This window comes from Pipistrellus hanaki (genome assembly GCF_964339955.1).
Source record: "Pipistrellus hanaki genome assembly, chromosome: 14".
In the NCBI taxonomy this organism is placed as follows: domain Eukaryota; kingdom Metazoa; phylum Chordata; class Mammalia; order Chiroptera; family Vespertilionidae; genus Pipistrellus; species Pipistrellus hanaki.
Window position 1 is genome coordinate 34,554,878 of NC_140516.1, and position 244,781 is coordinate 34,799,658.

The window sequence follows — 244,781 nt, forward strand, 5'->3', positions numbered from 1 at the left end:
AGTTTTCGTTTGGTGTTCGTTGAAAAATGAAAAATCAAAAGGAACATTTTCGTCATATTTTGCTTTTTTATTTCCGCAAAGGGAAAAACGCATCGCAAGCTCATAAAAAGTTATGTGCTGTTTATGGTGACGAAGCCTTAAAAGAACGGCAGTGTCAAAATTGGTTTGCCAAATTTCGTTCTGGTGATTTTTCACTCAAAGATGAAAAACGCTCTGGTCGTCCAGTTGAAGTTGATGACGCCCTAATCAAAGCAATAATCAATTCGGACTGTCACAGTACAACACGTGAGATTGCAGAGAAGCTTCATGTATCACATACATGCATTGAAAATCACTTAAAACAACTTGGCTATTTTCAAAAACTTGATACATGGGTTCCTCACGAACTGAAAGAATCACAGTTAACGCAACGCATTATTAGCAGCTGCGATTTGCTAAAGAAACGTAATGAAAATGATCCATTTTTAAAACGACTGATAACTGGCGATGAAAAATGGGTTGTTTACAACAATATCAAGCAGAAAAGATCGTGGAACAGGCCAGGTGAACCAACTCAAACAACATCAAAAGCTGATATTCATCAAAAGAAGGTTTTGTTATCAGTTTGGTGGGATTACAAAGGAATTGTCTACTTTGAACTCTTACCACCCAACCGAACGATCAATTCTGATGTCTACATTGAACAACTAACGAAATTAAACAATGCAGTTGAAGAAAAGCGGCCCGAATTGACAAATCGAAAAGGTGTTGTATTACATCATGACAATGCAAGGCCACACACATCTTTGGTCACTCAGCAAAAATTAATGGAGCTTAGTTGGGATGTTTTGCCACATCCACCATATAGTCCTCACCTTGCACCATCTGATTACTTTTTGTTTCGATCTTTACAAAACTCCTTGAATGGTAAAAATTTCAATAATGATGATGATGTCAAATTGTACCTGATTCAGTTTTTTGCTAATAAAAACCAGAAGTTTTTTGAACGTGGGATTATGATGCTGCCTGAAAGATGGCAAAAGGTCATTGATCAAAATGGGCAATACATTACAGAATAAAGTTATTTAGTTCCATGAAAAAATTGTCTTTGATTTTCTTTAAAAAATCCGCAATTACTTAGCTGCCGACCCAATAAATGGGATGTTAACAACAGGTGAATGTGCTAAAGGATAGCAGCCCTGCTAAAGTTCTTTGTAGCGTCCTTATTCTTAGAACTTCTCTGTGATCTTGAACTTACGTTTTTTAAAAGGGGATAACATATGGCACAATGTTTTGTATGTTCCATGGAGAAAAACGAAGCAGGGTTGCAAGCGTGGGAAATAAAAGTGGTGAAGGCAGGGTCTGAATGGAGGCTGAGCATTCCAGGCGGAGGAATAGCAAGTTCAAAGATGGGGACTCCCGGCATGTCCACTGGCAAGGCGGCCGGGGGGCTGGGGACAGCGGGGCGGGAGGAGTAGGCAGTGAGGTAAGAGATAGACAGAGCCTGACCCGGCAGTGCCTGGAGGGGCATCGGAGAACCACTGGGAGCCAGAGGGAAGGTCCCAGGGCCCCAGGCAGAGGGTGAACATGATCTGCCTTGTGTTTCCAACACTCTGCTCCCTGTGTTGAAACAGATGGAGGAGGAGGCAAGAACAGGGCAGGGAGCCGTGAGGGGGCTGTTGTCACAAGCCAGGCGAGAGAGGATGACTGGCGGGGACCCAGGGTGGAGAGCGGGGGAGCTGGGGCGGTGCTGGGATTCCGCTGTGCTGTGGGCTTTTGCTGACGGACAGGAAGGGAGGGGAGGTGCTAGGGGGTGTCCAGGATGACTCACGTGTTCTGGCCGGAACTGCAGATGTAAGGATGGACCTGCCTTAATGAAGACGGGGCGGCCTGTGGGAGAAGCAGCTTTGGGGGTGCGCTGAGGAATTTGGCTCGGGACATATTTAGGCTTCAGCGGGGATGTGGCACAGCACTGGCATCTCGGAGTCTGGAGCTCACAGGAGAGGCGGGGGGGGGGGGGTGGGGTGGGGGGAGGTCGGACGGATGTGTGAGAGTGGGTGGTGGCCCCGGGACCAGGAAAACAGGGGAGGGCCAAGGATGGGCCTTGGGTCACCAACACTAAGATGCTGGCCTGGGAGGAAAGCGATTCTCGGAGGGAGGGGGGGAGGGGGAGCTGGTGTGTCAAATGCTGCTGCCATCCAGGGAGCTGAGCATTGAGACCCAGCACAAGATTTAGAGGCGGGAAGGGGCCTGAAGAGACAGGTTTTTTGTGTTTTTAAAAAAATATATTTTATTGATTTTTTTTTACAGAAAGGAAAGGAGAGGGATAGAGAGTTAGAAACATCAATGAGAGAGAAACAGCTGCCTCTTGCATGCCCCCCACTGGGGATGTGCCCGCAACCAAGGTACATGCCCTTGACCGGAATCGAACCAGGGACCCCTCAGTCTGCAGGCCGACACACTATCCACTGAGCCAAACCAGTTTTGGCTGAAGAGACGGGTTTTGTTGGGGTGTGGGAGAAAATCCTGACAGGAATGGGCTCAAGAGGGAATCAGAGGAGAGGAACTTGGAGGCCATAAGTACAGATAGGCCATAAGTACTTTTTTCCCCCTTTTCTTTCAAAAAACTTACCGTTGACACTGTTACAGATGTTCCTATTCCCACCCCACCCCGGCCGCCTCCACCCAGCCCCCAGACAGCCCTTTTGGGGCCTTTCGCTGCAAGGGAAGGAGAGAAAGGGAGGGAAGGAGAGAAAGGAGGCGGTAGCTAGAGGAGGAACAGGACTGAGAGGTTTCCTCTTAACTGAAAAGCAGGACCAGGCCTTCTTTGCAGGGTCATGGAAAGGTTGCTGTGCATAAGGGACTTCATTGTTTCTAGGTAAATGGGACACAGTTGTTACTGATTCCCTTTCAGGCCTGACCCCGCCTGCTCTGGGTGAACTCTCTAAGCCCCGGGATTGAAGCTGAGCGCCCTCTCTGCGTGTTTCTGCACACAGCTCCTCCCAAAGCTCTCTTCTCCCCCCCGAGTGCCGCTGCCCCCATGTCCTCCCACCGTTCTCTAGAAGAGCCTCTGATTCCACCCCGACTGCTCGGCACACCCCTCCGCAGGCTGCCTCCCCCAAACTCCTAGGTGAAGGAGCCACACTGCATTCTTTGGAAACTTATTAAAAAACACTTTAAAAAATGTTTTTGCCAAAACCGGTTTGGCTCAGTGGACAGAGCATCGGCCTGCAGACTGAGAGGTCCCGGGTTCGATTCTGGTCAAGGGCATGTACCTTGGTTTCGGGCACATCCCCAATAGGCGGTGTGCAGGAGGCAGCTGATCAATGTTCCTCTCTCATCGATGTTTCTAGCTCTCTGTCCCTCTCTCTTTCTTTCTGTAAAAAAAATCAATAAAATATATATTTAAAAAATGTTCTTATTGATTTTTAGATAGAAAGGGAGACAGATAGGATAGAAACATTGATGAGAGAGGAGCATCATCCATCGGCTGCCTCCTGCACGCCCCCTACTGGGGATCGAGCCCACAACCTGGCCATCTGCCCTGACCAGGATCGATGCTCAATCAATGAGTCACACTGGTCAGGCTAAAAAAAAAAAAAACACCCAAAAAACTAAAGCCTGTTCATCTACAACTGGACTCCCAAGCGGAAGATGGCGAGGGCACTCTAACTCCACACTCAGTTGGTGAGTGGGAAGCGTTTTGCCACAGAGGAAGGAATTTCAGGAAGAGGGGGCAGCTGCGGAAGAGCCTAAGACCATGAAGTCTTAGCCACAGACAGGAAGGCACACATCCAACGTGACCTCCAAGAAAGACCTGACTGGTCTTGTCCACAGCTGTGTGACACTATGCAGCTGTCAAACGTGTACATCATGCCCGGCTGGGGCTGCTCAGTGGTTTAGCGTCAACCTAGGAACCAGGAGATCACGGTTCGATTCTCAGGGCATGCAGGAGTCAGCTGATCAATGACTCTCTCTCATCATTGATATTTCTCTCTCTTTGTCCCTCTCCCTTCCTCTCTGGAATCAATAAACATATATATTTTTAAAAAGTATATATCATAACCTTTGATCTACATAATTATTCCACTTTTAGGATTTTTTTTTTTTTTTTTTTTTTTTTAGAAACATAACATTTTAATAGATGAAATAAACACTCCAGTACCCACAGGGTAAAAACTTGTCGGGGGGGGGGGGGTGGGGGGATCACTCCATAGTATAAATTAGAAAATGAAACACTCACAGTGGCCTCTCCCCTCATTTGCAAGTCACGTGGCAAGGTCAGACTCTCCACACCAATACTTCTAGGGATTTATTCTAGAAAAAAAGCAGGCACTTCAATGTACTCAGAGTATGCCAAAGGTTGTCCGTCAGAGAATTGCGCATAATTGCACAATATTGAAAACACCCTAACTGCCAACAAGAGGGAGCTGCTGGGTGTACCGCGGCATCGATGTAGAGATGAGCATGCATTGCCACGTCCTGGGCTGCTCCCCGCTTCCTGCCTTCAGGAGCACTTGTATGAGGGCGTATGCTTGGAGTTGCCATGGTAGTAGTCAGCTCATAATTGGGAAAGGCCAGGGGAATCAGAAATGCTAACCCAGACGCCTGCCTTCTTTTCTGTGAAACGAGACATCTGTGTCACATAAGCTGTCACTTGTTGGGCCACGTGCTCTTGCTGTTGAAGTTATGTTTAACTGACAGAAAATATGGAGCACAAGGTTCTTGGTGGCCTAGGAGCTCTGCGGATCTAGACACCACATGTGGGAGCCACAGTGCAGGCATTGAAGGGCTAGCGTGGGGGGAGGAAGGACAGGCAGGGCGCTGGGCCAGAGAGGCTTGTGAGGGGTAAAGAATAGGATGACATGGAATCGGCAGGGCACATGAAGATTTCTTCTGTGCCACGGCTGCTGTCTTGGCTCTGACATTAGACTGAGGAAGGACATAAATCTTTTATTGAACTTTCGATATTTAAGCACACAGTAGGTGTTTATCAGACGGTTATCACTCTTCGTATCCCAGGAAGTCACTCTTGCAGACTTGTCCCCTGGAGGCAGCAGAGTCTGATGAATGGAAAGAACTGGCCTTGGAGTCAGACTGAAGCCACTTCCTGGCTGTACACCTCAGGCCGAATTCCTGAGTCTCAGGTTCCTACCTGTAAACAGAGACAAGAATACCTGCCTCACAGGATTGGCAAGAGCCACGAGAAGGTGTGTGGAAGGTGCTGGTGTACAGGAGGCACTGGAATAGCTGGAGAGCTCTGTGGTGGGCCTTGCAGGTTGCCTTTCAAACATCGCTTCTTCCTCCTTCTGACAGAACTCCACTGTGGTCTGGGCACCTCCTCCTCCCAGACGAGGAAACACAGGCTCAGAGAGCTCAGCTGGCACTTCTGAGGTCTCACGACCTAACAAGTGTCCGAGGCAGCGGGTCTTTCGAACCAGATCTTCAGACTCCCAGCCCACTGGCTCCCGAATATCTCTTGTTTTCGGAGGCAGTAGCACATTTCTCTGACACAACAAGGTACCTGGCACCAGAAGTTCTAAATTAGAGCCTGTTTCTCCCCAAGAGCAAGAGACTGAAGTCACATGGCTTCTATGACCCAGACTCAGAAGCGACACACCCTCTCTTCGGTCACAATCTGTTCGCCCTGCAGGCCGACCCTGACAGAATGCAGAAGGGGCCACTCCGGGCTGTGAGTCCTGGGAGGTGAGGAGCGCTGAAGACTTTCTTGGAAGCTGGTACCACACGTATCTTAACATTTTTGTGAAAATAGTTTTGACTTTACAAGTCTCCTGAAAGGGTCCGAGGGCTGCAAGGGGTCCACAGACTGTCCTTTGAGATCCATGGACCTCGATACGTTGAGCTCTCTCTAAAATTGTTGCCACATGACTTATGCTACTGCTCTGAAGAGGAGTCTCAGGTCCACCTCTCTTTTGCAGAAGCATATCAGTTTGTCAGATCTCACTTGAAAACAAGTTTTCCGGAGAGATTCCATCTAGGCAGCATTTTGCTTCTGCTGATGGCTGAGTGAAGGGAAGAGTAGTTATCTTCCAGGACAGACATCATAAACTAACGGTGTCACATGGTCATTCATAATCTCATCAAGGCCTTTTGCATCTAGGGTTCATCTTAAACGTTTTTGGATATTCTCAATCTGAACCACCTTCTTGGCTAATCCATGCAATAAACTACCTGCACCAAGTAGGAACTTAACAGGAGGGCCTTTGGCCCTGTCTGCAGTCAGAGAAATGGGGGTGCTGCTGCTGCATTCAGCAGGGGAACGTGCAGCCAAACAAGATCAGCAACCCCCAGGATAAGACAAATACCAACAGAAACTTTAAAAAAAATATATATTTTATTTATTTATTTATTTATTTATTTATTTACAGAGAGGAAGGGAGAAAGTTAGAAACATTGATGGAAGAGAAACATTGATCAGCTGCCTCCTGCACACCCCCTACTGGAGCTGTACATGCCCACAACAAAAGTACATGCCCTTGACTGGAATTGAACCTGGGACCATCCAGTCCTAAGCCAACACTCTATCCACTGGGCCAAACCAGTCAGGCACCAACAGAAACTTTGTCTCTAGATTCCTTCCTGCCTAAGGCTAGCTCCAACTCCCCTCTTCCCGGTGACGTCATTCAAGAATGGTCCGTGGTGTGTGGTGTTAGGTTTCTACCACTCTTCATTGAAAAGAGCCCACATACAATGGATTCTTGGCCTCATATTACATTGTGAGAGATCTGAGACCTGAAGGAGCGCCGTGTAGAAAGAAAACAACAGAGGGCTGAGAACCCAGCGAAGATAGAAAGAGGACTGAGAAGGGGCCCATCAGAGAAAAGGCAGGCGAACCAAGGGACATTTCGTAGAAGTGGATAACGAGCTAATTTTAATTGGATGGTGCGGAGATAGACACTCCCGTGGACTTGGCCTAGAATAAAATCGGCATTTTTTGAGGAAGGCAATTTGGCAGAATCTCAAGATTTGAAATGTTCCTGCTCTTTGAGCCAATAATTGTACTCAATGCACCATTGTTTGTTGTGGTAGAAAGCTGGTGAGACTTTCAAACATTTGCATCATCAATAGGGGGTTGGTGAAATATGGAAACCTGTCCCAGTTCCACTGGTAAGGGGATAAAGACCAGGCAAAGCGTTTGTTTACAGACTTAGGTATGTCCCGTGTGCAGAGGAGAGAGCTTGGAGGACCACACATCGGTAGTTGGCACTGGTGACCTCTGTGGGGGCAGCTGTAATTATGGAGAACTTTCACTTTCTAGGTTTAATTTGATTTAGAAAAACCAAGTGTGTGTCATTTATTGTGCCTCTGGTGGACCAAATCAAGACCCATTTAACATACTTCATAATGTTTTCCTTTTCCTTTTAAAGACATATGCATTATTTCTGTAATCAGAACAAATAAAAACACACGGAAAGAATGGAGAAATGGTCAATGATAACTCAAAGAAGGTCATGAAGTTAGCTTACTGAGAAGAGAATAAGGGAAGAAGAGGTGTCTTCACGGAGTGGGGTGGGAGCCAGATGGCAAGTGAGTAAGAATGAAAAAGGAGCCCCATCTGATGTGCCCCCTGGCACCAAAGGTCATCAGTTCGATTCCCAGTCAGGGCACATGTCTGGGTTATGGATTCAACCCCTAGGTAGGGAATGTGTAGGAAGCAGCCAATTGATGTTTGGTTCTCATCTCAATGTTTCTCTCTCTCTCTCTCTCTCTCTCTCTCTCTCTCTCTCTCTCTCCCCCCTCCCTCCTTCCCCGCTCTCTATAAATAAAAAAATAAAAAGAATGAAAAAGAAGAATAAGAAAAATCGAAGCAGTGAATGTAAGTCTCCTTTGGGAAGGTTGGCAAAAGGAGGAAGCAATAAAAGGTAAGAACAACTGGATACCGCGTGGTTCTGAATACAGTTTATTAAATAATATGTACAGCAAATGTGGTAATTCAACATCTTTATCAAATCAACCCACTGCAATAAGGAAAAATAAACGACAGGAGAACTGTGGCTGCACAGCTCGTGCTCTCGGTGTGTAATGTAAATGGCAGCACTTTAACTGCGTACGTATAATGGCAGTTACTCTTCTTCTTTCAGAATATAACCTTTTGCTCTTTTTTATAGTAACCTGTTCCAGCAATAGGACTTAATGCTACTTCAGATAGCTAGAACTGCCAAAAAAGAAAAAAAAGAAAAAAGAAAGAAACCAAACAAAAAACCCCAACAAACTCAAAACCAAAAAACTGAGTTATAACTGAGATTATAGTTACTACCTTCTCTCCCAGAAATAATGATTATTTATTAAAATTTTTAACTTTACAATGGCTATATTTGGGCTAAAAATCTGCCGGTGCGTTATGTAGAATTCCTTCACTTAAATAAAAATGCAAAAAACTTCATGACTTCCTCATTTTACTTCCCTTCAGTTGCAATTTTTAAAATTATTTTTCTATACAAAGTAGGTACATGGGCTATACAAAGTTAAATGTACATATTTACAGTCCCATGTAAGCATATGGCTCTCTCCTCTGGCTTTTCCCAGGGAGGCTGCACAGGAGAGGTGGTTCGGGGCTTGCCTGTCCCCAGAAGTGTGGCTAATATATCAAAACTGTCTGCGAGGCATGCCGCCTGCTCGCTGAACTTGCTATTAATAAACCTGTATAAACATCTCAGCATAAAAATAGGCATTTTATCATACTAAATGTCTGACGACAAGAGAGCATTGGAAACCTTTGTTCCTTGTCTGGTGACACATAGGAAGCTGAAGTTTGATGCAAATTTGAACACATGATTTTATTAAAGACGGGCAAACCGGTGAGGCATATCTGGGTTTCTGTTGATACACAAAGGCGGGAGGCTGGCGTCATATGCAAATGTGGCTTTACAAATTGGTTTTATTTTCTAGCTGTATTTAAAGAGGTGTTCACAATTACCTACGGAATCAAGAAGCACCCCTCAGAAAACTATTAGATAAGATCATGATATTAATGGTTTGCATCTAAGAAAGTCTGGGAAACACATTAGCCAATACAAGAATGACATTTTCAAACGGGTGAGAGGCTGCTGGCCGATGCATGTGCTCTATTCCCTCAGAGTCAAGTCACAGTGCCCTGGGCGGAGAGGTGGGCCTCCCAAAGCAACAAGTCTTATTTAAGGAATTTCTACCCAGGAGGCTCCTCCATCTTCCTGCGTCCCCACCCCACCCCACCCCACTCCACCCCACCCCCACCATTAGTTCTATAGTCTTTTCCCTGGGGATTAAGGCTCTGCTCTAGTTAAAAACAAACGTCTCTGGGAAGAGGTAACACATTCCTGTATCAGTCATTTGCACTTTAGTGTGAAGAAGTCAGCCAGCAAGATTTGAAAAGAGGACGGGGGAGAAGTGAGGGCACTGTAGCTGTCTGATGGGGGGTGGGCAGCCGGTGGGATCCTAAGATGAGTCGTGGAGACAGAAGTGGAGGCAGAGACACTGAAGACAAACTTTGCTTACTTCTAAAGGCTCAGATGTTGGGACAAGGGCGCTGGGCACGTCTGAGCTACAGGCAGAGAGCCGGGGCTCCTGCACACACTCTGGCACTCGGAATTGCTATTCCTACTTGTGGCCGGATGTGGATTTGTGGAGAGGGTGAGAGTTTGAAGACTTGGAAACAGCTCCAAGTATGTTCAGTCATAAAGTGCCCTCAGGCAAAGGTTTGTCCAGCATCCTAGTTGTTTGTTCAACAGTGAGCTCATGGGGACAGAAATACAGTACTTTCTAGGATCCCTCCAGGGAAATTCATCTCTTCCTCTCTCACACCCTTCTTAGCACATTTCACAGTCTCTCTTGAGTGAGTCTTTGTGTGTGTGTGTCTGTCTGTCTCCAATCACCTGAGTCCCTGGCAGGCAGGGAATGGGCTATTTTTGTCTTTCATTCTCCAAGGGGTCCAACAGAGAGGCTGCCTGGACAGAGCTGTGACCCAGGTGTCTCAGGGGCTTCGCCCCTTAGCTCCGGCCCCCTGGGAGCAGCAGAATCACTCCCTCCCACCTCGGGCCCTGCATCCGCACCTCTGCTCTGAAACGGAGCCTGGCCCGGGGGCACCAGGACTCAGCCTGGGGGGCTCCCTTCTGAGGGGCCCTTGAACTCCTGTCGGGATGCGGTACGTCTCTGCTCGCTGCTGCCCGGCATCCAGTGTCTATCCGGGTGTGCTAACTGAATCACTGAACATCTCCATCCGAGTTCTCCCTGAGAACAGGCCTATCAACCCCACACTGTCCTGGCCAAGAGCAATCCAGAAGAGAAAGATCAGCAACGGCGTCTGATCAGTGACACTGCCCTGAAAGGGAACACCTGTGGAAGCCAGTGATCCGGGAAGGGGCACAGGGATGTGACCTCAGGAGCCACAGCGCTTCCTGACCTAAGTCACTCGGACACACACATGTAACTGTCTGCCTGGCCACCTGCTCCCACGGGCAAACCTCCCGTGCCCTTCTGTCTGACACGGGGGTCAGTGGCAATGCCGCAGGCTGGGTGCGCATGCTGGGGACGCCCAAGGGTCACCTCCATTTCCCCACTAACCTCAGCGGGTCCAGGGTGGGGCCTCCACCACCGTCCGGGGAGGACCTCGCAGCCCAGACTGACCTCCAGCGGCGCCGATGGTTCTGGGGGGCCAGCGGGCGCGGGCGGTGGGCTGGGGCGGGGGTCTGTGCGGAGCCTTTGGAGAATGGCTGGGGGTCTGCCAGGGGTTTCGGGCAGCTTCGGGCAGGTGAGGGAGGCGGCAGCAGGAGGCATTTCTGCGGCCACAGGTCAGGTTACCTCAGACGGGAGCGGAGGGGAGGGCTGGAGAGGCTCCCGGAAGCAGCTAAATAAATACAGATTTGCCTCATTCCTTTCTGCTCAGCGCATGGTTCGGGCCTGTCTGATACGCGGTAAGCTGAGACAAGCCCGGGTTTTAAACACAACACACTTCTCTGTCCCGCTCTTTTGCTTCGTTCTTTATCCACTGTATTACTTTTCCTACTGACGCAACTTTTAAATCAAGAGACCAGTTCATGGGTGATGCTTCATCCTCCAATAAAAATCACCTCTGCGGGTTTCAGTCTTCTTACAGATACAAAGGCTTTACATAGTTGCCTGGAAAAGTACCAAACTGCCTTGTCCTTCTCGAAGTTCCTATAAAAAAAAACACACGGACAATGAGAAGACGCCTGTGTGGGTGCAGAGGCTGGAGAGCGCCCCCTGCAGCCGGCAGTGCAGCATGCGCTTCTGCAGCACTTCCCCTATCCATCCCACTCGGGCTCAGCGTCAGGCTGGGTGGGCGTGCTAACACTCCTCTTTCTAGTCAAATGAGCTTCTTTTCAGAGAGCTTAGGTGACATTGCCGAGGCCCCACAGCTTAGCAAGCACCAGGGCAGACTTGAACCCAGGCCTCTGACCTCCAGCCACTGCTCTTCCCAATGTTTCTCTGTTTTGGAAGAATGGACACATCTCTCCAACACAACTCACTGGGGGATTTACAATTTCTCAAGTGCAGGGTTTTGGAAAGCCCAATGGATAGGACCCCCATTCCTCTCCTAAGCCTGCCGAAGCCCCACGCTGACTCCCAGCCTTTGGGACCAACCTTAGGAGGGTTCCCGTTGAGCCAGGAGCAGCACACGGTGTGGGAACAAAGCCCTGCCTGGGCTGCTCCAGACCCCTATCCAGTTCCTGCCCTTGGGATTCTCTCTGGAGCGGCGCTGTGCATGCGTGTGTGTATGTGTGTGTGCATGCGTGTGTGTGTGTGTGTGATGCTGTGCCACATTACCCTCTCATTAGCAGACAACACAATCTGAGCACTGCTTCCTTCTCCCTGTTGGCCTGGATAAGGCTCAGAATCCTGCCGAATACCACCTTTCAAGCAGCCAGTACCAGTGGGTTGGAGCTGTCGCCCGAAGAGAAACTTCTCAGATAAAAGTGTGTCACAGCGACTACCTGACCCCCTGGGGGGAGGGGGCGTCAAGAAGGCGGGAAGGCCCAGAGCTGGTGAGTGCCTTGCCTTATGGACAAGGAGAAGGAGCTTGGCTGGGTTACTTTGTTCGAAGTCTGAATATTGGGTTACTTTTGGAAGTGTTTGAGGAATTGAGGAATCTGAAATATTTCCTTTTCCAAGCTGCCGGGATGCCCCGTTAGAGAACTGGTGCCCCTCACCCCACCCCAGGCTCTGGTGAGAACCGTAACTGCTTCTGGGAGAGCAGAGGTTAGCAGCGCAAATACCTGGGAGCTGGGCTCCAGCGCGGCAGCCACGGACATCTGCCGAGCTCCGAGCTGAGCCGGCCGCCCCGGGACACGTCACCCGACTTCCAAGGCTCAGCACAGAATGAAGAATGTAAAGTAGCTCACAGTGTTTTATACCGATTACATGTTCCAATGATAACATTTTTAATGCACTGGGTTTAATAAAATATATTAAAATCCACTTCACTGGTTTCTGTTTGTATTTCGTACATGGCTTGTATTATGTTTCTACTGAACTTTGCATTAGAAGAGCCATTTTCAACTTTTTTCATCTCATGGCACACATAAACTAATTACGAAAATTCTGTGGCACACCTAAAATATATATTTTTTGCTAATTTGCCAAAAAAAAAAAAAAAAAAAAGGTATAATTTTGAATCATTCACACCAGGCGGCTATTGTTGTGTTGCTGGTATCATTTTAAAAATTTGACAATCTAAGGGAAAAGAGGTCAGTGCCCCTGACTAAGTAGTCAGGAACTGCATGGTTTAGACATTCCTGTGGCACACGGGCTGAGAATCGCGGCACTGTGTACTGCTGACTGCTCAGCTCTGGTTTCCCTCTGAACACGGCACTCGAGGTAGCGCGCCCGCAGGCTTCGGGGGGCCTGGGAGGATGGGCGGCTTCTAAGAGGCTGGTGAGGCCACGGCCAGTCTTCCTGGCTTCCTGTGTACTAGTCTGCTGAGACCTTGCTGTTCTTACTGCCCCAGCCCTGGCATCACTTTGCTTTGGTAAGCGTGTGCAGAGATGAGGAAAGAGTCTTTGGAAAGAAGATAAAGGCAAAGCCATTGTACAAGAGGAAAACGGAGGGAAAGTGAGCCGGTGACTCCCAACTCATACTCACACCTCACAAGAAGCACAGAGGCTTGGGGACAGGTGGGCCGGGGTTCAAACCGGGGCCCGACTATTCGCTGCCTGGGTGGCCCTGGGCTATGGACTTAATCTCTTTGGGCCTCAGTTTCTGAATCTGTGAAATGAGGATTAGACTTGGCTTTTGGACAGTTTGTTGAAAGACTATCAATAAGAAAGTATATCAAGCAAGTATCTGCTTTGTAACAGAATTTCACTTATTCCCCTATTTTATAAAGGTGGATCCTTTGTTTTAATTAAGCAGATTGCTTTGATTAAAATTATTAGAAGGCTGGAGTAGATAAGATCTTAAAATGTTTACACATACGTGTGTGTTTCATGGTAGAGACCTAGACTTGGCCAGATTTTCTTGTGTTGTTTCATTAGAGTTCAAAAAATAAAATTTCCAACAGTTACAGGCACAATAGAAATACAAACAGAACTTAATGAATTTGACAAGTGCCCTCCCATGCATTTGATGCTGGCATGTTTGAGCTTTAGATACAACACTAATTACTGCCAGCCACACAGTCTCGAGAGCAAACATGAACTGTGCCCAGCACTCACAGTGGTCCAGGGACCGAGAAGGCTTTCTTCCCTGCGGGGAATCTGGCTTTTGCACGGTTTATTACACCTAGTTGTTCCCTCAGAACATGGCTAGTAAGAGAAGCGGGACCAGATCACTTACCAACAAACCATCCATCGTCACACTTTTCCATGACATCAACAATATCTCCATCTCGGAGTTCCAACTCATCATCGTTCTGTGGTATATAGCTATATAATGCTTGGTAGCTAAATCTATCAATGAGGAAAAGGAATATTAAGTGACTGATAGGATTAAATAAGGACCTTTTTAAAGCCATTTCAATTAAATCAACATTTAGGTAGTGTTTCCAGCTCATAAATGGAGAGAAAAATAAGGGAAGGGCTGGAGAGGCATTTATTGACAATTTCTCTAATGACTTAGCATTGGGGGAGATCCATTCGACATCTATCTATCTATCTATATAAAAGCCTAAGGTACTGTCTGACTCTTTGACCGGTAGCTATGACATGCACTGACCACCAGGGGGCAGATCCTCAACGAACAGGCATGGAAACATGGAACAGACTGATGAATTTCAGAGGGAAGGGGGAGGGAGGAGCAGGGGAAGAGATTAACCAAAGATCTTATATGCATACTAGAAGTCTGGTGCATGGATTTGTGTACCGGTGGGGTCCCTTGACCTGGCCTGCAGGGATTGGGCAGAAACTGGCAGTCTGATATCCCCCAAGGGGTCCCGGATTGTGAGAGGGCACAGGTCAGGCCAAGGGATCCCACCAGTGCATGAATCTGAGAATTGGGCCTCTAGTCAGATAATAGGCAGGGATGGAGAACTTCTGAGCAAGTCATGACCAATCCTTTTCCTTAGTTTCATTTGGTTACCATAACGGAGGATTTTGTCTAGATGTCCTCCTCTCCTTTTAAATTTAACCAAGGCTTTTTCTTAACATGGGATAATTTATATAGGTTATTGAGAATAGTCAGAGGTTACTGAAGTCCAGAGATAGACATTATATTCTGGTAATTTACATTGGCCCAAGGCAATTGTCATGTTATAAAATTGTCATATTTATATGAAATATATTCCAGTTGCCTCACCGTTTAGCATCCACCAACAGACATTTCATTCATTGTTTTAAAATACGCATGTCACTTTTCTGAAACTATTGAAAGCCTTTTTTCCTACCCCAGTGATCTGGGGGTTAAGATTTTTATTTAGGTGGCAGTTGGCTTAAGGCGATTTGGGGTGTGCTGCTCTGCTTGTTCTAACAGCAACCTCGGAGAAAGCTGGCATGAAGCCTGGCATCTGCTTTGGCAACAAGGAAAAGCTCCGTTTTCACTGAGTCCTTTGACAAATAATTAAGACGCATCCACTGCACACCAGTTCACAGTTCTGCTCGCTTACTATTTTGAAACACAACAGTAGCAGGAAGAACTCTGCCCTGAGCCAAACATCTACCATTTCCAGCAGATGCTGTGATCTCCAGTGTGTGAGCAAGACAGACTAGACCCAGGGAAGCGAAGCCAGAGCCCAGAACAAGAGGCTCCTTCTCCTCTGCCGGGGCCCAAGGGGCAGCTTCACTGTGTGTATTTATCTGAATGGGCCCGACTTGTGGTAGGTGGATCTGCCTGCCGGAGGGTCTCTAACGAGGACTCAAGAGAGGCCACAGATTTCAGTTGGCAAAGGAACACGCTTCGCTGTTTCTGTTTGTGCCTGCTGTCTCCCACCCAACCTGGCCTCCTTGGAACGCCTGCTCCCCTTCACCTCCTGGCTCAGCTCTGGGAAGTAACTTCTGATGCTGCTTCCTGCTCCATTGCCAGACTACGGAGCGCGGCTGGGAGTCCCCCACCGCCTCTGCCTCTGTGCACAGGGCTCGTCACACTGCCTCGTTCAGGTTTAAGTCTCTGGACCCCCTCCCTCCTGCTCTGTTCCCACCTGGGGGGAAGGGTCCTTCTGGTCATGCTGAACTCCCTTCCCTGGGCTGGTTCCTTAGCTTCTGTGCTCTCTCTTACATCTTTTGACTTTGTCAACCCCATCTGGTCTGGTACAAATGTACTTACGTTTCTGCACCCTAAAAATACCCCCTCTCTGTCTACTATTCCTCCATCTAGAGCCCTTTCACCCACCATGGCCCTGACTACCAACCCTTTCTGAGGAGGAGTGTGCTTCCTCCTCTCTAACTGCTGTCTCCGCCGTCACCCATGATCGTCTCCAGTTGCTGAACAGAACACCTGGAGGTCACGTCTCATTTCCTCCCACCTTGGCCGCTCTGCAGCAGGAGGCACTGCTGACCCAACACCATGCTCCAGTCTGCACAAGGGATCGCTCCTAGAGTCTCCTCTCTAAAAGACTCTCCCGAGTCTCCTGTGGCTCCTCTGTGGCCTTAAAAAGTTGTTCTCTAAGGACCTACCCTCATTTCCCTTCTCGCTCTGCCCAGAATCTCCTTGGGTCACCTTGCATGTGCCCCTGGTCACAACACACCCACTCAGGCCTTGGCTCAGGCCCCCGTCACTTCTTGCCTGGATTAACATCTCCTGACCAGCATCTTTGTTCCTCGCCTCTGAAATCCACCTTCCACTCCGCTACCAGAGTTATCTCCCAAAACAAAACAGAATCAATATCCTCCTCATTTCCAACCCTCAGCTGACAGCCTGCAGAACAAAATCCACACATTTCAGTCACATCATGGATTCTACAACCTGGGCCCAACCTACTTCTTGAGCTTTGTTTCCTCCGTGGACTGTGCCCTGCCGCCACATGGGCACCTCTGAGGTTGTCCAAGTCCTCCCTGGCCCGTGAGGTTTCCTTAGCCGGGAAGACCTTGCTCTAGTTTGTCTTTCAGTGCTTATTCCAAATCCCCTCCCTCTGGGAAGGGAGTTACTCCTCTGTGCTTAAAAGCGGAGACAGAGCCAACATATTGTTTTTAATGAATGGATCAACTCTTCACTCAGTTCCAGTCAGAATTAATTTCCTTCCTCTATTCCCACAACACTAGGAGGGAAGCCCGTCAGCATAGCCCTCATTTGTTCTTGGAGAGCAATTCATTCTTTACCTGTCTTTCTCCCAGTAGGTCATGACCTTTATTTACCTGCCACCTGTTCTCACACTGGCTGATGGGAAACACAAAATTCTCAGAGAAGCTAGGAGTGAGTCACTCATACCCCCACCTGGCTGCCCCACAGCCAGTCAATGACCCACTTTCTCAGCCCAACAGAATTGCAGTTTGCCACATGTACTTACAAATCTTGTGAGGCTTGACTCCTGTCTGGGGTGACTCTTCGCTGCTGGGCTTGAGGTTGCTGAGAAATGATTAAAGATGATTTATTGTCAGAAGGGGGTACCTTGTGATGGAAGTCAAAGGGATGAGAGACAGTGCTGCAGTAATGAACAGACTTTTCGGCAATGTTTATGATCTCATTGCACACTGCTTCCTGCGAGGTGGCCCCGAGATATCCAGAAACCCCCATAAAACAGTCAACATGGGGACAAAAAAAAAAAAAAAAAAAAAAAAAGAAAGAGAGGAAGAGATGGAACATTCCAGACGAAGCACATAAGTCCAGGGAAACAACAGAGTTGAAGATCCAGGTTAAAAAAAATAGATATTCCAGTAGTGGAGTGCAGGAGGGATCCAGGCGTAAGCATGGAAAACAGGTAAGATACAGAATTCAGAATTTAGTATGAATATTAAAAAAAAAGGTAGCAGCACAAAAGCCTGCAATTAGTGAGTAACTGTTACAAACAGAATAACTTCAGGATAGAAATGCAAGGATGTATCCCCGATCATGCACTAAGACATTGATTTAATCCCGTATGGAGGCAGAGGGGACATGGCATCTGTAAATTCCTCTGCTTCGGTGAGAGGGAAGGGGCGGCCTCACACCTCTCTATGGCAGTAGCCACTTATAATCCTGTAACTAGTGGCTGAGCGTTAACCAGGCAATACTTCCGGCTGTACTCTGGAAGCCAGTAAGGACTCTCTTTACAAAAGCTAGTCTTAGTCAACAGGCGTCTTACCACATAGCTCTTTTCAGATTCTGTGAGATCAGGTCCTGCGCTCAATGAATGATGAGAAGGCTGTGATCATCAAGCAAATTATAAGGGAGACATTTTAGCAGATGTCACATAGGAAAGAATTCAAAATAAAAGCATGAGCAAATACACGTACCACACCATCACACTCGATGACACCGGACACTCGTAGCCTAGGGCCACTGAGTCTCCATGACAACACGGTGGGTGCACAGGAGAAAATGCAATGTACAGAGTTAGAAGCAAGCATCCAGGCGATGAGATGGGAGGCTGAGACATGGCTGCAGGGAGGTGAGAAGGACAACACAGGGCCCCCAGAGTGGAGGACGGACACGGAAGGGCTGCCTGAAGAACAGCTGCGTCCCTCCGCTACCACGCTTGGTCCCCTTGCTCTCCGCTGCCCAGCATCTATGGACGGGCTGCTGGACCGAAGCCAGTTTCAGTTACCTCGTCAATTGCTGGCAAAGCAGGCTCACAAAACTACTAGGCACCCCACATTTCAGTGCTCACACACCTGAGTAACACAACTGTTCTGGAAAGAGCTGCACACGACTCACTCCAGCTAGTGTGAGAGGAGTTCAGAGGTCTCACAGAGCGGGCGATCATGGTTCTTTAAAGTGGGTCTCCCACAGCAGAGGCCAGGCTGCACCGGAAGGGTATCTGAAATCATTTCCTTCCCAAAGGACTCAATCTCAAGCTCCAGGGAGTCTCCCCAAATAAATATTTGAAGAGTCATCCTTGGAGACATCCCCCAGGCGACTCACCACCATAGCACTGAGCCTCCGCATCTCCAGGGAGACCTATGCTCAGCTCACTCATTTCAGAGAGGCCCAGAGAGGGTGAGGGCTCCTCGGGGGTCACACAGTGAGCTAGTGGGACACTTGGTTCCTGGGGTCATTGACTCTCCCAGTGTACCTTCCCTTTCATCCCTGGACCATGTCCCGCTTTCCCAACTGTGCTCACTGACCTTATCTTCACGGAGTCCAGCAGAAACCCTGGAGACAGGCAGGGCAGGGGTTATCAATCCCGTTTTCTTTTAGGACCCAGAGAGCTATGGTCAGCGAGAGGCAGGGAAAACTGCTGGGTTGCTCTTCCCAGCCACCCCTGCCCCCTCCTGCTTGGTGCCACTGACATGACCTTGCCCTTATAGGCACGCCCTGCAGGACCCACATCCATTCCAGGCACCAGTCTACCTTCCTGTCCCACCAGCCTAGGGGCCCAGGCTTCACTGCAACAAAGGTCACCAGTAGTCTACTCGGTGGGCTTTCACACAGCAGCAGAATGAAACTCACTCTGGGCACCCGGAGTGGGGCATACCTGCAGGCAAGGGGAGCGAAGGGGACACTTTCTAAGAGTAAGAGCTGTCTGTCCAGCAACAGCAGGGGCTGCCTCATGAGTATGCTCGGCCTGTCCCAGCAGCTGTCCGAGCTGAGGCTGCGCTGACATCACTAGCTGGGATACTGCTTCTCAGACTTTCACATTCATGGTCTATCCTGGGATCCTGTTGAAAGGCAGGCTCCCGAGGGGCACATGGTGTGTGTGTGTGTGTGTGTGTGTGTGTGTGTGTGTGTGTGTGCGCGCGCCCGTGCGCTGCTCCACAGGCTGCAGAGGCGCTCAACTATCTGACACTGATTCTCGGTGCCAGACTGACATGGGTCGCACCTCATAAAAGGAAAGTTCTCATACAAATAAAAATATTTCCCAACTCCAGCTGGGGGCCTGATAACCTCAGGTCACATGCAGACCAGAGAGAATGTGGACAATCTTTCAGAGTAGTCTGCACAGTTTAAGGAAGTCCCTAGCATCTTTCAATAGACTTAATCCCAAAGTGGTGACTGGAATCGATCATCCACAAATAGTTGGTGAGTCAGAAAAAAGGACTGATATTCTGCTAAACCCTTTCTTTAATAAAGCATTTTTATAAAGCAGCTTTCAAAGCACATAAAAGTCCGAGCCCTCATCTGACTCATGCACTAACCTAGTGACATGGGGAGGGCAGAAAATGAAATGTTAAGGTTCAGGGAAGCCTGAGAGCTTGACAAGGTGGCAAAGCCCCTGAGACTGAGCCTCTGTGTCTGATCGCCAACGACAGCCCCTCGAGTCAGGAAGGGAGCTGGTACCACTGGCGCACACCCAGCTCAGCCTCTTCAGAGACCAGTGTGGACCTTCTCTTCATTACCTTTTCAGCATGTGAAAGGTGCGATGAGCACTAACGGCACCATCCTATCCCCAGGCCTGAAAGGGATACGGATGCCCCACCTTCCTTGGTCTCAGTCCTATCCAAACCAGAAGGCAATCCTCATCATAACCTTCACATCCAAACACACTTAACATCTGGACACACTTAACGCATCTCCCAGAGGTAGGGACGATCTGGTTCCTTATTTATCGTGTGTGGAAAAATACAGGAAGAAGGCAAGATAAACATTTATCTTACTAGTGAGGGAGAAGGCAAGATAAATACTTACCCTATTAACTAAGATTCAATTTCTTTCCCTTTTATAAAAATATATATTTCTACTGTTTTTTTTTGAGAGAGAGAAACATCAATGAGAGAGAATCATCGCCTGCCTCCTGTGTGTGCCATTCTGGGGATCAAGCCCGCAACCCAGGCATGTGCCCTGACCGGGAATTGAACAAGTGGCCGCCTGGTGCCTGGGTCGACACTGAACCACAGAGCCCACCAGCCAGGCTCAATTTCTCCCTCTTGGAAATGCTTTCCTTATACTCTTTCTCCAAACCTATGCCATCCAATATGGTCACCAGTAGGCACATGTGACTTGGCCAGGATAAAACAGACAATGGATTTAAAAAATAAAGTACAAAGTAAAGAATGTAAAACATCTCAGTAATCCTTGTATTGTTTATATGTTAAAATTAATCTATTTTGATATATTGGGTTAAATAAAATGTTAAAATTAATATCACCTGCTTCATTTTATTACCAGAAAACTTAAGATTAACATTATGTTCCCACTGGACAGTGCCACCCTGATCCCTGGTCCTCATTGTCTGCCTTATTCAGGCCTAAAAGTAGATACACATTCTCACAAGGACCTCATCCAGGGTTAAGAATAAAGAGAGTATTATCTCATGCTAAGTGCGTGTTGAACTCTTGGAGATGCAGTGAAGTTTTTCACATGTTTAGAAAACAGCAATTGGCCCAACACATGTGCGCGCACACATGTACACACACACACACACACACACACACACACACACACTGCATTCCCCTCCCTCCCCCATCAATAATAGACAGGCAGTAGAATCAGATTCAGAAACAGCTTTGCTTTCCGATTCGCACACATACACGCCAAGCACCTCTCTTGGCGGGAGGGCTGGCTTCATTCTTCCCGGGTGAGCAATCCTGCGGCATCCTTGCCCCGTGTCCCTGCTGCCCTTCTCGCTCCCGTTCACGCAAGTCCCTCAGAAATCTGACCCTAGCTCCCTGGGACTGTTAATCCCTCCGGATCCACAAAACACCTGGTGCTACTGTGGAGCCACCAAGCACCTTCTTCCAGTGTTCGGTGTGTGCCAAAGCCCGAGGCCCAAAATAACGGTCCGCAGGCTAAAGGACGGAGGAACTCAACCTCAAAGTGCAGGGCCCTCCCAGCAATACCTGCTCTCCTAACCGCCTGGGCCCTCGGAGACGGTATTCTTCTCCTCATCTCAGGCCCCATGCCTTCCCATCCCTTCATTTTGGTGACCTACCCTGGCCTCCCGGGGGGGGGGGGGGGACGACACTGGATTATGGATGAGAAATCTGGCTTCCAGGTCAGGCTCTGATACCAATTTGTCATTTGAACAAAATGCTTAATTTCTTTGGAGTTCCAGTTCTTAGTGAAATCAGAGGGCTGGACAAGATTTACATCCATGTCCTGTGGCTGTAATGTTCCATGACTGGGGTGTAAGCACCCTACGGTTGAGAACTGGCTGAAGGGGACAGCACCCCACTCATCGCCCACTGAAGACGACAGTAGCCCCCGATGTAGAGGGGGATCTGGCCATGTGGGAAGTGAGGGGACAGAAGGTTTGTAGCTCCTGGCACACCCTGGGCAAACTCTGCCAGAGGAGTAGGAAGCCACGAGTTCTCGGGCTCCTGGGTTTTGGCTCTAGGACACCTAGAGCCATCCTGCAGTCCCCCTGCTCTGTGGCCCTCCCGTCTCTGATTCCACAGATTCTCCTGAGCAAATGATCCCAGCTTAAATATAAAACCAGTGACAACCAATTAGTTCCACTGCTTGCCACCTGGACTTCATCTCCATCAGATTCCCCCACAGATTACACATTAGCTCTGTTGTAGGGTAAACCTGATGACAACACTCCCATGCTCAGCCACCTCTCCGAGTCGGGAATGTGGACTTCTGTTTCCTTCCCAAACAAGTTGAGGAGTAATGGTAAATGGCACTCAGCCATGAGGAAACCAAACGCATGACGCTTCCCAAGATGAAGGCTTTGTACTCCGGGCGGGAGAGAATAAGGAGAAGCAGGGATTGGCAGAGTCAATAAATTTCTAACTTCTGGATCCACGCAACACAAAGTAAGGGCTTCTCTCATCACCTACGTTCTTCTCTTCCTTCTTCCACCTTCCTCTCTCTGGTCGAACGGGGTAAGGAGGACAAAGTACATTACCCGGACCAGCTATTTTCCCTGTTACATCAGTATCACACAACGGGTACTTATTGGGTTTAATTACGTGCTCGGGGCTAGGTGCTTTAGTCTCATGGCCTCTCATTTAATCGTCATAATAATTCAACAGAGTGATCGCCATGGACCCCATATTACAAAACTAAGACCCAATATGTCAGAGCTGGGAATTTGAAGAGCCAGGATTTGAAGCCCGGTCTCTGGCACTCCGAGTCTTGCACATTCCACTACACCCTGATCTCTGGAGTTAGAGGGTCTGCTGTCTACCACTTCTCCTAACACTTTTCAGGGGAGACACTTCAACGCTGGGCCTTAGTTCCCTGTCTTAGATGCTGAGATGTTGGTTGTTTGTGTAAGAACTTGGCCAATGTCTCTCCGCATCCTGTAAATTGTTAAATGCCCTCGGCACTGAGAGCTCTCCCTCCTGAGGGAGCCGAAGGGAAATGATTCCCATTCTTAGTTGGCTATCTTAACATTTTAAATTTCCTTTTGGTCCTCACAAGGTGCAGCACAAGCTTTTCCTTCTGGTTCTGATGTCTGTGCCCAAAGCAGGCCTGTGTCTTTGTTCTTATCTCTCTGGGACTAACCTAGTTCCCACGTGATAAGGGATGTTCCAAGCCACCAAAGCACATCATTCTGTCGTCAGCCGAGCAGCTTTCCTTCCTCTAGGCCGCAGTTCTTGCATTTCTCAGACAGATGCTTTGAGGACACGCAGCTTTCCTGAATATTTTTATTTTTAAATGTCACGCCTTCAGATTTTATTGTTTGACTGGCTTCCTTCCCTTTAGGAACCAAACTGACATCACAAAAGTGTGTCACTTTCCTCAGACCTCGGCTCTCTCATCTCCTCATGGAAGTCAAATCGATTGGGGCTCTTAACCTGGGGCCCATGAGCTCCCAGGTGGCCTCAAGTGAGGCTCTCTGGAAACTTCACGCGGACTTTGGATGTTGCCTGGATCCCTGGCTGACCTCAGATTCCCACAGGTTCCAGACCCAGAGGAAGTTAGGAGTCACTGAAATAGGCGATCTTTAAAGATGCTTTTAAAATCAGAAATTCCACGAGGCTCTCACAGGTTATAGGAGCTCAGAAACCAAGGCTAACGTCAGTCAGCAGACAGGGCCCTGGGTTGGGGACGCTCAGTGAATGTCTGCTGATGCTCATGAAGGTTTCCGAGAGGCCCTTCCCCTGTACCCTCTGGCCTAGTTGTTCTAAACCTGCTTGGCCAAAATCATGCCCCTCAAATCCAAGAACCTGGTTGATATTCTTAACTCTTGGGCCTTTTGTGTGTATGTTTTTGTCCAATTAAGCTGTCCCTCAAATAATAAAAGGGAAAACTTTCACTTTTCAACTGAGAAGGTCTGAATGTCCATAATAAATGCCATACTTTACATTTGTCTTGCTTTTCCTTTCAACTGAAATTCACCTAGGACTTTTAGCTAATCAAGACCAGCAAAGACAGAAAGAACCCTAGTTCTCATCTGAATGTTTTGTTAACATTCAAACTGGACTGGACTGGAAAGCCAGAAGCGGGAAGTGACTCATCCAAAGACACACAGGCTGATGGGAGCTGGAGCTGGAGCCCAGCATCCTGTCTGCACAGCGCGACTCCCCTAGGACTCTGATCTCCCCAGGCCCCTCCCCAACTTGGCCCACCTCCTTCTGCTGTTCAGAGAATACACACCTACACACACGAGGGACGGACCTGTGTGACATCAGTTTGGGAGGCTACAAAGGGGGGGGGGGAAGTCACAGGGAAGTGTTCGCACATCTGCAGAGCTGGGGTGGCAGGAAGGAGTGGACAGGTGACTAAGGGGAAGGAAAGCAGTAAAGCAGGGACTTAGCACCAAAAATGGAAGTTTGACGACCCAGTTGTAAGGGTCACATGACCGTGAGGAAGCTGACTAGCCACATTGTGCTGACGAATGCCGGCCGAATGCCCACCGTGGCACCAAGGAGCCCCTCCACGCTCTGCTCCAGCCTCCTCTCCACACCACCCCCTCTCCCTGCCTGCAGACGTCCTACGGGAGCCCCAACCAGGAGCTCGCCACTCCCTGTACCCCCTTCACATCCCCACCCCTGGGCTGTGGCAGGCCCATGTGCTTGCCGTGAATGCCACCCTCCTGCTGTCTGCCTCCCACAGAGCTCCCAGGTCAGACCCCACCTCTTACGCAGCCTTTCCAGATGGCCCTCCCCCTCCTGGTGCTCGTCATCTCTCCGCACCCTGAACCTTCCGAGGGAGCTGCTGTGTGAGTCCTCCTCTCTGCATTATAATTACTGTGGACATGCCATTTCCCCCGTGGAGAGCACACACCCCTTTAGTTGGGGGTCAGTCATCTTTTATCTTTTCTTTCATCCAACAAGTATCCATGGGGCGCCTTCCATTTATCACGCGTCCCGGACTCCCACCGGAGGTCTCTCACTCTCCCTGTGACCCAGACGGGCGAAGGGGCAGATGCCGGAGAGCTGAAGACGTGCCCCGCAGGGAGGTGCCGGGCTGTGGAAGCACAAGGCCAGAACCTTTACTCCGCCTGCAGGGAGGGAGAATGTCAGGAAAGCTTCTGGAAGGACTTCCGAGTGGAGAAGTGCAGGCAGGTGGCTGCGCCCAGGCACACAGCAGGGATGCTGGCTGCTGTGCACACAGCCCCGCACAGGGCCGCGGAGCCTAAGGGACGCTTTCCCCGGAGCCACAGGAAGCGCCCTGGTGATCTCCCCTCTGTCTCTCTCAGACTCAGCATGGGGCCTGGCCATCCCTGATGCTTGGATGGAAGAGAAATGATCACAGCGTTTCAGAACATCGCAGTTTTAATGCTCTCGGGCAAAATTCCCTCTACTCACTGGTCAGATACACTTGAACTTTTGGTTCAGCTCCCACAGCAGAAGAGTGGCCGGCAGTGCTCCTGGTGACACAGGCTGGTCTGGAGCACATTTATCTCAAGTGACTCAGCCTGGGCTCGCACCACCCGGACGGGCCACCAAAGAACAGTGTCACTTAGTCCTTTCCATCTTGAGCTGTCACCCAGAGGGCCCCGCGAGGCAGGGAGCTGCTTTTGAAGGACCCCGTTTCCCCAGTGGAAGGGGCTGGGAGGGCGGTGTGTGGGCAGGAGCCCCTTCCCCACAGCCCTCCCGCTCTCATGGGGAGAAGGCCCACAGCCTGGGCGCCACATGGGAGAGAGGAGAGAGGGAGGGACAGGAAGTGGTCCACTGGAGGCCTGGAGGCCACCAAGAACAGAACATCAATTTTATCAAGCCTGGCCTCCGCATGGCCAGCTCCTCCTCTCGTCTTCTCCGTCAGGAAGGGAGAGGGCACACCCCCAGCCCGGCCCAGGGCTTGGCACCACGCATTTCCTGTGGTGCTGGGCCCAGAGGCAGGTCGCCGTGACTCGCTGCTGACAATGACGAGTTCTCCGGGCACCACGACTGACCGGAACGTTTACAGAACTGTTCCTGTGTCAGACATTCAATTCTGTCCCACCAGCCGCTTCAGCACGTCTCCCCAATGAGCTATTCTTTCCTCCCCGGCCGCACCCTTTTCTTCCCCAGTGAACACACGCTCCAGGAGCGCCTGCAGGCTCAGCCTCCCCAGGTGCTGCTGTTCCCCTCAGGGCCACATCCACCCGGTGGAGCCCTCCCTGGGCCAGCCACCACACCTCCTGGTTTAGCCTCACAGCCACCCCAGTGGGGAGGGACCGCCTTGCACAGGAGAAGCCTGCGCTGGGAGGTTCAGTGGCTGCCAGTGTGAGGCTGGCCTGGTGGTTACACTGCCTACACTGCTCTCCCACAGCACACGGCCCCTCCCCCTGCCGGCTGGAGCTGGAGGTCTGGCTTCTCTTGCACTTGGGTCTCTGTGGGCTCCAAGGGCCCCTCCATTACTGCAGTCCTGGAGCTGCGACCCAGGATCTTGAGGACAGGGATGGAATGACTTCTGCCCCCTGCCCCAAGGCAGTGTCTACAGGTCTTGAGCAAATATTTGTTGAGTGAAAACTGAAACTTCAAAGGGAAATGGGGACACCAGGTCTGAGATCAAGCATCATACACAGCAGACAACAAACTGTTTGGAGCAACATCGTCAAGAATTCCATTGGGTGCTAAAGACGTTCTAGAATGTTCTCAGTTCCAGAAGCAGCTCTAGGTCACCCGGGATGGGTGGCTTCCATTTACAGAATGCTGACCATGCTCTGCCCCAGCCCCTGTGCTAGCACTTCTCACACGTGACTTCCTGGAACCCTCCCGACCACTCTCTGAGGTAGGTGTCATCAGGTCCACATTAAAAATGGGGAAACTGAGGCTCTGAAAGGGAAGTAAGTCCCAAGTCACTAGACGTTAGGAGGTAAGCAGGCATCCACACCTGATTCTTGGACAGCTGGGGTACTGAACAGCAGGGCGATGAGAATCCTGATCGAACTGCCACGCTCACCTCCCCCCCAACACCAAATTCTCAGCGTGCAAACACCCTGCAGCCGCCTTGGTCCACACTCGGAGATCTTTGCAGCTGACACGGACAGAGGAGAGGACAGGCACGTGAGGAGCTGGCATGCCCATCCAGGGACCCAAATCTGGACGCTCCTCGCGAAGCAAAGCGCCCTTGTTCGCGGTGAACAAAGGCCTGTGCACCCAGACAGACAGGACGCGGACCACGGAGGGCACGGCAGTGCCACGGAGCAGTTCTCGCACAGAAGCAAACCACACTGAGCACACCGAAGCCGGGTTCGAGCTGTTAGTCCGAGCAAACCGAGCTGATCTCCGCAGCAGGGCTGGGCGGGGGAGGCTTCCTTCCTTCCCAGGGGCTGGTGCGGCAGACGGGGGGGCTGACTTTGGAATCCCCTCCAATGGCCAGAATGGAGTCTGTCTTCTGCCCCTGACTTCCCAGCCCTGACCCTTCCTCAAGGCCCCCTGTTCCCTCCTGGGTATTTCTGCTCCCGAGACAAGCAAGTGGGTCTCCCCGGCATCACGCGGCCTCGGCAGGCGGCCGTGGGTGAGAGGTCTGGCCCGCCTGCCGATGGAGACGCAGGGCACACACGCCATGCTGCAGCCTACCTGGCGCACACCGCGCGGAGCAGCCTTCGGCCCGGCCTGCTCGCCACCTGTACGCGGCGCCGTGTGCTCAGCCTCCCTTCCCGGGAAAGTGCTGCCCAGGGCCTGGCCGGGCTGGCTCTCCGCGGGGGCGCAGAGGTCTGAGGGTCTCTGTTCGGTGCTCAGGCACCTGACCACGTCTGAAGGTTTCAAGCAGCTCTTCTTAGAGATCGTGGGTCCGCCTGGGCGCCTCTCACCTGCCTCCCTCTCTGCTTTCCTGCCGTACTGTCTGCTTTCCTCTCGCCATGGGTCCTGGCTGCTAAAGGCATTGCTAAGCTCCGAGATGACGCTATCGGGGCTCCCGAGCAGAGGCTGGGAGAGGCTGCCCTGCGGGAAGCCTGGAGGGGGCCTGTGGCTGACACTGTCTCCGTTGACGTGAAGGGAGGCCTGGGCACCGGGCACCGGGGAGTAGGCTCGGTGGGGGGCAGGGAGGGCCAGTGGGGAGACGATGGAGTGGGGGGTGGAACGACCCGACCAACTCGAATGGGGGAGGCTGAGGGACAGGGAGGGACTAGGCCTTGTCAAAAAGGCAAGGTGGTCAGAGTAATAGACAGATGCCTCCGGCAGAGGAGGCAGAGGGGGGGTCAGGGCCAGGGGACGCCGGCCTGGGACCCCCACGGTCAGCGAGATCCACTCCGAGGTGACAGCCTGCATCTCAGGGGACAGGGCTCGGCGGGGGTGAGGCAGAGATGAGGAGGCTGGCAGGATGAGCTTGCTATGACTGGGAAACTTAAAAAGAAAAGAAGAGAGAGGAAAACAAAAGGAAGAAGCACAAGGTAGAGTCAGCTTAAGGAAGAAAGGAGGGAATAACCACAGGGACACGCGGAGAGGCTGAGATGGAGAGAGCGGGACATGGTGTCCAGAGGAAGCTGTCTGCTTAGGTTCGGAGAGAAGCTGGGATGTGCGTGTGCGTGTGTGTGCACATGTGTGCATGTGTGTATGCGTGATCATGTGCAGGTGGGGAGGGTGAAGAAGTGAGTGGAGTGGGGGAAGAGATAAAGGAAAGGGGTCCCATTGGACACTTACATGCATGCCACCTGGTCTGCAGAGTCACTTCCAAAGGGACACACTGGAAGCTGCCTGTCTGCCCCACCAACCACCTGGGCAATTGAGGCCCTGACCCAGAACCAGGGCCCTGACCCAGAACCGAGGCCCTGACCCAGAACCAGGGCCCTGACCCAGAACCGAGGCCCTGACTCAGAACCGAGGCCCTGACCCAGAACCAGGGCCCTGACCCAGAACCAGGGCCCTGACCCAGAACCGAGGCCCTGACCCAGAACCAGGGCCCTGACCCAGAACCGAGGCCCTGACCCAGAACCAGGGCCCTGACCCAGAACCAGGGCCCTGACCCAGAACCGGGGCCCTGACCCAGAACCGGGGCCCTGACCCAGAACCAGGGCTCTGACCCAGAACCAGGGCCCTGACCCAGAACTGAGGAAAAACGATGACTTTCCACTGCCCCGGCCTTGCCTGGGTTTTATTCTCTCCAGAGGGCTCAGCAAAGAGCCTTCCAGAGAGGAGAATGAGCGGGTGGTCAGTTTATAGTCTCACTTGGCTATTGTCAGGCAAAACATCGAGTTGAAGTCCCTGTCATATAAAGTAGAATGTGCTGCATGATCTCGCACCCTATGCCAGCACCCATCTCCTGGGTCAGTCCTGAGGATCAGAGAGGAGAAAGTGACAGGGAGGAGAGGAGAGAAGACCATCCACTGTCCCCCGGCCCGGGCCTGCGCTCCTTCTCCTGTCAGCCCAGTGGCTGCAGGCGGGGCTCTGGCAGGAAGTGGCCCACATGCCTCCCCCGAGCCCCAGGTTCTCATTCTTCGTGGCTTTGGGGAAGTGGGGATTTGAAATAATTCATGTTTTAAAACCAGTTTGCTCATAATGAATGTTCAGGAAAGCGAACATTTTTTGATATAACACAGACATGTTCTCCGTTACTTTTTAACCTGGTCTCCGCTTGCAAAGGGTACTCTGGGTCTATATCTCCTGCAGCCAACCTTGACCAATGTGGTGACCGAGGACGACTGCTCACGTAAGAACAGTGGAGGCACCCCGCCCGCTTCACTGGGTATGCCCGGCACAGAGTCCTGGACCAGCTGCCAAAGGCTCCCATTTCTCTCCCTCTGTCACCTTATCCCAGAGCAATCTCCTGAAGCTCTCCCTTTCCCCAACCAGGTGTGTGATAATATTTCTCCAACCAAGTGTGTGACAAGTGCCGTTTGTATGCATGAAGACAGGCCCCGGTCTGTATATGCCCCCTGCTGAGCACGGTTCTCGGGGGGGCTGTGCCCTCAGCACCGAGGGGCTGTCACGCCGATTGTGAAAACCAGTGACGAGACGCGTAGGTACCTGTGGGCTCACGGTGGCACTACGACTTGGGGAGGAGTAAGGCAGGTCGATGTAATCCACCGGGTGTTTCACCAGTGGCCTTTTGAGCACGTCCACGTAGGTGATGGGGAAGATGCCTTGCCGGGTGGTCCCCGGGATCCGCCCTTCGTACCAGTTCTCATCCACCTGTCGGAGCAGCGTGATCCTCTCGCCCTGGAAGACACAGCAAGGCACGGTCCGTGTCCCTCCCTGCCCCAGCACCCTGAGGCCCTGCCTGCACCCCTCGCTGTGCTGCTGATTTAGCACACTCTTTGCTCACATGAACCTTCCTTGCTAGACCTGGAGAGAATGACTATCCCTGGGATGGAAATGTTCCCAGCTGTGGAGCTACCTGGGTGCTGGATGTTGAGCTTGGCCTGTAGATATTTCCATGAAGAAGGTCAGACTCATTTCTCCAAGCTAGCAGGCAAATGGAGTGTTTTCACTCACTGATTGCAAAATGGACAGATTTGCAAACTTCTTCTCTAAGGCAAAGGTTTTTTGGGAGGGGTTCTCTTTTTTCTTCCTTTTTCTAACTTTATTTTTTCTTGTATCATTATAGAAAAATTAAAACACAAGCAAATAAAAAGCCGAAGTAATTGCTACCTATAATATTATCACTTGGGGTAACTACTGTTAATAATTTGATATATGTACTTCCCAGGTTGAATTCTGTATTTGTGAATTGGACTTGCACATATATATTTTTTTTACATAAAAGCTGAATATGCACTGTATTTCCCTTTTCCAATTCATTTTTTTTTTATACTTAACAACATGTAGTGAGCCTCGTTCTTCCTCAAGAAAAAGAACACTACGTTTCTAAGTGTTGGCAGCGTGCTGGGCCGCTGTGGGACATCCCACTGCACACACACGCACCGAATCAGCTGCCAATCAACTGACACTCGTTGCTTCCAGCATTTCTACTTGTCTGTGAGGGGCTCATCTTTAGCTAAGGCATGTATTCACTTTCCTCAGTCCTCAATGAAATGAATAACTTTGGAAAGCCAGAGAACTTTGACAGGCAAAGTGTTGGAATTCCTGGGAAGAACATGTCTCTGCCAGCTTAATTATGTTCAAAATACGCAAGCCAAACTAAACCCGAACGCTAGCCTAAGGTTTATTTTTAAAAGTATCTCAAAATCATCCAGTTGCGCCCTTCATGCCCCCTTGACTGGTGCATCTTTAAGGGGTTGCTGCCATGAGAACAGGGCCGCCCGCAGAGCCCGAGGCACGGGGGAGAGGGCTTACCTTCCGGAAGGACATTTCTACTTGCGTATCCCCATTGAAGTTGAACTTTGCAATAGCTTCTCCGTATTCCAAAATCTGCACCGGTGCCAACTTTTTGGGCTGAGCCTTCTCCGCAGGAGGAAGAAGCTGAGAAAGGCAAAGAGGTAAAAGGGAAGAAAGGGGGAACACGAGAGGAAACAAAACCCAAGTTCTCGGTAAACAAACGGCCCTTTGGGCACGGCCGGCCTTTCCCTCGCGGAAGGAAGGGGCTGCGGTACCTCGATGTAGGTGCGCGGGAAGATGCCCACGCGGCCGTGGTGCTCGCCTTCGTACCAGTTCTGGTCGATCTGCTTGTAAATGTAAACAATGTCTCCCTTCTGCAGAGGAAGCTCCCTGTCAACAGAGGGTACGCATTTTAGCAGAGGTTTCAATGCCTGTGAGGCTCAGACATGTCGTTTTTTTTTTTTTTTTAGCAAAAGACGTGAAGTGAGGCCAAAAGGAACACCTGACACAAGTGGGGCTCCCTACTGGGAAGTGAGTCCCCTTCGAGGTGGGAAATTACATCATCTCTGGCACTTTTCTGGGCTTTTGGAGGCTGGATGCTAACTTTCAAACTGACCAGTTCTGGAAAGTGCTCAGGAGCCTATTCGCTTGTTGTGGTTTCTCTAAGTAGTTCTTGAGAATGCTGTGCTGTGCTCACGGTTTACATAACACCTAGCAACGCACTCACTAGTCGTAACTGATGTTCATTCAATGATGACAAGCGTTTCCTTCTCAACACTTTTACTGCCTTCCCTACCCTCTTCTCTGCCCTGCCGAGGCATGCCTTCAATGCTTTAAATTATCATCAAATTATTTCTCCGATATCAATATTCCATCCATCTCACCATCCATCCATCATCATGCAGTAGAGAGGCTAAAATTGGGCAGATCTGGGTTCAAAATCCAGTTATACCATCTACTAGCTCTGGAACCTTGGGCCAAATGCTATCTCTCAGATACTTTATCAAAATAGGAGCTAACTCAGAGTTGTTGGAGAATTCAGCAACAAACTACAAATAAAACACCCAGCCCAGTGCCTGGCATGTAGTTAGCACTCAGTAAATGTTAATCCACTTCCTGTCAGCATAAAGGGATCGTGGAAAGAAAAGCAGATTTTCAAATGTTCTTCATGCCCCCTTTCCAATATCCATCCCTTTGTTTGCCTCAATAATGACGATGTTAACCTCTAATCAGGACTCCCTTTAAAAAAAATAGAGACAATACAATGACATAAAATGAGAACAACAATTGTAACTTGAAATTTTCTTGAATTGAAAACACACACGCGTAGATCTTTTCCATTTGTGCCACACCAACCGCCGGGAGAGCAAAGTCTCTGCCTGCGGTCTGGAGGGGTGTGGCTGCTTTGCCCCTGTGCCAGGAAGTCCCATGGACATGAGAGATGCTGGCTGAACAATGGGGCCACATCTGGAAAACCTTACACAAAGCCAGCGCTGTGCCGAACGAAGGAACAAGGCCGCTTTTGTGGTCTCTCATTGGTAGACGGGACTCTGATCCGAAAGAGGCCCGTGAAGGGATCGGGCATCTGTCTCTGGGAGAAGGAATGTGTTTGGCCAGATTTTGGCCATCGTCCTCCTTGGGGTGCTCTGAAATCACCCTCCCTTACACCCAACCATGGTCACCCGGGGAGCAGGACCCTCGGCATAGCCACAGGTGCGGTCTGCAGGCCCAACGCGGCCACCTACGTGACTTGCAGCGGCTCAGGCAGGTGGGAGCCGCAAGGGCCCCGCTGTTAAGAACTCAGAGTAACAGACTATGGGGGAAAGAGAACCCAGTGACCGCAGACGCTTAAGACACGAGCCTACGGGTCTGGTGCTGCCTCCTGCAGGGACGCTGCTCTAACTGTTTGGCGGCAGCGGGGCAGGACGAAAGCCCAGTCCAGAGGGAGGCGCCCTCTCCAGCACCCGCATTGTGGGAAGTGGTGACCGTCCTGTCTACCTCAGATTTCTCATCTCTTCTACTTGACAGGGTTGCTCTAAAAAAATAAAATTGTTTTAAGACTTTAAAAAAAATGAAATGTAGGTAAATGTAATATCGTCAATACGATACCATTCAATGAATACTACATGGACCTTTCTTAACTAAAAAGAAAGGGGATGAAGGTGTCTACTTGATTAAACTAAAGTCTATTTTATAAATCTTTGTTACCCTCTCTGGTTACATCATGCATAACGTTTTGTAAGTATACCTTGGCTGCCCTTCAAGAGAGGCATCTTTATGCCCATTTTACAGATGAGAAAATTTGAGGCAGGAACGGCCATGGACACAGAGACAAGAGTGGCAGTTAGGACTCCAAAGCCCATGTTCTTTCTGGGACATAATGCCACCGCCTCTTGTTAGCTGCTGAGCCAAAGGGCTGGAGGCGTCATGACAAACATACTCCGGCACCAGACTGGGGCCCAGGTCCTGGAAGTTGTGGCCTGGTTTGTGGTGGAGATCGCGGCCCAGCAGCCTCCACACAGCAGTTCCCATGTCTGAGGATGAGAAGTCTCCCTCATCGTCAGACGTGGGGCCTCCCACCAGCAGGACGGCGGGATGGCTGCTGGCTACTGCGGCCCACGGGAGCTCTGTGCCCCAGCAGAATATAGAATATAGCGCACAGCACTCAGAACAGTGCTCGGCACACGGAGAACGCCATGAACGACTGGTTTTCATCACTGCTGCTTCCCCTGCTCTTCTCTCGAAGTGGACGCCTGCGTATAGAGAGGCAGTTAAAATGGCAGACAAATAGGACCGGTGGCACTTACTTCAGTGTCTGAGCTTTAAAGTCAAATTTGGCTCTGGCAGGTCTCATCTAAACACAAGAAACAAAGTCAAGTTAAAAATCACAATTCACGAACTGATGGACAGGACACATTTTCACGCGTTTCCGGAAAGCAAAGCAGAAAGACGCAATCTAACCAGTTCATTCTGGGGTACACATCTGGGCAGGATTCCTCGCGTGTGACCTCAGCAGAACACTAGGTGGATGCTTGGTCAGCTACGTCATGCGTGAGACTCTCCCCAAGGAGGGCCAGATTTGGGGAGGAGGTGGTGACAAAAGTCCCAAAGCTGACGTTCTAGTTCCCCGCAGCTGACCATCGCTATGAAGACAAAAACAAACTAATAAAAAAGGAAAAGGGAGCTAGCCAGAAAGCCTGACTGTGTGGGCTGTGACTGTCCTACTCTTATATCCTGTTTGTCTGACTTAAATTATGACCTGCAAGTAGATGAAACACCAATTCCCCTCTCACGTCATCTTCAACTCCGTCCATTTCTCGTGGCCCGTGAGACCGCCCACAGCCAGATGCAGGGGGCTCTACGCTCATCCTTTCTCCAAGGCTCCCCTGCCTGTCAGGTGACCCTCTCCTTCCAGACGCCAGGCCTGGGCGCATCCTTAGCCCGTCTCCCCGCCTTCCTCAGTCTGCCATGAAGTCAGCCAGCTTCCCTCTCCCTCCACAGCCCCGCTCAGGTCTGACTGGTTCACAGGCACAAAGCTTCCTTTGACTTCACTTCTCTTCGCTCTAATCTGCTGTCACTCAGGAGCACAAAGAACATTCCTCAAATGCTTCCATCACATCACTTCCTGGCTTTGAGGTTGGCTGAGGCTCTCAACTGCCCTCAGATCAAATCTCAGTTCCTAAGTGTTGTTAAGGCCGGTGGGTAATGTCTCCCCTCTCACACCTAATGGCCTTTATCTCTTATTACACTCTTCCCGTCAGGCAAGTCTGTTTGCTACACCTTGGCTGAACCGCCTTCTCCTCAGGAATGTTTTCATTTCCAATTCCGGCAAAAAGAGCAAGAAGTTCACCTTTTCTTACCCCCATATGTATTTGCGCATCTGTATTCCCCACCATTAAAAGTAGTTATTTTAGCCCTGACCAGTTTGGCTCAGTGGATAGAGCGTCGGCCTGCAGACTCAAGGATCCCAGGTTCGATTCCGGTCAAGGGCAGGTACCTTGGTTGCAGGCATATCTCCAGTGGGGGGTGTGCAGGAAGCAGCTGATCGATGTTTCTCTCTCATTGATGTTTCTAACTCTCTATCTCTCTCCCTTCCTCTCTGTAAAGAATCAATAAAATATACACATATATAAAAAAGCAGTTAATTAAAAAAAAAAAGTAGGGGAGAGAAATCATGTGAGCAATATAGCTGCCAATATAATTCTGACCCCATGACCACCTGGCCTAGGGGAACAATGTGACGGAAATTAAATCACACACTTCCTCTTTCAATATTAGAGGCCATGGCCAAAGTACAGCGGAAATGGGCGACTCTAGGTGAGAAAGGTGGAACTGAGAAACCTCACCAAGCTTTAGCTCCTGACCCCTCAGTGAGACGCCCATGTGTCCAGGCTCCTCAAGCTGGGGTCTTGGAGGGACCTTCTTAAGGACATGAACTCTCCACAGGAATTTTTTATTTTTCATCTTCATGCTGATGCTTCCATCCTTCTATCTATATGCATATTAGAGGTCAATTGAAGGATGACCTTACAACCAATGCTACACAGTCTCAATGCCTGCACTGTGTCTGTGACCAAGGGACACAACTGAACAGCTGTGGGCAAATAAGAAAAGAACGGATGTGGGTGGATGATAAATGACAAGAGAAAATGACCGAAACTGCAAGGACAAACATTGCAGAGTGACTGCAATGAAAGTGGTAGCCAACCCTGACAGCTAGCGCCAGAACTGTGTGAGGTAAATATTTGCACCAAACAGCGCCATCTGCACACTTGGGGTGGCAACTGGGTTCAGGCAAAGTGATATGACCTATCGGTGAAATGAATAAAGTTGTACAGGAGTGTAGTTTATTGTTTAATTTGTGAACTGGCTTAGGTCAAAACTGGGGGTTGGTGAAATTTCTTTTTTCATTAAAGGAAACCCATCTAATACTCAACGCTGAGCAACACTGATTTCACTGACCTGCTGGACGTATTACCTGAGCCACCATTGCTTGTACAGCATCTCCCTCTGTCTTCCTAATCTCCCTGGGGCTGGATGCTCTGGCTCCCACAGCGCTGTGCTCCCTACCACAGCAGAGACACCCCTTCCTTCTTCCTACCACAGACACCTGTTTGGAGGGGCCTCTCCTGTTTGGAGGGGCCTCTCCTGCTGGACTGCCCGCTTCCCAAGGGCACAACCTGAGTCTCGGTCCCGCCTCCCCACAGGGTCTTGCGCAGAACCAGTGGTCACCCAAAGTCTATGTGACGGGTCTGAAGTGTGTCTACACGGCCTGGTGCCCTGGGACTTGTTGGTGTCCGTTTTCTCATGTCTGTCGGCCAACATCGAGGGCAGTGATTTTCAAAGTGTGGTCCCTAAACCGGTATCACCAACGTCACTTGGGAACTGGTTAGAAATGCACACTCTCAGGCCAGAATCAGACGCTTTGTGGACGGAGCCCAGCCTCCTGTATGTGAACAAGCCCCTAGGGGATTCGAGAACTGAGGGTGAGAGAACCACTGCTGTGGAGGGAGACAGGCGGGCTGGGCAGTGTGCCTGCCTCTGTCATGGTTATTCTACCCCAGCTGCATTCTCACGCCCGTGTGCTGTCTATCCGTGTGAGTGTGCAGGCCTCGGTGCCTTGGCGTGTTCCCATCTTCCTCACCACTCTCGAGAGAGCCCACTCAGAGAGGACCAGCCACCACTGTAGCCTCAGAACCGGTGGCTTCGAGAAGCTGGCACAAGAGGCCGAAAGGCGTCCCTCTCTCAAAACTAACCAACCTTGCGAACTCCTGCCTCTTCCTATGACCTTTTCCCCGTCATGTTAGAGTCTCCGTCCCCTCTCTAGCTTCCCGTCTTCTAATCTGGCTCCTCCTTTTCTCTACCTCTTCTTCCCAGACAATCTGACCACTAGCTAGTTCCGCCTCGGTCTGTCACTCAAAAGATAGAAAAATGAGTATTCATCTACTATTAAATTGAAAGATGATAAAACTGTCTATACTTTGGGTGGAACTCATTTCTACAGCCCAAGCCGCAGACACGCAGGCCCCCAAAAGGAGCCGACCTCAGCAGGGCCCCTGGAGGGTCACGTGGCAAAACGAACTCTGGCGCAAGAGGCAGCCTTGGCAGCACGAGGATTTCAACATGCCGACCTCAGGGGAGGAGGCCGGGCCTGAACAACGTCACTTCAAAGGTTTCTGCTTCTTTGTTTGTTTTATGATATTAAGTTTCATAACCTCAGCTGAGAAACGTCAAAATTAAGGGAACAAATGGAATGCCTCTCACCCTCCACGAGCTCGTCCAGCTGCAAAAAGCCTCAGTTTTAAAATGCGCCAGTGAGGCTGCTGGGCACTTAACCCAGTGCCTCACTGAACCACCGAGGCAGCATGGCTCTGCCAGTTCAATGTTAAGGGACTGCATTTCGAGGTCGGTGTAAAAGATGCAATGCTAGCTAACTTCAGTAACCTACGTTTCACTCCCCCATCTCTTAGAAGAACCTTTTCCTTGGCCACACCGAAGCTAACGCCCAGGGACCAAGGTCGAAGGTTTCTAAGCAGAATGCACAGGCAACACGTTATCACGATGAAAGGCAGGATGTGGACGAGTGGACGCATGGAGGCAGCCGATGCTCTAGGCATGCAGAGGGCGTGTGCCAGCAGACCCCGGTCCCGCAGCCAGGCATGCTTGAACATACAGAGCATAGGACATGATGCGACTCATGTCCACGGACCAGGCAGAGCGAGCCGAAGCGAGCCTAGGGGAAGCCAGGATGACAGAACTAATTCGGCCTACAGCGGGCGATGCTGAGGGGAGGCAAATATGGCGTTGGGTCAAGCAGCAGATCTGAGGCGACCAAAACAGACCTCTGACCCAGATTTCCTTTTTGCCGTATCGTCTATATTGAGGAGGTCCCCAAAGCGCTCATTAGTGATAAACTGATGGTGCGTCGGAATGACGCCCGTGTGGCGTCGAGCTGCGATATCGGCCTCTTCTTGCTCGCGCTTAAGTCGTCGCTGGTCCGCTAAAAGTTTCTGCCATGAAATTGCATAAAATGGGCAGTGAATCATCTGGTCCAGGGCATTGGAAAACTGCCAACAGAAACAACTGAGGAGAAGGTGCTGGGTCAACAGGAGGGAAGTTCAAGGGTTAGACGCTGGAAGGGCTTAATGGTCATGTTCCACTATGACCACCCCCCGGCGCCACTCCGCGTAGGAAGGAGACAACCCCGCACAGGAGAAACCGGGGGACAGTGGGACACGGCGAAGGAAAAGTCCACCCAGTTACACGGTCTGCAACCTGCCCCTGGCACAGCCCAAAGCCTCTGACCTCCTCACACGGGCAGCAAGGCCAGGTGGCCCAGGTCCATCCATGCATCCAGACGCATGCTGGGCCGGTGGCAGGAGGCTGGCAGTGCTGCCCTTACCTCGTGGGGCAGCGATGAGTTCCCACAGCTGTTCCCACAGTGGGACTGGGGCTGGCTGACTCCTCTACCCACATCTGACCTACTACACCTGCTATGGGTGTTTACTCTGTGGGGTCAAGGCCAACGAGGTCATTGCTGTGCTGCCTATGCCTGTTACTCTAAGATGCTGGACAGAGTGGAGCTGCCCGCTTCAGCAAACAGCTCCTCTTCGAGGCCAGCGATCTTCTCTGGGCACAGCTTTTAGGAGGCCTCAGCCAAGGCCATGTTTGACTGGCAGAGCATCTGTTACTTTCTTGCTATACTTTTAAACATTACTATTTCTTCATTAGGTGAAATGAAACTGAGTTTAATTTGTGGATTTCCAGTGCTCGGTAAGTTGTTGTGGAGATTAAATAAGACAAGACCAGGAGGTGCTCTGCAAGCACATGGAACCCTGGTCTCCAGCTCTGCCTGGCAACCACCACCTCTCACATCCCTTCCTGGCTGAACAAGGGGGTGACTAGGTGACCACGGATGCCTCTGCCAGGGCTGACATGACCTTTTCCTGGAATGCCACCATCATCAATGTCAATGTGAATAAGAAAGCGTTTGCTAGAAACACGCCAGCACCGGCGCTCCTTGAGCTGGGAAGGGGGAATGGATTGATGCTGAGGACAGACCTCTGGTGCTCTGGCCAAGGTCACGTGAAGCCAGAGAAGGTGGACAGGGAATGGAGCACTTGAATGTGACCTCGATAAATCCACTTTCCTCCTAGTTTAACCACATAAGCCAATGCCCCGGGAAAGACGTAGTTTTTAAGGGCCTGTGAGCAGTGTGATTCAGGAACCGAGCTGCGCACCTTCTGAGTGTACCTCTCAACATACCAAATGGTTAAACCAACTGCGTAAAACATGCTGGGCACTCAGTCTACACAGCGCGTGGGAATGCCTCCTCCGGCCTGGCTTCCGGCTGCAGGCGGCTCTTGTGGCTCAGATGGTGACGAGAACCGAATCTGCTCTGTGGCCTCATGAACACTCACGGTGTCCGAGCTTTTCACCTTGTTATTACCAACTACTCTATTCATAGATCCTTCCTCTTCTTTCTCCCATGGACGCAGGCCAGAGTCTTACTGAATACTGCCTGCGTTATGCCGGAGAGGGGAGACCATGTCTTTTCTGTCTTTTGATGCACCATCCAGCTCACCCCAACGTTGGTCTCACTCCCAATCCTTAAGGAAAACCCACCCAAACCCTGAAACCACTATGAAACAGAACCACCAGGGACTTCAGACTCTGCAGAGAGAGGAAGAGCTGTGTAGACATGAACACCCTCCACCTCCTGCTGCCGCCGGGCTCCAGCCTTCCTCCACCTCTTCACTCAGGACAGCAACAGGCACTGCAGCCCGTTTCCGCTACAGGACACGACGCAAAGCCTAGAAAGCTCGCCTCGGACCAGCACTGTGTACAGCAGACGCTGCGATGCGGCCCAGTCCACGAGGGCCAGCGCGGCCGCCTCCTGAATCCCAAGGGCACGCACTGCTTTCCCTGCCCTGTCAGCCATGCCTCCACCGCTGCAAGGAAAGGGCTCAGCCTGGAGCTCTTGGTGGGGGTTTACCAACATTTACTGGGGCATCTCTTCTTCTGAGTTCAAAGGCAACTTCAAATGGCTGCCTTTTAGTGACCACAGTATGTACATGGTCATTATTCCTCTCCAGTTTCCGCTTTCGCCTACTGCGCCCTTCCCATCGTGCACCGTGCCTGGTGCCAAGAGAGGGATGGCAGTACTGGAGGAACATGTGAGAGGATTTCCCTGGAGAATAATAAGGCCGGGGTATGGAGGAGGGATCAAAGAGCAAAGAGCAATACAGGGTGGGCAAGGTAGCACTCAGAACCCAGTGCCTTGGGAAAATCTACTTTAAGGGAAAGAGGACTAAAAGAGGCCTGACTGAGCCAATGTCACATAAAAAGCCACTTCTGACAAAGCGAATCTTTGCTTCCAACTGCTAGGCCATGTCCTCCCTCTGGCAGATATCTGGGATGTTCACTTCCTTCATGTTTTTATCTGCCCCAGAGCCAAGAGGTTTTAGAGATGGCACTTACTTCTTTATCGTCATGACGCCTCCGGATGAATTCTTCCGTGGATTCCAAGTAGTCAGCTGGTATAAAATGTCTCGGTGATTCTGAATCTTCAAAAGAACAAAGTGGAATTAAAACAGGCAAAGATTCAGTGGGAAACCAAACTGGGAAAAGATTTCACCTTTCATCCATTCTAAATAGCAAGATTTTTTTTTTTTTTTTACAGCTGTAGAGACCAGTGATCAATAACCAAATTCCAAAGGAAAGAACCCTCGAATTCCCCCCACGTTTTGGATTCACTCGTGAACTAGTGTAATACAAAACTCCTTAGAAGGCAAAAGGTGAGCAAAAAGAGAGGACCTTCTCGGACAAGTGTCCCTGCCAAGAGGCGTGCAGGATCTCACAGGGACACTGTACACACACACACACACACACACACACACACACAGGGCCACCGGGAGAGGCTGCCTCTCAAAAAACCACGGGGAGTCGGGGTTGGCGCAAACGGCAAGGGGCGCAAGGGTTCCAACGAACCAATTTCTCAGGGGAGCTAAGCGGCCAATTTTTCTTTCGAAACAGTTTGGAGGTTAGTCTAGATGACATGGGGGCTTTGTTTTTGAAGAAGTGCAGCCACTACGAGCCATGATTCATTGCCAAGCAAAACAAACAGAAAACAAAGGACGGACCAGAAGATGAGCACCAAGGGCACACAGGAGGAGGGGACAGAGCAAGCAGAGCGGAGACGGGAGCGGAGACTGGGCAAAGACACAAAAGGCCACCTCCGCAGGACGGTCCCGGCTCCCCGGGGGGGTTGTTGTTTCTGTCCAGGCCGTGGTCTGAGTACGGCAGGGGGTTCCCATTATCAAAGGCCCCCGGGCAGTCCTCGGGGGCCGCGGGTCTCTCCTGAGGGGGCTCTGCGGTCCGGCCCAGCCTGGCCATGGCGTGTCGGGAAGACAGGCGCCTGGGCACCAGCGGCTTCCCCCCGGCGTGGGGCTCGTCCTGCTGGGACTGCCCGGGGAGGTCCGGCTTCCTGCCCACGAAGTCCCCGGGGGCAGGCTGCCTGGGGTGCTGCTGGGGGGGCCTTTTCAGCCGGAAGGGGAGGGGGCTCATCAGGTAGATGTTCCTGAGCAGCGCGCTGCGGTCCCCTCTGCAGTCCGGGTGCCAGTCGGGCTGCCGGGAGGCCTGCTGCTCGTGCTTGCGGATGGTGGTGAAGCGGGTGTAGGAGGCGGGGCAGGTGCCCTTGCACTTGTTGAGGCGGTGTTTGGGGAAGTCCCCGTGAACGCTGCCGCCGCTGCCCTCCCTGCTGTCGCTGGAGACGTTGGAGCAGTGGTCGAGCTCGTCGGAGCAGGTGGAGAGGGGCTCCGAGGGCGCCAGGCCCCTGAGCCCCAAGGGGGAGTCCGCCACGCCGCCGCACGTCGGGGAGGCGAAGGCCGCCCCGGGGCTCAGGCCGTCCACCTCCCGGGGCCGGAGCTTGGTGGACTCCAGCAGCGACTCGGCGGAGCGGGCTGCGGTCAGGCCGCTCCGGGACAGCACGGGCGTGGGGGACTTGCTCAGCCTGCCCGACAGGTCCAGGGACGGCATGGACCGTGACCGCTGGATCAGCTGCTCGAAGGCCGTGATGCGGGAGGAGACGGTGTGCTTGGGGATGTGTTCCGAGCCCTCCTGGCTGGGGCCCAGCTCGCCCCTGCCCAGGCCCAGGCTGCTCCGTTCGAAGTGGGAGGCCAGGTCCCGCACGCTGGCGGAGGAGGCAGAGCCCAGGAAGAGGCCGGCTCGGTTGATCTGGTGCATGTCCCGGTAGAGAATGGTGAACTGCATCCCCGCCTTCCTGGAGAGCGGGCAGGGCCTCCTGGCGCTGGAGCCGAACTCCTGCAAGCTCAGGGTGCTGCTGGACTTGCTGTCGTAATCCCGCCGGGAGCGCATGAGCAGGTTCTCGATGCTTCCCCCCACCTGCAGGGGGAGCCCTCTCTTGGAGCCGTTCAAAGACACGGAGACACAGAGGTTCTCACAGCTCTGAGCCTTTTCCGACGGCAGCAGGACACTCTTCTGTTCCTGCAAGAGAGCGCTGGGAGCGGAGAGCCTGGGCTTGAACTTGGAGGGGAGGATTTCGGAAATGCAGGCTTTTGCAGCAGACAGGGGTTTCTTGTGCTTACACACGGGGCCTAAGGCATTGCTAGTGCTAACCGTGCGGCTATGAACTGAAGATGAAGAAATCATGTGAGCATTCCCACCTTTACGATCCACTGGAAAGCATGCAGAATAAAATAAACAGACCCATTAGGTTAAAGCTGAAAGCTGCTAAAAAAATAAAAAATAAAAAAAAGGGAGAGGTAACATGCTCATTTGTCATAAGATGTTTTTATTTTAAATTTCCAGTCGATGTCCAGAAGCAAAATAATCTGTGCTGCAAAGCAGGTGCAAAATGCAACGAAAAAATGGCCACCTTGCTAGAGTCAGGAAAGGCTAAAGCTCAGCTAATTTCTAAGGAAAGGGAATCAGAACAAAAAAAAAAAAAAAAAAAAAAAAAAGAGAGAGAGATGCTTCAGGGAGAGCAAGGCTGGGATTAGAGGCGGAGAACTATTAATACCAGAAAGAAAAATGGCCGGTGAGAGAGGGGAGGGACCAGGAAGGCTCAGAGCCTGGAAGTGGACCTGCACGAGACCAAAGTGGTTCCGGTGGCGGGAGCTTCCCCCTGCCAACACCCGGTAACTGCGGACGGGAGAGTCACCCATGGCGGCGGACAGGCGAGGGGCCTGCAGGCTTCGCGGGGTTACCTTTCGTGGAGGCCGAGCTGGACGGGCGCTTGAGCCCACTGAGGCCCTGGAGAGGGATGTCTCCACCTTCCAGGACGCTTTTATAAATCTGCCTCTCGTTCTCCAGGCTCCCGAGGTCGCCGGGAGCCCCATCTGATTCCCTCTTCACTGCGTGGAAGTTGGAAGAATATATACTAAGAACAATGTAGTTTTAAAAGGAAGAGAGAAGAGGGAGGAAAAAAAGAATAGGAGTTAGTATTTTCTAACATTTTTCTATAAAGTACATTTCCAGCTGAGGAAAAGAAACACACTTTCCGGCTTCCTAACCAAGCACCACCCTTTCTAAGGAGTGTTCCTACATAGAGGTCAAGTTCGACAGGCAAGGCAGGCCCACGGGTGCCCCTGACTGAATGACTGCATTTGTGCTTTCACAGACAGAATAACTGAGGAACACTGCTGGGGCCCAGGTGCTGCACACAGGATGGGGCAGTCAAGAATATAGGTGGGGGCTGGCTGGTGTGGCTCAGTGGTTGACTGTCGATGCCCAGTCCGGGCACATACCTGGGTTGTGGGCTTGAACCTCAGTGCAGGGCATATAGGAGGCAGCAGATCAATGATTCTCATCATTGATGATTCTCTCTCTCCCTCTCTCTGTCTCTTCCTCTCTGAAATCAATAAAATATACATATGTATAAAAATAATTAAGTGGAGCCTCTGACCAGTGTTGGTAACTTTAAGTCCACCACTTGGATTGGTTTTCTGGGTTATTTCTCTTTGGCTGATGAAGCATTAAAATCAACCATGAAAAGAGGAGGCCCAGCTGGGGCTCCAGGAAAGCCAGCCACCAAGCGAAAGGGAACGTGGGCTTTCTCTGCTCTCATGGTGCCAGCCACCTCTGCACCCACTGCTTTCAGATTCACAGGCAGCCGAGACTGGTTTGGCTCAATGGATAGAGAGTCGGCCTGCGGACTAGGGGATCCTGGGTTCGATTCCGGTCAAGGGCATGTGCCTTGGTTGCGGGCACATCCCCAGTGGGGAGTGTGCAGGAGGCAGCTGGTCGATGATTCTCTCTCATCGATGTTTCTAACTCTCTATCCCTCTCTCTTCCTCTCTGTAAAAAATCAATAAAATATATTAAAAAAAAAAAAGATTCACAGGCAGAACATGATGACATGAGACACACCTATCGCACCCTTCACTCACTGACACAGCCTTCACTTACTTTATCCTGTTGAAGTCCTGGGTATTTTGCAAGTCACCACAAATCCCCTTTGGAATGAGGTGGGGCCCAGGAAGAGTGAAGAACACTGGCACACTGAACCGCCCCTTCCCCGAGTCCCAGTGTCCTGTGCCCTCGGCCTCGGACACACTGACAGGTGGATGCCACTCACATGAGGAAGGACCCCCTCCCCGCACACATGCCCAGGCCTCGGGCAGGCTGCTGCTCGGTCCTACTAAGCTCCATTTGCTGGAATTCTCAGCTCCAAAGATGCCAGCAGCTTGGTGGGTTCTTCCTCCCAATATTTATCATGAATATTACCACGTGCATAGAAATGCTTAAGGAGTTGTAATAGTGAACACCCATGAGCCCTGCCCGCCCACCCCCAAGGTCCACTGGGCTGCATCTGCCTTATCCACATCTGTCCCTGCCTCCCCTTTCCCCAGCGATCACGGCAGATTCCTCTGATCCTCACCAACAACCCGGTCCCCCCTTTTCCAGAGGGGGAGCCCCACTCGGGGCGGAGCGACTGGGGCTGTGGCGGGAGCGGGTGAGGTTTGGTGGAATGAGAGGTCTGGACCCTGACAGGACGTGCAGCACCACACGGAGCTCTCAGCTGCCGTTCTAGAACATCTCTCCGTGACTATGGAGGAATCCCGCTCCCCCCCCCCCTTCCCCCCGCAAATCCGTCCCGAACCCAGGCTCATACACCACGGAAACGGAATCGAAGGGAAAAGAGAATCAGCTCTCACAGCTGAGAACATACAAGCAGGCGGGTGGAGTGAGTCCACAGAGCAGCCGGGGCGGTCTCTCCCCAGGCCGTGCCCTGGTCTCTTAGGGTCCACTGGACTCTCTAAAAATCAATGGAAAAATACCCTTGGGTGCGGATTAACAATAACAACAAAGAACATGGTTTGATCTGTGAAATGCCGTACTCAGGAATTCTTCCTCAAGTGCAAGAACTATGTGCATTTACTTGGGGCTCTGAGCTCCCAGCGTCCATGACCTCAGGCCATCGGCGCAGTGGAGAGAGCAGGGCTGCAGGACGAGGTGGCCAGTGGCCTGGGCTCAGGAGGGCTGTCCTTCCTGGTGCAGGGCTCTGCCTGGAGGCCCACTCCGCCTGGAGACAAACAGGCTTGGCTTTCCCAGGTGACGGGGCCAGGCAGGGGCCAGGGCTGCCGCCCACGCAGCTCTGGGCTCTGCGGCTTCTGCCTGAGGGGCATTCACAGATGTCCCCGTTCTGACTGACCAAAGCCACCCACTCTAGTTAGCGAGGGGAGGACCTTCAGGAGACTGGCAAGCTGGCCATGCCGATTTAGACCAGTTCGAGTCATCTAACCTGGAGTTCCCTTTGAACTTTTTAATTGAAAAGAAATCTGCCTCTTTTTGAAACTTCCCTTTCACCATCCACCCTCTAGTTTTGGCTGCAGTTCCTGATTTTGTCCTTCATCTTCAGCCCATGTCTCCTCTGTCCGTTCCATCCGCAGAAAGACCCACGGACAGGCGTCCTTCAGGCTTGCCAACCATCAGCTGAGGACCGAGGTCGCTTTTGTGAGAGGAGCACCTCGAAAGCTCTGGTTTGGGGCGACCAGACCTCAGCACAGCGACCCCCCAAAGTGGCTTCTACCCTCAGCCAGAACATCTGACCCATCTCCCTTCGCTCCTCCTAACTTCTCGGCCATGACACCGACTGCTCACCTCACACCTCCCCTACCTCACCCACTGTCAGAACTCACCCCCCTTAACCCCTCCCTGTCAACGCCACCCCATTTTCTGGCTTTAGTCCACCATTATCACCATTTTTTCCTGCTTCCCACCAGAACGACAAGCCTGAAGCCCTCAGGAAACCTCTCAGGATGGACTTGCTATGGCCAATTGTTTTCTTTCTGATACCGAAGCCGACTTACTTTTTCCAGATGTGTGACACTTCTGCAACTTGTCTAAAAACAACGTCTAAAAGCTCTGGTACAGTGTTTCCAAATGCATTACCTTCCCCAGACCTCCTCATTGGAAAGACAGACACCGTTTGTCCATTTACTGAAGGGGAAACTGAGGACCGGAGTGGGGAAGGCATTTGTCACAGGTCACAGAGTTGTGTCCGAACAGGTCAGAGCGGTGAGAAAAGTACCTCAGTCTGCCCGAGAAAGACCGAGTCACCAAAAGGAGCCAGGCCCAGGAGCTCGGCTCTGCAGCCGGGCGGGGCTGTTTGGGCTGAGGAAGAGCAGGCCAGCAGGAGGCAGTGACGAGAATGGACCCCCTGGCTAAGAGGCAGTGCTGGCTGCTGAGTTTTAAGGGGATTCAACAGAAACTCACTCGAAGAATAAAGGGAGAGAACAGAGTAATCATGTTAGGGCCAAATGTTTCCTAGGTGCTAACTGGCCGGGTAGGGATTCCAGCCTGACTCCAGCAGGGAATGTGAGCAGTGGAGGCAAACCGCTCACTTTACAAACCTGAAGAGACAATCTGTTTCTCTCTGCCTCCATTTCATTCCACTACCAAACTATCAGGTGCGGTGAGACTGTCCAAAAAGTCCACCTTCCAATCCCTTTTGACCTCTAGGTACACACAGACATTCCTTTTGACCTCCAGATACATACACTCAACTGCCTCCTAGACAGCTCCACTTAGATGTTCCTCAGGCATCTTAAACCCAATACCTTCCAAACCAAACCCAGCTCCGTCCCTCTACCCCCCATCACCCAGGCCAGAGAGCCCTGAAAATCACCCCCTCATCTCCCTCCTTCCCCTGCAAACTTCAGCACGTTTTGCTTACTCCATCCTGACACAACTCACATTAATCCCTTCCGTCTCTGCCTCCCTGGTCCCCACCTCACGCCACTCCCCGACACCTGTGCAATCCGCACACCACCCCTCCCCCAGGCCCACCCCATTTCCCTCCAATCATCTCTACAAACTGCTGCCAGTGATATTTCCAGAGAAGATCTCACCATGCCATTCCATGGCTCATTTTTTAATTCACTCAACAAGTATTTATTAGGCACCTACTACATATCCATCATTCTCTTAGGTGGTGACCCAATAAGGAGCAAAACAGACAAAAAAAATTCCAGCCTCATGGAATCCACTGTTCAAAACCATCTTGTGTTTTCAGGAAGAAACAAAAAATAACAGTTTTTAACTGGATATGGGAGATGGCATCTAGATAATTCGGGGAGGGCAGTTCATCGTCTAGCCTTTCATAGCATGAAAAAAAATTACCTTTTCTATTTGTTATGATGTCATTATTAATCACTTTTTATTGGCTGCTCCTCTGTAAAGTGATCCTTTCTTCCTCCACGAAACAGGCGTTCCCTCCCTCCTGGCTCCATCACTGCCTGCCCCGCAATAGGTCTGACGGCTCTTTACAAGCCTGCCTCCCATTACATGGGTTCTTCCCTTGAGGGAGGCAGTTTAACTGACTAGCCTTTGCACGGCTGGTGTCTAGCACCTTTGTTCAATAAATATTATTGGAATAAATGTTTCCATAAAATTAAATGCCTACACACACACACACACACACACACACACACACACAGATTTATGAGACATTTTTAAGCCTTGGGAAGTTTCTAATATTTCATCAAGTTCTCCAGGCAATGATTTGTGTTTTGATCTTAAGTTAGATTAAGGAGAAAGGGTGTTTTTTTCTAGTGCACCATCACCACTTAGGAAAGCTGCAGCTTGAGTGCCACCTGCTGGCCATCTAAAGTAAAGCTCTTTGGTTAGGCAAAGACTGTATTCGAGCCTACCAATGCTGAAATGCTAAGCAATGAGGAAGAAGAACAGGCTACACTGTTGATTAATAGATCTGGCAATTCCACAGAAATAAAATACAAATACATTGTGATCACAACTATAAAAAATATATTTTTTTGAGAGGAAGGACTGGTAGATTGTATTAGGATATTGGAACAAGGGGTGAATTTCCTTCCTCTCTGTTTCCAGGTTCTTTTAATATTGTGATACGTAATCAACTTAATAATAAATTTCTAGACTAAAGTCTCTCCAAGATATTAAAGTGGACTCAGAGCAGCACCACCACTTCTTCACTGACCACAGCTTTGCACCTGGGCCATAGGATTCCTCTTTCTTCAGCCCCTGGGTTAAGTCAAGCCTTTGCCAATGTTTCTTTCAGCAGGTCATCCTGTCCCTCGGGTGAAGGGAACCAGATTCAGTCCACAAGTTGCCGGCCTTGGTGCTGAGTTGGATTCTAGTTAATTAAGTCTTCCAGATGCTTCATTACTCAGCAAACACTTAGTGTGCACTTTGCTATGCCTCAGGCACTGCACTTAGGCTGGCTCCTCACCAATTCCAAATACAGGAAAACCTGGTTCATTTGAGCAAACCGGGAGAAAACCAAGCCCAAATTTCTAGTAAATTCCCAAATGGTCGAATAGCAGGAGGAAAAAAACCCTCATCTATCCCTGCCACATATTTCAAGTGAGCTAGAGGAAGACTGAAAAAATGAGGTTTTTGGAGACCTGTTCCAATGATAGAAATAAGAGTGCTGGGAAGATTAACACATCAGATAGCTTTATGCACACGAATCCTCAGAGTCTGACAGCCATTTGCTCTTTTCGGCATTAGGCCCCTCAATCCTGCTAATACAGTATTACAAATAGTTGCATAATGGTTTTCTCACTCATGTGAAAGACAGTAAATTATGGGATGCTACTAGTTTATTGTCAGTATGGTGCAGTGAGAGCGCCTTGGCCTAGAACGTGGAGGAACAACTCAGTCCCACACCAGCTGCAGGCCATGGGTGTCACACTGCCTGCTTCCTCACCTGCAAACTGCGGGTTAAAAAGATGCGTGGTCCTGGAATGTTGAGAGGTGAATTCGGAAGCTAAGCATAGTGCCTGGAGCACAGCATATGCTGAATAAGTTGTTCATTTCACCACTTCTTTTAAGACCTGTGTGCCTAACTGACAGACTGGGCACTGCTTTCTTTTTCTGAATACTCTTAATCTTTAATCCCTTCCTTCCTCCCTTCCTCCCTCCCTCCCTTATATACTTTTATTGATTTCAGAGAGGAAGGGAGACAGAAACACCAATAATGAGAATCATCGATTGGCTGCCTCCTTCATGCCCCCTACTGGGGATTAAGTCTGCAACACGGCATGTACCCTTGACCGGAATTGAACCAGGGGCCCTTCAGTCCGCAGGCTGACACTCTATCCACTGAGCCAAAGTAGCTAGGGCCCACTTTACATTCTTATTTACTAACATTCCTTTTTTTGTTTTTACCCCCCAAACTACTAAGGGACAATTATGCTCCTATTTATTACCTAGCATAGTGCCTTGGTCCAGGGAAGCTAAGGCCACCTGAAACAGCCTTTTTGTCTGTGCATTTCCGGGAGAGGAATGGGGCGAGGAGGTAGAGGGGAGAGCGGGCAGCAGGCTTACATTATGCAGTCCTGGGACCAGCAGGGCAGGGAGAGATCTGGTCCAACCAGGCTTTGGGCAGTCAGGGTCACCAAAGTGACAAGCTTTGTTGCTGACCAACAGGTGACCTGAGGGACCAGGAGAGTTTGCTGGGAGCTGTGGCCTGAAGAAGCCCTTCACCTGCAGAGAGCCTGAGGTCATCTGTGGGTTCATGTCTGGGGTCTGGAGGACCTGGGACTGGTCATCCTTGGAGCTGAAGGCATAGTTCAGCTATCTCCTTAAAACAGAGTGAGCCTCAGAGCCCAAGGTGAAGGGGGAGGGTGGGGAGGGAGGGGCAGGCAGACTGAGGATATAGCTGAACTCTGATTCTTCTCTGTCACACTGGTGGCCAGATGACCAACCCAACAGTGAGCCCAAGAGACGATACCGACCTTCTCAAAGATGGAACTGTCCTTTAAGATAGGAAACTTTCCCCTAACTGCTGTCCTAATATACCGTCCCAATTTCTTCTCAGACTCTGGGGTCTGTTAATCATAACCATTAACATACACATTTATAGAAGAAATATTAATAGATCTGGCTAGAGAATTGGTCACTTCCCTGAGAGGAGGAAGGGTATTTTCCAATTTTCCAGTGAAATACTTCAAACACAGTTAATCGACTTTCAAATGAAACTACTCTTGCAAAATGCCCAAGTGACCGTACGGTTTGTCACACATACCCATACACTCAGCATCCAGAGCAAGCCAGGCTTCGGTCTGCACAGGTGAGCTTGGCTACTGTGGATCTGCCCAACCCAAATGGACCAAGCAAAGCGCTGCCTCCCCTTCTGGTCACATTTTGAAGCATAAGATACAGACACCGCGGTGATGAGATGAGGAGCTGCTCCCACCAGAACAAACACCCTGACCTACGGGTGCACCCGGTTCTCGAGGAGTGTATGATTTATTGTTATACAAACATATTAACACAATTCGGGCACAGCAGCGGAAGTCAGGGTCCTAACAGCTCCTACCTGAGACTGGGTACAGAGAGGCTCAGCTAGGGCTTCTCAGACAGGCTTCAATGCTGGCACCTTACCGTGTGTGCAGGGGTGGGCAGCACTGACCCACTGGCAGCTGGGAAAACAGCTGCATGGCCAAGTTCTGAGACACAGGTTGGGAGATGGGCTGGCTGATTTGGAAGAGAGGAGGCAGGAGGTTTGGGAAAGGCTGCCATTACCCAGGGAGAACCCTAATGAAGCCACACCTCTGAGAAACAGACCAGTGAGCCCCCTTTCGGCCCCATCTTTGCCTGTGACCGGTCCAGGCCAAGGACCCGAACCCCACCCTCAGCTCCCAAAGTCACGCCTCCCCCTACAAGATCAGCAAATGAGGTGAACTTTGATCCTGAACGCACGCCAATCCGCTCACGATCTAAAGGTAAAGCTTATCAAGGTTAATATGAATCGTCACAAAATTCACTTGGAAGAGGAGGAGAAAACGGAAGAAAAAAATTGAAGGCCAGAACTGAATTGCTATTTATCACGAAACTGTACATCACTCAAATCCACTACACTGCTGCCTACACACACACACACACACACACACACACACACACACACACACAGGTCCGAATCACCAGCTTCTCCCGTTTGGACAGTCCATACAGGGAGCCGTAGAAACAAAGGGGCAACTTACTATCCAGGAGGCTCTGAAGACATGTCCGGAGTGGGGCTGACCGCTGAGCTCTGTAAACGTATAAAAGAGAAAGAAAAGTGTATGTGATTTATTTGGACTCAGATGTCCTAAGCCAAGGGCGGCCCTTTCGCTTCCTAATTTAGCCAGGGCCTCTGGGTGGAGGGGGCCTGGCTGGAGAGGTCGCCGGGCCCGGAGGGAGGGGCCTCTTTGTCTCTGGCCTTGACCTCCCAGTGGCTGCCTCGCGGCTCCCCGGGTGGGTCAGGAGGTGGCCTCCTGGGCCCACTGGGGGTCAGGCCCACCATGTGGCCAACATGCATTAATGACATGGCACACCCTCCCCCAGCGTACCCCAACCCTCAGACCCCTGCCAACTCCTTCATGCGCCCCAGATGCCACATCCAGAGAGAGGGTCACCCAAAGCATTAGGTACAGAATGCACAAAAACGTATTTTGAAAGACCACACTGGGTTTAGATGTTTGTCTGCCCCCAGAGACTTCAAAGTGCAAAAAGGGGGAGAAATGCAGATTTACAAATGCTAACGACCACCTCAGCCTCAGTGGGGAATGCTTTACAAGGTTACACACCCCTGTGCAAAAGGAGGACAATCGAGAGCTACATGCAGAGAAAAAGAACACACTGTGTAGTTTATTTAGGGTTTCTGTTATCTTGGAGGGAAACAGGCAAAGGGTTCAATATATTGGCACTTAAAAATAAAGTGGTGGTTGAATAAATCAATGAAAAAGTTAACTTTTAAAGATGTTCCTATCTCTAATGCTGACCGTCACAAGGGAAATAAAGTACCTGGAGGGGAGATGTTGGAGGAAAGGAACACCAGGAAAAAAGGAAGAGACTGCGAAGGAAGGAGCTGACCTTCCTCAGGGGCTCAGCCACCTGCCCTTGCCTGCTGGGCTGTCATTTCTGAGGGCACCTCCACCACAGGAGGTCCCCACCCTCTCCCCCGCATGCTCCTCAGAGAAGGCACCCCTCTTACCTGCACATTCATCCGCCCAGCCCTTTGCCTGCCCTGCTCTCTCCCCTGCTCCCCTTCCTCCGTGAACCTGACCTTTGGCCTCTGCCCCGTTCTGGGTCTCCTCACCTCTGGACGATGCCCTGGTTTCCCGCGGGGAAGAGGTTTGCGCGACCCGCTGAGCCCTCTGGGGACACCCCATCGCCTTCCTCCAGGATCACATTTTAATCGGTGTGCACCCCTGGGGATTCCAGACCCTCTCCACACACTCCTCTCCCCCCCACCACTCAGCAGCCCCAAAAGCTTTTAGAAACCTCTGGATTATCGACCCCATTGACCTCTCCTCAGAGTCCAGTGTGGGGGCCTCTCTGGAGCACCTGGTCATGCTCAGGCCGCTCCTCTCGCTCCACCCCTCCTCTCTCCTCCACCATCTTGGGGAATGCTCTCTCTGACCCTCCCCTGCTCTCCCGCTGCCACCAACAGCCCAACAGGTACTAATGGATCTTTCATCCTTCCCACAGGACTCTCCCTACAGGCTTCCATCTGTCCCGGGGGGGGGGGGGGGTGTCTTCGTCTGCCCCAGGATGTCCTCCACCACCTCTCCTCAGGGACTGCAACTGCCTTGGGAAGCCTCTGCCCGTCTCCCAGAACCTGCCTCAGGTTTCAAACCGTCACCTGCATATTCCCTATGTGATACCCAACCAACATTCAAAACAAATGCCCTGATACCAAGTCCTTCCCCTACCCTCTGCATGAAGTTCTCCCATCGTTCTCCCATGTCATACTGATGTCCCCAAGGCTCCCTGTCTGGACAAAGCTCGTGTTGTCTATCCCCATCCTGTTCCCCACGGTAACCCCTGCTTCCTCCCCTCCCCTCCCCTGGGCTACGCCCCTGTACTCACATGGCTTTTGGTGCCCTCGTCACTCATGCCAGTGGTCTGACCCTCCTGCTCTCCAGCTCTGCTGAAGGTGAACACGATCCATTCACACCCCTTGTTCCCTGCCCTGGTCTGCGGCCTCCCCGCCTCCAGCAGGGCCCACATTCCTTTCCTGTTTCCTGTAAGGATCCGCTTTCCTCTAAGGCCCCTCTTGTTCCCACACGGAGTGTTTTCCTTCCGCGGGGAGCCCGCGTCTCTGGGCCCCTCTCTCTGACCCGCCTTTCTAAGCCAGCTTGGCCCAGCTCCGCTCAGAAATGCCAGCACAGGTGGGGCTTCCGGTGCCTGCCCATGGCTGTGGCCTGGCCCCTGGAGCGCATTTTTCACTGAGAACTTTCTGACCTCTCAGACCACAAGCTCTGACAGTGCCTGCGCGTAAGCAGCGCAGAGTCACTGCCACGCCTCCCAAGGCTGCAAGAATGACAGCTGCCCAAACACGGCTCCCTGAAACCCCGAGAAGGCACCCCAAGGCGAAGGCAGGAAAGGAAGAGGGCCCCCCTGACAGCAATCACCAGCCACCCCACGGATATCTGGAAAGCCCCCCTTTAAGGAAGATGCCAAGCTCCAAAGAAACCAAAGAAAAACCAAGTTGGGGGAAGGGACAGGAAAACAGCAGCCAGAAAGCCATGCAGCTCCACAGTCATCGGCAAGACACTCCCCTCCTCAGCGCCAGCCCGCCCTCCTCAGCGCCAGCCCGCCCTCCTCAGCGCCAGCCCGCCCTCCTCAAGGGCCCGGGACAGCAGGGCGGCAGGAGGGAGACAGAAGTACCTGCGCCAGGTCTGCACGGGGTGCTTTGCTAAGCGTCTCCGTCTCCCCTACGTCTGCCTCTAACTCTGTCTGGCAGAGGTTGAGCTCTGTGTCTAGGTTAGTCTGGCACAAGAAAGGAAAGATGGGAAAGAGGGTTTTAGTTCCGAGGACAGGCAGAGAGAATGGAGGGTTATGTTTGAGAAATGAACCTGTTTAGGGGGATAGTTTAACAAAGCAGAGATGGCATGATTAAACCAAGAGCTAGCTCCCTGGAAATGACTAAAAGCCACGAGGACAGGGAATGCAGCGTTAGGCCTGGAAAACAGAAGCCCCGCCGTAACCAGAGCTCCAGAACTCTATTCTCCTGGCTGCCGAGAACTACGGATACCTCAGCACCTGCCGGGAGGAAATACCTAGCTTCTGTCTTTTCAGGGTCTGGTGACTGTGACAAACACTACATGTCAGGAGAGTAAGTCATTGCTTAAAACACACACACATTCACCTCTACACATCGGTATATATCTTAGAGACTTTGTTAAATAGATTTATCACCAAGCCAAAAAAATAAAAATAAAAAGTTATCAAGTTAAAAAAAAAAAACTGATTGAAGAAAATAAGAGCCAAACCCCACAGCACACTCACACTAACCAGCTAGGAGCACACACACCGCCCCCGGAGAGGCACGCATTACCTTTCTATCCTCTCTAGGAAGGATAGAGCAGTCTCCAGGAGTATAATCCCATATCTTTTTGGGAGGCTGATGGGAAGCAGAGGAGGAAATGGAGAAATGAGCATAAAGACAGACACGGAGACCGGCTCACACACAGGGGGGCACACCGGGGCTCGGCAACGGGGAGCTAGCACGGGCGTGGGCGCTAACGGGGAGCTTCCTTGCTACGTTTCTGTCTCAAGAGCAGATCACTGTTGGAGTCCAAACATTGCAAACTTAAAAGACACAAAGAAAAAAAAAAAAGCATTAACACCAATTTGAACAAAAATCGAAACTTTAAAATCCCCCATTGTTCTTTTCAGACTAAGATGGACACTGAGCCCACATCTCTGAGGCAGGCTTCATCCATGTAGCAATGTGGTGATCTGGCCAGTGGAGGGCAAACTGCACTAAGTGTGTTTTTTTGTGGTTTGTGGCAACTGTACCCAATGGGTGATTAGGTAATTTTAAAAATCGTTCCCTGCTTGCTTAGATGTTAACACAGGTGGCGGTAGAGCCAGACCTTCCATCTCCCTTACAGAACAGAGTTTCTACTTTGCATTTAAACAGCGGACTAGAAGGCTAATTTTGTGGGTTTTTTTTTTTTTTTTCTTTTCCCTTTAACTTTTCAAGAGAGAATTAGGGTACATGCCTAAAACAGAAATCTGCCCGGAGAACGGTTGTACGTTTAGTGAGGGAGGGGTTCGAACGTAGGACACCTGGAAGCTACAAGCTGCTCTGACTGCGCCAGGGGAACCCTCTGTTCTGCCCACGTAGGCTTGAAATCTCTTACACAGCTCCCCCTTCCTTCTGCTGTCACTTCACAGCTCCTGGAATATTGTAATTATATTCATTATAACCAATTAGGGAAGCTTTTTCTAATTGGTTTACATTGTGACATTTTGCCTTGAGCTTACTTATAGAAATCACATTAATTTCTGAGGGGGGAAGGAGAGAGAAAAAAGCTAACACCTAGGCTCTTAGTAATAAATTTGCAAATGAAAAGTAATCTGATTTCAAGATGCATTCACCACCCACAGCAACAGGACAGCAATGCGATCCCTGTAGACATGTATTCTGCACTTTATAAAGCAGGTGCTATTAACAGTCATTTTTCTTTAAGCACTTTACACACTGCATAGATGGTTCGGATGGGAAGCAGACCTTTCAAAGTCACCCAGTCTCCCTACGTGCACTGACTGCAAGAAGATAAGACAGTGCTTACAAGTTAAATTAGCTGTAAATAACCTTCCCAAATGGCCCCTGGAATCTGGGTTGACTTGATATGATTCCTCAGCACCTGTGCGAGCTGAACGGTGTTCAGGTCAGTGTCTTGCTGAAGTGTCAGTGTGTTTGGGTGGACTTCAGGGAAGGGCTGAAGGAGAAAGGGTCCAGGGTAAGTGAAGGTCTAGCATCCAAGTCCTGGCAGGCCTTCCTCACTCGGGGGTGGGGTTGGGATCGAGTGGGTGTGGGATAAAAAGCAGAAAGAATGACCCACACGCTTTGGTAGGAGTTTTAATGTCATTCTGCTTCGAAAACAACTTCTCTGGTTTATGCCACTTTCATTTATGTCTCTTACGCTTGTATGGCCCAGAGCGACTGGGGTAGGAGAGACGTGAAAAGAAGGAAAAAATTTCTCCCACCCCCCATTCTTCCAAAACGCTGAGCGTGCCACCCAGTCATTCAACTAGACAGGAGCCCACCCTTCGAATGCCTCAGACCATGGGAACTGTGGTCTCAACACTGCTCCCTCAGGATAGACAGCGATTACGTTGTTTTGGTAAGTCTTTAGAAGTTTTACCTTTCACTACTTTAAAAGACCCACACAAAAAGGAGAGTCCCCTTCAAGGACTCTAAGTCTATGTAAGGAACACTCGTGGCTTGAGAGAGATGACATTTGGAAAAGCATCTCTTTAAATAAGTAAGAGGCAGTTAGAACAACAGGGGACGGGTACCAGTGGCGGGAGGTCTCAGCGTACGAATGGGATGGAGGCACGCAGACCAGCTTCCCGTAGAAGCAGGGCCGATCCCCTGAGCTCCTCAGATTCCCCCCGCTTAGTGTGTGCTGGGGCTGAAAAACTGTCTCTTGCTGACAAAACCAGAATGATTTTCAGTGACAGATTTGGTGAAACAAATGATTAATTAGAGACATTTCAAAAACGTTTCCTAAAAGCTAACATTAAAGGGAAATCTAATTTATTTATTTGGCCAATGAGGAGACGGCTAGAAATTTGTGGACATCAAAAGTCAATGGCATGGACTTTTGCTTATGCATAATTTAAAGCAAATAGCTTTGGTTTTCCCAGATGGAAATATGGTATAATTATATATATCAATCATTGGGGAGAGGGGAGGAACTACATATATCAATAGGTTTTTCTGTGAGATAACTGAGCAGGTTGTAAGAAAAGGAAAAAGGTTAAAATACCGTTAAATATTTGAATATGGAAGAGACTGCCTGGGTAGAACCCATTGATGTCTGTATGGTGGACAGCAGAGGAAAAAGGGAGAGAAAGGAGAAGTGATGGGCACACTTTGTTAGACGCTGCCCTCTCAACTGGTCACTAGGTGGCGCTGTTCACCCAGGACAGCTTAGCTGCTATTGGGAACCAGTGTCCAAGGAGGGACCTGGGGGGGGGGGGGGGGGGGAATGAACGTCTGTCTGTTCTACAAGAAGCATGTTTGCAAGTCAGTGCTCCTCTCAGAAGATGCAGGAACTTTGAAACAAAGCTCAGCATCACTAAATCAACAGAGAAATCCCAGAGCACTAGCTTACTTTGTCTTCATCTTAATATGGAATTTAACATTTGACTGAACTGTAAAGTTAATTCCTGTCTGCAGATAAAACCACGGTAATTCAAATACTGGAGGCAATACTTAAAGTCTCACACAAACATCTAATGGAATGTTTTACATTTATACACTTAACCTTCCACTTGCAAATTCTTTTTGCAGTTGGCAGTGGTGAACATTTAAAGTAACTGGAGTTTCAAAGTCAGCTTCCAGTCATCTCCAGCGGGAAAATGAGCTCCCTTCTCCCTTCTGGTGGATACTCCTCGGAGTACTGGGCTAAGAAACCTTCCTTTAAGTGCCCAAAAAGCCTCTGGTACCAAAGCCAACTCAGACACACCAGGGGGAAGCTGCAGAATGTTATTAGGCTCAATGCTGAACTTGCTGAAATTCCTAGCTCTCATTTCAAATTTTGGGAAATGTTATTCTAACTCATAGAGATCATTCCCTGAAAGTCACAGGACACAGGGCTGTCATCGTAGGTCACACCTGCATTGAGACCTTTTGGGGCCGGCTTTGGCACTTCCCTGCACAGGTGCTTTTCAAAACTCTATGGCTGTGTGGTGCCCTTTCCCACTTATCTTCAGTATGCCATGAGGACTCTGGCCAAGGAACTGAACGGATGACCAACTGCCATCCTCAGACACGTGGTATTCGTTGCTACTGGTGGGAGGGACTAAGACCAGCAAGGATCTCGGAGTGTCTCTCATGATTTTCTGGCAATAAATCCAGAGCTCACTGACCTTTCTTGGTGAAAGCAACGGAAAGCTTACAGGTGGGAGTGAGACTAGCAATCCCATCCGGACAACCAGACAACCGACACGGGGCACCCCACTCCCTGAAGTCCTTACAAATAGATCTGATTCCTTAGCAGCGACAATGCAGCAACAGCATGATTTTTAAAAATGTCTATAACCACCGAGGCTATTAAACTTACCGGTTTCCCAAACTCCAATTCCGAAAAGAATTTATACCAAGGTTCATTCTTTAAATCTATCTCTTCTGGGCTTATATCCCGACTCTATAAGGGTTGGTGACAGGGAAATGGAAGAGAGAGAAGGATAACATTATGCAAAGATTACATAGGAACAGGCCAGTAGAGATGCAGTGGTTTCCAGAGATATATATATACAGAACTGCATTCAATAGCAGCAATCCCCCGTTTCCATGGACACGGGCAACATAAGGAAGCTAAAACAGGTGGGGAAGGATGTGTTTATAAAACAGGGCCCCTGAGCGAGGGAGCAGTGGGTGCATCACGCTCAGCCCCAAGGCAGGAGGACAGAGCGTGGATGGGGAACTCTGCATCACACTGCTGTCCCCACCACGGATATGAATGCGGGGACAGCAGTATCTCCATATTGTGGGAGAAAAGGAGGACCTCATTGCCTCTTCACAAACAACTATTAGTTATGAGCAAATATCCTGGTGAGCACACCAAACATTGAGCCATTTACGCCAGGTGAGTAGAGCAAACAATTTTTACGGGCTAGTACAGTTTTAGTACTTATTTGCAAGGCTGCCTTAAGGTTTTCAAAATAAACGCAAATTTCAACACTTTTATACAAGCCAATTTGTTAATACTGCATCTTTAATGGCACATGAGTAGGTGAGAAACCATGTCCCTTACACAGTCAAGAGAAAGATGATATAAGTAACAACAGAGGACACGAGTGAAGAAACATCTTAAACAAGCCCCCGAGGGGATGGATACAGATAGAATATACTTTATGTTCTAACAAGTAAATGTTAAAGAGCCGGGAAAATTAAAGCGAGGGAAAAGCTGAACAAGACAGATAGCAGAACAGGGGAGGGAAAACCTTCTGGCTTACGTTACAAAAATAAGTTAGATTTCCCACTTTTCAGGATTCTAAGAGGTAGTTCACATAGAGTGCTAATGGACCGATGGGATTCCACATTTAATCAAGTATTCATGAAGTCCTGGTACCTTGCTGTGGAATAACGTGTGCTTCTGGAAATAATTAGTTAAAAACGAATGCCTGGAAAGCAAATCATGTTTCCCCTTAATAAACTGGAGATAGGCTCACAGCAGACAAAGTGTTAGAGGCTCATGGCTTAATTAAATTCATACACTTCTATGTTTCAAAAAACCTTGGTAGTCTTAAGGGGAGGGGGAGATTTCCCGGCAATGATATGAAATAGGAAGTGCACATTTCTCAGAGGTGGAAAGTGGTAAGTGAGCAATGATACTCTCTGGGGCCCCCCGCACAGGAGGAGAGGGCTGCGGCCGCGGCCTCCTCAGGGCGCCTGCTCCCAAGCAGCTCCTCCGGATCCTTCTCGTAACATCCAGGCCTTTGCAGCTTGCAGGGATGCTGCAAACGTCTTCACCACTCCCCTCTTCTCAGATCCTTAGAAGAACCTTTACTATTATTTCTACGTTTTATTTTATTTCTTGCAAGTATAATAAAAATATTTATTTCTACCAGAAGTGTCACTGGAACTTTTCCCTACGTTTGTTTTAAGTGGAGGAAGATGACAGAGAACGCTCCTCTGACTGAGGTTCACTGACTATGCGTTGGTTGAAACCAGAGGGAAGTGTCCAGCTTAAAACTCCCCCCCACCGCCTGAGGGACTTCGGCTTAGGTCTTGAAGGTCACGGCGCTCCTCCTCGGTGGGCTCTGTAGCATGTACAGTGATGGGTTCTGTGTTTATTCAGGGAGAGGAGGCCCAGGACCCATACTATTCAGGAAAAACAGTTAAGGCATTGGGGCATCCTGGGTCCTTATACGATGGCGTTTCATGAAACCTGTTTTGTGTTTATTATTATTAGAGATTATTTATAAGCTGCTCTCTGGGAATAGGTTAGGTTTTTTTTTTAAATTTTATTTTTTTAAATAAAATGTACCAATTCTTCCAGGAAACAGCCTGAATGCTTTGGTACTTGGTCCTGAAAGAATTAACCCATTTTATGGCTGAAGGTTGTTTGCAAAGTGTCTCACGGCTGAGGGTCACACTGTGCCAGGTCTGAGGCAGGAGGTATGTCGAGCAGTTTGGCCCAGGAAGTGATGGGAACACCACACAGTGGTGCTGTCTGTATTTGACCGGGCCACGTCTAACTCCGCTGTGGATCGGTGGTGGGACGGACAAACAGCACGGGGCCTTCCGGATGCACAGCAGGATCTCGGGTCAGTAGACAGGGCAGGCTCCACAATGCCAGGCTCCGTGCTCTGCCGCCGGCCGGGGCTCCTCTCTTCCCAGCTGGCAAAACCCTTGGAAAGGGCCGGTGCCTTGCCAGGAAAATGCTTGATTCTCCTCAAGGACAGTTTTGTTGCTTGAACAGGAGCCAGAGACCAGCTTCAAGTTTTAACTAAATGGTAATCTGAATGCGGTACGTTGACTGGCACAGCACTTCATAATGTTCGGGGCTCTTCTGCCCACATTCTTGCCACATTCTTGCCCTCGATCCTCTCACTCATGACCTCGGTTCAGGCCAGGTAATACTTCTGCTTGCAGATGAGAACACGGAGGTTCAGAAAGGTTAAAGGACCTGCTCCGAAACTTGAACTTGGAACTCGGTTCTTCTAAGTCCTGGTGCTCTTTAGCCACACTGTGCTCCACACATTCCCCGAGAGAAGGGGCAGGCCTGCTCAGTTTGCAAATGATACGAAGCTAAAACAGGGCTAAGTGACAGACCTGAAAAGCCAGGGAGGAACTCAAACTGGCAAGAAACCAAGTCGGGAAAATCCCCTCATTTTACACTTGCAAACGTAAGTTGTGTAATTCGTACGCTAGGCCTCTCCTTCCCACTGTTCCCCAACATCTAACCCAGGGCGTGGCATGTGAAAGCCACTCTCCTTGCACTTGTTGGATTGAGACCAAGTCCTGTAAGGGGCTTGGGAGGAAAGTAAAAGGACAAAGCCTGAAAAGGCTACTCCTGACCAAGCACGACCTGACCGATAATCTCCAATTCCACAGCCAGAAGAGAAGTACGTGGATTCACACCATGGTAAGAGCAGCAATGAAGAACTTCATATGATTTTGCCAAGTAGTGGGGTTTCTGAAGGTGGTATAGTGTTTTATTTCTCTGGGTGGTTGGCATTCGCTGCAGGGACAAAGATGAGCTCTCTGGCAGCCTTTACAGTCTGCCATTCAACCTTCCTGCAAACTGCAGAGAGGTGTGCCAATGAGGTCACAACTTAAATGGCCAGGCTTCAGCAGACATGAGTACCTCAAATTGGAAGCAAAAGCATAGTTCCCCTCCCCGCGCCCCCTCCCCCCCAAAAAAAGGAATTGTGTATTCCCGAAAGCAAATTTAGGTTCCACACTTGTCGCTAGCTAGTGCACTCATCCACAGTTTGTGTGTGTGTGTGTGTGTGTGTGTGTGTGTGTGTGTGGTAGCTAGGGGTGGGAGGTTTGTCCTCAAATTCTGGCAAACCTGATACAGGATGTCAAAAGGCAAGACTCACTCACTGAAACCAATGTTCCAACTTCTCTGTTCAAAGATAGCTGAGAAAGAAATCAAACAGAAAGGACTGACTTGACTGCCGTGAAGAGTGGCTCAGAGATGAGGTTTAACTGAAATTTCTCTCTGAAAGGGAGTCTCTGGAGGAAGTTTAACAGAGTGGAAGCTCACGGATGCAATGTGATGGGCCCTCTGGCGCTTACGTCCCACGACAGGATGGGCCTAGCTCTTGGCACAGCACAGGGGCTTCTGGGCAGGAACACAGATGGTGCTCGGAGATCCACGCGTGTGATCAGGGAGGCCCCAAAGACAGCTCCTATGGGCTACTACGCGTTACTTCCCCGGGTTTGTAAACACATGGAAGATAATCTGTAACCATTGTGGTATCAAGGAACGAAACAAAACTGTTTTTTTTTTTCCCCTAGTTCTGAGTTAGTGGTCAAATTATTAGAAACTAAGGAGAGGAGGGGAAAACAAAGAAGGAATTTTAGGGGCAAGGCTTCGAGAGAAGTGACCATCTGTAAATAATAATTCTGCCAAACAAAGCACCCACAGGTCTACACAGTCTCTGAGGTCGTTCACATGCGTTGATATGTGACGGCGTGTCCTGACTTGTTATTCCAGGGTCAGGAATATGCCCAGAGCACGGCTTTCTCTCCTGGAACACCTGTGCGGAAGGCCATCTTCTGAGGTTACCATCTTTTAACGCGGAGAGAGCCTCCAACGAAGGGTGGAGCCAGAGACATCATTCTCGGCTCCTCTCTGAACTCTTTGCTTAAAATAACTGCAGTGCACAGAAAATGCTGAGGAGCGGCAATCTGGAGCATTTCTGCAGGCTGCTTTACCCTAATTAAAATTACCGATCCCTTTGTGCTTTCAAAGATGTCAAACTTTCATCTTAGTCAAAGCGAAGCCAATCGCTCCTGAAACGCACGTGGCGCGGGAGAGGCGGAGGGAGAGGAGCGCGCCCCCGCACCTCCGGGGTGACTCGCTGTGTGCGCAGTGTGGTAACGGCATTTTAAGAGGATCCGGTTCCCAGCATGACAGCTCCATCCTGCGGGCCCGGCGGAGGCTGCGGGGTCACGGAGCTTTGGAGATTCCCTTTAACCATGATCAGAATTCTGAACCAGCTTTTTCAAAGGAAGGATGGACAAAAGGAAGTGTGATTGGCAGATAGGAAACTAACGGGTTTGCACAAATCCTTCCCTGTTCTGGGGTGGTCTGCTCTGCCCCACAGGCCACTTCCCCACTTAGAAGAGATGTGAACTGTAAATCAGACTGACCGTGACATTCGTCCTCGATACTGCACGTGTCAGAAGAGGAAGGCCTGAAACGCCTGTTTAAACAGCCTGGGGCTTTCCCCCCTCAAATCATAACATCATATTAATTATTTAGCTTTTAGTGATGTACTAGTAGTACCTTCTACAAAATTTATATGTGTTCAAATAAGAGGCATGTTTAAAAAAAAAAAAAAAAAAAACAACCACCATGAATTTAGTCCAGTTAGTAATAAGCCTGCCAAATTAATGGTTAGATGTTTAAGAAAAGACAGCAGCAAAATCAATCTTTAAGTTAGTAGAAAATTCTAAATTCGTTAAAACCATGCAGAAAAGCGCCAGAAAGCCACAAGATGAGCTTCTCTCAGAGCAGACTCGGGACTCATTCTATGAACACCTGCAAAAATGAAAAGGGTAAAAATACTTCGTTTTTTCATTGTCTCCTACACAAAGCACATCTATCTCCGGGAAAAAGAACGTGATGCAAGCGCACCATGCCTCCGGATTAAAGAACACGCGGGGAGAGACAAAGGGACCTGAATATTCACGTTACCATCTTTTCGTTGTTCAGAACGGAGGACTTGCCCGGCTGATACTCGTATATGCTTTTGGGCTCGGCACGGTATTTCCTTGTGTCCACTTTCTTATCTGGGGGCTCCCAGTCGTTTCTGTAGAAAAAAGAATCCTATGAGAGCTGTTTTCATGAAAATTGGCATCCAACACGTTCTGACTTTGGCTGACTGTAGTCTAATCAAGGAATTTTCAAATCCAAAGCATAAAATCGGACTCGGTGCAAAGCGTTTAAGTTGTGCTGGTCCCCTTCTCAAAACAACCAGCTAAAGCTCTGGGTTTGCTCCCCAAAAGGCCTGAGGTACCAGAAACCAGGTACCAGGAAGCAGAGGAGAGAGGGAGGCAGGCAGGGAAGCAGCAGCAGCAAAGCTCTGCTCTCCTGAGCTAATCATCCAAACATGCCTGCACTTCCCACTCATGCTCCTGCAGGAGGGAGAACACAGGTCCTGGAGCCAGTCAGCTGTGGTTCCAATCTCTGCGCTAGTACTTGCTAGCTGGTGATCCAGGCTACACACCTTACCTATTGCTACCTTAGTTTCCCCATCTGAAAAATGGGGTTGTTGCAAAGGACTAAGTGCATGCAAATCACCAAGTCCACAGTAACCACTCAGGTAATGTTATTTGCTTTTGTTCCCTCTTCCACACTTCACCCCAGTAATCACCCAAATTGCACCATTTGGCACACAAATTCAATCGGATCCAGTGGTGGGTTTCAGAGGAGATAGGAATCCCTGAAAATAGTTTGCAGAGTTCTTATGCGTGCACATGGCTGCCTTTGCACTGTGATTATATTTAGCTTTTGCTGCCAGGCAGGGATGGTGATTTATATATGCTGAGATTCCCTCACAGCATGTGGTCCCATCTGCACACAGAATGCACCCGGTTTGATGAATGCAGTTGCAAAGAATTTATAGGCAGACTCAACCTTCCTTTCAAATTCATTATCGAACTCCTGAGGCAGATGCCACTTACGCATGTGTGGGACTTTCAGAACAGCTATTCATTTGTCTACGAAGATGGAAAAGGTAGGGAGGTGCGAAACTAAGTGTCTCTTTCAGGAGAAGTAATTCATTTTGGCAAGCGCCCCTTTTGTGTTGAGAAGCAGTGGGAGATGCGAGGGACACCAGTCCAGATGGCTTGAGAGGGCTGCTCCACGGGCATCGGGACCCAATGAAAGAATACTGGGTCATTCTGTGTGGGTGTCAAGATGTGACTAACAGCATCATTACAGCCAATCCACGCCTATGTCTCAATAATACATGCTGTGCAAATAAACTGATATTTAAAAAGTGTAACTTGTGCTAAAATTATATTCTCTGCTACAGGCTCCGTCAGTAAACATAGAGAGTACCGGTATAAAAACACATGACAAAGCTTACAACCAAGGCTTCTCCGGGGAGAAGGTACAAAGTGATGAGTTATAGCCAACGTGAAGTAAGCCCATGCTTGGCCAGGCACTGAGAAATGTTATTCGCACTATCTTGTCTTGTCCTTGCGACACCCCTAACAAATGAAAAACGTGCCCCCATTCTATAGATAAGAACACGGGAACTCCGAAAGCAAACGTGGCTGCTAACACAGGACAGAGCAGGGACTCCAGGTCAGGGCTGCCCAACTCCTGACCCCATGGGTGCTGCCCAGCAGCGGGAGGCGGGACCCGGCTGCCACACACAGGGTGGCAGCCGGAAGTCACAGCGGATCGGGGAGAAGGAGCACTTACCTCTCTGGGCTTGATTTCAGGGAGGAAGAGCGGGCCGGGAGGGGAAGTGTGGCTGACCGCTTCACTACCTTCTCACCGTCAATGTAGCTCATCTCACTTTTTGAGCGAGGCACGGAAAGGGGAGATTTTGCTGGAGAAGAGAAGTGGGTACAAAAGACTTAAAACTGGTGAGAGCAGGAAACAGGAAGATGTTTCCCCTTATCCAGTGCTCCCTCCTCCTCCTCCCCATGATCAGGGAATTTTAAGTTACTTACTGTCTTCAGAGTAGGAGTATCGAGGAGAGTACAGATCTGAATCATCATCTAGTGAACAAAACAAAATGCAATCAGGAGGAATCCGGCTGAGGCAGGAGAATGAGCGACCTGTGCCCACTCCCGCCGCCCTGCACCGCCATCCAGTCACACCAGGGGTCCCTGGGAGGGGAAGGAGTGGAGCGAGAGGAGCCAGGTTTGCAGAGCCCACCCCCTCCAAACAGAACCTGCAGGCCGGAAGGTACAGTCACGTGGCCTGGGAGAAGACCACTGCCTGATACCAAGAAAAGCGTGGGGACAAGCAGCCGGAGGGCCTCAGGGAGTGTCTCCACAAGCAGAGCTGGACCAGGGGGCCCGGCCTGGCTGAGATACCTCCCTAGCTGCTCACCCCAAGGCTCTGGTCTAGCCTGCAAGGTCCTCGGAGTCCCCCAGGCCTGCCACTGGGTGGCGTTGTCGGGGAAGAGGCGTGTTTTCTAGCTCCCCACCTCAGCTGTGACCTGTTTTACATGCTAAGGTTCCCTATACAACATCATTTAACACACAGGCTCTGCAGCTAAAAGAACAGTTGGGGAAAACCCTCATAATCCTGTTTTGATTCCACCCCGACCTGGTTTCTCAAGGCACTTTCTTGCCTTGGGATGTAACACGCCCACGGCAGGTGCACTTGTGCGATTTGCTCCGAAAAGGCGCTGCTGGGGGAGTGTCTATGCTGTGGCCGTGGAATAAGTCAGATTCCCGGGGGTTTCTGTAGTGCAAATGCCCTCCGAGGGTTCAGATCTTATCACACACCCCTAAAGAAGCTGGGCACTGGGCTCTCAGACCCGGGAACAAGATAAGATCTGAACCCTCGTGCCAGTGGCTGCACTGAACGAACCCCGAGGCTCCGAAAAGGCGCTGCTGGGGGAGTGTCTATGCTGTGGCCGTGGAATAAGTCAGATTCCCGGGGGTTTCTGTAGTGCAAATGCCCTCCGAGGGTTCAGATCTTATCACACACCCCTAAAGAAGCTGGGCACTGGGCTCTCAGACCCAGGAACAAGATAAGATCTGAACCCTCGTGCCAGTGGCTGCACTGAACGAACCCCGAGGCTACAGGTGCACTTACAGGGACAGATTTCACAACAGGGAGTGTCCTGAGGACGCCGGGCATTTGGTCGCTATCCCCACGATGACCCCTCCAAAGTGCTGGAACAGTGGGCCTTTCCCACTTTCTAAGATCTCGCTAACCCAAACTCAGGATTCATGAATGTGGACTGAAGCCCCAGTACCTTCCCTTCAAATCTGAAGCAAGTTTAACAAAAACACATGAACTAACCTGAAAAGACACGTCAAAGAATCCAGGACATGTTAATGACTATGTGTTAATCAAGTCTTTGTTGCTATAAAAATCATTTTTAGTCTCCGAGTAGTACAGGTCATAATATTTTGTGCTATGTAAATAAAGCCAACACAGCGGTTATGGTGAGTCAAGTATTCTGCAAAGGCAGCCTCTCTTCCCCTCCTTCTACCTTTCTTCCCCTCTCTCCATTTTTATCTGTCCCAGGTCTCGTCGCAGCCTCCCCTCACCCCCAACCCCACAAATACAGAAAAGTCATCAGGTACCAAATTATTTCCCCCACCTCCTCCCTATCCCTCTCTCTGTGTTAAGGCTAGGATTAGTCAACATCAAAGTTGAGCAGGGCTTAAGGTTCTTCTATCAACACAGCCAAGCCTTTCCCTGCTATATCCTGAGCGGTGAGTGTCTTTAACTTTTGAGAACAGGCCAGAGAGATAAAATGGCATCCGAAAATATATTTTCTGAAGTACTGCTCTGAAGAATTTTGTTTTAAATAGAACTTCTGATTACTGTACTGATAAAATAGCTGTGATGTCAAAGAAAACTAAAAATCTACGTTGATTGCAGGCATTTGACGGGAATAATCATGCCTGTCAAATGAAAAATTAGCTCAGCTGGGAACCAATGCACATGGCGCTTAACATCCAGCTTAGCATTTTGGCTCAGAACTCTGCACCTCTCTGAACCGTGGAGAATCACAGCCTTTTTATAAATGGTAACATGAGGGTTATTTTCTGTTACCTGTGCTTGAGGTAATAGAAAACGGGGAAGGAAAAGGCACTTAAAGATTCAAAGAAAAAAATTCAAAAACCCTGAGATCTTTAAAAATATTTTCTCTCTAGAGCTTCCTAATGTGGATTTCTAGAAGATTCTTTTTCTAATTTTAGTCCTCACCTGAGGATATGTTTAGAGGAAGGGAGAGAGGAAGGAAGGAAAAGGAAAAGAGAGGGGGAAGAGAGGAAGAGAGAGAGAGAGAGATCCTCCCATATGCACCTTGACCGGGGATTGAACCCACAATCTAGGTATGTGTCCTGACCGGGACCAACCCTGCAACCTTTTAGTGTATAGGACAATGCAATAGAGCTATCCGGCTAGGCAGGTTAGAAGATTTGTTAACAGAAAAGGAGAAACAGTTCTTATAAGATGAAAGGAATAGCTTGGAGAATTAAACAATTTATGTATTTTGAAACGCAGAAGTAGGAAAGATGGGGGTGAAGGCCACAGAGAAGATGAATGAATGATGTTCTTGGCGCTATTTCCTATTCGGTGCAGATGGAAAAGAAACCTCACCCATCCGAGGCTGACCCAGGGCAGGGGCTGTGCAGAGCGAAGCAGCTTTGCATTCCCTTCCCGGTGGCCGTGGGATCTGAGTCTGGCATGTGGATTTCAGTTCATCAAACCTTTAAGAGGGCAAACTGAAGTTGTACTGATTCCTCTGAATATCCAGGGTACATATAATTTATTCTTTTTAAAAAATATATTTTATTGATTTTTTACAGAGAGGAAGAGAGAGGGCTAGAGAGTTAGAAACACCAATGAGAGAGATTCATCGATCAGCTGCCTCTTGCACAGCCCCCACTGGGGATGTGCCCGCAACTAAGGTACATGCCCTTGACTGGAATCGAACCCGGGACCTTTCAGTCAGCAGGCTGATGCTCTATCCACTGAGCCAAACTGGTTTCAGCGATATATATAATTTATGCTTGAGTTTTTATGCTTGTCTTGCAAAACTAATGGAAGAAAATTTTGCCTGTACTTATGAGTAAAAATAATAGCAGCTCCCATTATTATTATTGGCCTAATAATAGCCAATAATTTACCAATATCATCTCACTTAATCTCTGCAATAGGAAATACATAAATATCTCATTACAGACAAGGACATGAAGGTCCAAGGAGGTCAGGAAATGTGCCCGTAGCCGCGCAGTAAGAGACAGAGCACGTCTTCCTGACTCCACTTCCTTGGGCCGCCTCTAGCTCTGAGATGGGGTGGTGCCTTGTCCTAGGTTCACCCATGCTGGCTGCCCAGGCCGGGGAAATGTGGCTATCCCTTTATAAGTTGTAGCATGCTAAGGAGACAAGGGAGAGTGTTGTTCTGCAGCTCAAGTCCTGCCTGCAGCGCTGGCCTGCCTCCCAGGCCTGAGGCCTTTGCTCTGTTTTTCTGCATCGTCCCCTCCCTGGTGACACTTGGGCAAGCTTGCTGCTACCCCTCCACCCTGCAGTCCTCCTCCTGCTGGTCTCCAGGGACACGGGTAAAACCGAGTCACTGTTGCTACATCTCCCGGTTGCCGCTTCTTGCCCTCCACTCCTGGCAAGCTAAGTCCACACTGGGGTAGAGGGGTGTGAAGTTCAGAATGGCAGTGAATGGGAAAACTGGGTGCAAGGTTACCTGTCTATATGTTAACCAGGGAGAGACAAAGAGGTAGGAAGAGAGAGAGGCAGACAGAGAGAGGCAGAGAGAAACAGAGAGAGATGGAAAGACAGAGTTAAACCACAGTCCAGATACATTAAATAAAACATTTCTCAAATTGTCCAAGAACATGGACATTGTCAGTGTCTGAAATCCTGCCTTTACTCTTTCTTTAGGGTCTTTTTTCTTGTGTGTATGTGTGTGTGTGTGTTTGTGTGTGTGTGAGTATGTGTTAACCCTCACCTGAGGCTATTTTTCCCATTGCTTTTCAGAGAGTAGAAGGAGGGGAGGCGGGGAGAGAAAGAGAGAGAGAGAGAGAGAGAGAGAGAGAGAGAGAGAGAGAGAGAGAGAGAGAGAGAGAGAGAGAGAGAGAGAGATCAATGTGAGAGAAACACATCAACTGGTTATCTCAGTACGTGCCCTTGACTGGGGAATTGAACCCAGGACCCTTGGATGTACAAGCCGACACTCGAACCACTGAGCAACACCGGTTTGGGCTCTCCAGGGTTTTTAAAACGATGCCACAGTGGGCTGAGCTGAGCTGAGCTTGGATCTGTGATTCTTGCTCGTGGTGGAGCCCCATGCTGACTGTGCCCCTCAAAGCTGCAAACATCAAACCTTGGCAGCAACACTCAGAACTTCCTGTGCCAGCCACTTCCAGGAAGCTTAACACTGCGGGGATTCACTGAGTGAACAGCTCACTCCAGGGACCCAGGGCCCTGCTGGGCTCTGCTGTTCGAACACCAGCGACTCCGCTCCGGGCTTTGGCAGTCTGTCCTGGCGGCGCATCTGGGAACAGCTACTCCCTCAAAACTGCCAGGAGGCACATAATTGCCTTTTCAACCACAGTGACTCTAAAAAGGAACCTCTAAAAAAAGACTTTCTTGGAGAATTAATGACAATCTTACACACTGGAAAAAGTGCTGGTTGGGAATAATTGTTCTATAAAAACTAGTATGTAATTGACCCAAAGGGGATGGGCAAAAAGCAGTATTTGCATAATCACTTGCCCATATCAATGAAGTTTCAATTTTATGCATTTCTTAGACCTTGAAAGTTCAAATTATTTCTCAGGATCAACAGCTTGTTTTAACACAGTCTTTTCCCACTGCTCAAATTAATTCTCTCTCCTACTTTAACCCACACACTTAGGAAGAAAAAAGGACACACACCACCAACAAAAAGATTCAAAGAAGGAGACCTATGCAGAGGTAGAGACCAAGTCTGGATGGAGGGAAAAGGAAGAATTTACAAGAGAGAAAACAGGGCAAGTTGATCAGTAGCCCAGGGAGCTTGGGGGAAGATTCCTCAAGCTGTCTAGGTCCCGGTTAAAGGCAATCCAATTTTAAGGGATGAACAAAGATCAATATAGGGGGTAGAGTAGCTATAGAAGACAAATTGGGGAAAAAGTAGAATCTGAAGGAGGAGGAGAGAAGGAGGTGGAACAGGAAAGGAGTGAAAGCTCTGGACAAAGACTCACCAACCTCATCTCCCGGGGCATTCCTGGCCCTTGAAAGTGGGGAGTCTGCCACTGTCTGAACCAGCTCGCGCCATCAGTCTCTCGTGCTTGCTAGGCGGAGACCTCTGGGCAGCTCTAGTTAGGAGAGCAAAGGTGACCGCTGGGAGCGGCTCAGCCCCTCCTCCGGGCAGTACTAGCTGGAGTTTGGGGCAGGACGCACAGATCCTGGCCAGGGATCTTCACAATAGAAGGATTTGCTTGAACTCAAGCAAAAGAAGGCTATTCTTAGAAATCCTGTGAGGCCAGTAGGGGATTATTTTAACTCAAATATAGACGTGACTGGGAAAATCAACCGCCTAAATCCTTGCCTTAGTGCATCTCATCAAGAATTGAGGGAAAAGCTCAATGCGACAGACCCATAGGACACGGTGTGTCACCGTGACCTGGGGATGGTGTCTTCAGTCACTTCGCCAGGAGGTGGCAGTGGCCACCACTCGCCTGACAGTGGTGGCAGAGGCGCCGAACAGCAAGGGGGACATCACCCCTGGCTGAAGCGGTAGCTCTTCATCCTGACATGGACAAGGGGGTCCACTCAGGCCATGGACCACGAGGTTTTACTGCTTATTTGGGGGCATCAATTGAAAATAGCTTCTATTTTCACCCACGAATTTCTGAATCTGTATTCCCCACTCTAATTCTATATCCAAATCCCTCAATTGTGCTAGCGAGTGTCTTCCTCTTCTGGAGGGTGGAAAGGTTGGCATTCCTCCATCCCAGTGGTTCTCATCCTGGCCGAGGGTCAGGGAGCTTCCCTGACTTCACACTCCCAGGCACCGTCCCAGGAAACACGGGCTCAGCCAGGGAAACGTGACTGACTGGGAAGCAGGGCAGGCCCGGCGCCTGGAACCAGGCCTCAGAGAGCCCTTGGGCAAGGGGGCCAACCAAGAACAGCCAGAGAGGACCGGGAAGCAGCAGAGCCGTAGAACAGAGTGCATAAAAGCCCATGTCTGATGAGAGACCTGGGTTTGAATCCTGGCGCTGCCACCTACTGTAGATCTTGCACAAATTACTTAACCTTTCTGAGCCTCACACCCTGATTTGATAGAATGAGGCAGAACCTCCTGAGGTTGCTGGGGAGATGAAATGACATAACGACTGTGATGCACTCGGCACGGAGCCTGGTATTTGGTAGGGGCTCCACAGAGGGCAGTTGAGGCACAGTCATCCAGTGGCTGTGCTACTATTATTATCAATAGGATTCTGATTGTGGGCTGCTGGGGTGCTGGCTGTCACACTGCTATTTCCTAAAGCAGAAGGGAGGGGCGGGGAAGAGGCGTTTCGGAAGGTGTTCCCCCACAGCTTGTTCCTCTCGCTCCCGCTTTAGCAGGAAACCTGGGCAGGATGTCTGAAGGCTCCTTCTGGCAGCCTCTCATGGTCTGGGTGCAGCGTGTGTGTGTGTGTGTGTGTGTGTGTGTGTGTGCGCGTGCTGGGTTCCATCAACATCCCTGCTCCCCACCCCACAATCTTTTGACTTGGTGGTATCTCAGGGGCGAGGAAAGGATACTTGCTTTTGAGAGAGAGAGAATGGAGTGTAATTCCCAGGCAAGTCGCTCTGGGTCAGAGAGGAAGGAATGATGGGGAGGAGGGGGTGAAATGAAAGTCTGTTTGTTTTCTTAAAGTAAAACTCATTTGCTTAGTCTTCTTTAAAAGTTATTCCCAATGGACTTCTGGTAAATTATTATTTTCTATTAGCTTCCTAAGGACCAGGGAGTGTAGTAAAATGACAGGACTTCCTAGCCCCAATTCTTCCCGACGGCCTCATGGAACAGAGTAGCAAACAGCACACTGCTCTTGTCCCATAGAGCGCTCTCCAAGATTACAAAGCCATTAATTAGAAGGGGCTGCTCCTTGTTGGAATTTACAGGTTTCTTTAAAAGGATATTTTAAACCTCATTGACTAAGACATGCTAATCCTACTTATCTTCCGAAAGTCTGGCCAGAAGTTTACTTTTGCACTGAGGGGAAAAAGAAGGTTGCTAAGCCAGCATAAACAAACTTTCATGTGGTCTTTTACTATTCGGGAGAACCAGCTTTGAGACACTTGGAAATGTCTTTTTTTTTTTTTTTAATACTGTATAAACAACCAGAATCTAGACAGCAGCAGCGGCTGCAGGCTAGGTTTTGAGAGGTTTATTGCAAATTTCAAATTCTGAATTAAACAAAACAAAAACTAGCAGCAACAACTGTCTCCTCCTCCCTGGGGGATAAACTCTGGAATGAGGGCTCACATCTTAGTCAAGCTGTCTATTTTTTATTGCTCATTAAAAACTAGGGGTAGAGCCTCTAGGAGGTCTAATCTGTCTTTAACACCTTTCTCCGAAAGGCTTATATCTTGCCCATGTGGAGAAGGGTGTGCAGGCGCAGGGCTGGAGCTGCGCCCAGGACAGGCTGAGGAGGACCTGCTGGGCTCACGGCACAAGCCACAAGCCAGAGAATCTCTTACTAGTTACAAAAATTAAAATGAAATAAAATAAACAGTTTTCAAAAGAGATGGAGTCAAACGTTTCACTCACTGTAAAAAGCCCTCATCTAATTGAATGCATCTGTGCTCCACCTTAGAATCTGTCATCTAGACAGGAGCGTGGGCAAGACATGAAATCTACCCTATTTTTAAAAGATCTCCAGGGAAGAAGACTTTCTTAGAAATGTGTGTTCAAGTTTAATCATATTGGGTATTATGAATTTTTTTCCTTTTTGGTCTTTGAAGATAAAAAATAATAAGGTCTGGTTCTAGCTGGTTTGGCTCTGTGGACAGAGCATTGGCTCAAGGAGTGACAAGTCCCGGCTCAATCCCTGGCAGAAGGCAACCAACTGATGTTTCTCTCTGTCTCTACCCCTCCCCTCCCCTCTCTCTGAAAAACAAAAACAACCAATGGGAAAAATATTCTTAGGTGAGGATTAACACAAATTTAAAAAAAAAAAAAAAAAAAAAAAAATATATATATATATATATATATATATATATATATATATATAGTCTGCTTCCTAAATTATAGATGAAGAGTTGTCAAGTCATCCCTTATTGTTTAAGCCTTTAGGCAGAATAACCTAGTTCCCCCATGGGCTTGACTTGATGTGTACCAGAAGGCAGATGTCACCGTTGGCCAGAGTTGCCAGGTGTGGGAGCGGGTGATGTGGCAGCTCTGGGTGTGAAGCCATGAAACCCTGTCTTCAGACCAACAGCCAGGCTGACTGTGGCAACTGCTGGCACTGCCTGTGCCAGGCCTCTAGCAATTTTCAACGGGAGTCACTGCTCCTTTCACAGATTCTCCAGGTGCCCCTCCTCTGCCCACGTCTACGGGACAATATGCCTTCAGGCATGGCATACACCTACTATAGACGTGAAACCTATCATATTGAGTGGGTTGGGCTTCCAGGTCCAAATAAAGCCAAAATACAAAAGTGCATTTAGTCAAAATTATTCTGTAAAAACCCCTTGTCCTCAGCCAATTGTTTCGTAAGCAGTGCTTTTGGCTAAACTCGGTACCCCAAGATAAAAAAGACTAGGTTATCTCACACCAAGTAGACTCTTGTTGGCAGTGAGGTGGTCAAAGATTAAAATTCAATCATAAGCTTTTAATTTTTACATCTGTTTTAGTATGGTAGACTTTTCTTTTCATTCATAATATGCCCGAGGCATGAAATGGTTGGAAACCAACGACTATCACTGAACAACAGGGAGACCCAGAAGGGATTATGGTCTTTTATTTATGATGATGATGATGAAGATGATTATTATTATTTTTGAATTCTCACCTGAGGATATTTTCCCACTAATTTTTAGTAAAAGGCGAAAGATTTATGCGGTCTGAAGAGAAACCAGAGCATTTCCCCACTAATTTTTAGAGAGAGGAAGAGAGAAGGAAAGACAGAGAGAAATATCGATGTGAGAGAAACACATTGATTGGTTGCCTTCTGCACGCACCCTGACCAGGGCCCAGGCTGGGGAAGAATCTGCAACTAAGGTACATGCCCTTGACCCAAATCAAAACCGGGACCCTTCAGTCCACAGGTCGATGCTCTATCCACTGAGCCAAACTGGCTAGGGTGGGAATATGGTCTTTTAACTAAAGCTATATTTAACCCATCCCAGTGTGTCATCTCATATATGTTAACTGATCAAAAAAAGTTTGGTGAATGACTGAATGGACGACTTTACCAATGGTGAGAAGGTTTGCTGACCTAATTAGAGCAGAGTGGAACCAACGAGGTAGCTCATCCTAGAAGACAACTCTGACTCGATGGTCCAAACCTTCACTCATCAACACTCGCCAGGTATGCACTGAGGACCTGCTGTGGCCTTTTGGACACACGCTTTTGCAGATGCTACCACGTTGCTCAGAGTACAATGGAGTGGACTTGCCTGATTCCCTGCCACATGTAGACTTTTGAGAACAGAGGACTTATCTTATTCATGGCACTAACCTCAGTCCCCAGCACAGGGAATGGCACATGCAAGGGCTCAACCCCGCCTGAATGGATGAAGGTCACAGCATCCGACATCTCGTCCTGGAAGAGCACTGAGGGAAACTCCTCCTGCATGTCCCATGCTCTCCTCTTTCTGGGTCACTCCCCAAAGATCAGACAACCCCTGGGACTAGAGTAATTCCCAGGATGTTGCCCTGAACTTGCCTCTTAGAACCTTCCTTGACACCTATATTTTTTGCCCTAGAAAAGAATATCTCTAGGTGTGTGACTATCCACCCCAACAAGTGCAAATTTCTTAGCCAACTCTGTCATGAAATATTTCATAGCTTTTATTTTCAAGAAATATCATTTCCCTCCATAATTGAATCTCATAGCTGGATACCTCTTTGGGAATTCCCTACCAAGAAGCTACATCCCAAGGGTCTATGACAAGAGGGCCCCAGTGATGGAGTTAGTTGCACATATAGGAGTTGGGTGACTTTTCTGTTGACAGATGGCACAGCTGCCTCCTGCCCACCAGCCATAAGACTCAGCCTCCCTGAGCCAATGCCCAGCCACCCACAATACCATGTGACCACCCCAAGCATAAAGCCCTGGGTGGCTGCGTATGGCAGCTTTCCCCAGAGCTCCGCATGCTCACAGCATCATAACTAAGCTACACTGGCTACCCCATTCATCATGTAGATTCCAAGGAAATAGGACTAAAACACCATCTAGACAGACTCCCATCACACAATCAGCAAGAAGCAAGACAATTCCACACAACGCAAGGTCAGAGGGAAGCAAATGATTGGGAGACAGCCCTTAGCCACCAGGAAAAAACCCACGGCGAGAGAAAGTCACAGACAGCACCAGTAGAGAGAGAGGCACATGATTTTCCTTTCATTACCTTCAGATTTAGGACTAGGAGTAGATGCAGGAAACTGGTAGGTAGGAGTGTAAGGACTGTCCTCTGTAGCAGAGAAAAGCAGTGGATTTTGAAACGATCCACCATGAAGCAGAGGAACTGACAAATCCCCAACTGACTCTTGCAAAGGACTGATTACCTGTTTAGTGTTATTAGAGCCCATGGGCATCACACCTAAAACAGGTTAATGTATTAGAGAGGGCTTAGTCATTTTAATATAGCACGTCATGCAAATGAGTAAAATAAAATTTTCGCCAACCAAAAACTACTATAAAAATAATATCTAAAAGCCAAGTCTCATTCCTATAATGGGACTATAGGAATTAATGTAAGGCTAGGACAACAGACACACTGTCTAAGTTTATGGTACCTTCAGAACTTTGCTGGATTTCAGGAAGTTCGGGGAATTTGTACGTAGGGAAATAAGGGTTTTCTTCAGGAGTGTCTAGGCAGAGGAGCAGGTGTGGGAGAGAGAATAGAGGAAGATACAAACGGAGAGAATGAACGAATAGGAATCCACACACAATATAGGCTCCTTGAATTCCAGAACATAAGCTTCACTTGCGACATGAAAGAAATTCACACTGCGTTTAAAAATCCAGTCCTTTTGCCTTCAGTACTGAGACACACCAGAAGAGACAATATCATTTCTCTTCTTTGACAATGAATTATGTATATATAGACTCCGGGAAGCAAGAGGCATTTAACACAAAGCGTCAAGTTTTTACCTTTTATAGGCAAAGAATATTAGGTATGCTAATAAATAGTATGTAATGAAAACACTATCGTAAAATGTTTTGTAAGATAAATCAAACCTTGTGCTGTGGACATTAGAGTTGAGGCAAACAGCTGAGGTTTTCATTTTTCCATATCTCTGCCTACCTTTAAGGTGGACAGTTTTGTTGGGGACCTGTAGTTGAGCAGTTAACAGCTGTAACATAGGAGAGGCCCCTACTGCTTGTGAGGCAGAATCACATACTTTTCACATGTGTGCCTGTGTCTCTGCATCGGGGCTGACAGAGCTGGGCTAACGGCTGCAGGTGAGACACAGCACGCCGGAGGAAATGGACATCAGCTTCAGGAAGTAACCAGAGGAACTGGCACTGTCCCATCAGAGAGACCTGGCCTCTGATAGACCTGGCTGGTGAGAAGAGGAGTAGAAGGGCCATCTCATTTAGCTTCGCCATCCTGACGGAGCTCATCCACCCAACTACAGTGGACTTACTCTCGGCTCCGGAACACTAACCACGAGCATCTCAACATTTAGAGTTTGAAGAGGGGCACCTCTGAACACCGCAGGAGTCACTGACAGTGACCTTCACTGGCATCCACAGCTAATCAGGGAGACTGGTTATCTGTGGCTTAGGCCAACACTGACCGGAGGCTTTTTCTTTGCCTTCGTGTGTCACCTGTGCCAGGCAGCCAGACTGGATTTGGCCACATGGAAGGACAGGATGCTCTGCCTGAGGGAGGCTGGTCCCTTCCCGTGGTGCAGCTGCATCCCTGCCTATCAGCTGGCTGCGGCAGAGGCGGATGGGAGCTGGAGGGTCATGACCTGCCCGAGCATGGCCTGGGGCTCTCCCACAACACGGAGAACCCGCTACCACCCAGCGGGCCCGACCAGGAAGCGCTTCTCTTCCAGCGTGAATGGGCTTTGGACTGTCAGCTCTTGACTGACTCAGGGCTACCTGCCAACGGCTGGCTGCAGATGGGAAGATTATTTTTCATATTAACACCACCTTACAGGGATCGGGCATGCTATTCACAAGGCACATTTCCAACATCCCTTGGAGGAAGGGAAGCGGGACAAAGAGAGGTAGGTGACTGGTCCAAGATCAGATGAGTCCTGACTCCAGGGGAACTGACTCCAGGTCAGAACAGTTTTTAACGCCCAGTTCAATGCTTTCTCAACCGGGTCTCCTACAAGGCAGTCACGGGCTGACATGGGGAGGTGCCCCTAAAGCTGGAAGCAGGTGGAAGTTGGAGCTGCTCGCATCCCAGCCAAGCAGATGCCAGAGCACAGGAAGCAGGACCTGTAGCATCCCACAGCATCTGGGCAGGAGGACTTCCAAGCTGACCTCACTCCCCCGCGTGAGGCAGGCACCCAAGTGCTCCCTCCCCCCTTGACTCTGGAGATGACTGCTGGGCTCAGGCAGGCTGGCGCTTAATGAGGTCAAGCCGCAGGGCTAGTCCTGGCATCCTAGCAAAGTGGGTTTATGCCCACACCACAGCAGTCAGCATGGGAGCACAGCAGAGCTTCTACAAGAGCAAACCAGTACCTCTGTTTAGCTTGTGGATCTGCTTAAACATGGTCTTGTACCAGTCTTTGGATCTCTCGGTGTTCTGGAGAAAGACAAAGGCAAAGAGTAAAATGAAAAGGAAATCCTGGTATATTTCAGAACTTCTACAATTACAAAATCAAAACTGGCAACACCTCAAGTCCAAACTCACGAAATTCTACACATCCTGTGATCTCACATTTAACATCTTCTTTAAAAAATGCAAAACTTTTCAGAAAGAACAGACAAACCAAGAGCTTCAGACCTGAATCTGCAGAGTAACATTTGGCCCACAGGACATAGATTTTGAGAACAGTTAGCGAAGCTACACTTGAAAAGGTGTCTATTTTTATAGAACTTTTTAAAACTTCATTTTTACAGAGAATCTCTTTCTGTATATAAATGACTAAACTGAACTAAAACCTCCTAGAAACATACAAGAGACAAAGAACATTCGCTTATCAGGCCTTGCCCTGTCCATCCCAGGTTATTCTGTAGAAATATGTCTACGTCACCTTGCATGGGGCCAGATTTAGAATGCACACGTTAAAATGTGACCCATCATTGCAGCCAATGCCAGAGCGGTTATCCTATTCACACAGCTGGGTTCATTTTTATTTATTTACTTTTAAAGATAAAAATAAAACAAGAACAGGGACAGATAGGTAGTTAGACCAGGTAGTTCACTTCTACTTTACAAATGAGGAAAAATGAGTCAAAGCCATCCAAACTGACAGAGCTGGTGAGAAGAGGAGTAGAAGGGCCACCTCATCTATAAAATGGGAACAATATTATTATCCACCTTATAAAGCGAATGATGCTTAAATGAGATAATGCACTTGGAAAATAGTAGCTGTGATCACTGCTGGTAATTCTCATTATAATTATTATACAACTATCCTATATAATAAAGAGCTAATATGGAAATGGTCATCATGTCCTCACGTCATGATGCCCACGCCCGTCACAATCCACCACAGGAGGCTAAGTGTACAGTGGGCGTGCGCGGGTGGGTGGGGCTATGTGTTCAAAGAGGTGTGGATGGGTGGGCGGAGACTTGATATTGCTTGTGAGGTGCAGAAGCGGGTCCCTTGGCTCCAGCCTACCTCTTTGGGGTGATTGATCTCGGGGCTCTCGCACTGTGAGAGGGCAAAGGTCAGGCTGGCCCTGCCCCTCTCCGTGCACAAATTTCGTGCACTGGGCCTCTAGTTATTCTATGAGACTGGACAACAGTTCTTTGGAGGCTGGGCTTACTGCTGTTCCTCTCAGCCTTCTTCATTGGGCACATAAACCTGTACACTTGCTCCAGGGGAATCACTGAGAAGCACATGGCAGCTGTTTTCTGTTGAGCACATGGAGAGGAATAGAATTCACCCTAATCCAGTTTTTAGGATTGGGCTGCCCTGGAATCCCTGAGGGCCTGCACGAGGCTGGCATGCCTGCAATGGGGGGGGGGGGGGGGGAGCGGGCTGGGCAGGCAAGCCTGAGACCACTCTGTTCTGGAGGCCTCGGCAGGCTGAGCCTTAGTTTCCCTTTCATGCTGGGTGACGGGCTTGTTCCCATCAGGGGAAATGCTGCCAGAACCCATGAACAGGGACCCTGAGCCTCACTCTCCCCATCGCTCTCCAAACCTGGACTAAGAATTTCGGAGTCTGCTCCCTGGAACAGTGAATAACGTGTCCATGGGTGGGGCAGACTGGGAAACTGCCGGAAACATTTTTCTCTTCAACACGAACATCCCAAAGCCTCTCAGTTCTGTTGCAGAGAAATCTCGCTGCCCTTGTTCCACGAAGCTTTTCTTCATGTTTATTCAACCATGAAATCCCTTTTCTCACGAGACTCTTTGGGGAAAGCTGCTGCACCGGGAGCCTAGGACCAAGGTGAGCTCGGAGTGCTCCGAGGCTCCTCGCCCTCAGCAGGCTCAGACAGTGGTGAGGACCCTTCTTAAGAGGCCTTTGCAACCCAAGATGGGGCCCACATGCATGCAGGGGCGCACACTTGTCCCTGGCTGAGGGGAGGCCTCGGAAAGACTTAGGTGGGACTCATACCCGGAGTGGGATGCCCACTTCATCCATGGACACATCGCTCAGGTCCTGAGTGCTCTTAGCCACCCGCCGGCTGTCATCCTTGGCCTTTTTGTCAGAGGACCTGCCAGGAGAGGTGGGTTTTTCCTGGGTTGGTGCCGAGTCCCGTTCTCCCACTCTTCTTTCTGACACAGGATCTGGAAGTGAAAAACAACCGTGAGCTGAAGTTCTTCTGGTGGCTCCAAAGCAACCCCCCTCCCTCCCGCCAAGAAAAACCCCCTCCCTCTCCAACAATCCAGCTGGGGGAAGTGTGCTTGGTAATTCTCAATTGGAACAAGTTTCATGTAGAGCAAGGGTCAGTAAACCAGGCCCAGCCACCTGTTTTTGTAAATAAACTTTTATTGGAATACAGCCACACCCATTCATTTACGAATTATTTATGGCTGCTTTCAAGCTAAAATGGCAAAGTTGAGTAACTGTGACGGAAACCATATGGCCTGCGAAGCCTAAAATATTTACCATCTGGCCCTTTAAAAAATCTGCAGAGGCTGACATCGAGTGGCTCTGACTATCAGGGAGCAAGTACAGCCATCAAGAGGCGGCCAAACATTCCTTGAAAGTCCTTGTTCCATCGTGGGGAAGTCACTGAACGCTTCCGTGCCCGTTTTCTCATCCAAAAATGGGGATAATCCCTCCACTGGCAAGCTCACAGGGACACTACGCGAGGACCTAACAAGATAACTCATGCCAAAATGCTCAGAAAGCTCTACATTGCTTAGTGTACATTAGAATATTTTAAATTTGATTCAGGATTAGAAGTTACAAAGAGCTAATAAACATTCCATGTGTGATCTACAGATTATAAAATTACTCTGTTTAACTTTATTCCAAGCCATGTCATTTAGTTACAGGAAGACATTTACTAAGTCTCTGCCAGGTGCTATGCCTTCCCATGCAAAGGAGAGGGAACAGGGCTGGGGAAGGCAGGAAGAGATGGCCTCTTCCATTTAGACATAGCAACTTAGTCGTGACAGTGAGATGTTTATGAAGAAATGCCTCAGAACCCCTAGAATAAATGTGGGAGTGGAGCCCAGGTGAGAGGCCCCAGCAGGAGTGCAATTTTGGAGCCATCGGCACAAAAGTGAGGGCTGAGGTCAAGGAGCTGGAAGAGCTCAGTGGAGGAGGTAAATGAGAGAGTCAAGGGCTGAACTCATGCACCAAAGAACGTCGCAGTCTTAGGCTCACCAGAAGATGCGGGAGTCACCAGAGGGGCAGGACATGAACCACAGGCACAGTGAGGTGCCAGTGAAACCAGAAAACAATGCCAAGAAATGGGTGGTTAAATACGTCAAAAACAAAACAAAACAAAACCTCAAAACAGAAATTGAAGCAGAGGAGGAGGCATTAGATTAGGCAAAAGAAGAATCACAGAATTGCTCTCAGGGAGTAATTTCGGGAGAGCAGTGGGGATAGATGCCAGATTGCAGGAAAAGAAATGAATATGTAAGCAGGAAGCGGGGTAGTAAGTAGGGAGGTGGGCACGGAAGAACTATGCCAACCGGAGAGGTCACAAGATTAGGGGGCAGAAAGGTCCAAGCCAGGGGAGTGACAGGCTGATGGTGAAGCCTGCTGTGAGGCTGCGGGGACAGAGATGTGCCCTGGAGATTATCAAATGCTCCACAGGCATCTGTCCACTGATTGAGAAGGAGGTTCTCATCTTTGGGAAGAAAAAGGTTCGAGTGCTAGCTGGAGGAACCGGAGGGTGCAGGCAACGTTGTGCTGAAGATGGAGATGTTGTGGGGGGCGGGGAGGCTGGGGGAAGGGGCAACACGTTGGTGGGTACCCTCAGGGTTTGTGACTTTCACAGTCTGCTTCATGGAGTGACTTTGCCTGGATGTCACGCTAACTTCTGAAATGGGGGTTTAATCTGTGGCCATAGGACGATTTCTTTTTTAAATATATTTGTATTAATTTCAGAGAGGAAGAGGGAGGGAGGGAGGGAGGGAGAGAGAGAGAGAGAGAGAGAGAGAGAGAGAGAGAGAGAGAGAGAGAGAGAGAGAAACATCCATGATGAGAGAGAATTATTGATTGGCTCCTCCTGCACGCCCCCCAACTGGGGATTGTGGCCACAACCCAGGCATATGCAGGAATCGAACCCGGGACCCTGGAGTCCACAGGCTGAAGCTCTATCCACTGAGCCAAACCAGCCAGGGCCATAGGACGATTTCTAAACATTCTGTGGGAGACTCAGTTCAGGGAGCCCTTCAGAAATCTTGATCCCGGTGTCATCACCATGAGCTTTAAAGGATGTTAGGACCAGACTGTTTCATAGAGCTTTGAACACAATGGTGCTTCTTTTTAAACCAAAACTAACATTTAGTGAGCTAGGGATGTGCCACCCTATCAACACCACGAGTGGATCTGTCCCCAAACTCAAAGAGGACAGAGCATGAGGCTCTTTCAAAGCCGGGAAGTGGCTCGGGCCCGGTGGCACGGCAGACAAGCCCTGACATTTCATAGCACTTTCCAGAGTGCAGAGAATACCCCAAAGCCTCCTGTCGCCCACACAATCCTGCAGAGGCAAGGACTGTCATCCCACTTCCCACATGAGCAAACTGGCTCAGAGAGGTGAAGTCACTAACCCAGGGACAAACAGCCACAAGAGGGAAGAGCCAGGACCAAACTCTGGGTCTAACTGTGTCTGGGTGCCTTTTAAAAGTCGATTCCACTGCTCCTTTCATTCTTTCAGGGGCAGGAAGGAGCCCACAGGAGCCACCTCCCCTTCTCCCGCACCCCGAGCCACCCTGCTCTCAGCAGCCTGGGCTGGGGCCACAGAGTGAAGTGGCACCTTGAGGAGGGGGCAGCGCAGGGCACCTTGTGCTCAACCACAGCCTGTCCTGGTTCCACAGCCAAGTCCTGATAAAGCTGAGAGGGTGTGAGAACCCCGTGTCCTGCCCACCCGGGCTTTCCACGAAGCCCAAGGACGGCAGTGGGATGAAGGAACACAGGAATCACGGCGCAGCGGCTCAGAAAGCGGCGGCTTTTCCTATCCACCAAACCAGGGGCTCTTAACCCCCGAGTTCAGGACTATTTGCAAACGACCACAGGCGTGCGTTTTCACACGCGTGGCTTCTTCTAGAGCAGTGGCTCTCCATCTTTCTAAGGCCGCGACCAGAAGAGCTCACGAGTCTGTGCTGATTGAACATCAGGTGGTGACCGGAAGCCAGCTAGCTTTACCACGGACAGGTGCTAACGTGTAAATAAATATTTCTCACCTACCTGACAGGCTGCTGAGTCGTTTCTGCTGTTCTGTGATAAAAGAAAAAAAATACACAGTGTGAGGTTTACAAAGATGTGGTAAAACCGAGACATCCGGGCACAACTCGTTAGGACCCCAGTGTCTGTGTCCTCCCCGTCCTCTGGGTTTCGCTGCTGAAGCACTGCAGCCAGCGACAGAGCATGTTCACATGGCCCTGTCATCCAAGTGCGGTATCTATCTCTCACCCCCGACCCTGGGTCTGCACCAGGACTCAGGCACGGTCTCCGTTTTTCTGGGTGTTTACATCGATTCTCAGGATAATCTGGTCACTGAGGAGACCCTCCCACCTCCATTGGCTTCAAGGGAGAGGACTTCGCACAACCCAGTCTTGATACCTTTTAATAGTAACCATGGCAGCTACCACCTCCTGAGCGCTTGTAGATACCAGGCATTGTTTTAAGAGCTTTCCCACAGGTCAATGCTTTTAATCTTCGCAACAACCCTACCATATAGGTCAAGGTGGTTGAGAGGCAAAAACTACCCAAGATGACACTGAAAACTAGAACTGGTCTAAAATCTGGAATATCCTTATCTCTAGCCCAGGATCTTTTTAACTCTAATCACCAGTCCCTTTCCTTAACACTGAGGGCTCTGGGTTCTCACCCTCCGGGGCACTCCCTTGGAGAGTCCGGTGTGGACGTGCTATGGCATATGCACAAAAATGACCTCCACCTTCCATAGCTGCTAAATATAAAGCAGCCACATAGATAAACACAGAGCGCCTGCCAGCCACGGGTGCTGTCATTTCCCCCTTTGGCCGCGTCCTCACCCTCCCTCCAGAATCAGTGTGAGCAAGAAGTAGAGAGAGCAGCAGGGGGGCCCGCAGCTGGTGGAAGCAGCCCTGTCTACCTCAGGCCTGTGGTGGGGGCTCATCCACACGCTGAACAGAGCCCAGCAGAGCTCGAGGCACCGCACTGCCAGCCACATGCCAGACTACACTGACCAATCGTCACCTCCGTTTCCTCATCTGTAAAATCAAAGCACTCACTGGATCCATGGATCCCGCTCTGGTCTACAAGCTAGGGCAGGCTCTTCCCCAGCAGGCAAAAGCCCATTTATCCCATTTAAAACAATATGTTGTTCCCACTTCTCAAGTGTGAAAGGCCTTTCTTTCTTGGAATCACATGCGATGAGGGTATAGCAATTGTTTTTCATGGGTGTTATTTAGCAAAGTTAGAAATTAGCAACCCTAGGGCCAGCAGCACCAACAAGCCCTGGGAGCTGCTGAAAAGTGCAGAACCTCAGCCCTGCTTCAGAGCTCCTGAGTCTGCACCTGCATCTGTAAGTCAAGAAGACCCCTCTCCCCAGAGTCCAGGCACAATCGAGACTGCGGAGCTCTGCCCTGGCCGGGAGCTCAGTTGGTTAGAGCATTGTTCCGATACACCAAGGCTGTGGGTTTGATCCCTGGTCAGGGCACCTATGAGGATCAACCAATAAATACATAAATGGAACAACAAACCTCTCTCTCTCTTTCTCCTCTCTCTCTCTCTCCACTCTCTCTCTCTCTCTCTCTCTCTCTCTCTCTCTCTCTCTCTCTCTCTCTCTCTCTCTCTCTCTCTCTCTCTCTCCTCTAACATTTTAAGAAACTTAAAACAAACACCGAGAAGCTTGGAGCTAGGTAACCCATGCATCTCTCTGTCCTCAGTTTTCTCATTCCAGTGCTCCTACCAGACTGATCATAAGCAATCTGCCCTCAGACATACATGCAAAGTGAAAGCTCAGGAGAGGAGCAAGGGCTGTGTGAAGCATGACCTTCCGAGCCAGCCAGACCGAGAAGCCCTCAGTCTGCTTGCAGTGCAGGGAGCTGGCTGTGACATGGGGCTATGGGGCTACTGTCACACCACCCCCTGGGCCAGTCTAGGCAGGAAAGATGGGACCCTTTCTTAGGATGACTGAACTAGAATTCCAGAAGTGGAGTAAAGTTATCATTCCCTCAGGAGACTTTGCAACAGTTAAGAAACTTTTTACGGGCATTATCTATGATGCAAAGCAGAGCTGCCAGGCTGGGTCCATTCCAAAGCCAAGCCAAAAATGCTTGACCTAAACCCCACTGGCCATCAGTCCCCCGAGGCGGGGCCAGCGAGGCGCTTCCATTCTCCTGCACTCTTCCTGCCGCACCTCCCTGGGCACATCTGGTGTGCTCTTTATAGGAAGCTCTACTTTTCATTACAAAACACAACACACATATGCGTGTATCCTTTCCTGAAGGATGTGTGCTGCGGGCTGCACAATTCTGATTTTCAAACCCAGGGGCAGGGCTTGGACAAAAGGGAAATTTAGAACCAAAGGCATCTGGGCAAATAAGAAGGACCCGCCTGCTCAGGAGAGAAACTAAAAGGAAGTACGGGCACGCCTGTGCCCAAAGATGTCTCCCTTGGTGTCAGAGGACTTGGCAGAAGCAGCTGACATTACACTTGGCATTTCTCAAAACCCGAGTTGCCTTGGGAATAAGTCCCATTTTTAGAGAAACTGCTTTTTCCTTCTGGGAACTCACTTGCTTCTGTTTGACTGCATTTTTTAAAAAGATGAGTCATAAAGAAGTTCATAGAGAACCAAAACTTCACTTTGTCCTGCATTAGGGACACTTTCTGGGCAGGGAAAGCCATTGGCGAGAGGAGAATGGGCTCTTAATTTAGTATGGGGGCTGGGGGCACTTCTTATTTTTTGAAGAACACAGATTCATGGGTGAAAATTAATATGGGAGCCGAGTGGAAAAAAATAAAATTACTAAAATAACTAAGATTGGAGTGGGAAGACTTTCAGTAAGGGAAAATGTTTCATTCATCTGTTTTTTAAGTTAGAAGCAGGAAACAGAAAACTCCATTTAATATGGAAGACAATTAAAAATAGATTTCAGCCTCTCATTCTCATCCAAGTTAAGGAAGAGAGAGGCGGAGGGGAGGGAAACTGTGAAGTAGGCAAGGGAGTGAGGGAAGGAAGATTTGGTACCGAGCTGAGAGCTCTGAATAAAATAATAAAACCTCACTCAGAAACACCCCGAAAGCTCGAAAAGTTCCCATTTCACAGTGCAAAGGCCTTTGGGGGAACGGACAGCATATCCCTCTCTTGAATTCCAAAACCAAAACATTTGGATTTAGAAACATCTTCTGGAATCTTAAAGCAGAGGCCAATACATGCAATTATCACCTCAAAGCACTTCTGCTTCCCCAAAGGTGTCCTGTAAAGAAGGGGAAGAACCAGCCCGAGGAACTGCAGGAAGCACACACAGAACCCCGGCAGAGCTGCCTGGGGCCACGCTGGGAAAGGGGCACGCAGCCACGCAGTCCCCAGAGGGTGAGCTGAAAGGTGGCCCGGTGTGCCAACTGCTGGCAGGAATGGAGGCTGGCGAGACACCCAGAGGTCCAGTAGCCTCTGTGCTAGAGGCAGAAAAACATGATTGACATTTTAGAAAATATTCCATCCCTAGGTTTACAGTTCTGGTGCTGCTCAAGGTTCTCTTTGTAGAGAACTCATGATGTCAAAGAGCTAAACCATTCAGGGCACTTCTGGAAAGAGGTATCTGCACCTAGAGCTTCCAAGCAAAGCTCTGATGAGAATTCTCATAAGGGATGAAGGGGCCCAGACTTGCCCTTTCCGTCTCTTCTTTCTTTTTGGTGCTACCCTCTGAAGACGCTGTGAACACCCAAGGTGTGGAGCACACACTGCGGAAGCTTACTTATTCTGATACCTGACGTCACCCCACATCAGAGGTCTGTCCGCTACCATCTACTCGGTGGGTCGTGGGAGGAAACGGGGGGCTGGGGGGGGGGCAGATGGCCTCGGAGAAGAATGAGATTTGTGAACATTTCCGTGGGAAGGCAGACTTATTGTCCCGGGGTCACGGGACAGCAAGCGGAGGGAGAGGTGCGCGGCGAAGCTCCCTTACCTCGGTTGTGCTGCAGGAGCACAATCGTGGGGTTGACAATGGTCGTGGAGGGGTAGGCAGAGGATGGCTTGCTGACTGGTGCACAGGTTTGGGAATCAGTTCTGACACGAGATGAAGAAACTTCATTTAGCAGAGGACTTGAATCCTGCAAAAGGACAAACATTGTCACTGTCAGTACACAAAACCTAGAGCTAACGCTTTTTAAGAAGAAAATTAAGGCGGTTCAAGGACCTTAATTAGAAAAAGAAATGTAATCAATGAGACGTCATTGATTCCGGTTAGAAGCTTAACCTGGAATGCTTATTCTCTTCGCTGGTATTAGTAAGGGGAGAGAGGGAAGATAATGTCACTGAAGGTCTCAGCAACATTATTCATTATGTTCACCTGGTAAGAAACGTGGATCAATCCAGTTACTGAAAAAGCAAATTCAAATCAAAGTGGAAAAAAACATGCAAAACGCATGCAATTCCAAATGCGGTCTGAGCACAAGAGCTGGTTTAATAGGGAAAAATCAGGAAAGTTTAGTACACTGTTGACAGAAACCTGAGAGGATGTGAGATAAGTCACACGTGTAAGAATAGGAAGGGTTAAGTACTGGTACTCTTGGAAAACTATTCTCATCAGCCACATCACTGAACAGCCTTGCTAGAACTTGCTGCTGAGATTCGGATAGTACCTTGTACCACAGCGATGCTTTCTCACTCCAATATTGACTGACAAAGATCTCTGAAGTCAAGACTTGTGAAAATCCTGACTTTTAAAAACCTGGGGGTCTCAGCCAGAAATACCAATAAAATTATTACTACCAATGTTACAATTTACAGGATGGGAATAAGGGCAGTCTTCTTAAAGACAGGAAATAAGGCTTAGAAATGTAGTGACGATATGTAAAGTTTCCTCTGCCATACCTATACATTTAGCAATGTTTCTATTTTAGAATTTACAGGCCCTAAAGCCAGAATATCATTCTTAAAGGTTTAAAGAACAAGACTTTGCTACTTTTATGCCAGAAAAAAATATGGCATAAAAGCAATTTCTATGCTCCGTCAGAGATCATGGCTCTGTAAGTACCTGCAGGACTAGAGACACAGCCCCATCCTTCTCCTTTCATCCCCTACCCTAGTACAATGCCCTGCAGACAGCAGGTGCGCAGTAGTAAAATGCCACATGAATGACAGGAGCCACCTACCAGCAAAGTTGCTTCTGAACAACTTGTGTTCAAAAGAACAAGAGGTTCAGGAAAACACATGCCCACCAAAAGAGAGGATGTGCGTGTCAGGACCCCGGACAGCTCCTGACACACAGTAGGGGCGACTTCCTGGGACCCACAGACTTAGTCAGTCCACTTCGTCTGAAAGCGCCCCAATGTCACAGCTGCTACTTATGAGTGGCAGCTCAGGGCAGTGAATGAAACTTCCCCTCAAGACTTGAGGCACAAGATGATTTTGTACAAAAGTGCCTCTTCTTAATTTTTCATCTGCAAAGTGGGAAAACAATCACATCATCCTATTTACTTCCAAAGTAACAATACACAAATAAATGACATATCAGTGAAAACTGCCCTAATGCAGCCAAGAAACGTGAGAGTCAGGCACACGTTTTTAAAGTGTGCATACTGCCCATGAGGCCTGGAAGGATCATGTGAGCATTATGCATTTTATAAATTTCACTCTGTGGCAATTAGGAACTTGACAAAAATGGTTATTGACTAGAAGAACCTGACCAATTAACGTGAATTTCCTTCGTCCCTCTTACTATCAAATGGCTGCAGATGGAGCAGATATCAGCGGTTGCTTGGCCACCATCCACCGGGATATTCTCTTCTTGACGATCCTCATTCGGGGAGGAACCCAACAGTTTCCCTTTTCACCTCCTACTTCTCATTACCTGGGCCAAACTAGAAGCTACCAGGCCAAGCGAAGTCTCCCGGGAAGTCTGTACGTCAGTGGGGTTTGAGAAGCTGAGGACTGTCCCAACTAACCTACCCTGGTCTACCTGAACAAACTCAACATGAACACCTAGATCTACCCAGCCTACCTGCTCACCGTGCACATGAGCACACTGCCAACGCTGCTCTAGCCTGTTGACCGAGCGGGACGTATAAATACGTCAAACATAAACAATATCGGGAATGGGTAGGACGTATGAATACGTCCTGAAAATATATGTTGCGCCCTGAGAGGGACGGTATATATTTTTTGTAATCTTTATAATTGTTTGTAAAATTTATAATTTTTTAATTCGATGTTTCCATTTTTTTGTTGGTATTTTTTTCTATTTTTTTGTAATTTTGTATTTTCCTTTGTGCTTTATATATAAATGAATATATATATATATATATATATATATATATATATATAATTTATTTTAATTAAGTATAAATAAAAAAATAATAATATGAAATTACATCCTCCGGGCGTGACGTACTGACACGTCCTAGTGAAAGAGTACGCGCCCATTAGAGGTTGCGTAATTAAAAAGGGAACTTCCCGGTTAACAGGCTAGAGAAACATTCTGTGCCCAGGGGAAGAACACCTATATTCTCCAAAACAAGGGCAGCTGCTAACTTCGCCTGTAAGTTGAGCGAGGGTAAGGTAAGTGCATCATGGAGCAATTTAGCGTTTTTCTCCACCTGGGCTGAGTTGTAGAGGTCAAACTAGGACATCCAAGCCTCCGGGCCACGTTTGACAGAGTCCTGACCTAACCCATTAGGCTGTACCTAGAGTTTTGAGAAGGGCCCAGCATTGTATCTGATATCTCACTATAATTTCTCTTAAAAGCCTCCTTCCCCCACCAGTTTCCCTCCTGCTTGATTAAACTGTATGACTTGCTTGTTTAACGAGCCACCTGAGCCTGTTTTGGAAACGGACAAGGGATGCCAGTGTACATTAGTTTCATCAGCCAATTGCACGGCCCTACGTCTCAAAATGTGGCCCAGGCACCCTCAGCATCAGAATCCCCCAGGATGCACATTGCCACGTAGTTTGAGTCCTAGATCCCTCCCCAGATCCACTTGGTTAGAATCTCCATGAGATAACCTGGAGAGGAGGATTTAAATGCACTTTCCTGCCGCTCAATGAGCTACATACTCTGAGCTTGAGAGCACAGCTCAGGTGAACCCTCTGAGAGCAGAGGCTGTGCCCTGTTTGTAGAGAATCGAGAAGAATGCCAAAACATGGTGGGGACTCGGTGATTGCTAATTAGCCAGTTACTTAATTTTGAGGGCAAGTCCTGGGCAACGTAGCTAACATTCATTGGGTGCTCTCTCTGTGCCAAGCACCATAATTGGACTTTTTATATTCTCAGGCCCACTGCACCCCACCACCCTGTGTGTAGACACATGCACCCCATTTTACAGCTCACACTGAGGTTCTTTCAGTGTCTCAATCCCCAGGGCTCCTGAGAAGAGAAAGACTTCGATGCAGTCTTTCTCTTGGGCTTCCCCCTCTGGGTTGGGGGCCTGTACTCAGGGTTCCCAGCAATGATCTGCCTGTTTAGGAAACAGTCCTAACATTCGTACAAGGCTTTTATACCCATTTCCTCAATCATACTCAACTCTCTTTTTTAACCTAGGCTCTGCTGTGACTGTGGACACCAGTTTGTTTACTTGCTAAATCCACACGAGAGTGAATCTCTTCCTCCCTGCTCCCTGGGGGAGAAATGGCTGTTGGTTTTTCCACCTGGTTCGTCAGCTTTCCTCAGCTCTCAACAGTACACCTGCCTGCCTGTGGCGAGCACACCTAGCCAGAGGCAAGGCCACCGAGGCTGTTTTCTCCGCGGAGAACAGAGATGTGCATTCCGAACAGGACAGCGAGGAAGAGGGATGGAGACTGTGAACAGCCCGGGACACACGGGAGGCATGCACTCGGGAGAGCAGACCCGGCTCCAGCCATCACGCAAGCACAGGGCAGCCAGCACTCCCTCGGAACTTAGTACTCCAGTGAGAAGGGCTTCTACTGCCGGAGCAGACATTCAGGAAAGCCGCGAGGGAGGGATCCCAGCAAGCTTACGGTACTTGAAACAGCTCCCGTGAGGTCAGGCTCCGAGACGCTGTGCAGGCCCTCCGGGACTGGGGGGACCAGCGGAGGTGGTGGTGAGAAGGATGGTGGTGTCTGGCTAACGGGGGGATGGGGGCCTGGAGCGCTGGCTGGCGGGCTGTGGTGGGGCCGCCTCTGCAGACGAGGGGGAATGAAATCATCTAGAGTCGGGAAGGTCAGAGGTGAGCTGGCAGGGGCGGCCGCCGGGACTGGGGGGCCCAGTGGCCCCAGAGGTGCTGGAGGTCTGGCAGTGCCTTCTTGCCCTCTGTCAGTGTTAACCAGGTAGAGAGGGACAACTATGACCTCAGGCTGGGCTGGGCTGGAGGAAGTAGCATCCTGTAGGAAATAAGGGGGTCGTTACGCAAAGGGGTACGGCAGCAGGGGAGAAGGAATTCCATATTTAAACAGTCGGGAGTGGACATGCAATGATGTACTCTGAGAACTATTTAATCGGTGCCCTTTGCTCAGGGTGCATGAGACAGTCAGTGCTAGCCAGCTGGCCTCCTGACACTCTATGACACAGAGGGAACCCCATCCAACTTGACTTTCCATCCATCTATTTTTGAATCCTTTTAACACTTTAGGAGAGAGACAGAGAGAGAACAGGCAGGCAGGCTGTGTTTAACCCCCAGAGCTGCTTGTGGAGCCTGAAAGCTTGGGAGGAAATACAGTTTATTTGGCACTTGTTATAAAACATACATGCCGTGTCTCACCGTAGTATCAGGCCACGTATTCCACACGCTGGCATACTTACATATTCACAGGAAGGACAGACAGGGAGACAGGAAGGACTGCACTGAGATGTTTAGAGAATTCGGGGTTCAAGCTGCAGCGGTATTAACGAGGACAGGGAGGGGAGGGCAGCCCGGAACACAAACAAGCTCTCACACGAGTTCCAGAAGAGACGGGGCAGACACACAAACATTCCTAGTTCCTTGCCTTGGCTGGATAACACGGCTGCAAAAGGTAAGGCTGTTTTCTCCTCCGGCTTTCGGGATCAGAGGTAACCTGGGGGCCTAGCACAGGTGGTCCCACTGCGTCTGGGAACGAAGGCCGAGTCCCCGGGGAAGGACTCTCGCCACGGTTACCAGCATCTTTACGGGGGTCAGAGAACAGCTGGGGAGAGTGAGGAGGAGCAGAGCGTGGCTTTCCCGTGCCCGCTGTGCAGGAGACAATGCTGGGAGCCGGTGCTCGAGTGCCTGGGGCTGGGTCACGTGCAACACGAGAGCAGCTTTCCGGTGCCACCGGGCCAATGTTATTGGCTAAACAAGGTACATATAAGCTGCTGACCTTTTTATTCCCAACTGCCTTATGACGTGGGCTAGAGCTCACATTCCCACTATAAACGGTCCTGGTGGCTGCACGGTGGCGCTGGGGTTGGGATGAAGCACTGGGGGACGTGAAACCTGGAAGCGAAGGCCCCGGACACACCACATCTTCTGGAGCTGATCTGGCTGCCACGGGGGCAGAGACAGGCTGGGGAGGTGAGGGGTTCTGCTGGCTGGGGGTGCCGGGTGGGGTGTAAGGCTTTGGTGAGCTCCGGTAGAGCGCGTCCTTGGAGGAACTGTGGAGGGCAGGGGACTGCCATGCAAAGTGGCCCACTTTAGGGAGAGGAGGGCGTGGGCGAGAGAGGACCTTCAGCAAGATTTTCAAGACACAATATTAAGACAGAAAAAAAGAGAGAGGAGGGGAAATGGAAAGAAGGACGACCATTAGAAACAGCAGCATAACATGATCTGAAGAAAAAACAACAACACAATTCTAGACAAGTTTTTAAGCAAATCTCAGCGTAGACTCTCATGGAGTCTCCGCCTCTCTCTGGGTCAAGCCGACTCACTCACCTGAAGGGGCAGGCCTGACCCCTCACCCGCAGGAGGGAGCTCAGACGGGAGAGGCCCCGCGCTGAGTCAATGCTGATGCCGGTCCTTGGCTGAACTGCACTCAGACCTCCTGACTGAAGAGGGGTGCCCAGGCAGGGGCTAAGCCAGGGGAAGAAGCCCCAGGCCCCCAATGACTACACTTCCTCTCCTCAAAGATTCTCCTCTTTATGCTTTTGGCTTTAAAAGTTTAAGTTCACTGAAACTCTCAAGGGTCTTTCATGTGTTTCCCTTAGGAAATGGAGACTCGGAAGAGCCATCCTTATTTGTGCTCACAGGAGTCAGAGGTCTAACGGAATCCCTGAGCCCTCGCACTCACTTCCATAAGCAGAACAATCACAGCTTGCCAAAGAGAGAATGCTAAGGGCTTAGCATCCACATGTGCTCTCTCCTCGGAGGAAACAAGTCGATGGAACTAATTATTAGAAGGAAGACAGGGTGGGGTGAAAAGCATGGAATCTCCGATTTCTGACGTACATGGAACAAAGGGATCAGACAATGAAGCACTTGATTCGCCTACCAGATTGGGTTGTACTGGGTTCATCAAACTCCAGCCATTCCCACCCAGCCCACTAGGAGGCACTGCATTCTGGAGGGATGTGATCAGCCCAGGGCTCCTGGCTGCAGAGCTGGAAAGCTACATACAGGTCACATCTCCCTTCCTCTCCCTCCACATGACCCCTCCATGGGGCTCATGGAGCAGGAGGAAATGGGGTAAATCTCCAGACTGATCCTGTGAGAGCCATCTGTCAACCTGTGGCTCACCTGGGAATTAGACCATAAATGTGCAGTTTATTTTCCTAGTGTTATGGCTGAATGTGTGTGTCGCCCCAAATTCATGTGCTGAGCCCCAACCCCAAGTAATGAGTTTTAAAGGTGGATCTTTAGGAGGCACTTAGGATTAGATAAGGTCATGAGGGTGGGCCCCCAAGATGTGAATAAGTGTCCTTATAAGAAAAGGAAGTGATCAGAGGCCTCTCTCTCTCTCTCCTTTTTCCTCTCCCTCTCCCTCTGTCACACGCCCCCCCCCCTCCGTCCCCCGCCGTCCCCCAGCATGTGAGGACACAGTGAGAAGGCAGCCATCTACGAGCCAGAAACAGAGTCCAAACCAGGAACCAAATAGGCCAGTATCTTGGACTCCCAGCCTCCAGAACTGTGAGAAATAAATATATATGGTGTTTTGTTCCAGCAGCCCAAGCCTAGACACTTAGATGCCCTTCACTGGCCCCAGTCTTTAAAGATAACCTCCCTCCAAATGGCACAGGTGAGATCATTAGTGTGTGGTCAATATCTGGTAAATGGGTTGTGACCAAAAACTGGGAAGATACAAGGGTATGGGTCTATTTTGAGGTTGCTTTTTATTTTATTTTTATTTCTTTGTGGAGTGCAGGTGGCAAGGGGTAAAGGAATATTAGCCAGGGTAATTGAAGAGAAATAAAAACGTTTGATGAGCCTAGATTAGAATATCAAGCTAGAAGCAGCTGACCTATCCCTTAACAAACTCGATTTTCAAATAACCTGGATGGAGAAAAGCCTCCTTCGGTAGGTTGGGTTGACTTGATACCTATCCTTCCACAGGCTGCCCAAGACTGTGCCGGTGGGATGCGGCCACATGGCACATATATACTGGCCAAACAGACAAAAGGAGCAGCACCAGTTCAGTAGAAACCAGAAGCAAAGCCTTCCAGACGTGCTCACCTGGCCCCGTGAGCGCAGGCTGGAAGCTGGGGCGCGTTTATAGACTAACGGATGCTCTCTAGGAACAACGTGCCTGAACTAACACGCACCCCAGGGACCGCGGGGTAAGGTGATAATGTGGCCAGGGAAGTAAATAAAAGACAATTTTGAATTAGGCTCAGATTTACTTTTACTTTGAGCCGGAGTGTCCCACATGTGATTCCTTCTTGTCCAAAGATAGAAATCAATTGCAATGAGGTTTTAACTAGATTTGGCTCTGGCCATATACGGTGCCACAGCTGCATTACATCAGGCGCGAGCCTTCCCAGGGCCTTGACCCGGCGGAGAGGACGCCTCCCCAGAGTGCTGACAACGCGCTCGGAGCCAGAGGCCTTCCTGTCCTGGGGCTGCTTTTAGCCCCAAAGAAGGAGGGGGTAGCCACGGTTCCCTTACATGGAAGGCGCTGCTTCATCGTAAACGTGGCAGGAACCACACTGGCAGTCCGCATCCTCCCCAGCAGGCTACTAATGAGATCTCATTTCTCTTAGCAGAAAGCGAGGCAGTGAAAAGATGGGGCTGCTTGGAAGCATCTGAGAGGCTCCTACTTTACACCAATCCACCCCTCCCCCGCTGAGGACACCAACACAATGACGCTGTTGGAGAGAGGGCAGCCCTGGCTCCCTATCACTGGGGGCAAGGACAGCAGGGCAGCGGGTCCAGGCTGGCAGGAGCCAAGAAAGCCTGTGGGAACAACAGGGACAGGCTTCCCCTGAAGCTTCTGGACCCTGACGCAGTCCTTCTGAGGAGATGCTAGGTCTGTAGGGATAGGAGAGCCTCCTACAGCTGAAACCAGGCCCGGCAGTCCCCCAGCCACCTGGCTGCTCTGAGCCAGTGAATACTCGCAGCTTTGGCAATGGCTCTACAGACAAGTTGCATTCAGCCAACAAATTCAAGAGGTAAGGCAAGACCTAAAGGTTCTTGACATTTGGATGGGCAACTTTACTCTGAACATACGGGATTCAACTGCTTTAGCAGCAATTTACTAAGATCCCCTTAAAAAAAAAAAAAAAGCAACGTTTTGGATAGTGACAGGTAAGAAAATACGCTATTCACAGGCGGTATTAAAGGATATTCACACTTATAAAAGCTTACAAACTCCTCGAGGGCGACATTTAACACAGTGATCTGAACACAAGTGCCCAATAAAGCTGCAGTAAATGAATGTGTTTTAAGTGACTTTTGTTTAGTTCACATGCTTTTAAAATAATCTCTTTTGAAGAGCTGCTTAAGAAGCCAAAAGGAATCAGTGAGCTATCCTTGAGCTAGGTCACCGAGGGGAAGAGGGCGTGGGTCAGCGCTGTTTCCTAACCGGGCCGAGCCGCCCGGATCTATTCTGGAGAAGGAAGCCTGCCTGTGGACCGCAGGCAGCAGGCAGCAGGCAGCACGCTTACCGGCCTGGAAGGTCATAGAAAGGGAAAACCAGGGCACGCCACCTACTGGGCAATCCAGGTCCCCGTGTCTAATGAAGACTTCCGGAGGCGCATTAGCAGCTCCTGGTCCTAACCAGTGGCCCTAGATGCACCGGCCATGGCCCAGGGAGGCAGCCACGGTGCGGGGAGGCTTGGTGGTGCCGCTGGGCACACAGGCAGACCGTTAGGTGACCAGCTCTAACGCTGGGGAGGCGGGGTCTGCAGAGAGGCAGGAGGACGTTATCTCTGACTCGGTTTCTTTTCAGGGGCCAGTCCTTGGGAACAGGAACCAGAGGGCTGCTGGAGAAGGCGGGTGGGAACCAGGAAGGAAATGCAGAACTCCCGGTCTCCCGGCGGGTCCTGGGAGAGGCACCCCGTCAGAGGCAGGCCCAGGGGAAGGACCCCCCGAGGAGCACACTTCTGCCACACACGTCGGGCAGCACAGCTTCCTTTAAAGGAAGGAAAGGCTCCGTTCCGTGGCTGCGGCTCCTCTATGTAAATCCCCTCACGGACTGCCTGATTAAAACAGGCCCATTGCTTTCTTCCCAACAGCAAACAGCCACAGGGAAGCGAGAGGCCATCAGGAAAACAATCTGGGGCGAGAGACTGAAGCAAAATGATCTCTGCTCCCAGTTGTACACCTGGGGGTTCTCTCCTAGGCAAGGTGAGAGGTTTGGACTACAGGTGCTCCCATTTTGACTTCTAGCTGCTGCTCCTGGGCCAGGGCCTGAGGACTGACCATAGCTCCCCATTTAAGGAAGAGAGAAGAGTTGCTGGGACTCTTACAGCCCCACCTGCAGCCGGTTAACGGGATAAACACACGAGTGCAGTCTTGTCTTGAATATTACACTCTAAAGAGTTTTTAACAAACAGGCTCAGAACGTTCCCCCGCTACCCAAGGCCAATGGCTTCCCTGTTCCAGAACATTCCTAAACACACGCTACTAGTATAACACATTGGGCCTCTATTTCCGATCCCCTGGGACAGACCAAGCTAGTCCCACACCTCTGCTCCCCTCAGCCCCAACTCTCCCCCAGGCTGGTGTCTGAGTTTCCCCAGAGTGGCCAACGGCACAACTCTGAGCCAGCCCATTCCCTAGCGGAGCAAGCTGGCAGTACAAACGGAGGCTAAACGACTTAGGAACAGGAACCGCTCACCGGTGCCCACTCCGCCCTGGGCACATGCCTACCTGGGGCTTGTCGGAAGGAAGGTTGGGGTGCACGCTTCTGTAGCCCTTGGCAGCGAGTGAAGAGGGCTGGGCGTTTCCATTGGCATCAGCATTGGAAGAAAGTCGCCACTCATCTGCATGGAAAGCAAACAACACCCTCACTTGCAGGGAACGCTCCGGTTCCCTCTAATGGAAGGGTCCGGGGTGGAAGGCAGGGAAGGAAATATCAAGGGACACATACCTGCTGGGGAATTCTCCAACTCCAGCACTGTGTGTGGTGCAGAAAGGACGAAAACAAGAGAAAGGGGGGTGGGACAGAAATGGTTACGTTCGCAGGAAGCCAGCCTGCGCCCCACAGAAAGGCGTAAGCCCCGCGCCCCGCGGCCGGACACAGAATGCCCTCAGTCCCAGCGGCCTCATTACCATAGGAACCCACTCGAAGCCGCGATGTGCTCACAGGCGCTGACCTTTGCAAACACAAGGCCCACATTCACAGCAATGAAGAAACAATTGTTCCTTGACATTCTTATTTTACAGACTGAAAGGCAACAGAACTCCACTGTCCAGTCCCTCCTCACTAACTCTCGTCCCCTCCTTCACGCCTGATGTGGGCGCAGAGTGCCCCTCCTCACTGGCAGGGGACTAACGGGCAGACCCCGGAGAGGGAGAGGAGATGCGCACTTTCCCCGTGGCTGCTGGTGCTGGGCTCGGGACAGCATGATTTCAGCCCAGAGGTATCTGCTGTGCTAAGGGCTTCTTTTCTCCCCGCTGTTTTTCTTCTTTCTGTGAAACGAGCCACACAAACGTTTAAAATCTAATCCCCTTTTCTGAGTTTTCACTGCACTACAAGGCACCCTTGTCTCCCTCCAGCCAGCTACCCCCTGCCCTCCCAGTCACTGCCCGGTACATCTGAGACCCTAAACCTCTCCTAACGTGACCCACTTAACGCCACGGGGCAACAGGCCCAATGGTCATGAGCTTGGCTGGAAAGGCAGCTGGACCTCAATTCAGATCTTGACTCTATTACCTATGTGGGCTCTATGTCCCTGGTGATAAGCCTCAGTTTCTCCATCTGAAGAATGGAGATAATGACATGCCTACTTCATAAGTGCTGTTTTAAGAATTAAATTATATAATGCATGAGAAATGCTTAGCCCACGCCTGATAGAGCTCAGCAAATGTCTACACTTATCATCTTCATCATCTCTTGCCTCTCTTCTCTATCCTCCATCTAGCCCAGTGGTTGGCGAGCTTTTTCTAGAACAGGCCACACAGTAAATGTTTTAGGCTCAGCGGGCCATATGGTCTCAGTGGTGACTACTCAACTCTTCTGTTGCAAAACAAGAGCAGGCATGGATGATATGCATGTGAACCAGTGTGGCCACATTCTAATACACCTTTATTTACGGACACAACTTTGAATTTCATGTCATTTCCAAGTGGCATATAATACTGTTTTGATTTTCTTTCAACTGTTTAAAAATAGAAAAATCATTCGTAGTTCACAGGCAGTACAAAAATAGGCACAGCCACATCTGGCCCATGGGTATATTTGCCAACCCCCTGACCTAGCCAATCCCTCAGCTTCCTTCTTCTTCCTGGGTGCCTGCTCTGGTCTGACTCTGTACAGAGAAGAGAGGGAACAACACAGCAGTTCTCCCAGCCCAAGGCTCTGTTTCAGTGCGTCCCTCAAGGACTGCAGATGGGCTTTCCAGATGTTGTTGAGATTTACACACATTTATTGAACACCTTTCTGCCAGACACTGTCAGTCACTTCTCCTATTTAGTGCACACAAGTCTTTACTTCATGGACAAGGAAACAAAGGCCACCTGGCTTGCCCAAAGTCACATAGCCAGGAGGCGACAAAGCAGTCAGCCCGGATCTCCAGAATGAAGTATGGCGCCCTACCCACTATCCGTAGGAGAGTCAGCAACTCCACACGGGCCACAAAGTGCAGTCTACATTTCAGGGAGGTGGGGAGCCACAGGTGTCAGAGCTGCATCAGAATCACAGAGGACACACTGTTGTGCTCTGCCCCCCAGAGCCTCTGACTCATGATGAGAAGTTAGGTCCAAATAGTTGCATTTTTAACATGTTCCCAAGGGAGGCCAAGCTGATGGTCCATAACCCACACTTTGAGAACCACTGATATAAGGAATACTTAGAAACATCCTTGTTCTAGAAAACCATATTTTTGTTTGCTTATTTTACCATCACCCCCCCCCCCCCCGCCTCCGACCCCCAAATCTGGTCAGAGTTTTTACAGATTTGTTTTTTATTCCAGTAGGTTGCCTGTTACATTTCTGCCCCTCCCTTCTGGACAAATCACAGGTATTTTGTCTTCTCTTCCCGGCCACAGAATTGGGAAATTTACAAGACTTGAATTTTACTCACATTATTGCAATGTATTAGCTTGTGTGACCAAGGGCAAGCTGTCAATCACTTGAAACTTCACTCTCATCTTCTATAAAGCATAATCCTTACTCCACGTACCCCTCTGGAGATCTAGAGGTCAGGGATGTGAAGTAGCCTCAACGTGATCATTTTCAACCCTCTCTGCTGCATCCATCCAGAACCCTGGCCATCACACCTAACAGATCCTGAAGCACCAGGTGACACACTGCGACAATGACTCTCCCTACTCCCTGGCACCTGTCGCTTTTACTGCCCCACCCTCCTTCCTACATTATTTCTAGTCTACCTTTGTCAATCATTCTATCAAATTTATTAGATTTACAAATACACTAAAGTACCCATAGGCTCCGAGTGAGGGGCTTTTCCATACAGGATGTGAGCCTTCTATGTGGATTGTGAGCACCTTATTTTGCACCTTCTTTGGTTCTCAGTTGGGTTGGTTCTACTCAGGTGACACTGGCAAACAGATTATGTCGTGGAAAACTGAGAAGAGTCTGTGCTGCCGAAGGTCCGGGCATCATAAAGGGATTCTCATGTCAGCACCAGACTGCCAGGTTGGAGTCCTCATTATCTCGCTAACTGCACATCCCTCATTTGTGAAAGAGACATTATCTACTTCTTTTGAGTCATGAGGATCAAAGGGAAATGTCTGGCAAAAAGTATGAGCTCAGTAAACTAGGAATCCAAAGCAAAAGGGGAAAAAAATTGCCCAGATATAGAAGTAAATTAGAGTTGCTAACATCTGCCATTTGATAAATGGTGTCAAGAACATACTATTCTTGGGGCTCAACCCACTTTTTCTTCTAATTCCAAGTCATTAAAACGGTTGACCTTGCCTGTGGGTTCCAGGATCTCTTTGAGCATCCCTCCCCTCGCTTCCTTTAAAGGACAGCTGTGTTTCTGATGTTTCATCTCCCTTCATCTGTTACCCCGTCTTCTGAACCTTGAAGCTTGGCGGCAGCAGGACCATTATGTGCGCAGGACAGCACGTGAAATCTTATGCACATAACCATCAACTACAATACTAACTCCAGTTGAAGGAGACTATCAGAAAGCTTCTTTCTATAAATGTCGGGAAGCTGGAGCCCAGGTAGGCTCTGCAGCTCGGAAGAGACGCGAGCCTTCCCACAAGAAGGAAGTAATATTTATTGCCTCATCTCTTCCTCTATCCGTCCTTCACAATCTTTTCTGGCCTGAGACCAGACCACAGCCCCCTGACTTTTTTTTTTTTTATCTCTCTCTGTGTTAATTTCATTTTGATCTGCTCTACATTGTTTTACTGATCAGTTCTTCTTGGAATCTTAGGATAACTTTCTCTGAGAGAACTGACGCATTCTGGTAGAGTGTCTAATAGATGAGATGTGTTAAAAGTGGCTCTAGGAGTGTTTTGAGCTCGTTATGTTTATTTTTTACTCATGCTATGTGGTAAAGAACTCAACCTTACTCAAAAAGACGTCTGGCTTTGCCCTCTGGCTTCTGGGAGATATTCTCTAAACCCTGGAAGGTCATCCTGACAGGAGTGTCCCTGAGCCACACCAATGATGTGACTCAGGGTATCAGCACAGGGGCAGTGGGAAAGCCTATGTAAGGAAGTCTCAACAAGAACTCTGCACATGCCCAGCCAGTGTGACTCTGTGGTTGAGCGTCAGCCTATGAACCAGGAGGTCACAGTTCCATTCCCTGGGTTGCAGGGTTGATACTCAGTAGGGGGCATGCAGGAGGCAGCAACCAATGATTCTCTCTCATCACTGATGTTTCTCTCTCTCTCGCTTCCTCTCTGAAATTAATAAAAATATAATATTTAAAAACCAACAACTCTGGACACATGGTTCAGGGGCACTTCCTGGTTGGAGCATCTGAGCATAGTGTACCCCTCGGGGCCAGGAACTGCACGTCCTGACTCCCCAGGAGAGGACAATGGAAACTGTGCTTCTGGCCGATTTTAATCTGAAATAAACCATAGCCATGAGCATAATAACTTTCAATGAGCTCTCTGAGTCCTAGCAAATGACCAACTCTGGGGATGGTGTTGGGAATCCCCTGAACTTGGAGTTGGTGTCAGAGTGAGGGAATTCTCTTTTATGGACTTTCCCACCATCTCTTGGCCCTGATTCTCACACATGTGCTCATAAAAAGGACTCTGGTAACAAGGGCAGGAAATGCCTTAAACTGCTTCAATGTTAATTTTCTCATGACACCTTTCTGCTCCTGCCATTTCTGGAGAGCAAATACGAGGTTCAAACTAGAGGAAATGAGCTGATTGCAGGTCCAAGAATCTTCATGTCCAAAGCTGACTTGTTTCTCAAGAACCAGGCAGGAGTGGAGCCAACTGGCACAGAATGAGCAACATGTAAGATTTGACCTGCATTTTGGCTTGTGAGTCAAAAGACAGAGAGTGATGGTCTTCAGGCTACCCTGGACAGGAAGCGTATCACACCCATCACCAGTTCAGGCTCCCTGTCTCCTCTTGAGTAAAAATGCCCTGACCTGGGACATGGTGGGGTCACTCTGAACTACGGGGCCGACACTGAGACTGGCCAGGCACTGGCATCAGGAAGCAGGGATAAGGTAATGCCTTCTGCAGTAACTTTAATGGTTCTGATCCAAAAACCAAGGTCCACAATCTGAGATTAAGGAGGCTGATTGGGAAGCCATGGTCAGGGACCCAGAGTCAAGCTACCACTTGAGAGTAGCAGTCTGGACTGTGGGTTTGAACTGGGCGATTCCAAAGGCTCCATCTGCCCCTGATCCCTAGCATCTCCACCTTCCCATGTTCATCTGATTAGGTGGCTCCCAAATCCATACTTTGACTTCAACTTCCTCCCACAAGTTCTTTTCTTGCCAAAAAAATTCAACACGTCTAACGAAGGAATTCAACAGCCATTCACCTTCCTGAATAAATCCTCCATCTCCATGAGTGGCAGTTATTCTCCTCTCCGCACGAAGCTCTACGCCTCCATGCTCCTTACCCACACTGCACCGAGCCCTGCCCGTTCCCTCTTACGAATCCACTTACCCTTGGCCGCTGCTCTTCTTCCTGCTGCCACCACGCCAGGCCCAGGCCCTCGTGGCCTCTAACTGAAATTACTGAATGTCTTTGAAGGGCCTCCTGTCTGCAGTAATTAGAATGGTTACATGCCTGGCTCTGTGTTAAGTGGTGATATGAAAGAGCTCACTGAATCCCAACAACTCTATTACGATCATTCCTATTTTGTAAATGAGAAATTGAAGCTCTCTAAGGCTGAGTGATTTGCCCCTATCACAAAGACGGTAAGTGGCAGAGCTGAGCCTCGGAGAGCTCTATGATTCAAGGACAAGTCCAGGAAGAGAGTTGGAACAAGGACTGGAAATAGGGGGTATCTCTAAAATGTGGGTGTCCAAGGCCCATGTAAGGGAAGAAATCAGATGCAAGTGCTGGGCAGTGCGGGGGATTGGAGCTTCCAGACTATGTAGGCCAATGATCACCAACTTGGAGACCTGTAGGAATGGAAGAAGGTGGCAAAGGCAGGGAGAAAGGTGGGGAGGGGAGTAGACAGAGCAGCTGGAGGACAGATACTGGCCTAGTGATCAAGGAGGGAGCTGGACACAATCTGGCATTAGTTCTTTGTGAAGACATTGGGAGTAGAAAGCATGCCCAATCCTTGGCAAGAGCCACTCATTACCTCACACTTGGTAGGGCTTCCAGTCCAGGTTGAGCATGGCTACCTGCAAATATTGTTAAAGACAATTTTCATGAGGCAGGTCCAGGCCCAGGGCCCCCCAGGCCTAGGACAGGATGCAGACTGGTGTGGGCCAGCAAGTTGTCCAGAGGCCCAGAGCGAGGGAGTAGGCAGGGATGAGAGGAGGATGAAGGAACCAGGATGCTGGCCAATGAGCAGCAGAGAACAGGAACAGGACCCCCAGGTCTGAAGGTCCTATCTCTAGAGTCACATCTTTTTAACCTCTCCCCCAGTATTAACTCGTTCCAGCCTGTGGTGTATCTTACTCACTACGGGGCTTTCCCCCCTCTACTTAAAGCAATCTTTTCCTTCCCACCCAAACTGCTCTAGCACACAATACTGAATTTGTCCAGTGAATGGAAATCAGTTTGTGTCAGGTCAGTTTCCAAACTTGTTAGGCCACAGAGCATTTTGGAACTAGAATGGCTTGGAAACCATGTTACCCAGTCCCTCATACTTCAGATGTGCTTAAAATGTGTGGCTTAACCACAGTCAGAAAGCAGGTGGTGGATTAGGGGCCCACACCTGGCTCTCCTAGTACAACAAACTGCCTTCTGTCCTAACCTAACGCACCCAGGATTATTCTCCCTTTTCCTTCCTTTCTCCCTGCTTTTCATCACAATTCCCAGTGACTCGCTTAGTGTCTGACAGAGATGATGCTAAGTGAATGGCTGAATGAATAATTTGGACTCAGTGACCTCAATTTACGAGGATGAAAATAATCTACTAAGATTAATTTACCGTAAAGTGTGAATGACTGATAGCTATCCCCTAATTCTTCAGAGTTTTTGCATTTTAAAACATGATCTTTTATCACCCAAAATAGCTGTTATAAATGTATAAGACATAGAATTATTTGGGGACTAGAGAAAGTTTTCTAAAGTGACTCAAATAACTGCACAGTCCTGTAGTGAAAGCTACTGACAGCATGACAGGTGGGTAGCTCAGTTGGTTCAAGTGTCATCCTGATACACCAAGGTTGAGGGTTTGATTCCCTATTAAGGTACATATATAAGAATCAACTAATTAATGCATAAATAAGTGGAACACATCGATCTCTCTCTCCTCACTCCCCTACCCTTCTTTCTCTAAAATCAATAAATTAAGAGAACATTTGCATTGATAGTGCCATGCTATAGCCACCAGGGGGAGCTCAAGGCTCCTCCTTCTCTTCACCTCTCATTCACCACCAGAGAAAGGGCCAGGTGGTGACAGGTTGTTTTATTGGGCCATTGGGCGGGAGGAAGGTTTTTCTCTTTAACCAGCAGTTGGGCTTCTCTCTTCCCCAAACGTCCTCCAGCTTGGGAGCTGGATATACCCAAGTAGTCCTGACGAGGTTGTATTAGACTTGTTTTAGGAAGAAATTATTTTGCCTTCACTTTCTGGCCCCACCTTTCCTGGAGATGAGAATGGATGACAAACAGCAGTGGGGTGAGAGTCAGGCATAAGTTCAGGAATCTAGGGCCAAGAAGCTCCTTTTGAGTTTTAGTGCTGGAGGCCACTCACACTTCCCTTAGTCAAGGGAAAAGCAGTCACACTCCAGCCTGGTCTCGCCCTCGGACATTTGCCTCGGCACCTGCTACGGGTGGCTGGGACAGAAAGAAAGCAGTTCCCAGGATGCTGGGCCCTGACCATCCCCATCTTGTCTAATTCCCTTCTATCATCACACACTGCTCCCCACTGTGCCAAAGAGCTTTCACGCCCCCTTCCTTTTCTCTCTGGTCCCAAGGAAGTAGTCATCACCGCAATTCCTTTTCTCCCTTTATTTCCTTCCTTCAAGAAACTCCCACCCCCTATAGCAGTAGCTCTCAAATGTGATCCTCGGACCAGCAGCATCAGCATGACCTGGGAACCTGTCAGAAATGCAGAACCTGAGACTGCATCCCAGCCCTTGGGGTGGGAATCGGGAATTCTAAAGCTCTGACGTGGGCGCAGGAACCTGTGTTTTTATCCAGGTGATTCTGATGCAACGCAAGTGTGAGGACTGCCCATGGCCCCACCGAGTGGAGAGGGCCATCCTGCCCGATCCTGACAGTGCCTGTGGAACCTCAATGTCAGCGCTTCCCAGCTCCCAGGACCCTCGGGCTACGGAAAGCTCTCTCTAAAGAGGCCAAAATAATCACGTCTTCCCAAGGTTACAGAGCATTTGAAACTAGAATGGCTTGGAAACCATCTGCCCAGGCCCCTCAGGTTTCACATGTGTTCAAAGGTGTGACTTATCCAGGGTATGAAAGCACTACCAAGGCAGTGGATGAGGGGCCCATGTCTGGCTCAACTGTTGCAACAAATGCAGCCCATTCCATGCCACCACCTCCTGCCCTTCATCCTCACAAGAATGCAGCAGGCAGTGCAGGTGAGATTGCCAGCATTGAGAGACTAACCATATCCCCCAAGCTCGCACCCCCAACAGGTGGTGAAGGGCCGGAACACAGATCTACCAGCTCCCAAAGTCCGAGGTCTAAACCTAGACACCCAGGCTTCCCGAGTGGCAAGGTGCATGGGGAGTGGGGCTTCAGACAGGCTTCTTTGTCTCCTTAGCTCCTAGTCTGCACTGGTCTGAGACCTGCTCTTTGGGTCCTGCTTCCTGAGCTGCCAGGTCACACCCCTCCCTACCCCCCCTCAACCTTCTCCAGCCAAGCCTGAGCTCTGCCCCACCTTTGCTCTCCTGGGAGCCAGGTCAGTCAGCTGCCTGCACTTCTCAGTGCCCTCGGGCTTCCTCTCAGCCCCAGCCCTGCCTGGCCAGGCACAGCCAAGCCCTCAGAGACACCTAACAGTTAGCCCATCTCTCCACTGCCTCCCTGTATCCCCAAGCCTCTCCGTCCTCACCAGCGCAGTCAGCAGAGCCCCCAGCCCTGAGACAGGGTGTCTGCCCACCTGTCCAGTCAAAACCAAAAATAAAGTGGTGGCTGCTGCTGTGCCTCTGCCAGAACCAAGGGGACCGTCAGTTCAGGGCATTGATCACCATGTGTCCCTGGTGGGACAAAAAGCTGACTGACCCAGGGGCCCCTGGGAGAATCAGGAAGCAGCTGCTGAATCCATGGCCCTTCCCACGTGACTTGAATACCTGCCCCTAGTCGCAGGGGTGGCTCACCTGGTTTGCTTTCGTATTGCGGGGTTTCCTGAGGGCTCACAGGGCTACTGCTTGGGGTGTCCCTGTAGGAGGATGAGGCCCGGAGAGTCACGGCTCCCTTCCCAGTGCAGACTTTTGTAGGATCCATGTCTGGAAAGGAAAGACCCAAGAGAGTGGACTGAATGCAAAGCTCCTAAAGGATTAAGCAACAGCCAGCAGTCAACGTGTTACGGCTGGGGGATGAGATGAACCTGCTCACAGCCACGCAGCCTTATGGTCAATGAACATTAATTTGTGGGTCGTGGAGAGGAATGAACGCCATTTTCAGAGGTTTACCACCCATTATGAGGTTAGGGGGAAATGGAGTACATGTATGAGTTACAATATCAGCTGAAGACATTTCAAAATAAAAGCGGGTTTCTTTCTTTTATTAAATGAAGTTTAGGTTGGTGAGCAGACATCTGACCAATTAGTAAGGCGCAGAGTTTATAAAGATTTCTCAAGTTTCCAGACGATCTGTCTTAGAAAAGCTCTAGGCACATCAGGAATTCAGGGGTTTTCTGCAGAGAATCACTCTCTAGTGGGAAAAGGAAAAGGAAACCTGCACCAGCAAGTCAGGACCCTGAAAAGATGAGACGGGATCTGCTGCCTGGGCAGAAAGACTAGGGGGAGAGCCTCGCATTCCAACTTAATGAAGAAAATTCACACCAAAGGCAAGGACCAGGAACGCTAAACCCTCCCCTGAACAGTGTGCGCGGCACCCAGCTGAGCTGTCACTGGGTCCCCACCTCTCCGCAGCTGACAACGGCCTATTAACAGGCCTGGGTCATCCTTCAGAATCGCACTGAGAAGCATTTCAAAAACAGGCTTCAAAAGAGCCGGCTGCTCCCCCTCCGAAGAGCTGGCCCCGGAGGCGCCGCACACAGAGCACAGCCCTGGCAGGCGCGCGTGCTCACACTTTTCTCTGTGCGGCTGAGCTGAACTGAATTCCACAGCCCAGCTGGGATCGCTGACCTAAAATCCTCAAGCCTGGGATTATGAGGTCAAGTGTAAGGTGGGCAGTGGACAGGATGTGGGCTCGGCATCCATCTCATCCCCAGGCCTGTGGCAGGCAGAGAGAAGCGAAGCCTCTTTTCTGAGGTCAGCCCAGTTCAGAGGGTCCCTGTGCGGCCACATGAATTCTCGGGGAGACTGGAGTTCTAAGGAAGTACTGGGAGCTGGACCCCTCTAGGGAGAGCCTAAGAAGACCCTGTACCTCAGACCTGCACAGAGTAAATGCTTACCTTCTGGGTGACCCTTCTCCTAAAGAGGGCAAGGGCCACAAGGTAGCTGTCACTTTGTCTCCAGACTGGCTGGCTCACAGAAACACACACACACACACACACACACACACACACACACACAAAGGAAACTAACCGAGGAAGTGAGGAGGAATGGCTCCTAAGCATGCAGGGATTTAGCCTCCAATCTTTGTTAGAAGGAAAGAAGAAACACCATGCATGATCTGCTCACAATTAAAAGAAGACACCAGCCCAAGGAGAGGTACCTGGAGGGAGTACTAGGCCTGGAGAGCTTTTCACTGTCTTCACGGGAATTATTTTAACAGCAGAGATAGAGCGTGCGCGTGAGGGGTTGGTGGTTGCTGCAAACACAAAAGGGTGAATGGTGCCTCCAGGAAGGACATTTGGGAAACACTCAGGCAGTTGAGGAACTCGGCAGGGACAATAGGAGGAAGTCGCCCACATGAAAGGAACACTAGAAAGAGCAGTAGATGCAGGGATGTGAAATAACCTGCTTTCTCTCTTTGGAGCTCTGTGCCAAGACGGCAGAACCCTCCCTCCTACCGGTGCCCGCGTGCAGTTGGTCAGTGTCTCTGTACCTCCTGCCACACCAGGAACTTGCCAAGAGTTAGAGATGCAGATGGCCTGGCAAATAGAGGAAGGGGAGAGAATCAAGGTCCAAGGGCCCCTGAAAGGATGTTGGGGTGTCTGTGCTGGGTTGGGGGAAGGGGCTTCGAGGAGAGCTATGGCTCCGGCCCCAGGTGAGGGGAGGAAGCAAAGGGACCAGGCTGTGAGTTGCCTGGTTCTTTCGGCCATCTCAACGGCTTCCACAGAATCGTACCTTCTGGGGTCCTGAGCCTGCTCTGACAAGTATAGCCCTCTGTCCACAAGCAAATCAGAACCCCCATCTGTCGGACAGCAGATGGTCTTGCTTCAACCCACCCTTTCTCGGGCAGGAGGTTGCCAAGTGTCCAAGTGCACGTTCAAGACAAGGGCAGCACCCAAGTGCGCAGCCCGGGATCTGACCCCGGCTGAGCTTGAAGAGCCGGGATAACTCATGGGGCGTAGCAAGGGCTGCCAGTGTGAAGGTACAAACATGTTTTTGCAGCAATCCTGTTTATTCACTGCTCTGTAAGACCAGCGGGGAGATTGGCTGGTGGGAGACTTCTGTTATGTTATCATTTTCAGAGGAAGAAGCCAGAGGCTCAGAGAGCTGCTCAGAGTCACCGGGCTCTCAAGGGAAGAGGCTGAGGTGAGAGCTCTCTGTCCCTGCACTGGGTTCAGGGACCTCCTTGGGCCACCAGGATGACCTGTGGGTTGCATCTGCCTCCTCCTCCCAACCAAAGATGATTTTTACTGAAGAGAGAACAGAAATTACCCCCATCTGCCGCCTCCCCCCACACCCCTGAGCCTCTTCCTTAAGTGAATTCACAGGGATGGTGTTGCTGGTACCACAGGTTTTAAAAGCATCAGAGCCCATCCTCTCGGAGCTCCTCACGGGAGGACAAACCCTCCCCTGGAGCCACTCCACAGACAACACCCTTAACTTCCCCTGGAGCAACCCCGCCCGACGGTCCAGGGCCCCCGAGAACACGGCCCCACATCCTGAGTGCAGGAGGGCGGCCAGCAGGGAGGCAAGAACAGGCCCGCAGCAGGACACCTCTCTTGCCAGAGGAACCGCCCCAAACCACGGCCCGCTCTCCGCCCCTCCGCTCTCTATGCCTTCCCTCTCCAGCTCTTCCTTCTGACTCTGCATTTGGCCTTGAACTCTTGGCTTAGCCGACCTAAAATCACGAAAGCCAAACTTGTCAAACTCTCTAAAGTTACTTAAAGGCCCAATGATAGGACTTCTGCCCTCCTTTTCTGCTAGCCTAAAATTTAGTGGGTGACACAGAAAAAATCACTGGCACCCAGAATTTGAAGCAGGAATAAATCCTGCAGATCAAGCAATGCCTGTTTTCTAGACACACCCATAAGGACAAAGGACCTCATGAGATGTCGTATCTTATCAATGCAACCCTCCCCTCGCTGCAGAAGTACCACGGGAGGCCCTGCTGCCTGGTACTCAGGCAGCCCCATCGAGACATTCAGGATGAGAGATGACAGGGCAAATGGGACCTCAAAGGTCGTCTTATCCATCTCTCATTTCACACTTAAATCTTTCATCCTAAAGTTTTTTAAAACCGAAAATATGAGAGGATGTGCATGAAATGAATGCCATGAAAATAATTTATTCCAGCAACTAAGGCTCTTGCCTCAGGGTCAGGGCTATGGAGGCGAAATGCCGGTGAGGAAATGTTCAGGCTGATAAATGCCATATGCAGGAGGCAGGAGGCACACCTCTGTCTGTGTATTTGATCTGCTATTTGAAACACCCTGTGAGCAAGGGACAGTTTTTAATAAGTCACCTCACAGTGGGGAGCAGCAGCCTCAGACTCCTGAGATGCAAGATCACGCTCACGGTCTCAGAAACTCAGTGTGGGAAACAGGTGTCCAGTGAAGGGCCCGTTGGACCATGGCTATTCTCACTGGGCAGGTGGTCCTGCCCCGGTATCCTGCCCCTTCTAGAAATGCTTCCCAGTACCAAGCCGGACCTCCCTTTAAAAGCCTTACCTTTGTCCTGCCCATTGCTGCCTGGTGCCAGCCCGTTCACCACGGCTTTAGAAGCGCCGACGTCATATTCTGGAAGAAAGAAAGCAGCATGAGGCTAGTGATAAGGACTCCCCAACATGTGTTGAGTCCTACCCGGTGGGAGGTGCTGGGGATGTGTGGGCTCTCTCAGGCCTGGAGATGGGCCCCATTGGGCGTCATGGGAGAATTCTGAGAATCATGTGTTGTCTGGACCAGGAGAGAAGGCAAAAGCTGTTTTCATGCCGCTCTGTCCAGCAGGTTAAAAAAAATGTTTCCCACAGAACAGCTTTCTTCCTAATAACCATTTTTAATAACGGCATAATATTCCACCATGTAAATACACAGCGTGAACTTAGAGAGACCCCACCTTCATGTGGGTGGTTTTTGTTTTCTTGGAATTAAGACAGAAATTCCCAAGAGTGGGGTTATCAGGCCAGAGGGTCCAGACCTTTTGGACGCTGGCTGTGAAAAGCCTCCTTCTAGCACCACACCGGAGAGGGAGAAGCAGGGAGACCTCCCGCGGGCACTTCCACACCCTCGCCCTCCGGCCCGGCCCTCCCTTCCTACTTCCTCTACCCTTATTTTGCCAGGAGTAGGTAGCAACGCCAGTTTGGGCTAATTTTGACATTAGAAGAACAAAACAACATTAGGCTGCAGAGCCAACGTTTAAAAAAACGACAACAAAAGCAGAAAAGCGTTACAAACCAGGAGCTGCTGGCAGCACCTGAGCTCCTGGGAGGGAAAAGGTGTGCAGCCTCTTCCGCACAAGAGCACAGAAGGCATCAGGGGCAAGTCCACCCTCGCAAGGAGGACATTCGAGCTGGAAACCCATGGACAGACCAGCCGAGCCTCCACCTAGTACTTAGGGAGCAATGCCCCCACTTAACCCTCACGCAATCCCAGTGAGCTGGTACTTTTAGGATGTCTGTTTCATGGAAGAGAATGCAGAGAAGGGTCAATCACAGGCCCAAGGTCACAGAGTGGTACCCGAGGAAGCCAAGGTGTGGCCCTGAGCTAATCCACCCAGAGCCCTCCTCTGTCCTAAGCACACATGTCAGCCAGTTTAGGACCTGGCTAAAAGCACTGTATGTAAATACGTGGAAAGATTTGTTTCTCATCCTCAGATTTCTGGAACATGCTGGAAATAATGCAGGATTGGAATACCCTGAATAAGCTAGTCTCTTAGTCATTCCCCTAATCCCCTCTGCCTGCAGGTCACGGGAGGATCTAGGCAGGCTCAGTGGCTGAGGTGGGCTCAGTGGCCGAGGCGGGCTCAGTGGCCGAGGTGGGTTCAGTGACCGAGGCTAATAGGCCTTAATCTCCAGATGGAAACTTCTCTGCCTCAAACTCCTGGCTGCACAATGAGCAGGGGCTTGTTCCATTCCCCATCTTCCCTAGCCCTGCTTTCCACCCCAGCTCTAAATTCAATATACTCAAAAAGGGTCATTTGTGTAGGTCTTGATTTTTACTACCAGAGGCATAGCAAAGGGGAGCAAACCGCTCTGTCAGCCTGGATGAAGGAAGGGTTAGATTAGCTTGCAATTGTAGGGGCAATTGTAGTCCTTTGGTTTAATTTGTGCTGCACTCACTGGGACTAAGAAATGCCATTGAGGTGCATACATGTCAAAATTTATCAAATTGTATACTTAAAAGATCCACAGTTTACTGAATGCCAATTATACCTCCATAAAGTTGTTAAAAATAGAGAGAAAGGAAGCTATTACAAAGATGAGGACATGTGCATGTAAAGTGTATAGCATAGTTCCTGTCACGTGGTAGAGAATAAATCCTCAACAATGCCTGTGATGATAGTGATGATGACGATTTATGACAAAGCTCTGGCACTTACCCAGGTCTCAAAAATAAAAAATGAAATGTAGCTGGAACCTTCAGAGTAAGTAGGAAATCTGGGGAAACTGCCCAGTTTTGTAGATTTGTCCAGAAGAAAAGGGTTTTTAAATGACTTACCAGAGCTCATGGTGGTGACAGGACAAATCTTCTGCAAATGGGGCTCGGCACTGCTCTGCAGAAAAACAAAATCACACAATGAAACCGATAAATGGCAAGTTTGAGATAAGTCCCTGTGGCTCGCATTGAAAAGGAAAAAACAACACATGCATCCTTGATAAAACAGAGCTGAACCAGGAGTCAACTTGGCCAAGCTACTGGTCTGCTACGTACTAACATGACCATGGGCATGTCACTCAGCTATCTTGGCCACAGTTTTGTTGCTATACTTGATTTCAATACTATCCACTCAGCTCTAATCCTATATAATAAAACCCTAATATGCAAATCAACCAAACAGCAGAACAACCAGTCACTATGATGTGCACTGACCACCAGGGGGCAGACTGAAATGCAGGAGCTGCCCCCTAGTGTCAGGGCACTCCCACAGAGGGAGGAGCACTCAGCCAGAAGCTGGGCTCATGGCTGGCAAGAGGGCGCAGGCTGGGCTGAGGGACCCCCTCACTCTCCACTACCGCTTCCCCTTCCCCCCGGAGCATGAATGCTGTGCATTGGGCCTCTAATATTCAAATAAAACCCTAGAGTTACATGAGTGCACATGGGTCATGGAGAGGGTGGAGGAAAGAACCAAGTTTTAGGAGAAAGGTGAAATCACAATATTATTGGAGGTTAATAATAATAACAATAAGAGTAGCAGCAATAATAAATCTTATAAAGCACAGGGAAATGTTCAAGATGCTTTAATTATATTAATTCACTTGATTCTCACAATGACCCTATAAGGAAAGCACTAACACTGTGTTAATTCATACACATGAGGAAACCAAGGCGCAGAGAGGTGAACAGAGAGTTGCTACTGGAACCCAGACAGCCTGACTTGAAAGCCAGGCTCTTAGGCACTGCACTCACCCCTGACACCTAAATGAACAACCCTCTCAGTTAGTATGGTCTCATCACTAGTAATGCCACTAGTTTCTTCTTTCTTAGTACTTCATGTAAATGGTATCATAGTGCATGTAATTTTCTGTACAGCTTCTCTTGCTCAGCATAACACAATTTAGCATTTGGCACAAATATGTGGGCCTATTTCTGGACTTCATTCTTTCCCACTGATCTGTCTTTATCCAATAACTCAGTGTCTTGAGTTAGTTATCCAATAACTTATAATACTATAGCTTTATAGTAGGTGTTAAAATCAGGTAGCATTAGTCTTCTAACTTCGTTGTTTTTTTTTTCCCCAAAATTGTTTTGGCTTTTCTAGGTCCTTTGCATTTTCATATAAAGTGTAGAATCATCTTTCAAATTTTACCAAAAACAAGAACAAATAGCCTGGCGGAATTTTTATTATGATCATGTTGAATCTATAGATTAAGCTGGGGGAAATTTAAACCATGTTGCATTTTCCGGTTCATGAGAATAGACAATCTCTCCCTTTCTGCAGTCTTTAGTTTCTTCCAGCAGTGTTTTGTGGTGCTCAAAGCACAGGTCTTACATATATTCCCAATAGCCAGGCGTCGCTGAACATATATGCATGGCAATCTATAAAGCACGTCTTCAGGGTAAGTGGAACCGTGCTACTGCAGGTGTGGTCCGAACACAGCAGCACTGGCTTCAGCTGGGAGCTTATTAAAAATGCAGAAAACTCTTGCCGGCACCGGTTTGGCTCAGTGGATATAGCGTCGGCCTGCGTTCGATTCCGGTCAAGGGCATGTACCTTGGTTGCAGGCACACCTCCAGTAGGGGATGTGCAAGAGGCAGCTGGTCGATGATTCTCTCTCATCAACGTTTCTAACTCTCTATCCCTCTCTCTTCCTCTCTGTGAAAAATCAATAAAATATATATATATTTTTAAAAAAATGCAGAAAACTCTGAATCTACACCAACTGAGTTAGAATCTGCATTTTGAAAAGATCCCCAGCTGGTCCCTCTGCCCTTTAGGGTGTGATAACCAATGATGTAGAGGAAATCAACTCCCAGGCCCCTACATTCTGTAGCAAGAAGGTCAAGGTATGGCCTGAGGCTCTGTACAAGGAGACAAGCTTTAGTTTCCTTTTCAACATGGACACCTGTTTCCTTTCTAGGTGGCTGCCTTGCTGTCCTTGGAATTGACCCGGCAGAATGCGCAAGTCAACAAGGAAATCACTCCAAGTCCTCTGCAGCCCAAATCAGCACGAACTTTGCCTCTGTCATTGTCAACACACCTGAGATAACCCATGACCTTCAACAGCCCCCTCGGGTCATTCTCTAAGCGGCGGAAACATGTGTCCTCTCAGTCAAGAACACAACCTGTGTTCTGCATGCCCCAGTGGTTTCCAACCCTGGTTTGATGATACATCAATGTGCTTCCCAGGACCAAAATGTGGTTCCCATGTAAAACATTATTTTGGTAATCAACGTTTTATGTTAAGGTTTTATTTATTTTTAAAACATTATTTAAGAAATGGTATTATTCAATCACAGAGCTATCTTAACAGAAAGAACTTCTATTCCTTTACAGTCCTTTCTACCTTCATCTATTATTCACCTAACACTTACATACTTGTAACCATATGTCTGGGCAGTTTTGTGTTCTAACTTTTAAATTAAATATTTCATGAACATTTCCTGGACTTCTACAGTCATTAAATTCATAGTTTTAGTGGCTGTAACATATTTCATAGTATTAACATGCCATAATTCATTTACCAATTCCCTCTGTATAATTTAGTTTAATTCATCTTAATTTTGTAAATAAGTACATAGCACAACAGCATTCGTAGGCAGGGGAGAGATGAATGGAAACATTCTATGAACCAAACACAAAGGCTACCTCGTCTCACACGTAATGAGTGGATAGCCTTTTGCTGTTTTATATTTTTAATTTAGATTCTGGCAATTTCTAAGTGTCGGCCCCTCTTACTTACAAACTAATCTTAAGTACACATGGTCAGGGCTAATACCCAAAAACTACCCATCACTTTGCCACAATGTCCACCACCACAGGAGATGCCAGCTGAGGTTGTCTTGGGCGCCCCTCCCTGTGCCAGGTGCTAACCATGCAGTGGCTGGTTGTAAGAAGCTGGAAGAGAATGGGCCCAGGCTGGTAGGTAGGACACTGTTTTGATATTTTAAGAACTAGTATGACAGTAGGTGTCAATGATGATGCATAGGTGAGTACACACAAAGACTTTTGGGGGAGTAGGCTCTGCTATTGTCCCTTGGTGATTGATTGGATCTGCAGCAGGTGACACAAAATCGCAGTGGCCGTTTAAAATAAAAACTGCAACAAGAATGGCAGTGGCAGCTGTGCCAAGGATGGCAACAGGGGTGGCAACAGCAGTGACACCCTATCCAGACTATTCCAGAGCCTGATTCTGGCTCCGATTCCAGCCAACTCAGCCTCCTTGAATTCCTGCCCTGTTCTGAGTGCCATTCCCCAGTCTCCCAGAAACTCAGAACTATCTGAGATTTTGCCAGTAAATCCCTTTTCAGTGCGAGGTGACCAGAGGTGGTTTCTGATCGTTTGCAACCCAAAAACCTTGACCAAGAAAAACCTTCATCCCTCTGCAGTAAGACCAGCCAGATCTGAATCCCATGTGGCTCAGCAAATGGTTTTGTCAGCGAAGCTGCATCCGGAAGCTGCACAAATTGAGCCTGACCAGAAGAACGCCAAGAGCTTTTAGAAAGTCACAATCCAGTCCTTGCTGTTTATTTAGACACTAGAGGCTCAATGCACAAAATTCATGCAAGGGGCTCGGCCCTCACAGCCCTGGCTTTGTCCTTAAGGATGTCTGATCTAATTAGCATATTATGCTTTTATTATTATAGATAGTACAAGCTATTGCAATCATATGTAGAATGTGAGAGTTTATTTTACATAAAAAATCCATGACACTTAATATTTGTTTTAAAACTAAGCTGTAGAGAGCTGATTTGGTTGTACACATGATGGCGCCTCTTTGGAATTTCTCCCATGTGTCCCCTCCAAGGGGCACCTTTGGGTAAAAGCCAAAAAGATGAAAAGTGCCAACTAGTGACAAAACCAGACATCTTTTCCCTAGTGGATTGCAGGAACCTACACAATATCCCAGCTTGGGTGGGCCAGTGAGGGTCCAGTCACCACTCCACTCCTTGGGCCATGGGACCTACCATACTTGGTCAAAGCATCGCAGCATCCACATAAGCATTCCACCAGAAGAACAAGATGTGAAGTAGCCAGACTTGTTAAGAACGCATCTGGATAATTAACAGTTCGGTATGGTCCCTCCCTCACTCCACGACCCTATAATTCTGAGATGACACAGAATGAATAATTACTGAAAAGCAAAAGTTATACTCCCGCTTCCAGCTGAAATAGGATCCAATAACTAAATATGGGTTTTTGTTGGGGAAGGAAAGTAAGTCCTTATATGGGTGGTTCAGGGATATGTGACTAGGGAGGAATTGAGTTTGCCTCTAAGAGTGAGTTCAAGGTCCAGTGAAAGTTTGTGGAAGAGAATGAGCCTTTGGTTGACCTCTCAACACAGCATGCTCCAGCTTCTCCTATGCACTGCGGAATTTTATCTTCATGACTCCTCCCCCAACACACACACTAACAAAGGACTGTAAGTTACAGGAGTGGAGACCAGATGTCATCCTCAGGAGCAAGGATACAGTGGGTGCTCTATCATGAACTTTGTTCTTGTCTTTATTTAGCCTTCAGAACCTACTTTGGAGTCTTATCTTCAAGATAACCAGACCCTCCTTAACTCCACTGCAGATGCTTAAAAGGAAGCTAGCTCCCTGACCGAACTCTGGTTAAACTCTAGCTTTGAAATGCAATCCGGGACTTGATATATTTGTAGCTACTTCCAAAGGCTTGAAAAGCATAGGAACAGCCCACAGAGCCTTACTGCTTTAAACTTACTGCTTTCAACCACCAGCAAAGCAATGCTTCTCCAGTTTTTCCATAGCTCATCCTCTTCTCAATCTCTATTAATGTCATTTCTCTCCAAGTGCACTCTCTACGTTATTGGAGAGGGTGCAGAGGCTCCTCAGAAAGCCAGAAAGGATCAAACACTGTGCTATGAACACTTCCTTGCATGGAGAGGAAGTTAGGATAAACTCGACCCTGACATTAACTCCAGTCTGGAATCCCATAGCACAGCTGGGGGCTCAGAACACAACAAGCACAATCTTTCCGTGAAGAGATCAATGCTTCTGGAGAGGGAGCTATAGGCAAACACACCAGAAAGGCCACCCCCCATGTCCTCTCATTTCCTCCTGGAGTCCTTCCAACACAGTTTCCGTTCTAACCAATTATCTGAAATGGCCTTCAGAAAGGTTTCCAGCATGCACACGGCCAAGCCCAACGCATTCCGCACTGATCAGGGCCTCGCTGACCTTTCCACCGAACTGAGGACAGTTAACTCCTTCCTCCTCCCACAAACGCTCTGGGGTCCTGATTTCTGAGTGTCACTGTGGACCGGTTTACCATGAACCACAAGTACCTGCCTCTAGGAAGGGGCCTCTGGGGTCTTCCGGGAGTTTAAGAGCCAGAGGGCCCTGAGTTGGTGGTCGTCATTCCTTTCCAAGGACACACTTGCTTCCTGAGGATTTCATCTGGGATATTAGAACCAGAGAATCCATGCAAGCTACACAGCCCATTTTCAAGGTTTTCCACTCATCTCAGAAGGAGGTTCCATGAGCCTCCGCAGGCTACAGTGCCGGGGGCCCGCCCACCCTCTCCCTACCTTTCACTTCAACCAGGGCAGTTGTCCTTTTACCGATTTCATTCACTTATGCTTCCTGAGTTTTCCTTGGATAAATGGGTTCTGTGGCTATAAAAAAGTTTGTAAGCCAGAAAAATAATCTTCCCCTTGGTATTTAGGTGCAAAAAGAGATTCAGAAAAAGTTTCCCTTTGTCTTGCTTTATAGTCCTCCAATCAAACTACTTTCCTATCCCTCTTCTAACTTCCTCGGGGCACCTTTGGCCACCTGGCAACAGAATCTGAATTCCAGATAAGAATCAGCCCTCCACAGCTGATTAGTGGACAGTGCCATGTTCCCTTTTGGTATTGCCCCATAACTCACCAAACAATGCAAAGTTCTAACGATAAACTACTAGGACCAGCCAAGGCCATCACCCATCTCTCCCCACCTTCCCTCCTGGTCTCTGCTGCTCCAGTCAGGCCTCATACACAAAACCTACCAGATAGTGAGCACCCTCAGGCAGGACAGAGTGTTGCTTGCTTCTATCCTAACATCTAGTAACGCATCCAGCACGGGGTCAGCACCCAACTAATACTGGTGGAAAGGGTATCTGTCCCTCCCATGTGTCTGAGTGCACTAATTTCTCCTCTTTCCTTTGCCACCCCCTCTGTCTAAAGTGGATAAGTTGCCTAGTCTTGTCATCTCTTCCATCTTCATGACTCATGTATCCCAGCCACCTCTGTTTTCCCATCCGCATGTTCACCATTCTAGTCCATCACCTCATTTCTAGATCATTAAAATAGCCTAATAAGGCTCAGAATCACCCTAAAAGTCCAGTATTCCCAAATTCTATCTTTAGCAGTGGAAGAGGTCCTGAGTCAGATTTCAATGGGGAAAAAACATCTACTGGATCCCTATGAGCTCAGAGGGGTTGGCTCGGTAGTACAGGGCAAAAAGAAAAAAGGTGGTGAGACTCCTAGGGGAAAATAATGTACCTAAATCACAGATCCAATGATACCATTCAAATAGCATTTCTTAAAAAAAAAAAAATTATATATATATATATATGTGTGTGTGTGTGTGTGTGTGTGTTGTGTGTGTGTGTTTATTGGTTTATTAGAGAAAAAGGAAGTGAGAGGGACAAAGACAGAAACACTGATGAGAGAGGAACATCATTGATCAGCTGCCTCCTGCATGCCCCCTACTGGGGATTGAGCCCGCAATCCAGGGATGTGGCCTGAATGGGAATCAAACCAGCAACCTCTTGGTTTCTGTGTCGACGCTCAACTCCTAAGCCATAACGGCTGGGCCGTGAGCCACACCAGCCAGGCCAAACAGCATTTCTTTAGCAGCTACTAAGCATCTAGGACAGTGCTGGCCTAGAGGACTCAACATGAATCAGACACAGCTGTTGACTTTGAGGCTATCAGAGTGATAGGGAGACAGACATATTCCACTGAAACATAACACGATGGGTATCCCTTCTGCTAGCAATCTGACCTAAGTGTTACAGGGGCACAGAAAGAAAAGAAATGAACTATGCATGGGAAATAGAATCAAGGAATGAATAAACACTAACATTTTTAAACGTTCAATGACATGCTTTCTCAAATCACCTCAAATGTCACACTTTGGGAAATACTAGTCTAAAACATCAAGTCCAAACTTTGTAATGTACCAAAAAAACACTGTCAGATGAGGTTCCAATTACTTCCCCAGTCTTATTTCCCCCATACACTCAATAAGCTCTACACTCCAGGTGTTCCACATGTGCTATTCCTACTGAGCACTGACAAGGTTTCCTATTTCTGAGTCTTTGATCTCCTTGTTATTTCCTCTAATGCCCCTTCTCTCATCTCCCCAAACTTTAAGGCCAATCCAAGTAGCCAGATCCATTTGCCCCACAATATTACAGGTTTTTATTTTGATTTAGTTTTGTTTTTAAATCTCCATTAAAATTTACAGTGATAAGAAACTCATTTTAATGAGACCTATTTACAACCACAGGATTCATAAATCCCATGCCCAAGTCCCACTAAAACCATCACACTCTCCTCTCAGGTCCATGTGGAGAGGGCTAAACAGTGGTCGCCAACCATTGGTCCGTGGACCACTGGTGGTTCATGAGGTCCAAAAAGTTGGTGACCGCTGGGCTAGAAAGTTACCTACCAATAAATCTGCAGGTATTTTTTTTTACCTTTTATACCTAATGGAGCCTTTAAGTCAGCATACGAAGTTGATTCTGCCAAGAAAATTGCCAATGCCCTGCTGGTACGGCTCAGTGTCAACCTATGAACCAGGAGGTCATGGTTCGATTCCTGGGCAGGGCATATGCCTGGATGGCAGGCTCGATATCCATGAGGAGTGTGTGGAAGGCAACCGATTCTTCCTCTCTAAAATCAATAAAAACATATTTAAAAGAAAGAAAGTTGCCAACAACCAAATAAGAGCCCAAATTAGCTTCAAGTCTTATGAATGCAGTATTATCTGCACTTCAGACAATTGAGGAGATAGCCTGTAATCATTTATTATTTATATATTAACAGAGGTTTAATGTCCTTATTGTATAGTGTACTCATATTTATTACCAAGAAAAAAATTTAAAAGGCATGAAGAAATCATTCCCAGAAGAAAAAATGCAAGCAACAAACAGATCTATGAGAAAATGTTCACTTAACCTGATTAATTAAAGCAAGCAAACAAAAAGATTCAAATAATGACTAACCATTTTCCTGCTTCTTAAATTAGTCCACAAACTTAAAAACATTAAAACTCAATGTGGACAGATGCAGAGCCGCTGGCCTGTTCCCGTGCAGCAGCCACGGTATGCTGTTTGCAGCACACTGCATCAGGAGCTATGCTCCTCTGACCCTTTCTGCATTAGGGGCAGAAATAATGGCCATATGGACCACGCAACATGGGAAAAGACTTCTTATCATAAGATTAGGGGGAAATCTTTTTTAAAAAATCTTTAAAATCTTTAAAAAACAAAAAACCAAAAAACCTGCAGTGTGTAGGTCTCTATGACATTTGTGATTATAATTATGTAAGAAACAACATACATGCATATATTCAAAGGAAATATGCCCAAATTCTAGTAATAAGATGGTAACATGGAATTATTGGTAACTTTATTTCATTCATATTTTCCAAACTGTTGGAACAGACACAGACAGGCCCAGAATCAATAATCCCTGAACTCAGGCCCTTTTATAAGGTAGTTATAATACATTTCCTTTTTATTAAAAGGTAATTTCACACCTAGCATTTGGTAATCTTTACACCAATTGTGTAATCTTTAGAACTTTCGAGCAAGAATTCTAGGAGACAAGGTTAAAAATGCCATAGTCTTGTCCATTAGAACATGGCGGCCCGCGTGGTGCAATCTCCCACAGAACTAATGGCAAACGCCCCAAATGTGGAATTCCAGCATGGATCGCCAGTGATTGCTTTTGTTTAATGAAGCAAACTACTCCCATGAAGTGTCTTATGAGGACAGGGGCAATAAAATGACTAGAATGTTCAGCCAGATTTCCTAAAGAAGCAATTGCACCAAAAGGTTTTGTCTTAAAATAGTCAGCAGAGGCTGCCAGGTGACAACACACAGGACCCCATTGCTCCCTGGGCCCGCTGGCTGCCAATTCCCTGCTCCTCACCCGGCTTCATGGCATTCCAGAACCCTGAGCTCCTTCCCAAACTCTTTATATGTACAACTCTGGGCACACAAGTTTCTTAAACATGCATTGTTAACCCAGAAAGTCTTGAATACAAAAACTGGCCCATTTGTGTTTCCCAAATATGGCTGTGTCTACAGAGCCCAAACAAAGCTAATTGCAGCATCCAGGACATTGGAATCCCCCACTTAGACAATCTAGATAATTCAAACCAGGGCAGATTCCCAAATACATCAGATACAAGCAAAGCATTTTAGCTCTGTTTAAATTGTAAACACATAGCCTCAAACTATAACAGGCAAGCCCTGGGTAGAGGTGATGTCTTCCTTCTGACGCGGCCACCACACAATGTCTACCTGTGGAGAAAGCATGAGTGGAAGCATTCTGAATTCTCAGGAGAGCTACTGCTGGGCCATAGGCTACGGTATAAGTAAAGGAAACTGAGATGTTACTGTGTGCGGCTGGAAAAAAATCTGAAAGGGGGTCTGTCAGAGCTTGAGATCAGGAAAGAAGGGTAGGTTTAATATGGCAGGCGAGGTGTCCACTCGCGCAGAAAGACCACAGTTCAACTTTTAACCACAAAATTCCTAGGGCTATGTTTTACCACATCATGTATCATACAGACATCTGCAGTGCAGGCCCATACCGTGCGCAGGAATGAGGGAACAGAAGATCCATTCAGCAAAAGGACTTAAATACCTCAGTTCATAATACTGGCTTATTCAGGAATTGTTTGTTTTCTTTAAAAAGTTTTGAAGTTTTACTGAAAGTGTATTAACCTCGCCAAAAGCCAACATGAGACACTGAAAACATTATCTTTCCTAAGGAGGCCTCTCTTTTTGGTGGCATCTATTTAATAACTGGGGTGGAACACACACAGACAGGCCCAGAACCAATAATCCTGGAGCCCAGGCCCCTGCGGAATCTGCAGAGGCCATCAATGCCTGGCTGTCTACACACAAAACCGGGCTCCACTCTCAGTGAGCTCTACCACATTAGCCACCGTTCTCTTCTCTTGTCATTGGATCTTGCACCGATTTTAGGCAATTTTTTAATATATCAGGCATCCCCAATAGGGGGTGTGCAGGAAGCAGCTGATCGATGTTTCTCTCTCATCGATGTTTCTAACTCTCTATCCCTCTCTCTCCCTTCCTCTCTGTAAAAAGTCAATAAAATATATTTTAAAAAAAGGATGGCATCTATGATATATGTATATACTAATAAATAAAACTTTATATGTATGCCTATACATATATACATAAACACACACTTGCTCTATGTGTATCCAACTATATCAAGAATCACTTTGAACACCGAAGGTCTAAATGCACCAATTAAAAGACATTGTCAATATAAATAAAAAAACAAGACCCAGCTGTATGTTATGGGTAAGAAACCCACTTTAACTATAATGACACACACAATGAAAAATAAATGGACGGAGAAAAATATATCATGCGAATAGTTGGAGTATGTGCTTGGGGCTTTGAAAAATCAAACAAACAAAATAGGTTGAAAAGAACTAGGTTTGAATTCAAGCTCCGCCAGAGCCCTGAGCCCTTTCTCCAAATCTTTATATATAGGATACAAAGTTCTATTTTTACCAGGGCTGTGCAAATTGAGAAATCCCATAATTTCTCAGCCTCAGAGTTTATTTTAATGAAGGGAATTAATAATACCTAAGTTAATAAGGTGTTTCTAATGTTAGATTTAAAAATATATGAAACACTGTAAATTGTTGTATTATAAAAGGAAAGTATTCTAGCTAAGAAGGTGCTGGCCTAGTCCTAATATTTTTGTTTACTGCTTTAACAGACTGATGAATATAACCACTGTGTATCTTATTGTGAGCTTGATATTACCAGCATTTACCTGTACAAAACCTAGGCTTTACCCAATGAAGTGCCATCTAAGAACCTAGAGATCCATCTCTGGCTCTGCCTTCCTATGCAAAGCCAGGCAATGAAGGACACTCAATAACGGCATCTGGGATGAACCTTGAGGACATTATGCTCAGGGAAGTAAGCTAAGAGTATATGATTCCATTTACATGTGGTAGCTATAGAGTCAAACTCAGAGCCAGAAAGTAGATTGGTTGTCAGGAGCTGGGGGCAGGGGGAGAATGGGGAGTTATTGTTGAATGGATATAGAGTTTCTGTTTTGCAAGATGAGAAGAGTTAAGGAGATGGATGGTGGTGGTGGTTGCACAACAATGCGAATGTACTTAATACCACTGAGCTGTGTGCTCAAAAGAGAGATAGATGTTAAATGTTATGTTATGTGTGTTTTACAGAGAGAAAGAGAGAGACTTCAGAGTTGCTACCTCTTTAGAGCCAGTTCTCAATGAACCAAACCATTCCTATGGTGCAGATTCTGTGCAAGGCCCTGTGCCCATGCTATAGAGAACAGATTAACCGTCTCTTCATTTCTGAAAAGACTCAGAGTTCTGCAGGAGCCAGCAGGAAAACTGAGATACAGACCCCAGCACTGGCTCCCAACCATGCGTTCATTCCACTGAGCCTCCCTCACACAAGGAGGCACAGAACAGTTCCTGCCTGAAGGTTGTTCAGAGAATAGACAGGCCTAAAAGAGACATGAATGATTCTAGGGGACATTTTTATCCAGTTACGGTAATGAAATAATCCAATTTATCAACTAATGTAAGACATGGTGCCTGCCCTCAGAATCTTAGATTCCAATTGGGGAGAAAAGACGAGCGGCCTCAAAACCTGGAGGAATCACTGAAGACAGCATGGGAGAGTCTCTGCAGACCGCCCTCCGCTGCAGGGTGAGCCAGCCAGGAGGATGCCACACTTCAGGACCGACCTGCAGAGACCTGGGGACGTGCTGACAAAAGCACCTTTTTCTGGATGGTGAAAGACCCCTGTAGATCTTATATTAACTTCAATTAGAGAATGTTCATTGGGGGAGGTTAAATTAAACTGAGTAAGCTCTCACACAGCATTTTCTAAGAGCCTTTAGGAAGCAATGACACCCATCCACACCCCTTTACCCACAAATACCTTTACAAGAACTCAAGAATAAATCTACCTTGGAATTCACAGCTGCTGCTCTGTCATGTACTGGATGCATGCTCTGAGGTTGGTTAACCCTGCCAAGCTCAGTTTCCTCATCTATAAAATGGGAATAACAACACCCAAATGCCACTGTTATGGTGAGCCCTAAATCAGGTCAAGCACATCAAATGCCCATCACAGTGTTAGAAAGTGCTCAGTAAGCCGTAGCTGCTATCAGCATGATCAGCAGCAGCCATAGCGTCTGAGGCTCAAACCTTTCATCCTTAGCTGGCTTCCCTGAGTAGCTGCAGATGGTTATTTTTCCAACTATAGCCCCGGCTCTCCTTTCAAGAGCTTACTATACCTACTTCCTCTCTCTCCTGAAGTTACATGGCCTGTCTTTCCTCAAAAGCACAATCTCCTCTATAACTCAACTTCCCTTAAGAAACAAAGAAATTCATCCACTCTTGCTCCAAATAGTTAACTCTCATGGACGTTACTAGCTAGGTGTCACTTGATTTACATCTAGAACTTACCGTCTTCCATGTCATTGGCTATTAACAAGATGTTCAACTGCAGTTGCCAAGGTGATTTCCAGGTAGTGCTTGGTACATGACAAAGAAGAGACCCGAGTCCAGTTCACTGGTGGAAAAAAGTTGTATTAAAGAGTACATGGACCTAACATTGGCTAGATGGTGTGCACAGGCCACAAGATGGCTTTGAACGCAGGCAAAGGCATGGTGCTTGCCTCTGTCAGGCCATAAAACCCAAAGTAAGTTCAGAAGGTTCCTGATTCAAGATAAATCTGACTGAGGCATGCAGGATGAACTACAGAGGTGGGGCACCGGGGCAGGGAGAGCATGTGAGCTGAGGCCAGACCCAGAGAGAGGGCATTGATGCCTAGTGATTTTTATCAGAGTCCCCGCCCCCCAACCCCCACCTGCCAACCAATTTATTTCAACCACATGCATCCTTCTCTCCCCAGCAAACTTGTTTTGCCCATCTGGCTGTGAAAAGCTCCACCCAGGCCTTGATTACAACAACCACAGCTGACAATTTCTACATTTGTCCTGTCTTACTTCTTTGTAGCAAAAATTGCTGCTCCGAGAGAATTTGATTTTCTGAGCTTACTGCTGAAATCTCGTGCTGCCACTTTTGCCCACAGCGACTCTTTTTTCTGCCCAATTGCTTTGGTGGCTGACAACATAAAATTATCAGAAAAGAGGAGGTATCAAGAATCCCTCAGAACTCAAGAAGCTTACTAACGAGAGACACTACAATAGCAACCACTAAAATAGAATAAAAGATGACAGATTCAGGGATGTTTAAGATCATTTTCAAACTATAGTTAAAGGGAAACAGTTTTCCACATAAAATGACCCTGTCTTCACAATTCACAGAAACACAACATAAGACACAGGAAGAAAAGAACTATGTATTCAATTAAAGTTTTTGTAGAAAGAGGGGGGGATAGGATAATGATACTGAGAGAATATTAAGAGAATATTAAATCTCTCACACCCAACTCCATCAGCAAAGAGTTCTAGTTGTTTAGGCAAGTGACCTTACAGCTGTGAACCCCCATGTGGGAAACAGGGATTAAAACAGCACCAACTTCCCTGCTGTGAGCAATAATGGGCCGAGCATTTACCCAGGTAGCACACAGTAAGAGCTCAATAAACAGCCATGTACCGACATAATTGGTTTATTTCCCATTTGTCTGGTTCTAATTCCAAAAATGAGGTGAGTTGGAGGCGGGTGGAAATCGTGGTTAATAAGAGGCTCTAATTAGTCACTGTTTTACTATAACAACAGTTTACTGAGATTATGTTGGAGGAGGCAGGGCGCTGCCAGGAATGAAGGCTTTTTGCCTTGGGCAGAGAAAACACGAAACTTGCAGTGACCCCACTCAGCACCACACGTGCGCAGAACTCAGCAGGTGACAGAACAGCGGTGCCCTTGGCTGTCTGCAAAACAGGTTGGAAGGAAAGTGAGGGAGAGACAGAAGGAGACAGAGAGAGAAAAGAGGGAGGGAGGGAGTGAGAAAGAGAAGAAAAAGAAATGCAATGTGTCTGTGAAGGTTTCATGGACCAAGGGACTCAGAGCATCATAGAATTTCAGGGTTGGAAAGGGCCACAATTTCTAAATGTTAGCAGCCTTGAAGTCCTGACATTGAGATGAGAAAATGCAAAATCCAGGCATATATCCTCCCTGAAACAGAAAGAACCCCACCCAGCCAAGCCCTTCCGACAGGACAAGGGGGCAAGCCAAGGCAGAAATAGATGGTACAACGACTGCACCTGGTCCTGCTGTGCTTTCTAGAAGCTAAGCTCCCTGCATAGGCACTCGTGACGGTGTGAGTTTGTAAGTCACAAGGACAATATTATTATTCTAAATTGCTTTGTAAAATTTTGTTATGACTGTCTCTTCCTTCTACTTAAAAAAATGCAGAAAATTAAAACTGAATTCTCATAACATTAATAGTAAGTCCAAATGTCTCTAAAACTAAGGTCTGAAATCTTACATATGAATACAAAGTTGAGGAATAAATGGTTTTCTCCTTTTTAACAAATAAATCATTAATTTAAGGCAAGTCCACCATCCCTGCCCTTTGGTGCTTCTGAACTCATTAATTCATTCAATGAGAGTTCACTAAATGTGAGGTACTGAATAGTGGGTCTTCTCACTATTTAAATTTATGGCTACATCTGGAACTCAAGGCTTCAAAAATTCTAACAGGGTATAAGACTACAGAGATGGGAAAGAGAATAAAAGTCCCATACAACAATCTCCCCTGTCATTTAAGTATGCTACAAAAATCCTTCATAAATATGCAAATTTAGAACTCTTGGGTGGGTTCCCAATCTTCTTAAAGGAAGCTTTGGTGTTGGTGGAGTTTGCTGAATATATTACATTTCTGGAGGACATGCAGTTTAAGAAGCATATAATTGTAGGCTTTCTTCCTATCTGTTTAATAATGAAAGGTGCAAAAAATAAATAAGGTTTTCTTCTGTAAAAATATCTAAGAATATACATGAGATTATGAGGGAGAAAAACCTAAAACATGAGTTTAACGCTCTAAAAACAGAAATGAAAAAACACTTGAATTCTCAGCATGGTGACAAAGCATTTCAAATTCGCATCTGCTAATATCACAGCTCTAAAACCTACCCGGCAATTTACACGCAGAGAGAGGACCAGGTGCAGCGGAGCCTTGGGTGGCAGGAAACCCAGGAGGACTAGGCAGTTTGCCAGCAGGTTCTGCTACCCGGGCAAGTCCACCCGTGAACAGGAACAGAAAAGCCCAGTGGCTCTAAGGCACATGTATGTGTGATTTAAATACTCACCTTCCTACTTCACTGCCGGCTACACCAAGGTACTTGTATGTAAGTACTTTGTGCTTGTACGTAAGATTTTACACCAAAGGAAGGAAGGGGGGCTCAGGAATGTGCCCTGCCTCTGACCAGATGAGGACAGGCTGGGAAGGCCCTTTTTTGGAGTCACCCATCCATTGGCATTTACTCAGTGAACACGGACAAGCAGCCGAGTTCTTCCAATGGGGTGCCAGAAGGGGAAACCCTTCCCAGGCCACTCGACTCTGCTCCCTCATTAAACTCAGAGTGAAACCAGCTGCCGGGAAAGGCGAGGGTGACCCAGCCATGGCTCTGGAAATTCCTAGCAAAGAAAATAAATGGAATGCCTGGGTCACGCGAGCTCATAGATCACAGCGCTAGAAGGGATATTTCAGGCAATTAATTGTAAGGAAGATACAGAAACCTCCTTAGAGTGTTACTCTGCTTCTGGCTGGAAATAAACTGTGGTTTCTCTATAGGATGTGTTATGTTGGGTCCACATTCCAGTACCCTGGGCCCCCCTGCCCTCAGGAGAAAGAGCAGATGGAGGAAGATAAGGCGGAAGAGGGGCAGGAGTCCTTAAAGACCAGTAAAACCATGTGGATGAAGAATAGACTAATGTTTCCCAGTCTAAACAATATTTCAACTGGAAAAAATAAAGGTCAATTCTTCACAAGCATTACTAAAATTATATTGATAGAAACATAAAATTCTCCATGAAAGAGAGGTTAAAAAGTTTTATTTAAATCTTATTTCATTCACTAGAGGCCCAGTGCATGAAATTCGTTTATGGGGGAGTGTCCCTCAGCCCAGCCTGCACCCTCTCCAATCTGGGACCCCTTGAGGGATGTCACAATCGGGACTGCTGACGCCCAACCGCTTGCCTGCCAGCCTGCCTGCCTGCCTGTCTGCCTGATTGCCCCTAACCACTTCTGCCTGCCAGCCTGGTCACCCCCAAATGACCTCCCCTGCAGGCCCGATTGCCCCAATTGCCCTTTCCTGCTGGCCCGATCTCCCCAACTGCCCTCTCCTGCAGGCCTGGTTGCCCTCAACTGCCCTTCCCTGTTGGCCATCTTGGGGTGACCATCTTGTGATAACATGGAGGCGGCCATCTTGTGATGATGTGGGGGCAGCCATCTTGTGATGGCATGAGGGCGTCATGCGAGGCCACGAGGGCTACCTAGGCTTTTATTAGTATAGATTTTTTCTGTCCCTGAAATCTATACAAATGACATGACATTATATTTAAATGTAATGTTATGTGAAATCATTCTAAAGTCAAAGAAATTTTGAAATAATCCAAGTGCTTTTTTTTCTTGTGTTCTGATTTGTTTCCCAGCAGATATATCTATAATACAGGGTATAGTGAGACACAAACTGACTCCTCTTTGGCCTTAATTTCAAAAGCCAAGAATGCTGCTTTGTATAATTAGGTGGTTAAAGGTCCTAATAAAACCATCATTATCTTATTGTGGAGTGCCAGCTATTGTCCTTACTTGTATCTCCAAATAACGAGTCTTTATTGAATTAAATATTGGTTTTAACCTTGACGAGGGGTAACATCTTTTCATCCCTTTCCCTCTAAATTTAATAATTTCTTCCCAAGTTACTGTTTTATAAATTCACAAATTCATCAATGTAAGCTTTCTTGCTGTGGATACTGAGAAAGTATCTTAAAGTACTTCTTGCTACGCTATTCCTAGTCAATGCTGATGAGCTGGAGAATACTGAAAAGAGCACAAGCATTTTAAAACTTATTCTCACATATGCCCTGCAACTGAGTTTTTAACTTATATTTCAATTTTCATCATAAGTTTGAATTCTCTGGGTTTAAAAATATTTTTAATTCAGATAACAACTAAATCTTTGACAAGTTCTGCTCTCAGATATATTAACTGAGGAAGGGAGGGAGGGAGGCAGAAAGAGAGAGAGAAACATTGATGTGCGAGAGAAACATTGATCAGCTGCCTCCTGTTCCAACCAACTGAGCCACACTGGCCAGAGCTGCAGCACAACACTTTACACAAAGCTGGAAATGATCGTGAATTTGTTGCATTGCTTTAAATATAATTTATAATTTTGCACTGATGGTGTCGGAATTTCATTTAAGCAGGGAGACAGTTTTTCCTGTTGTTGTTGTTTTTTGTTTTTTTTTTTCTCTGCAAAATGTTCAAGTGAATAAAACAATGTGCAAATTAATCCCCCTTGCAGGGCCTGCTAGACGTGACTGCTGTCCATCTGCACACAGTCTGGCATAGGGTTCCAACACAAAGAATTCAACCGTACCCTAAAGTAAGGGCTATTTCATATCACACTCGATAGTGACTACAACCTTAAACAAGGAATATCTATGCTGATGCCCTCTAAAGAACAAAGATTTATTTTTAATCACACAGGCTTTAATTTCTAGCAGTCAATTAGCACTTTACCTTACCCTATTAGTAAGGGGGGAGTTTTCATTTTTTTATCACTCTTAACTTCTCAAGGTGTTTCCACTAGATAGAATCTTATTAATTATTAGCAACAGAAAATACTTTGTTATCCAAAGAAATTGCAAAGGCAATTAAAATCCCCCAAACTCAAAAGTGGTTTCTGTTCAAACATTAAACTCTTTTTTAAAAATAATCCCTCTTACATGTCATTTCAAGAGTGTACTTTTTAGACTTAATAGGTTTTATTTTTTAAAACATGTTTTAAAGTACAAAAGAAATATAAGCACAGGACTAAACACCTGAAAATTAAATAAGAGACCCATGATGTCACCATTTTAACCACCTCTTAATCCATAGGACCAAGCTTCCACAAATAGCACTTGTTCCCTGGCGAGCTTGTATCTGACCCAGGCAACTACAAAGTATTCCAACTGTACCGCTCTTCACCATGTAAACTTTTTTAATTTGGAGGGGGGAGAGAGGGGGGGAGGGACACCTACTCAAGTTCTACCCATCTCTTTTGAAAGGTAGCCAACCAAACCTGATTTCTTTCCCCCCTAACAATAAATACTGTTATTATCAAGAGCTCCCCAGGCACTATGCTTAGCATGTTATATATAAAATCATTTAATCCCAATAAGCTTATGCTATATGCACTGTTGCTACCAATTTAGAGAGGAGGCAATGGTCCCATGTCCTCTCCAGGGTCACGTGACCAGTATGTGGTGGACCTGTGACATAAACCAGATCTGTCTGACCTTAAATCCAGGCTCTTTGCTACTACCTCACAACAAAGATATGTCGTATGGTGCACCACCCTCCTGCTCATTTTTAAAACACCTTCCCATTGCACTCATTGTCACAGTTATTAAGAGAATGTACTCGAGATCATTGCACACGTGGGCTCAGCCTTTCTGAAGTCTGCTTAGTGCCACACACTGTGCTCAGTGGGCGCACCAGAGATGAACACTGACTGCCCTTGTGGGACTTACAATCCAAGACCTGCTTAAAAGCAAGATAATGGGTTTCTGGTTTTGTTTTGTTTTGTTTTAATGCCACATGATGCCTGGACAATGTCCACCGCTGGCTGCCGAGAGTGACAGTGAACAGGAGCTCGGACTGAGGCCTGTGAGCAGATATGAGGGGCCGCTCTGGTCCAGGAAAGGAGCTGAGAGCTAGTTAATGTCACACTGTTCACTTGAGCCTTTCACAGCACAAATTCCAAATGCAGAGTGTTTTAGTTCTGGGGAGACATTAAAAAGGGAAATATTAGTTTAAAGTAAAATTAAGTTTGGAAAATTTGAAAAAAAAAAATTAAACCTATTCATAGTTATGCTGTTGGGGTCAACCTTCACTCCCAAGTAATTGAGTCCAGCTGCCTACTCCCTTGACGTGACTCTTGCCAACTCAAGTAGCAAAGATATCCCAAGTTCCAGTAAACACGCCGCTCTTTTTAGCACGGGTAGGAGTGCTGGAGGGAGCTGGAGGGAGTTTTCTGGCCAAGCCTGGGCTTCAGTCTTCCCAGACAGGCAGTATTCCCCAGTGTCCACAAGGCAGTGACAGGAAATCAAGGGGAGAGCACCATGAGAAATGGGTCAGTGTAGGTGGCTCATGATCATGAATGACCCCTTCTCTCTCCATCATTAACCTTTGACAATTCCATGCTTCTCTTTAATGAGAGATCTACTGCCTCTCTCTCCCCCCACCCTCACCTCTCCCTCAGAGGCATGGTGATGGAGAATACAGGCTCAATATCAGTTATCACTTCCTCCACTTACTAGCTGTGCGACCTTGGGAAAGTTACCTCAGTTTCCTCAACTGTAAAATGGGGTAATCACAGCATTCCTCTCATGTGGCTCCTACAAGGCTTGGTTGGGATAGTATAGGTAAGCACCTGGCACAAAGACAGGCCTGGTGCAAGAGCTTAATAAATGGCAGCCGTTGCTCAGGCCTCGGGCACTCGCTGTCTAGTCCAGTCTTTGGCCTGTATCATTCACTCTTCCGTAAGCCAGGGGAAAGTCTCTAACGGGGGTGCCCAGCACTCCACTCACTGTGGCGTTCTCTCTGCTCTCAGCAGTGATCTGCTCGTGCAGCATGCTCAGAAAATGGTTTTGTTGGTTGGTGGTAGGTTTATCTAACTATGAGGGATCTTTAGAAACTTCCAGAAGCAAGAGGTTCTCTTACACTTACTTGGATCTCAGTACCTTACATAGTGGAAAGTATTCAATAAAAATCATTGTCGGGTTTATTTTGTTATGAAGACCTAAGACATAATCTCGCTTCACACCTATCTGTACGGCTGAGAAACCAGTCCAGGTGGGCGGTGGGAAGGTTGAAGCCTGCCCACAAGTCAGAGTGAGCTTGTCACCTGGAAAGGAATGAAACCAGACTTTTAACTCCCTGTCCAGTGCTGTTTCCCCCCAAGGATGCTGCCTTGAGTCAAGACATGGCTAACGTCTACTTTTCTAGAGAACAAATTGTAAGGAGAATGTCATATTTCAAGGAGGGCAAAAGTCTTTATTTGCTGCAAATACTTTTACTGGATTTTCATACAATGCCTTGGATGTAGTAAACAGGCAATACATATTTTGTTGATTTGACTTTATGTAAAAGGTATATGATACTAAGAAATATACTGCAGCAAGAAAAATTTTTCTAGACTCTAACTTTCCATATACAAGTAATGAAATATTCTGGTTACTATGGTCTGAATGTTTGTGTCTCCCAAATTCATATGCAGAAAACACAACACCCAAGGTGATGTTCTTAGAAGTCGAGGGCCTTTGGGAAGTGATTAGGTCATGAGGGCGGAGCCCTCACGAATGGGATTAATACCTTCATAAAAGAGGCCCCAGAGAGGCCCCAACCCCTTCTGCCATGTGAGAGGACAAGAAGTCTGCAACCTGGAAGAAGGTCCTCACTGGAACACCATCATGCTGGTGCCCCGACCTTGAGCTTCCTGGCCTCCAGAACTATGACAATACATTTTTATTGTTTATAAGCCTATGGTTTTGTGCTATAGCAACCTGAAAAGACTAAGGACACTGGTTAACTAAAAATAAATAAATAAATAATTTAAAGAATGAGAAATGTCATAAAGTGAAATAAATTAGCATCCTTAATGTGATTTATCTTTCGATGGGCCGACAGGCATCTAGAGAACATTGTTTTGGGCTTCAGTGGCCACGCATCTGTATTGTACCACATATCCCAGACGCCTAGAACAGCCCCAAATTCAAATTTTCTCTTTGCACTTGAAATTCTTCCCAAATGCCAGTTTTTCAGAAACTACTAACTGAATAAACCAAGTCAGGAAGCATTATAAGTAAAACCGCAAGACACAACAGATTAAAAACCCTTAAACAGAAGCCACAGGCTTCCCCCAAAGGCATATCCACATGGGCTACAGCTGGGCATGTCTGCAGGGAAGGTGTGGCATGGATTAGTAACAGCCTCAAGTGGAGCCAATGTGCAGCAGACACAGCTCGGGCAGCAGCACAAACCCTATAACCAGAGCCGTTACCCATTTCCGTGAGAAAGAAGCAACGGTGGATTATCACAGATTTCTTAAGAAAACGAAGACACCAAAAATAATTTTTCAGATATATTTTGAAATCAGAAAACACTGAACTCAAACTCCTATACTTTGCATATTATTATCAGATTGAACCCTATCACATGGTCTTTGTAAAGTCGAAAACAGTCAAATACTGAAAAATCATATACAAACTAACAGCATTCTGAGGGAACGAACATAAGACCTAGGCCATGGAAGACAGCCTCACACACAACTTCAGGAAAACTAGCTCCGTTTCCCAGTGATTTTCTTCAATGAGTTCAGGGTGGGGGTGGGGGCCCAAAGCAGGAGGGTTGGGGGCGGACAGTTGTCTTAGTTATTAGCAAATACTCCCTGGACTAGGACTCTTCATTTTCCGAGCACTGCTATTACAGGTTCACTGCAGAATAATGTATGAGATGTCCGAGGCATGTTGTGAAAAAAAAGAAAACATGTCTGACATTTCAGACTATTTAAAAGATCTCGCTGGCAGGAGAGCTGGAGGTGTGGCAGGTTGGGGCTGTGTGCGCCTGGGGGTGGTTGTTTTTAGCAGTTTGGGGCAGGGACCTGGCGCAGCTTCAGAGCTCAGAGGCCCAGCCACCTCTCCGCACGCCCGAGGCCCTGCCGGGCAGAGAAGGCATCTCTGTCCCTGGCTGGGGCCTCAGCACTCAGCGTGCCCTTCAAGGTTCCCTGCTGCCTAGAGAAACATTCGAAATATTTCCGTACAGGAGGGCTGGGTGGAAGCAACAGGAAATAGAGGTTTACTCCAGCGACGCCCTGCTAATAAAGAGGCAGGGGTCGCAGCTGAGAATCACAGCTCTCCAAGCCACGTGGTGTTTTTACCAGATGTTTTCAAAGGCAGGGCTTGTGCACAGTATTGGAGAAGTGTTTCTGTTTTCTGGAATAAGGAGGACTTAACCATGAGATGCTAACAGCCAACCCAAATTCAAAATGACATGGGGAAAAGTAACCTCCTCAGAAACGAGACTTGTACATTTTCTTGGGGCATGAGGGAAATGAAGCATTCATCTACTCTGAAACTTCCTGAGAAAAATAAGACCGATTCAACCGTGGCCATTTCCTAACAAACATGGCAGGGGAAAGAGACTGCACTGACCAGTGGGCCCCAATATCAAAACCCGAGTCAGAGGCCCCTTGGATCCTGCTGTGGCCTCTTTCTTTCCCCGCTGCCGCCACCTCCCACCGCCAGCCTCATTCCCATTTGGCTCCAGCACCTGTGAATACAGCACCTTTCATTCCACTCCCACAGCCTTGCCTTCCCAAGCGGGGCCGTATGTCTGAAAACGTCCCTCCACCTCCCCCAGCCTGACAAGCTGAGCGCCCATTCATGCCCTTCAAATGGCTCCCACATCTGCCAAAAGCATTTCTGAGGATAAGACTAATTCCCGAAAGGATGGATGACAGATTTCCACAGCCCCAACCCATCTAGACATGGAAACTACATGTTTACCATCGGTCTCTTCCCCATAATATATAATCCACATACTTTTAAAAATGTTTTTATTGACTTTTAGAGAGAGGAAGGGAGAGGACCTCACAACCCTGACATATGCCCTGATAGGGAATTGAACCAGTGACTTCTTGGTTCATGGATCAATGCTCTGGGCATAATCTACATACTTTAATTGCTAATTTACATATTTCCCTAAGGGGCTTTCTCCTGATTGCTCAGAGCAATGTTTCTAGCTCAGAACAGGAGCTTGTAGAGAGCGGTGTTTTGAGCCCCATCACATGGAAAAGAGCAGAAGGAAGACAGGACGTTCCTCCCCATGAACCGTGTAGGGACAGCATGGGGCTGCGAGTATGCAAGCCCTTTGACGTCTGCCCCCATTCCTAGCTCTTCTCTGCAGGTCACTTACTTTGCCTCTTTGACCTTCACTTTCCCCTTCTGCAAAGCGTGAAGTAACACCACCTACCTTAGGGGTTACTATGAGGAGTGAATGGGATACTTATATGATAAAACCTGCATACATAGAGGAATTCAAGTCCTGTATCAACCATTGTTGCTTTTCCTGAACTCTGCTTACACCTTTTAGAAATTGTTCCTTTATTTAAATCTCTTAAATTACCTGATTCGAATATGCCATATGTTTCCTGCCAGGACTCCAATATTCTCAGTAAATGTCATTTTCCTAAACTTATCTTCCCCACCTCTCCCCTTATATACAGTTTTCTACCTAAGAAAAACTTTCTACCTAAGGAAAATATAACACTATTCTTTATTTCCATGTCGTCTCAATGTTCAAGTTGCTCTGTGAGTCTGGTTTAGTCAGATGATAAATTTGGCATTGTGACTAACTTTCCCTGTACGTGAGGTTTCTGCATCTCTCACTGATTTACAGGCAAAAAAATCTCAAGGTTCAAAGTACCCTTACAGATCTCCTGGGCCAGCATCTCCCAAACTACGCTCCACAAAACACTGCTGCCACAGAAGTTAGCAGGTACGCTAACGAGTTTACACCATCTTTCCATGGCGATTCTCAGGGACCCTCAATGACATCCATTCTGAGGTACCGGAGAAGTGTTGCCATAAAGAAAATCACTAAAACCACATTCACTAGCTTTTGGGGCACAGAACTCCTTACCTATCCCACCTTTAGGCGCCCATTAACATCTTGCAGAACAGAGAAGGGGAGAGAAGAAAGAGAAAAAGTCACTCTCTTACAAGCCAGTCAATGGCAGAGCTGGCTTCAAACCAAGCCTCACAGACCCCTAACCCCTCTTCTCACTACACCAGAGGTTGTCTAAACTTCATCCGCAGCAGAATCACCAGGAGTGCTTGCTAAGCTGCTGAGTCCCACCCTGACTTTCTCATGCAGTGGGCTAGGTGTGCATTTCTAGCCAGACCTAAGGAGCTGTTTGGCTAAGCTAGGAAGCACACCCGTCTGCAATGGGACAGGGGCTGAACAAGCCTCGGTCTACAAAGTCAAGACCTAGTGGGCAAGCCAAGGCATAAACACAGGGGAAAGCCTACAGGACAACAGGGTTAATAGCTAACAGTTCAACACACTCAGCTCTATCTACCAGTAACTAACAGCCAGTCAAATGGCCCAGAGTCAATGACCTACACAACCTGGACAGTGAGACTCAAGCTAGATCTTAAAGAACAGGAAGGTTTGAGTGAAAAAGAGAAGAATTGGGAAGAGCATTCCAAGTGACAATGATGGTTCCTATTATCCAAATATTTGTTTGTAGAATCCCAGCCTTTTGTAGATATCGTATTAGAAAACGACATTAATTATTACTAGACCTAATAGAAGGGACCTGGTCTGCGTGTCTTTGGAAAACACTCGGGTTCCTACATTTGAATATGGGTGTGACTGCTATTTCAAAAATTCACAGCAAAACACTTAATGCAAAATAGAGGCGCTCCCCTCCCAATAAGAGATTTGAAGGGTCTAGCAGAGGTCTTCCCGCTCCCTTTCCCCTGTACTTCCCTGCTCGCCCTCTCTGCCTGGATGCCCAGCAGCCCACCCCCAAGACACAAACCAAGAGCCAAGCAAAGCTGGCCACTGAGTCTACAAGCCAAATGGCTCCTGCTTTCCTTGGGAAGTGTGTGTGTGTGTGTGTGTGTGTGTGTGTGTGTGTGTGTGTGTATGTATGTATGTATGTATGTATGGAGGGGAGTGGAGTGGGGGGAGTGGAGACAGCCAAAGCAGTCCTCCTGCAGGTGCCTGGAGCTTTGATGAAATGGAACAGTTTCTGGACATTCCTTCCACCCCACCCTGCCCTTCAAAAAAAATCTGGGAAAATAATTTTCACGCGTTGGCTATAGCGAATTTCCTCAAAGGAATAACCAAGAATGAAAATACCATTCTCTGTGATCACTTCAGGGGCTACCAAAACTCCCTGTGGCTCCCGATCTTGTAATACTGTTGTTAGCTACTGCTTTTCAAAGAAACGGTAATGACCTCCCTGGGGTAGGAAAACGGCAAGCCTGTCTCTCACTCCCGCCATTGCTGGCATTCACTGAACATCTGACATTGGATTAGCATAAGGTAGGATGCAAGTGACAACTGAGACATACACGGCTCTCCCAGTTAAGGCAGAGAAAAAGCACAGCACACGGGTGACATCATAAGGCAAACCCGGAAGAGTGCTGAGGAAGAGCAGAGGAGTTTAAGGTGGAGGCGGTTACCCCCAGGGGCCCGTGGCATGACAGGAGGAAGTGGGATGCATGAGAAGAACAGATGGTTAGAAAGCACCTGCTCTGTGCCATACACTGCTGGGTCCTTCATACACACTCTCCTGTCATCTTCATCAAGTCCTAAGGGCTAGATCAATGTCTCCCTTTACAGATGGGGAACCAGCACCCTGGAAGCGTAAGTGACTTGCCCCAGGTCAAACAGCTAGCAACACCTACATGGGGATTTTAGCTCAGGTTTGTCAGAATCTGAAAGTCTTTGATGCTATCAGACTTACAAGTGACATGAGACCCAGTAAACTTCCACCATCAAAGTCAACTAAATCAGAGTAAGTACATTCTCCAGTCTTTTCCAAAGATTTAATTTGCAATTTAAAACATGGTGAGATCATTACATTGGACACACACACACACACACACACACACACACAAGCTATGTATTTGCCAAAATGTAAAATATTTAAGTATCGTAAAGTTCAAAATTAGTTAAGTATTGGGGGGGGAGGGGAATATCTGGATTATTTGTTAAAAATTATCACCAGGGGGCAATACATTTTCGGCCTTTGAAGAGGTTTGGACACATGAGTATAGTGGCCTGGAATCCCGCCTTTTCTCCTCCAGGTTGTTACACAAAAGCTACAAGGAAGTGGGGGAAGGGAGGATGAACATGGCATTTCAGTAATTTAGGAGATAACCCACAGGCTCAAAAGCTGTGTTGTGGCTCTTCGAAGCCACTCAGTGATTCAGAAACATTCAGAGGCAGGAACATCTTAGGATTCAGGATTTCCACATCACATAATATGATAATAGTAGTAAATACATACAGATCTGTCTACATGCCCGACACTAACACACTAAGCTTTAGTGTGTTTAATCATGGCATACCACCTATGAGATAAATACTATGTCAGAAAAGAGGAAACTGAGGCACAGCAATTAAGTAATGGCCAAGACTAGAAAGTTCAACAGTATATGGAGAAACTGAGTTTTAAACCCAGGCCCTTGGGCTCCAAAGCCCACACTCATACCCAGAGACGGATCGCCTATCCGTTGGCAGCTGTACAAGATTACCATTATACCGTGATTTTAGGGGAAAGAGGTTAGAACGGCCTAAATAAATACCACCCACGGCGACTGTTTGTGTGTTAGGACACATCTACTCAATGAAAATAACAAAACTCTGAGAGATTGTGAGGTAGCTTGAAATGTGAGATGGAATGACTTCTAAGATTGTGGCTAAATAGAAATGCCAAGTGTAAAACACTGCGAAGAGCATGATGTCATTTGTGTGAGGAAAACATAGAAACACACATATTTATAAACTCGGAGAAAGCCTTCAGAACAGCTACAAGAAACCGGTGCCCAGAATTGCTTTGAAGATAGAACCAGGCACCAGGGAGAGATGGAAGATTTACTTTCACTACAAACATTTCTCTCATTTTTGAACACTGAACCTGGTCACATATCACCTATTTATTTGAAACAAATTTACATTAAAAAAACTACTTTAAGAAAATCAATGATTTGCTTTCTAACCTAATTCAGAACACTGACAATTCTCTATTCACTCCACAGAGAAAAGTTAATAATTTCCTGTAGTTTTTCATAATAGAGACTCTGAAAGGCTTAGAACTAAAAAAAAAGAAAAGAAAAGAAAAACATTATGCCATCCACTTTCTTAATCTCAGACTCTTGTTTCTTGGGCTGTAGAGGTGTTTCAGTGTCTGTGCCTGAGTACACAGGACAGAGCACGAGAAATCCCTTAAAAAATGAAGCCACGACGGCAGGTACTGACCCAGCACAACCACTGCGGGGCTAAAATAGAAAGGGGTATGTCACCTCCATGCCACCAGAGAAACGGAATCTCTCATGTCCTACAAAACACGCAAGGCATCTTGCCTTGCCAAATTTAAACGGGGACATTATTTTTGAGTTACTATAATTAGTCCCCATTTGTCTATGAATCAGCCTTTATGAGGCAATAGCATCTAAGCCCTATCAGATGAAACCTGAGGCGACATCATCTCTGTTTATTATTTTGAAAAGAAAGACAGGGTGCCAAGTTTCCTGCAACACCCAATTCAAACACTGACATTGGGAGGACAGAATGTCCTGTTGTCCCCGATTGAAGATAGGAATATATTTTCATGTAATACACCAGCCCCAGGTTCAGCTGGCAACAGGAAGGAACTGAATTCCAGCGCGCAAAAATAGGACTTAAGTACTAAAGCACCTTTCGCGGCTCCTATAGGGTAATGCTTACATTTTAACCCTCAAGTTACAGCATTTTCAAGAAGTGCCCAGGTTTGTGAACAAACACAAAACATTTTGTTTTCATTTTAAATATATATTTTTGTTGATAGTGTCAACACGAAACATTTTAATAATCTAAAGATATCTGCCTAAGGGACAAGAGGTTTGGCACACACAAGTGTTCTTAGGCTATTTCCCCAGGCCCTGATACACTGCTTTCATAATTAAGTTCCTCACAAGAGATGAAGAATTTCAACACCAAATATAAAGGCCAGGGGAGGGACAGGATGCCTATTTAGGCCTGAGTGCAACAGCTGCTTTAAGGTGTCCTGAAATGAGGTACATAAACACCGTAGAATCTTGTCTCCAAAGGGGGTGCAGCCAGAGAGCAGGGGACACTAACCACGGCAGTTAGGACCCAACAGAGGGCAAGCTGTCCACTCTGGAAGAGAGCCAGTGGGAGGGTACAAGCTCAATGCTGCATTAGGCCAGGAGATTGTAAGTTGTGAGGGTGTGGGGGCAGAAGAAGGAGGCCCACTATTCACTTGCCTCAAATTTATTTGCCTCCAGGTTTCCTCTATGGAAGCCTTAAGATTGTCACTCACGCTCCCGTGGCCTTGATAAATGTGTACAGAGGCACCTGTGCCTTCTCTTACAGCAAATACCCTGGCAGTTTGAATCTGGAAGTGGTTTAAACTGGTGACCTTAGGAAGCGGTCCCCGTGTTCATATCTGCCTGCCAGCTTCCCTTCAGCAAGCCATTTAACACCTCAGAATCTCATTTTTATACTCAGATATAGCAACAAAAAATAAGGCATGGGGAGTAATACTTGCCTGTCTAACCTCACAGGAATTCTATAAGAAGCTAAATGAAATAACTGACGATGGTTTTATAGTTTTTAAACTTTAGCAAACATTCTAACACTGTACATCAGGCATGAGGTACTGTGCAATTCTCACTTTAACAACCCTCCGGTGTAAGTACTATTGTTATCCCTGTTTCATGGATAAAAACACTAAGGCCCAGAGAGGCTCAATAAGTCTGTCAATGTTACATAACTATTATAGGAAGTGGGATTGAACTTTGGTGGTCTGGCACCGCACGGCCGGCATGGCTCAGTGGTTGAGCATCAACCTATGAACCATGAGGTCACAGTTTGATTCCTGGTCAGAGCACATGCCCAGGTTGTGAGCTCAATCCCCAGTAGGGGGGCATGCAGGAGACAGCCGATCAATGATTCTCTCTCGTCTGATGAGAGAAACATCTCAACTGATGTTTCTCTCTATCCTTCTCCCTTCCTCTCTGAAATCAATAAAAATCTTTTTAAAAACTCTGACTCCAGAGTACGTGCAACTGTACAGTATACCATGCAGCCTAGCATCAGCAGCATCATTATTATTATGAATACCCTATTAAACCCAATGCCGCAGTGAGGAGGATGAGCTTCAGAGGCTGTCACGAGCCCAGATAAGATGATAAAGAAAGCAGATGGCACAGAACCAGGGTTTGAAACCCAGTCCTTGTGACTCCAGACCTGTACTCTTAACCACATAGTGAATAAACTCCGATCCACAAATATTTACTCTGCACCGACTGTGCTCTAAAACACTCCATTTTAAAAAGGTGAGGAGGAGGTGGTGCTCCCTCAGGAGCGGAAAGACTATCACTTCAAGGCTAAGTCAGCCCCACCCACGCTCCCCGGGCATCTGGAGCCCTGCACACAGCAGGTGCCCGGGATAACTGATGCCAACAAGGATGACGAGGGCTGAAATATTTTAAATGTCAGGATATAGTTTCAAAAGGGAATTAGACTGCTTGATTTGAAGGGTTTGAAAAAGCTCTACGGAGCAGACAGAATGCCAACATGGTTTTTAAAACAATGTGAACAGGTGTGGTCTATCCACAAAGGTAGCATATGTGAGGTACTTTGTTCATTCCTAGTGAACTTTCAACGTCTCAGGATGACCATCTGATCCCAGTTCTCCCTGTTTCATGGCAGTCTCATGTCCCGGGAGTATTGGGTTTTATACTCTTGACCTTTCACCCCCACCCCCCAGTTCTAGCACAGTGCCTTGCAAATAGGTGCTCAGCATGTCTTAGTTGGTTAGACAAATGGAAGACGCACTATTTTATTATCCCCAAGTACTCGCTTCAATTCTACAAGGGTTGCCAAGCAGCAGTCCCCACACTGCTGAAATGGCTATGTGAGAATCATTTTAATTAGCACTTTTATTGTTTATATGCAAATGTACATTCCTAAAATGGGCCCTTTAAAAATCTTTCCCTAAATCAACATCCCTCACTGAGATTTTTCTTAGTAAATCCTTGTCCATCGACAATAGAGATACATTTCAACCCAGCCCGAGTCCTGAGGACCCTAAATCTGTAATAATGAAGCGAAGAAGTTTTTCTTTATAGAAATGACAAGACTCAAATGAAGAAAAGCAAGGCACTTCCAGGTGCCAGGACAGAGCTGCTCTCTGCTCACCCCAAACTCCTCTTGCAGAAAAGTGGGACCCCCGCTGCCTGGGCCCCAGCTTATGCAGTGCTCACAGCCGTTACAAGCAAAACTCAAACCTCCCCCTCTTCTCTGATCCCCAGATGTCCAGCTCAGGCAGCCCATTCTCTCCGCTGGCCCATCCCTGCTCTGTTTCCTTCTTTTGGCTCTCTGACCCTGGGCTGGGCCACCTTGGTTTTGTGCCTCAGCACAGGGAGAGGCCCAGATGCTGAGAATTCAATCCTGGCGGACCCAGCCCAGCCCTGCCCTGGGTGGGAGCTCTGATGGTCTCCCGGGAGTCGGGGTGGGAATACGTTATGGGCAGTTAGTTGGCAGGGCTGAATCTTGTCCTGAGTCACTAACTTGGTCCTGCACGGTTACGCCAGGCAGCCTGGAGAGACTGTCACAATGTAAAATTAGAGAAATCGGTGGTGAAAGTGAAGTTCTCGGATGGGCAAACAAGAAGGGGTGTCCGAGCTTGTTGAAAGACTCATGTGGTCCCCAAAGGGTGGTGAGGACTGGAGCCAGGAGAGCCCAGAAAAGCGCTGTGAGTGGCAGCAAAGCACCCCTAGCACGGGAGGCTCTGCTGGCATGTCCCGGCCACAGGAGGAGAAACGGTCAACGCTGAAAGATGTCGGTGGAATTCATCAGTCAGAACCAAGTCCAAAAGGCTAAAAAGCCTGGGATGAGTGAAAATATCAGCAATTTGAATAAGCATTGGGGTGAGAGGGTTTTGGCTGTTGTTGTTTTTAAAGCTACGATCAGAGCAAGAAGGAAAGCAAAGAAGTAATAGACCTGCTTGGGGCAGACGGTGTAATGTTACAGCTGCAGAGACAAAAGAAAGGGCTCCTCGCCTCACCGTGCTGTTCCTACCGCCTCCATCTAGCACGTTCTTCAAAATGGAAAAGGCAATTCTGGAAGAAATGACGAAGCAGAAGTCAGGTGTGGAGCCAGAAGCAGAGCCACAGCTCCTAGGTCAAGTCAGGTTTTCAGGCTCAAATGAATCCATACACTGACAGCCAAGATGCGAGTGTCAGTAATCCTCCAGAAAGGAACGACGTGGAAGGACGAGGAGGGAAGTTCTAGATGTATACACCAAGAAGTCTGGCATCAATGTCCAGAAAATTCTAGCCTGGAATATTAAATATATATTCAATACCTAAGAAAAGAAAATGTGGTGACCGCCAAGGACTGACAGGTGCACGATGAATAAGTACTAAATTAACCAATTCCTTTATTTTTATTTTTTGTTTTTATTGATTTTTGGAGAGAGAGAGGAAGGGAAAGAGAGAGAGAGAGAGAAACATCAATGTGAGAGTGAAACATCAATCGGCTGCTTCCTGCATGCATGCCCCTCACCAGGGATTGAGCCTATAATCCAAGCATGTGCCCTGACTGGGAACTGAACCAGCAACCTTTCGGTTCACTGGATGATGCCCAACCAAATTAGCCACATTGGCCAGGGCAACGAATTCCTTTCTTAAACTTAGATTAGACCAACAGTTCAGATGATTGTAACTTCACTTGAGCCAGCCTTTAACAGAGTCCCATGATATTCTTGTGAATATGACGAAAGAAACATGAGCAATTAGATGGATTTATATATAGATGCCTGGACCATCAGACCGCAGGCACGTGGCTTTAGCCCTGTCCTGGTATATTCTGGTCCATGACTTGTGTCTAGAGGTGACACAGATGAGGGATACATCTGCTTGTGAGATGACAAAAGCTGGATTTTAAAAGTTCTTCATAAGATATATGATGAATCAAACCTACAGGACTAAATGTAAGTTGGGTGCATGTGAGGTCTGCATTATTTCTGGGGGAAACTCCATAGTCCACGTGAACGAAGAGCCAGATGTGGTTACTGAAAAGAGTAGTTAAGTCTTGGTTGTTTTAGGGTCCTTGTGATGATCCTCGGAGAACTTCTGGAAGGGACCCCAACGCAACTCTGGGGATGCCAGTAGAATCTCCTCTAATGCTCGCTCATGGCACCACGCAGAAAATCACACACCTGGAGGAGAGCTTGGGGCTGGGGCTGAAGAGAGGCTACCTCTTAGAATACATGTTTAGGTCACAAGCCAGCAGTGATGGCTGACATCTTAAAACACCTTCTGCTCCACACCTGCTGTAGTCAAAGCTGTTTGTCTCAAGATTGTCACTCTCAAAATTAACCAGCAAAGTCCCACTGCCAGCAGGGAGGGGGCAGGGAGGGGTGTGTGTCAGGAGCATCCTCTATGTGGTGACTCCCTTCCTTCCCACCCAGTGATCTGTGAGTAACAAGCCAAGATCCCTGAATGGAAGCGCCTGGTTGGACCGCCTTCTTAGCTCATCAGTCAGAAGAGCGTCTTTGGAGGTATTTTTTTCCAAGGAAGGGGACGTCCCTGAAGGAAATGAGTCGATGCCAACCAGAGACTATAGCAAATCAAAATACTTCCTGGCGCGGCCCAGACCCTTGGCTGATGTCCTTCCAGCTCAATACCTGGAACTCAAGACTAGGCCAGGGAGATTCAGAAACAGGCTCCATGTGGCTGAGAGCCCAAAATGTCCAAAGTGGCTTCAGAAACCCCTATGACCAAAGGCACTGGGCTTATTCCAAGCCACAGGATTTCTGGGCTAGAATTTCTAATTCTTTAAAAAAAAATTTTTTTTTAATATATTTTATTATTTTATTTTTTTACAGAGATGAAGGGAGAGGGACAGAGAGTTAGAAACATCGATGAGAGAGAAACATTGATCAGCTGCCTCCTGCATGCCCCCCACTGGGGATGTGCCTGCAACCCGAGGTACATGCCCTTGACCGGAATTGAACCTGGGACCTTTCAGTCCGCAGGCTGACGCTCTATCCACTGAGCCAAACCTGTTTTGGCTAGAGTTTCCAATTCCTAATATTTTTATTAAAAAGGGAGGGGAATATGGAAGTGCTAACAGGCGGCAGTATTGCAGAGCTCACTAACGTAATGAAGAACTAAAAGACCACAGTCTCCACAGTACTTTTTCCAAAACGGGCATTTTTGCCATGGACTGTCTGGTGAGATAACAGAGGAGCCCAAAGGTTTAAGCCAGTGCTCAATGAGTGAACCTCCTGGAATGGAGGGTGAGATACTTTGGACCAAGGGTGACGAGGAGAGAACACCGATGATCTGCAGTGAGCTGGAACGGACCTCACAGAACTGCGTCATCCATGAACAGGCAGTCAGGGATCCAGCCACACCCCGCCCTGTCACGCTGAGACTTTAACCCCCAACAGAGCACTCTGAACATCAAATATTGTCCAAAAGCTCGGGCAAAGTTTGGAGGTAGAAAATATGCAAACAAGCATTTCCAGACATTCTCCCTTGCGTCCCATTCTCCATGGACGGGTCTGGAAACCTACAGATTGACCTTTTTTTTACTGATACAAAATGGTTCAGACAAGTGTCCGCCTTCTCTCCCGTGGGCTTCCCTTTTGCAGTGCTCTGGCTCCAACAAGGAAACTACCAGCCTGAACATGTGCTCCCCCAGGGCCATTTGGAGACCAGCCAGAAGGGGGACAGACTAAGGCAAAAATCGCTAAATGTTTAAACCACAGACCGGAATCGGAGGTTCCTCTGTTTACTTAGAAACAGTTGCTGATGCTTACCCCAACCAAAGATAAACTAGGACAAACCCGGAAAGGGAAGGGGAAGCAGTGAAGTAAGGGCTGTTGTAAACCTGGCACTGGGAGAGGAAAAGCTCCTCGGTTGTCAGGACACAGTTTTCCTCCCGCCAGAAAAATGAGGGAACGGACGGCTCTGAATAGCGGCAGAGGCTATAAGCAGGAGCTGAGCGGAGGCAGGGCCTGCCATCTCCACACACTTAGACGTCATCCGCAGGCACATTGGGAGGCTGGTGTGGTGGAGCGAAAAGAACGTGGCATTTGGAATCAGAAGAGGTGAGCTTGAATCCTGGCTCTGCCTCAGCAAGCTGTGTGACAGCAGATCGGTCACTCAACCTCTCTGAGGTTCAGATCTGTGTGAACTATAAAATAAGTTGGGTGAGCTGCTGTTGTCATTTTCTTCCAGCTCTAGCATTGTACTACCAATACTGCAGCAAGGCAGCTACGTCTCCGTTCAGCAAGCATTTGCTGAACACTTTCTGCATGTCAGGTGCTCTGCGAGGTGCTAACTGGAACAGTCTTGCACCCAAGGAACCTTCTAGAGTACAGAGGGGAAGACATGTGGACAGGGTGAGGTCAGCTGACCCAGCAGAGAATGGAGGAGAGGGCAATCAATCAAGAACAGCATCCCAGGAATGATGCCCAGGCTGACATTACCTGAAGTAGGAGGTAATCAAGCCAAAGGAAACGGCAAAAGAGTAATATGTACTAAAGACACAGGAATGGCCCAATGGGGCATGCATGGTGGGAACAGTTCTGAGATAAAGGGTCTTATAAGCCATGCTAAGAAGAGCTATTATTGCCCAGCACTCACTGGCTCCCACGTTCTCTGCTGTTCACCTCAACATCTCCCTGTATATGCCAACACCAGGTCAACCACCAAGCAACCACCCAACCCCTGCCTCCAGCCTCTCCTTTTGTCCCTGACCAGGCGGCAGGCCACACCTGCTGTGCATTATGGCTTCTTCCCAGGCACTCAGCTGGCCTTGCTTGTGGTGCTTGCTCAGCCCCTACTGCCCAACCCCTGGCAGCTGTTCCAAATAGTTTCCACCTTCCTCAGAGCTGCAACCACATCCCACCCGCCCCACTCATGCTCAGTAGATGATTCCCACCTCTGTTCCTGGGCTCGGCTGTCCAAGCACAGCTCCCATAGCAACCCTTCTGCCCACTTGTCCCGAGTTCCTTCCTAAATAGCCCACGCAGGCCAGGCTGTGGGTACCTCCGCTCACAGTACAAAATAAAGTGAAAATCAGAAACCAAAGTCATCAACCAATGCAGGCTGCTGCCCATGCACCTGACCAGGCTGTGAAACAAGCACTTCAGTGGGCTAAGGCTTATGGATGTGCTCCGCATGCAAATATTATTAGCAATTCAATAACTGCTGGCTGAATAAATGAGTAAATAAATCTGATGCTGAAGAGGCAATCTAAAGAGATGCAAACACACAGTGTCTTCAGGTAGGTACGTGAACCAAGAATGCAGCCTACAATTGTGCGCAGAAGATCCTTTCTGTAACACAATGGCAAGGTCTTCACGAGCCTACAGGTTCTGGCCCCTGCTCTGCCCCCTCCCCTCCACATGCAGCCCATTTAATGCCAACCCAAGCAGCACTGAATCATTTTAGTGCCATTTATTTCTTAAATAAAATTCCTAAAGCAAACACAGTGTGTTTAATATAAAATACATACTCAGTAGTTTAATATATATTGCATACATAGTATACTGTGTATTTATTTTTCCATGCTCTAAGTGCAGTTATAGGCTCTCAGCCAATGAAAAGAAGCACATCGCACACTCAGCCAGCTGCTGACACAGCCCCCACGTGAAACACCCTTAGCAGCCCCCATGGCACCATCCTGTGTTGGACATAGTCTACAGCATGTCTGTTTACTTTACTAATGACTTTGCCATTTACTTTTTGTTCTGGTAAACAATTTTGTCTCATAATAGTCAAGATAGTATGCAACTGGTGTTAGATCTACCAAAAAGAAAAAAAAGGAAAAGTAGGGGGGATCACTGCATGTAAATTATATAAATGTCTGATCACTATGCTTACTGTACACCTGAGACTAATATAATATTCCATGTCAACTATAATGAGAAAATTAAGAAGATAACTTAATAAGTCAAAACAGTAATTTCTTTTAAAATAAAGTAAAATAAAATTATAAAATTCAAGTGTTAGGGTAGTCAACCAGTGAACATGGGTCAGCTTGTGAACCTGGAAACACAGGCTTCAGAAATAGTCTATAGGATGAATGCCAAGAACATACAAATCGGTCTGCCTCGTCCACCTCTATGCCATCCACTAAGCAGAGCACTGGGTTCTCTCCCAGTGCTGTGAGCACAAAACTCATGATATGCAGTTGTTCTTCCTTGTTCACCACAGGTAACCATGAGGAGTAAAGCATGGCATCAGGCCCTGTCTCCACCAAGACTCTGCCCCTCTAATCCCACAGAAACTGTTCTGGCTAGCACTCCATTTCCCAGAGTGCATGCCCAGCATGGGGTGCAGCACGGTACAGAACAGAGAATTCCAGACTGTTAGTGTGCGGGAAACCCAAACATAATCTCCTTTTATATAACCAACAAACCACCCGAGGTTGCCCTAGGGTAGGTGGCAAGTCAGCACTGGGCAGGTGGCCAGGGTGAAAATTCCAGCCTCCTCATCGCCTGCCCAGCATACCAAGCGTCTGTCATGAGCTCTCACCCTAAAACCAAGAAGCTAAAAATGAAGACAGATCAAGGTGCTGTCTCCATCCTGGCTAGCGTTTAGTTTCCAGAAGTTTACAATAATGGTTTTAGGAGGGAAAGGGCATTATCAGAAGAAACAGAAACTGCTGATCACAATAGCTCATAAAAAGGGCTTCAGTTCACAGGCTATTACAGGGTTGGGTTGGCCTGTTGATTTTTATTGTTTATGTAAGTTCCTTTCCTGTGATCTACTGGATGCTTTGGAAGGCACCAGGTTCCAAAAAACTAACGACTTTCTCTCCCTAAAATGGTGACTTCTCTTGTCTCATTTTATGTTTTTGTCTGCTTACTGTAAAAAGGGAAATAAACTAAGGAATGGCCAGCTACTTCAAGTTCAGTAGTTCAGTTCTATTTGAAAGGGGAAAACGCTGGAAATATTTAAAAGGAAATGTAATTAGTAGATTTGTACAAATGTTCCCAACATGGTAATTTTATGAGTAAACCACATTATACAGAGTCCATGATATGTTTCAAGCCTAATATAATGATTTGATATTTTTAAAGAATACAAAAATTATATTATTGCTTTCTTTCCTTCCCCTCTTGCTTAAAAATGTACAAATCTTTTTTAAGGAGGAAAACATTGGTTTCACAACTCCATTACTCCAACTATTTTTCTCCCTATCATTTTAAACTTAGTTTCTATTATTTGAAAAGAAGGGTACCAAAACGATGTTTTGCTGAACCTCAAGATCCCTTGATTTCTCAAGATAAAATTTTAAACTGAAACTCTACATTAAGGGTTATAAAATAAAACATCTGAGAAGGTCGAACAGGTAAGGGTGGTGTGGGGACTGCAGCAAACGGGGGCTTGCATGCCCCCACATGCAGAGACAACTGCTGGTTCCACTCTACCCACACTGTTCCATGCAAGAATATGGCCCATACTTAGACTGTCTAATTGTCAAGTGAAGCTGGAAATCAAACTATGTGAAATCTCCTTACCTTTACAATGCTGGCCACTTCAAAAACTTTTAAAACACTGGTGTTTTGTGGACATCTAGTTTGCAAACTGCCACAAAGCACAGAATGCTATACATGTGATTAACTCAGAGAACTCATGCACATCTAGAAACACAAATTCTGTTGGAAAATGAAGGCTGGTCTCTATATCCTTTTTTAAAAAAACGAACAAAATTATATTCTCCTATAATATCCTTTCTCTTGGCCAGGAGAAGAGTGAAAGGGGAATGAATGAACTTGAGGGAAAAAAAATGAAATTAGCTGTTAGAAAGTAAAAAGGGTACAGGTATCAAGTTTCCTTTTAAAAAAAAAAAATATTTTTATTGATTTTTTCACAGAGAGGAAGGGAGAGGGATAGAGAGTTAGAAACATCGATAAGAGAGAAACATTGATCAGCTGCCTCCTGCACACCCCCTACTGGGAATGTGCCCACAGCCAAGGTACATGCCCTTGACTGGAATCGAACCTGGGACCTTTCAGCCCGCAGTCCGATATGCTCTATCCATTGAGCCAAACAGGTCAGGGCTCAAGTTTCCTTTTTAAAAAATAAAAACAATAGCAATTCATACAAGAGTGTTTCCAAGTTTTGAGTCCATGTTGGGATAATTCTGGAAGTTGCAAATTTCATTGACATTAGGCTGCCTTGAACATAACTATCTTCCCTAAAATTTTTCCATCAAATAACAATGCCATTTTAGCCTGCTGGTGTGGCTCAGTGGTTGAGTGTCGACCAATGAACTAGGAAGTCACAGTTCGATTCCCAGTCAGGGCACATGCCCAGGTTGTGGGCTTGATCCCCAGAGGAGAGCATGCAGAAAGCAGCGATCAATGATTCTCTCTCATCATTGATGTTTCTATCTCTCTCCCCCCCTCCCTTACTCGCTGAAATCAATAAAAAATATATACATATATTTTAAAAGAAATGCCATTCTAGAGCAGTTATCTGCCCCTCAGAGCTATCCAAATGCAATCACTGTTACTATGGTACGCTAATGGTTTGTGTGACTAAGTAAGAAGGCTTGATAATTAGCTGGGGAGTGTCACCTCCTGAAAGTGAAACATTATTATATATGCAAATTGTGTATGTGTCTTAGAGGAATTCTTGACCCCTATTCCCCAAAAGCTTAAGAACCAATGAACCAATACCTGTCTATCTATATAAAACCCTAATATTCAAATAGACCAAACAGCGATACAACTGAACAACTGGTAGCTATGATGTGCACTGACCACCAGAGGGCACGTGCGGAACATGGCAGGCATCTGCCGCCGTGGGATGGTGGAGCAAGTGAGTAGGGGTGCCAGGTCAAGGCAGGGAGCCGGTTGCTGCCGTGGGGTGAGCCTCTGGTGGTTGTTCCCATGTGCCATGGTCCCACCCAGCACTCGCACCCGCTGCCAGCACCGGAGCTGCTGCTTACACCTGCTGCTGGCGCTGTCAGCGGGTGCGAGCTATGGCTGCTGGCCCCAATAGCCCTGAGGGCTTCTCTACCTCCCTCTGCTCCTAAAGGGCAATCAAGGCAGCAGCTGCTGCAAGCACCCACTGACGGCACTGGCCCCACTCACACCTGCTGCTGGCGTTGGCCCCAATCGCTCCACACTGTCAGTGGATGCTCGCAGGGCCGGTGCTGTCAGCACGTGGGGGCAGCAGTGGGAGAAGGGCTGCCAGCAGACAGGGGACCAAGGGCTGTGGTTGGAGAGACCAGGCGGGGGCACCAGGGATGGACTGAGACCCACCCCAGTGCTCTCCACAGCCTCTTGGCCCACAGTTCCTTTCAAGGTGCAGAAATTTGTGCATTGGGCCCCTAGTCATATATAGTAAAAGTCTAATATGTAAATTGACCAAACAGCAGAACGACCAGTCGCTATGATGCATACTGACCACCAGGGAGCAGATGCTCAACACAGGAGCTGGTCCCTGGTGGTCAGTTCACTCCCACAGGGCGAGCACTACTCAGCCAGAAGCCGGGCTCATCGCTGGCGAGTGCAGCAGCAGTGGTGGAAGCCTCTCCAGCCTCCACGGTAGGGGTGTCGAACTCAATCAGAGAAGGGGCCAAAATCTAAAATCCAGCCTAAATCGTGGGCCGAATGGTTTACTGAACAGTCATAAACTGACAATGTCATAAACTGACAGCGGAGTGCAGTGATGACAGCGCGGTGCGGGCCACATTGCAAGGCCTGGAGGGCTGGATTTGGCCGGCGGGCCTTGTGTTTGACATATGTGCTCCACGGCAACACTAAGGATCCCTCAGGGGATGTCCGCCTGCCGGCTTAGGGGAGTGGGCCTAAACTGGCGGGCGGATATCCCGTGAGGGGTCCCGGGCTGCGAGAGGGAACAGGCCAGGCTGAGGGACACCCCTCCCAGTGCACGAATGTTGTGCAGTGGGCCTCTAGTCTGATTATAATAGTGCAAGTTCAACTGCAAAAGCTCAAGCACAAATAGTGCAGTCGATTTTTAAAGCGTATCTCTGCAGAAACCATTTTTTATGTAATCACTGCCATAATCAGCAGGCCAGAGTAGATCCTTTCTGAGTGAGGAAAACATAGTGAGTCATCTCCATGTTGATAAGGAGAATGCAGGATGAGGGAACTGCTGTGAAGCAGGAATCAGACGGTGCCTTTTCTAATTAGTGGAGCAATCAACGATTTCGTCCCATGACATTCAGTAATCACTGGAGATAAGGTTGGTCTCCTTGTTTCAGTGCCACCCCAAGTACAAGCTGATGTTTATCTCCCCAAACCATGGGGGGAAAGGAAAGACAAAAAATGGATTTCATTCTATTTGTGGTCACTAGATGGAAAAGGAGAAAATATCTTGGCTTTACACATGGCCAATAATTGTGATACAATTTTCCTGTTTGTTGAAAAAGTACAAAATCAAATGTATGAATCTCTTGGAGAAGCACCGACACCTAAGAGAGGTCACTGCTACACAAAATGAGTCTTAAGTCTTTGTAGGACACAATAACAACCCAATATGGCAGCCCAGAGAAGTCCTTCCAACAATGACCCCTAGAGAAGCTGCCCAACAGCACACCCTCTGAACAGCGTGGGTCCTAGACACTGAATCCCAGATTCCCCTTTCAGAAAGGTGACAATTTATGCAAATTCAATTTCGAGCATTTTCCTATGGTAGTGGACAGACATTCTTAATTAAATTTTACTGAACTTTGGTGTCAGAAACTATCAAAAGCAATAGATTCCCAATGCCCTGTCTGTTCTCCAATGCACTAAGCCTTTGCTCAGGAGGGAGGCAGAGAGCTGTCTAGTCAAAATGGCCAGAATTTGTGACTCGGCTCATGGCAATTATAACTCATTTCAAATCCATTATTTATCTAAAACAGCTGAATAACATATTGGCTAGCCTGGCCAGCATGGCTCAGTGGTTGACCATTGACCTATGAACCAGGTCAATTATTGGTCAAGGCACAGGCCTGGGTTGTGGGCTCCCAGTAGGGGGCGTGCAGGAGGCAGCTAATCAATGATTCTCATCACTAACGTTTCTCTCTCCCCCAAATCAATAAAAAACATATTTTAAAAATACTGGCTAGAAACAGCCTTAAATCCTTTTTGAAAGGAGGGAAGGAAGGAGGAAAGAAACTGGCCTGACATGCAAAAATCTAAAATTCAACTTTTAAGACGCTCGTCTCAAGTTGCTTATGAACACGAAGCCTCAAACAAGCAAAGGCAGTGGACAGTGAACAGGCAATCGCCTCAATCAAAACACACGCCAAGCAAAAGCACTCAGAAAACCAAGCAGTGAAGGAACTCTAAATATTTCTAGATCGTGGATTAAGTTTAAAAGGGATACTGTTATGCTTTTTAAAGGGAATACATAAACATGACACCATAAAATTAGAGTATAAATGGGTACATAGTGAAAAGTAAGTCTTCTTCTTCCACCACTGCCCTCCCCACAAGGCTACTCATCTCCAGCACCGTATCCTGAGATGGTCTACATCACGCATGTCAAACTCGCAGCTCACAGGCTACAGCCGAGGTCTGCGAGTTTGACATGCTTGGTCTACATGCACACAAGCACTGAAGCATCATTCTGCTTTCTGCTTTTTAAAAATATTTTTTATTATTGACTGATTTGAGAGAGAGAAAGAAACATCGATTTGTTGTTCCGCTTATTTCTACATTTATTGGTTGCTTCTTATATGTGTCCTGCCCAGGGATCCAACACACAATCTTGGTGCACTGAATGACGCTCTAACCAACTGAGCCACCTGGCTGGGGCAGTACTGTTCTGCTTTTAACTTGAGGACACCACCATTTTTTAAATGGCCCCCCACTCTGAGTCTCTAGGGGCCCAAAAAAAGATTTTATTCCTAAAATCACTTTCTGAAGAAGTAAACAGGGAGGAGAAATCTCCCCAACATGATTGTCTGTAAATTTCATTTCTTTTCAAATCTTATTTAGGTTCCATTCTGTGGGATCAGAAGACAAATGAAAACCAGGGTGGATGACAATCTTCATGAATATCACTTCACTGAAACCTTCATTTTGCCGTCAACGGCTGGTTACAGATATAGAACACTATATAATCAATGCTTGCTTTCCAGAGATGAGATGCTAACGAAGTCCCACTGAGAATATTCCACTGAAATAGGAGGGTCTTGAGATGCATGTAAAAGCAAGTTAGGGCTGTCCATTTGCCAAGTGATCTGCATCAGCACAGTGCAGAATGCTGCAGTATCCATCTGCCCTCAGTATTGTACCAGGTCCTATTCTTGTCATACCTGACAAAGGCTTGAGAAGACCAGGCCTGGGCAAAAAGAGAAAATGTTTCCAAACCTTTTAAACAAAAAGCCTGGAGGGAGAGCTAAACTGGGGGAGCTCACCAGGGCGGGCAGGAGAGAGATGGGGCCCAAGTTCAAAGCAAGAGAGAGGAGGCCGGCAGGCCTTGAGCTGGTAACTCTGGGAAGGGGACCACACCGTCCATGGGGGCTGTGGACAGTAAGACTAAAGAAACTCACCTCAAAATGGAAAAACTAAGGAGCCCAATGAGACTAGGCAGGAAACTCAGCAAGGCAGTTTGTCTCGAAAATGGACAGAAAAAGTATATAACAGCTGTGTTTTATACCAGAAGCCCACAAACAGTTGAGAATGTGTGGGATTCAAAACTGATTTTCTCCTCAGTCAATGGCAGAAGAGGGGTCTACTGGAAACATATAGATCAAGTACAAGCATCAGGGTATATTTTCGCTGCTCTTCATCTTGCAGCATGTATTCTTTATTATTTCAAAGATATCCCAATTACTTCCTAATCTGAGGTACTGCAAAATCATGGTGCCTGTTTGCCGTCTTCATGAAATATTGTCACATCTAACTTTTACTGCAAAGTGACTGATTTTTCAGGCATGTTTTTCACTTAGTGAACCTTCATTTAATGAACTTTTGGATGATATGATTATAGGATGAAAAATATCTGAAACATTAACAGTGAATTCAACTTAATAGTCATCAAAATAGCTCGTAAAACTCCAGTGCACATAGAGAACAGTGTAGTTTACAAGCTATTGGCAAAAATGCTGGATCTTTCTGCTTGCCAGCCAGAGGCACAGCCTTGTGCCAACTGCATAAATGCAGTTTCTAATTCACTTAGCTGACCAGATTTAAAATCTGTGTAATTCCAAAACAAATATTCTTTCATTTTATATATTTGTTGAGGTATAACTTTCATTCAACATTGTATTAGTTTTAGGTGTTCACCATAACGATTTGATGTTATTATATACTGTGAAGTGATGATCACAATAAGTCTAGATAGCATCCATCACCATACATAGTTACAGAATTTTCTTTCTTTTTTTTCCCCCAGAATTTTTTTTATGATGAGAACTTTTAAGACTATTCTCTTAGAAACTTTCAAATATGCAATATAATATTATTAAATATAGTAGCCATGCTGTATACTACTTCCTTAGGACTTACTTATTTTAAAAAAAAGAATCTATTTAATTGATTTTTTTTACAGAGAGGAAGAGAGAGGGATAGAGAGTTTAAAACATCGATGAGAGAGAAACATCGACCAGCTGCCTCCTGCACACCCCCTACTAGGGATGTGCCCCCAACCCAGGTACATGCCCTTGACCAGAATCGAACCTGGGACCTTTCAGTCCACAGGCTGATGCTCAATCCACTAAGCCAAACCGGTTTTGGCAGGACTTACTTATTTATAATTAGAGGCCCAGTGCATGAATTCATGCAAGGGTAGGGTCCAGCTGGCCCGCCCCAATCGGGCCAATTGGGACCAGCCAGCCAAGGGTAGGAGCCTCAGGCAATTGGCCAGACAGACCCATCCCTGTTGGGGCTGTAGGCGATTAGCCGGCCCAGGCCCCTAGTTGAACTCCCTGCTGAATTCCTGGTGTGGGGGTGTGTGATTTGCATATTAGCCTTTTGTTATATAAGATTGGAAGATTATGCATTTTGACTCACCCATTTTGCCCATTCCCTACCTCCCTACCTCCCACCTCTGGCAACCATCAACCTTCTCTGTATGTCTGAGCTAAAATTAATTTTCTTGCTTTAGGGGAGTCATAGTATTTCCAATATTTTTATATTAGAAGAGGCTTTGCCCTAACCGGTTTGGCTCAGTGGATAGAGCGTCAGCCTGTGGACTGAAAGGTCCCAGGTTCAATTCCAGTCAAGAGCATGTACCCTGGTTGAGAGCACATCCCAGTAGGGGTTGTGCAAGAGGCAGCTGATTGATGTTTCTCTCTCATCGATGTTTTAAACTCTCTATCCCTCTCCCTTCCTCTCTGTAAAAAAAATAAACAGAATATATATATATATTTTTTTTTTAAAAGAAGAGGCTTTGTTAATACTCTTATATCATGCTATCTTTTTAAATGATTTATATTTGCATTACATGAAATCATATATTCATTAGCATGTGTCTTCATTAACTTCTTAGAAGAGATTTTATGTGGAAAGTGCATGCTTTGTCTTCCCTCTTTTCTGTCCACACCATACCTATCCGTCTGTTCTCTCCCTGGTTGATCTCCTCCAGTCTCTTCATTTTAAATATCATCTGCATTTGGGTAATTCTCAGAGGCACTATTTCCAGCCCCAGGCAACTCCAGATCTTTACAAGGGTATCAGGTGAACATCTTAAATGTAATATAATCTCCCAAACAAAATTCTTAGGATTCCCTTAAACCTCCCTCTTCGTTCCCCATTTCAATAAAGAGCAACGCCATCTTCCCTGAAGCACCAACTCATCCTTGCCTCTCCTTGCTCACACCCACACCCAATCCAGCAGGCTCTCCCTTCACTATATCCTGACCTTCACCATTTCACATCTTTCTAGAACCACCACATCAATCTAAGCCATGCCTGGACCACTAGAAGGGGCTCCTGGAGGCTACACTGATTCTACTCTTGCCCCAAAGTCTGTTCTTCACTCAGGAACCAGTAAAACCATTCTGAAGCACAAAAAGGATCACATCACTAGATTACTCAAACATCTCCAGCAGTAACCAATCATGTTTAGAAGAAAATCCGAACTCCTTATCATAGCCTACAAGATCTGGCTCCCACCTACCATTGATGTCATTTCATACCACCCTCCCTCCTATAAGTATCCCGCAGTTCATGGCCAGCCAAACTGGCTGCCTTTTGGGTCCTCTATCACTCCGAAATCCGCCATCATCAAAAGCCTCTCTTTTAGCTTACTGTTTCCCTCTGCCTAAACACTCCTCCCCAGATGCCGCCACTCCTTTCAGATTTCTGCACAAAATCTCTCCCCCTCTTCCTCCCAGCCCCCACCTCACAGAGCCTTTTCAAACCAGTCTTTCAAAAAGAGCCCCATCTAGCCCCTCACCGTTTTCTTTTTTACATCACTTATTACTACCCGAAATGATATTACCTATTGAGGTATTTATTTCATTCATAAAATTATATTTAGTGAGCACCAGACAAGAGCAAGGTGCTCTTCTCAGAGCTGAGGATACAGCGGTGAATGAGATGCACAGATTCCTGCCCCAGTGGAGCCCACATTCTTGTCTGTCACCCCCTCTTAGATCTAAGCCCCAAAGAAACATGCACACACTCTGTCTCCAGTGCCCAGAGCGGTGCCTTGGCACAGAGAGGGCATTAATACATGTTTGCTGAATGGGTAAAGTGTCCCAGCCACCAGACGCCATCTGCTCCCCTGGGGACTCCCATCCCAGAGCCTTCCTGCCTACCAGATGGGACTCCAGTTATTGGGCCCAGAATGTTCACCATGTCCCTTTAAGACACAGTAATCTGGACAATCAGCTCTTCAAGTCTGAGATGGGTCCCTAACCCCAGGTCTGCCAGTCCCAACTGCCAGCCCTTCCTTCCCGTTCCAGCACCCACCACCCTGCAAGCTTCCCAGGTGGCCTCACCACGGGGGTTTGTCTCCCAGGGACACAAAAGTACCTGGTCCACATGGAGCGAGCTGACCAGGGAGTCAGCATCAGACAAGCCAGCTTTCTCAAAAGAGAGTGTCTGGAATCTCATAGCACAGGTCAGACTGCCTCCTGGCTACTCCACAGCCCACACAGACCTTCAACATCAGCTAGCTGGCCGGCCTCAAGGCAGTCTCACCTCAGATTTGGAACAAAGTATTGCTAAGCACATATCTTTGTGTCTTTCAACTGCACAGAGGCAAAATGTTTACTGTTGTGATGAGTAAATCAGTTTCTTTCCAAAAGAGAAGGACATCTGTTAACTGTGAAACTATCTCATTGCAAATAAAAATAAAGGTTACAGCCGAAACCAGTTTGGCTCAATGGATAGAGCGTCGGCTTGGGGACTGAAGGGACCCGGGTTCGATTCTAGTCAAGGGCATATACCTTGGTTGCGGGCATATCCCCAGTAGGGGGTGTGCAAGAGGCAGCTGATAGATGACTCTCTCTCATCGATGTTTCTAGCTCTCTATCTCTCTCCCTTCCTCTCTGTACAAAATCAATAAAATATATTTTTTTAAAAAGGTTATTATGAAATGTAATTAATTTATCTTTAAACACACACACACACACACACAGCAGCTGTGGTGGTATAAAGGTGAAAAGAAAATAAAATGCAAATATCTGAAGGTCTGGAGGTCTCAGAAAGTAGGTATTTAAAATTCAGATTTTCATCATGTAGTCACGTTTTATTTTTTAGCTTAGAATTGCCCTGCCAAATAGGATTACCTTATATTTGAGGAGCATTTTATTCTCTGGAAGTGTTCTCTCTTAGGCAATCTCTTTTAGCAGGGCAGGATTCATTTCAGTCTGGAGCCCAGAGAGGTCCAACAAGTCACCTAACATCCCACAGTAACAGTGGCAGAACCCAGAGGGTACCAGAACCCAGATATGCTGAGGTCCGGCCCCTCCTTTCCTTCCATAATAGGAAGGACAGCGTGGTCTCCTGAAAATCACATCCTATTGTCCACTGAAAACATTTCCCTTCACTGCAGAAGAAAATCACACCTACATTCACCAGTGGTGCAGGGCGATGGACAGATGCATTGGTCCTGGAGCTCCGGGTAGAGAGAGGGCTTCACAGACTCTTCCGACAAACGCCACGTCCTGCAATGACAAACATACAGAACATCTGGTATGAATCTGGCACCTGTGGCCTCTCTCCAAGGACGCCACCCAAACACCAATTGCAAGGCGCCCTGTTACACTCAAAGCTCCCCGCTCCTCTTCCAGCCCACTCCCTTCCCGCTCCGACTTCCCCAGGAGAACAAGACTCTTCAGCTCACCAGCTGAAATGGTCCCCTTTAGAGTCACTGGATCTTGGGCAGAAAGAGGCACTAGAGATAATGTACAATGGGAACATGGAGTGAAAGCCGAATGGGTCACATCTAGCCTGCAGTGGCATTACATTGAATTACAGAGTATGTTTAGAAAATGCAAGCCAAGCTAAAAAGTCAGAGATGGCATAAAAGCCAGACTTCTGGAACCGAGACCTCTGGCTTCTCTTTAAAAAAGAAAAATCAGAGGGTCTCAAAATGGGCCCATCTTCGTGTCTGAACATGATCAGCTGATGCTAAGTAGTAGCTGCCTTTCTTAGGCAAGCTTGGTTATCCCAAAGCCACAGTCCCCCTCACTCCCTACTGTCTCAACACACAGAAGAGCTGGGATTGTAATTTACAGAGAAGAGCTGTAATTGTAATGTCACTGCCCTTGTATTACTGTTTTTCTGTGGCACAGAAATAATTCCCTCTACCTATGATTTTAATAAAAGTGGGAAAGCAGAAGAAAAGGGGGCTGTGAGTTCCAAGCGAAAAATAAATGGTAGAGCACATACAGCAACTTAAGTTAGTAAGCTCACTCCTGTAGCCCTGTGCAAGTACAACCACTCCCATTTTATAATGTAAAGCAGGAAACTGACTTGCCCACTTCCACGGTTAAGGGTAGAGCTAATTCTTGAATCTAGGTCTCTTGACTGACAATCCACAAACTTTTACTATGCCCCATTGAATAGCAGTATTATATTATGAAGCTAAAAAAGTAAATATTATATACCTCTCTGACTCTGGCCAATCTGAGCAGGCTTTTTACTAGAACACAGTGTAGATTCGGGTACAGAACATGTATAATTTGCATGCATAAAAAGCCTGCTTGGATTGGCTGAGTTAGAGAGGCGGTCTATTAAAAAAAGAACTGGTGTTGCCTCGGAAGTGGGGGGTAGTCTTATACAGCGAATAGAGGCCTAAACCTATGTTTTAACTGTAAAATTAGGGGGTCACCTTATACGCCCGGTCTTCTTATATGCCGGAAAATATGGTAGACAGATGATGATGATAGGTAGATAGATAGATAGTGGAATAGAGAGGGAGAGAGAAATCTCTGTGTGTGTGTGTCTCTCAAGCTAATACTAAATACAAGGAAATACATTTGAAGTATCCAACCCACTTTGTACTAAAATTCTCTCCATGCCTTTATTTGTAAAATAAATAAATAAATAAATAAAAAATTAGCCGAAGCCAGTTTGGCTCAGTGGTAGAGCGTTGGTCTGCGGACTGAAAGATCCTAGGTTCGATTCCGGTCAAGGGCATGTACCTTGGTTGTGGGCACATCCCCGGTAGGGGGTGTGCAAGAGGCAGCTGGTCGATGTTTCCCTCTCATCGACGTTTCTAGCTCTCTATCTCTCTCCCTTTCTCTCTGTTAAAAATCAATAAAATATATTTTAAAATTAATTAATTAATTAATTTTAAAAAGTAAATGCTATCAGGATTTTTAAGGGTTTGTTTCTGAATGTGAAACTTTCAATAATTTTGCTGTCTTAAAATACAAAAATAACGATCACAAATACAATGCATCTACTACTTCAAAAGTGTTCAGTTAATGTCCTAAACTGTCTAAAATAGGCGTGTCTAACTCAATCAGAGAAGGGGCCAAAATCTAAAACCCAGCCTAAATCGCGGGCCGAATGGTTTACTGAACAGTCATAAACTGACAATGTCATAAACTGACAGCGGAGTGCAGTGATGACAGCGCGGTGCGGGCCACATTGCAAGGCCTGGCAGGCTGGATTTGGCCCGCGGGCCTTGTGTTTGACACATGTGGTCTAAAATATATTCTTTTTGCTAGAAAAATTCCCCTTTACAAAGCTATAAATAAGCTTATGTGCAAGGTACTAGCACTGTAATAAGTGAATGATGTTCACAACTAGAAGACCTTGGTGGGAGTTATTTATATCATCCCCCAACGGATGTATTGATTCATTCACTCAGCAGATACGTACTGAGCCGGTTACACGCCAGGCAGCGTGCAAGGTGACTGAGATACAAGGATAAACAGGACCCAGTCCTTGCCCGTAAGTTGCTCTGTCCTGTTCTGCCCATCAACTTCCCCGGAGGAGTTGTTCTGTTCTTCATGGATAAGAGAGAGGAGGCACCACTCCTGATCTAGGCTGAGGCAAAGGGGGTGGTGGGATGAGGGGGTATTGAGAGCAAGGATAGCATCCCCCAAAGACAAGCTTTTGGAAAGGGGTATATATAGGAGTGAAGACCAAGTACATGGCCATGGTCAGAGCTCAGTGTTCAAGGCCAGGACAAGGATACAAGCAAGGCAGAATTCACTGGAAAAGTGAGAAGAGCTTCCCTAGATCTCTAACTGACAAGCTCTTCTCTCTCAAAAAAATAAAATAAAATAAAATAAAATAAAATAAAATAAAATAAAATAAAATAAAATAAAATAAAATAAAAAATGTCCTGGGTCCCAGACCCATCAAATCAGAGTCTCAACTAGAGAGATCTCTTCCCTAACATCACCGGATGCTACTGGGCGACCTTCAGACAGCCCAGTGCCAGAGAAACCAATGGCTGACCAAGGTCAGCCTTCAGGATTGCAAGGCCCAGCAACAATGCACAATGTCCTTCACTAATACAGCAGTCCCCTTCAAGGTGAGGGTTCTTCCCTGAGTCTCTGATTTGAAGGCCCAATAATTATTCAGGTGATTCTGGTGCCCAGACTCCGGAACCATTTGGAAAAGGGCATCTTTCACCCAGAGGCTTCAGGAGCTCCTGAATGAGCTCATTAAGCTCATTAATTCAGCATCCCTGAGGCAGTACTCAAGGGTCCAGGCTTTGGGGGATTTACACATTCTTAGTACATTTATCCATTCCCTACATCGCATTATGACATCCATCACTTAACTCCTTTTTATTTCAAGTAAATAAAAATACATCAAATGCCAGCAGCCAGGATGCAAAGTAGGTAAGTGAAGGCGGCCTCCTGTACCCAATGCCAATGCCTCCGCATAAACCGCTGGAGTTGTTCAGTCTCAGCAAAGACTGAGCCCTCATACACCTGTGCAGGCTTATCCTGGCAGAACAGAGGGTCTGGGAGCACTCGGTCATCAAGGTGGCCTTCGAGGAACAGCTCCAAGGCACACAGCGCTCAGATCAGGTCCTTACTGCCCACAGAGCAGGACACTGCGGATCAATACAGTGCCTGGAAACCCGCCAAGCCAGCGGAGCACTTCTCTTCCCAGATCTCCACTTTGTGGTCAAGTAACAACCTGAGCAATCTTAAGCCAAAAATGGCAAAGTAAAAGCTGTGGACCACGAAGATGACAGATCAGAGTAAGCTGGTTCCTTGAATGGGCCAGTCTAGAGAGATCTCTTCTCTGACATCACCGGATGTTATCGGGCGACCTTCAGATAGCACAGTGCCAGAGACACCAATGGCTGACCAAGGTCAGCCTTCCGGATTGCAAGGTCCAGCAACAATGTACAATGTCCTTCACTAAGACGAGAGTCCCCTTCAACATGAGGGTTCTTCGCTGAGTCATAATGCAAATGTGGAAGAGCATGGTTGAGCACGAAGACTAGGAAAAGCTCAAGATACTAACTGACCACTCTGGTGGTCCTCAACTTTTAGGAGATCCATTATTCCCTACAGAACCATTATAAACTTGCCTAAAACAAGACCTCTCTCTCACTCAATCATCCAAAAGAATTGCTCCAGGCCCTACCAACTACCTTGAACCATTACCTATCTACCTCATCTATATCTTCATCTCTACCCCATCCCAAGAGTAAAGGATAATACTAGAGGCAGTAAGTCACTACCTTAGCCACCTTTGTTCCTACCAAACATCAATCCAGACCATTCTATTAGCTCTGGGCCAATGGGGGCCTCTCCAGTTAAATATTCTCACAGACCATGCACCACTCCATCATGGCACAAAGCACCTACTCATGCTTGCCTTTTTGTTGTTTTTCATGTTTTAAGGGGTCTTTTGTTTGACTGGCTAATCACTGTATCCCAATATACTTCCTTCAAAACCTCCAGGTTGTTTCAAGAATATACCTCTAATTTCATATCTTCCAGCCAAAAGATGATCAAACCAACCCATTCCCCAACTCCATAGCCTTGCCACTAGCTTCTGAAATCTAAGCAGCCACTAATTAGCCCACTAATTCAGTGAAGTTTATGAAGGACTCTGCTTAGAAAGCTAGTGGAGAGTTGGAGAAAATCCTCAACTGATCCTGAGGCTAACCAACTCAGGAAGGAAACAAAGCAAAATAATAATTATCTTTTTATTTATTTTGTGCAATGCTTTTTTCTTAAATCACATTGCTTTTTAAAAATATATATATTTTATTGATTTTTTACAGAGAGGAAGAAAGAGGGACAGAGAGTTAGAAACATCGATGAGAGAGAATCATCGATTAGCTGCCTCTTGCACACCCCCTACAGGGGATGTGCCCGCAACCAACGTACATGCCCTTGACCTTTCAGTCCGCAGACCGATGCTCTATCCACTGAGCCAATCCGGTTTCGGCTGTTTTTTGCTTTGTTTTTGTTTTTGTTTTTTACCTTCCCTGTTTCCCAGAACCAGTTTCATTGAGGCCATGCCCAGTGCCACATCCTCAGGACTTGAACGACGTGGAAGCTTCAAGGTGTTCAATGCCAACGTGGCTCAAGCATCTCTCGCCTCTGGTCCCACTGCCCAGCTGTCCTCCCTTCACACCCCTTGGCAGCGGAAAGTGGGTTTGGAGGAGCTTTTTAAAGTTCTCCCACCCACTCCACAAATCCAGTAGGAGTGAGAACGAATGTTTCCAAGTTTGCTGAATGATACAAAAGTTCATAAAGTAGAATAAAATTAGTTTAAAAATAGGAAAATGATTTTTAGCTTTCCTTAAAAAAAAAAAAAAAAAAGCACGCCTACTTTAAATGATTCACAGTGACTTCATTCTTTCTTCCTTCCCCCCAGAGCTGGCGGTTACCTCCCTCTTTCCCTGAGCAGCCCCTGCGCTCCTTCCCCTCAAGGGCCTTTGCACTTGCTAGTCTTTCTGCCTGCAAAGCTGTAAATTAGAATGTTTAATTCTTTTTTTTTAAAGCCAAAAATTTTACCTTTTAAATATTTTGGATTTGTGGCGTCTCCTTTAAAATACCAAGACCTGGTAACACTGGGCCTGAAGGGCCACATCTGGTGGGGCTGGGTAGTAGCTATTCCCCCTTAGGCGGGCAAGGCTCTCAGACTCACCTCCCTAAACACCGAGGTCAAGAGTCACTTGCCATTTATCATTTGCTTGTTTTGCTTTATTCTCTGAGAAGAGAAATATTTCCTACTTCTATCAACAGTAGGAAAATGAAAGATCAAGAGGGTCTTGTATTTCCCAGAAAAAGGGGAGACAGCCACATCTTTGTGAAAGTGAAGAGCAGTCCTACCGGTTTGATTTGCAACCTCCCACCCTCCGTCTCGCACCACCTGCCTCACCTTGAGGTTTAGAACTCAGAACTACAACTCCTTAAGAACAAATTCTTACTCTAAGTCACCAAACACATTTTAAAACCAAACCACTGGAAAAGAAAACAGTGTCCCATTTTCCCGTGAAAATGTTGGTTCTTCGGTCTCACTGTTCCTGAGAGCACGGGACCCTGCTCGAAGCCACCAAAAGGGCAGGTGCCAACCCTGATGCAGGATCACATCCAGGTAAATACACAGCATTTCTTGTTTGCATAGAAACAGCAGTTCTATATGCAGGAGAGGAAAAAGGCCCCCAGGGCTCGCATTCCCCCACCTTTCCCATCACACCCCACCTCCACCCCCACAGAACGTGCTTGGAATGCGAGTGCCCAGACAAGGGGGTGGGCAGACGCAGAGAACCCAGGGAAATTGGCCTGTGAATGTGTTTGGTGCAGTTGTTTCCAATCATGCTGCGCAGAAGAATCACCTGGGGCTCCAGACGGATGGAGGAATTTTAATATCCTCCTCCTTAGGTGACACTCACACAGACTGATTTATCCCATGGCATTTGGAAACCATTCATTTAAAAGTGGCGACCCTTAGCTATCCTTGGCAGCCTCAGGATGCACGCACCTCTTGGGTCAGACCCTGGAGCTGTTCTCTCTTGAAGGACAGCCACTAGCCACGCGTGGCCACTGAGCCCTGGAAATGTGGTGAGGGTGTACTATGACGGTAACATGCACTGGTTTTGAAAATTCTGTTGTGGAAATAAACGAATGTGAAATAGCTCACTGATAATTCTTAATACTGATTATGTATTTAAATGATGGTTTGGAAACACTGGGTTAAAGAAACACATATTTACAAATCATTTCCATTGTTTCCTTTAACCTTTTAATGTGGCTATTAGAAAACCTTAAATTCCATACATGGGTGACATCGTGTTTCTATGGCACACCATGCCAGAGGAGACACATTCTAGCATGGGGGTTATACTCATAAAGGAAAAAATGAGAACTTGGTCAAGCCTGGTCTCCATCTACCACCCGCATGACCCTGAGCAAGTTATCAACCAACCTGGCACCCATTTCCTCCCCTGCATCTGAGCATGATAACGGAGAGTGAGCGGACACAAAAAAAGTAACTAGAAGCACTGGGCATGGCATCTTCCTATAGCTGATACTCAACATCTGCACATGTACTGCCCTTCTTCCTTCTGTGGCATCCTTAAGATCACAAAATCTGAACCCAGGATCTCCTGGCATCCAATTTACTAACCACAATGCCCAGTCCGCATAGTGACTGCAGATGGCACAGGGACAGGTGATGGCACAGTGGCTTTCCATCCAGAAGGTAAAAGGATCCAGTATGCACACTACTCACAAGAACCGTGGAGCATTCTAGGAGTCCCTCTGAGAAACACTCAGGAACTGTGACCATACTGTCAGGGCTGCCTCTGGACTGCCCCAGCCTGCACACAGGCCCGCCTGAAAGAAAGCAGGTGTGGCCTCTGGAGAGGCCAGGAACTGATCAGGGTGTCCCCAGCAGAGGGCTGCTTTCCTGCTTCACCAGAAGGCAGCTGACACTCCCTGCTCACACAAGGTCCTTAAGAGGATCAAAAACTATGGACAATTAAAAAATGCCTGATAGCTTGGCAAACGGACTAAGAACACAGCTGTTCAGCATCACCACCAGCAGCACAGGAGAGGGACCAGCTAGGTATTCTTTCTGCCCTTGCCTGGTATCCAAAAGCACCTACTCTGGCTCGAACTCCTTGGAGGCCAGGCCACCCTTTTGAGCTCTTCGGCAGAAGCGTTTCTCCTGCTCTCCTCGCAACCCAGAAAGGGGCCAGGACTTCTGTGCATGGACCTGCAAGTTCCAGCACCTTCAGCCAGCGGAAAAGGTTTGACTGGACAGATAGAACACACAGATCAATCAACAGGAGGCCCACTGGCAGGAAAAAAAAAAAGAAAAGAAAAGAAAAAAAAGAAAGCACTTTCCTTATTTAAACTGAATAGTCACTGCTCCTAATCCCTCTCTGTGCTAAGCTACCTACATCTGAAAACGGTACAAAGGAAAATTTCTTGGAGGAAAAATTAAATATCCTTCCCCAATAATATTTCAGTAAAATGTGGTCAAGAAAATCAACCTTCTCCTTCTCCTTAGGACAAATCTGCTCTCTTTGGAAAAAAATACACAATGTGAATGACTCACTACAGGTAGAACTGTGCCCCAGGTAGAACTGCCTCAGATTATTTTTGGAAATAGGGTAACAAAGTGAATAAGCACTAATCCGAGAACTCTGGCATCGTTCTTTATTTTTAATGCAGGAAAATGATCCGGGGTTTGTCCAGAGTGTAGTAACAGAACCTACACGCTGAATCTGGCACATCAGCTCTGGAGACACACACACACACACACACACACACACACACACCCCGCAGTGCATCTCCTCCAATCACCCACCTCCAGAGTCTGCTTCTCACGTTCTTTTGCCCCACATTCAGCCTGTCTGCCAACAGAATACACCAGTAACGTGAACATCACTGGATTTCCAGGTAGCCACTCAAGCAAACCATCCAGCCCACATATAAGAAATAATTCAAAATGTGAGTGACCGTATTGAACACCAATGGGGGGGAATTAAGTCCCTAATGCATAGAAAACTATCTTTAAAGCCCTTCTTCCTTATCTACAAATGATACCCTATACATAGACAGCAGCTGTTCTAGAAACTCTCCTCTACTCTCCATCACCCACTCCCCACTGTCCCAACCCCCAGCTCATCAAGGTTTTCCCATCTCCTTCCTTTAGCCACCATTCCATCTTCTCTCACAAGTGCTGGGCCTTTTCAGTGTAAACAGAGCCCCTTACACACACACACACACACACACACACACACACACACACACTGACCATCCTCCAACTCCTGGTCCCCCAACTCAACCTCTCTACTGGTTGCCTTGACTCTATATGAAAACATGTCCAGGAACTAAGTTAAAACAGAAAACTTCCTTAGAAGGTAAGATAACTGGGAAAGCTGAGTGTGTAACAGACAAAGGGACTCTCTTCAGCAGAGAGAAGGTCTATGGACATTCACAGTGGCATATGGCAAGGAGTAGTGAGTGCTAAGCTAGGGTCCAGCCAGGCTCAATGTCACCACTCTGAACACCCAACCCAGCCCCCCAAAAAGATGCTCTTTACATCATCTGCTGGAGAGAGAACCCCACACAGCCAAAATGAGTCATACCATCTTGGCTTCCACAAATGCTGGTAACATGTTGGCTGAGTACACCCATCACTACTGTAATGGGGAGACAGCAGTGTATGGAGAGGGGCATTTCCTAGGAAGGTCTCTGTCTACAGCATTCATCCTGACACCTGCAGAAGTTACAGCCATCTGAACGTGTGAACTGTGAACCTAGCACCAGAAAGAACTTCTGAGATGGCTCTGCTTATACAAATGGCTCTGTTCCTTCATTCACCACGGCTCTGTTCCTTCATTCACCACACACTGAGGCAGTGTGGGAGGCAGAGAGGAGGAAGAAGGAGAAGGAATGGAGAGAATGACCCAGCAAATATATAGAAGGGATAAGGTATGAAGAGTTGCATCTGGTTGTGAAGGGCATTAAGAGGAGTGATAAGGAACAGCCACATAGCACAACTAAAATTCTGGCTCTGCCATGGATTAGCTGTGTGATCTTTGTCAACTCCTACACCTCTCTGAGCCTATTTCCATTCCTTTCCAGTACTGACATATCCCGTGGCTCTATGATAAGGACACCTGCTGTGAGGGTCATGGACAAACAGGTAGGGAACAGAAAGGCAGAGTCAGGAGGAGGGTACAAACTATTCCAAAATTGGATGTATTATGATCACTGATTGTTGCTCTAGGAATATACTCACTGTACCTTCAAAAGCTGTAGTTGACAAGCGTGGTGAGTGGTCACGGGTCAGTTTCTGGGCCCACTGATCTTAATAACAGAACGATATGCACAATGCACTAGGAACAGGCCCTTTGCTTATGAGCTGCACCAAAGCACATTAGGAGCAATGCCTTTCTCACACAGTGGTACGGACCCCCCTGTCATCCCCCCATCTTAATGGCACCCAGAGTCATCCACCCAGGTTTGCAGATGAGCAGGCAGGCTCAGAGAGTGAATGACTCCCTGAATCACACAGCTTGTAGAACTAAGAGAAGCCCAGATTGTCTGACTCTCTACCTACCGTTAAATGCCAATTAGATAACTGCGTGGGATCCATGCAAAGCTTGGACACTCAGAAACCCCACGCAGATTTGCAGAACGGATCCAATAGGACTTTGCAAAGGGGAGCCAAGAGCAGCCTTTCCTTCCTCCAGCACCTTGACAAGCAGGATGATCGCCAGTTGTGGGGGTTGGTATCCACCTGCTACCCTATGACACATACAAATTTCCCTCTTTAAGCAGTGTAGGGGTGGCTTGTACTCTAGAAATGGGATACTGTAGATCATGAGGTTCAACTGAATCAATCATATGCAAAGATCCTCAACCATTTTCTAAATGTGTATCCACAGGCAAGCCATTTAACATCTCAATGCCTCAGTTTCCTCGTCTGTAGAAGAGGGATAACAATAGTCCGTACACCTCAAAGGGTTACGGTGAGGATTAAAAGAGACAATACATGTAAGTGCTTAGCACAATATCTACAAAATAAATGTTGGTTATAACCACTATGATTTTTCTGGGAAAGAGTCCAAAGCGTTCATCAGATTCTCAAAGGGGTCAATGACCTAATAAAAAGTAAGAACCCCACATGCTCGGAATGGAACTAAGATCATTCTGTGAGAAGAGAGGTACCTCTGCTAGCTTTCTCACCTTCCCAGAAGAAAGGGACTGGAGGCTTTCTATGCCTCCTACTCTGAGAAGGCACAAGAAAAAGAACTAAAGGCACTGAGCAGTTTCTGTGGTTGGGAGATGTCTCCTTGGACCCTCTAGAGCCCCAATCTAAAAGTGGGAAATTAGAAAAGAGAGGACCAAATGCCAACTCCGGTCCCCACACACCCGGGAATAAACCTGTCTGCCCTGGCCTGTTAGGGGGCAGAGGAGGAGGAGCTCTTGGCATGGGGCCTTCATTCCCGGTGTCTGGCCACCTTTCCTGAACCTCTTGCTGAGGAACTGAGAAAAAAGAGTCAATTCACTCCAGACACACAGAAAGGTGAAGTGCTGGATTATGAAAAAGACCTGAGGTCTTGTATAGAAAGAGCTGATTAGGAGGAAAGGTATGAAAGAGAAAAGTTATGAAAGATGTAAGAGATGGAAAACAATTTAAATCTTAACTGCTGCTCTTTGGCCTCATGACTTTGAATAAAAATCTCAACCTCAGTTTCTCCATCAGTAAAAAGGGGGCTCATTAAGAGAACTTGCTTCTCAGAGGAGTTGTGAGGATCAACTGAGATCCGGGTAGACATTTAACATAGTATCTGGTGGTAAATCTGTAAAGCACAGTCAACAGATGCCAACCACTATTACCATTACAAGGATTATGCTGATGTTGAGGGATGAGGCAAAGGTCAGCACAGTCGATGAAGCTGTACTGTATTACTGGTTTGGGGTTTTAAGATGTTGCCTCATTAAAAACAAAATCAAGAAATTTGTGGGGGGAAATAGCAAGTTCTGGACTCAAAACACAGAAGAGCTGTAACTGCAGAAACCCAACCTTGAATCTTCAGCTCAGAGAGTTCCACTGTGGCAGCAATGAGGGCAACGCAGACAAGTGCCTAACTAAAAGGCCGACTGGAGCCATCACACATCTTTCCTCTCAGCTGGAACAGCATCAACTCCACAAAGTAACCTGGGTAATCCTCCAATAGGCAGCTAGTCTACCTTTGATTGATCAACAATGGGGAATTACTACTTAATAGGCACGATGTTGGGTTAGTTAGATGAAATCTTTCAAAGCAAGGACATTCAGAAGAAAAGTAAGTATAAAGATAAAAGAGAAGCACCCTTGATGGTAAAAAGCCTGAGACAACCGTTCCCAGGGCAGTTCTGGCGCCCAACATGCCCAGGTTCCAATTTGTTATTCCTCCTAAACTCGCCTTGCTACCTTCTTGGCAGGTCAGGAATGAGTTTGAAAGTCCAAGTATTTTTCTCTGATGCAAAAGTAATATATGTTCATCGCAGAAAGCTGGGAAAACAAACGAAATCTCAAAGGAAACCCAGTAATCCAACCACCAATGTTAACATGTTCATTTAGTGCTGCCAGTTTCTTTATTTACGGCAAGAATCACATCACAGTTTTCCTAAGATGCCAGATCAGAAGAATTAGTAAAAGCAACAACAATCAAGAAAAAATTAAAACTGGTTGACAAAAAAGGAGAGAAGTATGCACACGCATGCATACACACACACACACACTCACACACACATGTGCATGTCTTGCCACTTCAACTCACCATCCAGGATGGTCACTATAGTCACCCTGATCTAAGAAGTTTAAACTTAGAAGATCAAAAAAGAACTCCACCCACTAAAACAATGGTCTTTAAGTAACAAAAAGCCTAGCATTTCAAACGAGCATTTTTAAAAACACATTCTTTAAAAAAAAAAAAAAACACCAAATCTATGATGTGTTCCTTGGCACAAATCTGGGTCAGTTCCTGGTGGGGTTCCAGGATAGAATTTCAAAAGGTACTGTAATTATTCCTCGTGTCACTGATACGGTCTATCAGACTCAAATAAATCAAAATCAAAATGAAGAAGAAAAACAAAACTGAACCTCTCTGGCAGCACAGCTGGTGCTTAGAAAACATGAGTTTCTACCAGCATCTTTTACGGTTGCCTCTTAAAGCCATTTTCAATACTATTTATGCAGAGTAACAGGAAGAATCATTTTTGTCGACTAGTTTCAACAAATTGTATCTTCAAAGCCCCGATCTGTTTAGTGGGTAGACATCCCAGACAAGGATGTCAGTTCAGTAGGAAAGAACTTTCCTGAGAGTACCTCCCCAACATTGGAAAGGGTGTCTCCTTGAGAGAGTGAGCCCCCGCTTCTGGAGATATACAAGCAGAATGGCTTACAACCTGAAGAGTCAGAGTCTTCGTTTCTTACAGTGGAAGTCACGAGGACATTGCTCTGTTGCCTTCCCTCATTCTTCATTGATGAGAAAGAGGGTAAGATCACTGGTGTGAGTTCCAGGGAAGGCTTTTTCGGAACTCAGAAGGGCCATAAATAGAGGCAAAAGTCAGGAGTGAGAGTCACTCATGAGCCTGGAGGAAACAGAGAAGCCCAGAAGAATGGCCTCTAGATTTGGACAAAGAATTCAGAGGTGTTTGTGGGTGGCTCTGGGGAACTCCGAGACTCGGAGTAGAGACCACACGCCCTACTTTGAGACTGAACTGCAGCAGCTTTTCTAAGAAAGATAGCACTTTTAGAACTACATACAACCCCCCCCCCCCCCGGGGGCCTCAGGACACAGGCATCTCTGCCACTGCCCCATGAACCCTGGACATGACCAGCCAAACATAAACAGAAGCTGTCTCCTTGATAGTGCCCTGGAACTGAGAGTTCAAAGCCATGCCTTGTTGGACCCCCAAAATAGCCAAGTCCAGCAAACTATGGCAATAATGAACTAGGATGCCATATTTTCTCTACAATCTATTTTTATGATGAAAGCAAAGGGTAACAAAATAAATTGATCGTGCCAGAAAACAACATCCGGAGATGCCCTGGTTCAGTCCAGATTCCAATGGACCCTCGTTTTGGTTGGTCCATAAAGCTGAAAATAACATGTGGCCCAACTTAAACCTAGAATTTAGAATTTTGGACAGACCTTAAGAATCTTATTGGCTTCACAAAAGGCCAAAAGATGTGCATGTTACCCCATTGTAAGGAGCCCTTGTCCTCTAGGATAATGTATATCATGACTTTTAGAGAAGCAAGACAGGACTTTTCTTCCTTCAAAGACAAAGAGAGGTGGTGCATGGGGAGGAGGAGGAGAGGAGAGCTAAATTCTTACCTTACATGGTGAGGAGTCAACAGATAATGCCCAAAAGTAGCAAAACAGACAAGTTACTAAAAAATGTGGAAGTAAATACCAAGAGAATTAGCTAATATTTTTAAATGACTGCCACTGGGGAGTTGGGATAGAGAAGATGGAGCAGGAGACTGTGGTCCTAAAGAACTATGCGTGTGTAACTGTGATTAACACTACAAAAATTAAAAGCAAAAAGAAAAATGGGATAATGGGCCAGGATACCTAGGATGCATATATTTTCCAACTTAAGATATAAAAAATAAGTAATACTCTAGATAACTGATAGTATTCAAATGTTGTTTCTCCATATTTTTCAACCAGAGTGTTATTTTTTTAGTTAAAGAATGCAATATGGAGCCTTCCCGTTAGATGCCTGAAGTCAGCAAGCATTGTACTGTATCTACCGCACATCCCTGAGTCCATGTCAAAAAAGGAATATAACCCAATGACAGGCTCGTACTTCAGGAACTTATACTGGTTCTTAACAACTCCTGCATTCTTCTCGTTAACTGTTCCTAAGTCATCTCCCTGTGAGGACACATGAAATTAAGAAAGCAAGAAAAAAAAGAAAGAGAAATGGAAGCACAAATGAGGCAGTTCTGCTTTTCCCAAGGATCTCAAGAAAATCAGGCAATAGTTCCAGTTTTAAGAAATAAACCATGACATTCCTAAATAGTGCATTTTCTACAAATGATGTCGGCAACTGGGGGGGGGAGGGGGCAAACAGAAGAACCAGTTCTCATCAAAGAGCAGAAGATGAGTCAAGTTTTTATACAGTGGCAAATGTTCTTTTTGGACTTGCTTCAAACCTGTGTGTGGGCCGATTCTCTGAAATAAACAAAATTCTCTTGTATAACAGAGGTTATGAGATGATTAAGAGGGTGAGGATCCCAACGGAAAAGAAATCCCTACAAATCACCTTTGATAAATAAGATCAGCTCTTCTGCCTCCACTGGGTCTTGATCTGGAAAGCCTGACCAGGGACCTAAGAGCCATCAAAGGGTCTGCGTACCCCAGACGGATGGGTACCCAGTTCAACAAAGACCTGAACCGGGGCAGCTTTTAAGATCATTGATATGCCCAGTTCCACCCAGCAAAGAGCTGGAATGCCAATGCTGGCTTCAATCGGCTCCCATACGCCACCGAGGGAGGCACAATGTCCTGAACAGCAGTTGGCCAAACACGTGTGAGGGAGGTGCAGCTGCTGAGCTTTCATGTTTACCAGGAAGAATGAGTGTTGATTTTGCAGATTTTTGATAATGTTTTCACAGCCAGTGTTATTCCCAACCCATTTTAAAATGCAATCAGAACAACACCTCTTTCCTCATCAGCCTCCTTGAACTTAAATGGCTCCAGCAACCTCAGTTCTGGAAGCCCTTTTTTCCACTGACCACACCTCAGTTTGGCCAAGTGGAGGAGCAGAAGGGAACCAGCTCTCTGCAATGGCAGGGCAGGGAGAGGAATACGCAATTCACACACAGGACTTGGGCTGCATGATCTCTGTGGCCCAGCTAGGAAGGACTCTCGCAGCTCTCACCGTCTCTGGGTCTGTGGCTATACTGACTGGTTCTACGTTCTTGCTTTAAATGTAGCTCTCCAATTGCAGCAAGTCACAAAAATGTAAAAGGACTAGGATGAGAGCAAAGAATGGGCAAAACAACCGGTCGCCTTACCGGAGGGAACTGGCGTGTCACCACAGAAAGGGCCTTTTACAAAATGCTGAGAGTCTGCCCAGGCCCTTTAGAAAAACTGGATTCTTGAGTTGTTTCCCTATTTCTTTTTCCCCACAATCTCAAAATACTATTATGTAGAAAAAAGGAAACATTTAAAGGGACAAATATATCTTTGGGAGACACAGGAAGAATGCTGTTTGAAGTAAGAGCCTTTTCTCTCTCACACACAACCTCATACACATACTCAACGAGGCTTATGAGTAATCCGCTGCCATGGCTGATGCCCAGCTAACTCTGTCATAGCCAGCAGTCTCTGCCAAGCACTGATGCTGCGGAATAGCTGTTTGACCAGCTCCCTTCCTGAGGCTGGTCTATTTTTGTTTAAAACTTGGGCTTCAGATAGGGCTCAGACATGCCTGGGGCTCCCTCCTTAGAAGTACTGTTTGATGATGGGTCATCCTCTAGGGTCTGTACTAAAAATGACATCGTGAAGAACAAGCCAATTTAGACCCTCATTGCCATGGCTTTGAGATCTGTGCAGGGATCGAGCTGTAGCCAGTCCAAAAGCATCATGGTGAATCTAACTATCCTACTAGTGATTACCTGCCTGCATGTGCAGCACACATGTAGACATCACAACTTCTGTGATGCTTGCAAAATAATTTCAGCGATAAAAACCAGCCCCCGGTGAGCCCTGGCCAGGTGGCTCAGTTGGTTGGAGCATCGTCCCATATACCAAAAGGTTGCAGGTTCAATCCCCGGTCAGAGCATTTACAGGAAGCAACCAATCACTGTATATGTATCTCCCTCTCTTCTTCCCTCCCTCCCTCTCTCCCTCTTTCTCTCTTGCTCCCTCTAAACATATTCTCAGTTGACGATTTTTAAAAAAAATCAGCCCAATGAAAGTTAATCAGACAGCCATATAAAGCAAAAGGGGAACAATTTTTTTTTAAAACCACCATCAGTTACAAGAAGTTGTGAGACTGAATCTAGTGAGGGCTACAAAGGTCACCCAGACTGCAGTGGACCTTGAGGTAGAAGGAAGTTTGTGTAGGTAGAATACGATAAAGACACTCCAGGTAAAAGACCTCCTTAGAGATCATAATGGAAAGCCTGATGCTTTCTTCTCAGAGAAATCAATGGCCATGCCATCTGTTGGACCAAGAAAGCAGCCATTAACAAACCCCTCCTCTTCCAGCCCACAGCTTTGTGCCTCTGGCATGGATTACAGACTCGAAGGTGGTAAACGCTAAGGACAGACGTCCAAGAGGAGCTTCTGGAGTAAATGTGGTACCCACCACATGTTGGCAGACTGAAAAGCAAATCAAGTTCTCTTCAATTTTCTCCCTAAGTGTGGTTCTCAGAAACCTGCATCAAGATCCCTGGACTCTTCCCAGACCCGAGAAGTCAAAATCTCTGAGGGTGTGGCCAGGGAATCTGCGTTTTTAACAAGCCTCTCAACATGACCCCAAAAGTATAAAAATTGCTGCTAGCTTGTCCCAGCCTGTCCTCTTCCAAAATGAGGTAATTAAAGAAAAGGCTGGGTGTCTCAATTAAGAAAGAAAATTAAGTGGGAACCACACATATGGGGGAGAGGGGGCATGGCTGGAGCAATTAGTGGGAAATCTCTTAGGGTGAGAAAGAAAATATGATGATGAGCCACTCAGCCGCTCAGGGAAGATCAAAAGAAAGAAGGTAATTTCTTTCCGGAATGATAGAGGGCTTGCGTTTCGGTGGATCTGGGCCAGTCTGAAGAATGGAGGAGTTCAACAATGTGGATGGGACTGTCCAAGTTTGGCCTAAAGCACCCTGCAAGTGGTCTCTTCTTCCCACACACCACAACCCTGAGAACTGGAGACCAGCAGAGACCATCCCAAGTCCTGATGGATCTAAAGAAACGGTGACGCTGCAACACCCAACACCGGACATCACAGCCACTGACCCAGAGTGGCCAATGCCCATTAGCTCTGTCTGGCTACAGCATGGCCCTGAACTGGCATCTACACTCCCACAAGGGTCAGGAGGTTTGCCTGTCACTCTGTAGGCCTGAGGCAGTGGTAGGGCTAAGTGGCTCCAGATCTAAGTGGTGTGTGCCAGTGAGGTCTCAAAGTGTGTCACCAGCCCAACAGCATTGGTATCAGGTAGTTATTAGAAATGCAAATTCTCTGGCCCCACTCTACAGCTACTGAGGAGGGGCCCAGCAATCTGTGGCTTAACAAGCTCTCCAGGTCATTCTGATGCAGCTAGCGTCTGATGCAGCTAACACTATTAATAATATGAACCATAATGATAAATCAACCAAAAAAGGTATCTATTTACATAGGCTTATAAAAGACTGAATGTATTATCTTAGGGATACCCTCTTCTAATCCTAAGGTCCAATAACTCACTGGAATCTCAGCAATGGTGAGGTAGATAAAGCAGCATTATTATCCCATTTTGTAGGTAAGGAGATTGAAGCTTACAGGGATGAAGTGACTGACACATTACCCCCATCCAGAACCCACTCATTGACAAGCCACAGGGAAGTCACTGAGACTGAGTAAATGAGTTATCAGCCCACACCAATTTCTTTCCCCAGAGCCCAAGGGAATACTGTTGGCAGCAGAAACTGACATTTTTATCTGGCCCATTGTTACTCACCTCAAATGATTATTTCTAAGAGCATCCTCCAATAATTCTGGATTTGAACTGAAAAAGCAATTTTAAAACCACTGCAAGACAGATCCACTTAGACTTCATGCTGACCTGACACAGACAACAATCCTCAACAGATAAGAAGGCCACGGGCCAAAGGTGCATTTGTAAGTGCGAGCGGTGGAACTCAGGCTGCATTTTCCCATGGCCACAACATGGAGCTGGTGGCTGGATCCCCAGATCAAGCCACCTCCAGTCACTCGGCAAGAGGGAGAGGCAGAAGGGCACGGGTAGGTTTGGCTGTGAGACAAAAAGTTCAAATCCCAGCTTTCCCATCATTAACCAACACGAGAGAAAGCCCAAGTCACTCCTTTCTGACCCTCAATGTTTTCATCTGTAAAGTAAAATACCTTGCAGGGTTGTTGAGAGATTAAATGACAATGTACGCATATACGGATAGTGCCTGAAACACAGCAGACATTCAACAAATGGTTGCAATTTATGTTGTTTAACTCCTAAAATAGTCGTCCTACTATATTTTTGCCCTGAAAACAACGCAATTAGAAAAAGCAAACAACCTGGCAGTGTTGCTCAATGGTTGAGCATCAACCCATGGACTAGGGTGGGTCATAGTTCCATGCTCAGTCAGGGTACATGCCCAGGTTTCAGGCTCAATTCAGTCCCCACTAGGGGGTATTCAGGAAGCAGCTGATAAATGATTCTCTCTCATCATTGATGTTTCTATCCCTCTCTCCCTCTCCCTTCCTCTTTGAAAAAAACAAAACAAACACAAAACAAACAAACAAAAAAAACATTTAAAAAATTTTAAATGCAAACATTTGAAATTATAAAAGGATTAACTGTAGAAGGATCAACTACCTCCTAAAAGACCAATGAAAAAGAGGAGGATGGCAGACTTATGGAGCAGCACAAAAGATCAGGTCACCCATTCCCCTGCCCGTTGGCCTTCCTTCAGCTCTCAGCTCAATTTGGGTGGGGTGAGGAGGAATCTTCTTTGTCCTCCAAGACTGGGTCAGACCTCTTTAGGATATGCTCCAATGGCCCCAAGTATACCCTATTCATAGCCTTACAATAATTATATAATTAATCTTATATCTTTAAAGTCTATGTTCACAACCCCATTAGCTCCATGGAGTCAAGACCCAGGTCTCTTTCTGCTCACTAATATCTTTCCCTGGTACTTTGCCCTGTGTCTGGAACACAGTAGGCATGCAAATATTTGGAGAATGAGTCATACCAGGGCAGCTGGGCAGGGATGAGTAATGGGAAGAAGAGGTTGTGTGCAGCTGGCTGTGTGTATGTGTAGATAACGCATAAGTTGGAGGTCTATGACTCAGGATAGCCTAGACAAGCGTGCAACTCTTTCTGCCCCAGAAAAATCAATCTGCCTCAGCTTTATCTCTCAGCCAATAAAGGCTGATTATTAAACCTACAGGCATCCTCTCCCAATGGGTGCCCATCCCCCAGGCCTCAGTCTGCTCATAGGGCAAGTGCAGGATGAAGGGATGAGGGTGCAGGAGTCCAGACAGTTCTCCCTGCCTCACTATCAGTCAAAGAGGAGGGAAAACTCCAGCACCACCCAAGCTTGAACTCTGAAGCAAGGTGTGGGAAATGCTGCTCGCCCTGCATTTTACAATCGTCTGTATGTATCGGGGAACCATTTGGGACAATCCTCAAAACCCAAGGAGGTGGGAACATTTCCCATCCTACAGATGAGAAGACAGAGGCTCGGGAAATCAGGAACATACTGATGATCACATTTGTAAGCAGAGCCAGAACTGGAATCCAACTTAGGTTGCACAGTGTGTGTACTCTTGGCCATATTAAACTACCTCTTTCCAAAGGGTAAAATTTTCTTCAGGCTGAAGATGCACAGGCTTCGATGAGCCAATGCAGTGGTGAGAGGATTCTAGTCCACTACTATGTGACCCAGGGTAAGTCATGTTTACTTCCCTGGGTCCAGGAAGACTTCTCCCCCAGTCATGTAGAAGGGCGGACCAGATGACCGTTGAGAAGACCCAGTGCTGCTCAGCATATGACATTGCCTGCCAGTCAAACCTACCATTAAAACATATCTGCCTGGCCAATGTGGCTCAGTGGTTGAGCATAGACCTATAAACCAGGAGGTCACAGTTTGATTCCTGGTCAGGGCACATGCCTGCACTGTGGGCTCGTTCCCTAGGAGGAGTTATGCAGAAAGCAGCCAATTAATGATTCTGTCTCATCATTGATGTTTCTAGCCCTCTCTCTTTCTGAAATCACTAAAAATATATAAAAATAATAGAAATTAAATTTTAAAAGAACATATACCCAAGACCAACTGCAGGAACGACCTTCAGAGGTCAGGGCCACTGTCCAGAAACAGTCTCTCCCTAGAGTCAGCCTCTGCACTGCTGTACAGAGAGATCTGGAATTTACAGCCTCTTCTGCAAAGCCTTACAAGGTCAAAAATGTTCACTTTGTATCTATCACTCCTATGATGAAAGGCTGTGGAACAGCACAGACTAAACGGCCAATACAAGGACAATTCAGAAGCCAAAACTCACTGGCCAAACCGCGGAGTCAGCAGCGGCACAGCAGTAGCCAGGAGCCTGGCTGGCCAGGCCTCAGCAGCACTTGGGCTGCGCTGCCACCACCCCCATGAATGTGACCACCTCCTGCCAGTCCGCCAATAGTAAACACAGTCACCCCGGCACCAAAATAGGAGTCACAAAGAGCTGACCTCCACTTTGGGGAAGGCTGCTGACCCCTGAGCTATCACCCTCTTGGTAAAACCCATGCTGACTTTATATGCATGGCAAGGCATAGGCGAAGTAGCCAAAGATATCTTGGAAAATGTTCAGTAAAATAAAGCCTAAACTATGAGGAGAAGAGGGAGTGGAGAAGGAAACACCCCCTTCTTTACCACCAGCCCGGACGCACTAAGTCTAGCAACAAATAGGGGTAGGAAAGTGGAAAGAAACAAGGGAAACAGAGCAAAAAGAAAAGAAGAAAAAAAATACAGAGAAGCGAACGGTGTTAAAGAGGAAGCTCAATGTCAAGTTGCCCCACCTGACCCAGCCTCAATAGCCTTGATCTTGCTCCCCCAGACCTACTACTTACCAAGGCTGTTCATGATTCCACCCTAAACATCAAGCATCAAAGACATAACAACCCCAGCAAACCAATTGTACTACATCAGCACCCAATCTGCAACATAAGAAAAGCAAAGTCGAGTGGACCCACCACCACGTCAGATACCAGCTACAAGGTATGAAGACATTTCCAGCTTCTAAAATATACTTAGGCAAACAAATCCTTTCAAATTAAATTATGAAATATACATTTATCAAATACAAACTTTTAGGTTAAAAAAAAATAACAGATGCATTGTGCTTGTATGAAAGGGCATGAAAATCTCTCAAGATTTTGCAATAAATACTGGAAGGCTTAAGAGCATAGTAAGACTGATGACAGATCTAATCTAATAGATGTAAAGCTTCGGTTCTACAAATTAGGGAAAAGAGTAATAGGCAGCTCATGAAGATCAATAGATTTTCACCCTGTAAGATGTGTTTAAAATGAACATTTCTACAAAAAGATACTTAAAGTGGTGTCTATTAATTTGAGTACTCTGAATACCACCTACCCTACTGTTCTGATATTAAAAAGACACAAACACAAAAGATAGTTCCAGTTCTTTCCAGATGTAATTACTACAGATGGGTCCTGCACTGGATGATGTGATAAAGAGTGTTTATTAAGCACCTACTATGTGCCAGACCTCAGAGCTCAGGTCCCCCTTGGCCTGACCCCTTGTCTTCCCAGCTCCCAAATAGCTGTGACAGGTTAGGAACAGAGAAAGGGGACTGAAGGTAACGCCATGCCTTCAGATTCAGGTGGTAGTTAACAGCAGGCAGAGGTGAATAGCATACAGAGAGAGCTTCGTGCTCCACATAACAGAGGAATATGTCAGCCCTAATTTAGAGATGACTTTTTCATCTTAAGAGGCAGACAAATGTAGACTGATAAATTCTTTCATCATCTTTTCTCTGGTGGCTGCTGAGTCAATCTTCCTACCCTTCAGGTCCTTCTGATGGAGGACAGAACCTCCTCCCCTAATTTTATCTTGTTTCTGATCACCAGTGATCTGGACTTTAGTAGGACCTTAGAGTAATAGGAAAGTGAAAGCTGGGCTGTCCTGAAAATGGGATGAAATCACATTACTATCTCCAAGAAGACAAATTGCCCAGGCCCTCATAACGCTCAGAGCCAGGTCCCAGGGAGGTTAGAGACAGGAAGGCTGAGAAAGCTTTTACACAGTCTCAAACCCAACCCAGTGGGGCCTCCTTCTCTCTCTTTTCTTCTTCCCTGTTGCTAAGTAGTCCCCTTTTGTTTTCTAGTGAACACATTTCTTGAGCGCTTACTTTTAACATATGCACGTTTCCTAACATAGCCTTCATCAACACAATGCAACTGTACACAGAACCTGACATTTCATGAAGTCTGCCCTCTGGGGATCTTATAGAAAGTCTTCTGTGAAAAACAATCTCAGAATTGAAATTTCCCCAATGACCCACACCCCACCAACTTCACATCAATCCTCAGAATCATGGGTGCGCCCTGACCAGCATGGCTCAGCAGTTGAGTGTCGACCTATGAACCCAGAGGTCACAGTTCAATTCCTGGTCAGGGCATATGCCCAGGTTGCAGGCTCAATCCTCCATTAGGGGCTTGCAGGAGGCAGGTAGGTGATCAATGATTCTCTCTCATCATTGATGTTTCTATCTCTCTCTTCCTCTTGGAAATTAATTTTTTTTTAAAAAAAGAATCATGGGTGCAAAGTACCAATAATGAACGCAAGACCAGAGTTCTCTCTGCACAACCACATGTGGGACACACATGAGCCGATGGCACTATCAGTCCAGTAGTAATAATGCGGGATAGCCACCATGATGTACTGAGCACCTGCTCATGGGTGAGGCATTAGGTCAGGGCTCCGTACATCACCTGGTTCAATCCTTACAATTGTGAGGTCAATGTTATCATCCCAATTTAACAGAGGGGGAAAGCTGAGCTCAAAGACCTTGCCTGCAGTTACACAGCAAGTAAGAGGCAAAGACAAAATATGAACTCTTCTCTTCCTGGTGGTGGAGAGTCAGGCAGGACTCACGCCTGGAGCACATGGGGCAAGACCCTTCCCATCCTAATAATGAATGCTGGGGTGAGAAATCTGTGTACCAGAAATATCAGGGGGAATGGTGGCAGTAAATCCGTGTTTTTTTCATGATTTAAGCGAGGGAAGAGGGAAGAGGGAAGGGAGAAATCTGTATGTAAGTATTTTCTGCATGAACCCAATAATGTCACTGTCCTCCCAATGCATTATCTCAAGTTCTGCACTTGAACATTTTGAATGCAGCTCTCACTGTGTAAGACTGCAGGCCAGAGAAGCAAGGTCTGGCTGGCTTGATCAGGCTGGCTTGCAAAGAAGCAATCTGTACTGTTTTATTCAAGTTACATCCAAGATTTGTCTAAAACTTTCAGATTTCACAGATAACACCAGATGACTCCCAGGGATCAGGGCTATCAGAGGATTATTAGCTTCTCTACTTTGTCCTCAGATACCACTGATGGCAATGCCAGGAGTGCATGGGCACTGCCGGTCTGGCTCCGAGCTCCTGGCTCTGCAGCAAACCTGCAGCCAAGCTCTGCAACCCTGAGTCACTGCCTACCAACCGGGACACATGTGTGTGATGCTAAGAAAAATACTAACAAGAGGCAATATAGTTCCATTTGGAAAACCAGAGAAGATAAAACCACATTCACCAATACTTCTACCACGGTATTATTTGGGGACATTCCTTGCAGATTTTTTCACATACATTTAGCAAGGTTGTGACTGTAGCTTATACACATCTCTGTTTCCTGTTCCTCCAACAACTATTTCTGCTTTATCCAGGATCACCTGTTCTATGCAGCCTTTCCCAGCCATCCCCTTGCCCAGGTGAAGCTGACCTCTTCCATCCTGTCTGCATCACTATCCTCTGAATCATGCTCCTTTGACACTTTACTAACGGGCCTAAACATCAGGCTCCCCTTATAGACCTCAGTCCTTCCAAAGCAGTCTGACTGTAAACTCAGATCATTTTTCACATAGTTGGCAAAAACGACACCAAAATGTTAACAGGGGCCAAGTTGGAGTGGCGCACCATGACTGGTTTGTTTTAGCATTCCTTCAACTTTTGATGTGGTTCCAAATTTTCTTTAGACAACATATAATTCTTTCATGCATATTTAACTGACTATGAAAGTTTCTTAGAACTGTGATTGACCAGCTTAAAAATCACATAAAGGAGGAAGGAAGGGGTCTGACAGCATGAGACATGTCCCAGTTTTAAAGTAGGAAAGGGGGGCCACTCTGACATCTCCAAATAAAGAAGCCCTGGTAACAACAAAGTAAGAGAGTCCTGGCAAAATTATAAAACAAATGGTTTGGGGGACATTTAGAAAAGAATGGGAACACTGGGAAAAGGCAATGTGGGTACACGATGACCAAGTCATGGCAAAAAGCAACCAGGTGTTTCCTGCTGTGATTACCAAGTTGGCAGACCAGGTGGCATGTGAGAGAGAAAATGCATCTGGATTTCAGCAAAGCAACTAGAAACATGTCCAGTGATTCCCTGACAGGTAAATTAGTGACACCGAGGCAGCCTATCTAGCCCATTGAACGACTACCCAGACAGAATGTACATCTCTGCCTCCTTTGGGCCACAACTGTACTTTGTACATATCCCTCTCACAGCACATATTAAACCTGACTGAGCTCCTAGGCTGTCTTCCTTCTAGACCTGGGGTCAGCACACGATGGTCCACAGGCCGCATCTAGCCCCCCAACTGTTTTTGTTACATTTCACTGGAAGAACCACGCCATTCATTTATATGTATATGGCCCTTTAGAGAAAAAGTTCTCCCACCTCTATGCCAGATGACTATCCTTCTTCAGGCAGGAAGGTTGTCTCATTCCTCTGTGTACCCTCAGCACTAGCACGTGCCTGGCACACAGCAGGCACACATTAAACATCTGCGCATATTGATGTCTTTAATGGCTTGCTGACAAGGTAGAGAAAGGTTCAGTTCTACACCAGGACCTGTCCATTGTCTTAACAATGACTTGACTGAAGAGAGACACAGGAGTCAGGCTCACCAAACCCCCAGACGGCACCAGACTGGGAAGAGGAGCTAATGCTATAGATGACAGAATCAAGATGCAAATGCTCCCGGCAACCTAATTCTGGCCAAACACAAAGCTGGTTGTGCAAGCCCAGGCTGGGGGCAGTTCTAAACTTCCTCGAGTCCATCAGACCTGCCCTGGCCGCCATTCACGGGAAACAGAGCTGGGTACTGTCACTGACCACAAGGTTCATTGGAGCCCACAGGCCAAGAGTAATGCAATCTTCAGTGGCATCAAAAGTAGGACGGTGTCCAAATCCCAGAAAAATGGTAATACTCCCACTGCACCTCACGGCGGGCCGGCCACAAGTGGAGGATTCAGCTCAGGACACCACAGCTTTTTTAAGGAAATTTCTTAAATGGGTTATTTAAAAAGCACCCAGTGGTTTACAGTGAAAAGTTCCTATTCCAGTCTCCTCCCCAAAGGCTAACAGTATGACCCATTTCTTTGGTGTCCTTCCACGGGCTCTGTATGCATATACAGGCAAATAAACACATGTTGTCCTCTCCTTTTCTTGCACAAATGGTAGATCACACTCTACTTTTTTCACATGAAAAACAGATTTTAGAGGCCCGCCACAGTACTACTAGAAGAGCAGCCTCGTTCTTTCCTGCGGCCGCACAAGGGTCAATTGCATGGGGATACTTGATGATGAGCACTGAGGTTGCTCCAGTCTTTTGCTCCTACAAGCAATGTCGTAAGGAATAAACATACATCATTTCTCACCCTTGGAGGTGTATCTATCTGTAGACAAAGTCCAAGAACTGGAATTACAAGGATAGAAAGCAAATGCATTTGTAATTTTGATGGATACTGTCAAATAAGATCTTTGCTTTTTGTTTGTTTGTTTTAATATATTTTTATTGATTTCAGAGAAGAAGGAAGAGGGAGAAATAGAAACATCAATGATGAGAGAAAATCATTGATTTGCTGTCTCCCACATACTTCTCACTACAGATCAAGCCTGCAACCCAGGCATGTGCCCTGACCTCCCAATTCATAGGCAGATGCTCAACCACTGAGCCACACCAGCTGGGCAGGACCTTGGTTTTTAAAGGAAGTCATGGAGTTTCCCAAAAGAGGGGACTGGAAATTATTTAAAAAGGTAAAGGAGCTGGGGAGGGGGGGAGGGGTCAGAGAAAGAGGGCTGAGAGAAGAGATGAGCACCATCAGCTTCAAATACCTACAGCTACACCATAAGTTCAGTCCTACTTCCTTTACCACAAGCCGGACACATCCTCAGAGATTTGCACACATATCCCACTTGATTGTTATGACAACCCTGAGGGATGGGCATTTTTATCTTCCTTATGCAGATAAGGACACTGAGGCCAGAGTCCTCCTGCCAAATTCCACTGAGCTGATAAGGGGCAGAGCCAGGACTCAACCCAAACTGAGCTCCTCACTATCACAACCCGGAGTCCCTCCAGCCCTGGCTGCACAGAATGGCCTGGGAGGCTTCTGCACAGGCCCCACCTCAGAATCTCATCGGCCTTGTCAGGCACAGCAGGCACAGGTGTAAAAGCCCCCCTCTCCAGTGACCCCAATGTGTAGCCATGACTGAGAACTCTTGCTGTAGTCTACGCACAGCATAGCTCTCCGAGCAGGGAAGGCATCAGTCACCTGGAGCCCTTGGTCCAGGCCCCACCCATGAGTTCCTGAGTCAGCACCTCTGGGTGGTGCTGGGGAATTCACATTTCTAGCAAGTTCCCAGGTGATGCTGCGGACCTGGGGACCACACATTGAGAACTCTGCTCTGGAAGCAAGAGCTAGTACTACTCTTAGAAATATACAGCAACTAACATTTTATAAGTTACATCACTCCAAGGAACTTCCACGGCTTTGAAAGGTCCAATTGAGATAATGTCCTCTAGAAAATTAAGTGAAAAAAGATAATCAAGTGTCTAGGCTAAGTTCATACAGCGTGCAAGTGGGGGAAAAAACAAACAAACAAAAAACCTTCATTTCTTTTTCCTTTCTTTCTATTTCAGTCATTTTCTTTAGCTTGCACTCAGGTTTTCTGACACATAGTTTAATGTTCTTTTCAGTGCACCAACCCCAGGCTCTAAGTTCCAAGAGGCAGGAACCTTTTCTATCTTGTTTTCTCTTATTCCTCCTGAACCTACAACATACTTGGAGCTCAACATATATGCTTGAATGAACAAATGAATCTGGGTGTAAATATAGTGAGACATGGGTCCTAAAGAAGAAAATTATAAGACAGGATGATTGTACCTCATATTAAAGAACTGTAATAATTAGAAACATTAAAAATTAACATGAGAGAATCCAAGAAGGCTGCATAGGTAAACACCTAGCCGCAGCCGCACACAATTTCAATAAAATACAACTAAAATATAAAATGGACATTACCCAGAATTACAGGAAAGTCGACTAACTGGAAATTCTACAATGAGAAGCAAGGAGAAAACCAGAAGGAAGAGCAGAGGAGCTATAAAAGCCTAAGGTATGGAGACACACGGCACACGTGGAGAGGACGGAGCCAGAGAGGAGGGGCGGCTGAGTTCCTGATTGGCGTCCCCTAGGAGGAAGGAGATAAAAGGTCCAGCTGAGCTGGGCCCCAGTTCCAACTGCTCTGAACCCCAGTTCTAGGCCAGACCCCGGAGACCCAGGCTCATCCATAGGGGGAGGAACATTTGTAATAATATGAACAATAAAAATTTATTTTAAAAAATAAATTAATTATTAACATGAAGTGCCTCAGTAAACAGTGAGCTCCCTGTCCTTTGAGAGACACCAGCAAAAGCCAAACAGCCAAGTGACAGCCAAGTGACAGAAATGTCACAAAGCAACTATGCACTCCAAGGTGACTCCATCCTCTCTAACAGCATTTACGAAGATACATTTTAATTCACATGTATTCCGGCAGACAGGAAGTACCAACGGCCAATTCAAATTCACACTGATCAGATTTTTGAATGCCGGGCCTTGACCAGTTTAATTATCAGCCTATCTTTTCTTTTATTAATCCATGCTCCCAACAGCCACATGTTGGGGACCCACTGTGGATGGGGAATTGGAAAGTAGAGGGAAGGATCACGCCCAGCCCTGCCTTCTTTCTCCCACCTGATTAATATCCAAGGGTTCATCAGAATTTACTAGGGTAGAATCCTGTGTTTACAGATTGATTTCATTAAAGAAAACCACAACACAGACTAACAGAACTATAAGAGAACCAAATCCAGAGAAGCGTTCTCAATTTTTAAGATCTTAGATACTAGATGCAAGGTTTCATCTTTATAGCAGGCGAGAACGCCCTCGCCCGCCCTCGCCCGCCCTCGCCCGGGACCTGAATGGACCAGCTGAAAGAGGTTCTTAGGAAACAGCTTCTCAGCATCACTGGCTCTGTGACGTCTTAGGGGCTTCCAGGAGATATCTGAGGGGAAAGGGCAAGAAACTGGAGCAACTTCCATGCAGCTATATAAAGCCCTTATTTACTAACTTGAGCATTTTGAAGGTCTGTTTTCAGACCTTCAAAAAATGAGAACACGTGCAGCAGCTACTAAACCAGAGTGAGCCTCCCTTAGCAGCCTCACAGAGATGATCTGAGGGGAACTGGAGTGGAGACGCCATCTGTGAAAGAGAAGATGAAACCGTGGCTTCAGTGGGACAAGGCAAATGACCTCGTCAGAATGCAGGAGGTCAGTGAGAAGCGCTGGGGACGGGGAAGCCAGTCAAACACTGCAGAGCCAGAGCTGCAAAGCTGAGACGGGTGTTTGTTGTAACGATTCAGCTCCTAAACAGATTCTGACAGCCACATTCAGGTGCCTGGCAGCAAGGCTTTTCTTCCTTAAGGAATCTCAAACCGCCTGCGAACAGCTCACAAGCACAGCTGCCCAGAGTCGGGACACCTCGAACCAGGAGCAGCCTGCTGCAGGCACCATTGCAAGGGCAAAACATCAGAAAACTAATACTTTGTTTTCCCAGTTCCTGTGCACAGATCTCTGGCTAAGGAGTTCGGAGCTGAAAGGATTGGGTTGAAATAATGTAGTCCAGGTGTGCCCAAACTCCAGGTGTCTAGGAATCACCTCACTGCTGTTAAATGCAGATTCCCAGGCTCCACTCCCAAGCATCTGGTGTATGAATGGGGCAGAGCTACCGCACAAGGACTTCCACACACCATGCCATTCTTTTTTTTTTTCTTTTTCTTTTTAATATATATATTTTTACTGATTTGAGAAAGGAAGGGAGAAGAAGAGAGAGACAGAAACATCAATGAGGACAGAGAATCATTGATTGCTGCTTCCTGCACGCCCCCCTCCTGGGGATTGAGCCTGCAACCCGGGCATGTGCCCTGTCTGGAAATGGAACCATGACCTCCTGGTTTGTAGGTAGGTGCTTAATCACTGAGCCACCCCGCCAGGGCACCATGCTATTGTAAAGTAGGTGGTCCCTAGACTGCTGTTTGAGAAACAATGACCTGGTCCAACTGCCCTTTTATTTCAGAAGTGAGAAAAATAAAGCCCAGAGAGAGGTGAAATGCCTTGCCCAAGTCCAACTTCCTAAGCCCAGGAGGAAGAAATCAAAGTATATACAAATGTCAGAGTATAATCCAAATTACTGAAGGGTACAGCCAACCCCAAGGGCAGCAGGCAGCCAGTTAGCTTCTTAAACAGAGCCTCTCACCAATGCAAAAACCTGACAAGAAAAAACCTTCCTGAGCAGAAGACTGCATAGCGAATGCCAATAACTAAGTTAAGCAGGGCCCCTATGTCTCCACAGGACTCGGTCCACACTCCAATCGTACTGTCACCTGCACGGTCATTTCCTATCCACCGCTGACTGCGAGCACCTGCAGGCGGGGACCGAGTCCCATCCATCCCTGCATCACCGCCAGCACACAGCAGGCGTCCATGAACTTTTCGTATTGTCAGATGAAAGTTATTACCGCCCTCTGCCTAGAATCTCTTCCAAGAAGCTGGTCCGCCTGGCACACTTCTCTCCCCGCCTTCCAGCCCCAGCTCAGGTGTCACCTCCTCTGAGAAATAACTACCCCTCCCCCACCACACGCAATAAAGTGTTCCCTCCTACCTCTCCCAGAGAACCCTGTACATACCTGTTAGCACTTATCACACAGCTTTATAACGGATCTGTTTACCTAGACTCCTCCTTGAAGGCAAGGATTTTGGTCTTTGAAACCTCAGTACTAAGCTCAGCTTGCCATGCAACAATTGCTCAACAAATTTTTGATAAATGGGGGCGTGGAGGAGGGAGAGTTGGTGTAGGAAGGATGGAAAGGAGAAACTTATTTTAAATATCTTGCTACAGACTCAAAACTCTAAAGTTGCAGATGCACTTCACCAGGGGAAAATTCCGTTATTTCTTCTGTTCATAAAGTCAAGTCACTGTCTCTCCAAAGCCACTGTGATCTGGGGTGCGTTGTCTACAACTAGAAAGGGCCTCGCCTGTGGATGCCCCACCTCCCCCCCCCACACACACATACCTGTGATCCACCATCAACACACCTCTTCAGCTCCCACCTCCCAGGTATCCAGAGCTTGCTGAGCCCCCAAGACCCTCCCCAGAGCAGCCAAGTTCTGTGCTTTGCATTGTGATTATCAACCCTGAGCATCTGTGGACAATAGTTTCCAAGGCACAGGCCAGGCAACCAGCCAAGTAGGAACTCCAAATGTCCAGAGCTAAAAAGGGTTTTTTCAGGCAAAGCCGATTTCTCCTTGAGATGAGGCGAAAGCCAAACATCTTCCCACCACTGGCTCTGATGCGCCCCTGCACTTGAGGCAATGAACAGCTCACAACCAGGTAGAGCTGCACTGAGTTCAAAACTATGAAGTGTCAACTCTGGAGCTTCCCCCTAACATGTCATCACCTTTGCAAAGCCCTGTAAAGCTGACATGGCTTACTCCACCCTTTACCTCTCTGCTCCCTCTGCCCAAGGAGCTGCATTTTACGTGTCTCAAAGGCAGAACTGGAGGAGAAATCAAGATGGCAGCATATGTAAACACCTAAACTGCTGCCTCACACAACAATTTCAAAACTACAACTAAAAGACAAAGTGGACATCATCCAGAACCACAGAAAGGCTGGCTAAGTGGAAATTCTACAACTAAAAGGAAAAAAGAAAAGCACATGGAGACTCATAGGAGCTGCGGAAGTAAAGTGCAGAGGTACAGAGGCACCACTACCTGGTGAAAGAAAAAGACTTACAAGTCCAGGAAGCGCACAGAACCCCAAACAAAAGCAATCCAAAGAGGACCATACCAAGACACATCATAATTAAAATGCCAAGAGCAAAAGACAAAGAGAGAATATTAAAAGCAGCAAGAGAAAAACAGTTACCTACAAGGAAGCACCGATATGATTGTCAGCTGATTTCTCACAGAAACTATGCAGGCCAGATGGGAGTAAAATATTCAAAGTGATGAACAGCAAGAACCTACAACCAAGATCATTCTACCCAGCAAAGCTATCATTCAGAATTGAAGGTCAGATAAAGAGCTTCACAGATAAGAAAAAGCTAAAGGAGTTCATTACCACCAAACCAGTATTATATGAAATGCTGAAAGGTATTCTTTAAGAAGAGGAAGAAGAAGAAAAAGATAAAGATAAAAATTATGAACAACAAATACCTATCAATAAGTGAATCTAAAAATCAAGTGAATAAAAAATCTGAAGAACAGAATAAACTTGTGAATATAATAGAATCAGGAGCATAGAAAGGAAGTGGACTGACCATTCTCAGGGGGGGGATGTGGGGGGTGTGGGAAGAGACTGGACAAAAATCGTACATTTATGGATGAGGACAGTGGAGGGGTAAGGGCAGAGTTTGGGGTGGGAACCAGATGGAGGGGAGCTATTGGGGGGAAAAAGAGGAAAAACTGTAATAATCTGAACAATAAAGATTTATTTTTTTTTTTTAAAGGCAGAAGTGGAGAATAGCGGGGTGTTCAGACTCTCCGCCCAGCACTCCTTACTGCAGCTGCAGTCTACCATTTACCGATTGTCTCCTGAACCCAGGGTGCCTGCGCTACCCTCTCAAGCGTGGCCTTCCACTTGCAAATCCAACAAACCTTCAGGCTTTGTTGAGAGTTCTTCCTATTCACATTTTACTGCCATATAACAAACCAGACTTCCTGTTTCTTCCTTATGTTTATTATGCTCAGGGTATTTTTTCCTAGTGCCCTGAGAATTATTCCCATAGGAAACATTCAGCTCCTTTGGAACTCTTTTGACACTAACACCCTCTTCCCTGAGAACCGTCCTTGGGGGTGTAAGAAAGCTGGCAGCTGCTGATAAGCCCCCGCATGAGGTAGGGAAGTGGCACCATCTGAGTCAGGCAATCAGCCAGCCTCGCTGGCTCACCTTCCTGGGCCTCAATTTCCCCATCCATAAAACACGAATAATAAGCCCAGCTGGTGGGCTCAGTGGTTGAGTGTTGATCTGTGAAGCAGGAGGTCATGGTTCGATTCTGACTCAGGGCACATGCCCCAGTTGCAGGCTTGATCCCCAGTGGAGGGTGTGCAAGAGGCAGCCAATCAATAATAATTCTCTCTCACCCCTGATGTTTCTATCTCTCACTTTTTCCTCTCTGAAATCAATAAAAATATGTTTTAAAGTACTTTGTTAAAACACACACACACACACACACAAAAAAAAAAAAAAAAAAAAAAAACCACACCAATAAAAAAGACCTAACTTCAGAGGTTGTTGCCAGGATTAGAGATAATGTCTGCACTATACCTAGCACAGGGAGCTGAAGTGGGTAGCCCCCCAAAATTTGAGCTGGTATCATTATGTCAACTGCTTTGGGGCACAGACTATGTGGAGGTGGGGGTGGCAAATATATCTTTTGTCTTACGCCTGGAGAAGTCTTCCCCTAGGAAACACTCAGGAAGGCCTGCTGCATGAATAACCACAGTTGTAGGGGAGAAATCAGAAATGAAGGGGCTGCCTGGAGACCTCAGGAAGGCGCGAGAAAGGGATGATTGCTCTCCTAGGGCTAAAGGACCTCTCAAACACCCGTTCCCTCACTCCCAACTTCCACAACCTCCAGGAGTGTTATCTAAGACAAGTCCCTGAAGCTCAATGAGTGTCATTTCCTCATCTGCACAGCAGAGATAACCTTACCACTGCTCAGGATGACGTGACGCAATGTACCTTGGCATGTGGTCTGCAAACCACCTGTGCACTGGGCCTGTGGATGCCTTCCCAGCTCCCAGTCCCTTCCTTCCTTTCTCCTTCCTTCCTTCCTTCCTTCCTTCCTTCCTTCCTTCCTTCCTTCCTTCCTTCCTTCCTTCCTTCTAACAGAGCCTCCACTTTGCTAGAGTGCCCACCCCTTCCCCAGACAGCTCCCAAAGTACAAGCACCTTCAGTGATTGGCTCAGGGGCAGCCCCAGCCAAGGAGGCATCATGCTTCAGCCAGAAATCAATCTACGCCTCCCTTCCTCCTTTGGATGGCAGTGTGCCTGAGATGCTTAGAAATGCCAATCATATTCCCAGCCTGCAGACAAGGCATCACCAAGATGGCAGAGAGGGGAAGAATCGGGGGCCTTGTTGATATCACGAAGCCACTGAAGCCATCAATCCTGAGGCCTGCCCTATCTCGGGGTTCAGAATCGCCCCACTGCACACCCCCGGGGGACACAATTCACACTGCAGTCCACGTAATTGTGGGCCTCGGAGTTGTCTGAGAGACACTGATGTTCCCTGTCAGCCAATCTGAGTTGGAGTTTGTTCCTTGTAGCTTAAAATATCTGGATAAAACCTACAGAACACATAAAAAATACCGATTATTGGGTCCCAATAGGGAGTAATATGCATTTTTTAACTGACTGTGGGGTTCCCCAGTTTCAGGACCACTGCTTTAATGGAAGGCAGAGATACCCAGTGGGGCCAGGCACACAGTTGACACTAAGCATTGGTCCAAAATGGACTTTCCAGAGACACACCATCCCTCTGCCTATTTCCTGTGAAAAGCTACTGCAGGAAGAACAGATGAGGGGAGCAGAGGGGAATGTGGTTGTCAAACAAATCTCACCTCTTCCCACAAAAGGCTGCTCTGCACAGTCATAGAAAAACATCTGCTAACATTCAGCCACAACCCTCTTCCTTACAACCCGACCGACGACTCCTTCCCTCAGCAGCTACGGCCGGAGTCATGCCTGGGCCTCGTTTGGTGACAGGGCACAGGTCAGAGTGGCTCACGGCCGTCCAGCTGGCCGTCCCAGCTCTCCCAATGGCCCTTTCCACTTTATTAAAAGGTCACTTTCCTGGCCTGGCCATTTCTTATCCTGAACCGATCACCCTCTGCAGCACCAGGAAACTGCAGGGGAAGCTGTATTATTAGAAGATAAAAGAAGGAGCTGGCTGAGCCACCAGGCTGACTCCTGAAATCACTGTGTTTGAAATGTCAAATACCCACACCCCTCACTCCAAGGGAGAAACCACGAGCACAGAGGGATGGGGCTCAGGGCTCCCCTTCACACAGCTCTCTCTTTCCACATCAGTCAGCGTTAGGAGGTTTCTCACCTGGCCATGGTAATGGATGGAGGGGGGACAGAGACCACTTAGCATGGGAAAAAAGGATAGAAGGGAGGGGCAGGCGCTGATTTAGAAAGGCCTTTGCAGGACACCAGTTGCCTAGATCCGTGGTCGGCAAACTGTGGCTCGAGAGCCACATGCGGCTCTTTGGCCCCTTGAGTGTGGCTCTTCCACAAAATACCACGGCTTGGGCGAGTCTATTTTGAATAAGTGGCATTAGAAGCTTAAGTTTAAAAAATTTGGCTCTCACCGAAACCGGTTTGGCTCAGTGGTAGAGCATCAATCTGCAGACTGAAAGGTCCTGGGTTCCATTCCGGTCAGGGGATGTACATTGGTTGCGGGCGATCCCCGATAGGGGGTGTGCAAGAGGCAGCTGATCGATGTTTCTCTCTCATCGACGTTTCTGGCTCTCTATCCCTCTCCCTTCCTCTCTGTAAAAAATCAATAAAATATATATATATTTTAAATTTGGCTCTCAAAAGAAATTTCAATATTGTTTGGCTCTGTTGACTAATGAGTTTGCAGACCACTGGCCTAGATAAACCACTGCCCGTTCACTCACGTCTCTGTCTCCCACAGCAGGAGCGCACTTGTCCATCTCCACATCTCTAGCACAGGTCCCAGCACCTGTGCAATGCCGGTTGTACTCAGCGAATGGAAGGAAGCACCAGGAATGCTGGCTGCTGAAATGGACCGTGGCTGGATGAATGAGCAGTGGGTGGACAGAGATGCTAAGAATTCTGGCCATGGAACCAGGGACGTCTTCATGAAGGCTGGGCACCTGAGTTGGATCTTGAAGCACTTGCCCACTTCATCCAACCTGCCTGGCACCATCTTAGGCAGAAAGCCGGTGCTTCGTAAGGTCTTCCTGGATGAGTTCACTACTGAGCTGGCCTTCCTAATGAAGGAAGCTGGCTTCATTTCCCACAGCCTTTTGTTTCTCCCTATGTAAACAGAGGCCACTCCTAAAGAGCAATTAAATTGATAAACCAAAGAAAAGACTGCCTGACAGTCTCTACAAACACTGCTAGCAAAAGATAGCCCAGCGGAATGAGGACACTCCATTTCCACGGATACGGTTTTCCAGGACCTATTGTGAAATGACAAAGGCTGTGTCAGTCACCCCTCACTTTATGTGTATGTCTGCATATAGAACTATTAGAGGAATGCTAGTGTGTGTGTGTGTGTGTGTGTGTGTGTGTGTGTGTGTGTATACACTAATAATAATGCTAGTATATATATATATACACTGATAAAAGTGATTATCCATCTGTAGGGAAAGGTATCAGTTATCACCCAATTAGGGACACTTTTGAGAATGAGAGAGGGTGTTTCTGATCACCCACTGGCACAAAGAACATAAACTAGGACTGTCATGTCATGGGCACACTGGAATGTATGTTCAGCCCACCTAATGGGGTCCAGGTTGGGAGAGGGAGTGAAGTAGACATCACAGGCTGACAATGAAAACTTTCTATGCGTACATTTTTATAGTGTTTTGCTTTTTGAACCATCTGTATCAACTATTTGAAAATGTAACAATCTTTTTAAAAGAAGAAGAAGAAAAGAAAAAAAAAGCCCAAGAATTTAGCCTTCTAACTCTCTTGGACAAAAAAAAAAAAAGTTCCTTTGGGGGGGATTAAGGAATAGCCACCCCTAGATAGTAATGAAGTCACCGCTCACAGCACAGCCCTCTGCGGCGAAGGGAGCAGCCGCGAGGAGCGCTGTGCATGGCCTAAAAAGGCTTGGACTCCGCGCGGCTGCGGGGATGGGGAACGCCGGGGATATAAACAGAGTGACAGACAGAAAGCAGTTCAGGTTTTACACAATCATGGCAACAAAGTGAGATTGATTCCGGGCTGAATCAAGCTCTTTATATTGTTTCTACTTAAAAAGGAAATGTATTGACTACGGTCCTCCTCACAGATTTATCTTTCCTGACATCAGGCACATTCATAACCTATTTTAAATTCCAAGGAACAATGCTGGGGTTTGGGAGAGTGAATGCCAGGGCGTTTCACCAGAACGTCTCAGAGCCTGGGAGAAGCTCCTCTGACTTTTAATTGCTCAGAAAAGACACACGCGTATTTTTTTCTCATCAGTCATAACTCAGGTTGGAAAGCGCGCCTCCAGGATGCCTGAGCGTTAGGATGGGTCTGTCTTTGGAAGAGCTGCTCTGGAGCCCCTGAAAGATGCTGCTGGCACTTTGGCCTTTAGTCTCCTTTGACACCGTCTCCTCCCTTCACACTGCCGCTCCTGGGGCTCAGGCCTGAAACTCGGGGACTAGAGAATGCCTCAACTCCTGCCTCCCGGAGGTCAGCTGACCATGTCCCACTAAGAACCCTCAGGGCTCCTCACAGAATCATATAATTGTTCACCCAAACAGGGCACTTGAGAGTGAAAGGGGGCACTATCCATAATCACCCCAGGAACTGGAATGTGAGGTCGTCCTACTAGAGGACAAATCCAGTCCCTTTAGTATAAGCTTGAACTCAAGACACTCCACCATCTGGCCCAACTTACCTTCCACACTTTTTGCATCTTGACCATACCATATGCTCCAACCCCAATGGTCTGGCCGTTACCCAGCATGCCTCAGGCTTCACTACCTCTGTGCATTGACTCACGCCATTTTCTCCTCCTGCCTCTGTCCTTCCCCATCCTTGGCCAGTCAGTAATGTGCCTCTTCTCCTCCTATGTCCCCTTCAAATCCCAAGTCAAATGGTACCATTCCTTATTACATTCATTTAGCAAATCTTTACCGACTGCTCATTATGTTAGACACATAATGAAGAAGACTGAAAAAAGTCCACCTCTAGTGGAATCCATGTGTGTGTGTGTGTGTGTGTGTGTGTGTGTGTGTGTGTGTGTACTGGTACACAATTGTGACAGCTGGTACCAAGGATGGGCACAGGGTGACTAGAAGCTAGAGTCTACTCTGCCGTGGTTTTGTACAGACACCTCACCCTCAACCCACAAGGCTGTGAGCTCCTTGAAGGCAAAGCCCAAGACACCCATCTTCCAGCCCTGAACACATCACACACCCTTAGATATAACAGGCACTCAACAAACATTTATTGAGTAAAGAACTAATATGAAAAAGCTTACTTATTTAATCTGAAAACAGTTTCCTTACACCAGTTCTGAGCTCTCATGAATCAAAGGGATCAAAGGGAAACATGACTGCCCACTGGCCAGGTTCTACAACTTTGACTCTCACCCGACATTGGTGCTGGACGGGCACTGAAGTCACCTGATTCAACACTGTGTCCCTTCTTCAGGTTAAGTGACTCACTCACCAAGGGCACACAGCTGGTAGTGACTGAGCCACTGCAGAGGTCAGAAGGTGATCCTGAGAACCTAACAACTAGATAAAGGACCAGAGGAGTCACTGGGCGGAGGTGTCTGGAGGAGGGAGGTGACCCTGATGTTGCAGTGGCTAGAGAGCTTGGAGAGGAGGTCTCGGGGTGGGGCCCAGGTGATGGACAGGAAGTGGGTGATTGTTACCAGTGAGGCCAGCAGGGTTTCGAAGGGCATCATGGTAGGAAATTTGGAAAGGAGGGCTACAGGATGACAAAGGGAGGCCTGCTACTAAGGTGAAAAACCTTACCTGTTGATGTACTCCTCATGAGATAAGGGCCCAGACCCTCCTTTTCTGTGTCTGACCTGGAAGAGGGGCCTGCAGTAAACGCAGAGGAGGTAAAGCAATTCCTTCCTCAGGTCTGCCCCAGCAGCACCCCTCAGGCCATGAGGCTTCCCGGTCTGACCTATTCAACCACAGCAATGCTCAGGCAAAGCTGCTCGCAGAAGCTCAAGTAAAGGCCAAGTCCTGGGACTTCCCCGAATTTGTTTGTCTTTCTGCCCTAAGTGGCATGGGGCAGACTAGAGTTAAACAGTAACTAGCAGCCAAGGCGCTTGGCCAGCAGCATAGTTGAATCCAAGTACATTCATAACATGCGTACCCCTTTCTCAGGCCTTTCCCATGGTGCCTCGTCATAGCAATCATTTAATAGAGTCATTTAAGGAAGGAAAAAATAAAACAGACGATTAACTGGATCTGAGTTCTTATTTCAGTCACACACAGAGAAACAATCAAGTCAATCCTCAGCAGCCTGGACAGGACTCCGCACACCTGCCACCTGCCCAGCTCTCTGCAGCCCTGAGCCACCCTGGCTGACACGCCTTGCTGGGATGTTTCTTCCTGGCCTCATCCACACTACCACCACTCTGGCCCCTCAGAATTTAGCCTGCAAGAGGCCCACACTGCAAACATTCACTAACATACAATGTAAGTCTCTGGAGCTAAAGGAGTAACTCAGGTTCCTCAGATGTTCTTTCCAGATGGCCTTGCACTCCGCGCTAAAGATATAACCAGGTCCCCAAAGGAGAGAGTTTCCCAACATTTGGCATGGGACACCTCTTTGCTGTGGGCTGTCCTATGCATTGTAAAATGTTAAGGATGCTACTGGCATCTCTACCCAGCATCCCCTAAACTGTGACAATCAAAGATGTCTTCACACATTGTCAAATGTGCCTGAGGGGTAAGGTTGCCTGTGGCCAAGAACTACTACCGAAGACAGCTGGAGCTCCCAGTCCTACAGAGAGCTTAGGAGGTTAGGTTGGAGTCCTGGCTCTATGTCTTATAACTTCGTGGGTGTAGGTGGGTCACTCAACCTCTCTGAGCCTCAGTTCCTTCATCTGTAAAATGGGAAAAACAAAACAGCCCCTACACCTCAAGGGGAGGTCATGGCAGTTACATAAAATGACATAAAGATTGACTGGTACAATGAGTAAGTAGTATTCAATAAACGTTGGAGATTATTTGCAGGCCTGGAACATTCCCTTTAGCCAAGCCTGGAGTTTAAGTCTTCTATTTCTGTGGCTTCTGATCTTCCCCCTCCTTCCTCTGCCCTTTCCACCTGTTAAATGCCTTTGGTCTTAACCTTTGGTCTGAAGGAATCCTTTCCTGCTGGTTCAAAGGCATCTAAGGTTAAAGTGAAGGAACGAGAGCGCACACACACACACACACACACACACACACACACACACACACAGAGGACCTTTCAGATCCAACCCTGCCCAAACCAGCTCCCCTGACAAAGGTTTCCATTGTCGCTTATACACAAACTTTCCCACAGGGAGGCCTTAAAAAAGCCAAAAAGTCTCAACGTCTCAAGACTCTTCCAGCTCTCATTCCCATGCTGCCCCTCACCTTGGCATATCCCTCCTCCTCTCTGGGCCTCAGTTTCCTAGTCGGTAAAACGACGGCCGCTGAGCTCCGAGTGCCCCATCCGTCTCTGAGGTGCTGCCCTATACTGGGGTGCTGCCGTGTGGATGGCAGCTGGACCACATCTCAAGTAAGTGCTTAACTAAGAATGAGGATCATAAAGACAAATCATTCTATTTTTTCCCTAGGTTCCCCCAAAAGCCAGTAGAATATAGTGATTGCAGAATGCAGAAATAGGTATTTGTTGCCCTGAGACCTTGGACAGATTAGTTCATCTCTCTAATCCTGTTGCCTTTTCTGTAAGATGGTACAGTAGAGAGCAGAGATTATGAAACAAAGATCATGAAAGCTGGTACAGAGCTGGTACACACACAAGGTACTCAAAAAGCATATGCCTTCTGTCTGGACTATTTTAAATTCTGTAACATAAGTCCCTGTCAATCTCCTCTGGAAAGCCTTCCTTCAGTCCTTTCCCATGCTCTGTCCAAGCCCTCCTCTGCCAGAAAGTCTTCTCTGCAAAACCCTATTTCTAAAGGTCCAAAGTCCTAAGTTTCCCAAAGATGGGCTTGGAGAGTGGGGTGGGGCAGAGGAGAGCAGGAAGGTAAGGGGTTCACTGATGACCAGTTCCCTGCCCTGACAATCTCTGTCCAGTGAATTCAGGAAGATTAACTACCCAACCCTGTGCCGCCCCAGAATGGAGCACTGACTTCGGCCACACTCCAGGAAAATAAGGAAGAGGACCGGGCGGTTTCTTCTCTCACCTCCATGCAACAGCCTCACAGTTCTCCAGCCCAGACCCTTCCCCCTGCCCGAGCCCCAGGACTAACGACTCCACTGTGTGAGATGAGCTTGAGCCACAAGCAAAGGGGGCCTCCTGATAAAACACGGAGCTTGGGAGATAAAGACATGGGCCCAGATCTCCCCGCTAGTTCAGGGGCAGAGCTGGGGATAGAGCAGTAGTCTCCGGGCTCCAGCCACCAGAGGCTCGCTTGGTGCCTCTGCCCACACCCTCTTTCCCACCAGCTGGGCCCCTCCTGTCTCAGGTGTCACCACTCTCCCAGGCGAGGAAGCTTGCAGTCACCTCTACCTCTTTCCTTGCCTTATTTTCTCCTCTTCGTATCACCAAGACCAGTAATCCTTCAGTGATTTAAAAAAAAAAAAAAAAAGAAGAAGAAGAAGAAGAAGACTGCAGATAGCCCTAGCTGGTTTGGCTCAGTGGACAGAGCACCGGCCTGCTCCCCTCTGCCCCCTCCCCTCTCTCTTGGATGATCACCTCTCAGCTCCCTCTCTAGACCTTTGCCCATCACTCCCCTCCTTGGGCAAGTCTTACCTTCTCCCCTCTCCCGTATCCAATGGTCCTTCCAGGCTCTGTCCAAGACCCCCTCCACGAGGACACCTCCCCTGACCTCTACGGTCCGCGGCAATCCCTGACTCCTCTCGCTCAATCGCCACTGCCTAAGCCTGGTGCCTAAGCCCTCCTGGCCTCTGCTGTCACCGGACCACCAGAGCTATATGAGCTCTACCCTCACCAAACGGCAATGGCTGCCCAGCAACTTGGCCATGCTCCTTCTACCTCCGAACTCAGCCTGGCATTCTTTCCACAAATATTATCTGAGTGCCTTCAATATGCCAGAAAGTTCTTATCCTTGCTCTTGAAATGCTCCTTACTGTTCAAGGCATTTATTAAAGGCTACCTACGCTGTGAATCCTTCTCCACCCCACCACCCCACCTCCCGCACCCCTCACCCTTTGGAGTTTTCACTTCTACACCTGGGACCTCCTACTTGTTCTCCAGCCAATGTCCCCTGGCGTCCTCTGGGACCCAGACCTTTTCTTTACTCATGGCTGGACCTCCCACAACACCCTATACCAATAAATGCTCAATGAACAGCTTTCACAGTGAACTGAAACAGAATCTGTCCAACTCTCAGGCCAGTTTGGGCTCCTGGGTGGCCTCAAGCTCTGTACATCCAAATGACCTCTTACTGTTCTTCCAAGATTGGATTTGGGCCCAGACTGAGTCAAATGACCTCTTATCATTCTTCCAAAATTAGGCTTTCCTCTTTAATTACACCTTATCTGGCCATACTCTATGTGGATTCTAATTACATAATTACTTCAAGCCCTGGGACTTAAAAACAAAAAAGAAAAGAAAGGTGTATATATGATTACACCGGTTAAATAAATACATCAAATATGTATATTTATATACACCGTACTCCATTTTCTTGTTCATGTACAATTTTGTGACCCAGAAAATATAGTCCATGGAGGGAACTAAATGACATTATGGTAAAAATCTCACCGGGTGGGAACAGATGAAGGAGAACTTTATAGAGAAGCCTAAGCCTGAGACGGGCCTGAAAGAGCTTACAGTCAGTCCCCAGGCCTCTCCCCTCCCACTTCTACATGAAGAGAGGGGGCTGAATGACCTTGGGCCTGGGAGATTTTTTAAAATCATGACCAGGCCTGATCCCTCCTAACCAAAAATATCCATCTTTTTCTGAATTCCAGGCACTCACTGTGCTGTCGCCCTCCTAAGGCACATTGGCACCAGTCTCTCTCCCCTATGTCCATCCTGCAGACCAGGACCCAGGCTCACCCACCTTGATATTCCCAATCTCGATCCCTCCCAGATCCAGAGGGGCTTCTAGCAGGCCTTCCCTCTGCCTTATCCTCCAGCCAGCCATATTGAAATATATGCCCTAGCCCGGATGGTGTGGCTCAGTGGTTAAGCATCAGTCTATGAACCAGGAGGTCCTGGTTCAATTCCAGGGCAGGGCACATGCCTGGGTTGCAGGCTTGATCCCCAAAATGGGATGTACAGGAGGCAGACAATCAATGATTCTCTCATCATTGATCTCTCTCTCTCTCTCTCTCTCTCTCCCCTCTCCACCCCTTGCTCTCTGAAATCAATAAAAATATGTATATTTTTTTTAATAAAATGAAATATATGCCCTTCTGCCAATGCACTAAGCCTTCCCTGCCTCTGCATGTGTGGTCCCTCTGCCCTCTATCAGAAATGCTCCCCTCTTCCAGTCCAGTTCCAGCTTCCCTGCCTTTGCATGCATGGCCCCCACTGTACCCTGTACTCGCCCTTACTCAGTGCTTATAACATTCTGACACAAAAACCTTTTCATGTGCCTACGTCTCCCTTCAGACCAGTGGTCACTCAACTCTTTGGTCACACTTTTCTATTACCCTGTTTCCCCGAAAATAAGACAGTGTCTTACATTAATTTTTTCTCCCAAAGTTGCGCTAGGACTTATTTTCAGGGGATGTCTTATCTTTCCATGTGCTAGGTCTTATTTTCGGAGGATGTTTTATTTTCGGGGAAACACGGTAGTAAAATAGCATTGAGCAAACTCACTTATAACTTAACAACTCTGTTTTGTAAGTAGGAAAGCTACATTGTTCTATGCCTGAATTAAAGAATAAGTGGAGCTTTAACTGGGAAGTTTTCTTCCTTCCCTCAATGGGTATCCTGAGAGCTCACCCACTGCTCTGGTTTACAAACAAGAGGACAGCAAAGGAGGTTTATTCTCTCTGTTTTCCCCGATTCTGGTACAGAACCCAAAACCTACTAAATGAACTAACTTACACCACAGATAGACAACAGCTCCTGGGGCCAGGACTTGCCAGCTTTGAGGGTAGAATGGTGAAGAGAAACAGCCTGGCCACTGTCATCATGGACCCATCCTACTGACCGGTGGGCTGGGCAGAAACAATGATTTTCTAACCAAGTGGGACAACGCAGCTGAGATGGGTGCTGTGAGGAATGCTCAGGAGCCTCACACAGGAGGGTTTATCCTGCTCCGAAGGGTCAGAGAGGCTGCCCCCTCCGCTGCTCCAGGTGACTCTGGAGGAGAAGCAGTGCTAACCGCTAACCGGGGAAGGGAGGAAAACGCACTGCAGGCTAAGGAATGGGAATAAGCCCTGAGGTGGACGGAGAGGCATAAGCACCAGGACTCACAGAGGCCAGCAAAGTGAAGGAGCGAACAGGCCCCCAAAGGATGACGCCTTCTCCTGTCCCGTTGACTCCTCTCCACTTGCCAGGACCCCCACCCCGCTGCGGACCTCTGAAGGGGTCACTCAGCCCTGCCTCTGCCTGGTCCTCCCCCAGACAGAACCCCCACTCCCTCTGAGGAGCCCAAAAGCCCAGGAAGACACCTCTGAAAACCATGCACGTTGCCATGGGCACCACCAATCAAAGGCTCCCGGGCAGTTTAATGTTTTAAAGAGCGTGTTAAATATTTCACATCATGTAACAGCCCGGCGTCTTCCTTCCCTACTCACACCAATAAAATGCCAATCTGAAAGACAGTCTGGGGGTGCGCACCCACCGTCAAGGGCATCCTTGGCTTCCTGGTTGCCAGGTGCATGCTCTTTAGGGGGCAACCTGGGCAATCCAGAACCAAAGCCGCAAAACTCTTCTCTCCCGGAGCTCCAAGAAGGAAAATTATTTACAGTGAGGCTTCAGGTGAGCATTTAAATAGCCCACGACTTGAATAATTAAAGACAAGACCAGGACCATAGAGCCTGACGCAGGCTGGCGGGCGGCGGGCCTGCTCCCGCGGCAGCTGTCTCCAGGAGGAGCTGTATCTTCTGTCAGTGCTCAGGCATGACTAACATTTCCCAGTTCCTGGGGGGCCTCCCCCCCCTCACACCTGCCAGTGCTTGCTCACTCCTGTGCCATGTCCAGCATAAAGGCCCCACAAAGCAAGCAAAAGAGTCCTAAAAGGCCTGAGACTGCCTGGCCCAGGCTTGTGGGCCGGGCAGCCTGGTTTTTGGCAACCACCGCCAAACGCTGCTTAGGCCTCGGCACTCCCGAGCCCCAGGACTCTATTTTCTGACCTGCTGGGATTTTGCTTTCTCCAGAGCCTTACTCGTGTTCCTTACAGCAGCCCAGTTCCTACGTTGCCCTGGCTTCTCTGTCCAGATCCCTGGCCGGATCTCAAGCCCACTGCCCGGGCCACTGGGGCAGCAGCTCAGATCTCCCAGCTCAGTTCCGGCCTCTCTTACCTCATCCCTGGCTTCTAGATCCCGCCCGGCCTCCTACCACCGGCCTCCTGTGTGCATTGTCCATAGAGAGAAACCCAAGCACAGAAGAGTCAGCAGTGCGTGTACGTTACAATCATCTTGGAAATACCCCGACATCAATGCCCCCCCAAAATGCTCCCACTTTCCTGTCAGTTTGTGACAAGCACCTACAACCCCTGACCATTGTGCTGCACTCACAGAAAACATTGACCCAACACTAGCTCTGCTCCGACTAAGGACAAGCACTACGCGGAGAAGCAATCTGCCAACGAATCACACGCCAGTCAAGGAAGCCCTCGTGTGCACAGACACCAGGCCCCACACAGATTCCCAGCAGTATGGGGAGCTGTTTGGATTGCACAAGGTACGTCCCAGTGACCCTTCAGACTAGGAATCCAAGCTTACCTGTTGGCCTGCGAGCTGATGTTAACAATCGATGCGTAAGGCATTATATAGTAGTAAATGAGCAATGAGTTTTCACATCGACAAGCAGGCAGAGGGTGCTTCTGGATCTAAGGACTCGTTCCTGCTAACAGCTGCTATGAGCTCGAACATCACTCATGCTGGAAAAGCCCTCACAGGAATGAGGCTGGCAGAGCCAGTGACAGGTTAAGGCCCCAGCACTCCATCCTGATCATGGTGCTGGTCCTCAGGCTCATGCCACACCGAGAACCCAGGTTGTCAGGAACCGTCTCCTCACAGGTCTTTCCTGGCTCGTCATTGCCCTCCCTGTACTACCGTGTTTCCCCGAAAATAAGACATCCTCCGAAAATAAGACTAGCACATGGAAAGATAAGACATCCCCTGAAAATAAGACCTAGCACAACTTTGGGAGAAAAAAATAATATAAGACGCTGTCTTATTTTCGGGGAACCAAGGTAGCTGTCCTGTGTGCCTCACTCGGGCAAGGCGAGATGTCACATGTATTATGTATCTAGCATGCTCTCACCGCCCCTCCCTCACACACACACACTGTCATACGGAAACCTTCCTACTTCAAAACCTGAAGCAAACTGCTGAATGCCTGCTGGGGAAGATAAGAAAGAGCCCGGCCCTCTTGAAGAAACAAACTCCAGGAGGGCAGTACCCGTGTCTACACTGCTCACCGATATTTGCTTAATGAATGAAATGAAACTGGCTATTGAGCACTTCTTAAAGTGAAGAGCCACATCACACGGGGCGCGCTCCCATTGCTCGGGCTAACACAGAGCTCTCCTTCTCTTCACCCAACAAAATGGGGCGCCTCTAGGACGCCCTGCTACATGAAAAAGACCTGCTTACAAGACTGAGGGATGATGGGAATGCAAATCACCACACAACAGAAACTTGAAGAAAAGGCCAGGGTCTAACTGCTGACCCACCTGGGCTTCCGGCCCTTCTGCCTCTGCACTCCTTTGGCAAATCCCTCGCTCACAGGAGTGATGGTACATGTCTGTGACCCCATCCCCCCAACGTGAAGATACAGAGAGGGGAGAAGGGATGTTTGGGGACAGGAGAGAGGGCTGTGGGCAGAGGCAGACAAGGAGGAAGATGACATCAAAAGGTCCTTGTGCAGAGTACAGGGGCTCAGAGGGACTGGTGAACATGCTGGCATTTTTACATCAGCTCACATGACGGGAGCAGCCCCTGGCTTAGAAACATTCGGCTATACGTCCTCCAGGTGGTCAGTTCGTTCTACAAACACAGCCTCACCTGCCTGTGCGCTTTTCCCCTTCCACAGTCTCCTGTTCGATAACGCTCCTAGACTCTGCCAATAACTTCTCATTCTCAATACAGCAACCAGCACCACTGAGTGACTTCCATGTGTCACTGTTCTGAAGACTTGCCTAACTGATTATCTGATCCTCTGCACAATCCTATGAGGCAGGTCCCATTGTTGTCTCCATTTCATAGGCGAGGCAACTGACACAGAGCAGGAACTGCCCCAGGAAGCAGCAGAGCCAGGGTGTGAACCCAGGCAGACCAAGAGCACTCATATCACCCTCCGCCCCTAACTCACCTCAGGAAGAGAAGAGCCAAACTCCAAGACAAGAGATATGTTCCCACGTCAGGCCCCTCTGGCCACACGGCCTAAAACAAGTGGCTTTTCTGTGCCTCAGTTGCCTCAACTGTGAAACACAGCTCATCAGAGTCTTGGTCCAGGAACACAGTTTCCTAGCTCTGTGGGCCCACACTGCCCAAGAGAACGTCCTGAGACGATGCGAACATTCTAGACCTGTGCTGCCATATGGCAGCCACGAGCCTCATGTGGCAGTCAGGCACTTGAAATGTGGCTAGTGTGACTGAGAAGGTGAATTTAAAATTGTGTTTCATTTTAATTCATTTAAACTTAAATGGCCACGTGTGGCATATTGGAAAACTGAGCTCTAGTCTATTCATCCCAGGAAGGCAGGTGCTGCTTCTCCTTGGTCATCACTGCATTCCCAGAGCCCAGCACAGACCCCGGAGTAGTCTACTTAGTGGTTCAAGCAATTAGCTCACAAGTTTGGGAAAACCAAAATAAGTTATGAAAAAGCGCTTAAACATTTTTTAACACTATAAGTGCAGGATTACATCTGTCATTCATTTTCCTAGTCTATGAATCTGATCTTAACTCATAACACTGTGAGGCCAATTAAATACATAACTACAATCTGTTTGGGAGGAATAATCCTCTACTGTCCATGCTACAGACCAGAACTGCTCTCTCTGCCGACTTTGAGATCAACCATTTGGACCCTGGGCTCTGTAGGTGAGCCAGGGCATGCGCAGCTGAACTCCCAGAGAGCGAGGCCTCATTCTTTTTTTTCTTTTCTTTTTTTTTTTTTAATATTTTATTGATTTCTTACAGAGAGGAAGGGAAAGAGATAGAGAGCTAGAAACGTCGATGAGAGAGAAACATCAATCAGCTGCCTCTTGCACATCCCCCACCAGGATGTGCCCACAACCAAGGTACATGCCCTTGACCGGAATCGAACCTGAGACCTTTCAGTCCGCAGACCGACGCTCTATCCACTGAGCCAAACCGGTTTCGGCAGAGGCCTCATTCTTTGAGTAGAGTCTGGGAATTCCGAGAGAGCAACTCACGTTTTCATACTTCCTTGACGTACTCTTTCTATGCACCAAGAACTGTGGCAGATATAGGAGATACAAAGATGACTACAATGTGGTCCATGCAAGGAGCCCACAGTCCAGAAAGAGTAAGAGGTCTAATTTACAGAGGCCTTACGCTGTGCATGGCACTGAACTACAGTCAGGAGAACAGTATAAGCCAAACAATCCATTCACTGGCATGCTGTAACAGACGTATATACCATGCCTTGCACATAGTAGGCACTCAGAGCAGTAAACAGAATCAAATCTTTTTTATATTGACTGATTGATTGATTGATTTGAGAGAAAGGAGGAGGAGGTGGAGAAAGAAAGAAAGAAACATCAATTTGTTTTGTTCCATATATTTATGCATTCATTGGTTGATTCTTGCCTTGACCAGGAATCAAACCCACAATCTTGGCGTATAGGAGGACACTTTAACCAACTGAGCTACCCAGCCAGGGCCTTGAATCAAATCTTGACCAGCAGCTCATTTTAAGGCTGAAGAAACCAAGGCACAGACAGGGTAAGGGACTTCTCAAGGTGACCCAAGTAGTTAGAGATGGGGCTGAAGACAGCACCTGGGCCTTGTCACTCACCAGCTCAACAATCTCTACACTGTCTCCCCGTGCTTCTCATCGGATAGCACAGAGAGTAGCAAAATCTGCCTGTTATTATGTCTATCTCAGAATAAAACATGGATTTACTTTTGTAAGCTTGTGTGCTTGGGACTTTTGAAATCTGATGACTATCGTATGCATGCCATCTTAGAAACATGCACTCAATTATTCAACAAACATTTCTTGGGAATATACTATATGTCAGGCACTAGTTGAAGGCTTGAAAGGAGAGCTGAAACAAACTTCTGGTCAAGTCAGAGGGTTGAACAGCCATATTTATTTCTGCTCTCTCCCAAACCCCACTAAAAGCGAGGTCTGTTCTTTTGTTTAATGAAAAGGAGACAACAGCAGGCAAGAAATGTCAACAGAACTCTGGAAGACAGAGCTGACCACCAAGCAGTAGCTGATTTAGGTTTCTGCTTCATCTGCTCTGCTAAGTGCAAACGGGAGGAAACCACTAAACAAGTGGCAACTTATGCCACAGAAACAGGAGAAGGCGCAGGAATTGGAGGCACCAAGGACTGAGCGAAGCAGGAGTGGATAAAAAAGAGGACAGCCTGCTAAAAGTTGGTGCAAAGAGCAACCAGACGCCAGAGTCCCCCTGCAATCTCCTCAGTCTGGTGATTCCCCTTCCTTAGCCAGCAGAAGGTGGAGGTTCCCTGTTTAGGCAAATTACATTAGACACTCTAAATTCAGACACAGTTGAGGGAGGGGCACACAACTGGGGGGAAGGGGTAGGCAGAAAGGGGGGCAACTTTCAGAAAATAGATGCATTGAGTGAAAATCCATACACCCATCCTCCTTTCCTACCAAGGCTCCCAGAATGCGGGACAACCAAGCTATGACACCCCCAGGCAAACTCCTCTCCAAAACACCCAATATACCCAGAGAAAGGTCTATAGGCACTGACACCTAGGTGTCCCCAGCAGAAAAAGGGATTACCCTGCAATGAAATTAACAACCCCTTCCTTGTCGCACCGATGCCCTATCAGCATTTTCGGGTCCACTCTTAAAGTACAAATGGACAACTCAGTGATCAGCATACACGGAAGGATGGCTCCAGTGGGAAATACAGTAACCAAAACAAGCAGAAAAGGGGACTTGGAAACAAAAACAATGTGGGGAACCGCAGAAAAATGCCCAAAACAAACAAACAAAAACCCATTGTAAGTGAACTTACTGCACCCATGAAACAAGAACGGATTTAGAAAAGAAAAAAAGTGAGCATTGCCCTAACTGGTTTGGCTCATTGGATGGAGCGTCAGCCTGTGGACTGAAGGGTCCCTGGTTCGATTCTAATCAAGGGCTTGTACCTTGGTTGTGGGCACATCCCCAGAAGGATGTGTGCAGGAGGCAGCTGATTGATGTTTGTTTGTAACTCTCTAAACTATCCCTCTCCCTTCCTCTCTGTAAAAAATCAATAAAAAAAAAATAATTATATATATATATATATATATATATATATATATATTTTTTTTTAAGTGAGCATTCAGAAAATAGGGAATTCTTAAAAGTAAAATATGCAAGTATGTTTCATGCAAAATCATAAAAGCAAGAAATTCAAAAGGATTGATTAAGGATAAAGAAGAAGATTTCTCTCAACAGGTAAAACAAAAATAAAATGGAAAACAAAACAAAAAAATCAAAGATTTTAAAATTACTAACTCGACCCCCAGTAAGTCCAACATCCAACTAATGTGAATTCCAGAGACAAAACACAGAAAATGGAGAAAAGGAACTGTCAAAGAAATTTTCCAAAAACTGAAAGATGTGAATCTTTAGTTCAAAAGAGCATAGAAACTGTGAGATAACCTTAATGGGATGACCGGGAAGAAGGGAAGTATGGTATGTGGGGAAGGGAGGAGGAAAAAGGGCAATAAGGGTTCCTCTAGTCCGATGTATGACATGAAGAAATAACATCTAAAATGAACAACCAGGAACCAGTATTATAAACAGACAACTTACAAATAATCTATCTATATAAAAGCCCCAAGAGACCTTTCGACCAATTGACCGGTAGCTATGACATGTGCTGACCACCAGGGGGCAGACACTCAATGCACAGGCATGGAAACATGGAACAGACTGATGAATCTCAGAGGAAAGGGGGGAGAGGGGACGGCAGGAAGAGATTAACCAAAGATCTTATATGCTGAGGTCCTGTGCATGCATTTGTGCACCAGTGAGGTCCTTCAGAACAAGCCTGCAGGGATCAGGCTGAAACCTGCAGCCCAACATCCCTTGAAGGGTCCCAGAACGTGAGAGGGGACAGGCCAGGCCAAGAGACCTTACTGGTGCACGCGTACACCAGGCCTTTAATATCTATAATATTAAGAGTGTACTACGCAAATAGACCGAACAGCAGAACGACTGTCTGAAAGACCACACTATGACACACACTGGGTGCTAGGCCAGCCAAGGGGGGTGCAATGCAATTGGTTGGGGGCCCTACCATCACCCCACGATCACCCCCACAGAGGAGGCCCAGGCCACCCTCTGTGGGGTGATCAATTGGGGATAGGAAGCCTCCATGATTGCCCCTAAGAGGGAGGCCCAGGCTACCCGGCCAGTGGCAGGAGGACAGTGCCTCCCTCTGTGTGCCGATCAATCACAAAGCCCTGGCCAGGTGGGCAGGGCCGTCCTCTGCTGGGCAATCTCCACAACCGATCGCCTCAAAGAGAGAGGCTGGTGGCGCTGTGGTAGGTGGGCGAGGCGATCGATTGCGGGGCTCCCAGACTGTGAGAGAGCTCAGGCCAGACTGAGGGGACCGCCCCCGTCTTCGCGCAGTGCACAAATATCATGCACCAGGCCTCTAGTATTATAATAGAATACAAATTATAGTAATATAAGGAGAAATGACTAAGAGAGTTGGAAATGACTGTGGTAGGTTTAATAACTGCCCCTTAAAGATGTTTATGTCCTAATCCCTGGCCCTATAAACATGTTACATGGCAAAGGGGAATTAAAATTGCAAATGGAATTAAAGGTGCTAATTAACTGACCTTAAAATAGGGAGACCACCCTATACTATCCAGGCGAGCCGGCAGTAATCACAGGGGTCCTTAAAAGTGGAAGAGGGAGGAAGAAGGGATTCAGAAGACGTGACTGTTAGAGGACAGAGTGATGCAATGGGAGGTCTCACCTGGCCACTGGGGCTGGGAAGAGGGAGGAATGGGAGCATGAGCCAAGGAATGCAGGTGACCTCTAGAAGCTGGAAGAAGCTAGATTCTTCCCATGAGGAGATGCAGCCAGGCTACCACCTGGATCTTAACCCAATGAGACCCTTCTTCACACTTAACAAAAAAAAAAAACCCTGTAATATAAATATCCGTTGTTTTAAGCCACTATGTTGATGGTACTTCAGTAATAGAAAATCGTGTTCGGTGACTGGGAAGTGGATCACCAGCATGAGGGGGCACAGCCTCGAGGTATTATTTGACTTTTAACTGTATATGCATATATCCATCTTTAATTTAAGAAGGTGAAATATAGATTCTCTCTTGCCAGATCTCACAATCTGGTGGAGAAGACTGACAGGAAACCAGCTGTTGCTAAAAAGCAAACTCGGGAAGAAAATCTTCTTTCAGATGTCAGGGGAGTCTAAAAGAGAAGGAGGAGTCAGCCAGATAAAAGAGAAAAGGTCTCTGGTGAGGGGACAAGTCCTGGTCTCTGGGGACATGTAGGAGTTCTGAAGGATGGGGCCTCGCTGGGCCTGCCAGAACCAACGGAAAGGGTGGAGGGGCAGTTCTCAACACCACCAGATGTGACACCTGCCCCATAGCTGGCTTTTCTGGATGGAGTACAGAGTCTGATATGAATATTTAGCGGGGACATGGATAGGTAAACACATTTTCCTGGGCCATTAACTCTACTGTACAGTAAAGCATTTTAAAAGCTTTTATACTAAAACCAGCACATATTCTATAACCCAAAACTCATGTGACTTTTTAACATAAACTGGAGACTTCAAGGGGATTTCTTGCTTGGGAGGCTCACTTGGTGACCATGAGCACCAAGACTCAATCTTCTAGGTGATTAATCAGAATCAGAAGAAACGTTTAAATGGCTGAAGCATGCATCCATCAAAGCAGTTGGGACTTCACACCAGCAACCAGTGGCTGCCTACCCTCCCTGTGCCACCACGAGATACCCTTTGGGTCCTAACCCACAAGAATCAGGATGTTGGGAAGCAACTTATTCTTTTCCAAAGGGGCCTGGCTGCTGCTACTGCTGGGTAGGGGTTAGCTCAGCCTGGGGAAACAAAGAAAAATCATTGCACTGAATTTTTCAGAGGGAACACTATAAAGGATCCTCAGAGACATTTCCAAGGACTGAAGAGTGCTCTCTTGGCCATAAGCCTGCCCACCAGATCCACCAACAAGAGCCCAGCTCCACACTACCCCAACCCCCACCCCAGCCCTTACAGAGCAGGCGTCTGTTAGAGAATGCACTGCAGATAGGCTTCTAGGGCAGGAAGTCAAGAAATAGGGCACATCTCTTGGGAGAGGGTGTCCCTTGTGTCCACAATACTAGGGTGGAAACTTTTTCCATTGTTATAGCTGTTTTTTGTTATAACAATAGCCACATGACAGTGAGTTGGAATTTTTTTTTTTTTTTTTTCTATTAAGAGCCACTACTGACCACAAAAGAAGAGAGGATGGTCGATCAATGAAGACCACACAGAAGTAAAAAGCAATTCAATTGGGTTTGGTTTATTTGTTTCGTGTGTAAAGCACATATACACATATTCAAAATGAGTGAACTCGGCTGATTTCAAATAACAAAAAAGAGAAGATGAAATTTTAATGACACAATAAATACATTAAAATACACTACAAAGTTACATCATTGACAGTAAAGAAAGGATGGGGAGGAGTCACAAGAGAAAGATATGCCCTCGCTGGTTTGGCTCAATGGATAGAGCGTCAGCCTGCGTACTGAAAGGTCCCAGGTTCAATTCCGGCCAAGGGCACATGCCTGGGTTGAGGGCTCGATCCCAAGTGGGGAGCGTAAAGGAGGCAGCTAATCAATGATTCTCTCTCATCATTGATGTTTCTATCTCTCCCTCTCCCTTCCTCTCTAAAAATCAATAAAAATATTTTTTTTTAAAAAAAGAGAAAGATACAACAGCAGAGAAAGAAAATGTACAGAAAAGGAAGATGTGGGAAACGGATGGGAAGATAGTGAAAGAGAGGGACAGACACATGCCTAACTATACACAACAAGAAGGAGCAACTAAAATCCAGAGATACTTCCTGGGCCTCCAAATTAGCCAAAGTGGATTATACTGTACATGGTCAGCTGTTGGACTGGGCTATGGACTTACAGTAGTAACACCTATTATGCCTTTGAATGGTTATAGATTGGGTAACAACTGTTCACAGCTCTTTAATTGATCATTGAAACATTCTGAGACTTAGCTCCCCCCAAATGAGCTGCAATTCAGTCAGTCAGTCATTCCCAAGTATCTCCTCTGAAAAGGAGTACATGAAACACCACCTCAAAAAACGTGCAATGGAAGTCAGGAGAAAATGCTGCTTGAGTTGAAAAGAAATTCCAGGGAAAACTTTTTTCATTTTCTGCATTAGAAAGAAAGAAGAAAAAAAACTGGGACTTCAGCAGAACTGAGTCCAACCTCAGCATTCTCCAGCATCACCACCAGCACACCTGACTTGCCACATGTTCAAGTTCAGCGAGCCCCAGTGGTTCCAAAGGCCTCAGCTGGCCCTGAAATGAAGCAGCCTCCACACTGCAATCAGAGGGTCAACAGGAGCGCTCCCAAGGAGATCCGAGTTAGTCCCAGCCCCAGGCTGGACTCTGAGGCCACTTATCCTACCCCTGGTCTAAGCCAAGACTCTTGTACTAACTTCGCACTCAGGGCTGCAGAAATCTGCTATTTCACAGCTGATAGAGCCCTACTCCCCACTTCCAGTTCCATCCTTTCTCCTCGGAGCTTGATGTCTGGTTTCCCCTTCCCCACCTGCCCTCAACCTACCCCTCAGTCCGTTTCTCCAACCTCTCCCTATGTCCTCCTCACTTTATCCCATCTTAGAATCACTTCTGCCAGAGGAGGGGGCTTCAGAGATACATTTAGAACGCAAGACCTAGAATCTATATCCATTAGGGATTCTGCCCAGCTCTGCATCTTGTTAGCTGTATGATATCAGACAAATTACCAAATCTTCCAACCCTTCAAGTTACTCAGTGAGGGAGGCTGAACCTGGCAATCACAGAGGAACTCTTCCAACTCTCATGTTCTAAATATCTAAACAGTCACCTGTGTAACCATAAGTTAACCTATGAGTTAAGCACACAGAGAAAGAGAATGAATTATAGCAACTCCCTTCCCTCAGCATTCTCCCATCCCATCCTCGTCTGCCCAGCCAGCCACCCACTCTGAGGGTCTGTGCCTCTTCCTCTGGGCAGTTCTAGTTCTGAATTATTTATATAATTATAACAAAACCTCAAGAATCACACTAATCAAGAAAAAGGTGAGTCTGAATCCAACAGAAGCTTGAGTCTTGAAAAGCTTCATTCATGCCATTGAGCAATATTGTGGATTTAACATCAGTTTAGCAAACAGAAAGAAAAAAAAAAAACATCTAAAAATGCCACCACAAACTGTACTTTTGAATCTAAGAACAGTAATTCTGTCAGGAACCCCGGAAAACAGTCTGCTCCAAAGCCCTCCACTTTACCAAGGCCCAGAGAGCAAAAGCCACTATTAGCCCAAAGCCCAAAGCAGGTTGGTAGCTAGGATCAAAGCCAAATGACCTTCTTCTGGTCCAAAACTTCTCCACCAAAGCTTTCTGAAACCATCCATTGCCTCTTTCACAGAGACAGAATAAATCCTAAGTTACCAGTGAGTGCCCTCTACAGCAAATCCATGTCTATGTCCGGGGAAGAGTCTAGAACTAAATCCAATGACCAGAGGAATTACTAACGCGGCCTCATAAAAGCTTGCTTTCCTGAGAGCCCTGCCCATTCATTCTCTGCAAAGAAAACCCCAGACCCTGCTATCTACACGGAACTCTATTTTGGAGAGGGGAAATGAGGAGAGAGCTGAACAGTTCTTTGTTTTGCTAGTAAGGAGCATCCATCTGCTGGTCCTTTCCCTAACTCCTTCCGCATCCCCCAATATCCCCAAGCCCTTCAGAAAAGTTCACAACAACTCTCCAACTGGAATAGTAAAAAGCAGGTCAGAGGAGGAGAGGGCCAACAGGGGGTGGGTGTCCAATGGAAAATGACAATTCTCTCCACCCTATGGGGTAGGAAGCATTTCTTTTCAGTTGCTAATACCCTGTGGGGAAGTCACCAGAGCTAGTTCCACTTGGGGGGCAGGGGGGGGGGGCCTCCAGCTGAGAAATGAGCTCCCAGAAATCCTGGAGAAGGAACCCTTGACTAACCAACCATCAACTCTAATAGTGCCCAACTAACGGACCAACTCCTCCCTGGGGGTGGGGGGAAGAGCCTGGGACACCAGAGCTTGGCTGGCAAGGAGCTATTTAAGGAGCATCAAGAGGGTGGGGCAGAAAATTGCTGGCAGCACCCTCTTCTCCCACCCCCCCCTCACAGCCTTACCACACCACACCACACCACACCACACCATACACACACCCTTCACCTCGGTCACCCCTCTCACCTATGTCTCTTAAGGGCTGTACATCTGGAGTCCGAAAATGTCCGGGATGTGTTTTCTGTCATTGAGGTTCCTGTCCACATTGGCTGCCCACCCCTCTTTGAAATGACAATGTCTCCCTTCTCTTGGATCACTACCAAGCCAAAAACACAAAACTGAATCTAGAGGAGCTAGAACAAACAAACAAACAAACAAGGAGGGGAGAGGATACAGACAAGCCATCCCTGGCCTTCACTTGTGAGAGGAAAAGGGGGGTTGATGTCAGATGCCTGGCAGGCCGGGATAGTTCCACGGTATCTCCCTCCTATTGATGGTGAGATCAATGCGGCCAATTTCAGCAGGTCTGCTCGGCGACAACAGACAGGAGCATCCTAGCGCTCAGTTTGAAACAAAAAAATCCAAAGGCTCAGCCAGAACATGCCGGGAAGACCCCAGGGGTCTGGATAACGCGAGCCACTCTCAGTGGGATCCCTTCTGCTTTTATGGAGCAGTGTAACCGCGTAATAAATCCTGTCTGCCTGAAGAAAGCATGCACTGGTGAATTTCAAAGACATCTTACGACAGCGGATGCGGGGGGGGGGGGGGGGGGAGAGAGAGAGATGCAGAATTCGACAGTGCATTCCTCCATGAAAGGAATATAAATGACTTCAAGCCTCTTTCCTGCTCTATCTTTGAACGGAGCCACCGCTTATCAAGGAAGCCACGCCGTAAAGCAGCCGGGGGAGAGCCGGGGATGCCCGGGGAATTCGGAGGAGGGAGGCGCTTTCCGCCCATCTGCTCGGGGACGGGCTGCCGGCCGGCCGGTCGCTCCGGGGGACGGAGCCTGGGCGGGTGGCGGGCACGCGGTCCCCGGACGCGGACACACACGGGCACCCGCTCCCTCGGGCGGGCCCCGGGCCAGGCCGGCGTCCTCGGCCCCTCCCGCCGCCCTCTCCTCCAGGAAGGATGCTGATGAATGAAACACCTGAGATGCCTCCATCCTGCGCTCGCTCGCTCGCTCCTTCCTTCCCCGGGCCGCGGCACCGGAGCCTCGCTCTCCCCGGCAGTTTCACTTCACCCCGCGGACCCACCCGGGCGTGGATGCCGCCTCCACCGCCCACACTGCAGCCAGCCTGGAGCTGGCGGGCGTTCTTGCCTGACCGAGGCCATGATCGCACGTACCCCCGACCCTCCAAAAAAAATAACCCCCAAAACGCTGGCATCTCCCAGAACCCCCGCACCCTGGGGAACTTTCCTTGAAAGAAAGAGTGACAGGAGGGAGGGAGGGTTCGGCCATGGGGGGGAGGGGGGAGGACATGGTTTCCCTGTGACTATGAAGGGGATGCTCGGGGGGAGGGGGTCCCCAAGTCCTTCCAATAGCTGGCCCTTTAAACGCGCCTCCTCTGAGCGCGGAACAAAGGCGCCGCCCGCGGGGGCCAGGCTGGCGCACGCCCCGGCGCCGGCGCCGCGGACCCGGGGAGCGCGGGCGGGCGGGCGGGCGGCGCGGGCTTACCTTGCGGGTCGCCGGGCGGCGGGCGGCGGGCGGCGCGCGTCCTGCCCCGCTCGCGCTCCACGCTGCAGTTGGCCCCGCTCTGTTTTTCTGGGACTCGGCGCTGACTTCACCAACACTCCGCGGCGGGCCAATGGGCTGCGGCGGCCGCCCCCTCATTAGCATGCGTCTGGAACCGTCCACTCCGGCGGCGCTCGGGCGGCGGGCGGGGCCCGGGGGCGGGGCCGGGCTCCGGGGTGACAGGAAGGGGCGTGTGCGCCAATGGGAGGCGAGGAAGTGGCCCGCCGCCCCGCCCCGCGGCATTGTCAACCCCTCGCGCGCGCGCGCGCGCGCGGGCCCGCGGTTCTCAGGCAGACGAAGCGCGCGCGGGCCCCGTTATACCCTTTCCATCGGGCCCGCGGCGGGCGAGGCCGAAGGATCCCTCCGGCCCTTCAGAGGGATCGCCCACGAGAAGCTGAGAAGGAACCTTGGACAAAAATAATAATAATAATAAAATAACAGCTATCATGTCTCGAGGTCATATGTTACTTCACGTCTGTGCCCCAGTTTGCTCCTCTGTAAAATGGTATAATAATAAGAAGAAGAAGATGCAATAAAGATGAGTAGAGTTAACCTAGGTAAAGCGTGGAAGTCAGTGTCTGGCTGTCAAGATACATACATGTTTGCTACTCTCGGTATTACACTCTGTGCCAGCCAGTGTGCTGAACGCTTCCTGGATATTTTTTCATTCGATCCTCATAGCCTTAAAAGAGAGGCACTGATATTAATCCCTATTTAATATCAGGGATTAATATCAGGAAAACGGAGGTGTGGTTTGAATGGCTTGCTCAAGGTCAAATAGAAAGTGGTGCAATCAGGATTTGAACTCAGGCTCCGAGTGCTCATTCATGCAACACATTTATTCCGGGGCTGCGTGGCAGGCATGTGCTGGGCCCTTGAGTCAGTCACTGCAGAAAAGCCAAGCAAGCAAGGCCCCTCCCCTCATGAAGCCTCCTTTTTAGTGAGGGAGACAAACAGGTGAATAAATAAGATCCCCTGAAACGTGGAAAACAGAGTGAATAAAATAAAACAGGGTAATGTGCAAGGAGAAAAGAGTACTTTGCTAGATTGAGCTCAGAGCTAACCACTGTACAACACCATCCTGACCTCCAGTTCTGCTTGTCCAAAGGCACAGGGCCAGCGAATAGCTGGCCTGGAACTTGCTCCCTCCAGGCTTAGCTTCCCACATCCCTGGACATCCCAGTCCTCCGTGGGCTGAACAGAATGACTTTGGTCAGCTGCCCTTGGCGATCTCCAGCCAGGGCACATTCCCAGTGAACAGGCTGTGTGTGGCAACGTAAAGACCAGCCTAGATGGGAAACACATCTGCTAACATTCTTAGATGTCAAGTAACGGTGACAAGCCTTTGCTGAGCACCTGCTGTCCTCTTCTGTGTAAAAAATAGAATTTTAGAAGACCCCTCACCACCTGGGGGCTTACTCTGCAGCTGAGGAGACAAGACACCACTACAAAACTGCTCAACCTAGGGAACCCAGCCCAGGCCGCTGTCCACTTCCACCTCATCCTGCTAGGAATCAGGCTTCCCAGGCTCCCTCACTAACCTCCTCCATGACATAGGAAAGATGGCTCCTTCTGGGCCTGTACATAATAAAAAAGGCCTTTATTGAGCACAACCAGTCTGCTATGCCCTCTTCTGTACTCGTCCTAAGAGCGTTACCTAAGTTAACTCACTGACACAACCCAACAAGCCCAGGAGGAATACTATAATTATCTTGAGGTTTTTCACACAGGAAGAAAATAACAGGTAGAGAGACTAAGTAAGCTGCCTACCTAGAAAATTCAGGGCAACACCATCTAAAACTTCTTATTGATTGATTAATTTGAGAGAGAGAGAGAGAGAGAGAGAGAGAGAGAGAGAAGAATCACTGATTTGTTGTTCTACTTACTTATACATTCATTTGTTGATTCCTGTGTGTGCCCTGACCAGGGATCAAACCTGAAACCTTGGTCTATTGGGACAACACTCTAACCAACTGAGCTACCCATCAGGGCCAGAGCAACACCATTTAGAATAGAAAAAAAAAAAATCAAAACAACTCAAATATCCATCCAATTGAGTGGACTGGATAAGAAAATTATGATACAACCAAATGACACAATACCAACTACCATAACAAGGAGTATAGTGACACTTATTAACACATACAGATGCTCATGTTATTGAATGAAAAAGTAGTTTTACAATATACTGCAATTCCATTAGAACTATGTCAAATTTTTTGCTCCGCTATATTTTTCTGATTTTTTTTTCTTCAAAAATATCTATCAACTTGTTCAATGAGCATAAAACAAAATAATTTTAAAATGAAAAACCAGACTCTAAACCGTGGGCATCTGATGTACGTGGGAAACTGCCTCAAGGAATCTTAAATGAGGCCAAAGTCTTCAAACGCGAACGCCTCTGCTGGTCCCCGTCCGTGTGACTGCTGCGCTTCTCCCTGGAAAGCCTACCATTACCATTAGCGTGTGTGAGCTACATGGAAAAATACAGGAAGAACAGGAAGGAAGGGAAGAGGGCGAGACAGAGAAAGAAAAATCCTGTCCTTTAAGATTCATCTAAAATGTCTCCTCCAGAAGTTATTCAGAATCATGGTCTAATAACATTTTAACAGTGAAAGCAACCCAAGAAATCATTAGAGGTAATCATGTCAATTCATTCTATATATATATATATATATATATATATATATATATATATATATATATATATATATATGTTTTGTTTTTTGAGTTTTTACGGAGGGGAAGAGAGAGGGATAGAAAGCTAGAAACATCGATCAGCTGCCTCTTGCACACCTACTGGGGATGTGCCCCCAACCAAGGTACATGCCCTTGACCTGAATTGAACCTGGGACCTTTCAGTCCGCAGGCTGACGCTCTATCCACTGAGCCAAACCGGTTTCGGCCATTTCAATTCCTTCTTATTTCCAGTCATTCACTGATTCGTCTGAGTAGCTGGGCACTGGTGGCACTTGACTCCGTGCCTCCCAAAGGTAACCCCTGACTTAGCGGAGGCCCCTGGAAGACCAGGCCCCTGGATGTGCCACCTGTGCTGAGAAGGGTCCCCTGCTCTGTTCTCACCGTCCTGAAATGCTCCATTTGTTTAACAAGGGGCCCTGCGTGCTCATCTCGCACTGGGCCCTGGATGGTGTGGGGGCCTCTCCTGGGAAGGAGGAACACGGAGGCTTATCGGTTCACAAGTGACTGAGCCTGGAGGGAAGCTCAGGGCTTTCCCTCTCCATCCCAGCCATTCACTCACATCGCACAGTCTCATTCCTGGTTCCCTGGGGAAGCGTGAGCACCCCTGCTTTCATTTATTCCTTTCTCATGGGCTTCACCCTATTTGGCAGGAACTCATGTATGTATGGGGAGTCTTATTCCTCATCCTCTCTCCAGATTGTAAAACCTTTGAGGTCCTGGCTTGTGTCTGCTCATCTCAAACAGTTATAATTACACACTGATAAAAGTCTGCTTAAATTTAATTTAACCTTATTAGTAAGCCCTCATTTTCTCTTCATGTGCATCAGATGATTCCCAGCAGTCCTTCTGCTGTTGGAGAGAAGTAAAAACATCAGGCAAGCAAGTGGCGCTCACAAGCCAGGATCATAAACAGGCAGGAGCATGTGGGCCATGAGTGTGAGGAATTAGAAGAGGGAGCAGGAGAAAAATCGAATCTACCCCGTGGGCTGTGTAGATAGATTATTGAGGGCCCAAAAATGATTTGAACTGTGACCAGTGCGGTTCATCCTTTGCACCAAAAAGTCACTAGTTCAATTCCCGGGTCAGGGCTCATACCCAGGTTTCGGGTTCAATTCCCGGTCAGGATGGGTACAAGAGGCAGCTGATAGATGCTTCTCTCTCACATCAATGTTTCTTTCCCTCTCTATCTAAAAATGTTAAAAACTGATTCGAACATCGTGGAATGCCAGGTCCAAGAATCCTATAGTCTTGGGAGGTCAATGCTGGGGATGCTGCCTCGGGGAACTTCGGTGAGCTGCGTGGCGGTTGGTCAGGAGGAATGTGTGGGTCGGGTAGGAAGGGGCAGTGGGGATCGCTGCGCTGAGGAAGCAGGGCCAGAATGAACATAAACCTGTAACTCCAAACGTCGAGGCACAGGCCTCTGTTTATCAGTCTAAAGACACGTGCTCCAACACGTCTTGTGTTGTTGGTTGGATAAAAACAAGTGGACATAATAGAATCCCCATTCTATACAATTGCATCGACCTTGACCAAGTATGCAAGGTTTGACTTTGAGATTGTTTCATGCTATGAAGTAGTCAAAATAAGACATTTACAATGGTGACCTGCGAGAAATCGGAAGTACAAGACAAGTCTATCCACTCCTACTGTATTAGTAGAATGGCCTGCCCTAGGTCAGGGGTTTGGGGAGGGCATAAGAGGCGGGGAGCATCTGAAGGCAGCTGCAGGCAGAGGATTCACCAATGAGAATATGCTGCGTTTACTTTAGAAGACTTACTACTCTGAAGTAATTTAGTTAATGAAGTGTTTACCTGGAAAAAAAAAATCATTTTTAAGGTTAGCGAAAAAAAGCCAGGAAGAAGGAATAGCAGAGACAGGAGAGGAAAAAGAGGGTGGTGAAGAAAAAGGGGGTGCAGGGGAGATGGCAAGAGAGAAAGAGAGATCTTTAAATGGCCTGGGGGGAAAAATTAAACTTCAGAAATGGGGCAACCTAGCCTCACTAAACGAATGTAACCTTAACAGCCGGCTGGGTCAGGAGGGCGGGAGCAGAGCCAGCCAGGGGGCCCCGGGGTTTGGGGAGGTGACGCTCTGGTCACCCAGTTAAGGGGCTTCACGTGCTGCTCTGTCAGGTCCTCGACCCAGCGCTGGAGGCCCAGGGAACAAGGACAGGACCGTATCCTCAAGAGGCTCACAACCTAGGAGGAGGGACCAATGAGCACAGAGGCAATGACAAAGACAGTGTGACCGACAGCCTGTTTTTAAAAAACTGAGATATAATTCACATGCCAGAATAGTCACTCTTTCAAAGGTGTCCAACCCAGGGGCTTGTAGTATATTCATGAGATTGTGCAACCACCACTGGAAATGAATTCCAGAACATCTTCATCACTGTTAAAAAAAAAAAAAAACACAAAACACACAAAACACCCTACATTTTATTGGCACTGAGTCCCCATTTCCCTCTCCTGCCAGTGCCTGGCAACCACTAAGATACTTTCTGTCTTTATACATTTGCCTATTCTGGGCATCTCATATCAACGGAATCATACCATAGATAGCCTTTTAGGTCTTTTACGCAGCATGCTGTTTTCAAGGTTCACCTTTGTTATAGTATGTATCAGTATTCCGCTCTTTTTATGACTGAATAACATTCCACCGTATGTATTACCACAATCTGTTGATCCCTTCCGTTTCTATTCATTGGGGGTGTTTCCACTTTGGGTTATTATGAATAAATGCTGCTATAAACATTCATGTACAAGCTTTTATGTGGACATATGTTTTCAGTTCTCTTGGGTATATACCTAGGAGTGGAATTGCCAAGTCATATGGTATGTGTAACTCTAAGAGTAGCTTTTTGAGGACCTGCCAGATTAGCTTGAGTTAGGTTTCTGTTTGTTTTTTTTTAATTTATTTTTGTTTAAATCTTGATCGTTGAAAGTATTACATATGTCCCTTTCCCCCTCTTCCTATTGATGTCCTCAGCTTACCCCCATCTCTCCCCCAGGCCTTCACCACCCTATTGTCTGTGTCAGGTTTCTGTTATTTTAAATGGCAGAGGCCAATACACCTTGCTGAATGAAAAGCAAAGACCACTTTAGTTGTTTGTGTGTGTATTATTAGTGTATTTATTTTTATAAAAACTTCCTGAGGATAAGTATGCTACTAATCATTTTAGATAATTTTGAAATGCCAAAACGTTTAAAAGGAAAAAAAAAAAAAAAGAAAAGAAAATCATCTATATCCTGTTGCCCAAAGCTACCACGATTCCCACTTGGCTTGCTTTCTTCCTTTTCATCTTTTTTTTTTTTTTTTTCTTTTTTTTTTCACTGTATACTTTTAAAAAGCAATGCCCTATTGCATGGTTAGTTTTACATTCTTCTTTTCTCTCTGATCATTTTATTGTAAGTCGTTCACCCTTGGCTGTTTTACAAACTAGTCTTTATTTTATGTTTTCTTTTTGTAAATGTTATCCTTGTGTTTTTTGGGGGGTATTTTGCTTTTGAAGAGGGGGCTAAGATGACAGGAAGGGAGAAAAAGAGAGAGAGGGAGAGATTTGAGGGAAAGAGGAAGAACATACCACGGAGGACACCTAAGAGAGAAAGGAAAGCTCAGAAGAGACCCTTGCTTGCTTTCCCTCGCGGCCATGTCTCCTCCTGCCTGAAAGGATTGAAGGCCCTGCCGCCTCTGAGGCGAGAGGACAGCTCTCCGTCTCTCTTCCCGTGGCCGCGGCTGCTGTGGCTGTTGTGTGTGACCCGAGGCTGAGCCAGAGGACGCTCCTGCAGGCTGCAGTTCAAGATGGCCAACTCGCAATCCTAGCAAAATCAATCTACCGGCAGCTACTGGGGCACCAACAGCTCATGCACTTTGCAGCGGGGCTGCCAAATGAGGCACACGGGGCTCAGTCAGCGGGGAAAATCAATGATGCAAAGACGCTTTTCAATCTAGCGCTATGTCCTCCTGGGATGCCCACAACATCACATCCTATTGTTCTGATGCTTCTGTGGCAATTCTGGCCTAAGCTTCGTTGGCCAGGCCACGGGAACTCCCTCACCCAGGGTTTCCTGTGTCCAGAGGCTGGTTTAAAAAAAAAACAAAAAAAAAAACGCCAAGATTTGTTGGCTGTGACAGAGGTCTGGGCAGCCACCGTTTGTGAGAAGTGAGGCCTCTCTGTGTTACAGGTAAACACGAACCTCTGTGTGTCTAAACCACCCCATGGCAGGTGATGGAATTAACAACGGCGAACTTTCAAGACAGCAAGTCACGAAAGTGTTATGTCATGAACTCACAAGTATAACGCATAAAATAGAGTGTGATGTTTTTAATATCCTCTCACTTTTGTGCCACTCAGTTTATTTCCTCTTCAGTAGTCTAGTAGTAAAATTTAATAATTGTGAAAAAATTAGAAACTATTGATAAGCAAAGACATTTTTTATCGTCTCTATTAAATTTTATTTACATTTTGCCAAATTTCTCACCATGAAGAATGTTTTTTTAATAAAGCAAGACCATGTAGGCCAGCTGGTGTGGCTCAGTGGTTGAGCATCAACCTATGAACCAAGAGGTCATGGTTCAATTCCTGGTCAGGGCACATGCCCAGGTTTCAGGCTTGGTTCCCAGTAAGGGGCATGTAGGAACAGCCCATCAATGATTCTCTCTCATCATTATATTTCTCTCTTTCTCCCTCCTCTCTCGCTTCGTCTCTGAAATCCATGAAGAGATATTTTAAAAAACCACAAAAATATGATCCCTATGGCCTAACCAGTTTGGTTCAGTGGATAGAGCATCAGCCTGTGGACTCAAGGGTCCCAGGTTCAATTCCAGTCAAGGGCATGTACCTTGATTGCAGGCACATCCCCAGTAAGGAGTGGGCAGGAGGTAGCTGATTGATGTTGCTCTCTCATAGATATTTCTAACTTTCTATCCCTCTCCCTTCCTCTCTGTAATAAATCAATAAAATATATATATTTTTAAATGATCCCCTAGATGACAGGATTGTGATACTACCATTATGAGAAGTAGAAAATTCAGAATAAATATCTTGTCAGGGCATCTAAGAAATAATTCTGGGTGTTGTTGATGTGGCTGTAGCACAGGCAGATGGGATGACCTAGCAGGCAGGTGGTGGATATTTAGGACTTGAGCTGGACAGGGAAGTTGAGGCAGAAGGTGGTGACACGGGTGCCTCTGCAGGGAGGCATAGGCGTACTGTGGCTTAGGAAGGTCTGAGCTGGCCTGGCTGAGCCTCATCCAAGCTCCGGGCAGGGAACGAACAATACAGACCCGACACAAAGCTGCTCAAAGCTGCTGCCTCTCCACTGGGGCTCCTGGCTCGGTGGCCCCATCACAGGTGCTGAGCGGACTGTGCAGAAGTTGCTTATTTAAAGCCTCCGATCTGACTCCCGTTTCCCCTCTCGCTGGGACAGTGCTCTTCACCCTCTCAGTGAGGAGCGGGTGTACCCAACCAGATGGGAAACTGTGAACAGAAATAAACTCTCCTCACATGCAGCAAGTGTATTTATATCCAGTCCTATAATACTGCTGCAGGCGTAATTATAGCCAGTCCCGTAATTGCATTGTGGATATCAGGCATCAAAAACCAACAACCAAATGTGCCGCAGAGACCAGGGAGGCACAGCTGTGGGGACAGGGAGCCTCAGGGCCAGCTGCTGCCCCGGGAGGCGACGGGGTGACACAGGCAGGGCTGGTCACAGCTCCGCCAGGGGCTCCGCCAATGAGGCGGGGAGGGAGATCATACTTTGGCGGGATCGACAGTTCAAACTCCTGTGTCAGTCGCACTGCATGCTTTTAGTCTTACTTTTTTTTTTTTTTTTTAAATTAGAAAACCAACACTTAGTCACTGTACAAAGTTTAGGAAATATGGGAAATTATTCATAATCCCACAATGCAAAAACGGCATTGTTAGAGGGTATTAAGCTAAGTGAAATAAGTCAGGCAGAGAAAGAGAAATACCATGTGAATCTAAAAAAACAAAATAAATGAACAAACAAAACAGGAACAAACTCCTAGATACAGAGAACAAAAGGATGATTGCCAGATAGGAGGTGGGTGGGGGTATGGATAACAAAAGGTGAAGGGATTAAGGAGTACATCTTGCCAGTTATAAAAACAGTCACGGGGGGGTAGCCACTGCTGTCTGTGGAGTAGCCACTTTCTGTCTCACTGCGTCACTAATAAACTCGCTCTCACTTCATACTCTAAAAACACAACAAACAATAAAGACAGTCACAGGGGTATAAAGTACAGCATAGGGAATGTAGTCAATTATTATATATTGTAATAACTATGCCTCACACTAGGCTTATCAGGGTGATCACTTTGTAAGTCACATAAATATTTAATCACTACGTTGTACACCTGGAACTAATATAATACTGTATGTTAACTTCAACTGGCAAATAAGTAAATATGAACTGTCTCCCCCCAAAATGACATGCCTTAACTTTTTTGTATTTGACATTAGAGTATTTTGCATGTATATATATATATATTTTTAATGCCATGCTTTAAATAACATTTTATATCTTGTTTTTCTCATTTAACATTAGGAGTACTTCCTTATGTCATAAAGATATAGTCTAAAATATTACTTTAAAATGTCTTAGTGTGGTATATGCATATGGAATACTATATCACATTTGAAATGAACAAACAAGAGCTGCAATGTATCAAGAAATACTAATTCTTAATATAAGAGTAATAAAAAGGTAATTAGCAGAGTCAGAAATATAATTCAATTTTTAAGAAGTAAAAGGTCAAAAACAATGTTACATACTGTTAAAGTCATCAGATGTGTAAAAAGATAGAAAAATGGAAAGAAGGAATTTTCTCTGGGGAGGGAGGAAAGAGGTCAAAATTTAGGGAGGATATAAAGATATTGGTTTCTACATGTTGTTCTTTAAAACGTGATCTGAAACAAATATGGCACTCTCTTAAGATAAACTTATGTGGTGAATCAATATGTGTTCATATTCTCTGCATGTTTGAAATATAGATGATCATTTTTTAAATTAATAAACTTCATTTTTTAGAGCAGTTTTAGGTTTATCAAAAAGTTGAGTAGAAAGTACAAAGAGTTCTCATATACTTTCTCACCACCCTTTCCTTACACACACACACACACACACACACACACACACACAGTTTTGCCTATTATTAACATCTTGCTATAGTGTGGTACATTTGTTAAAATTGAGCCAATATTGATACACAATTATTAATTAAAGACCATAGTTTACATTAGGGTTCACTCTTTGTGCTGTACATCAGTAGGTTTAGACCATTATATAATGACATGCTTTATCATTACATAGTTTTACTGCCCTAAAAATTACCTGTGCTCCACCTATTTGTTCCTCACACCTCCCTTCCTCCCTCCACCCAAACTCCTGGCAAGCACTAATCTTTTAACTGCTCCAGAGTTTTGCCTTTTTCAGAATGTCATATAGTTGGAATTACATAGTATGTAGCCTTTGCAGATAGCCTTCGGAGTAAGTTATTTTTTCACTATTAGTTAATTTCACTATTTTGATATAGTCATTATTAACCATGGACCCAGAATGTTTTGTGATGTGGAGTGTTACACTTGTGAGATAACTAATAGTTAAATACTCTTGGACATTTAGGCTGTTTTCACCTGTGGCAGCGTTTTCTCTGGCCTTGGGGAGCTCCTCTTAAATCAAAAAAGGCCCTGAAGTCTCCAGGGAATTGGGAACATCCAGGCTTCTAGGTACGTGCCACCCGGACAACACACTAGACATTAACTGTGAGCAGACCCTACAGTCAACGACATTGTTCACCTACTTTCCTTTTGGGGAACATGGGTGCAATGGATCTGATGTGCCCCAATCAAGTGTCTTTGGACTCCTAAGGAAATTCCATAACCACAGAGGGGTCTGCCTTCTTCAAGAGCTTGGATTGTTCACTAGGAATCCAAGACAGAGATGGGGGAGCCCTGTTTTGTAGAGCAGAGCTAGATGGGTGGTGCCCTGAAGACCTGGAACGCTGGGATTGGGTGGGAACATAGCGCAGTGGGCGTGTCAGTCGAGAGACCGTGAGAACCTGCCCAGGGCTCACAGCCATGAGTGCCTGGAGTTCTGTCAAGGCAGAGGAAATGCTCAGGCTGCCCTGAGAACACGGTCTTATCTCCAGTCAGCTGAATCATACCGGTGGAGAACTTGGGGTCTGTTGTGGGACTTCTGGTTCAAATCCCAGCTCAGCCACTCTCAGGCTACCTGACTTTGGACAAATGGCTAAGCCACGATGGCTTGAGTTCCAAAGGGGAATGAAAGAACACCACCTCAAAGAGTTGTCATGAAGGTTAAATATATATTGTCCTCAAAATATATACACACTTTGAGTAATTATAAAGGCAGTGCTTATACTTCAACTGCAGTTTCAAACTTCCAGTAGCATTTTAGGGTGAATTTCCTCTGTTCAAACCTAAGTCTGGTTGAAAAGAAATACCAATTGATCTATCACCTGTTAAAGTGTGATACATGTTTGCGAATATGTGTGTGTGTGTGTGTGTGTGTGTGTGTGTATATATATATATATATATATATATATATATATATATATATATGCCTGGCATTTAGTTAGTACTCAGTAAATGTTAACAACAACAACAACAGCTGAGCATATTTTTTTTTAAAAAAGAACAGCAAGAACATGAGATAGTCAAGCCAAGAAGGTCAGCATGATTCTCACGCCACCACTTTCCTCCCAGAGAAAGGCCCAGCATTTCACAATCCCAGGCATGGCCTGGATTCAATGGGTGGGGAGCTATAGGAGCAGGAAATAGAAACACACTGGGCTACTTTAATGATTTCTGCAAGCCACCTGCAGTCTATGTACAGTCCCTTGTTTTTATGTCTGTCCTCCTGGGCAGCCATCTCTCGAGCCTGTCTTTTGTTTGGTTGCTAAACCCAGCCATTGCAGGTGGATTTTCAAATGGACACTTGGCCTTTGAAGTCACCTCCCACCCAATGAGAGGACTTCTATCCATAGGAGACATTCTGGATTCCTTTCTTTCCTTCATGTCCAAGCAAACCTGGTCAATTCCATCTTCAAAGGCGATCTTAAATCTCTCCTCTTCCTGCTATGACCATTGTCCCCTCTTTCATCCCTTACCCAGACTACTGGCCCCTAACTGATCTCCTTATTCCATGCTTATTGCCTGTTCTTACAGGAACCAGGGTACCTTTTAAAAACGTAAGTCAGATCATGACCCTCTCTCTATCTTAGGTTGAACCCCCCAGAAGCAGACCCTGAGACAAGCAGATTCACGAGCAAGTGTTTTATCTAGAAAGTGCCCCCAAGAGTCCTAGCCGATTTGGCTCAGTGGATAGAGCATCGGCCTGCGGACTGAAGGGTCCCAGGCTCTATTCTGGCCAAGAGCCATATGCCTGGTTTGTGGGCTCGATCCACAGGAGGAGGCAGCTTATCAATGATTCTCTCATCATTGATGTTTCTATCTGTCTATCCTTCTCCATTGCTCTCTGAAATCAATAAAAATATATTAAAAAATAAAATAATAAAATAAAATAAAAAGTGCGAAACCCATAGTGAATGAGGGGATCCATGCAGGGAATCAGCGGTCACTGCATCCAGCCTTGTCCCTCCTAAAGACGAAGGGCTGGGCTTTCCCAGCTAAGTCCTGGCTCAGCGGGTCGGAGGAGCTCTCTGTGCTGTGCCTGGGGCAAAGAGCTCCAGTCCCAGTGGCCCAAGGGCTGTGTGTCCTTGGAACAAAGTTGCCGGAGTTGGTCCTTATAACGCAAGTGCACAGAAGCTGGGGGACCGACACACGCAAACCACAGCAGGGACCCTTGATGGAGCAGGGCAAGGTCCGCTCCAGCTTCCTCCCTTCTTTCCCACCTCAGTTCCCTCATAACACACCACATGACCTACAAGGAGTTTATATCATTGTCTCTCTATTTGTTTGTCTGTTTTCCCCAGAAAAGGAAATTTCCGGGAAAGGAGTGAGCACATTTGACTTGTGACCTTTTGTACCCCAATGCCTGGAGTAGAGACTGCACTTTGTGGGTTCTCCACAAAAATGAATGGATAAGTGGACGTCGGAGCCTTGGTTTGGACGCCTTCAGCGACGGGGAGCTTCTAGAGGTCATCCCACTTTCAGAGAGCCTCACCTGCAGGTCTGACCCAAGGCTGAGCTGTAATCAGCTTCTGGGTCACACCAACCACCCTTCCCTCTGGGCCAACTCAGGAGATGGCCACCTCTTCCATGTCAGATGCTCAATGTCCCTCCTTTCTCTCCTCCGAAGAACCAGCCCCAACGCCTCCAAAGGTTCCTCACTTGACATGGATTTTAGAGCCACTGGCTCCATAATTTCACTAGCCCCAAAAATTTATTTTGACCCACCCACACAAGGAATGCATAGCGATCCCTCCCACAGCACCCTGAATACACCCAACCCTGGAAGGTAAACTGGGTCAAGCCAGATAAGGATTTGGAGAAGTGAAGCTGCAGAGATACCAGCCAGGGCTCTGGAGTCAGCAGACCCAGGTTGAATCCCAGCTCCATTTGCTCTTAAATGACTGATCTTAGGCAAAATACAAAATCTTTGTCTATAGAAGACAGAGAGGGGAGTAAGAGCACCTACAGGATAGAGTTGGTGTAAGGGTTAAATTAAATAAGGCGATGGGTGTAAAGCTCTTAGCAGAGTTCCTGGCACATCTCTGAGGACTGGGCGCTTCCCCAAACTCTGCCTCTGAACTGAGATCTCCATGGCCCCACAGTGACTTCCTCCCACTCAAACCTTCCTGCTAGCCCAGTTCCTTCACAGACACCTCCACACTCCTCCAGGCATGAGAAGGTTTCCAGGTTCTGTATCCAGATGTTTTCCTGGCTATTATTTCTTCCCATTTCTCATCATCACTCTCCATGTCAGGATTCTGCTCTCTGACCTTCTCCTGGCTACTCATCCACGTGTCTACCCTTTCTCTTTCACTTGTCCTTCCTGCTCACTTAATTCTTTTTTGCTTTCTGTCTCTCTCTTTCACCATCTCCCCCCATCTTTTTTTTTAATCATGCAACTCTATCCAGTTAAGTGTGGTGTGTTCTTTTCATTTCCTACTAGTGGCCTGGTGCACAAAATTTGTGCACATTAAAAGGGAATTCATTAGAGGAAATATTTTAATATTGCTATTTGCCCTTTCTCTATAATAGAAGTGTCAGAGAAGAAAGGAAATTAGTAAAATATATATGAAAATCTTCCTCCTGTCAGAGTTGGGGGCGCGCCATGGGAACCAGAGTCAAGTCCCTGCCCACCCACATGCGCCTCAAAATCATGCAAGACCCAGATCCAGCCAGTCCCACCCTCATAGGGCTAGATCCAGACCTGGCGGGCCCCACCACTGTCAAACCCCACCAGGCAGGGAGTGCACAGTGTCAGGTCCCCAGGCCCAGTGCCAGGGTGGGGTGCATGGCCTGAGGTCCCCCATAAAGCCCCACATGGCATGGGGCACAGCCTCAGATCCCCCAGTCTGGCACCAGAGTGGGGGGGGGGGGGTGTGCAGCCTCAGGTCCCCTGCCCTGGCCCAGTGCCATGCAGCCTCAGATCCCTGCTGATTGCTTATTAAGGCTCATTAGGGGAACTTGGCTTCTGCTGTGGGCGCAGACATCTTTGTTATGGTGTGATGTTCAATTTGCATAATTCCCTCTTTATTAGATTGGCTTCTGCCTCCTGCCTTGGCTGCAGATAGCTAAAGGGAAATGACCAACTGAGTAACGGTAAAATTGGTAGTTGCCACATAGGATCTTAAGCTCAGACCATTCCCATCTGCTCCTTGCCACAGACCCAGATGTAAAAATCAAGGTTGGAAGTGGAGCTGTTAGCAGTAAGAACAGGAAAACCAGGAAGCCCTCTTTCCCTCTCACCAAATGTATGCTTCTCATTCCCTTTCTAGCACATTGTATTTGTACACTACAGGAGAGTTGTCTCTCTTGTTCCTGACTTTAATGGAAATGCTTCTGATATTCTGCCACTGATTATGATTCACCCCTCCTCCCCCCTAAATTTTGTGTTCTATAATCTTTTTTTTCTTTTTTAAAATATATTTTATTGATTTTGTACAGAGAGGAAGGGAGAGAGAGAGAGTTAGAAACATTGATGAGAGAGAGTCATCAATCAGCTGCCTCTTGCACACCCCCTACTGGGGATATGCCTGCAACCAAGGTACATGCCCTTGACCGGAATCGAACCCGGGACCTTTCAGTCTCCAAGCCAGAGGTCTTCAAACTACGGCCCGCGGGCCACATGCAGCCCCCAGGGGAGTCTGATCCTGCCCGCCAGGTTTTTTGGGCAGTGAGCGCAGCCAAGGTGTTACAGTAGGGATTAGTAGTTCATATAGTCCGGCCCTCCAGCTCTCTGAGGGACCGTGATCTGGCCCCCACTTTAAAAAGTTTGAAGACCCCTGCTCCAAGCCGACGCTCTATCCATTGAGCCAAACCGGTCCCGGCATGTGTTCTATAGTCTTTATCCAATGCGGGGAATTCTCTTCTGTGACTGATTTGCTAAGTTTATATAATATGTAGTGTGGTTTTTTGTGTGTTTTTTTGGCTTGTGTTTCTAGGCTGGAAGCAGAGCACTGACAATCAGGGAAGCAGGGTGATAAGAAGGTTGGCTGGGGAGGTAGCCTGGGAATATCAGGAGAAAGAATTGAGGCCAAGCGTGCAGGCTGGGGGGTGATGGAGCTTCCTGTCCCAAGGGAGAGCCACGGTACTAACAGTCACTCCTCACGCTCTGCCCTCGTGATGGGCCCTTGAGGGTAGCAATGCAAAACTTGGCTCTAGTTATAGTTCTTTTTCTTCTTTTATTGATTTAAATAAACAATTCTGGATTTTCAAGAAGCATTTGGAGATTCTTGAATTGGAGCAGATAACTGAAACCTCATCCCTTTTCACGTGAAAGCTTTTTGGAGGTGGATCTGATCCCAGTTTCCCATTCCAATCAGCTGCTGTGAGAGCCACTTGTTCTCACTGTGGGCAGATCAAGCCTCGTTTTCCCCCTGATGGAAATTCAGGAAGGAAACCGAATAATTCCCAACAGAGACAAGAGTTGACCACAGAACCATCCAAAAGGGCTTTTAAAGATTTCAATCTTGCATGTGAGAACACTGGCAGTGAGGCTGGTTCCTTCCTTGCTCTACATTGTCAGCGAGACAGAAGGCTTGGGCGGAGATGCAGTCTGCCATTTTGACAGGAGGTTCTTTTTGGATGGAGGAGAAGTTGCAATGGAAACACTGCTGAAGGGGCACTTTAACGCGGGGAAACCTCTGTGAATGTGTTTGTGACAGGCATCCAAAATAAAGTGCTAAACACTCGCGCATAGATATTTCTCAATAAGCGACCTTGCTCATACTGTGGGCCTGGTGAAAGGAAGGGACATCAAGATTACCGAGTGTGGCATCTATTGATTGCTCTTCTTCTCCTGCTGTGCATGGTGGTTTTGGGGGTTTTGGTTTTGTTTCTACCATGAGTGATGGGAAATTGGCCAACATGCCCCTGAAAAAACAAGGGTTGACTTGTTTCACTTCTTAATTTCATGCTTAAGATGGGTGAGGAAAATCAGTGCTCAGCAACCTGTCACAGGGGGGAATTTAAACAAGCTGGTAATGTGTCAGACGGCTTTGGGATAGCCTCAGAGGTGGCAGTAAACAACATCTAGGAAGAAAAGCTGAAGGCACTGGCATGGCTCAGCCTTCAGAAGAGAAGATGATGGGCTGTCGAAGTGACTGTGCCTCGCACAGTAAGCCAGGTTACATACGCAGTCCCAGAATTCCCCCCTCTCCCAGGATGGTGGTATACTGGGCAAAAGCAGGGGGCTTAGGGTCAGGAGGACAATGCTCCAGTCCCACCTCGCCAACAGGTGATCTCGGCAGTCTGCCCGTCTGCCTCAGTTTCCACCCTGCCTGTAAAAGTAAACAGTTGGATGACTTAGGGATTCTAAGTCAAGACCTCCTGTAAGGCTCACAAAGAAGAAATGTCTAGATGTTTCGAACCGCTCCAAAGGTATAGTACTTTTAAGTTATGACACAATAAATGCATTTATTTAGTGAGCAGAACCATTCAAAGATGGAGCTTGCCAGGAAAAAGAATAAGAAGAGAGGGCTCCGCGCTCAGGGTTTGGGAACCAGTCTGTACGTAGGACACTCTGGAGGAGGGATGGGTGTCTGCTCCATCCAAGAGACCTTAGCACCCAGCTTGGCACCTCCCCACGTTCTCTTTACGGCTCAAACGTACACAGAAGCCAAGGGAACACAGCCTAGACTTCCATGTGCCCATCACCCAGCTCCCACCTGCTGACCTCTACACCTCCTCTCAGATAATGTTGAAACAGTTCCCACACATCATGTAATTTCACCCACCAATATTCCAGTGTGTCACTCTGAGAGATGGGTGTTTGACACACAGAATGTCATCACACCTGAAAAACGAACAATGCTTTCTTAAATATCATGCCAATTCAGTATTCAAATTTCCCTAATTGTGTCCTAAAAATGTTTTTTGGTTTTTTTTTTTTTAGAATTTGTTTACATTAGGACCTAAACATTGAAATTGGGCGATATGTATATGGTTTTCTGTAATCCCCCTCCCGCCACACACACCCTGTGATTTGCTTGTTGAAAGGCTTTGGTCTCTTGTCCCAGCGTTTCCCACAGTTGGTATATTGCTAGTTGCCTCTCCACAGTATTTCAAAGGAAATACATGAACTTTGTGTTTTCTACAAAATGGTAGTTAAGTCAAAAGGCTTGATCAGCTTTAGGTCCTTTTTGAATTTTCAAGAATGCTTCATAGGTAGTTTTCTGTATTTACATCAGAAGGCATATAATGTTAGCAACCATTGATGATCATTGCCTAGATCCACGATTTCATTACAAGTTGCAAAAATGTTGATACGCTAACTTCACTTCTTAGCTTCATCTCTTCATTTATTCGTGGACACATTTCTACAAAGAACCACTTCCCCTCAGCAACCTGGTTATCCTTATCCCGACACACAGCTGGAAAGCGATGACAGAGTAAATGCTGTTTCTTTCCCTTTCTTTACCAGTTTCAAAATAATAGGCTAGCCTCCTTCAAAAGAAGACAAATGAGGGTTTAAAAGTGCTATTACAGACTCCTGGTTTTAAATATATGCAAGGGATTTGAGATGAATGAAGTTACAATCCTTATTAATTATCCTATCACTGGCCACCGGGATTGTGGGGTCATTTTGGCCCAACTCCAGTGGTGTCTGAGGTTCCTACTTCCTTTTTTTTTCCCTTCCCAGTCTTACTAAGATATAACTGACATACAAAATTGCATTAATTTAAGGTGTGCAACATAATGATTTAATACATGCACATATTGCAACATAATTACCACGGTAAGTTTAGCTAATATCCATCACCTCACATAGTTACAATTGTTTTCTTGTGTTAAGAACTTTCGAGATTTACCTTCTCAGGAACTTTCAAACCCACGACACAGCACTCGTAACTGCAGTCACCACGCTGTCCCTTACAGCCCAGCACTTGCTCATCTCGTTCCTGGAAGTTTGTGACAGGCTCTCCCTCCCCGTGGGCTCAGCTTCTGAGATAATGTCTATGGTCCTTGTTAGCACTGACCTCACACCAGCAACACAGGGACACCAAGTGCTTTTTCTTCTTTTGGGGGCTCACAGGAAAACTCTCCGAAAGGTGGGTGACCGATTGAGTCAAGGAGGGAGTGGCTGTGTGTGTGGGACCAACGGGTCCCCTTAGGCCCGCGGAGGAGGGCTGAGACTGCCACTGAATGGGGAATGGGTGACAATAACCACAGCTTCTGCCCTGGGGAGTCCGGGAAAGAGTGCCTGCTTCAGTTTAAAGTTGGCCTCTCACATCAACCCAAATGGGCATCTAGACAGACAGATTTCCCGATAACTAGCTTCCCGCCCATCCCCATCCCCACTCCCTGCTCCTCAGCTGGGGTGGTGCAGTTTCAAGAGGCACCTAGGACTGAAAGGTAAGGAACAGGGGAGGGTAACCTGACACTCTAACTCCACGGGAGCTTGACTGGGTTACTCCCTCTCCTGGGTTTGGGTGCACCACCAGGCACCACCCAGGAGTCCCTGGCCTGGGGCCAGCTTCTGCCCAGCCCCGCCCCAGCACATCCCTGCTGCATCTGACTGAGGTGCCAGCTGCAGGACTGAGCTGAGCACCGGATTTCTTTAGCTTCCAGGTCCTCAGAGGCTGTGGGGGAAGAGAAAGGCTTGGGTGGGGGCACTTGGCAGAGGTGAATGTACCTTCATCTATAGCTTTAAGCATTCAGTCTTATGAGACATGGGGCAATACTGGCACTTTTGCAAATGCCAGGGCAGTGTGGTCCTTCTGGCTCAGACATCCCAAGTCAGTGTTTGAAGTGAGAAGATGTAGACTTCACAGTTCAGTCTTTTTTCTTTCTTTCTTTTTTTATTTTTTTATTTTTATAAATTTCAATTCTTTGCTGAAATTCTTAATCTTTTCATATTTGTGAAACATAATTTCTTTAACATGTTTATAATCCCTATCATAAAGTCCTTGTCTACTAGCTCAATTATCAGAATCATTCGTGCGTCTGCTTCCACTGTCTGTTCTTTCTCTGAATTATTAGTTCATATTTTTCGGCTCTTTGCCATATCTCATAGCTGTATAAAATAACCATCGGGGTTGTACATGATGTTAGTTCTCTTCAGTGATGATTCTCTTTTGCTTCTGTTAGCAAATGGGGTGAGGACCCATCACCTCAATCTGGCCAGGGATTCAGCTGCGTCGGGGGCTGGATTGCCGTTTTAATAGTCCCAGTCCAACTTGGAGTCCTCTCCTTCCTTGGGGGAGCCCACTCAATCTTTTGACTGATAGCCTTCCAGGTCTTCTCAACCCTGAAAGCCTGTGGGAGATTCAGTTCTGTTCTTAGGAGCTTGGGCTCTTTGGTCTCTTGCCCCACACAGTTTCAAAGAGTAGCAAATGTCCTGAGGGGATAGCCATGTTTGCTGCGGTCCTGCTCCCTGCAACAGGATTTTGTTTCCTGGGTTCTGTAAGTCTGTGGGAAACTTCCCTCCGCTATGAGACACCTGCAGCCCGGCCTCTCCTGCTCCATCCAGAACTCAGCGAATGTCCCTGGGGAAACGGACCCTGTGCCCAGAGTCCTGCAGATTCCAATGTTACACTCCTCTAGATCACATGGATCATCAAGGCCCTCCTGGTCTCCTGTCTGAGTGAAGACCTTATGCCCAGACCAAGCTCTATCCTAGGCCTGCACCCAGATTTGGCAAACATCCCCCCAGAGAAGAAAATTATCAGAGATTATCACCTCATCTACAAAGGACTCTCCTATCCAGAATTTTAGTTCATTGCTGCCACATCAATCCAATGTCTTTAAAAATATAATTTTATAATTTACCCAATGTTTCTAGTTGTTTCAGTAGGAACACTGGCTTGTTGCTACATACCCCATTCTATTCAGAAGGAGTTCTATGAAATTATTTCAAGATGTAACCACAGTCCGGCTGGTGTGGCTCCGTGGTTGAGCATGAACCCATGAACCAAGAAGTCACTGGTTTGATTCACGTGCCCGGGGTTGTGGGCTCGATCCTCAGCAGGGGGCGTGTTTCTATCTTTCTACCCCTCTCACTTTCTCTCTCTCTAAAGATTGGGGGGGGGGGGGACATAATTTTAAAAAAGATTTAACCATAGTATGGTCATGCAGATATGACCTGAAATGCCAGGACATATGGATGATGTATGGCTGAATGAGCCCGATCATGCCAAGGCCCTCCTCTTTACCACTACACGCAGCAAGGAGACAGACAGCCCGAGCGGACCAACCTGAGTCCTTGTGCACTAGGACGTGGAGCCAAGAACCGTTTAATGTTTGGGAGGCGGGAAAGGCTCTAAGAAGAGCTGAAAGGTTCCACTGGCTATGTCCCACGTTCATGGAAGAAGCCAGTCTCCAGCAGGAGGAAAAGAAGCCCTCCCACTTAGAGAAGAGGCAAAGGAGCTTTCAGGGGCTAGATCCACAGTCAGCAAACTGTGGCTCTCGTGCCACATGCGGCTCTTTGGCCCCTTGAGTGTGGCTCTTACACAAAATACTGCAGCCTGGTCGAGTCTATTTTGAAGTATCGTTACACATCACCTTGTGTAACGGTGACACTCCTACAGCCTATTGTGGTGGTTGGTGCTCCTGGCAAAACTCAGCAAATAACCTTATAACCGCTCTCACCTCATAACCCTTTTAATGAAAATGAGATTTAAAACTTCATTCTCAGTGAGCACTTCAGTGCTACATGTTGGAAATAAGAGACATTTTTAAAGAATGCTTCATAGGTAGTTTTCTGTATTTACATCAGACAGGTGTTAGAAGAAGTTTAAGTTTTTTAAAAAATGTGGCTCTTAAAAGAGATTTCAATGGTTGTACTGTTGATATTTGGCTCAGTTGACTAATGAGTTTGCCGACCACTGGGCTAGATGCTGTCAGCTCCGACGCCTGTCATTGGTGCTCACTGTGGTTTGCTTACCTGAGCCACACACATTAGTTACCCTTTTTTGCTGAGCTAGTTCCTGTCTCCGGAGCAGCTTCCTTCCTTCCTTCCTTCCTTCCTTCCTTCCTTCCTTCCTTCCTTCCTTCCTTCCTTCCTTTCCTTCCCTCCTTCCTTTTTATTTTATTTTGGCTTTGGGCTTTCTGAGGTACCCTGTGTCCATATTACACATTATCCTTTTCTTCTTAAGCAAAGTGGAGGTGGCTTATGTTACCTGTAACTCAAAGAGCCTTAAATAAGACTGCTTCCTGAGTGATGGGCAGGCTTAGCAGGGCCTGGTAAAAGGAGCTCCCTCACTGCTCAGCGGGAAGAGGGAGCGGATGGGTGGTGACACCGCAGAGACCTCCACTTTGATCACGAGGCCTCACCCCAAAGAGAGAAGGATGCTTCTGGATTCTGGACAGTCAACCCTGTGGGAGGGACTTCAGACTTGCCTGAGAAGTCATCAGATCTGACTGCCAAAGCCATGCTGTTTCCCTTGAATCAAACTGGGAAACTGTCCTCACGCCAGGCAATGCTCACAGGTGGGAGGAATGCAAACAGGGAAATTCCTGTGTTTGCACATTTCACCCACTCCTGGCTCCGCACTTGCAGGCGAGCCTGAAGTTTACACCAGCGGGTAAACAAGATAGCTATTTGGACATCACACACCACTTTGCCAGTTTCCGTTCTCTTGAATTATTTACCATCTAATTGTCTGCATTGAAACAGAATCTGGAAACACAGTCAGCGATGTAGCCTTATTTGCGAGTTAGAGAAGGGAAACCAGAGTTCGGTGAAGTACCGGGAGCAGATGCCCCTCTGGTTTTCTGCGGTTCTCCTGCAAAGTGGGTGAAACCAGCTCAGCAACAGACAGAGCCCGGGCTAGAGGCTCCCTGCAGCTGCCAGTCCAGCCTCTCCTCTGAGGCTACAGTCCCCAAACAGGGCAGTGGCCAGGGTTCCTGTCTGAACTTAGCCCCTGCACCTTGATTTCTTGTCTGAAAAAGGCAGGCTGCAAAGGGGGATGGGATGGAAAAATAAGCCTCTCTTTTGATCTCAAAGGCTGTTATCACCAATTTTATTTTCACCATTGTACCAAGAATTTCCCAGAGGAATAAAGATTAGTAGCGATGAAAACAAGAAAAATAGTCTAAAAATAATTCAAGCAGTAAAATAGTTTGGAAAACTTGGAAGGATATAATGACAAATAAAAGTCACTAACAGCCTCCCTTCTCAGTAAGAATCACTCATGATACTTTGATATACTTCCTTCCAGTCTTTTTTCTGACCAAACATATATATGTAATATCATTGGGAAATGTCAATTATATTTCTTTCACAGTCCAGCTTTTTTCTATTCAACGTTTTGTGGTTAGCCTCTACCCTATGTCAATATTCTTTGACTTTTAATGGCTCATTGTTTTCAAATAGTTCACTATAAAGAGATACACAATTCAAATATTATTAATTAGGATTCAATTTGATTTCACATTACAATCTAATCAGGGTACCACAAAGGATGCTAATAACAGTACATTCACAGACCAGATGGAGAGGATGAGGAGCAGACCTGGAAACAATCCTTCCCCCCCAGGACAAGTCCCCACTGCACAGCAAGCCCACAGCCCTGGCCCCTGAACCAGGAAGTGAAAGGGACAGATGGATGGATGGATTGTCAAGGCGAGGGGTGTATGTAAGCAACAGGTGAGGTGCATGAGCAGGGAGCGGACTCTAGAAAGCTCATGGCCCTGATCATAGTATAACTGCTATCGTGCTATTCCATGTGCTATGATGGCCTAACAATTATAGGCCACGTGACACTTCTGTATTCATATTCCCTTCCCTTTCTCTAAGGATAGTTCTTTCCTTTTACATGGGTGAAATCTAAACTATGAATATTTTATTTATACTTTTTGTTGTTTCATTTGTACAAATTCAGTCTTTGGGTTTTATCTGTGTAAGTTTAGGATAGAGGAAAAGGAACTTTGTATCAATAGAAAAAGACAAGTCACCCACTCACTAGTTAGGGTCCTGTTTATTTCACCAATCTAAACTCAAATCAACATGATTTGAAATTTGCAGCAAAACAGTCCATTTCCAACAAATAATTTTCAGGAGGGGGATGGCGGAGGAGGTAGACACACAATGTGGAGATAGCGGATGCCTCCCTTTTCCTCACAGGCAACAAGGGGGAGGGGAGAAGGGGTAAGTAAAGGCATGTCGGGCAACGTTGGAGAAGCATCCACACCTGCTCATTATATCAAGTGTCTAGAGACGCGCTAAATAATTCAGGTGTGGCCGGCTCCCTCCAGGGGCAGGTGTTGAGGAGAGTTTCCAGACAAGCATCTCCTCTTGCAAAACTGGAGCAGACTGAGGATCTGATTACTCGCAAAGGGGTCCAGTTAGTAGCTATGGCAACCTCCTTCTTCAGCCTTCCTCACAACTTGCCTTGGACTAAAGTACAAGAAGCTTCTGGGAAAACACTGCTGCTACAGCCTGTTGTGGTGGTTACGAGCACTGACACCCAGTTTCCGGGTTCTAATCCGAGTCCTACCACTTCCAACGGTGTGGCCTTAGGCAATTTACCCACCCTCTCTGATCCTCACTTTCTGCACCTGTCAAATAGAGGATCACAATAACCTCACTCGTATTGTTGTGGCATCAGGCTTTTAGTCTAGCGCCTGGTACACTGCAGGTATCTCTTAAGAGTGTCTCCAGTTGATTTTCTAGAAATGGATGTTTGGACTTTAAATAAAAGAGTAATTAATATCCAGAACTAAGAGAAAGCTACTCTTTAGAACAGAATCAATAATAACAGCAGTTATTGAAGGCTTACCATATGCCGGATATTGTGCCGAGTGCTTCACCTATAACTTCACAGAGCCCATTTATAGATAAGCGTTCTCAAAGGTCAGAGAACTTAAGACTTTCCCCAGGTCAAACAGCAAGGAGGTGGCGGAACCAGGATCCAAACCCTGCTCTGTCTCTCATCCTCCTAAAAGCCTGTGTCCTTGCCTGCAGGTGAGTGGGTCTCAGGGGGTTGTTTTACTGTGCCAGCACTCCTCTAGGTGAGCATGGTGGGGTGGTGGTGGGGCGGGGGTTGCAGGCACCAGGACTTGAGGGCTGGCCTTCTTAGGTCTGTGGGGCCAGACTGCCCCCTAGTGTTGGAGGCATCTTAGGGCAAGATGAAATAAAGAGGTGGCAGTGACCTCTCCTCCCTACCAAACTGGAGCAGATCTGTTTTGTCCAAAGGGGTTCTCCTAGGAATTGGGATAAAAGGAGGGATACACACTGGGAATTATTTCCAGCACGTAACACTGAAGTGCTCACTGAGTAGTGAATGAAGTTTTAAACCTCATTCTCACTAAAAGGGTTATAAGGTAAAAGCTGTTATAAGGTTATTCACTGAGTTTTGCCAGAAGCCCTAGCAGAAAAGACACTGTAATCATAACATGTAACCTACCGCCCACTCCAGGACACGCCAAGGGCAGGTTCACGTGCACAACTAGGAGAGAACAGTGACACTCCTCAGTTTTTTAGAAATAAGTCGGGGTCAGCAAAGGCATGGACTGACAGCCCGCCGGTCTTCTCAACCCTGAAAGCCTGCGGAAGATTCAGTTCTGTTCTTAGGAGCTTGGGCTCTTTGGTCTCTTGCCCCACACAGTTTCGAAATTTAGCAAATGTCATTTTAGGTTGCCACCCTCACTCCGATGTCCCCAGTGATTCATGGCTCTCAGAAAAGACCCTCTCCACCTCCTTAATTCTGCCCAAGTCATCCGTTTCGATAGATAATCACAATAATGCTATGGGAATAACCTAAGTGTCTATTAATAGAGGAATAGATAAAGAAAATATGGCATATCCTATTCTATATATAAAAAAAAAGGCTAATATGCAAATCGACCAAATAGCATAATGACCAGTCTCTATGATGCACACTGACCACCTCGGGCCAGATGCTCAATGCAGGAGCTGCCCCCTGGTGGTCAGTGTGCTCCTACAGGGGGAGTGCCACTCAGCCAGAAGCTGGGCTCACAACTGGCGAGTGCAGCAGTAGTGGTGGGAGCCATCAGTCGAACATCCCACAAAGGCTCCTGAACTGCAAGAGGGTACAGGCCAGGCTGAGGGACTCTCCCGAGTGCTCAGATTTTGTTCACCAGGCCTCTAGTATGCATATAATAAAATATTATTCAGCCATTAAAAAAAGAAGAAAAGCCTGCTATTTGAGACAACATGAATGAACATTGAGGACATTCTGGTAAGGAAAAGAACACAAGCCAGACAAATACAATCTCTCTTATATGTAGAATCTTAAAACACACACACACACACACACACACACACACACACACACACACATCAAACCAAGCTCATGGACTCAGAGAACAGACTGGTGGTTGCCAGAGGCAGGGTGTGGGAGGTGGGTGAAACGGATGAAAGGGGTCAAATGGTTCAAACTTCCAGTTCTAAAATAAATAAGTCATGGGGATGTAATGAACAGCTTGGTGTTAATTACAAGAGTTAATAATCCTGTACTGGATATTTGAAAGTTGATAAGAGAGTAGATCTTAAAAGTTTTCATCACAAGGAAAAAAAAATGTGTAACTATATATGGTGACAGATATGAACCAGACTTCTGATGATCATTTTACAATGTATAGAAATATCAAATTGTTATGTCACACACCTGACACTAACATAATGTTATGTCAATTATACCTCAATAAAAAACTGTTGATCAGTTAGCACCTGCATGCATTGCTCCTAGCTGCGCTCAGTGGGGAATAGAAAGACAGATATGCCAGCTATGTCCCTACTGCTAACTGTGGCCAATATTGGTGGAGCTTCTTTCGTGGGCTAAGTGTCTACTCCATTAATTGGTTCTCTC

The 244,781-nt window shown here is 47.5% G+C and overlaps 1 protein-coding gene across 29 annotated transcripts; it reads right to left on the reverse strand.

Annotated features, from left to right (window-relative positions):
* Window positions 1-7,877: 7,877 nt before the first annotated feature.
* SORBS1 (sorbin and SH3 domain containing 1) lies at window positions 7,878-218,751 on the reverse strand. Of its 29 annotated transcripts, XM_084903974.1 has the most exons (33): window positions 218,580-218,693; window positions 160,695-160,789; window positions 113,274-113,328; window positions 111,288-111,356; window positions 108,941-109,036; window positions 107,416-107,544; window positions 98,431-98,457; window positions 98,211-98,323; window positions 91,972-92,334; window positions 87,962-88,106; window positions 84,036-84,065; window positions 80,781-80,953; window positions 78,733-78,796; window positions 76,824-76,898; window positions 65,860-65,907; window positions 65,606-65,735; window positions 63,869-63,983; window positions 58,553-58,636; window positions 54,808-54,873; window positions 54,138-54,239; window positions 51,467-51,516; window positions 43,205-43,377; window positions 40,458-40,543; window positions 37,820-37,987; window positions 33,785-33,831; window positions 31,253-31,367; window positions 30,996-31,121; window positions 29,727-29,918; window positions 27,342-28,106; window positions 17,645-17,704; window positions 16,871-17,061; window positions 13,771-13,883; window positions 7,878-11,133 (listed from the first exon to the last, which is right to left on the reverse strand). In XM_084903974.1, the coding sequence occupies exons 3-33, from the start codon at window positions 113,281-113,283 to the stop codon at window positions 11,066-11,068; spliced, it is 3,993 nt and encodes a 1,330-aa protein (XP_084760100.1). In that variant the 5' UTR covers window positions 113,284-113,328; window positions 160,695-160,789; window positions 218,580-218,693; the 3' UTR covers window positions 7,878-11,065. The 29 variants fall into 29 exon arrangements, with proteins under 29 accessions (XP_084760100.1, XP_084760123.1, XP_084760111.1 ...); XM_084903997.1 differs by lacking the exon at window positions 108,941-109,036; XM_084903985.1 differs by lacking the exon at window positions 98,431-98,457.
* Between the last annotated feature and the right edge of the window lie 26,030 nt (window positions 218,752-244,781).

Excerpts from the sequence above, each read along its gene's own strand:
- SORBS1 (XM_084903990.1), bottom strand. The coding sequence starts at position 218,741 with ATGCTAATGAGGGGGCGGCCGCCGCAGCCCATTGGCCCGCCGCGGAGT. Across the intron at positions 98,458-107,415 it reads GCAATACGAAAGCAAACCAG|TGCTGGAGTTGGAGAATTCC; the intron begins GTGAGCCACCCC and ends CACCACACACAG. Across the intron at positions 11,134-13,770 it reads TGACGATGGATGGTTTGTTG|GAACTTCGAGAAGGACAAGG; the intron begins GTAAGTGATCTG and ends TTTTTTTTATAG.